Genomic DNA, 253,015 nt, shown 5'->3' on the forward strand with positions numbered 1-253,015 from the left:
TTGAGTTATACTACCAGAGAAGCACCAGCACATTATGACGCATCATTGCGCAAGGAGTTACAGATACGTCAGTATTTCTGACGTATCTGTAAGCGCAAAAGTGACGCATTGCTGGAGTGTGTCACAAAAGTGACGCAACTCCAGCAATGCGTCCTTTCACATGGGGCAAGCCCCATGTGAAAGGGCCTTTCAGTCTTATGCTGTGAGGCAGGCGCAAGATTTTGACGCAACGGCGTCCTAGAAGTGACGCAGTGAAATCTCATAGATTTCACTGCACCACTTCTACGACCCTTTCTTGCGTCAATGCGCCCCCCTTGCATACATTATACCTGGCGCAAGTATAATGTGGTGCTGGGGTTTACAAAGTGACGCATCTACCTAGATGCGTCACTTTGTAAATATGGCGCAACAAGGCGTATTTTTTACGCCACTGGTGCGTCACAAAAAGTGACGCACCGGCGGCGTAAAAATGACGCAAGAGCTCATAAATGAGGCCCCTGTATTTTACTGTATCCGCACATTATGTCTGTTTATGCTCTCAGATTTGCTAGCATAGAAATACCACCAGAGGGCAGTATAGGACAAAGGCCTAGCAGGCATGTGTATTTGGAACAGGTTCAGAAACACGTTTTAATTGCAATGCACTTCACAGGCAAATATTAATTGTAGTGGCACAAAGAGGCAACACTGAAGGATGACTAGGAAAAAGTAAAGTGAAAATAAAGAAGGGAAAGACAGTCAGTAGGAAAGTAAAGTTTTGGCCCTTCCTCACTGGTAGGGACTTACTGCAAAAAGATGCCACTCTCAGTGCAATAGGGGAAAAAAAGGCTGAAGTTGGCTCACCCATTGCTCCATGAGCCCCATTGCTCCTATGCTGGTCTGAAACAACCAGTTGAGCAGATGAATTGATTAGAAAGGTGAACCAAGAGCCACTTTGTATAATTGTATCTAAAGTTGTCTTGGATCAGCCCTAAATCTGTTTAGGAACGGGGCCCATTCTTTTTAGTCTACTAGGGTTGTGCAAGTTTGTTATTTCTTAATTATTGCAAAGTTCTGCAGAAAGCTTTGCAAGATTGTGAGCGCTGCAAAATGTTGCTATGCCACCACATTAATATGAATATTTTGTTATATAACATATTTGTGTTTCGATCTCGCAAAAAGATTCTCCAGCTCTGAGAAATGTACACTTGCATAGAAAAAAAATCTGCATACACTAAATTTGACAAAATTTGACTCGAGGGGAAATTATCTTTGCTATTTAGTAAAAATTATTTCATGACACATTGCGTGGACAAAGGAACAGTAGACCCTCCAACTCAACAATTTGTGAAATAAACGTCACTGTGAAAAAAACTGCTCAGTTTGCACATCTTCTACGGGCACGCCTCTCCTCCCAGCGTCTGAAGAATTGACATTAGCCTTGCTAATGTCTTGTTTCTCACAATGCCTGTAATTCACATGTTCCTGAAGATCGTTATGTCTATGATCGCTCAACGTTGTTCAGGTGTCTCAGAGTGATTTTTGGCAGCCCTCTGGTAGGGATTTCTTTGGTTGTGCCAAAGAAGCATCAGTGGGCCCTATTTCCATGTCCTCAGTTGATGGAGCAAGGCATGCATCACTGCTTTGTTGTGTCTCTTCTTTGATGTGGCCTGAGTCACCCTAAGGCTGTGGGTGACAGACAGCAGAGTTCTTCTCTTATGTTTCCAGTGGCACCGTGTAATGGTGGCTCAGGCGGTGCCTAGATTGGGCTGGGTCTTGCACTTACTCATATTAGCGCTCATTTTAAAGACCTGGACATATTTCTTCATATTTTAACTTAGTGCAAGAGAGGGAATAGAGAGAAAGGCTAAACAGGGTGAAAGAGACATGAAGAGAAAGACAGGACAACATGGCATAGAAAGAAAGTATGTATCTGCCACTGTAACCTCCTGGAGTGTGCCTGGGCGGACTGGGACACTGTGTCGGATGACTGAACCTGAGCTGATGTGCCACTAAACTAGCACTGTGAGCTGAGCCAGGGCCGTGCCACATTCAGAAGACTGCCTCGAGGCAGTAAGTCTTTTTAATTTTTGTCATTATTTTTAGGTCTCGCTGAACCAACGCGCATGAGTTGTTCTGCGAGAGTATAGTAGGGCTTTCAAAAATGCTCCCAAAGTCTGCAGATCGGACACAGTGCATGTGTAGCCAGTGAGGGAAAGAGACTGGAAGTTTAGTGGTGTCGAACAAAGGAGCATGAGGTGGAATCAAGAACCATCAGCCCTGGTGTTCACCAGTTTGCAGCATTTGGCAGTGCAGGGTGAGGTCTGTGTTAGCCTGCATTTATTTTATTATTATTATTAAAATTAAGCACTGGGCTCATGGTGGACATCTGGTTTAGTGCCTAAAGAGTTGCGTGGAGCATAAGCAGGGTTTTTTTTATCTAGTGGTAGCTTACCCATACAATTACGTTATCTGCTGTTAGCAGGTTATATTGTATTGCCTGTTGCCTCACACACACTGGAGACAAGCCTGGCTAATAGGAAGTATTAAATAAACAAGGACTGGACGAGAAGGGAGTGGGGAATGCCAGCAGGAATGGAGGGGGTGACAAATGGTGAGCATTTTGCGGCCGCTTTGATGTTCTCAGTGGCCGCGCGGCTCACTGAGAACATCAAAGTGGCCGCAAAATTGCTCCCAAAGCCTGCAGGCAGACAAATGGTGCGAGCGCCCGGCGCACATGCACTGTGTCCGATCTGCAGACTTTGGGAGCATTTTTGAAAGCCCTACTATACTCTCGCAGAACAACTCATGCGCGTTGGTTCAGCGAGACCTAAAAATAATGACAAAAATTAAAAAGACTTACTGCCTCGAGGCAGTCTTCTGAATGTGGCACGGCCCTGGCTCAGCTCACAGTGCTAGTTTAGTGGCACAATCAGCTCAGGTTCAGTCATCCGACACAGTGTCCCAGTCCGCCCAGGCACACTCCAGGAGGTTACAGTGGCAGAGTTTGCATAAGCACATCCTCAGACCATCTCAGTTGCATGATCCGCTTCAGGGCAACTTCAGGATTGAAGTGGCACAGTCTGCTTGGGCACAACTTCTGGACTGTGCTATGGTGCTTGGTGCAAATTGCTCAGTTGTACTACTTCAGGTTCACAGTAGCACAGTCCACTTGGACACCACTTGAGGACACTGCCACTTCGCATGCCATTTGGCAAGATAGACTGCTCTCTGAACTTGTGTTATGTTAAAGCTAATTTTTAGGTTTGATTTGAGTATTGCTTGCACTACTCATGGTTAACATATTGTATTCTTCAAGGGCTTCAGGTAAGCCTCCTTTAGCTGTTAACTTCTTTTTCTCCGGAACCTTCAGCAGTTGACTTAAGACATTGTCAATCACATAAGCCTACAAAAGTATTTTAGTCTACCCATTGTGCTGTAGGCTGTTAGGCTGTGTCCTTCCATCATCAGTGGAGAAAGGGCGAACATGAGGGATTAACATGGTAAATTCAGTCAGCAAGTAGCCGGATAGCACTGGTGTGTGAGCACTGACAAAAGCTTCAGAAAAATTAAGGCTACAGTAAAAAAGTTGCTTTATTTTCTTTCCCATGCAATTTTAGGTCTCAGCTCTAAATGGTACGCATGCACCATTTCGAACCGAAACATGCTGTATCTGCTTTGTGGGCTTACAGCCCATCCATAGGCTTCCCATTTGCTGGCACCATCATCGCTCCATTTTGAGTTCTCACCATTTGTCAAGGATATGCATATGTCATGCCTCATCCAGTGTTTAGACTCCCTGAGAGCATTAGCCAACTATTGTTTAACATAAGCTGCAGCCATATTCATGCATTGTTTCGGGATTACTTTTTTTATTTTTGGAAATGGATGACTGGGCCCGCCACACATTAGGAACGCCTGTGTTCTAATAAGCGACAAGTGCTGTTTGATTTTTTTTTAACCCTGTGCCGCTGCAGGTATGCCATCATTTTCTATGCACTTGTCTTTCTTTCTGGTAAATGAATTGGCAAAGACAAACCTCTCACCCAGAGCTTCTCTTGTCATGATTTCTTTCCCTACCTGTCAGTCTTTCTTTATGTGACTTTAGTGAGTTCTGGCGCCAGTGGTTGTGAGCCACAGCAAGTGCAACACAAGAAGCTTGTGCATGGTGGGTGGGTGGCGGGCACTGCCCATTCTTATAGAAATATCCACCCGTGCTGATTGGCCCCAGAGTCTGGAAGAGAAAAACAGAATCATGATTGGGACGTCATAAGGATGTTGCAGCTGGCCCAGGAGTGAGGGAGGGAGGTAAAAAGATTTGGTGTCATTTTGTACATTTCAGGGATCAGCGCAAGTTCAGTTAAAAAACAAAACACTTTGCTTAGTACAATACCCCAATCTCAAAAGACCATTGGCAAAGCCAATAGGTCTGGCATGCCAGAACGCTGGTCAACCTTTTTGTTTCTTACTTCAAGCATAAAATAAAAGGAAAAAAAAGAAAGTATGCCACTGCTTAAACAATATTCTTGCAATAGAATACATTTAAATAAATAAAACATAGTTTAACTAGGATAGAATGGGATTCCTAGCAGGAAGGTATACTTTAAACAGGTATGGAACCCTCTTTTACCTTTAATGCACGTCGCAGGAAATACGCTTTTATTGGCACGAGGAAAATCTGCAGTAGTACAATAAAATGTACTACTGCTGTGATTTACTGTAACCGGAAGACCCACTAGTATGATGGAAGAATGTAAAGAGAAAAGGCACTGTTGAAGTAAAGTATTGGCCTACCAGCTGTGACACTAGAGGCCATTTTCTTTTTGGGTGGATATCCACACTTTTGCGCTGCGTTCCCCACTGACCTTGAGCTCTTCATTGTGGTATTTAGTATACCTTATCTCCAAACAAAATATCACTGAGCTCCTCCCTCTCTGAGAGGTGGTTTTAGCCTGTGCCATGATTAGACATCACGGCACAACGAAAATCCCAATGATGAAGCATGCCAGCTTTGGTGGGTATGGGATTTTGTCCTTTGAAAGGGAGACCCCCTATAGCTAGGTCGTACACTGCAACTGGTTCTTGTTGTTTCATAGACCGGAAGGGTTCTTGTTTGTGACATATTTAGTCTGGGGTGGAAACCCTTGCAGGTCTTTAAACCTCATTGGACCCAAAAATACCAGTTTTTGAGCTACATATCATGGATGACAGAATTGATCCTTCCGCTGCTGAAAAAACAGAATTTAGACCCCAAGGATCCTAACAATTTCCAGCCGATTTCCCAGCTTCCACTGCCAGCAAAATTAGTAGAGAAAAACGTGAATACACATCTTAGTGCCTTCCTTCAGGAAAACCATATTTTAGATCCCACTTAATATAGCTTTAGGGAAGGACACAGCACAGAGTCTGCCCTTATTAAATCCACTGAAGAAATAAGGGAAGCCCTGGATCAGGGAGGCATTGCAGCACTAATCATGCTGGATCTCTCTGCGGCCTTCGATGCAGTCCATCTTGATCTCCTTATGGACCGTCTGTCTGCTTGCAGGATTCAGGGCAAGGCCTGTAGGCTACTGAAATCGTTCCTGATGGACAGAACACAAGTATTGGCCTTGGACAATTTTTGTTCTAAACCTTTTTCATTACCCTGCGGGGTGCCACAGCGGTCATCCATTAGTCCCACTCTTTTTGTTGTTTACGTTTCTTCCTTGGCCTTGTTGATCAGATCATTCTGCTTTCATCTAACCTCATATGCAGATGACATGCACATTGTGGTGTCTCTCCTGCCAGTCTAGGAATCAGAGAAGGGCAAGAGGTGTCATGACTGTATGAAATTAGTCAAGATGTGAATGACACAGAACTACTTGAAATTAAACTCAAGCAAAACTGACGTCATCATCTTTGGAAATAATGTCAACTTCTGGCACCCCAGATGGTGACCGGAAGAATTGGGAACCCTTCCAAAACTTACCAGGGAAGCAAAAAATCTGGGATTTATACGATAAGCTCACTTTTGGGGATCAGGCAAATACTGTTACATCAGCCACCTTCCAGTCCCTTAGAATGATGAAGAAAATAATGCCTTTTCTGCCAAGGAGACAGCCAACGCATAGTAATAACATCTCTCATTCTATCAAGGTTAGATTATTGTAACAGCCTCTACTTGAACATGCAAAAGCAACACCTAAACAAACTCCAACTATTGCAAAATGTGGCAGCAAAGCTGCTTACTGGCACGCCCAAATTTGTATTAGTCACCAAAGAAATTAAAAGGCTTCATTAGCTGGCAATCAGACAACGGGTGAGATGCAAATCCCTATGCACCGCTGTTAGACCTGACATCTTTGGCGTGAGTTCTTCCCCTATAGTTTGCCTCTGCTACCTGGATTTGTGATGCTATGCTGAATTTCGTTTTGCTGGTTTAGATGTATTGGACACTCTGCCACTGCTAATCAGTGTCAGAGTGTAAGTGCTCCTAAGGTAAAATATCATATTTGATTGGATATACCTGATTGGCATATCTGTATCACCAGGAAGTCCCTAGTAATGTGCACTGTGTGTGCCAGGGTTGGTGATGTCAGATGCTACTAGTGGTTCTGCAGCGCTGATTGCGCCACCCACATGTGTAGCTTTAAAATGGTGTCTCAGGCCTGCCTTTGCAGGCCTGCCTGCAGTCTCTAGGACTGCCATGTCACCCTGGTCAGTGTCCACACTGACTGGGCCTAACCCTTCCCTTTTTGTGCACATCAGGTATCCCTATGGAAGGCCCAAGGTACCCCCCTGGGCAGGATGCGGTGTATGTAAAAGGTAGGGCATGTACTAGTGCAGGTACCATGCCCTGGTAGTGAACAACAGCCATTTTATGTGCTCACTGCTGCAAGGTTATCTTGCTCCATAGGATAACATGGGAGAGGCTGGGGCCAATGGCTGTCAGCCTAACTCCTCATAGGAACAAGATAAGACATGAGTGTTTCATATCCCTGCGCTCAGCATTTAATAACCCATCTTTTGTGAGGGGTAGTTTTTAAATCCTGAGTGGGAGAATAGTACTTTTAGAGAAGTCGCTATTCTCCTGTCTGACCCTCCTGTGTGCCTGGGTATGGTTGGGGATTGACTGTCTGGTTTGGAAGTGACAGGAGCAGGAAGCCCCCAGGGGGTTAGATGAGTCAGCCCTTTGATGGGGTGCTGGTATTATCATCTGGAAGTGAAGGGAGGAGGTAGCACCTGGAAATAGCTAGGGATGTGCCTGCCTGCCACAACACTGGCTCCAACCTCTTGCTGGGTGGCTGACGACCCTGCCCCTCTCCTTGAAAGGAACCAGGAAGATCAGATAACGAAGTGCTCCACTCCACCTAGATCTGGGATCAGACAAGGATTCAGGGTCCAATGCACAAGGAACTTCTAAGGACTTCTAGGGACTTCAAAGGACTTCAAAGCCTTTTTGGGGTATAAGTATAGGACCCCTGTCCCCAGAAAATCAGATTCTACAACAATCAAGAAGGAACCTCTGCTGGAAGAAGGACGGAAGAACTGAAGGAAGATTGCCTTGCTGTGTGCTCTAAGGGCTGACCTGTTCTGCTAACCAACTGAGCTGAGGAGAAGAGGGACTTTACTGTGTGCTGTGACCCTGCTTGAAACCTACAAAGACTTTTGCTGTGTGCTGTGTCTTGCTGTGAATCTCCAAGGGCCTGAGAAGAGCTGGCCTCCTGTCTGCAACCCAGGACTACAAAGGTTGCCCCAGAAGAAACTGCCGTGTTCGCTAAGATCTGCTGTGCCCTCCTGCTTGCCTTGCTGTGTGTTCCTGGAAGCGTGGGTTCGATCTGAAGAATCGGAAGAGATCGAGTGTGGGGCACGCTGGCTGCTCTGAGTGTCTAAGAGCGCCGCGCTGAAGATTCCCTACAAGTTGCACCACTGTTCGACGTGCTCATCGGCACGTGTGGGGCTGAAGAAGTGTTGTCGGTGTTCCCAAGGGGTTAAATCGCACTCCGTGCGGAGTCGCGTGACCTGTGACCCCGGGAGCCGTAAATTCTTGCCATCGGACTTCACCGCCGCGGCCTAGGGCCCGCGAAACCAACTTGCAAACTAATCGGCACCTTGGCTGATGCACGAAGGGGCCGCGACCTGATTGGTTGTTGCCTGGAGGCTCGTCGGAGAAGACGCGCTGTGATTGGCCGCTGCTGTAAGCTGTTCTCGTGAGCTGCGTATCGATTGGAGGAAGTGCCGCCGCGTCATCGGAAGCTGTCCCTGGAGCCGCGCTGTGAGTGGCTGACTCCGGAGAACTCCTCGACGTCAGCGAGAAGCCTGCAAACGCCGCGACCGGATTGGAGAAGCCGCGTTCAGCACCGGAAGCCTGCAACAACGATCGTACCTGCGAGGGTGAGTCTGAAACCCTAAAGAGAGAGAGATCGCCTTCCCCCAGCACCCGGTATTGACACCGGCTGCAGAGGAAGCGCTGGGGCTGTGCAAGTGACTACGTTCGCCTCGGAAGTATTCTTGGGCGTGCGCATCGTCCCCCGAAGGTCCCGCATTGAGCGTGGGACACGGGGACCAACGACCAGTGCCCGATCTCCCCATTGAGAAGGGGGGACCCTGAGTAGAAGGAGCGGTGCTCCTGCTAGGGCCAAGTACAGTTTAGGAAGCACGTTTTTGAGTGCTGAATTCCTACACCTGAGTCATTCTATCACGATCTATTTTTGAGAGACTAGAGACTATTTTGAAACTTTCCTAAAACAAGTGCCTACCTGAAACAAGAAGAAGAGTGATAAGAGAAATACGTGCAATGCTTATGTGATTTTATTTACAGTGCCAAAACTAGATAAAAGTTATTTATGTATAACTCACCTGTGTGGTCTCAGTTTGTGGTGTACATTGGGGGGTCATTGTAACCGAATGCAAATACTTACACATTGCCTTGGGGATAAGCCTGACTGCTCTAGCCAAGCTACCTAGAGGGAGCAGGGTTTATCTACAGTGTGTGTCGCTGTGCCCTGACTAGATGCAAGGGTCCCTATTTGGTCTAAGGTGCCTACCTCAGCCAACTAGAGACCCCCAGATCTAACATTGTTGGTCAGCGGTGCGGATTAGAGCCAGTATTTGCATTTGACCTACAGTGATTCCTTGTACATCACTAGTCTAGTAGCAGCAATAGATTGCACACATTTTTTCTTCTTCTTTGAAGTCGTTTTCTGGTGAAACCTGTTTTTGGAGGACCTAGGAAGTATCATGTCTCTGATAGAAGGAAGCGAGGAGATAGCGGAGCTGCAGTTTGAGGTAGAAGAGTTACTCATTTACAAAAAGGAGCAACTTAAGCAATTCTGCAAGCAGCTCAAGTGCCCAGTGAAGGGCAGCGCTAACAAGGAAGAGCTACAGAAAGCTCTAAGGGCCTGGTGGGAGGCCAAGAATGTTGTAACAGAGGATACTACTGGAGAAGATGGAGCACAGGAGCATGGGTTTGAACCCAATGAGTTACCAGTGAGAGTGCCAGCTTTTAGGGCTGGCAGCGTCCATTCTAGTAGGGGTTTTTCTCCAGAGGAGCTGGAGGAAAATGAGAAGATTAGGGCCCATGAGATTGAACTTTTTAAACTCAGAGCTCAAGCAGAAGAAAGGAAACTACGCCTTGACAGTGAAAAGAAGGCGAAGGAAAGGAGGAATGCTCTTGCTTTGGAAGAGAAGAAACTTCATTTGGCCCATGAGTTGAGCATGAGGGAATAGGAGCTTAAAGCCAAGCAAGTGGATTCCAGTTTAAATGGTGGCAGCGCACAACCAGTACAAGCGGGTAAAGTATACATACCAAAAGATCTGGTGCAGAATTATCAGAAGGGTGAGGATATCTATGCATGGTTTAGATCCTATGAGCTTCCCTTGAAGATGAATGTCAGTGCCTGAAAAGAGTTGGGGGGCAGGTTTGTGGAAGCATTTTGAGGCCTCTGGGAGGGATGTGTTAGCACCCTTGGAAGCAGCAGGAACCTTAGCCTACCCACTATGAAGGAGGCCTTATGCCTCAGGTATGGGCTCACACCAGAACAGTACCGCCAGAAGTTTAGAAACTTTAAGAAGCTTGATTCAAGTACATGGGTGGAGTGTGTGAGTATGTACACGCGTGCACTGGAGGGTTGGATAAAAGGCAGCAAAGTAACTGATTATGTGGGGTTGTGTCACTTGATTAGTTGGGAGCACTTAAGTAGTTTGTGTGTTCCAGAGCTGCGCCAGCATCTGTTAGACAGCGAGTTAACTGAGCCCAGTGAGCTTGCTAAAGAGGCAGACCGTTGGACTAGTACCAGGGTTCACAAAGGGGTGGTAAGTACCACAGCCAAAGGTGGACAGGGTCCCCAGCAGAAAGGGGGGAGGACAAGGGTAACCGTAAGGAGGTCACTAAAGGGCCCCAAGACAGTTCCAAGGAAAAGGAGTCCCAACCCCCTCAGCCTAAGAAGCCGGGGCCCCCTAAGGGCAACAGACCTCCCCCAACTTGCTATGCTTGTAGGGAGGTGGGGCACATTGCTCCCAAATGTCCCAAGAAACCCCCAGCAGCACCTGCTGTTGCGCCAGTCCCAGGGTTGAGTAGTGCAGCTTTGGGAGGGGATTGGATTTCTAGTAGGGATGTGGGTGTAGCTATGATGACCCTAGTCTCATTAGGAGACCAAGAGATGGTCCAGGATCCTATCATGCCCGATAACACTAAAAAATACGGGCAGATGGTGATCATCAATGGAAAGGAGATTGAGGCTTTGAGAGACACAGGGGCCAGTGTGACATCTGTTAGGTATCAGTGGGTGTCTGAAGAGCAGGTAATTCCCAATCTCCTCCGTCTCTTAATGGCCTCTGACAGCTCAGTGCGCCTTTGTAAGATAGCGCGTGTTCCTTTTGAATGGGGAGGAGTCTCTGGTTCTTTGGAAGTCTGTGTTAGTAATGCCCTACCTGTAGATTGTCTGTTGGGTAATGACCTAGAGAATTCTCCATGGAAGGAAGTAGAGCACAGAACTCATTTAGGGATGTTAGGACTGCCGGATTGGATCTGTGTGACCACTCGTGCAGTGACAGCTAGTCAGGGTGAATCAGTGGAACTGGAGCCTGGGATAATGGCCCAAGTACCTGTCAAGAAAGGAAAGGGCAGAGGGCGCGGGAAACCGGCCCCCACTGTTCCCACGGTCCAGGAGGAGGCAGAACCTGAGGGGGATGCCCTGGAACCTACAGGGGAACAGGTGGCTGAACTAGGGGAATTGCCTGAGCTGTCCCATTGGCAGCAAGAGGGTGGTCCCTCCAGGGAGGACTTTTGCCAAGCACAGAAGGAGTGCCCTTCTCTCGCTGGTGTGCGGCAGCAGGCTGCAGACCAGGCAGCAGGCCTTAGCTCCAAAGAGCACTGGATTTACTGGGAGGATGACTTACTTTATAGTGAGCCTAAGTTTGCTGAGCCCGGTGCAGCCCGTGTGCTGGTAGTACCCGAGCGCTTCAGAAACTTCCTACTGGGTCTTGCTCATGACGTGCCTCTTACAGGACATCTGGGGCAAGACAAGACCTATCACAGGCTTGTCACCCATTTTTACTGGCCCCAGATGAAGAAGCATGTCAGTACCTTTTGTAAGTCATATCAAACTTGCCAAGCCAGTGGTAAAAGCGGGAAGAAGTGCGTGGCACCTCTCCAGCCTTTTCCAGTGGTGAGAACCCCTTTTGAGCGGGTGGGTATTGATATAGTGGGACCCTTGGACCCCAAGACAGCCTTAGGCAACAGGTTTATCCTGGTCTTGGTGGACCATGCCACTAGATACCCAGAAGCAGTCCCTCTCAGAACAATCACAGCCCCGTGGTGGGTCGTGCATTGATGGGGATCTTTTCCCGTGTGGGATTCCCCAGAGAGGTGGTCTCAGACCGAGGGACTAACTTCATTTCTAGATACATGAAGTCTCTGTGGGAGGAGTGCGGAGTAACTTATAAGTTTACCACTCCTTACCACCCTCAAGGAAATGGGTTGGTTGAAAGGTTCAACCGCACCCTCAAGGGCATGATTATGGGCCTTGAAGAACCCATGAGGCGGAAGTGGGACGTCTTGTTACCATTCCTGTTGTTTGCCTTCAGGGAGGTGACTCAGAAGTCCTTAGGGTTAAGTCCCTTTGAACTGCTGTATGGCCACCCTGTCAGAGGACCTGTCACACTGGTGAAAGAGGATTGGGAGAAATCCCGTGGGAAAACCACGGGATTCAGCTATGTGCTCAGCTATGTGCTGGCCATCCGCAACCAGACCCTGCGCTTCAGGAAGCTCGCTCAAGAGAACCTAGAAGCCAGCCAGGAAGAAATGAAAAGGTGGTATGATCAGAATGCCACTCTGATTGAATTTCAACCTGGGCAGAAAGTGTGGGTAATGGCGCCAGTGGAGCCTTGTGCACTCCGTGACAAGTGGACTGGATCATATGAGGTGGTAGAGCGCAAGAGTGAGGTGACTTACCTAATCAACATGAAGACTCCTAGGATGCCCCTGAGAGTCTTGCATGTTAACCGCCTCAAGCCACACTTTGAGAGGGCTGAAGTAGCTATGCTCATGGCTACAGATGATGGAGGAGAGGAGGAGAGTGACCCTCTTCCTGACCTCCTGGCAAGCAAAGAGAAAGATGGGTCAGTAGATGGCGTGATTCTCTCACCTACTCTGACCCCAGTACAACAGCAAGACTGTCGCCAAGTGTTGGGACAGTTTGCCTCCCTTTTTTCCCTGATCCCAGGTATCACCAACTTGTGCGTCCATGATGTGAACACTGGGGACAGCCCACCTGTGAAACAGAAGTTTTACAGAGTGGCTGACAAGGTCAGGGCTAGCATCAAGGAAGAGGTTTCCAAGATGTTGGCGCTAGGGGTAATTGAGCCCTCCAGCAGTCCCTGGGCTAGCCCAGTGGTCTTAGTTCCTAAGAATTCTGCTACACCCGGTGGCACACCAGAACTTCGGTTTTGCATGGACTACCGTGGGCTCAATGCGGTCACTAAGACTGACGCGCACCCCATTACCAGAGCTGATGAGCTTGTGGATCGGTTGGGAGCTGCCAGGTATCTCAGCACCTTTGATTTGACTTCGGGGTACTGGCAGATTGCTTTGACTGAGGGAGCAAAGGAGAGGTAAGCATTTTCCACTCCAGAGGGGCATTTTCAATTTCGTGTTATGCCCTTTGGATTAAAAAATGCCCCTGCCACCTTCCAGAGATTGGTCAACCAGGTACTGACCGGGCTAGAGCAATTCAGCGCCGCCTACCTGGATGACATTGCTGTGTTCAGTTCCCTTTGGGAGGAACACCTGCAACACATCTGTGAAGTGTTGAAGGCTCTGCAGAAGGCAGGCCTCACTATCAAGGCCAGTAAGTGTCAGATAGGGCAGGGATCTGTTGTGTATTTAGGACACCAGGTAGGGAGCGGCCAGGTGGCGCCCCTCCAGGCGAAGATTAATACCATTCTGGCTTGGGAATCTCCCAAGACTCAGACAGAAGTGAGAGCCTTTTTAGGTCTCACTGGGTATTACAGACGGTTTATCAAGGAATATGGCACCATTGTCGCCCCCTTGACAGAACTAACTTCTAGAAACCAGCCTAAGAGAGTAAATTGGACTGAGGCCTGTCAAACTGCTTTTGATGCCCTGAAAACTGCAATGTGCACAGCACCAGTGCTGAAGGCACCTGACTTCTCTAGTGAGTTCATTGTGCAAACAGACGCTGTAGAGCAAGGTGTGGGAGCGGTGCCCTCACAGATGGATGACGAGGGCGGAGACCAACCTGTAGCTTTTATTAGCAAGAGATTACTCCCCAGGGAACAAAAATGGAGTGCCATTGAGAGGGAAGCATTTGCTGTGGTCTGGGCTCTGAAGAAGTTGAGGCCCTATCTGTTTGGGACTCACTTCCGTGTTCAGACCGACCACAGGCCCCTCAGATGGTTGATGCAGATGAGGGGTGAGAATCCAAAACTGTTGAGGTGGTCCATTTCCCTACAGGGGATGGATTTCACGGTGGAACACCGTCCCGGTACAGAACACGCCAATGCTGACGGTCTGTCCAGGTTTTTCCGCCTTAGTGATGAGATCTCCCAAGAGGGTGGGTAGTTCTCCCCACTTTCAGCTGGAGGGGACACATGTTAGACCTGACATCTTTGGCGTGAGTTCTTCCCCTATAGTTTGCCTCTGCTACCTGGATTTGTGATGCTATGCTGAATTTCGTTTTGCTGTTTTAGATGTATTGGACACTCTGCCACTGCTAATCAGTGTCAGAGTGTAAGTGCTCCTAAGGTAAAATATCATATTTGATTGGATATACCTGATTGGCATATCTGTATCACCAGGAAGTCCCTAGTAATGTGCACTGTGTGTGCCAGGGTTGGTGATGTCAGATGCTACTAGTGGTTCTGCAGCGCTGATTGCGCCACCCACATGTGTAGCTTTAAAATGGTGTCTCAGCCCTGCCTTTGCAGGCCTGCCTGCAGTCTCTAGGACTGCCATGTCACCCTGGTCAGTGTCCACACTGACTGGGCCTAACCCTTCCCTTTTTGTGCACATCAGTTATCCCTATGGAAGGCCCAAGGTACCCCCCTGGGCAGGATGCGGTGTATGTAAAAGGTAGGGCATGTACTAGTGCAGGTACCATGCCCTGGTAGTGAACAACAGCCATTTTATGAGCTCACTGCTGCAAGGTTATCTTGCTCCATAGGTTAACATGGGAGAGGCTGGGGCCAATGGCTGTCAGCCTAACTCCTCATAGGAACAAGATAAGACATGAGTGTTTCATATCCCTGCGCTCAGCATTTAATAACCCATCTTTTGTGAGGGGTGGTTTTTAAATCCTGAGTGGGAGAATAGTACTTTTAGAGAAGTCGCTATTCTCCTGTCTGACCCTCCTGTGTGCCTGGGTATGGTTGGGGATTGACTGACTGGTTTGGAAGTGACAGGAGCAGGAAGCCCCCAGGTGGTTAGATGAGTCAGCCCTTTGATGGGGTGCTGGTATTAGCATCTGGAAGTGAAGGGGGGAGGTAGCACCTGGAAATAGCTAGGGATGTGCCTGCCTGCCACAACACTGGCTCCAACCTCCTGCTGGGTGGCTGACGACCCTGCCCCTCTCCTTGAAAGGAACCAGGAAGATCAGATAACGAAGTGCTCCACTCCACCCAGATCTGGGATCAGACAAGGATTCAGGGTCCAATGCACAAGGAACTTCTAAGGACTTCTAGGGACTTCAAAGGACTTCAAAGCCTTTTTGGGGTATAAGTATAGGACCCCTGTCCCCAGAAAATCAGATTCTACAACAATCAAGAAGGAACCTCTGCTGGAAGAAGGACGGAAGAACTGAAGGAAGATTGCCTTGCTGTGTGCTCTAAGGGCTGACCTGTTCTGCTAACCAACTGAGCTGAGGAGAAGAGGGACTTTACTGTGTGCTGTGACCCTGCATGAAACCTACACAGACTTTTGCTGTGTGCTGTGTCTTGCTGTGAATCTCCAAGGGCCTGAGAAGAGCTGGCCTCCTGTCTGCAACCCAGGACTACAAAGGTTGCCCCAGAAGAAACTGCCGTGTTCGCTAAGATCTGCTGTGCCCTCCTGCTTGCCTTGCTGTGTGTTCCTGGAAGCGTGGGTTCGATCTGAAGAATCGGAAGAGATCGAGTGTGGGGCGCGCTGGCTGCTCTGAGTGTCTAAGAGCGCCGCGCTGAAGATTCCCTACAAGTTGCACCACTGTTCGACGTGCTCATCGGCACGTGTGGGGCTGAAGAAGTGTTGTCGGTGTTCCCAAGGGGTTAAATCGCACTCCGTGCGGAGTCGCGTGACCTGTGACCCCGGGAGCCGTAAATTCTTGCCATCGGACTTCACCGCCGCCGCCTAGGGCCCGCGAAACCAACTTGCAAACTGATCGGCACCTTGGCTGATGCACGACGGGGCCGCGACCTGATTGGTTGTTGCCTGGAGGCTCGTCGGAGAAGACGCGCTGTGATTGGCCGCTGCTGTAAGCTGTTCTCATGAGCTGCGCATCGATTGGAGGAAGTGCCGCCGCGTCATTGGAAGCTGTCCCTGGAGTCGCTCTGTGAGTGGCTGACTCCGGAGAACTCCTCGACGTCAGCGAGAAGCCTGCAAACGCCGCGACCGGATTGGAGAAGCCGCGTTCAGCACCGGAAGCCTGCAACAACGATCGTACCTGCGAGGGTGAGTCTGAAACCCTAAAGAGAGAGAGATCGCCTGCCCCCAGCACCCGGTATTGACACCGGCTGCAGAGGAAGCGCTGGGGCTGTGCAAGTGACTACGTTCGCCTCGGAAGTATTCTTGGGCGTGCGCATCGTCCCCCGAAGGTCCCGCATTGAGCGTGGGACACGGGGACCAACGACCAGTGCCCGATCTCCCCATTGAGAAGGGGGGAACCTGAGTAGAAGGAGCGGTGCTCCTGTTAGGGCCAAGTACAGTTTAGGAAGCACGTTTTTGAGTGCTGAATTCCTACACCTGAGTCATTCTATCACAATCTATTTTTGAGAGACTAGAGACTATTTTGAAACTTTCCTAAAACAAGTGCCTACCTGAAACAAGAAGAAGAGTGATAAGAGAAATACGTGCAATGCTTATGTGATTTTATTTACAGTGCCAAAACTAGATAAAAGTTATTTATGTATAACTCACCTGTGTGGTCTCAGTTTGTGGTGTACATTGGGGGGTCATTGTAACCGAATGCAAATACTTACACATTGCCTTGGGGATAAGCCTGACTGCTCGAGCCAAGCTACCTAGAGGGAGCAGGGTTTATCTACAGTGTGTGTCCCTGTGCCCTGACTAGATGCAAGGGTCCCTATTTGGTCTAAGGTGCCTACCTCAGCCAACTAGAGACCCCCAGATCTAACAACCGCCTTCAAAGCACTTCAAGGAATGGGACCAGAACATCTCAAACATCGATTTCAATGGTATGTTCCTAAAAGAACTCTTCACTCCTTAGGACCAAAGATGGTGACAGTACCCCCGTTTAGGAAAGTCAACTGGGGATGGAGAAGTTTTGTTATCTGTACTCTAAGAGCCTGGAATGAACTCCCCTTCCACATTAGAGCCACCTTGATCTAATGACGTTTACGAGGGCACTATAAACGTGTCTTTTCAGCATGTAGGGTCTCCATGTCATCTTGTGTTTTGATAGCAGAAGCTAGCACCAGGACACCCTAGGGTAACCATTGCGCTATATAAATTTAAATAAAATAACATAATATAGTGAAATGGAAAGGCCTACAAATATTACTATGCAAACATGCACACATATTACACACAAGCACCTCCTCATAAGGAATAACTAAAATATTTGAAAACAAGCATATCCGCAACTTCACAAGCCTACAGCTAAAAAACATTCACATTGACAATGCCAAAATTCCGAGCTCGGACATTACCGAGACTTATTGGCTTTGCCAATGCTTGTTAGATTATGTTTTTGCACTCGCTCCTCTATGCTTCAAGACATGCACCAACTGGCAAAACCAATAGGGTTTGACATTTGTACATTATGTGCACTCCTGACCTGCACATTGCACAAACATCAAACCTGTTGCCTTTGCCGAGGCTTATTATTGATTCCCAGTGCCCTTCTACATGGGTGTGCACCAGCTTCATCTATACAGCATATGTGTGTGCTGTGGTTCTGGGGGGCGCAGCACACACATGCTGTATACGCGCACCTTGAAAATCATGCATAATGTGACTTTGCTTTAAAAGTCTCACCTTTCTTTGGCTGTCATCCTGTTACCTAGTGGTCTGTATGTAAATCTATGTACATGTTATTAATAATTATAAGTGTAAATGTATCTCTTAAAATCAATGAGTGTCATCAGATATCCATATAAAAGCACAGAGGCAAAGCAAAAACTCTCTTTATTACCAAATGCACTAGTCAACAAAATACAGCTTTCAATCACACCCACAATTTGATGAACAGCCAAGTAATGTACATGCGCAGCACATACAATAAAGCGTGTGCCAGGTAGATTTTTACAACATAACTCAGCAGTTTCCTGTGGAGTTTGAAATATAGATTTCATATTAACCTTAAAAAAATACATATATCAAAGGAGAACAATATTAATTTTCTTTCTTTTATAAGTTATGATGATTTCAGTATGTGTGTTTTGCATAAACACCGATGGGTACTGGAATAAAAAGGGCTATTCTTTTATTCCACAACAAGACACTTATCTAGGAGGAAGCAACTCACCTGGAAGAGACCGCTGCATCAAGGAGCAGGGAACATGAATGGGGATATTTGCAAGAAAATGCCAGAGCGCTGTGTTACGCCAAATTTGGCAACGCCAGGCTCCGACAATTTCAAAACACAGGGATGCGCCGTATTACAAAAATATGGCGCACTCCTGTGTTTGCGCTAAAAAAGCTGCTCAGTACCAGCGCAGGCACCCTTGCGCCATGTTGAAAGGGTGCCTGCGCTGCAGGGGTGATTGGTTGCTCTTTCTATGTGTGCTTTAAAGTGCAGCACACATAGAAAGAGCGAAAAACAAGGAGGAAGGAATAATTTCTCCTTCTATCACCATCCTATGACCAAGTATTACCCGGCCTTAGTTTTTGGCACTGCCCTAGCCTTGTAAATCTGGGTCAGCATCAAAAAGCAAAAAGTGTTGCAGTGGAACACCCACAGCAACAACCATTACCCTCCCCTTTACTGCAGCTGACAACGGTGGAAAGGGGCATATTTACATGGTGGCATTAAGCCACGTCAAGTGGCTTAGCGCCACCTTGTACATATGGGGAATGGTGCAACGCTCTGGTGGCATTTGGGCTTGTAATTATGCCCTGTAGTATGCTAGGTGGATGAATAACAAAAGGAGATGGAACCAAGGGATGTAGGCATGATTAAGGTAAGGAAGGAGCCGAAGTACCTTTTGATCGAAACTTGTTAATCTACAATTGTTGTTCGAAAAATACCCTTTATATTTGTTTTTCCGAAACATATCCTTCTAAAAATGTATGTCAGGCCTGCATGCATTGCTATTTGAATATGTGCTGCTGGATGCTCATCACAGAACCGAGATGTATTCTGCCATAAGGTATAATAAAAAAGTTTATGTTACTAATACTGTGAAAGTTTTAATATCTTTTAATAAAAAAGTGTTTCCTCTAAAAAAAATTCGACTAAATGTTTTCAGTTTGATTTTGTACTAAAAGGTCTAATATTGGAAAATAAGAAGCAACAGTAGTAATATGACAGAGATTTGCACCGTTGCGAACAGTGCGTCATACTACTTGAAATAAATGTTGTTTGAAAGTCCTACTGCCAAGGGATGCAGTAATATGGAGTGCTCTGTTTTGGACCTGAGGAGTAGAGTCCATTGTAAAAAATGTCCCCTCGACTGAACTAGATCCTCGCGTCCTGGGAACGTCCAAGTGATTCTTGACCTTGGTTACCAGTCTCCAGCCCTGGTCTTGCCTTCTAACTGAAAGTAGAGTGGGGTTGACTTGACAGAAGTGTTCGAGTGGTTCTGGCGTCAGGAAACAGATATTTCAATGCAAGATCTCGATGAGTGCTCTGCGATCCGCGTTAAGAAGGTTGGCTGTCGTTCTGGTGGAATATCATGGCTTCTAGAACCTCTCCTTTCCAAAATACTTCAGGGTAGGCGGGCAGCTTCCGAAGTGGTGAGATGGTGCCTGGCTCCGTCTCTTTACATGTCTGGTCCCCAATGAGAGTGTTTGGGGATACAGTAATGCCACTGGGTAAGAGGGGTTTGGTCTATAGAGTGCAGCTGGTAATCATGGTGGCCTCAATATCAAGAACGTCAACAGTGGCCCTGTTGACCATGCTGTGAACCAGCATGAGAGTGCAAGAGCCGCAGTATGGAATGGTGAGAAGCACAGGCGGCCATACACAAGTTCTCAGATTTCAAGCACGAGGCTTCCTGACCTCGAATCACCAAAATAAGCAAAGGAGACGGGCCTCCAGAAAGGACCAGCTGTTGTTGTAGGGCTTGGCCCTACAGGTCATACTGCATGGTAGAGTCCTCATGGGAGGCATCGGGCCTCCACGCCAGGCTCATTCCCCCGTCCTTGTCCTGACCACTCAGAAACCAGCCGGCCGAACCATCATGACTGTGCTCCTCAGGCCATGGCTAGGGCCCTTCCAGTAGTGCCACTTCATGCCATTGTACTTAACCGGGCTCTGGCTGCCGGGATAGTAAACACCATTCAGGTTGGAGGGGCCGCAGGCATCGAACCACCACCCTGCGGAGAAGGAGAAGAGTGTGGTTACTGGAGGCATCCTGAACCCCTGAGGACAGGCTCAAGACACGCAACATCATGCAGATAACAGACACTTGTTAGATTTCACCTACAACAAGATACAAAGTAACTGAGAGATAGGAGATTATCACACAACTCAGAATCACACACAGTCTAACCAATCCTCTCATTCAGTGCTTCACAAACTTTTTAGAACCACGACCCAATTTTTAAAACAACAAACTTTTGCCGCCCAGCTTGCTTTAATTGACACAAGGAGGTGATTTTTTTAATGTAACTTAAGCATCATGGGGTCGCGCACTGTGATTTACAGACAGCACATTATCAATTGAAATGGCTACTAAATCTGCACATATATACAATTTTACTGATAAAAGTATACTGCACACAAATGATAATGTGTGGAAATCAGGTTGTTTCAATGAATAGTTATCATTTGTGCATCACAAAGATAAGTGCTTTGATCATATTTAAATCTTAGTTTCTATTACACTTCCAAATAAAAAAACAAAGTGCTTCTTTTTTGCTTTCCTAACTGCTGAACTAGTACAATTCATTTTAGAGCCTTTCCTTCCACTCTCCCTGTGCCCCAGCAAGATTGTCACATAATCCACTTTTCTTTTCTCATTCTGATTGCAGAGCGAGAGGAGTTTGTAAACACCAATCCCCATGTTAAAAAAAATAAGTAACAAATTGGTCAGAAGATATTGCCTGACATTTCAGCCATGTCTTTAAAGCGCAGATAAATACAGAATTGAAAGGCATTTGTCATTATTGCTTGGACTTTCGTAACCTACCAAAAATCGGCTCGCGACCTACTAACAGTTTGGGAAACACCTCTCTAACGAGGTATAAAACTAACGTAAAAGAGACACTCACTCAGTTTTCACCTATACATTATCATGTAACTCGTAGGATGCACTCACAGGAGACCTCACAGTGAGATCACCAGTTTTCATGCCAGGCAGTAGTACTAAGCGGCCTCAAGCACCGATACTGTTCACGCTCTCAGTAAGCAGGTTACCTTTATTCTCCATCCTCCCTAAAAATACACTTATCTACTTCTGGTGGGGCTGGCCTCTCACCATGTTGGGTCTTCAGCGTCCTGATCCCCAACCCTGCACGTTCCCCTAATCTGCCTCATTTCCTGACCCGATTCAGAAAAGGGGGTGGTGATGAACCCCCTGCAGGAAGTGACTAGTGCCCAGAGGGTGATCTGGGGTGCCCTAGAACCTGCTGTTCTTTATGTGTCTCTGTTTATCACGTTGCCGACATGACACTCTCCTATAGGGAGATATCTCATCATTCAGAGTTCTTTAACTGTAGAGAGACTTCACTTCACTCACTCACTCACTCCAGTCATAATCTGTAGAGGGATACCACATCACTCGGAGGGAGCACTCAATCTAGTTGTCACCTAAAAGGACACACCGCATTACCCCATAAGTATGCAGGCGCACTCAGGGCCCGATTCACAGAACTAACTTAAGACAAAATCCTAAACGTACTACCATTTTGGTATTCACAGAAGGCACCTACTCATTTTAGTATTCACAGAAGGTACTTACTCATTTCGGTATTCACAGAAGTTAGGAGTCCTAACTTTAAGACTCCTAAATGCCTACTGTGAATACCGGAAGTCTTAAAGTTAGTCAATCGGATAAAAAGATTTTGCTCCAATTTGAGTCTCTTTTGTGACGCAAACACGATGTAAAGTCTTAGTAAATCTGCCACTTAATCTCCCAGTGCCTAGAAAAATTAATGTGAACTTGTGTAATATAACTGTGTTGATGTAAAGTGCTCCAATACCTTCAGGTCAAATTTGTGCTATAAAAAACTGCAAAAGAAAACAAATGTCACCAGAAGATCTCCATTTACCTCCAGATGCCATTAGCGCACATTTGCAGCTGCACCGGTCATGGTCCGCGTCCTGGGTGCTGAAATCCGTGCCTGTGGGACTGAAACTGCTGGCCCTCCCGGCCGTGCCACTGTAGCCCCTGATGTGCAGCCTGCCAGAGAAGAGAACCAGGACAGCATTTATTGACACACACCATCTTCAGCCCAGGACATGCCAAACACAAAGCATGTGCAACAGTTGCCCCCCTCCCACCTCAGGTCTCTGACAAAATCAGGGGAGCTGTTTAGGTTGAAACCAGAACGTATCAGCAGGCAGGCAGGCTCCCAATCCTAAGCCAATCACAACGCTGCATGCAGCGTAGTTATTGGTTGGGACACCACCCAGCCAGGGGCTAATGGCTTGGCCATGTTCTCCATGTAGGCTGCATTGCAGCCTGCATGGAGAAGGGCATAGTGCGCATGACTAGTCATGTGCACTCAGGAGTGGGTACACCACTCCCCCCCTGCCCAGCCCTATTCGCAGAGCAGCCCTGCCCACCTGTCCAACCACAACCAAACCCTACTGCTTTCTCGCAGTGCGAGAAGCAGAAACATAAAATGGTTATTTTACCATTCTATGTTTCTGCTTCTTGAACTGCGAGAAAGCAGTGGGGCGACGCTCCTCCGCCATAGTGAAGGAGCCGCCCCTGGTGCCTTTATTCTCAACCCTCCCCAGTTGACTCAGTAAATAGCACTCTATGAACTCAATGTGCAATGGCTCTTTAAAGAGGCACCCTCCGAACTTGGTGCATCATGCAAACCCCAAGACTTCACCACTTCCAGCTGATAATGGGATTTAGATTTACGGGTTAATTGTGACCATAAACTGGTACAGCTCCTGAGATAGCAAGCTAGAAAGATGATTCAAATGGCTGCAGAAGTCAGACAGCAAGTTCTAGCTACCCGTGATCCCATGCGCGGGGTGTGACGTCTCAGAGCCCCAGGCCTCTCTGGGCCAGAGGCAGGGTGTGGACAGACCCGGCGCGGGCACAGGTCAAGGGGTGTTGGTGGGAGACTTAGGGAGGTGCAGACTAGAAAGTGATGAATCTCACTGAAGGAAAGAAGGGGGCAGGCCAGAAAGAAAAACAGGGCAGGCTGGCGCAGCTTTCCAAGCCTTGAGAAGGACTTTCGCCACAAGTATCCTAAAATGTCTTCTACTAGAGATGCTGAGATTAGAGCCCCTGCCTCCTGGTTCAATGTTTGACAATCAAAAAGCCAATGTGCCTCACTGGTGGGGAAGCCATGTTTGCTCACAGGGAAATCAGAAGATATTTTAATAAACCCCCTGAATGGCTTCTGGGGTCACCGGGCCAGTAGGCCACCCACGTCTGTGCGATAAGAGGACGGTCAGAAATGACAACCACTTACTGCCAACAGCACCTGGCATAAGACTGTCCACACAGGAAACTATGGATGCTCCTGTGCCAGGGATGGCAGGGACATCAAAATATCACTTTGAAGAGACAGAAAAAATTGCACCGCCGAAGTTTATTTGCAATCTTTAATTCTTTGGGCACCAGGTCATACGTCCAATACCACCAGATTCCATCAACTACTTTTATTCGGACGTGGGTGTAGTGTCTTTTTCAAAGTTAGTGTTTGCCCTCTCTGGCTGCTCAAGGACCAGTGTTCAGTATGGGGCGCAACATCGCTTGACTATTTTTTGACTTTTTAAAATTTATTTTATGCTTTTTTATATAGCGCAGACTTTACCCGAAGGTGTCAGAGCTCTTCACAATAGAAACAGTAGCATTACATTAGGAGAAAATTACAAGTGGGCATGTTACAAAAGCAAACGTTACTTTACATGAGGCAAAAGTGACAATTGTGCAATTATCAAAAGCAAACGAAATACAAGAAGAGGTAGCAAACGCTATGTTACAAGAGGAAAAAGTGACATGTGTGCAAGTTACATAGGCGTACAAGATACAAGTAGAGGTATAATACTGCAATAAATGGCAGACACTCAAAACACAAGAACACACTGGGAAGGCACTTCTATAGGCATAGGGTACAGAATTTCCTATAGTGGAATAACTTCTTTTAGGGAATAGAGAGGGTGTGAATTAGATTTGGAAGTATCTTTGAAGGAGGAGAACTTTGAGGTCAGTTTTGAAGGACCGGGAAGAGGTGGTGGTCCAGAGCTGAGGAGGAAGTGAGTTCCAGATTCTTACTGCGTTGCCTGAAAAGGATTGGGCCATCGATCTTTCCATTTTGAAAGTGGGTGGTTCAAGCAATACATTTTCTGCATTATGTGATGGTCTAGAGCCTCCAGAGAGTTTCAGTTTATTCGCGAGGTAGCGAGGAGAGGAGGAGTGCAAGGCTTTGTGGGTGATACAGGCAGTCCTGTAGAAAGATCTTGCCTCAATAGGAAGCCAATGGACGGTGGATAAAATTGATGTGATGCGGTCGCATCTTTTGGCTCCATATATAAAATGATCTGCTGAATGGAGAACAGATTTAAGGGGGGACAGGTGGGATTTGGGGAGCAGTAAGAAGAGAATTGCAGTAGTCCAATCTAGAGAGAATCAGCAATTGGACCAGGGTTTTAAGGTCTTGCTCCGGGATGAAGCAACAAATCCCCCAAAGAAGGCGCAGTTGGTATCGAGCAGACTTTGCAATGGAATTGATGTGGGAGAGTAGATTGAATTTTTTGTCGAGTAAGACACCAAGGGTTTTTGCGCTGACGACAATGATGGGTTTATTGTTAAGTAGATTAATCTGATCCATCCATGATTGAACCGGAGGAGGAGAAAATGAGGAGGAGAGGAGGAGGAATCCAGTTTTGGAGGGAATCAGAATCAGTTGACGAGTTAACATCCAGTTTTGAATGGAGTCGATAGTAGAGTTTAGGATGGAGAGATCATGAGAGGAGGCCACCTTAAGGTAGATTTGAGTGTTGTCCGCATAGAGATGATAGCGTATCCCGGATTTACTTAGGAGATTTCCCAATGGTTTCAAATAGAGGTTAAACAGAGTGGGTGCAAGTATAGAGCCTTGAAGAACACCTTGACCTACCACCAAAGGAGAGGAAAGACTTCGCTATTTTGATCATTTGGGATCTATCAGAGAGGAAGGAAGCAAACCATTTAAGCACTGTGCCCTCCATGCCCATTCTCTGTTGAAGAGTTTTAAGGAGAGTGTTGTGATTGACAGTGTCAAAGTCTGCAGAAAGGTCAAGGAGAATTAGAAGACAAGACTCCCCGGAATCGAGTATCTGCAGCGCACCATCACTCACTTGCAGCAGGGCTGTTTCAGTGCTGCAGTTTTGAATGAAGCGAGACTGGAAATTGTCAAGAAGATCATTGTCCTTGATATGACGGGAGAGTTGTTTTGCTGCACATCTTTCTGTGATTTTCACAAGAAAAGATAGGTTAGTGATGGGGCGGAGGTTGTTGAGGTCATTCGCATCAGCGTTGGGTTTTTTAAGCAGAGGGGTAACCTGCCCAGTTTTGAAGGAAACAGGAAGGGAGCCTTGACAGAGGGCGAGGTTAACCAGAGTGGTCCAATAGGAAAGAGAATGGCTATCAAAGTCGATGGCAATTGCACTAGGGATGGGATCAAGAGAATGGTTGAAGGGCTTTGTTTAGAGGATGCATTTGAGGAGGGCATTTTCAGAGATGGGGTCTAAGTTCTGCCAGATGGCTAAGGATTTGTGCTCCTCTGGAGGGGTAGGATGAATGACCTGATCCACAAGTTATTTCACTTTTTCATCAAAGAATATGGCAAATTCTGCTGCTTTCTTTGTAGAATCCTCCAACTTGGAGGTTGGGGGAGAGCAGTTTGGATTCTTGATAAGACTAGGCATTCGAGCTTGCAGGGGTGCAAGCGGGAGCGGGGGGAGTCCACTGTGCTGCATGTTGGTACATTGTGGTGCAGGTGCTGCATCGGTGCAATGGGAAGAAAGAGACTTTGCTCTTTCAAATACTGAAACAAATGTTATTTCAGCAGATAGAGGTGGAGCAACACAGTGTGGTGGTGAGATCAAACTGGTTGATCAGCACAGACATTGTGACGACATAAAGTAAACTCTCTGAGCTCACAAAGCATGACATATGATGTGATGGTGTCCTCACCAGTCAGGTTCCACAACGATAATCAGTGAGAAACAGCACGTGCTTGGCCGAAGCACTATTTTAGGAGCTACCCCACTGAGTGAAGGTAGACATGAACCAGCGTGGAAAGAGACGCGTGTGGAAGAAGACCCCTGAGGAAAGGAGATGGATTCAAATAGTCTCCTACTGCTGTTAGCAGCAAATAAAGAAACCACGACTAATCTAAGAATTCTAACACTGATCATAGGGGCAAGTTAACTTTGCATCTTATGAACTCTACTGCCGAGCAGAGTGGCGCGCTAAGTGGCACTGATCACAGGGACACTGTAATACTCTTCAACTAATCACAGAAGCCCTTTAGGAACTTTGCCACACATCATAGTGGTGGGTCCCACCTCAGGGTAAACATGTAGCTTGCATCTTGGTGGCCAGGAAATACCACTGAACCATCAAGTCTTGGTAGGAATAGCATTCAAATGCTGGGTAATGCTCCTCACTATCACCTCAGTGTTTGGCAGCTGAGTAAGCAGCACCTGCCAATCTGAAAGAATGCACTGCTTGACTTTGGCACCAACCAACATAGCTGGCGGTCTCTGTCCAGCTGGCGTGCTTGAACCGTAGAGGATCAGAGGCTGCCTTCAGCTAAATGTCCTTTGTGTATTCTAGATGCAACCCAGATGTGAGAAAGCCACTACATAAAAGTGTTTCCTTCTGCCATTGCTGAGTCAAATGTCCATCCCTCACTTTGCTTGGGTGGCTGCCTGGAATTAAATGCTTGTGAATTGTCCCAGACAGAGGAGCAAAAAGAACGAGCTCTGGATGGACACAGTGTAGGGTTCCGAAGCAGCTACTCTCTGAGCCCATTAATCATCATGGCAATCTGGACCACAACATAATTCTAAAGACCATCCTTCCATAACACATCCATCATCTTGTCAAACAAGCAACTCTGATGCACATGGCACATCTCAATAAGTAAAGACAGTGCTCACAGACCAGGGGGGGTTGAGGAGGTGGTCTGGGATCCCATTACTGGGGCTTTGGAACGTTTACATGAGCACATGAGATAGTCGGTAGACCTAATCCCTGAAGTACAGCAAATTGGAACCCCAAAGTTCATGATTACTGCCACCAGCCAGTAACTGTCATTCAACAAGGAGATGGCACTTTAGTGCCAATAGCAAGTGAGCCATTTTGAGGTGCAAACGATGAGTTGGGATGCAACTCCGAGGGATTGCCAATGGTTACATTTATTACAACCACCGTCCCATCCTCTTTTGCGTGTTTCATGTATTGCTCTAAGTGGCAGAGTATGCCCGAATGTGGGACCCGTCCTCTCTGTGCCACTGGAATCAAGTTATACCTGGCTGATGAGCCCTTACCAGGGCAAAACGGGTCCTGGGTTGCTTGTGTTCCGGTTCAGGAAGGACCTGGCCTGGGAATTCGGGCTGGACTGTTCCCATGAGGAGCAGGGTCAAGGCTGATTTACATATGGCTGGGTCCAAACCCAGATGGCATGGTGGGCAAAAGAAGGATGGGTTGGGATGCTACCCCAGGTGATTGCCAGTGGTTGGACAAAAGGCAATCATTCCTCTCATCACCTTTTGTGTGATTATTACATCGCCCTTTTGAGGTCCCTTATTTTCTCTATAGCATACCAATGCTATGTAAAGGAACAGTGACATCAGTACCCTGGAGATGTTCCAAATAAGGGGCTCCTGTGACTCGAAGTAGGCACTGCCAGAAACCTGCTCCTGCAATATTGTCACACTCCCTCTGCCTGCCTAGTGTTTTTCTGTGCTCCTGACACACGTTAAGGTAAGAAAAAAGAAAAAAACAAGTGAAAACCATCAATAGCCCCTGGGAGAAAAAATTTGTTTCAACCAAGGTTTCTAACTCTGTGTTTGTTTGAACTTTGTAAAACTATGAAAATTTAAATGTTGATGCCAATCTTATTCACACTCGAATCTCCCTCTCCAAGAATTTCCTCTGACATTAAAGCTTAACTCTTTGTCCTCAATTATTTGGGGGGGAATTAGAGCATGTGACAGGAATCAACTTTTTTGGGGGGGGGGCGTTTCACATAGTGCTTACAAAAACAGAGTTTAGAACTCTGTTTTTGTTAGCGCCAACAATGAAATGCTGATTCTCTCTATACTCCAGATGTGGTGTTAGGGCCAGAGTTGAATACTTTGGAACTGGGGAACCAGTTTCAAGTCCCAGCATTGGCTCAACATCCTGTGATTCTGGACAAATCACTTAATCTCCCCATGCCTATAAACAACCAATGGTGACATTATGTAATATAGCTGGTGCTTATGTAAGGTGCTCCAATACCTTTGGGTCACTTCATGCTACATGAAAAATGAACAAAAAGGTAAAACCAAAGCATTAGCATAAGTAAAGACAAATAGAAACCTATTTAGTGGCTGATTTGTAAATTGTGGCTTCCCCGTTTAAATTATGTGATCTTAGGCAAATACTTTATATCACCAAAACTCATTTTTCTTCAAGATCGCATATGAAAGCACTTTCATGTGAGTTCCGAATATCAGTTATAAAAAAAACTATTGTGTTTGATTTATTAGACCGTAATGTTGTTGTATAATAATCTGGGCAGTTTACAGGTTTTACATGACACATGACTTGCCTCTTAGTTCACTAATGGTTTGTGCCTCAAAACTATCAGTTTTTCTTAGTACAGTGCTGTAATGTGACGTTTTAATGTTAAAGCTTCTACATGTTAGAGAAATTCACTTTTTTGAATTTTGAAGAGATTTTGTCATATTTTACGTGATGCTTGTTGCATGATGTACATAGAAAACATTCTCACTGCTCACTATTGTTTATAGTTTCAACAGTCATAGTGTCTATGGCCCAAATGTAAATTTTATCATTGACCGCCAGAGGCAATTGGAACAATTGACGGACAGTCGCACAAAGCAAATGTGCGCCTTCATACAAAGCAGTATTGAATTACCTTCGGGTCGCATTCCCACTCTAAACACCAAAACTCTTTAAAGTGCAGAGTGATTCTCAGTTCAAAAGAGATAGTGTTTAAACACATGACTGCTAAGGCAATTCCCCTCCTGTGCTGGAAGTTCCTATATTCCATGGATCATGACGAGCTCAGCTCGTCATGAGCACACGACCAGTGTACTGCATGACGAGCTGAGCTCGTCATGAGCAGCGAAGGGGTTATAGAGTGAGAACGCAGACTGGTGCAGAAAATGTTTCTCAGTCTGAGGCTACAGGCCCTGCCACGCGTGATGCACCTCTGAGAAGCCTACACACTGAGTGCCAGCACTGGGCCTAGCTTCAAAAACATAACGATAGAAATGTTTCAGACACTAGGTCCTGCTGGCACATAGCGTGTATATTGCTCAGAGGCACGTGGAACTGGCAGGGCCTAGCTTCAGAAACATTTCTATCTACATGTTGTTATATGACATCCCTTTATTAATGTAATAACTACAATTTCACAATTGCTTTATTAACCTTCTTGCTTCTCAAATTTGCTTGAAAATGCACCATATACCCACTCTTTTTTCAAAATTTTCTAGGGGGAGAATCTCCTCGAACCCTCCTTACGGTGTTCGGGCTCGAAAGCTGCGCTTGCTTGCCGCAGTGCACTCCCACAGATGTTTACACCCCACAGCTTTTAAATGTCACCAGCCACCACTGCCTGCAATCCATTTTGTGTGACACCTGACCCGTCTCATGTTTCGCGTTATTCAGGTCTTTCCACCCGCGCATATTTCTCCCTCTTATCGAAGTTGAAATGTTGGCATGTATGCACTCTCTACACACACCTGAGGTAAGAGGCAGGCCCCGCGGGCGTGTGACGTACCTGTAGTGCTGCTCCTCGCTGCCCAATGAGAAGTGGTCGTACTGCGAGAAGGCCTCGTTCTGGTCCCAGTCCCGCAGCTGGATCCGAAGGGTGTGGGCGCTGTGTGCGGTGAGCTGGTGCACAAACTCATTTCCCAGCCAGTACTCCCCCGGCGGCGAACCGAAGCCCTAGGAAAGAGGGGGCAAGCCTGAGACTTAGAACCGTAGACCCTGGGTAACAGGTGAAATGGCGCCTCATTTACCAGCGCCTATATCTCACTTCAAATTGTAAAAGATGAGCAGAGGTTTGAGGGTAAATCAATTTGTTCCATTTATTCTTACTCAGCAGCAACAAGCAATGCATAAACAGTTCCCCTCCGATTTTTTCTCCACATAGTTTGCTCGTTAATCTTTCTTTTACACCTTATCACGTGTGGTAAAATTATCATTTGCATTCATTTTTGCACCACTTGGTCGTGGCATATCAGCATTTTACTAGTGAAATGTATGTATCACGGCCGAAGAACTCTCAGGTGTTATTTTTTCACCAAACTTTATTAAATGTTTTAACCGTGCATAATAATGACCGTGCACAATGGTTGGGGAGTATCTGGCAAAACAGGACATAAATGTGCCACCCCATGTCCCTCGTGGGTATGAAGCGCTTTGAAAGATGTAGGTTAGCAGTATTGATACTACCAGGGCTTTAAGTGGGATGAAAAAACTGGGGGGTCTCCCACAGGGGCTTGGCCGATGTAAGTAAGGGTGTGGATTAAAATACTTAAGTTAAAAATCTGTACTTAGCATAGTGTGCTGTCCCACTTACCTTTTCCTGCTTCTGTCCATTCATCCAGATGTATTATACAACACGAACCATTATACCTATAACAAGCCAGGACTATTGGCTTTCTCAATTGTTGTAAACTGCATAAGATAAATAAGCAACAACTATGACTTCTTTGTATATAGTATTGTAAATGCTTCTGTTCTTGTGGGCGAAGTTGTGGCTAAGACTAGAGCTACCGGCTTTCGAGATGAGAAAGCAGATTCGAGCCTCACGTCGGCTCAACATCCTGTTATTCAAAACATGAATATGTCCTTTTGTAATGTAACTGGTGCTCATGTTTGCTCCAACTTTGGCTCTATAAGAGTGAGAAATCAGTCTCTTTGAAGTTGCATCAAAAGCAGACAAGGATGGTACCATTGTAGAGTTAAGCTTTTTTTTTCCCGCCCTGAAGGTAAAAATGGAGAGCCTGGTAGATAGCCGTCTCGGCACCTGCTTTTAAGAACTGCTGGTGCTGAGCACTGGCAGGACCCGGCCCACTTAAAACCCTGGATGCTAGCACTTGGTTGCTACACTGTCTGCCACCAATTCGGCTGGCCTGCTTGGCATCCAAAGTCAGGTAATAAAATCATATAGTTCACCAGGGGAAAAGCACTTTATGCAACCTCTCGCCTTCCGTACACACACCAAATCCACCCGCTACTATGGGCATAAAACCAGTAGCATAAAACCGGTTTGTTGTCCAAACTTTACCTTCTGATTAAGTGGAGAAGCGTGGCTCAATGGTTAGAGCGGCAGACCCTGATGCCGAGATCTGGCCCAGGACCAGGGTTCAATTCCCGCCTCGGCGGCTCTTGGACTCAATCTCCCCGGACCTGATAATTCTCGCCTCGGTGCCTAGTCTAATCATGGGTCCCACTCTGGGCAATAGCTTGCTTAATCTCCACAACGGCCCCAGCAGCGCTTGGATGCCTGGCTTCTAGGTCTAGTTCGCGCTACATAAAACACTCCAAAAAACATGAATATTTTTTCCAACTGTAATTTTGTCTAAATATATATACGTTTCTGACTGTTTGGCTGTAGTTGCCCTATGTGAAAGCTTATGCAGAAATCAGTATGCCTGAGTGAGTTGGGCGTGGTGACAAGCTAACGATATAGGATATGGGTCTAATTGGTTCTTTGGAACATTTATGCAAGGTGCCAAAGATCTGATATGTTTATTATGGAAAGTTACAACAAACGCAATAAGCCTGATCAGTTTTTAGTGAAAGGCCTTTGTTAACACCAACAAGACTTTAAGGGTGCATTGTTGTTACATTGTGTTAAAGGCTGGTGACAGAAGTTTTGTTACATGGAACATCACAGATTACCACATGGAGTTGAAGATTTGCAATGTGATAATCCTTGTTATGCCATTTTCGCAGGGGTTGCTTATTGTTTTGCCAACAGTAAATCTGTGTATATTTGTATTTCTACGACTGTGCATCTGATGTTAACTGGCTTATGTGCAATACAGGAGGCCTCAGTTCATTGTGGTGACAAGCAATGATTCAACTTGCTGTGGTATAACCTAATGTAAAGCGCTTTGATACCCACGGGTCTAGCCAGCGCTATATAAAACTCATTAAATGAAATGAGTGGACATCTCACAGGAAAGCCAGGAAGGGTTCCACAGCAGTATGAATACAGCGCTACGAGACCTCTAGTTAGAAGGTGCTATATAAATACAAACACATTTACAATTACATTACATCCAGGCATGGTGCCCCTAAATCCCTGGGCACCTCTTCCACACACCCCCACGAGACTATGGAATACATTCTCTGGTGACGGAAGTGCTGGTAGTCACTGCTTCACAAAACAGTCTTAGAGGTGCGGTTCCATTCAATGTGCCTTAGTGGTGCTAAGAAGTGCTTGGGCATGAGAAGTGAGAGTAGTGTTCAAATAAAAGTACAACAGCCCTGCCAAATAGTGCAGATAGTACTAGAAAAGAATAAGCAGTCCTTGTTAAGAAAAGCAGATACTGCTCAAATAAAAGTATTTAATACAATTTTTAAATCAATATCAAGTAATCTGTCTTCAGGAAATCTGGTTGACAAAACCTCTTAACACACCAAACTATAATACAGACAAAATTCAAGCGACTGCGAACCCTATAGGTCACCCATCGGGTGGTATGGCAACATTAGTATGCAATAGTACTAATTTGAATAGTTTAGCAATTAACACAAAAACGGATTATCCGTTAGTAAGGATTGCAGAGGGTCTCAGGAGAAAACGAACTATAATAGTAAATGTATATTTTTCACCTTCAAGAGTAAAGAACAAAAAAATGGCATCCAAGTAGTGCAAGATGAATTTAAATGAATCCTCGATTAGAATGCCTCAAATATGGTAACAATAACGGAATTTCAATAACAATTTATCAGTTTACCAATGGCCTACTTCCCTGGATGATGACTCCCCAGATTCAGTCTGGAATATTCCAGAACCAATTATGGAAACTGGTGGGAAAACCCTAGATCAAAAAGTCTTGCAACGTGTGGACTTTTTTTAGATCCAGGATTTCATGCTTGAAATGAAAGATTTGTGTCAGACCAACTTGCACATCTGACCGTTCTTTCCGGAAAGTCACAAATTATCATTGATTTTACTCTTCTAGACTGCATATCCTTTTCTCTGTGACAAGACTATCAGATCATCCCAAGATACGAAAGTGATCACAATCTGATCACTGATGCACTCTACACCACTTTACCCAAAACCAGTAAACTCTGCCACATTGCATTCTATGCTAATCAACTCTGGACCACTGCACTGTACGCCATTATACTCTACTCTGCAACACTCTACTCTATGCCACGGTACTCCACACCATTGCTGTCTATGTCAATCTACTCTGCACCATTCCACACCAATGCACTCTACCCCACTCTACACCCCTGCACTCTACAACACTCTACTCTGCAACACTGGACTCTCTGCCACTGAACTCTATGCCACTCTACTCTGTGCCACTGCTCTCTATGCCACTGCCCTCCACTCTGCACCACTCCACTCTACTCTCTACCACTCCACTCTGTGCCACTTCACTCTACACCACTCTACTCTTCACCACCGCCCTCTCCATCGCTGAACGCTGTGCCACTCTTCACTCTTCTCTGCACCCCTGCACTCTATGCAAATGAACTCTACTCTGCACCACTTTACGCCATTCTAGTGTACTCTGTGCCACTGCACTCTATAACACTACACTCTACTGTGCACCACTGCACTCTATGATACTGCATTTTATGCCACTTCACTTTATGCCTCTCTACTCTGCACCACTCTACTCTATGACAGTCACTCTACCCCATTCTACTGTGCACATCTGCACTCTTTGCCTCAGCACTCACACCGATCCAGTCTGGGGCACTCCACTCTATTTCATTCTACTTTGCAACACTGCACTCTCTGCCACTGCACTCTACACCACAACTCTATGCCACTGCACTCTACCCTGCACCCCTCCAGTTTACCCTGCACCACTCTACTCTATGCCACTTCACTCTACTCATAAACAATCTACTCAATGCCACTCCACTCTATTCTGCATCACTTTATGCCACTGCACTCTATGCCACTACTCAATGCAAATACATTCTACCCTCCACCACTGCACTCTACACCACTTCATTCTACTCTGAAACAATCTACTCTATGCCACTGCAATCTATGCCACTGCACTCTATACAACTCTACTCCACTCTGCACCACTCCACTCTGCACCACTCCACTCTATGCCACTTCACTCTATGCCACTGTGCTCCATGTTACTCTACTCTAAACCACGGCCCTCTACGCCAATGCACTTAACACCACTGTACTCAAAACCAATGCACTCAAAACCACTGCACTCTACACCAGCTACTCTGAACCACTACACTCTATGCCACTATACGCTGCGCCACTCAAATCTACTTTACACCACTCTACTCTGCACCACTTTACTATACGCTGCACCACTTTATGCCACTCCACCACTCTACTCTATGTCACTGTGTTCTATGCCATTCTACTCTAAACCTCTGCACTCTATGCTAATGCACTCAATACCACTTTACTCAAAACTAATGCAATCTACACTCTACGTCACTACACTCTACACGTCTGTATGTTTCACCACTCTCCACCATTGCAATCTATGCCTCTGTACTGCACATCACTCTGATTTATTCTACACCACTCTACTCTACACAGCACCACTCCATACCACTGCACTCCACGGCACTGCCCTCTACTCTGCAAATCTTCACTCTCTTCCACTGAACTAAAACATCACTGTACTTTGCACCACTGCATTCTACGCTACTGCATGATATGCCACTCTACTCCATTGCACTCTGTCACTGAACTCTATGCCACTCTATTCTACTCTGAACCACTCTAATCTGCGCCACTGCTCTCTGCAGCACTCTACTCTGCATCACTCTTCTGTATGCCAGTGCACTCTACGCACTACACTCTGCATTACTCCACACCACTCTAATCTATTCTGCACCACTGCACTTCATGCCACTGCACTCTATACCCCTCTGCTCCACTGAACTCTATGCCACTCTACACCTTTGCACTCTACCCTGCACAGTTCTACTCTATGCACTTCACTCTACTCTGAAATAATCTACTCTGTGCTACTGCACTCTACACAACTGCAGTCTACTCTGATCACTCTACTCTGCGTGACTGCACTCTACACCAATGCACTCTACCTAATTTACTCAAAACCAATGCACTCTACCCAAGCTATTCCACACCACTATTCCCTCTTTACATCTTGTACCCTCTCACTTTACTCCTTTTATACTTTTAGTACTGTCTCCTTCCCACTTTACAGTTTACTACGATCCTCCTGTTGCCTTTGCCCCTTTTACTCCCTAACCTCCCCTTCCCTTTCTTTAGTACCCATTAATCTTCTACTCTCCAGTTTTCCCCTTTTAGAAATTCTACTTCTATTACTTCCCCTTTCCCGCCCATGTTTCCTCATCCTATAGCCTATCCCTTTGGCACCATATCCCTTTTACTTCTCCTCCCTTTTCTTTAATATCCATACATCTTGTACCACTACCCTCCTGCTTTACTCCTGTTTTTTACTTTTACACCTTCCCCGTTAAAGTTATCTTTTCCTCCATCCTATATATCTTTATTTCTAGGGTGTGACTACAAGTCCGCCCATCTCTAACACCCTAGACAAGACTATCCCCCACATGCATCAAGCATTTTTGGAGTCGCAAACGGTGCGATTCCTTAAAATCGGCCGTTTGCGATTCCAAAAATGCTTTTTGGAATGCATCAAGCATTTTTTGAAATCGCAACATTTTTGCGATTTCCAAAAATGCGATTGCTTTTAGGAAATCACAAATTTGCGATTTCCTAAAAGCAATGCATCAATACTTAGCGAATTCGCAATTAGAGGGACAAATTTACCGAGTAGTTGAACTACTCTGTAAATTTGCAAAAAGTGTAATTAACACTTTGAATGCATTTTAAAAGCATTCATGTTACGGACACACATGTCCTTAGGACATGTGTGTGTGCAACATGATGCGAAAAATACATTTCAGGTGTGCAGGGGGGGTTCATTTGAACCCCCCTCACCACCCTTGAAATGCAATCAGGATTTGCGATTTTGAAATTGCGAATTCGCAATTTCCATTCATTCCTATGGGCCTTTTGGCCCATAGGAATGAATGGGAATTGCGATTTCGCAATTTCAAAATCGCATTTTTTATGCGATTCGGTAGAAATTGCGATTTCTACCGAATTGCATAAATATTTAAAAAATAATCATGCATAGGCTTTTGCGAATTCTAAATTGCGATTCGCTTTTTATCGCAATTTAGAAGTCGCAAAAGCCGAGATTGATGCATGTGGGCCAAAATGTCTGATCGATTCAACAAGCCTAGACAGCATTGTTACATCATAATGTCTCACAGTATCCCCCAGTTATTTGAAACAAGATCTGATAAAGCTATGGAATGAGTGTGTACCAGGTGATTTGACTGGGGTGTATGTATGACTAATACAATACGGATACAAAACAATGTAAAGTCACAAGACTTCACAATAGTCTCTGGATACTAAAAATACAGTCTGATAAGAAGGGAAGGGAAGGGAATTGCAAAAAAAACCAAAAGAGTAGGGCCCACATGCATCAATCTCTGCTTTTGCGATTTCTAAATTGCGATAAATAGCGATTCGCAATTTAGAAATCGCAAAAGCCTATGCATGATTATTTTTTCCATTTTTATGCAATTCGGTAGAAATCGCTATTTTTACCGAATCGCATAAAAAATGCGATTTTCAAATTGCGAATTCGCAATTCCCATTCAAAAGGCCCATAGGAATGAATGGGAATAGTGAATTCGCAATTTGAAAATTGCAATTCCTCTATCCATTTCAAGGGTGGAGAGGGGGGTCTAAATGACCCCCCATGCACCCCTGAAATGTATTTTTCGCATCATGTTGCACACACACATGTCCTAAGGACATGTGTGTCCGTAACATGAATGTTTTAAAAAAGCATTTTCTGCATTATTTACAGTTTTTGCAAATTTACCGAGTAGTTCAACTACTCGGTAAATTTGTCCCTCTAATTGCGAATTCGCAATTTCAAAAGTATTCATGCATTGCTTTTAAGAAATCGCAAATTTGCGATTTCTTAAAAGCAATCGCATTTTTAGAAATCGCAAAAATGTTGCGATTTCTAAAAATGCTTGATGCATTCCAAAAAGCATTTTTGGAATCGCAAACGGCCGATTTTAAGGAATCGCACCGTTTGCGACTCCAAAAATGCTTGATGCATGTGGGCCCATGTGTGCAGTACCCTCCGAGTGCTGTCACTACTTGGGACACACGTCGTAACAGCTTTGCTTAATGATTTTTCTTCTTTGACTTACAGATCCCTGAATGAGGATAGTTCCCAGTACATTTTATGTGAATGGCATGCTGCAATGGGTGTGGCTGAATGAGTGAATTGAAGTGGTCTCAGAGTACATTGCAGTTCTCAAATATATAGCGACCCAGATTGGGGATCAGCTTAGGGATCTTAAACTCAGTGGTGAAGAAGCTGTTTGACCAGTAAGGTAAAAATGTATGCCTGAAACAGGTAGACCAAGTGATGTTCGAATACATTGTATAATCCATAACGTCACTCCCTATTTTGTAACCTTGCCTAAGGTCCCCCGGAATAAACTTTAGAGACTTAGGGCCTGTGATATTTTGTGGCGGGCAATCTGTTTCTCCATCTCGAAGATGAAGTAAATTACTCCGTCACCCTGACGGAAGTGCCACCTGCCAAATTTAAAAATGACAGTCAAACTGGCAGCCATTTCTAAAGCATTGGTAGGAACTGCTGACACAGTTGTAACTGTCAATGCTGTTTACAGATAGGTGCAAAGCTCCGTCAACATGACGGAGTCGTGCACCAAACTGTTTTCTTTTTTTTCCTTCAAAAAAGAAAATCTCAAAGCTAGATTTTCATAGTGAAAATAAAAAAGAAAATGCTCCCCTCACCATGGGCGTCTTCTTCCAAGGCGAGGGGAACATTTAGCAATTTTCATTGCCCCTTACCGCTAGGGTTTTACTGGAGATGGCGGGCAGTGAAAACTGACCTCTAATTCCGCCTGTCTAAATTAGGTGGGCCGTTACTCCGTAGGGCTGTTGGATAGGTTTCATCACAGCAGAGATGGAGTAGTCTCTACCTTGATTTAACTGAAGGTACAGCCGCATTTAAATTGGACCACTCTGATACCACTGCGACGAAGTATCCATACCACCAAGATATAAATCAGGCCCTTTGTGATACCTTAAGGCAATTTTATACTCAGCCCCCCACAATTGCACACAAACAGCTTTCCTGACTATCAAGGTCGAGCCATTCAGATACATACTGTATCTAGGTGAGAACTCGATGTTGGAGCATTCCACTGGTAACCCTAGAGGGTAAGAGTCCTTTTTAAAAACCAATAGGAACCTTATTTGTTAGGTAGTTAGAGGAACCAAAAAACATTCTAAAGTGAGATCACTCTCCTTGATGATGTGGATTGATTAGTTATGAAACTGAATGTGCAAACTGCAAAACTCTACAGCCTCCAAAACTCTCCTACCCTCACAAGGGCACCCGGCTGGGTCACATGTGAGTTTCCTTATTTACACTACTTTCACGGTGCCACTGTGTCTCATCACCAGGCAGAATAGGCCCCCCCTTCAGGTGTCCCAACATTGCCAGGTCCTGAAGAGACCCAATATCCTAACTGGGTCGAAACGCCATCAACAGTTTAAAAGGGTGAACCAAAACGCAGCATTTTTGATTGTTTAAAGTGTTGTGGCTCACATGATTATAATTTCCATGGTCGTCGAAATGTTCTAAAATTGAAACCTTTCACATATGTCACTTTAAATGTCACTTTTTAGCTTAGGTTCAATTATACTTTCAGTGGGACACCAGACACTATTGTCTAATGTTTAGCCTTTGTACAAACATATTTGTCTACCTAAACACTCATGTATGTATTGTGTTGATTACTTGAATTCTATATAAATAATTTCACTGATTGACTAAACCTTACATGTGTGCAGTTAGCTTTCTTTGATATCCCCCAACCCTTTGCATAGCCATTGTGCGTAATTCTATTGGAAATATTCCTTACCATTCAACAGGAGCCATTGTTTTCTCAAATAGCATACCTAAAAACAAGCATTTGCAATGCAATAGGTCTCGCATTAGGAAAGTTTTAGCTATTGGTATTGTAAATGACAAATTTTGTATTTATGTTTTGTTTTTGAAAATAGCAAAATTAATAGCTTTGTCATTTACAGTGCCAATAGTTATAACTTTCGCGAATGTGACACCTATAGCATTTGTAATGCAATATGTCTTTCAATAATTAATACTTAAATAAACGTTATAGTAATTTATAATGGCAATAGCTTAAGGTTTTGTAAATAACTTTTGTGAAGATTATGTTCAGTGTATTTTATTGTGACGAAAATCCAAGAACAGAAGTGAAATATTAACATATTTTTGTTACATTTGTAATAAAGCTTGAAACATTGAGAGAACATATTTGAACCAGGTGTTGCTGAAAGGTTGCACAGATTGATGCTGTGGTGGCGCTGAGTGATGTGATGGCCAACGAGTGATGCTGTGGTGTTAAGTGTTGCTGTAGTAGCGCATAGTGATGTTGTGGTGCCCCCGAGTGATGCTGTGGTGGTACGGAGAGATGCTGTATGCTATGCTATGTTTTGTTTTGCTATCCTATGTTTTGTTTTGTTATGCTATGCTATGTTTTGCTATCCTATGCTTTGATTTGTTATGCTATGATATGCTGTGTTTTGTTATGTTATGCTATGTTTTGTTACGCTATGCTATGCTTTGCTATGCTATGCTATGCTTTGTTATGCTATGCTATATTATGTTTTGTTATGCTATGCTATGTTTTGTTGTGTTTTATTATGCTATGCTTTGTTTTGCTATGCTATGTTTTGTTAAGCTATGTTTTGTTGTGTTTTATTATGCTATGCTTTGTTTTGCTATGCTATAGTTTGTTATGCTATGCTTTGTTTTGTTTTGTTATGCTATGCTTTGTTGTGTTTTGGTATGTTTTGTTTTGTTATGCTATGTTTTGTTTTTCTATCCTATGCTTTGTTTTGTTATGCTATGCTATCTTTTGTTATGCTATGCTGGTGAGGGTGTGTGGGTGAGAGTGAGGGTGAGGAGGTGTGAAGGTGAGGAGGTGTGAGGGTGGGTGAGGGTGTGTGAGGGTGAGGAGGTGTGAGGGTGAGTGAGGGTGAGAGGGTGTGAGGGTGAGGGTGTGTGAGTGAGTGTGTGTGAGGGGGTGAAGGGGTGTGAGGGTGTGGGTGTGTGTGGGTGAGGGTGTGTGGGGGTGTGAGGGTGAGGGGGTGTGAGGGTGAGGGTGTGCGAGTGTGTGTGAGGGTGAGGGTGGGTGAGGGGCGTGAAGGGGTGTGAGGGTGTGGGTGTGTGAGGGTGTGTGAGGGTGAGGGGGTGTGGGGGTGAGGGGGTGTGAGGGGGTGTGGGGGTGAGGGGGGGTGAGGGTGAGGGGGTGTGAGGGTGAGTGAGGGTGTGTGAGGGTGAGGGGGTGTGTGAGGGGGTGTGAGGGTGGGTGAGGGGGTGTGTGGGTGAGGGGGTGTGAGGGTGAGGCGGTGTGAGGGTGAGGGGGTGTGAGGGTGAGGGGGTGTGAGGGTATGGGGTTGTGAGGGTGAGGGTGTGGGGTTGTGATGGGGTGTGAGGGTGGGGGTGAGAGGGTGTGAGGGAGGGTGAGAGGGTGAGAGGGATGGTGAGGGTGATGGGGTGAGGGTGACGGGGGTGAGGGTGTTTGAGGGTGAGGGGGTGTGAGGGTGAGTGGGTGTGTGAGGAGGGTGTGAGGGGGTGTGAGGGTGAGGGACTGTGTCTGCGAGAGTGAGTGTGCATTGTCAGAGCTGTGTGTGTGTGTTTGTGTGGGAGAGTGCGTGCACGTTGTCAGAGCTGTGTGTGTATCTGCGTGTGCAAGAGTGAGTGTGCGTTGTCAGAGCTGTGTGTGTGTCTGCGTGTGCGAGAGTGAGTGTGTGTTGTCAGAGCTGTGTGTGTGTGTCTGTCTGTCTCAGTAGAGCGGAAGCTCAGTGTCCTGGCAGAGCAGTGTCTCCTAGTCCTGGAAGGTCATGTTTGCTGAGTGTCATTGAGATACTTTGGCAGAGCAGCGTTTGTGTGCCCTGGTGCCCAAGTTACTGAGTGCTCTGGGCGACACGGAGGTGCACTGGCAGAGCTGTGTGTGCATGACCTTGTACTGTGAGAGCAGAGGTACAGAGTGCTACTGAACAGCACGGAGGTGAACTAGGGGAGCTGTGTGCGTGTACACTGTATGGTAGAGCAGGTGGTGCTGCGGTTCTGGCAGTCACATGTCTGCATCCTAGTTCCAGAAGGGCAGGGTGGATGCAAGGCGCCGGGAGGGTCACTGTTAGCAGAGCTGGGCAAACCAGCAAATGAACTGGGAGGTCGAGTCTGGGCCCAGAGTGGGTGGTAGCCAGAGCTCGAGCCGAGCCGTAATGCACGTGGCAGGTGCATTGTGCAACAAACAACATGTAAAATATGGCGAAGACTTCAAAATCCCCAAAATAGGTTTATTTTTTACATGCAAAACATTTCACTTCCGGGATTTATATCACCGGTATGAGTGGCATTTATTAGAAATGATGGTTTCTAAACATGAGCTTAGAAACATGTATGCCCATTCTCCACCGACTTGACGACAATGCCATTACTGACCCAAAAAGCAAGTCAGTTGTCGTGCATATCCGGTCTGTGGCTTAGATTGTCACTACAGATGGAACAACATTCAAATGTAGCCAACAGCATGTTTTCATACTGCACGCACCCTGAACGGGGGAGTTTAAAGGTGATAATAAAAGGAGGCACAGTGGAGAATAAGTAACTGCCTAGGATCACACCATTTGTTCAAGTGGGGGAAGCCAGTATTTATCCCGGGTTTGCTGGTTTCATGTTGTGCAGCTCAGCGGTAAAACAGGTGTCTCTTCTTTCTCCCGAATTACATCAAAGGCTAATGCCATGCTTGTGGAATCCTGTTAGGCAGCTGCTGCTGTGCTTAAAGCGAGTCAATCGCGGATGAGTAGCTTTAAAAGAGGAGCAGATCAGCACAGGAGAAGAGAACAGGGAGTTAAAGAAGGAGGTGGGGTGGAAGAGAGCAGCAGATCAACACAGGTGAAGAGAACAGGGAGTTAAAAATGAGGCGGTGGAAGAGAACAGCAGATCAGCAAAGGAGAAGATAACGGAGTTAAAAAGGAGGCGGGTGGAAGAGAACAGCAGATCAGCACAGGAGAAAAGAACAGAGTTAAAGAAGGAGGCGGGGTGAAAGAGAGCAGCAGATCGGCACTGGTGAAGAGAACATGGATTTAAAGAAGGAGGTGGGGTGGAAGAGAGCAGCAGATCAGCACAGGAGAAGAGAACAGGGAGTTAAAGAAGGAGGTGGGGTGGAAGAGAGCAGCAGATCAGCAAAGGAGAAGATAATGGAGTTAAAAAGGAGGCGGGTGGAAGAGAACAGCAGATCGGCACAGGAGAAGAGAACAGAGAGTAAGAGAAAGAGGCGGGTGGAAGAGAGGGAGGGCGATAGATAGAGGGAGGGCGATAGAGTGAGGGCGATAGATAGAGGGAGGGCGATAGATAGATAGAGGGAGGGTGATAGATAGATAGATAGAGGGAGGGCGATAGATAGAGGGAGATAGATAGATAGATAGATAGATAGATAGATAGATAGATAGATAGATAGATAGATAGATAGATAGATAGATAGATAGATAGATAGAGTGAGTGAGGGCAATAGATAGAGTGAAGGAGGGCGATAGATAGAGTGAGTGAGTGAGGGCGGTAGAGTGAGTGAGGGTGGAAGAATGAGTGAGGGTGGAAGAGTGAGTGAGGGCGGTAGAGTGAGTGAGGGTGGTAGAGTAGTAGAGTGAGAGGGGTAGAGTGGTAGAGTGAGGGCGGTAGAGTGGTTGAGTGAGGGTGGTAGAGTGAGGGTGTTAGAGTGGTAGAGTGAGGGCGTGAGGGCGGTAGAGTGAGGGCGGTAGAGTGAGGGCGGTAGAGTGGTATAGTGAGGACGGTAGAGTGAGGGCAGTAGAGTGGTAGAGTGAGGGTGGTATAGTGGGGGTGGTAGAGTTGTAGAGTGAGGGAGGTAGAGTGGTAGAGTGCGGGCGGTAGAGTGAGGGCGTGAGGGCGGTAGAGTGAGGGCGGTAGAGTGTTAGAGTGAGGGCGGCAGAGTGGTAGAGTGAGGGCGGTAGAGTGAGGGCGGTATAGTGAGAGCAGTAGAGTAGTAGAGTGAGGGCGGTAGATTGAGGGCGGTAGAGTGGTAGTGTGAGTGCGGTAGAGTGAGTGCAGTAGAGTGAGTGCAGGAGAGTGAGTGCGGTAGAGTGGTGAGGGTGTATGAGAGGGTGAGGGTGTGTGAGAGGGTGAGGGTGTGTGAGAGGGTGAGGGTGTGTGAGAGGGTGAGGGTGTATGAGGGTGAGCATGTGTGAGGGTGTGAGAGAGTGAGGGAGTGTAAGGGTGAGGGTGTGTGTGAGGGTGAGGGGGTGTGGTGGTTTGAGTGGGTGAGGGGGTGTGAGGGGGTGTGAGGGAGGGTGAGGGGGTGTGAGGGTGAGGGGGTGTGATGGTGAGGGGGGTGTGAGGGTGGGTGAGAGGGTGTGTGAGGGTGAGAGGGAGTGTGAGGTTGCGGGTGGGTGATGGTGGATGAGAGGGTGAGTGGGTGTGTGAGAGTGAAGGGGTGGGTGAGGGGGTGTGAGGGTGTGGGGGTGTGAGGGTGAAGGTGTGGGGAAGGGTGGGTGAGGGTAGGAGAGAGGGTGAGTGAGGGTGAGGATGTGTGTGAGGGTGAGGGGGTGTGTGAGGGTGAGGGTGGGTGTGAGGGTGAGGGGGTGTGAGGGTGAGGGGTGTGAGAGGGTGTGTGAGGGTGCGGGTGGTGAGGGTGGGTGAGAGGGGGTGTGAGGGTGAGGTGATGTGAGGGTGAGGGGGTGTGAGGGTGTGGAGAGGGTGAGAGGGTGGGTGAGAGGGTGGGTGAGAGGGTGAGTGAGAGTGAGGGGTGTGGGTGAGGGGGTGTGTTGGGGTGAGGGGGTGTGAGGGTGAGGGTGTGGGGGATGGTGAGGGGATGTGAGGGTGAGGGTATGTGAGGGTGAGGGGGTGTTTAGGGTGAGAGGGGGTTTGAGGGTGAGAGGGTTTGTGAGGGTGAAAGGGTGGGTGAGTGTGAGTGAGAGGGTGAGTGAGGGTGAGGGTGAAGGGGTGTGAGGGTGAGGGGGTGTGAGGGTGAGGTGGTGTGAATATGAGGGTGTGAGGGATGGTGAGGGGATGTGAGGGTGAGGGTGTGTGAGGGTGAGGGTGGGTGAGTGGGGGAGTGAGGGTGAGGGGGTGTGAGGGTTGAGGGGGTTAGGGGTGTAAGGGTGAGTGGGGGTGTGTGAGAGTGAGGGTGTGAGAGGGGGTGAGGGAGGGTGAGAGGGTTAATGAATGTTGGCGCCACTAGTTCCCACAACTAACATCTCGTCACAAACTGTACGCATTCTTTGGCTTGTATTTTGGTGTGAGACGCCGGGATATGAACTATATGTTGTGATCAGTTTTGGGGGCCAACAAAGGGCAGTGTTGTTTAATTACATTTAAACGCCAAATGTCGAAACAGGTTCGGATTAGCAAGATTGAGAACAGTGGTACAGATTGTTAGGTTTTGGGGCCACCAGTTTTGAGGGGCTAGCGCTGTACTTGCCGTTTAAGATCATTTTGTAGGCGTCACGTGCATTCCACTCAGCATTTGGCCTTATAATCTTTATGGCATTGCAGCCCGGGGTCCCGAGAAAAGGTAAACAGTCACACCTACCCCACAGCCGTGCTTTCCTCGGTGGTGTCAGTGACAAAGGCACAGCAGGGGGAGACACATATGCAGAGGAGAGGCAGGGGGTGCCAGTCCCGCGAGCCCCCACCTCTATCCCCTCTCAGAGAAAGCTTTGTAAACACAAAGTACTGTGTGATATGCAGAGCCCCCAGGGCGCAAACAAAGAGGCAGAAGGGGGCCATTTGAAGCGATAAAGGGATAAATATTCGAGGAGAGGCAGGATGAAGCGGAGGGAAAAGTTTGAACTGTTAAGAGGATTAAAAGCGGCCTCCTCTCTCTCATCCGAGCCCCACCTCCCTCCAGAGAAAATAAACCTTCAAAAGAGCTCTGAGCCTGCTCGGCGGACCTCTTAAAATGGGCAGGAGACCTGGCCAGATAAAGGGAAGCACACACAGATGAGATATTAGGAGAGACAAGAGATAGGGCTGGGGGCTGGGAGGAGACGCGCATGGGACCGGGGATAAACCCGAATTACCATCTCAACAAAGGCCAGTTTCACAGAAAAAAAGATGTCAACGTGTCAGCCCGAAATGCGATTTTCTGCAGACGGTGGAAGAAGGGAAGTCGCCGATTGCCTGACCGCCTAGTCATTGACATCTGCGGGTGGCACCTGCTTGGGCAGTTCTTTAAAAGCCATTAGTAAACTTATACTGATGTGTCTGGGCCGCACGTGCAGCAGGAGAATTATAACACTATTGGCATGCCTAAGGAAGGACACACAATAAACGGCCCATTATATCACACTTTTCTTCTCACGAGACGCACAAAAATTTCAGACAAAGAGAACCTCAAAAAGGGTCACATTTGCCATTCAAATCCGTATATAAGTAACAATATATACACATTACTGTTGAAAGCTAATACATACTCACTTAGAAAAGATGTGTATCAGCTCACGCACAGCTCGCCTGCAAGGCCGAGACTCCCTGAAAGGCTTACTGTGAGAATGCGGGTCTGTCTCCGGAAATTAAAACCATAAGACGAACAAGTAAGTGTGCCCCAGAGTACGGCACGGCTTTGGTTGTGGAATGTGGACTACAACGAGGGACCTTGAAAAGACTGCATTTGTCTCCCAAACGTAAGGTTTGTGTTCCGATGCTAGTACAGCACTTAGAAAGGTACACCCTAGGCATTATCTGACGAAACAGTAGCAGTGTAAGACCTGAATGAAATTACCGTAAGAAATGGAAACACTCCAAGAGCAAGTTGCACGAAGGGCAGTACACTTTGACTAGCGTCCCAAAAATGTGCAAACCTGCGTGAATGTCTAAAGAGGATGAACGCAAACATACTCCGACCTCTAACGGCTGGAAAGGAATACTGTTCATGGGTTGTAGCTCCCTGGAATCCTGATTTATGTAAAACACACGTCTTTGTGTACAATAACAATAAAAATGCGAGACACGGCCTGGCGGCCGTGAAAGTGAAAGCAAGCCTGCGTGAACGTCTAAAGAGGATGAACGCAAACATACTCCGATCTCTAACGGCTGGAAAGGAATACTGTTCATGGGTTGTAGCTCCCTGGAATCCTGATTTATGTAAACACACGTCTTTGTGTACACTAACAATAACAAGAGAAAGAATGAAAGAGGAGACAGGGTGAAAGAGGGAAATCACGCCTCGTGAGATCTAAAAAAAGAGAACACATCAACTGTGACAAGCTCTTGGCATTGCTGTGGGGAGGGGGAAGGAGAAATGCGAGTCGTGAAGTGTGAAGCAGTGGGCGGGGAAGCAGATCCCTTTGAAGCTGCTGGGCAGAAATGCGAGTCACGGCCTGGCGGCCGTGAAGTGTGAAGCAGTGGGCGGGGAGGCAGGAGCAAGCAAATGGTAAGGGGAGCCTTTGAAGAGCAAGGCAGGGGGATAGAAGCTCGTTCACGAGCATGTGCACTTCTACAAATCTGCATTGTGAACTCAGCTTTGTGGTTTGACTGCAATAGGTCTCTCTGCGAGACCTAAAAAGGCAGAAAAGCTTGCTGCTGCAGAGTGCTTTTCGTCTGTTGGGCACTTTTGGAGCTACTATTTTAACGCGGAAGCCCGCCGTGGAGAAGCACCACCCCGTGATCCTTGGGGGCCACGCTGTGTTTTGTGATCTACTTAACTGCACTGTGGAGCAGGAACATAGGATTAAGAGCGCACCGGTATGCTGAGTACGCTGTTTATGGAATCGGCAGGCTGTTATACGCTCATACCCAATAAAAGGCTGAAAAGCTTGTTGCTGCGGAGTGCTTTTCGTCTGGTGGGCACTTTTGGAGCTACTATATATATATATATAATTATATATATATGTATATGTACATATGTCGGCCTTGGTCAGAAATGGCAGTAACATCACATTACATGTAAGTCAGCTCTGCTGAGAAATTACATTATTGCCATTTTACATATGTCAGGCAGGCTCATATTGGTAGTTTCATCATAGTACATATATGGCAGCCTAGCTTAGAAGCAGAGTAACTCTCGCATTAACTGCACAGCAGTCCTGCAATGAAGTGCAAATACAGCCCCATTAAAAGTATAGCATCACTGTTGAGAAGGGTAAATGTCGCATTAAAAGCATTGCAGTCTGACTGAGAAGGGCAAGTGCTGTCTCATTAAAAGTATAGCATCTGTGATTTAATGCGAGTCTTCTTTCTATGGCAGAGCAGTCTGAATTCACGATTGGTTTTCCAGATAACACCATGTTCCAATGTTGGGCCTTCAATCAACATGCATTCTGGGAGTCGCAGTCTTGGTTTGATTAATTTGAACTGTAAGAAATTGGGTTATTGGTTGAGGGGGGTGAAACCCTTCTCAAGTAATAACCACAATACTTGTTATGTTATGGTATATTGATTTGTATAGCACATTAATTACCCAAGAGGGTATCCAAGTGCTTCGGTTTGAACCACAAAAGACATTAAATTAACGTGTGCTTAACCCTCTGGTAGCTTGGCACTAAAGACTCGGGCTTAACTTAGAGGTAATGTGTAAAGTATTCATTCAGCACATAAACAGTAACAAAGTGACAACACAACACAAAAAGATCATACCCAAATTTAGAAACATGAGTGCATTTTAATAAATAAAATGATACCAGAATGACAAAAATCCAATCAGTAGAACTCAAGATATGCAATTTCAAAGTTTTAGGAAAGTATAGTGCCTAAAAGCTCAAAGGGCCACTCGTGGTCATCTGGCCGTGCTAGACTGGGGAAAAGTAACAAGTTCAGCCCGACCGTGATGGAGTGGGGGCCAGATACAGGAACTAAGTTAGTCTAGCGGAAAAAGTTACCTTCTCAAAGTTCAGTGCTAGAAGTTCTGTTCCTGGTGGAAGGGTCCATGAGGTGAGCGTAGCGTATGGTCATCGCTGTTGCACGAAGAGCAGATAGGCATTGCTGCTGGTTGTTGCTGAAGAATGAAGATCCAGCTGGGCGTCGCTGACAGTTATTGCTAGAGTTTTGTGTTTGCAGTCACTGCGAACTGTCGTTGCTGTTGCTGGAGCACAAAGAGTAGAGTTAATTGGAGCTTCGCGTTGGTGGTCATTGCGAATGGCAGAGTGTCAGTGCGAATGGGCCATTGGCGATTGTGAAGAGCCCAAAACTTTAGGATGTATCCCCGGCTTTCAGATCAGTGCACTCTGATGCCAACCACGCGTCCAGGACATGGAGAGGCACCTCTTGAGGATCAGGAACTCACTCTAGCAGAGGCCAGCAGGGCTCAGGCAGGTCCAGGTTCAAGCCCAAGCAGGTTTAGTTGCAACAGGTCAGTTGGCCAGGTTTAGAAAGGCCGCTGGTGCTTGTGGTGTCCCTGTAGCTCAGAACAGGAGGCCAGCGACATAGCCCTTGGAGTCACTTTGGTGTTCCTGTGTTTAAGGAACAGGTCCTGTCTTCCTTCCTTGGGAAGCAAGGCAGTCCTTCCAGCAGCAGGGCAGTCCTTTTTTCTAAGTCTCCCACAGGTCGAGATGTAATGAGAGACTCAGATGGTTCAAAGTTTTTACAAGGAAAAGACGCCTGGAGATCAGACCTGGTCTTACATCCAGGTTGCCCTACTCAAACAAACCACCATTGAATGAAAGAGACCCAAAATGTCTTCTTAATCTAGGATGAAGACGTAAGGATCCCCAACATAGTGATCACAACCTCCTTCCTCCAAGAGGCGCCGGATGGTGCACATGGAGAAGTAAAGCCTGAAGCATCGTTCCCCAGGTCCATTATTGGAAATACCGCGAGCCTGAAATATACAGACAAATAACAAAGCCCTGATGAGGGTTCGAAAACTGGTTATTCAAACCTGAAAGGCGTCGGCTTATCCACAAGAGCCAATCATATCATTGAGTGATTCATTGCCAAAAGAATATACTCCGTTTCTGCTCTTGTTTTCACGTTGCTTTGTTTGTCTTTAAACAGGAATTGATTTGTAAACATTGATGAAATGAATTTTTTAATGTTTAATGTTCTGTGTTAACTTGATGTTTCTTTTTATTTATCTTTTGTCAATATTGTTTAGTTTTGTGATGGTGTAAATGTATATCTATTTCTGCCTTAAAGAATAATTACGAAAAAAAGTATAAAATATGAGTGATGGGTATAAATAAAAGTACCTCACCGGGTTTCATGTATTTGCACTTGGTCTTTATCAAATAATTGTTATATCAAGACTTGAGGGTCTGGGCATCCTCTTTGTTTGAACTTTCTAAAAGTGCCATTTGCAGAAGTGGGACTTAAAATTTGATTTTGCCATTGAAGGGAATTTAAACTTACAGTTCATTTGAGTGTAAGCATGATATTCCTACCTGCTCCCAATCAAAAGTCATCATGTTTTAAACGTAATAAGTTGACCCACAGTTAGCCAAATATGATAGATGGGCTTACAGCAGTGAAAAACAAATTCAGGAGTTTTTCACTACCAGGACATGAAAAACTTAAATACACATATCCTATTCTTTAAATACAATATACCCTGTCCTATAGGCTGGTTAAGGCCTATCTGAGGGGTGACTTATATGTCAAAAAGAAGATTTCCGCATGGCAAAAGATGTATTTTGCCAGGTCAAAATTGCAGGTTGAACTGCACTACAGGCTGCTATGACAGGTCTGAGACATGTTTTAAGGACTGCTTAAGTGGGTGGCACAATGAGTGCTGCAGGCAGCCGTGGCCGGTAGTGGGAGTACCGGCCGGGCGGTGGCGTGGGGAGGGGCAGGGTGGGGGCTAGTAATGTATGGATTACGGACCTAAACAGGTAAGTAAACATAAAAATAAATAAAACGAATTTCGTTGCGCGCACTGCATCACCAAATGCGATGCAGTGCACGCAACGAAATTCGTTTTATTTATTTATATGTTTACTTACCTGTTAAAGTCTGTAATCCATACATTACTACCCCCCACCCAGCCCCTCCCTCTCACCACATCACCGCCCGGCCGGTACTCCCACTCCCGGCCGCGGCTGGCTGCAGGCCCTCTAGTAGCATTTAATTACGGGCCTGGTTACATCTAGAACCTAGTACCAGTTATTAGGGACCTACAAGTAAATTAAATCAGCCATGTTTTAGGGTGAGAGTACAACCACTGTAGTACTGGTAGGCAATGGTAAAGTGCAGAGTCCCAAAGCGAACAGAAACAAAATCAGCAAAACAAGAGGGGTGGAGGCAAAATGTTCGGCCGGACTGCCACCCAAGTGTGTCAGGTCTAGATTAACTAATTGTAAAATGGAATTATACTGTGTCCCCAAACTAGAATGAGGGCATGTGACACTGTGCGGCATTAGACCGTTTAACATTTTGAAATAAACCAACGTCCGTTTAACCCGCGTTTTTAGGTCTCGCCTGTCGATGCGCATGCGCATCGAGCAAGGCGAGAGTATTGCGAGTTATCCACTCTTTATCCACACTGCAAGGAATCGTGGCGATTCCTTGCAGTGCCCGTGACTTTTAAGGTCAATGCGCATGCGCATTAAGCTTATGCGCATGCGCATTGACCTTAAAAGTCACGGGCGCGTGCATGTCCGTCTTTGTTTACCGTGTCGCATTTCTCCTCCCCCCTCCCCTCTCTTCCCTTCGGCTTGTTTGTTGATTTGACCCGCTCCGCCCCCTCCCCTTCCCACTGTGTCGCATTTCTCCTCCCCCCTCCCCTCTCTTCCGTGTCGCACCTCTCCCCTCTCCGCCCCCTCCCCGCTCCGCCCCCTCCCCTTCCCTCCGTGTCGCATTTTTCACTCTTGAATCCTTCCTCCCCTCCTATCGCTCCTTCAATCCAAACACCCCCCTTCCTCATCGGCTTTCTTTTATCCCTGAGAGAATACTTTTAAATAGGCCCCTGCTGGGCATTTTTCCCATTCCCTTCATCTCTGTCACTTTCTCTCTGTTGTATATGCGTTTCTCTTCATGGGAAGCCACTGTCCCCCTCATCGCATGTCACTCTCTCCTCTGAGATGCTTCCTCTCCCGGTCTTTTTCCCCTCTCTCGCTATTGTTTGTTTCCCTGTGTGGTGTCATCCTCCCTCTCTGCCCCCTCCCCTTCCTTTTCGTTGTGTATCTGTTTCTACTGCGGTTTCAGCCTCACATCCCGCCCTGGCTCAGATGTCTCTCTCTGCAGCTGGCTCGCAGGCCCTGCTGGTGCCTGACCTCCTTCCGTGCCTGGGAGCAGCCCAGCCCCGCTGGCTCCAGGGGGAGATTCCAGTCTGATGGCTCAGGGCGGGCCGCTCCTGCGGCTCTGGAGAGACACCAGCAGTGTGTGCTTCTGCCTGCCCTTCCCAGAAGAGGCGAGCCCTGGCTCCCACGCGGCCTGACGCTCTCCCTTCGACACCCTAAGCCATGACTGTCGGCCACATGCACACCTACATTCAGACCCTACAATCACAGCACTAACACCGACCCCTCTGCCCCCCCCCCCCCGGCACTCACGCCCAGCATTCATCTCCCTGCAACCTACCAACCACACATATCCTTGCTCATTTCTCCTCCCCCCTCCCCTCTCTTCCGTGTCGCACCTCTCCCCTCTCCGCCCCCTCCCCGCTCCGCCCCCTCCCCTTCCCTCCGTGTCGCATTTTTCACTCTTGAATCCTTCCTCCCCTCCTATCGCTCCTTCAATCCAAACACCCCCCTTCCTCATCGGCTTTCTTTTATCCCTGAGAGAATACTTTTAAATAGGCCCCTGCTGGGCATTTTTCCCATTCCCTTCATCTCTGTCACTTTCTCTCTGTTGTATATGCGTTTCTCTTCATGGGAAGCCACTGTCCCCCTCATCGCATGTCACTCTCTCCTCTGAGATGCTTCCTCTCCCGGTCTTTTTCCCCTCTCTCGCTATTGTTTGTTTCCCTGTGTGGTGTCATCCTCCCTCTCTGCCCCCTCCCCTTCCTTTTCGTTGTGTATCTGTTTCTACTGCGGTTTCAGCCTCACATCCCGCCCTGGCTCAGATGTCTCTCTCTGCAGCTGGCTCGCAGGCCCTGCTGGTGCCTGACCTCCTTCCGTGCCTGGGAGCAGCCCAGCCCCGCTGGCTCCAGGGGGAGATTCCAGTCTGATGGCTCAGGGCGGGCCGCTCCTGCGGCTCTGGAGAGACACCAGCAGTGTGTGCTTCTGCCTGCCCTTCCCAGAAGAGGCGAGCCCTGGCTCCCACGCGGCCTGACGCTCTCCCTTCGACACCCTAAGCCATGACTGTCGGCCACATGCACACCTACATTCAGACCCTACAATCACAGCACTAACACCGACCCCTCTGCCCCCCCCCCGGCACTCACGCCCAGCATTCATCTCCCTGCAACCTACCAACCACACATATCCTTGCTACTAAATCCACAAAACGTATACTCATACTGCTGGCACCTGCCCAAATAACCACTGCCGCCCACATAACACCCACACACCCCTAGCATGAACACCCATGCACTTAGGACAATCTCACCCACACACCCCACTGCATTGACATTCTAGCTCATGCCCCTTCATCCACTTCCCTGATACTCGCACCTAGCAATGACTACATTGTGGCATCCTGCCCACTCCTAGCGAGCACACTACAATATGCATCCGCCCCCTCACTCTCTCTGCCCACCCTCAACGCCTCACCCTCACTCACCCTCACCCTCACCCTCACTCTCACTCACCCTCACTCTCACTCTCACACACCCTCACTCTCACCCTCACTCTCACTCTCACTCACCCTCAACGCCTCACCCTCAACGCCTCACCCTCAACGCCTCACCCTCAACGCCTCACCCTCACTCACCCTCACCCTCACTCACCCTCACTCACCCTCACCCTCACTCACCCTCACTCTCACTCACCCTCACTCACCCTCACTCTCACTCACCCTCACCCTCAACACCTCACCCTCAACACCTCACCCTCAACACCTCACCCTCAACGCCTCACCCTCACTCACCCTAACCCTCACTCACCCTCACCCTCACTCACCCTCACCCTCACCCACCCTCACTCACCCTCACTCACCCTCACTCACCCTCACTCTCACTCTCACTCTCACTCTCACTCACCCTCACTCTCACTCACCCTCACTCTCACTCACCCTCACTCACCCTCACTCACACTCACCCTCACTCACACTCACTCACACTCACTCACACTCACACTCACTCACACTCACCCTCACTCACACTCACCCTCACTCACCCTCACCCACCCTCAACCCCTCATCCTCACCCACCCTCACTCACCCTCACTCACCCTCACTCACCCTCACTCTCACTCTCACTCTCACTCACCCTCACTCTCACTCACCCTCACTCTCACTCACCCTCACTCACCCTCACCCTCACTCACCCTCACCCTCACTCACCCTCACTCACCCTCACCCTCACTCACCCTCACTCACACTCACCCTCACTCACACTCACTCACACTCACCCTCACTCACACTCACCCTCACTCACCCTCACCCACCCTCAACCCCTCATCCTCACTCACCCTCAACCCCTCATCCTCACTCACCCTCAACCCCTCACCCTCACTCACCCTCAACCCCTCACCCTCAACCCCTCACCCTCAACCCCTCACCCTCAACCCCTCACCCTCAATCCCTCACCCTCACCCACACTCACCCACACTCACCCTCACTCACCCTCACTCACACTCACACTCACCCACCCTCACTCACCCTCACTCACACTCACCCTCACCCTCACTCACCCTCAACCCCTCACTCACCCTCAACCCCTCACCCACCCTCAACCCCTCACCCTCACTCACCCTCAACCCCTCACCCTCAACCCCTCACTCACCCTCACTCACCCTCAACCCCTCAGCCTCACCCTCACTCACCCTCAACCCCTCACCCTCACTCACCCTCACTCACCCTCAACCTCATGCTAAAGATTTACAAAAAAAAACATAAACAATTCTAAAAGCACTAACTCTAATGCTGCGAGACCTATTGCATTTCTAATGCTTGTTGTTGGGTCGTCTCCAAGAACATTGTAAGTTGCTAATGAAGAGAGCTTCATGTAATCAGGACGAAATGGGAAGTCAGTCAAAACCAGTGATATATACCCCCTTTCACCACAGACTCCTTCCCCTCCCATTGCACAGCAGACATCTCTCCAGACATGGCGCCTCTGGAATGTTCCTCGCTGCCATTCCTCAGCACCCATCAGCGGCGCACACATCCCCTTTCAGAGAGGATAATGGGGCCGGCAGTCCATTACTCAAGGGATTGTTCCGAAATCACACAAACAATTTATTTTCACTGCAGAGCAGCGACATTCCGTTCATTTTCACGAAATAACTGAAAGAGTCCCTTGACCCCGACACTTGGAAATTCCGGTCCAGTCATGTTCCATTAGAAAGACGAGGACCGTCTGTCCAGGGGCCGCTTTTCCTTGTCCCCATTAAGCGGCAGTCTATGAATGCCTGTGTCGCAGAGTTTACTGAGATGTCTCCAAAGGAATATATATATATATATATATATATATATATATATATATATATATATATATATATATATATATATATATATATATATATATATATATATATATATATATATATATATATATATATATATATATATATATATATATATATATATATATATATCAGGCGAAACGCGTCCGACATCGCCGATGAAATAATCTGAAATGAAGTATCGAGACATGGTGTCGTCATTACCTTATTTTTAAGGAGTGAGCTGTTTATGTGGCGGGCCAGGGTTGAGAGGCCTGACTCGAAAAAAAGGCATGGTCATCAGTTAAGTAAGTTAAGTGACTACCAAAATCCAGTAGCAAAAATGTCGACGATCAAAATATTGGCAGGTTAAGAAGTATGTAAGTAATTTGCAGATGTTTGCAAAAATGCTTCTCACCGAAGAGGAGAAAAAGTTCCTAAAAAGAGTGCCACACGTTGTTGTGAAGTGCCAAAGGTTAACTGGCCATATTTCAGTAACTGTTTACCCTATTTAGTTATTAAATGTATACCAATGGCGTGATACCACTGCCCAGACATTATTAGTTTTCAAAAATGTCAAAATCATGAGGCAATATTGGAACAAAACATGATGTGTAACTTGCCTCTTCTTGCCACACAATTTAATTGCCGCATAATTCCATGACCCTGGTTACATATATAATTGCTTTGTTGCTGACATTTTGGCGGTTGATATTTTTGCTACAATATTTTGGTACCAAAATATTTAGCACTCGATATGCTGGTGATGGCATAATTTATTTTACAACTAACTCCAACAGACATCATACAAAGGGATATTCTGGAACCCTTATTATCGGTGATTGTCGATGATGTTAGGATTGGGTCCAGGCACAAGCATTGATCTTTCATCGGATCGTCTCTTTAGCCTTAACTCCCACTCTGCGCCATTTGTGAAAGGTAGACCTGAGATGCAACTGAGCACGTGGCTGAGTGTGTGAGAGCTTTTACGACTTAAAATTGTCATTGCATTGTTTCGATGTGCCACTCGGTACTTCCTGGAATGGTTTGTTATGATCGTCACATTTTATGCTACGTTCGTAATATTCCTGGAACTCCAATCTATGAAACTACTTTGGGTTCCATACGGTGGTATTGCAATTTTTTGACATTTATTGATCAAATTTTTTTTTTTTGACTTTTCAAACAAAAGTTAACTCAGATATAGATAGAGCAGTCAGCTTACAGACCGAAGGCCGGCTTATAGTACTGAATGTTACCCCCAATACTGAATCTCCCACCCTGTGAATCACGCTATAATGAGTTCGCAGTGGATGCAAGAGCCTAGATCCAATGTTGCCTCTTACCACCCTGGAGCGAGACGTCCTATCCTATCCACTGCTATCAGCAGTCGGTTACAATGTCGGCTGATGCTAGAGGTTGGTCACCAAAATTCAGCTCTCTGAATGCAGTGGACAGAACGTGAGGAGGTGGGTCAGACCTTTTGAGAATGCTTTGTCATTTTGGTCAATGACATCATTTCCATGACCATTAGGTATCCGGGGTGGTGGAGCCTATGTCAATGCACCGGTATTCTAGCCGAACCCCATTGTGCTAAGATAGTTTATGTGCCATGCATAGTGCTACCGCCATCTGCTTGCCTCTCAAAGAATGAAGCAAATATGTTGGTTTGTTAGGGAGACCCAATATAGAGTGTGCTGGGAAGCATAGGATTTCTAACCCTGAAATCTCATGTTCATGCCAGTATCTTCTCAGATTGGGACAATGCCAACGCAAGTGGAGGAGCTTACCTGGGTTACCACAGTTCCTCCAACAAAGGCCTGACTTACTGGGGGAACAGCTGTGAAGTCTGGCAGGGATGTAGTACCAGTATGAGACAATCTTAGTCATTGTTTCCCTGCTAGCCACAGAAAGTGCTGTTGGGTGTAGGCTCTGTGGAATATATCCCCCCACTCTTTGTGGATAATACATGACCCAATTCTTCGTCCCACTGCTTTGAGTCGTGCAGAATAACTGCAGGAGTGAGTATAGTTCGGAAACCATGGGGCAGATGTACAAGGACTGGTGCATCCCTGCATATCAGCAGGGATGCGCCAGTAAAGATGCGACACACAATACTACCCTTGCGCCACAAAGGATGCGTCACATTTATAATGCGGCGCACCGTGGTGCAGGGATAGACAGATGCGTGTCGCATCTGAGGGTGTAAGGGCGGCGCATTGCTGGAGTCGTGTCGCAAGCCCGACGCAACTCCAGCAATGCTCAGGGGCGCCCTATGCCTAACATGCTGCGTCACTCCTTATGCCTGCTTCTTGCAGGAGCAGGGTTTTGACGCAGAAAGAACGTAAAAGTGACTCCTCGAAATCTTGTAGATTTCACTGCATCTTCCTTGCGACGGAACACCCACCCTGCATACACTAAATCTGACGCAGGTTTAATGTGGCGCAGGGCTTTACGACGTGACGCATCTCCCAAGATGCGTCACGTTGTAAATAAGTCACAAAGTGGCACATAGTTTACGCCACCGCTGCGTCACCGAAGTGATGCAACAGCAGCGTGAAAGTGTCGCATGGAGCTTGTAAATCTGCCCCTTTATGTTTGTTGTTTATTGTAGGCAATAGCCATCTCTCGTACTGGTTTAAAGATCTTCTTACTGACTCTGATAGCCAGTGTCTAATTTGGATGGAGAGCATGTGTTCCATCTCCGGAAGCACCCAGTCTGTCCTGAGCTGCTCAAATGTGCTCACCCCCACCTCGTCTACCAGGTCCTCAGTGTGTTTGCAGCCCACCTGTTCCTCCGCCTGCTGAGATATACTCGCAATGCATCTGCATACCCTAGCATGTATTTTGCTAATTTGTTTGAGAATAAAAACGCTGTGTTCGTGACACAAATTCACCACGCTTAAATAAGACAAACTGTCTAGAACCACCTGCATGTTCAGAAGAAGGGAAATCAAACAGCAGAGCTTCCGGTATCTTGTAATCAGAAGTCTTAGGCCAGCAGAGCTGCATTCTTGAAGCCCAACTGCATTCTGGGAGATTAGAAGAGCTGCCCCGGAATGGCCTGACACCGGCCCTGTGTCTAGAGAGGCAGCACACCGGCGCACAGCAAAGGCGTTTATTTCAGGGCGAGGGGTGGGAGGCCTGCTTTAGGTGTCCACCACAATGCTTTATGGTTTTACAAACCAGGTCGGTGCGAGGGAGAAAAAATGGGCTGGGGACGATAATCTGATACGGTAAATCCACAGTGTGGTAACCAAATATCTGCTGCCTAGTTCATTAACTAAACCATAAAAAAAACGGAATTAATACCAGATTTCACCAAGTGATACCAGGGGCATTCTGGGACTGGGTTCATACTTTTTTTCAGTAATCCTTTTCCCAGTAAACCAGACACCTTTTCAATCTTTCAGAGATGAGACACGTAATTTGAATTTCAATGCCACATGAGATGCATAATTTGAATTTCAATCCCACATGATGTACTGGGGAACATAAGAAATAGGGCAATTTTTATAACACAGACTTGTTTTCAGCACTATGAAGGATCATCGCTGGCACCTAACACGTATTGATTTTTACCAAACTCGTAAAAGAGATACTTCCAGCAGGTGCGTTATCGCACTGAACTGTTGCATCAGCTAAAGAGAAGAAGAGAGGTAGTCATTTTGAAAAACGCTGAGACATGGCCATGGCATAGTCGCCGTGACTTTAGGTTCTCCCACACCATCTCTGCATTCCAAAGACAATACCAGGCACATGCATCAATTTTTCATTTTGCAATTCCTTAATTGCGAAAAATAAGGAATCGCAATTAAGGAATTGCAACTGCAATGCATCAAGAAATCGCTATAAAAATAGCGATTTCTTAAAATTCCTTAATTGCGATTCTCTAATTGAGAATCGCAATTAAGGAATACTTCCCCATCCATTCCTATGGGCCTAGAGGCCCATAGGAATGAATGGAAAGAAATCCTTAATTTGCAATTCACCATTAAAAATTCGCAAATTAAGAATGCAATTTCAAGGGTGCAGGGGTGTCCAAAGGACACCCTGTTGCACCCCTGAAATATGCTTAGGAGTACATTTTACACACTCACATGCCCCAAGGTCTTGTGTGTGGGTAAAATGGAACATTGAAAAATGCACTTTAGTGCATTTTTCAAAGTTTTCGCAAATTACCATGAAGGTCAACTTCATGATAATTTGCTCCCCTTATTTGCGAATTCGCAAATTTTTTAAGTTTGATGCATTGCATTTAAGATTCCTTAAATGCAATCACAATTTAAGAAATCGCAATTTTGCGATTTCTTAAATTGCGAAAATAACAACAATGTTAATGCATCCCAAAAATGGGAATTGCATTCGCAAACGGCCGAATTTTGCGATTCGCACCGTTTGCGAATGCAATTTCCTTTGATGCATGTGGCTGTACATTCCTATGCCTCTATAGGTTAGTATGCCTCTGTTCCATATCATGTGAACAAACTATTTGTGGGTCTACACCTAAAACGTCATTTTGCCTGTTCTGCTTATGTTCATGCTTTGCAGCCCTCAGGAAGTTTGTCCTCTCTAAACCATCTAGGCGGCTGACTTACTTGTTTGTAGTCCTTCCACGAGCGGTGGAAGTCCACTGATCCATCCATACGGTGCTGAATGACGGTCCATCCACCTCCGCTTGTGTCCATATCACAAAGAGCCTGTAGCGAACAAACACAAACGGAAAACGTCACTGAAGGCTAGGTAAGACTGGTATCAGAGCTCATCAATGAAATTCAACCACGCTGGTCTTACAGGATCTTTATGATGGTTGAAGCTTTGATATATATAGGTGCCCAGCTGTCTTTTCTTTAAGGTTTTTATCTTTGTATTAATACAAATGAAGGGGTATACAACGTTAACATTCAGCACATAGGACTTTTTAATATTTACTTTGAGTTTACTATTATATTTGTGATGTTTGTTTCACCCCTTACACCAGTGTTTCGGTCTCCTCCACAGCTTCAATAGTACACTAACAAGAACTATATGGCCATAGTGGAAACTAAGAAAATATCCACTCTCCACAATCCAGTTAACTTGTCATTTATCTTTCGCGGTTTACGATTTGCATATCCTATGTTATTTGTTTATCTGGTGAGCTGATCTTCAATAACATATGCATTATCCATTTTTTGTATTCAGTTACACTCTCGGAAACAAGTTATTAGGGATATTTTCAAGCTGAAGATTCCAAATCTACATTCAATGAAAAGCTAGCAAGCTGCTGGTGATCATCGCAATGAAACGCTGGTGAATGCGGGGGGAAGTACCTCAGCAATGTACACACTTTCTAGAGGCCAGATTTATTAGCACTTTACACTGGTGTAAAGTCTTAACAATTGACACAAACACTCACAAAGTGATGATAAAGGATTCACTTTCCAGCGCAACCATTTTTTTGCACTGGGAAGTAGCCCAGACAAGTAACTCAAATGGCAAATTATGGCCTTTGCATCAAGGGCAAGTGCTATGGGTAGAATCTGGGCATTCCCATACTAACCCCAAGGTCTTTGACTCAAAGCCCTATTTACTAACAATTGTAGACACGTTTTGCCCCATAATACAAACACTCATCGATGCAGATGCCAACAATGGGAACTATTTTCATTTGTTCTAACTTTTCACAGCTTGCATGCACTGTACAGCACACACACGGTAAGAAACATTTAAGGTATATCTATGCATTTATATTTTGTACTGGAAAGCTACCCTTGCAGTACCCAATCTGTGGTACAAATCACATTCATTCTTTTGCTCTATGGTTCAAGGTGTGTTCGTGGTACTAGGCAGCCTGTTTGTGTGCCAGTGCTGGGAAAGACAGCAGAAGTGCATATCTTAGTGGATACAGCTCTGCTCTCCTCTCTCCTCTTAGTGCAGCGCAGCGACAGTGGATGCTGCACTGTATTGCGCTGCGAAAGTAAATCTCCTCCTATTTTCCAGCGTGAATGAAATTATTTTTTCCCATCATATCACTCTTGTTCTGTGAATTATTTGATGTTGTGACATTGGTCTCTCAATCCGATTGGTTTAGCCATTTTGGCAGTATTTTTAACACAGAAAATCAAAAAGGAGACATATCACAGGGAGAACAAAAGCCCCAATTATTGACCCCCCATAAGTTCGGTCAGCTTTAAGGAAGTCATTAGTGTTATTTCAAAATCAGCAAATGGGAAAGCCCCTTGCCTCACGGGGTCCCAGTAGATGTTTTTAAATACAATATAAATTTGTGGGCCCCTAAATTAACACAGGTTTTTAATGCAGCCACACAAGGGGTTATCTTGAGTGCCTGGACAGAGAGTATAATTGGGGCCTTCTTAAAACAAGCATTGAAAATGCAATAGGTCTCGCCTTTGATTAACTTAATAAAAGGCGAGACCTATTGCATTTTCAATGCTTGTTTTATGACCTGCCCAGGCACATGTACATATCGCAGAATGCTTACATCTCTTCCCAGAGGATTGTTATTCACATACATGCAAGCGTTGAGGAAAGGAGTAATTGGCAAACAGGGGGTTGTAATAAGGAGTATCGTACACAGTATTGCAATGGCATAGACCATGTTCAAAGTCTAGTTACAAGAGCCCTTTAGAACAAAGTTAACAAGAGAAAGGTAGACAGTGTGGGAATCACAACAGTAAACTGTCAAGAACTTATTCTTAGACCCTCCGCTGCACCATAAGTGTCACTCATTGAGAGTGAACGTCGCACGTTGGAAGGCAACACATATGCAGGTTGGATACAATAGCCTATTAAACTGTATTAGCTGGGTCACATTAACATATATTGCTTCTGATGATGAAGCATATTTTAGGGGTAAATGGTGATTCTCCGCACCTCAGCTTTAAGACTTTGAAATTGCACAGACTATCGCTGAGGCATAAAATCATACATACCACTTGAGTTGGTACCCATATGTTTACTGAACGAGCAGTGATTTGCTTTAACCGTAAAATCCAATCTGTTACTGTCACGTTGGAAAGTGCATTATTGACACACTGTTGTTGTTAAATGCCTCCTTCTCATGATGCTATTGTTTTTGGAGCCGTACACTCATTCTGTGGCCCAGAAGAATGGTTTCCATGTGAGCATCTTTGGAATGAGTGGAAGGTGCCAAGGGTAATGCAGTCTCCTCCACCAGTTCCCTGGGAGCGTTAAGGGTCTTGCTCTGCAAAGACAGATCCCCGCATGCTGTAGCCTTGATGCCAACAGCCACAAAGTATGTCCCTAAATGGATTGAGGTGCTTCATCCAGCATCGCTTCCAAGCACGACCAGGTACAAGCTTAGTGCAATGAAGGCCATGTTTGAGATGTAAAGAAGAAACTGAGAAGGACGACGTTTCCAGACTCTTCTGCTTACCGTAGTATAGGTGGCAACTTCAAATTATGTTATCGACACTCATTGAATTTTTCCTTTATCATTAAGGCACTAGATTGCATAGGTGTCTGCTGATTCCCCCATGTTAGGCATGCATGTTCTTATTTCATATTTTCCTAACACTAGTTTGTGATCTTTTGTCCTCTGTATAGGTTTTTCTCCTATACTTCTAGCTCCAATGGAAAGTGTTATGTTGTTCTGCTGTTCTGGTAGGTCTGATTTGGACTATATAAACTACAGATAAATGAACATTTATAGATGTTCCGCGATGGCACTGCAAGCACTGGTCCTGATGCTGCTGTAGCATGTGGTGATGGGGGATGCACTGTGGCCTCTTCTGTAATAACACTGCCATGCACCTCTGACACTGTAGGCATGAAATGAAGAGGAGTCGAGGGGCATGCCCTTCAGCTGCACTCCCATTGATTCACTGCTGGCGGTGACAATAGGGGGCCTCCCTGGAATGCCACCAATGATTTTTCCATGGGCCATATCAATATTGGGACTGAACCAAATGATGTGGCGAGGCCTGCAAGCCGCATAGATGTGTTTTTTTAACGGCTTGTGACACATGAGGCGTTGTACACAAACTCTTCGGGGTTCAGCATCACTTATAAAACTGAAGTGAATGTATCTTGAAAGAGAGGACCTACGGGCACCCGCCGTGGTACGTCATTGCCACTGGAATTATGTGGTAATGGAATGGTCAAATTATGCAGCAGTGTTGACTAAATTATGCAACAACAAAAGGTAAATTATGTGGCATACTGCACTCATTTTGCGATAGTCTTACTTCATTATTTTACAATTTTTACACAAGTTAACACTGTCTGGGCAAAAATGTCACCTCATCAGTACCAGTTTAACCCCCAAATAGATCAATAGGCAAAGGAAACGTGACTGATCAACCTTTGCAAAGGGCCTCCACTGCTTGCCAACACATGCTATTCTGTTTTATTAACTTATGATCTATTTCAGCAAGAAACAATATTTTTTTGTTAAAATCTGCAGATTATGCAGCAGATGATGGATTATGTGGGAAATACTTCAAATCGATAATTATGTTGGAACGCCTCAGACTCAGAATTGCATATCAGTGGCCCTGGTGAAAATCGATCAAAACCCCAATCTGTACTGCCTAATGCAGTACAACATCAAAAGATAGTGGCTGCCTCCAGCACTGGGCCATTTTTCCCACTATAAGATCTCATTCCCAGGCCTTAAAATTGAAAGGCGTGGTTGAGGTGCAAGACGGACTCAATATCACACTTGTAGGTTGACTCAATGTCTTTAGGAGCACCTTCATCCAGAGTTATGTTTTTAACTCCAGCACTTAACATGCTGTGAATTGTACCATTGTGCTTGTAATGAAAGAAGCGCAATTGTAGGTCCCAGCGTGCCAAATTCTATATGTGACAATAAAGAAGGGACAGGATAAAATTGCTTGAGATTAGGGCTGGTTGAAATTGCAATACGTTTTTTGCTTGTGTGCTATGCGTAATTTTTACGAAGATTATACGTCGTATGCGACACACATTTCGTTAGTCATGTGTAAAAATTCCGTACAAGGGCAACAGCCCTTCCCCCCAAGAAAATACGCTGCCGCCACGGCACGCATCAGTTTCAAAGACTTTTTTTTTTTACCCAGTCGTCCGTTCATGAAAGTTATGAGAACAAACGCGCCCCTAACACCAGCCCTTAACATGCTGTGAATTGTACCCTCGTGCTTGTAATGAAAGAAGCACAATTATAGGTCCCAGCGTGCTAAATGCTATATGTGACAATAAAGAAGGGATAGGATAAAGTTGCTCAAGATTAATGCTGCTTGAAATTGTAATACGTTTTTTGCTTGTGTGCTATGTGTAATTTTTGCGAAGATTATTGTATGCAACACACATTTCATTAGTCATGTGTAAAAATTCGGTACAAGGGCAACAGCCCTCCCCCACCAAGAAAATACGCTAGTGCCACGGCACGCATCAGTTTCAAAGACATTTTTTTCTTGACCCTTTCTTCCGTCGATGAAAGCTATGAGAGCAAGCGCGGCCCGTCATGGGACGGACTGAAGATGTGCACGCGGGAACTGCCATTACAGGCGGCGGAAAAAAAAGTCCCAAGTGTATCACGCCACCAGTAAAGCATCCAATCCCCGCGTGCACATCTTCTGTCTCTTCTGTCTCCCCACGTGCACGCTTTGGAATGGTATTGATTCCAAAAGGCCCTCGTCATGGCTTTAGCAGCGCATGCGCGCTGCTAAAGCCAGATGAGACCTAAAAAAGGGAAATAGAGGGGAGGCAAAGTTTTATGGCCAGATATGCCTTCTGGACTCATCAGTAAAAATCATAGGAAGAATAATACTGGAGAGTTTGGAGGCTTGGGTACAGGATAACCTGGTGCTAACCATATCCAGTACTGGTTTAGAAGAGACATCAGCACTATTGAGCAGTGCCTCAATCTTAATCTTACAATAGGCAAATACACAGAAGCCAGACAAGGACACATTTATCTCTGCTTCACCGACCTGAACTGTGCCTTTGACCTGGTAAACCATGCTAAGTTATGGGAATCACTGATCAAGTTGGGTGCGCTGACTGATATATTCTCACACTTATCCCAGCTTTATGATCGACTAACAGCACAGATAAGATATAGGATGGGTGGTGAATGTACCCCAGGCTTTAAGGTCACCAGAAGCATTAGACAAGGTTGTGTCTTTGCTCCACTCCTTTTTTGCCTATACATCATGGGGTGGATAAAATGCTACAGCAGGTAGAAGCTGACTTTCTCAAGGTTGGCTCCCGGCCCACTCCAGTGCTCCTATTTGCTGAAGATGTGGTACTCATTTCCAGAACCGCAAATGGGTTGCAATAACTGATTGTAAAGTTTGCAGCATATATGGAGCAAAAGGATTTGAAAATTAATCCAGCAAAAACCTTCATTATGTTCTGCGGGAAGGGAAAACCAAGGAAGAAAGTACATCGTTTGATGGGCCACAAACTGGAGGAGGTGAAAATGTCTCCTACCTGGGGGAGCTTTTATCTCACCTTAGTGCATGGGGCCCTCACCTAAGTACTGCAAAGCTAAAAACTGCTAGATCAATTGAGGCTCAGCTTAGATTTACCCTCTGCGTCTATTTCCTGTGTATCCTCTGTACAAGCTGGTGCTGGAGGTACCCACTTCTTTCAACATAAGCAAAACAAAAACAGCTGTCCACAAGCTCTCATTAGGAGTGGCTCATTACAATCCCCCCAGTTACTGGTGGTCCCGGTAATTTTTGAAGGGGGATTGACATAATGAGGATTATATTATTTGGGGGAGTAATGTGCAGGGATTGGATTTACTATGCTGATTCACACATGTTTTCCATGTTATTCCACTGGCGTCTTCACCTACTTGCAGGTTGCAGCAGGTGAAACCTCCAGGTAGAGTACCACCCACCAGCGGCATTCCCATTAATTTTGAATTCCGATTGGCCCGCTAACTGCAGGTGCTGGACCCATCAGGACTAACGGGCTAGCCATAAGGAGGGACTTCGCTGATTTGCGGATGTGAAGCTTGCACTGCCGCATCTTGTGCTGTACTGTGTGGTAGTTGTTCTCAATGCAGGACTGGCCATACCAGGCATCAGGCGTTTCCCCGTGAGGTTGGAAGGGTGGGGGATGCTTTTGTTACCAGAAGCCAGTTTTGTAGCAGGGCAGCAGTTTTAAAAACACTACAGAGTTTCTTGTATCTCCAACAGTTTTTGATGCAACATTGCGTGCCAAGATGACTCTGGTGATTAATGTTCCTGCTGGAGAAAGATGGAGTTAGTTTTGTCTAGTGTGAGATTTGATTCACCTAAGGTAGTGCAGGGGGTTATTATGCCTGCTACAAAGAGCAAGTACTATGCAGACCACGGAGCAGTAATCTATTTGCATAGCTCAGTGGGTTCCTGCTTTTGTCAAAAAGATCCTTTTGTGACTGTGCAGTTCATAAATTACAATCTTTATCTAGGTTATAAAATAACGTTTTCCCCCAGTCTTTTATTATCCTAATTTTGCTAAAGAGGGTTTGTTCGGGTAAAAATAAATTCTTATTATTAACGTCAATGCTAACCAATGTGTTATGTTCTAAATCCTCAGTTTGCACTTCCCCAGACCAAGGAGTCTTAAAAATGCCTACCAGTATGGATGGCATGTGATTCCTTCATCCTGTAGTCCCCTTTGACTTATGTAACATTATCTATACACTGATTAACACATGTATGATTAATTGTTTCTGTATGTGTGCGATGTAAAATGTTTTGATACCCTACAGTGGTGTGAGAGGCCCTATAAACAAATGAAATACAAGTGAGAGAGGGGCTATGGAAAGATGAGAGGCACTGTTGGAGGGTGATAGTGAGGGAATCATTGAAGAGCTATATCCTGGTGCACTGTAAGGTCATTATTTACTATGCTTTAAAAACGAATACAATTGAATATATAAAGAAGAATGCACCATATTTTCGCCAAATTTTCTTGGGGTGAGAACCCCCTAAGAGCCCTCCTGTAGAGGTCCGGCTCGCTCGATATGCACCGTTTGGGGGCTGGTCTGACAAAATTTGTCAGGGCTGCTTTGGGTTCCCAGTCCGGTCCTGGTTATTATCTGTGTGTGTTTTGTGTGTTTGTGTGGGAGTGTGAAAGGGAGAGGGACAAAAACTTGCACTGCCGTTATCTACATGATGCATGTTCCCATTGCCTTACTGCACTGAGAAATACTTTTAACTATACAAATAACAACACAATTGGCTTTGTCAGTGCTTGGCTCTATTGACTTGCTGTTTGCTCTAACCTGAGGCATGAATCAATGTGCAAAAATGACAAGAATACAGTATTCAATAACAAACACCATTCTGTTCTTTTGGCAGGAATTCGAGTGTTGGGCAACAAGAGAAGAGTGAGCAAAACATTGGGCTGACTGTGTCCAGCTGTGCCAGGGGTGGCTTCTCCAAGTTCAGCTTTTCTGCCTGGATTGCAGATCATAAGATAAGAGTTCGAAATGCAACAAGGGAATTGTTGTCATGGTTTGATGTGCCTAGGATAGCTCAGTGGATTTATACACCCAAAATAATATATAGTGTAATCAGACGTGGCCTGTGCAGGTAAAATCAGTGGCGTGGCTGGGGGTAGGGGAGTCGACATACGACGAGGGAGAATAAAAGTAAAGAAGAACAACACTTACCCTGCACTCGCCGCATCGGCGAGTCAGCAATGTGGTGAGTGCGAGGTAAGTGGTTTCTTATTTTTTATTTTATTTACCCTCGTCGTTTTATGTCAACTTCCCCACCCCACTGCAATTACCTGCACGGGCCGCAGCTGAGTGTCATATGTGTGTAGCAAGTTATTTTGCTATGGTAGGAGCACCAGGAGCCGTCGTCAACACCCCCATCCTAAGGAAGATAATTCTAGCAAGAGCTAGACGACCGCTGGTGTCGCTCAAGAAATATCTCCACCACTTCAATAGTGAAATGCTCACGTGTGCAGGGACTCCATGGAAAAGCAACAGGGCTTACATGGCGGTCTTCAACAGCAGGGGCGCTACTGAAAACGGTGACACCCCAGCCAGCCTGATATGGGTGGGCAGTCTGGCACCATTTGTCTTGGCATTACCACCACCTCATGGCGGTCATAAATACACAGCCGGTGGCAGCCCCAACTGGTCTTTAAACTAGAAGAAAAATAATGGATGTTTGAACTACTGCCATTTTGCAATTTTGTATTTTAATATATATAGCACAACTATGACACAAGGCCATTTGAGAGCATCATGAGAACCAGACATTTTACATAAGAGCCAAGTGTTGTACGCTTTCTTTTTTTTTACTACAACACCAAGGTGATGGATGGAATGCTTTAATCTCAGGCATCAGCAATTGCTTAGAGCTGCATTCTAGTCCACTGTTTTTCACCCACTATGCAAAGTCCTGCCTTATGTAAATCAGTACCAACTCTTCCTCATAGGAACAGTCAGATACGAATGGCTATATCGAGACCTCTCCAGAATGGACCACAACTAACCCCAAACTAGTGTCCTATTCTCAATATGCCATAGTACTCAAGCTATTACTCACTGAGGAAATGTAAGTAGGTCAAAACTGGTCTGATGCGTCTTGTATTTCCATCTGGAGGTGTCCTGGCTTGACGCTTTGGCTTGGACTGTGGACTGATCTGCTGGAGCAGGGCCAAGAATGATTTACAAGTCCGAGTGCTCGTCAGAGGCTGAGATTAATTCTATCATTCCTTCCATCACCTTGTTGTTGTTTTTTCTTTACTGGAAATGCTCTAAGTGTGATGGGTGTGCCCAGGCGCGGGTCCTGTGCTCACTGTGCCATTGGTCTCAAGCTATACCTCACTGATAAGACCGAAGTAAGTCAGAACTGGTCTGGTTGCTGATGTTCCCATATGGAGAAGACCTAACCTGGTGGTCTGGCCAGGACTGTCCCTGTTGGAGAAAGGCCAAGACTGATTTGCATACGGCGGGTCTCGGTCTAGAATGTCATAGTGGGTGAAAAAGTATAGTTTGGAACCCAGCACGTGCGGGCATGTCCAGACTTGGAACCAATGCTTACTGAAAGATAGGACTCAAGTATTACTTCGTTGTGTAGCTTTATATTTTAATAGATCTCTTTTAGGTCTCCGTCATAAATATGCAAATGTCTCTGTCCCATATATGCAAATATTTAGATTATTTAAAAGCATCTCTTTCTGCATATTTGATACATATTTCTGATATTTAAGCCATGCATGTTTATAATTCCAGCCTAGGGCCTTATGTGTAAACTGAGGCAACATTATAAGTGTTTTCGGCGATTAATGAAAGTGAACCACGGCTTCACTAGGACTCTAACAAAACATACATTTAAGACTGTACCCTCTAACACAGCTTTACTTCAGAGGGGTACAACCGTGGACCCCAGTTTAGCAGATGATTGAGACCCTTGGAATGCACCTGTTGCCATAAACATAAATGATGTGTAGATAGCGCAATGTTTCCTAACGCTTATAATACACGTGGGAATTATGAAATAAGTTCATATTTTATAATTTCTAACAAATTTTCCCTCCAATGCTCTGCAGAATGAGGCAGTGTCAGGAGACTGTCGAAGGTCTGAGGGGGATAGCTGTCTGTTTGTGGCTTGAGTTCAAGTGACGCTGTGTGAGATAAGGTATTTCAAGATGGAGGCTGGATTAGTAGGCAATGAAGGGATGTGGACGTGCATGGCCGGTATGCCTGTGACAGCCGGATCTATACCCTATATTTTCTGGATTACTAGTGACCACTTAACGTCAATTGTTTAAATTGCAGTAATCATATGTAGATGTATCTTTTGTTGATGTCTTGAAAATCTGTCCAGTATCCAGCCCTGCTGGACTTACATTGGACAATGCTGGTGAGTCAGCATCTCCCATCTCTTTGCTATAGAGAGAATTCTGGAGTTACAGGGGGTGTAATTCAAAATGTCTCCCCCTTGTAAAATGTCATGAGGTCCCAACCGAAATGTAACCTCACACACAAATATATAGGGCCTGATTATGAGTTTGGCAGTCCGATGGATCGCTGAACCCACGGTGGCGGTACAGCTACCGCCGCATCGGCGGTCCAACTGCCCTATTACGAGTTTGGCAGTTGATCTGCCATTGGGCCGCCGCAACTGCTGGGGATCTGTGATCCCTTGGCGGTGGTGCACCGGCCAGAGGACTGCCGCATGCTGGCAGTACCTAAAGAAGTCGATTCCATCTACTTAACAGTTTATTGGTTGGTTCTTTGAGCATTGGGGCCCCGAGTACAGAAATCCAGCTATAGTATGCTTTTATTCTTGGCAACAGAGGATCGAGTTCTGCCAAATGAGAGTAACTGGGACTATACCGTTCTCACAATCGCCCTATCGCCCCTGTGTGGGTCTATTCCGCATCGCCGAATATATGCATCCTGCATGGAGTTAGATGTGGAGCGTGTATGCTCACTCCAAAGACCGGATCAGAGCCCAAGCATTTTGGAATATACTACAATTATTTGGTATATTCAATAAAGTTGCATCTAGACAACTAGCACCGGCTCTGCCCCTTTAAAACCTCAACAACAAACCGGTAACTCGCGATCACATGGTAGGCTGAACCTCCAATTAAAAACCTTGTTCCATCGCAGGGTTTTTTAATGCGTTTTCCGAAAATACGACTACGGACGAGCAAAGAATGTGTTGTTGGTGATGATCTCAATAGCTTTCGCCGTCACATTTTGCTAATCGGCTCCGCTTACCAGAGTAATCAGACGACTTTTTGTTTGCCTCTCATAGAACCTGAGCAGGACGTCAGCACTAAACGGGTGCCCCACAATTTATCATTGTGGCACACACGATCTAAATACCCGGTAAGTCGATCGCCAGCCTCGACATAGCACGCTTGTCTGTTGAAATGTAAATTAATCCACGTCGTAGCACGTATTTGGCCCCCCGCATCTGATATAGATATTTTTCTCTCCTCAGAAATAATACATGAGCCTCAAAAGAGGTAAGCGGTCCATTTGAACCCATTATACATGAAATATGTTTTGTGTAATACGTGTGTGGTGTGGCTTAACTCCAAACTGTTTTGTTATATTCTCCTCACCTACAGTGGCTGATTGGCTGCACGCCATCTACTAGGAAGATGTTTTTTTGTCTTACAATAAGGTATGGACAGAGGTGTTTGATTGGAGGTGTTACTGTTAGTAAGAGCTTTTAGGATAGAAATTCCTAATGAATCTTCGTTGTTTTTTTTTAGATTGTTGGTCCTGAGGAGAACTCCGCATTGGGGAGTTCGAAACGCGTCGACCTTTTTTTAGGGTTCTTCTGTCAAATCGAAATTAGTATATAAATAGTGTTTATTAAATAGACTAATACTAATGTGATTGAGTTTAGTACATTGATTACCATCTGTATCCATTGTTTATTAATTTATATGAACTTATGTTGTTTGCCACTAGGCCCTAAGTATTTTTTGCTTTGTAGTATGAATGTAGATGGGTGAATGGTTTGGCCAAAGTGAAAGTGTGGATGTGTTGTAAATATTGTATAAATTGTTTTGTATAGTATGTTTTCATTATAATGCTTTTTCCAAATTGTTTGTATATACACATGAATATTGTTTCACTTGTTGAAAATACATTTCTGATTCACTAGTGTTAAAATAAATGATTAAACTAGTGACGCAAATAAAAAAACGGATCTTTATGTCTTGTCCATAGGGGTCATTCTAAAAAACAGTCAATCATATTCATTACTGGCAGGTGTGTTGTTGTTTAGGCAGTACCCCTGTGGCACCGCCAAGCATATTACGAGTTTTCTTACAGCCGCAGTTTTCATGGTGGTGAGGCCACCATGAAAAGTGTGGCGGTGAGGAAAAAGGCCTCAGGATGCATACAGGGGGGCACAAAGTGTTCCCCCATGTGTGCATGCACACCCTCTTCCTGCATGGCATGAACTTCATTGTCCATGCCATTCCGGAAAGGGCTTTGGTGCTCCCACGGGCTGGCTTGCTAAAGTTCCCATGTGAGTTTTAACATGGTACCACCGTGGGACTGCCCGCCTGACCAGGAGAAAACTCCTAATCTGGCGGGTGGTTGAGTTTCGCAGTGTGGGAATAGGGCAGTGGCGTGGCGGCCCACACCGCCAAACTCATAATCAGGCACATAATCTTTAAGGCCATAGAGATAATGTAAAGGATTCGGTTATGTGTCTGGCAAAGTGTTTTTTTACTGTTTGCATCCGTTAGTTATTTGATCCCAATGATATAGCTTTGCCCATATACATATGTGTTATCTTTTAGGAAAAAACAAAGGCAGGGGTAGGCTTTATTTAAATCACCTCTGGCGAATCATTACCCACCTACTAGGGGACACATCTGGGGCGGCGCAACTAACTACAATGATACACATGACTGGAAGGTAACCTCATACCTGCAGGATACCTGCCTTTCCTCAGAAGTGCAAACCACAGATGAACACACGCAAAATACGGACTGGTGGATAAAAGGCTGGAATGTGAGTCTAATAAACCTGAGTCCACAAACCCAGAGGCGCAGCCGTCTGTAAATAGTCACCCTAGGAGTAGACACCAAGAACCCTTTCACCTACACCAGCCCGCCTACAACAACAATCTGCACAGAGCCCTACCTTTAGCAAGGAAAAAGACGGTGGGGCATATTACCAAGCAATAGCGATAATTATCGCTATTGCTTGGTTAGAGACAAAAATTTACCACAGAGCTGCGGCGATTTTTATCGCAGATAAACCTTGGTATTACCAAGGTTTATCGCAAATGCGATAAAAATCGGCCGCAATGCATGAATATCGCTGAAAAGTCAGCGATATTCATGCATTACCGAGCTAATGCCCTTAGCCATGTTATCCACCTCCCATTGGATAACATGGCTAAGAACTGCCCAGGGCAGGTGTTAGCTTTTGGAGATATTCATGCTTAGCGCGAATATCTCCAAAAGTTGGTAATAGGAGATAGCGATGTTAGTGACTGTTTCCAGTTGCTAACATCTTGGCACGCCCACTTTGCATGCCATTAGTGATAAATATCACGACATGCAAAGTGGGGCCAAGATGCTCGCTATCTCCTACTAGCTGTCGCTAACTGGTGTTAGCGACAGCTAGGTAATAGGGAGATAATTTTATCTCCGCTTTCTTGGCTTTTAAAGCCAAAAAAGCGGAGATAAACCCCCTTGATAATATGCCCCTCTATTGTTTGTAAAACAGAAAAAAATGAAATATCTTGCCTGCAGAACTACGAGAAAGGGAAAAGAGTACTGCCGAAGACATTCCTCTTTTCAAGAAAAGTGATGTTAAATAAAACAAATGAGTACATAATAAAAAAAAACAGCCTGGGAACTGCAATATCCACAATTGCAATGTCGGCAGTACTTTTGTATAAGAGGCACACTCACAATGGGATCACCTGCCTGACCTGACGCGCCAGCAAAGTATGTCCCAGCAGTGTCACGCCATCTGCGTACCCCTCAGGAGACGGCGTCGACACAAACCACAGCGATGGCTCACAACAGGCTCCAGGGCGGAAAGTGCTTTTAGAAGGGTGAAAGTGAGGCGCAGTTCTGTACTTGGGGAAATTAAGGCATTTACTCAATTTACCGTAATCATCCTCATTGGGAAAATGGAGGCCCGTCTCTTTAACTAGAGGGAACGAGTCTTTGCTTTCAAAGAAGGCAGGGCATGAAAAGGACTCTTGCTAGTGGGAACTGTTTGTCCTCCTTTTGCATAAAATGACCCACTTCCCATCTACATCCAATGCAAGTCTATTCCCACGCTAAATATATATGAATTTAGAGTAAAAGCTTTGTATTCCTGCCCTCCGCAGCCCTAGGACTTTCTTTGGGTGATCAAAGCAAACAAATCATGCTGCCCTACTCTTAAAGTCATGACAACTTCACTGAGTAAGAACAAGACAGAAACAACTGATTTATTTTGGGTCTTAACAAATGCACCTGAAAGCAGATCCTAGTACCAAGCTCCCAGAATCCATGACAATTTCATATAGTAGGGATAAAATATAAACAACGGCTTTATTTGGGGTCTTAACAAAAGCCCCCAATAATAGATCAGAGTTGCAAGCCCTCAATATGGAGTGGATTTGCTTGCTGCCACTCTAGGGGTTCTACCCACGTCCTTGCCCGAACCCTGTATTTATATTTGGACTGAAATCAAAGACCGCTGTCCTGCTCCATCGGGTTATTCAGTGATGTCTTGTTAATCTCTGCCCATGTTCTTGCATCGTTCCAGAGTAGGTGTAGACCACTCTCTAAGCCCTTATCTGGATGCCTTGTAGTGATGGAAGAGCAGCTCTCAATGGCCCTGGAAGAGGTATGGAAAGAACCATGCCGGCACCTCCTTTCATTCTCATTGTCCGATGGTCTAGAGGAAGATTCTGAATCGCCCTCTGCATCTATCTGGATGTACACAAAGCTTTGTGATTGTCTTGAGGTGAGAACTGGTCTTCTACTCAACCAGGAATCCTACAAATTCTTGGATGTGTGTTTCAAAAGACCCATTTCTTCACATTGTTTCCTCGAAACACATTCAAAAATTGGCTAACTAAGGTGTCAGACTGATGCCCTCCTCCTGGTCCTAGCACTGAATGGTTTCAGCACTTTGGTGAAGCACCATGAGACAAAGTTCAGACTAGATGGGAGGTATGAGATCCGTGAAACCAGGCTCTCAAATCAAACATGGTGATTGTCTCCGATCCTGGTGGATGCAGATTGAACGGTAAACACGATTGAATCCAGAATTAGGTGCTGGTCCTATCTTCTCAAGGTTAATCTAAGAGGGTAAGTCTCCACTACTCTTCACAAGAAGGAAATCAGAATTGAGTCACGTAAGTACAAAAGTTTGCAGTTTTGCACTCCAGATGTCTGATTAAGCTTCATTTCTTTTTTTCTTAGAAAATTCCCTATTACCCAGTGCTACCCAGCATTACCTTGTTGCGGGGAGGACCCCATTGGCGAGCCCCATATCTAGCTATTCCTCTAGTCTACACTCTCTTTCCTCCATGGGTTTTGGGTATGGCTGTGTAGCAGTTTTTTGTGACCAAATGGCTATTCCACAGGGCTGAGACCCACTGCCTGTCAATTGTAAAGTCCAGTGACACCCAATGTTAGGAACTACTTACACGCTCACCCATAGGGGGTGAGAACACAAAAAGGCACATGTGTGTGAGCACATGCTTGTGTCCACCCAAGGCATGGGATGGCTGCTTTCCCTATCTCTTTCCAGGTAATAACTCTCACTAGACATTCATCTTTATTTTTATTACAATATTAGCGTCATACGATAGATCACTCAACCTTCAAACACCTCTAAAGATCCAGTCTCTGACCATTGAACCAACCTACCAGCTAAGTCAAGGTAGCTTCAGAGCAGTGCTAATCACCCATCCTGGAAAGCAACGAATATAAGTGTTTTAATTGTTGAAACAGCCCAGTGACCCTCTAGCACAAGAGAGACATAATTCAGTAATGCTGACAGTACACTAGCAAGCACCGTACCAACACACTCTGGAGCTAGGACCAGTTGTCTTGACTACAGGTACTCACCTAGCTCTTTCAAAAGACAGGTTAGACCCTGGAGCCTGGCGCAATATTAATATTTGCAATTTATCAAGTACAGACGTCTGTTTACCACCAATAACATTTCAGTGATGGATACTGCTTTGTGCCAGCTACTTACTCAGTTCCGGCTGGCAAGGCTCGCGGGTGGGCAGGCACTTGGTGGGGTGGGGGGGCATGGTGGGGATCGCAATTGCGGGAGGGAGCACAATTAAAAAAAAAAAAATCACCTTGCCGCCTCCAAGTCCCGCGTCTCTGACCTGCTCTCCTGCCTCTGATTTCAGGAACAGAAAGCAGGCAGTCAGACTCCCACCCCTAAACCAGTCGATTCGTTGCTCAGCCAGGGGCTGGAGGGGTGGGCATGTTCTCCATGCAGGCTGTAAGGCAGTCTGCATGGAGAAGTGGGGAAGTGTGCATGACTGGTTTGGGTAGGCCGAGAGGGCGACCAAACAGTCATTGTGCACTTAGGAGTGGTCAAACCACTCCTCCCCTGCTCTGTTACCAGAGAAGCAGCCCGCAAAGGGAACATAAAATGGTAATTAACTGAAAGTTATAATTTAATGTTTGTGCTTCTAGCACTGCTTGAAAGCAGTGGGGTGACACTCCTCTGCCATAGCGGGTGATCTGCCACTGTACTTACTGGAACAAAGTGGTTTCTTAAACATCTGTCTGTGACTCCCTCCATCTCTAGGACAACATGATGGTGATTTTGCAGGGCAGGGAGAGATAACACCACAATGAAGGGTTTCATCAAGGTATGAGCAGTAGCGGATGGTGTGTTGGTGGGGTAGCGAGGCGGGTGGTGGGGGGACAATGGGGAGAAAGGAGGAGAAATGGACAACAAATAAACAGTTAAAAAAAATAAAAAGAACTTACCTTCCACCTGCCGCCCGATGCTCTTTTCCGTGTCCTCACTGCAGTGCAGGCTCTGGATGCGGTCTTCTTCATCCTACTGGCACTCTACTTAGTGCTGACTCGGGCGGAAAGGGAAGGACTTCCTCCCTTGAACAACGTGAAACCAATCAATCATGGAGCTGCAATGCAGCTCGAGGATTTGTTGGAGCAGGCTAACCCAGCGCTCCTTTTGAGGCTGGGGGCCTGCAGCTGCAATCCGTCGGCTGTTGCTCAGCCTTGAGATTGCAGGCTCTGAAGTGCTCAAGTCAGGTTGGTCGGCTGTAGGCAGCCTGACAATCTGACATGTGCACTGGAAGTGGGCTGCATTAATAGCGCGATTGCACTAATCAGCCCCCCACCCCCGCCATTGCGCTGCAGCAGTGCGAGCCTGGGATACCTTAATAAAATGGTATTTATTAAAATTGTATTATTGTGTGTGCCTGCTACACTCGCAGCAGGCAGGGCGATGCTCCGCCACCATAACGGAGGAGCCGCCGCTGCGTATGATAGGGTTTCCACCCGTTTTCTCACTCCAGAGCTTCGGACGCTCTGTTGCCTCTATGGCACTCCTTTCATGGCTGCATATGAAGGGTTTAATTTTAACTGGGGTGGTATCAAATCATCTGTTCGTAGTTCTGTCAGGCTCACTTTATTACGATGGACCATTATATTTAGCACAGTTCACTGAAGGATTATGCTAGCTAAATTGGGAGGTTGTGTTGTGGGTTAACATTTAGTGTGCAGACCTGGTGACACAGAAAGTGCTCCAGTGGATGGATGGCCAGTAATTGGTGCAGAGTATATTATAGTCAATGAAGTTATTATTTGTTAAGCATGATTAGTCTATTTAATCATATATGAATTAATAAAAAAAAATTAATAATGTATTATGCTTTTATGAGTTTTATCTCCCCACCCACCTCGCCGGACACACACTCGACGCAGTCTTCTCTTCCAGCACAGACATCGACTTCAGCCACGCCACAGAGCTTCAATGGACGGACCACAGCTGCGTCCACTTCACCTTCAAGAGAACGACGACCCACCACCACCAACAACAGGCCGCCCGCAGAAGCTGGAACAAGATCACAGCAGACCAGCTCGCCACCTCCCTGAGCCAGCACCCTCCTGCCAGCTCAGCGAACCCCAGCCAGGCCGCCGACAACCTCACGAAGTGGATCAGCAACTGCGCGGACGAACTCGCCCCACTGAGGACCCCGCCTAGCAGACCCGGCAGCAAGAAGGCTCCATGGTTCACCGACGAACTCAAGAGCTCCAAGAAGAACTGCCGAGCCCTCGAGAAAGTCTGGAGAAGGGAACCGACACCGGACAACAGGACCTCCTTCAAGCTTGCCACCCGGAAACACCACCAGCTGATCCGCGCCGCCAAGAAAACAGCATTCAAGGACAGGCTGGACAACAACGCACACAACTGCAAGGAACTCTTCAACATCGTGAAAGAGCTTTCCAACCCCAGCGCAGGAAACAACGACATCACCCCATCGCAAGACCTCTGCAACTCCCTCGCTTCATACTTCCACAACAAGATCGCGGACATACACAACAGCTTCAACAACCAACCAACGCACACCATGACCGAACAACCACCTCCCACCACCACCCTCCACGCCTGGACCCCGATCAGCACCGAAGACACCATCCGTACGATGAACTCCATCCACTCCGGATCACCGACCGACCCCTGCCCTCACCACGTCTTCAACAAGGCCGACGCTGTCATCGCACCCCACCTGCGAGACATCATCAACACATCCTTCGACACCACCATCTTCCCTGAGAGCTGGAAACACGCCAAACTCAGCGCTCTACTCAAGAAACCAACAGCGGACCCCACCGACCTCAAGAACTACCGCCCCATCTCGCTCCTCCCGTTTCCAGCCAAAGTCATCGAGAAGACCGTCAACAAGCAGATGGCCGCCTTCCTCGAGACGAACGGATCCCTCGACCCCTCACAGTCCGGCTTCCGAGCCAATCACAGCACCGAGACCGCCCTCATCGCCGCCACCGATGACATCCGAGCCCTGATGGACAATGGAGAAACAGCGGCCCTCATCCTCCTAGACCTCTCCGCGGCATTCGACACGGTCTGCCACCGCACCCTAGTACGGCGCCTCAGCAACATCGGAATCCAGGACAAGGCGCTGGAATGGATCATCTCCTTCCTCGACGGAAGAACACAGAGAGTCCGCCTACCACCGTACAAGTCAGAGGCCTCCGAAGTCATCTGCGGCGTCCCTCAAGGATCATCTCTGAGCCCCACCCTCTTCAACGTCTACATGAGCCCCCTCGCGGCCATCGTACGCAAACACAACCTCAGCATAATCTCCTACGCCGACGACACCCAGCTGATCCTCTCCCTGACCAACGACCCCACCGCCGCCAGAGCCAACCTGCACGAAGGGATGAAAAAGGTAGCCGAGTGGATGACGACCAGCCGCCTGAAACTGAACTCGGACAAGACGGAGGTCCTCATCCTGGGCCCCTCACCCTCCGCCTGGGACGACTCCTGGTGGCCTCCCGCCCTGGGCACCGCACCCAAACCGACAGACCATGCACGCAACCTGGGCTTCATCCTGGACTCCTCCCTCTCCATGACCAGGCAAGTCAACAACGTCTCCTCGGCGTGCTTCAACATCCTACGCATGCTACGGAAGATCTTCTGGTGGATCCCCACCGAGACCAGGAAGACCGTCACCCAGGCCCTCGTCACCAGCCGACTGGACTACGGCAACGCCCTCTACGCCGGTACCACCGCCAAGCTCCAGAAGAGACTCCAGCGGATCCAGAACGCCTCAGCCAGACTCATCCTCGACATCCCACGAACCAGTCACATCTCCGGACATCTGAGAGACCTTCACTGGCTCCCCGTCAACAAAAGAATCACCTTCCGCCTCCTCACCCACGCACACAAAGCCCTACACGACCAAGGCCCGAGCTACCTCAACAGCCGAGTCAACTTCTACGCTCCCAAACGCCACCTCCGATCAGCCAACCATGCCCTCGCCGCCGTCCCCCGCATCCGAAGAGCGACTACAGGAGGAAGGTCCTTCTCCTACCTGGCTGCCAAGACCTGGAACTCCCTCCCGACCGACCTGCGCCTGACCCAAGACCACCTCTCCTTCAGGAAGAAGCTGAAGACCTGGCTGTTCGAGCAGTAGCGGCACCCCCCCCCCCCCCCCAGCGCCTTGAGACCCTACGGGTATGTAGCGCGCTTTACAAGTGTCATTGATTGATTGATTGATTGATTGATCTCGAATAAAGCAAATTTGTCTGACTAACTGACTGAATTAATTATACCAAAGTGGTTCAGTTGAAGCTCTCTTGTTAAAGCTGCCACTTTATTACATAGAAAGCCTATTTTACACCATTAATAATGATTACCATCCCCTTGCCCACCCTCCCCCACACACACTTCCCTTGGTCGAATTTGAATGAAACTAGTGGTAAACAGCCTTCAAAATTCAACCTTTCCTGCTGCCAGGTGCATATTGATAAAAGGAGTCAAAAGTGTACAAATCATTGACTTGCAAATAACACTGAAACCACCATACACACAAAGAAGCGAAAAAAACCGCTAGACAAAACTCTAACAAATTGGCCAGGAACATTGTGCTTGGTTTCAAGAAATTAAGCAACAAGCACTGGCAAAGCAAATAGGTCTTGCCTATGCGAGATCTATTTATTGGCTTTGTCAATGTTTTTTTACACATGTTGCATAGTAGGCCGTCCTGCAGTGCAACATGGCTTAACGTCAAGAAAAAAAGCGCTATGAAGTGGCCAGCACTGACTGCCTTATAGAGCTTTTTCTTTAAGCCATGTTGCACAGCAGACTGCACTTCTGTGCAATATGTTTTTAAAAAGAAGGGTGAGGCAACATGAGGCAGATGCAGGGGAGGAGGGTGGGAGAAGGAAAAACTGAGAGAGGGAAAAAACAGCCCTTAGGAGGTGATGGGGGATGGGGCATCAAACAGGGGAAGCAAGACGGAGAAGGGGTGAGTGTGAGGGGAAAGAAAAAATAATTCCTCAATCACAGGTTGAGCAGTACAAGGGCACTAATTAAGTTGAATCAATCTGTGCTTGGTCCATGCTTCGAAGAAAGGAATGGAAGTGCCTCTTGGCCTGTGCTGCTCATTTAGGAGGCCACAAAGTAGAGTGACACTGAAGCCAACAAATGGTAAGCACTGGGCAGGTGACAAGTCCTTTAATCTGAATAATACGTCTTGTGAGTGAGAGCGCATGCAGTGCGTGCACTGTTGCAGGCTCGACCTAGAAACCACGGTACTCATTAAGGGTGGCCTCTTAAGTGCAACAGGATTGGTAACAGCAAATGCCCTTGGCAATTCCTAGTTTCTAAGAGGAGCCTCGGAGACCCATTTGCGATGGCCCATTGGTAATAAGGGCTCAAAAATCCATTGCACACTCGCTACTTCTGAATATCTCTGGATAATTGTTTGTAAAGTAATGAATTTTAGCAAACAATGCAAGTACTTGCCACATGTACACTTCACACTCACTTGGATAGAAGCAATAAAGGTATGTAGCACAGAGGAGAGCTGATACTGCAATATGCATAAGGGTCACACACCTATTTAGTTTGTTATTTTCCTGTCATAGAGGATGAGAGAGCAAACATATCCAAAGGGCATTCATATTCACCCATATTTGCCTGGCCAGGACCAGGTGGTGTTACAAAGACTCAGCCCACAGCTTGCCCAATGGCAGTAGGATATTACTTTTACACAACAATGTCATGTGGTTGCTTAGTCTTACCTAAGGGCTGTGATGGTTGGTGTTGTAGGGAGGTATTATTTGCAATTCCCGTTGCCTCTTTCCTCCTGTGTTGCCCATGGGTTGGGGTGGTACTTAGTGACGCTTGTCTTTCCCAAGGGTGGGAGTATTTCTAGCCACTACATTTTTCCCAAGGGCGGATGGAAATTTTTTGCCACTACCGTCTCTTTCCCAAGTACGCCGGAACTCTCTGTACAAGAACAGAGGTGTATTTAGAGGTTCCCCCCAGCCTAGCCCTAGATTGGGGTGCTGCATAGTGCCCTTTCCACTTTTACCCAGAGATGGTTGGTATGTGTCCACTTTGTCTTGCTTGAGGAAGGGATGGGCGGTTTATGTCATCATGAGAAAACAAGCATTAGCAATGCCAATAGGTCTGAATTTAATGTGCCAACGCATGCAACATTATCATATTAAAGACAGAGAGGGTCATAGTTCTAAAGTAGTCCATCCCTCATGCAGTTCACTGCAAGCACTGGAGCAGAGACAGAAGGATACACCCAAACAGCCAGCAGCATTAAGAGAGAAATAAATACATGACTCTACTATTCTAAGGCAGTCTTCAGGAACTGTCTGAAAGAAAGTCGATGGGTGAAAAGGGATGCATCCAAAGGCCCTTCTATCTGTTTGTTTAAACACAGGTCAGCCATGACAGCTATGCTGCAAAATCCAGACCTAAAAAAAGACCATGGTCGTCTCTCTTGTAAAAATGAGTGTGAAGGAAGCCTGGGGCAGTTGTCAGCTATCACCGGTGCCAATGTTTTTTTCCCCTGTAGGACAGTATACCTTGCCCAAGGGGCAGGTAGTATAATTGCTCTCACTCTTGGGCAAGGTGGGGATGTAATTATCAGCCCCACCCTTTGGCAAGGAGAGGGAGGCAATAAGAACCTCCTTCCCTTTATGGAACGGTGGTGAAAATAGCCCCCAGGGCAAGGCATGAATGGAAAGAAAAAAACTCTCATTGAACAGGCTTGGACACACAGAGCGCATGGTGGGGGCAGAAAGGACCCTCATCTCCCCAAGGGTGAAGGGTAAGAGTAGAGTGAATCCACCTGCTGCAATGGTATGTGCAAGGAGAAGAGAGACTTTTCAACCCTTGGGCCAACCTGGGGGGGGGGGGAGAAGGCAAAGAAAGATCCCCACTCTTGGGCAATGCCTACCTACACTTGGGCAAGGGTACGGACATACAAGTAGCCCTTGCTAGCTTGGGGCAAACAAAGACCCACCTGCTCTTCTATAAGACTGGGGGAACACAAATATGCCCAATTTCTTGGGAGAGGTGGAAGTCAAATAAAGACCGCTTGAACTTGAGCAAAGAGGGAACAGGGCTCTAAATAACCCAACCTTCGGGCAAGTAGTGAAACCCATACCACCAACCCACCCTTTGGACTATTCAGGGTGAAGGCACAACATATTCCCCAACCTTGAGCTATATAGAGATGAACAAATACAGCCCTTTCATTTGGTCAGAGGGCAAAAAATATTCCCTCCACCCTTGTGCAATGCACATGAAAGAGCATCAAATGTTTGCTTGCTTTGGGCAAATTGGTGGAATAAATACACCTCTCAGCACTGGGAAAAGGTGTGGGGAACTGCACATACACCCTAAATATAGAGTGAAACAGGTTGTAAATATATCCCTCATACCCCTGAAGTAGGCGGGGGAAGGGTTTGAGGTGCCCCTTCTCTTGAGCAAAACAGATGGGTGGGGCTGGGATGCCACCCACCAATACAGGTATGGCTGAGGGGACAAAATGAACATTTTCTTTTGTAATCTTTCCTGATCATTTTGAACATCGGGAGAGATGAAAAAGATCAGGTCACGGGGACAACAGTTTGCTGTGTATTTGTCAACATGGCACAGGGTTGCTGTTTTTTCTGACCCGGATCTCTTTGACAGGAGACAGTTGATCCGGTGATCTGTTTGAAGAGTGTGATGGAGTCTATAGCTGGTGCTCTGGGCCTCCGTCATCATTTATAACATAATTATGATGAAAGCATGGGACAGATGACCAAGGCATTTGCACACGATTGCTTAGAATTTCCATAAAAGGTGGTCAACTTTGGTAAAGGCAGATGGAACAAGAATGCTCCCCTCACCCTTGGCCATTGTGAAGAGACCAAGACAAACTGCTCCTGGAGAAGATGTAAGGGAAGGCCACTAAATAACACCACCCATGGGCAAGGAGTTGGGCCAAAAGTACGTACTGCCTACGTTCTTGGACAAGGTGGGATGTGATGGGACACAACAAACTCCAACCTTAAAGTAAGAGAATCAAATAGAACAATCTCATCCTTGGGCAAGGTGGGGGAGAAAGGCATTACATGCACCCCATAAGCACGGCTGAGGGCTAAAAAATATACCCTCTTGCTCCTGAACTTTTTGGCTAAAACTGACATTTTTTGGGCAAGATTGATGGAACAGAAACACACCCAATGCAAGAAGTGACTCAACTCAATGATGTTACTTTAACAACTATATTACTTTAAATCTCTCCTCAACTTTTTACCAGCCATAAACAAATAGAAATCCATGAAATTCCTCCAAGAAACTAAAGTCAAATGGAAGTTAAGGTTGGCTGAATGTCAATAGTGGATACAACAAAAAATCTTAAAAGGTAATATCTTAATCTTAATCCCCACAGGAGGAAAAGGTGCTTTCACTGGATCTGTCTCAACTGGATCAAATACTTCCTATTTGGTTGAACCAAAGTGGTGGCTCTTCTATGTCTCTTTCTTTTCAATCTTTATTTGGAGCCTCTTGCCCCATTATTTCAGCAAGCACAGGTTTGCTTTTACATATATGCGGAGATGCAGAGAACACTCAGCTTTTTTTTCTTTGGTCTACCTCACTCAAGTACTCAAAACCCATCCCCTAGACAAGATGTAAGGTCCATGGTGAAGCTCTAGCTGTCATCTGGTGGTGAATGGCCATCAGCTTTTGGTGGCTGAATCCAACAAAGACTGAGACCCTGCTTACAGCGGTAGGCAAGGAGGAGTGGAAAAAATGTTGGTAGCATGAAATCATGGGCCCCTCGCCCACACCTTCCGAAGTGACACACAACTTTGGATGACACCATGTCCCTAGAGGCTCAAGGCACAAGTGTTGCCCACACATGTTTCACCCAAGTAAGGATTCTTAAGATCATTCTTCCTGTCTTCGAGCTCAGTGTGCATTTCACTGTGGCCAATTACCTCATGCAGTCAAGACTATATTACACAAATCCATCCTAGCATTCCCAGAAAAAGTTAAACATCACTTGCATACAGGGCTTTAAATGGGGAAAATCTAAGTGCAGGTACTCATCAAGTCGATTTAAAGTGTGGCTAGTGGGCAGGGCTAAGGGTGGTGCTAGGGGCAGAACTAAGGTGATGCGATGGGCGGAGTAAGATACAAAGATAATTCTGTCATCGATCAGGCACCTGCAATGCGCTTGTTAGCAGTCTAAAATTTACTATACGTGCACAGAACTCCCACATGACAATAGCATTCTGGCAGCACGTTCCATGCAGCAGGAGTGATGATCAGGGTGGTCCATGGGACAGGGCCTTCGCACACAAACCTTATGTTCCTGCTTAAAGGACAGATTGTGTTCTCTTGGAGAGGAAAGGATGACTGCGTGCTTTAGTTTTTCATTGTCTCTTTTCTTCCAAAACTCTGTGAGCACCTGGCCGTAAATATCACATATTTCTTAAAGGAGGAATGTTTACCACGTTGCATTCCTTCCTTGGTCCTCTCTTAGTTCAGGGTATCTTCCCAACAAATGTTGCTGTTCCTGTTTATTGGCAACCCAAACCGGAGAACGTGTTTCTTGAGCTGCAATTGGGCAACACACCCTCTGTGCTGCAACACTTCATAATGTACAGTGTAAACAAGGATGCCTGCTCCAAAGCCTTTCTGCATAGATCATCTTCAAACTGTGAAAGATGAGGCAGGGCATACTGCTGGGCACTCAATTATCCCTATTCAGCCCCTTCATTCAACTCCATGTTGAAGCCTCACCTGCCGCCCCCTCCCACCCTTCACAAGTCAGATGTGGCAGTGGTGCAGGGAGGAAAGAGGAACAGAGCCTCCTGCAGGCGGCACAATGACTAGACTGCAATGCACAGACACAGACAATGCAAGTCTTTCTCTCTCCTTTCCCACAGATCTAATTGTATTTTAGAAGTGTGCACGCTCTTCATAATGAAGTGCACGGAAATTAAAGTGGAGCTGCGCGGCTGCACCTTTAAGGGATAGAGGTTATGAGTATTTGTACTCTCTTTGACAGTGGAGATGTTACTAATAGAGAACAAGCATTGGGAATACCAATAGGTCTCGCATTTGCAAGTGTTAGAGCTAGTTGCATTGCAAATGACAATGTCTTTTACCCATTTGCTTTGGTTTGGAGTGGAGTGGATGTATGTGGTTTGGAGTGGAATTATGTGGGTTGAACTGGAAATGTTAGTTGTGGGATTGTGTGGGGTGGAACTGTGTGGTGTGTAGTGGATCTGGTGAGTCGAATTATGTGGCATGGTGGAGAGATAGGGGTGAAACTTATCAATGTACTTCAGAACTGTTATGTTTTTTGATTTAAAGGTTTTAACTAGAAAAGGTGTGGGTCGGGGAGGGATTGAAGGTATGTGGTTGGCATAGAGAAGCACACATAGATCAATGAATATTTGATGCACAAAGAGTTATATGGGATAGTGAGCAGCATGTGTGCTGGAGAGTTGAAGGGTTAAGGGGTAGAGTCAGCACCAGACGCGGAGACCGTTCCACATGCGGCTCGGGACCAACGAGTCCCTTCCCCTGATGAAGTTGGAATCCTTTACAAATAAGGAAACTAGAACAACTTAGAATCTGTGTGTTAAGAATAACACTATTGATTACTACTCAAGTAGTGTAAGTAAATGAAGGTTATGTGTGTTTTGTTTGTCCTGACGAATGCTCCGTAGACCCGGGCACAGAAGGAACAGAAACATGTCGACGTTGCTGATGATTCAAGTATAACGAGATCAAGTAACACGATCCCAAGTTATACCCACTATTTTTAATTACAAAATCTCACCTTTTTATAGTAAAGCTTTGTTGGTGGTTTTTTGTATTTTAATAAATCACCTTCACTCACTCCTATTTCACGGGGGTCCTCCATTTCTCTGGACACTACTACACGAACCAGAGGTTGCCTCAGTATGAGGTAGGCATACAGCACTTTTGAACACCCAATGACTATGCCATAACGCGTATGTGGGGCGGAGAACAGATATACACCGCACAAATAACATAGCGTTTATGAGGGTGATTCAATTTAACCTACGTTCACGTAGCTACAAGGGTCCATTCCCATTTTTGATTGCTTGATATACTGATTCGGGGAAAAGAATGGACTCTTATTCCTCCTCCCTACCAGTTGATTATGAGGGTTAAGGGGTAGCAAACACAGATGGTGAAAAATAAAGTGGAGCCCTTGAGTGCAGAGGAACATATAGTGCTTCATAATGACACATATAGCGTGGTGGAGAGAAGCATACAAGGGAGGCCACTGCGTAACACACAACATCCTCTGGGCAAACGATGTAGCTCCCTGTTGCTAAAAAAAATACCCAGGTCTCCAAATGCGCTGCACTCAACATGGATTACACTTCTTTACATGGCTTAGCCCTGCCCCAACATGAGAAGTAAATGTGTCATACACTGCTGTTTAAATGTATGGTCTGCGATGTTAGAATGTTTGAAATAAAGCGGCGACTGAACTGGAAACGCAAATCAGAACCGTAGTGACCATAATGGCATAGACACAATGCAAAAGAAACAAAAAATTCCAGTATATTTAATCAACAACAATCTACAGGCACTGCAACAGTCTTCACATGATCACCCCATGGACAACAAGTGCCAGCGGTCCAGCTACCAGCAAAGCATGCGATGAACATGCACAGACAAAGAAACCAAGCAGAAATGTGAATAACTGTAGAAATAGTAAAATAAGCTTAGAGGTAATAAAATAGAAACTTGTGTCAGACAGTAACAAGAACAAGTGTCTAGGATATAGGACATTAAACAGTCCTGACATGTAGTCGCTGAAAAGGGGTTGAAAAACAGCAGGATGAAGTAGGAGGAGACAGGGAGATTAAAGTGCAGGCTTAGGGAGGAATTGCAGAATATTGCATCTGATTGTTCTTGTTTACCACTTAAAGAGGAATTGGTTTCAGTTACGCCTAAAAATGGAGAGGTGATTGATTAATCTCAGGTCCTTGGGGAGATTGTTCCATAGTTTTGCTTCTGCCACTTTAAATTATTTACCACCATTTCTGGAAAAGCCTTTTAGAGATAATCAGTTTGCGATCAGTGCGGGAGCGCAGGAGTGTGGCTGGTTGGGGGGCTTAGATGAGGCCTCATTAGCATTTAGAACTATTCTATTGATTGCTTTCCAATTTAAAAATATTTAAAAAGTGGTAGATGGACTGCTTGAAGTCGTAACCACTGGTAATTTCTTTGGGCCCCAGTTATCATATTTTTCTCACCATGCCATCTCGGAATAGACCTACCCATAAGCAAATCAGTCCTGGTCCTGCTTCAACAGGAAAATTCCTGCGTGAACCTCAAAAATGTAACACAGCCAACCCAAGACCGGTTTCGGCCTACTTAGGCATCTTCAGTCGGGTGACGCTTGGTTCCAGTGGCTGAGATTAATTTAAGCATTCCATACATTACTTTTTTGTATTCCTCAGTGCAATGTGCTAAGTGCACAAGGTATGCTGAGACGTGGGCTTAGAGCTCACTGTGTCTCTGAAACCAAGCCATACTTAACCGAAGAGGCACAATTTGGCCAAAACCAGTCTTGGGGTACTAGTTTTCTGGTTCAGAGAGGGCCTGGCTTGGACGTTCGGGCTGGACTGTTGCTAGTGGAGGAGGTCCAAGGCTGTTTTGCATATGGCGTGTCTAATCTGAGGTCCCACTGTGGGCATAAGAACGATGGACGGGGATATGCCCAGTAATTACCAGCAGCGGAGGTTAATTTAATGATTCCACCCATCACTATTTTGTATGTGCAAGCTGCTGCCTGACTTCTCAATTTCGCACACTCTATGAAAGATGTGTTGGTGGACGTGAACCACCAACTGCAACCTATTCTCTCTCAAAAAACATATATAATACATGATTAGTCACAGTTTTCTTTCTGGTATGCTGCACACGGACACACTTCATGCAGGGCGGACTGGGATCCCAAAGCAGCCCTGGCAATGTAGACGGACCCGCCCCCCTGCTGCTTTTGTTTCTGGGGGGCGATGTAGAAGCACCACTGCACAACCAGCCCCCAGTAACAACAAGCATTTACAATGCAATAGGTCTCGCATTTTAGAAACTTTGATATATTGGCATTGTAAATGACAATGCCTTTTATTTATGTGTTGTTTTTTAAAGACATAAATAAAAGTCATTGTCATTTACAATGCCAATGGCTCAAAATCTCACAATTGCGAGACGTACTACATCCTTTGTATTGAAGATGCTTTGATGAATGATGCTCTTTCGTTTCATGCAGTTTCTTCGACAGGGTTTTAAGTGGGATGAAAAAACTGGGGGAGTCTCACAAAGGGGTTGGGTCCTGTATAATTAAGGGAGTGGCTTATACACATGTAAGCTAAAAATCTGTGCTTAGCACAGTGTGCTGCCCGACTGGTATTTAGCTGTTTCTGTCAGTACACCCAGTTATATAATGCAAATAATATTACACCTACAACAAGCCAGGACTATTGGCTTTGTCAAAGGTTCTTAGTTGCAGAAGCTAAATAAGCAACAACTATGGCTTGGTTGTACATAATATGGAAAATGCTTCAGGTCTGAAATTATGAGAGTGAACAAACGATGAGTCTCTTTGGCGGTACATCAAAGGCAGTGAAGGGTAGCACTGCTGCAGAGTTAAGATTTTTTTTGCACCCTTAGGGGGAGGGCAATTATGGAGAGCCCGTTAGGGACATGTCTCGGGCACCTGTTCTTTATAACATCCGGAGCTCAACAACGGCAGGATCGGGCACACTTAAAGCCCTGATTTTAGAACAGAAAAAGAGGATTTTGCGGAGTTTCCTCGCAGCCCTGAGCCTTCCAGCTAATAAATATAGAATATCCCGCCTCGCTCCTTCTCACAGCTGGTCATGCTGGTGCGCCTCTGTTTGCGGCAAGCCAGTCAGTGCAATGCAAAACAGCATCATCTGCTGGCCGAGGGGCGTGCATGTAAAACACCATGCAGTCGCAGTCTCGAAAAACACATGAAATATATATATACCCAAGCAATTCCCAAATTTGCACCATTTGTAAACATTTGAATTCTTTCATGTTTAACCTCACAATAATAACAATTCATGAATAGAAAATAAACTGAAATAGGACAAAAATGTTGTCACTGATTCAATTGGGTTTCCTGCTGGTGTAACCTGAAATGGTATGAGAAATGCCTACGAGTTGGTGCGATGATTGGACCCAACTGTGTTCAGAGGCCTTTTTGTTCTATGGGGGCCGTTTATCTCTCCACTCCAGGTGCTGGTTGGTGCGATTCTAGAGTTTTGATGTGACAGTGAAAATGTGTTTTCACCTTGTCTCCCTCAGCGGCAAAGCAGGACCTTGGTAAGTGTGACAGCAAGGAGCCCCGCGGGCTGTGATTTTTGACCATACTTCCAATGTTCAATGGAAAACTACATTTCCCAGAATGCAATATACTGTTGGGTATACGTGCAGGATGGCTGAATCAACACAACATGGAGCGTCTTGCTGTTGATATATATACTCTGCTGATTAAAGAGCAGATTTAGTCTTTGGCCCGCATTATGAGCGGCCAGATAAATGGTGAAGTAACAAGTTACCTCACACTTTGAAATTAACCAGGCCGCTGTTAATGGGGATATAAAGGCATCCAATCTATAACTAGATCTCTGTTCTCACGCTAGCTTCCGAAACTGTGTGATCGTGGGCAAATCACTTTATCCCGTTATCCTTAGCTCGCTTCTCTGGTAAAATTAGCCCACCCTGAAGCAGACCTATGTCATGCTAAGCACTGTGCAAACATTGCACATTTAGATTTGCAGTCCTAGACACTGATTGTTTCTTAGAGCACTGGCTTCGTAGATAAGTGGAAAACCAATAGCACCACTTAAAACAAGCTAAGAAACGCACTCTGTGGTGGGGAGGGGCATTGAAGCGAGGCGCGCGCGCTTGGCCGAGCGAGAGGATGGCGCCTCTGCTAGTGCCTGTGCGCGTAGCCGCACACTATATGCCACACAAAGCTGTGGTTGGACTTTTGAAACTCCACTCCTAAATGTCTCACAGCGCAGAGAATGCACTGGCTCAGGCGAGACCTAAAAACGCCCCCCACCATTCAAAATCAGCCCCCTCTATTCCAGCCTCCCAGAGAAATACCCGATTCCCACTATGGCCAATCCGGCTACACAAAACTGTTTTGAGTTTGCCACCAGAGATTTTGCCCTTTTGTAGCATGAGTAAAGCCGAGGTAATTATTTCTTACAGGAGCCACCAATCAGCAGGCTTCCCTCGAGTCTGAAGACATTTGCAGAATCCACTGTTGTTAAGGATCATTCTGTGACTGAAAGCAAGACAGAACTGCACTGTCGGTAAAACGGAGTCTCCTGGAGAAAACTGAGGGATTTAGAGGGTGGGCAGTGTGAGTTTTTGGAACCTTCAGACTGACACTTTGCTGACACACATTCACATGCACATTGCAACCTCCTGCTACTTACTTTGACGGTCACTGAGGAGTTGGTGAAACGGAGGGTGTAGACACCGCTGGTGGTCAACCCAGACCTGTAGACATCTGCGCAGTCCTTGAAGTCCTTCTGCACCTCCTTGGGAACCATAGAAATTTCTGGAATAGAGCAAAGGGGAGATGGGTTACCCTCTTGGGATGTTTAGTTGAGGTCAGAGTGGCGTAACACCATGTACCTAACGAAAGGCGGGAACAACAAGAGCTTCAAACCTCCAGGGTTTTACTTTCAATGAGTAGGAGTTTTCTGGGGAGTTATGAGGTTTCTTTCAGAATTATGAGTATGTTGTCTCTTCGGCACAAATTTAATTGTTAATTGACTGTGCTGTGCATGGAACGCACAGATGGGGTGATCCCTTTTGTTTCATTTGAGGTGGGGGGACTGTGTAAGAGTGACTCAAACAGTGCCCACATGACGTGAGTACTGAAAGGATTCCCTTCACGTATGTACATACGTATACACTCACACTTACACACCTGATCGTAATGGAGTGTGTATTTACTATTCTAACTTCACGAACGCTTTAATACTAGGGAAGGTTATAAAGCGTACTGTGGCAAATATAACTGCACTTTTACTTTTTTTATACACTAGCTCAAAAGTACCTAAATACACTATGGAGACAGATCCTCAAAGCGCACCAATCACCACAAGGATAGTATTTGTCTAGGCCTGTCAGGGTTTACCCACGATATGAGGACAGATTTGATCTCTCTCTCCTCTCTCTCTTTATCACTCTCTTCTGTTTCTACCACTCTCTCCTCTCTCTCTTTTCTCTCTCTCTTCTATCTCTCTCCTCTTCCTGTAGAGAACTGTCCCATGGGCAGGTTGGGGGCCATCTTTGTTTGGATAACAATTGCGTGACATGGCCAATCCACCAATGGGAGCGCAGAAGGACTTCTAAAGGCACAGTATTAGTCAATACTCACGGTTGCATTGTGACACCAGGTTAAAAAGTTGATTCATGGTGTCCATGAGTGCCGACTGTTGCTTCTGTAGGAGGCTGTTGTTGAGTGTGGCGGCGTGTAGCTGCTGGCCGAGCTCCCCAATCAGCTCGCTCTGCTTGAAGAGGAGTTCCTGCGTTTGGAGCTTTTCAGCTTTGACGATTTGGAGTTCAGCCTCGTGTTTGTCTTCAATCTCCAGAATTTTCTTCTCTAGGAAGCTGAAGGAACAATTCGGAGAATTCCATTGGTTAACTCCGAAACTTTCATTTTTCACAATAATTATTCCATGTTCTTAATTTTTAACCCTCCATCACAGGGAAATTGAGAAGAAGATCAGCCTGAAGTTCTCTAAACTCTATTTTGTAACACAAAACAATCCCATACTCAAAGATCAACTCATCAGTTCAACCAATCAAACAGGTCCCATGCAGGAAACACTTGTCTTGAAACTAAGGGGCATATCAACAAGGGGGCGTTAAAAAATTATCGCCGCTTTTGCAGCTGTTTTTGGCCGAAAAGCGGCGATAATTCTAACGCCCTATTAGCAAGGACGCGCTAACGCGTGAATCCCTGCTCCTTCGCCCTTTCCCTCACCGCCCAGCTTTGCATCTCTAATGAGATGCAAAGTGGGCGTTCCTCCCCAGGATAACGGGAGAAATGTCGCTAAACGACATTTCTCCTAATATCAAGCCTCATGCAAAGCAGCATAGCGACAAGAAAAGTAGCGAAAACCTCTGTTATCGCTACTTTCCTTACGCCTGCTTTGAAACTGACTTATCCATGATAGCCTATGGAAGGTGGATATCATGGCTAAGTATGTGAGGCCCTATCAGCAAGCTATCGCCATAAGTTGTGTGATTATCGCTGGATTTCTAGCGATAATCACACAGTTAGGCAGCTTGCACTCTGAATTTTATCTCTGTGGAGATAAGCGTTGCTGATAGCACACTATCTCTGCGATAAAATTCAGAGTTGGGTGGCGATAATTATCCTAGCGCTAAGTGCGCTTAGCGATAATTATTGTCCCCTCTTGATGACATGCCACTTAATTCAAAACTTCAAACCCTCGCTCTCGGACTCCGTAACATCTCCTCTCTCCTCTCTGCGTATCTCTATGGTTGTAAAATCGATGTCACAATTTTTAGTGCCAGTGGTCTGATTGCTTCACCAATAGCACAACACTCCCCCCTTATCTTTTCTTTGACACTTGATCCCCCTTGCTAACTCTGGAAAAAGTCTAGTTCTTCTTCTGGGCTCCATCCCAGTCCAGGCTAGCTCAATGACGAAAAGTGGATTCCTTCTACTTTCTCCAAGCAAATGCATGCTCCCTATTGTTACTCAAACCACACATCAATGTGTAGTTGGCTAACTGGTCAGCTGCATGCTGGATTCTCTCTAGGGGTGTGTAAAATTCACATAATTTCCTTCTGGGTAATTGCGTGACATTTCAGAAAAATTATGCGAAATTACACAAAAGGCAAATCTGGCGTTTAGCGCTAAATTTGAGTGCAAATGTGTGTTTCTTTGGAGGAGCGGGCTATCCAGCGGACTCACCTTTCTAATTCCCGCCGACTCGGACTTCATCCTAAGCCTCGCGGCTCCCGCTTTGCGGGCACCGCTCGAGTTTCCTGGCGTCTGAGGCAACAGCGAGGAGAAGAATCAAGCCACTTTCCATCTCCAGCTTGCAGCGGGACTGCGAGGACCAGTGGGCAGTGCGCTAACCTGACACAGCTGGTCCTCTTTCCGCCGCCTCCTCCCTGTGGATACAAATCAGGGGGTGGACCTAAGCCCTGTGTGTGTTTCTTTGGAGGAGCGGCTATCCAGCGGACTCACCTTTCTAATTCCCGCCGACTCGGACTTCGTCCTACGCCTCGCGGCTCCCGCTTCGCGGGTGCCGCTCGAGTTTCCTGGCGTCTGAGGCAACAGCGAGGAGAGGAATCAAGCCACTTTCCATCTCCGGCTTGCAGCGGGACTGGAGGACCAGCGGGAAGTGCGCTAACCTGCCACAGCTGGTCCTCTTACTGCCGCCTCCTACCTGTGGATACAAATCAGGGGGGTGGACCTAAGCCCTGTGTGTTTCTTTGGAGGAGTGGGCTATCCAGCGGACTCACCTTTCTTTTTTTTTTTTTAAATTTTTTAAAACCTTTATTAGAAAAGAGCACACAGCTATTCAGCCTAACATCCCGGAGGCAAGGCAGCATAGACTCAGGAGGGAAATAGTGCAAGGCGATTTGCATCAGTACATTGCAGGTTGTTTTATATTTTTTAATAAAAGAGAGAACTAAACCAAGAAAGGAAACGCCAAAGGGCGCGTAAGAGTGGCAATGGAACAACAGAGATGTATAGGAGTCGGCCAAAGGCAGAGGAGGACAGGTAGAGATTCGATAAAAAGAATGAATGGTAGGATGGGGGGGGGGGAGGAAAGAGCAGGAGAATTACAAACAGTATAAAACAGTTGGTGTCACAGGTTACGGTGATAGGCGTTCGTCCAGGGGGACAGGTTCCGGCGGCAAGCACACATCGCCCCTGTATGCATTCCATGCCCCCCACACTTTATTCCATGTCTGAGGCCTCCCCCTGGCAACATAAACCGTCTTTTCTCTGAACATGCACCAATCCATGTTGGCTTTCCATTGTACCACCAGGGGGGCCGTAGCAGCACCCCACTTTTGAGCAATATCACGCTTGGCAATCATATTGCCCAATGTCGCCCAACGAGTCTGCGCCGTGTTGTAATCAGTCGGTTCCCAGACGTTAAGGAGGCATCTCCGCGCCTCCGCTGCCAACACCACACCAGTCACCTCTCCCATAATCCGGTGCACTCTCGCCCAGTAAGGGGCAATGACGGGGCATTCCCACAGAATATGTATGAAGGTTGCGAGACCCCCACAACCACGACGACAAAGGCCATCGGGCGAGAATCCCATATGCAAGAGCCGAGGGCCGGTGACATACACCCGGTGAAGGATTTTGAATTGCACCAGTCGGAGACGTGAGGAGATAGCGACCTCCTTAGGGGAGGACACTGCACTCTGCCAGTCCTCATCGTCAAGTTCCAGGCCGTCCGCCATCCACCGATCTCGCAAGCACAGAAGGAGATCAGTTCGAACATTAATCAGTTTTTTATAGGACAGAGAAATAGCACTGTCAGGCATATAGCCATCCAGAATCCTGTCCTCCAAGGGGGAGCTTTCGGGGATCCCACCCTCCGCCGGCTTGGCAGAGATCAATGCGTGTCTCAGCTGGGCGTAGCGGAAAAACTCCGAACCGCCCAGATGATATTCGGCCTGCAGTTGAGGAAAGGTCTTAACTTCGCCCTTAATAACCATGTCGTCCACCCTGGAGATACCTATGAGATCCCATTTGTCAAAGCCCTTGGTGTGCCACAGCCTGCCCAAGATATCAGAGTTATATAGTGGGGTGAACCTAGTCAGTCTGCCCTGCCAACCCTGCGCTTTAGTAATCGTCCGCCAAATGTGAACCGCTGCCTTGGTCGGGCCTGACAGGCGCCGATCGAAGGATCTGGAATACAGGGCGCGATAGTAGTTGCCACCGCGCAAAAGCCATCTATCCATTGCGTAGCCTGGGCTATCCACGGGGCCATAAAAGCCATGGTTGATAGCAGTGAGTTGAGAGGACCAGTAGTACCGACGCACATCCGGTAGGGCGATGCCTCCGTCGTACCACGGCAATGTGAGTTTCTGGATGGCGACACGGGGTCGACCCTCCCAGAGCAGGGCGCGTTGCAAGCTCTCAATCTCCCGAAAATAGCGGGCCGGAACCGGGTCCTGGGTGTTCTGCAAAGCATACAGAAACCTGGGCAAGGACATAATTTTAAACAAGGCTGCCCGGCCCAGAAGAGAGAGCGGGAGCCTGCGCCAGCTATCCACGTCTCTCCGCAGCCGCTGGAGAGGAGGAAGGAGATTGTGATCATATCGCGCCTTAGAACTACCGGTAATATATATTCCCAGGTACTTAAAGCCCTGTCCGGCCATCTGGATATTGCAGCCTCTGGGGAGGCGCGGTGTGTCCCCCTTTAGAATGTAAAGGGAGGACTTAGCCCAGTTAATGACCAGGCCAGAGTGGCGTCCAAACAGCCTAAGCACGTCGCATGCCACAATGAGCGACTTGCAGGGGGAAGTGAGGTAGAGCAGACTGTCATCTGCGTACAGGGAAACTCTATCCTCAAAGCCCGGGGCCCAAGTTATACCATGTAAGTCCGGGTGTACACGTAGCATGGCCGCAAGCGGCTCCAAAGCCAGAGCAAACAGGAGAGGCGACAGGGGGCAACCCTGCCTGGTACCTCGATGAAGGGCAAAGGACGCCGACACGCGGCCATTAACTGTGACATTAGCCAGCGGGCAAGCGTAAAGGAGTTGCACCCAACTCAGAAAGACCGGACCAAATCCAAGCTTCGCTAGCACCGCCCAAAGATAACTCCACTCAAGGGAGTCAAAAGCCATCGTGGCGTCGAGAGAAGCAAGTACCGCCGGTTCCTCTAGGGTGTGAGCTCTGGCCATAACACCATGAAGCCGACGCAGGTTAAGGGCGGTGTTACGGTGGGGAATAAAACCCGACTGGTCCGGGTGCACCAAATCACCAATGACTCCGACCAACCGACTGGCAAGCAGCTTGGCTAGGATCTTAGGCTCCACATTGAGGAGAGAGATGGGGCGATATGATCGGCACACGTCTCTCGGTTTTCCCTCCTTGTGAATAACCACGATGGTGGCCAGTCTCTGATCCAAGGGGAGGAGGCCCTCGTCCCGTGCCTTCAAAAACATAGTCCGCAGGTGCGGGGATACCACATCTGGTCGAATTTTGTATAACTCGACCGGGATACCATTGGGGCCAGTCGCTTTACCCGACCTTAATGTAATGATCGCCAAGGCGATCTCGTCAGCGGATATGTCTCGATCTAAGTCGGCACGGTCCTCTTCAGAAAGACAAGGAAGGTCAATCGTCGAGAGGAAAGCAGCCGAGTCAGCCTCGGAGTGGTCTGAGTGGGAAGTGTAGACACCCCGGAAATAGTCAGCAAAAGACTCGGCAATGGCACTTGGGTCCGTGACGGCGACACCGTTGTCGCCCAAAATCTCAGGCACCACACGGCTAGCCATCTCGCGCCTGTCCAGCCAAGCCAGTAGCTTCCCGGCTTTATCCCCAACATCGTAGATACGACCTTGCTGTTCCTTGGCCAGGGTAAGGGCAGCATTCGTGGCGAGATCATGGTATTCCGCTTGTTTGAGGGAAAGGTCATGCAAAAGAGAGGGGTCGGGCTCGGGTCCCAATCGGGACTCGAGGCGCAAAACCTCGTCTTCAATACACGCGAGGTCGGCATCTCTGACTCGCCTAGCCGCCGCAATAAGAGCAAGAGCCTCACCCCTCAACACAGTCTTGAATGCCTCCCATAAGGTGATAGCCGAGCCAACCGAGCCCACATTCTCCGAGAAATAGAGGTCGATGGCCTTAGCAAGGAGTGCACGAGTCTTGTGATTACGGAAATACCAAGGGTTAACCGCCACCGGGCGGTCAGACAGGACGATGTTAAAATCAAACGAGACCCACAACGGGGAGTGATCGGAAATACCCCGCGCCAGAAAACGGGCCTCAGACACGGCAGACGCATGCGCAGCCAGGGTAAGAACGTAGTCTATTCGGGAGAGACTACCATGGGCACTCGAAAGAAAGGAGAATTGGCGGAGCACGGGATGTAGTAGTCGCCAGCTGTCCACCAAACCCATAGAATCAAGAAAGGAAGGCAACCACAGTTGGGAACTGCGGAGATCTCTCGGCGGTTGGCGGTCCAGGGAACCAGAGCAGACTGAATTGAAATCACCCCCCAATATCAATAGGCCAGCAGGCAGGGACAATATGGCGCCACCAAGGTCGTGGAAGGTACTGGATTGCAGGCCCGGGGGAACATAAACCGAAAGTAGCGCTAGGGAACGCCCTTCCCATCTTCCCGCCACTGCAGCGTAGCGCCCCCTCTCATCAATCACAGTGACGTCTATCTCAAAAGGAAGGGACGCACGCACCAGGATACCCGCCCCCCGGGAGCCCGAAGAGAACCCAGAGTGGGCCACCATCTTGTAGCCTTTACGGTTAAGGGCCTTGCAAGAGTTGCCTACCAAATGCGTCTCTTGCAAAAGCACAATGTCGGGCATATGTCTCTTAAGCAGTTGAATCACCACCCCTCTCTTAACACGGTCACCCAACCCATTAACATTCCAACTGATCACTTTTAATTTCCTACCCCCCATCGTCCCGCAACCCGTCCCACCCAACCCCAGCCAGCCCAGACATCAAGTAAACAGCAGTAAACACGATCCATTGCCTGAAGAAAAGATGAGAAAGAACGAACAAACAAATAAACTTGCATAGTTGCACCCCCCACCCTGCACCCCTGCATCAGACTAAAAAGCCCCCCCAACCAGCAGTGTGCCTGTCGCCCCAGAAACTACTCTACAACAAGCATTAAAAATGCAATAGGTCTTGCCTTTTATTAAGTTAAAGCCATTTGCTGTGCTATACAATACCGTTCGCAAAGCAAATGGGTTTAACTTAATTAAAGGTGAGAGCTATTGCATTTTCAATGCTTGTTTAGTTTGTCCTTCACAAGGGGGAAAAGGTAATACTGTCCCTACTATTGCAAAAGTGAACTTTTTCAATGGGTGGAAAAAGTGTGTCCAGAGAAAGAAACACATAAAAAAAATTATGTTGGTTTTCCTAGGAATGTGCAAATTCCTTGCTGCGGACTTGCGGTGTGGCTTTTTGTTTCTGTGAAACATACATTTCCATCAGCATTTAAAACCAATTTAGGCACACAGCTCAAGAAAATGTATTGCGAATTAGCAAAGATTAGTGAATTCCACAGAACCTTTGTGATCCGGGTCCTGCACCTTGAAATAACCAACATCCCTCGAGAAGCGAGGCCCCCTTCCTCCAGAGGCTTGGGTGGCCAAGCCTGTGCGGTTGGGCGTCATGTTGAGAACACCTGCTGATCTCACAGTCCGTTCCTAGAAACCCCCGGCAGTGGGAGGGCCAGAACCTTGTCTCAGACACTCTGTTCCTCAGCAGAGACCTGACCTACTCTGCTCTTGTCTTCTGGCACAGGTGAGATCAGCACACTCCGTGCTGACCCATAGGACCCTCGGCCACGATGCCCCCCGCTCGGAGGGTGTAGCCCCCTTATTAGCAAAGGTTAGAGCACGAGGAGAGCTGACCGTGCTGCTCCCGTTTGCATTGCCTTCCCTTCAAGGAAAGGGCCCTGCTGCGCCCGTGCGCCGCATGTTTGGCATCAAAAGAGGTGTTTTTCCAACTGTACATCTTCAGGCATTACCTAAAACATAACATGCATTGTAAAGCGCTCATTCACCCCCAAAGAGGCATCTTGGTGCCGAATAACAGATATGTATTGTTACCCATTTCAGTGGTACTCATTTTATCGACCTCAGAAGGATGAGCGGCTGAGTGGACCCGCACACACAGCATAATCGAGCACTCAATTTGTGAAGCACGCATTCACCACGAAAGAGATTGTTGGTGCCGTTATCTGGTGTTTATCAGTACCTTGTTAATGGTGCACTTTGCATCGATCCTTGAAGGATGAATGACTGGCCGAGCCCCCCCAAGGATTTAAACCTTTTATTACATGGTTAAACAGAGACGCCTCCGATGGGTTCAGGAGTCCACCGAACTACCAGAAATGCCCACTCGCAGACAACCCTTGCCTGTCAAGAGGCCCCTCAATTACAAACAGTGCTTGAAATAGAAAAATAGAAGTGCATGTATTCTGTACCAGAGTGCCTGCTTGTTTCCGAGAGGTGCCGGTGCTCTCCAATTAAAAGTATTACATTTCTCTTGAAGTACCGGTTTCTCCCTCACAAAATAAGAAAAAGTTCCAGTACTCCGTACCGGCCCAATTAAAGCACTGATTTACAAACATCGAGCGTGCCCACATTAAGTCACAGACACCCTGACTTGTCACTTCACGTGCCTGCTGCTAGAAATGGCGCAACAGCCAGGGGGCGTCAAACCGATTTCGTGCACTATCCTGCATGATTCCCAGTGCACAGCGATATATTTCAAACTTTGATCACAGTGTTCGAGGTTCCCGGCTCCCAGCCGATCTCAAGTCTTGCATTCAAACTTCGGATTTTTCTTTGAGCATGTTTAATTTATGCATTTATCAATTTAACCATTGCCTACTGAAGAAGGCACCCTCTCCGAAATGCACCGGGTGTGTAATTTAAATCACCTAATAGCCTTCAACAATAATGGAATTCAATAATTGGTGGAAACTGATAAATCCACGTACTTGCGTTTACCTCATTGTCTAGAAGAAGGTCCAAAGGAATGCCAGCCTAGAACACTGCCTTGGGTCAACGTTTGAAAATAGTCATTGGTGTTCCATGGGGTTCAAATTGTCAGAAAAGCCACAATCCGAAAGCAGGAGGGGCGGGAGCTGCCCGCGCATGCGCGCTCCAAGCCCCGGCACCAAAGAGGAGTGCGGCATCTGAAGTCCCGGGTCCCAGGACGGGGCCCGGGTGAAGACCAGCGCTGCGGAGGGAGATTGAGGTTCGATACTGACCCCCTGGCTGACGACAGAGACACGGAACACGCTAAAAGAGCCCGGTGAGTTTGGGGGGGGGGGTGCGTGCGTCTGTCTGTGTGTGTGTGTTGTGTGTGCCTGCGTGTGTGCCTGCCTGTGCCTGCGTGTGTGCCTGCCTGTGCCTGCGTGTGTGCCTGCCTGTGCCTGCGTGTGTGCCTGCCTGTGCCTGCGTGTGCATGTGTTGTGAACAGCCGGCCGGGATCGGAGCGCGTGACCTGATCCGATTCCGGCCGGCTGCGTGCTCGTGACAGTCTGTTGTCTCTGCCTAGTCCTTGACAGGGAAAATGACTGAAATGATTGCAATAGATCGCTTTGCGACAGCAGGGGCTTTCGCCCCTGCAATCGCAGGCGCGACCTAAAAAGAGACCCAGAGGAGTAAGGAATCTCCGCGAACTCCTCCCGCCACCCTCCATGTACCAACAGGAAAGTCAACAGGGTCAATTAAGAAACAATACCCAACAGTCTCATGAAGCGAAATCGCCCAACGCCGGTGTCCCTACTGCAGAGCCAAGTCTCATAGATCCGGGCCACCAGCCGCACCTCCATCATGGTCATCTTGAGCGTCCCGACGCGGCGACAAAGTGTCCAACCATTCACTCACATTCTCGGCAAAGTCAAAGAACAGGGTACGGCCCTCATGTTCAATCCGGAGTTTGGCAGGAAACATCATGGAATACTTATATCCCATATCTCGCAATCTCCGCTTTACCCCGGCATAGCTCTGGCGTTGCCGCTGTACCGACCTGGTAAAGTCCGGGTAGAAGTGAATATCAGCGTTCTGGTACTTAAGCGGTCCATGTCGTCTGGATGCCTGCAGGACCGCATCCCGGTCCCGAAAGTTGAGGAGTCGCGCCACGATGGGCCTATGCGCCACGCCCGACTTCGGCGGGACGCCCGGCACCCGGTGGGCACGCTCCACAGAGAAAAAGTTACTAAGGCCAGACGGTGCCAAATGGGTCTTAATCAGTTCTTCCACAAAAAGGTCCGTCGCCGCTTCCTCTGATCCCTCCGGGACACCGACAATGCGGACATTCTGCCGCCTGGCACGTCCCTCAAAGTCCTCCAGCCTCCTCGAGAATTGGTCAGCAGTCATCTGCAGGTTCCGGACCTCGGTTTGCAGGTCCGAGACGTCGGCTGTCAGGCTGGAGGTCTTAATGTCCAATGTCTTCACTCTATCATTAGTCTTGCCCAGGTCGGCCCTAATGAGAGTCAGATCAACGGCCATGGTGTCCACCTTGTGGGTCAAGATCTCATGTTGCTGTTGCATGTCAGCCCGAAAACTGGTGATGGCTCCCATAATGTCGCTCAAGGTAGGCTCGGAGCCGTCGGGCGAGCCCGTAGGTGGAAGGCTCTTGGCAGAGGGGCCCGTGGCAGGCGGCGTCTTCGGCTGAGTATATCGCTCAATTCTGCTCTGCTGCGACTGTGTTTTCCGGCGGACTCCTTTGTTCGATGTCTTGTCGGGGTCCCCTCTGCCCGCCATGTTGGTTCCGATGAGGACAAAGGGCTGTACCAGCCAAGTCCGAGCCCAGTGAGCCAAGTAGAGAATCCGGGCAAGACAGTTAGATCAGGCCGACGTAGGAACGAGCTGTAGGCCCTAGTACTCCGCCAGCAGAGACAACAGGCAAGCACTCCGCAGATCAATCGTGCGGAGTGACGGAGACCGGAGAGACAATGGCACAGTCCTGGCACGGAGTTCCACTCGACGTAGCTCAGCGCAGGAACCACCGATTCGAAAACGGAAAGCAGTGCTCGCCTCAGTAGACCATCAGCAATAAGAATCCACCCTCGTGGAACAGGATATCAGTCAGGATATATGAGGAGGATCGGAAGGTCCGCGGAGCTCCGAGCTTACGCGGCCATCTTGGTTGCCCGCGAAGTTCCTCCCGGACTCACCTTTCTAATTCCCGCCGACTCGGACTTCAACCTACGCCTCGCGGCTCCCGCTTTGCGGGCACCGCTCGAGTTTCCTGGCGTCTGAGGCAACAGCGAGGAGAAGAATCAAGCCACTTTCCATCTCCAGCTTGCAGCGGGACTGCGAGGACCAGCGGGCAGTGCGCTAACCTGACACAGCTGGTCCTCTTTCCGCCACCTCCTCCCTGTGGATACAAATCAGGGGGTGGACCTAAGCCCTGTGTGTGTTTCTTTGGAGGAGCGGGCTATCCAGCGGACTCACCTTTCTAATTCCCGCCGACTCGGACTTCGTCCTACGCCTCGCGGCTCCCGCTTCGCGGGTGCCGCTCGAGTTTCCTGGCGTCTGAGGCAACAGCGAGGAGAGGAATCAAGCCACTTTCCATCTCCGGCTTGCAGCGGGACTGGAGGACCAGCGGGAAGTGCGCTAACCTGCCACAGCTGGTCCTCTTACTGCCGCCTCCTCCCTGTGGATACAAATCAGGGGGGTGGACCTAAGCCCTGTGTGTGTTTCTTTGGAGGAGTGGGCTATCCAGCGGACTCACCTTTCTAATTCCCGCCGACTCGGACTTCATCCTACGCCTCGCGGCTCCCACTTCGCGGGTGCAGCTCGAGTTTCCTGGCGTCTGAGGCAACAGCGAGGAGAGGAATCAAGCCACTTTCCATCTCCGGCTTGCAGCGGGACTGCGAGGACCAGCGGGCAGTGCGCTAACCTGCCACAGCTGGTCCTCTTCCTGCCGCCTCCTCCCTGTGGATACTAATTAGGGGCGTGGCTTTACCTTAAGGGCTATTTTGCCGGACCATCATTCCAGGCCCGCGGGATGCGCGCGGACGCGCACGGGCGAAGACCGGGCAAAGAGCGGGCCCGTTTGTGCCCGTTCGTGACCAGTAGTGACCGGACCGGGCTACCCTCCTAGCCTGTTTAGCATCCACCGGTCAACGGGACTATGGCTGGTAGAGAAACACGGAGTAAATCCTCGATAGCCGGAGGTCTTTCAACCGCAGGAGGTATGGAAAAATTATCATCTTGGAGAAACGCCTATCCAATGAACTAATGTCACTGAAACGTTCATCTATAGGGCCTCTTGCTAATGCCAAAACACCGGTAAGAACTACCGAAAACTCTAACTCTATCTCTGTTGTGGAAGTACAGCCTCCTATTTCTGAGGTAGAACCTCCGCCAAGAGTGGACTGTGATACTGTGGCAAATACAATTGTTACTGTAGCAGAAATTAACCTTGCCCCCGTAAGTAATAATGTTTCAATTATTTCTGTCCCTGAGGAGAGCTCTACCCATATCAAGATCCAAGGGGAGAGGGAAGGTGCTATTAGGAAACGGAAAAGAGTATATAATAAAAAAGAGATCAAATCCGGAAGATCTGCTAAATCAGCTAAACTGCATGGCGACCCATCGCCACCTAATAATACCCAAGAAGTTATTCTCTCTAGTAGTAAGGCGTCCATGGAGTGGATCGCTGCCTTATTCAAATCGATTGTATCCCCCTTAGAGGCTAAACTAGATAGGTTGGACGTCAGAATATCCATCATTGAGAAAACTACTGCCTCGATCTTAACCAATTCCAGTAAGCCCAACAGTATAAGCACTCTTCCTATTGTTCCTACCCCCCTAGCTCCCCTCCCCCCAATCCGACTCAACCTCCTATTCCTTCCTTAGCAAGCTGCTTATCTGCCCCCTCCTTACCTAGCAAAGTTAATACCACAATTTCCCAGCATTTTGTGAGCCATCAAGCTGGTTTAACTAATTCCCCGGGACATATGGACGAGGTGAATCAGGGATCCCCAGTTAAAGAATATAAAACCCCTAGACCCAGATGGCCTGATCTTTCACCAGAAGCTAATCGGTTTATGGTCGTCCTAGCTGGAGCACCGCCACTAGAAAAAGGGGAAACAGAAACTTTTAGCTCCCTGAAAAGCAAAATCATTAAGTGGCTTAACTGGAATAGACCTCTACCAGCCCACTTACATAACGAAATTATTATGGTCAGGAGGGTTCCCTGGATTGGTAAGACCCCTAAAACCATTAACGGAGACTGTATTACTGTGAGTTTTAGAGACCCCCGTACGGTTTCCCATATCTGTGCAGGTTTCAACAGATCATTCGATTCCACTATTCAAACCCTCCCAGTTTCCTTCTTTTTCCCACCTACTAATAATATCCATCATACTAGAAGAGTGAAGTGAAGTAGTGTGGCTCACTGGTTAGAGGCGGCAGACCCGAGAGCAGAGGACGGCCCGGGACCAGGGTTCGATTCCCAGCACGGCAGGTTTCTGGACCAGGGTCAGCGGACTCGATAATTCTCTCGCCTCGGTGCCCACTCTGATCAGCGATCACACTCGGCAACTCTGGGCATCAGCTTGCCTCATCTTCACTAACGGCCCCACCAGACCGCCGGGGATGCCTGGTCTCACCCTGGAGATACCCATTAAGGGACCATCTCTCAGGGAAGCCAGGAAGGGTTTCGCAGCGGTCGAAGCGCCTTGGGACCCTACGGGTAAGTAGTGCGCTATATAAATGCCAATACATTTACAACCGGTGACTGGACCAGAGTGGAACGTAGGGGCAGGCAACGACCACATGATACCAGACCTCCCATGCTACCCCAATACTCGTCCCAATTCAACCCTTTTTTTGATTATAATCGGTATGGCTGTTTAGAGGGCTTGGAGGGAGTCGATTGACTACCCCCCGAGTTATCATCCCCTGAGTTGGTCATTGTTACTGAACCTAGGGAGGTCCCAGCTAAAACCATCTCTCCGGATCAATGTATGGTAGCTCCTCGTATTTCAGATATGATTCACATGGCACCCGCCCCATCTATTGATACGAAGGAGGTTTATCTTACACCCCATACCCCGGGTCCATCAGATATGGGATGTGAAAAATCAGCCCCCCCCTCCATAAATACCCTCTTACAACAGGCGCAGGTCCCCAATCGGACAGGATACTTAATGGCGAGCTGGAATATTGCAGGGTGGCGGCAAAGAGTCTCAGCCTTGGGATGGAGAGAACACATCCTGGACTTTGAGATTTTGTGCCTCCAGGAAACTTCGTCTGTTGATGACATCCATTATGATGGTTTTGTTTCCTACAATTGTCATGCCGAAGAATCTGTTATGGGGAGGGCAAAAGGTGGTTTATTGATTTTATTATCTGTGCATCTCCCTGTACTTGTAAAAAAAAGCCATATAGTGGGGTTCCATTCCCAGATATTGGAATTGGTCGTTAACAGGGGTAGGCATATTTTGTTGATTAATCATTACAATAACACTTTTGATTCTACCAGCACTTCTGTTGTTGATGAACTCGAAGCAGCCCTGGACAAAATTTGTTATAAATCAACCATATCCTATGATATTATTTGGGGAGGGGACTTCAATATGGGGACACTGGGGAGAACTTAGCCCATTTCCTACATTCCCCCTATGGTATTTCCCTTAATAACCTTCTGCTAAAGTATGACTTGATCATCCATCAACCTGCCCCTGACAAAGAGGGTAATATTGCTCCTACTTTTACCGGGAGGAATACCGCCTCTGTTATTGACTACCTGCTGATCTCGACCCCGATTGTTCCGTTTTGTACGGTCCCGCTTATCCTGGACCTTGGCATGAGTGATCATAATGTTTTAACTATGTCCATACTCACTGAGAGTTCAAGAAATGTCTTTACCGGTAGGGTTGTAGCTAACATTACCCCATGTAGGCAAAACGGGATACGGATTAAATGGTGCGGGGAAAGATCTGAGAATTTACATCGCAGAGTTGTGAGAGCCGGTTCCAAAGTGATACTTTGTTGCCTCGAAATTGATGCTCCATCCGAAAGTATTATAAACGACTTCGAGGAACTTGGCACAATAATCATGAAAACCCTTACCACTAACAAGGCACCAATTAAACGTGAAATGTTAGGCTGGTTCGATTAGGCGTGTACCCGGGCGTTAAAAGCCCTTAAGAAAGCGCTATCCAACCTACCTAGAGACAGGGAAGTGGTTAAACACCTGAGGTCCAATTATAACATCGAACTGAAGCGTAGGAAGCAAGAACTAAGAGAGCAAGCCTGGGATGACCTGAATAAAGCAGCAGCCCTCCGGGATAGTAAACTGTTCTGGAGTACTATTAATAGCCCATTCCTCCAGAAGGAAGAATTCCCAGTTCTTACCGCCCAAGTAAGCGAAGATAGTTGGGTCCTACATTTCACTGGGATTTTTGACCCAATTAGGGAGACTCATGATAACATCTGTAATAACCCCATTATATCATCTGAACCACTGGGAATTACTCTCCATGAAGTCGACATGGCAATTAATAGTAGCAAAGGAGGGAAGGCCCCAGGACCAGACGGGGTCCCAATTGACCTTTACAAATTCGATCTGGCCCTGTGGAGCCCACTATTGACCCTAGCATTTAACACCGCCGTCGACAACAAGACCCTCTCAACCTGGAGTGAATCCATAATTATTCCAATCTACAAGAAGGGAGATAGAGGAGAGGCTAAGAACTACCGCCCTATCTCCCTTCTGGATTCCTCATTAAAAATCATGAGCAGGGTCCTGTTGAGGCACTTGGAAGAATGGGCTGAAGACAATAATATTCTTGCATCATCCCAATATGGCTTCAGAAAGGGTCTTGGCACCATAGAACAGTGTATTAACCTAAATCTCCTAATAGGAAAATACACCAAGGCCAAACCGGGTTCTTTGTTCCTGTGTTTTGCGGACCTTTCTAGTGCCTTCGATCTGGTCGACCATACTTTGTTGTGGTCAACCCTATTGGGCATGGGTGCCCCCTCTGCTATTATCCACTTCTTAGCAAGACTCTATTCCAACTTATCGGCCCAAATCCGTTACGGACCAGAGGGGGAGTGCACTAGAAAGATCAAGGTTAAATCTGGCATCAGACAGGGATGTGTCCGGGCCCCGTTGCTCTTTTCCCTCTTCAGTAACTCAATTGAGCAGGAATTAAAGAAAGTCCAAGCCGATGCCCCACGAGCAGGAGGTCTACCTATACCGGTATTGCTCTATGCCGACGACACCGTTTTACTTTCTAGAACTCCAATAGGCCTCCAAAAACTGATGAATTGTTTCTACGATTTTATTCAGGGGAAGAAACTCAAAATTAATAATTCTAAAACCTTTATTATGGTGTGTGGCAAAAAGGTAAATCATCCTAAACCTTTTTACTTTAAGGAGAACCGTATTGAGGTTGTCGAAAATTTCTGTTATCTGGCCATTACCTTCAACAACGGAGGATCCTGGGTGCCAGAGCAAATAAATGTAAAAGCAAGGATGGGGAAGGCTTCTTTAGGCGTATTCCGTTTTGCTTCAAAACTGGGAAGTCGCCGTATCGTAGATATGCTGAATATTTATAAACATAGATGTACATCGATAGCATTGTATGGTTCCGGGGTTTGGGGACATTGGAACTCAAGGGACCTGCAAATAATGGAAAATATGTTCCTCAAACGATTACTCTGCCTCCCACCCTCGGCATCCACCGACCTAACACACATAGAATTAGGGTTGGACTATATAGCTGACCTAATCGGATTGAGACCACTATTGGTTTGGAAATCTATTCGGACGAAGGTTGAAACTAACTTCACTAAAGAAATTATCAAAGATTGTTTATATTTGGAAAAAGTTTCTAAAATCCCATGGTTAAAGTATGTGATTTCAACCTTCAATGAACTGTTTGGTATGGATGTAAGCAAAGATCCTGCATGTATAATCACATTGTCCAAACATGAGGTTAAAGGTGAATTTCTGAGGGTTAAAACCAATTTGCGGAAAGCAGAAACAAGAGAATATTCAACCCATGTTTTTTATTATTCTCTTAAAGATGATGTTCTAGGTATACCCATGTACCTCAATGCCATTAGTAGACGGTCCCATCAATTTGTCCTCTCAAGATTAAGATTCGGCATTGTACATAATTTGGTGGCATTTCCTACGATGAAATGCCATTCTGCTATTCCCTGGCCGTGTGACGGTTTAAATAAACAAAGCACCTTGCACTGCTTGCTAATTTGTCCATTGTACAAAGCTTTGCATATCTTTTATCTTTAACCTTTGTTTATGAAATATTCTACGTATACCACAGGAAATGCTATGAAATTATTATTCTCACTTGTTAGCCCGGATATATGTTTTTTTACTGCAACCTTTATTTTAAAATCCATTACAGTAAGAAAAAGTATGGTCTTCCTTTAAATTTTGTATATCAACTCTACAGTCAGCCTACGCTATATCTATTAAGTAAACCTTATGAAATGTACTTCCCCTGTTGTTGTAACTTTTACACGTATAATGTTTTAATCTGCACACTTTTATGATGTTTTTATAACAATCAAATAAATTTTATGAAATGAAATGAGTGCAAATGCATCCTCGTATCTGCATTGTTCTTCAGGATGCGTTTCGCACAAAAACAATAGTGCAAGAAACACAAGTGCAGTGAACAACAGCCATGTTCTGGTTGTTTGGATTGTTCCTATGCACATGCAATAGTGTTTTTACTCAAATGGATTTGAAATTATGTGATATACTATAATAGCACAATCTCAAGAATTTTGCATATCAAGTATAAGTGGAAATACTGGACACTATGCGAGACAATGCCAGAGTAACAAAAATTTCACCCAGGCCTATTTTTGTCGGCTATCTCTTTGTTAGCCTACAAGGGGCTGTATTATACATTGTGCCCTGGGGGCAGAACGGGCGTGTGCACCCGCTTTGTGTGTCCGAGCACAATGGTACTACAGAAGGGGCTGCAGGTGTGTGCGGCCCCTTTCGTAATACTGAGAGCGCTGGCACGCATGTAGCACCAGCGCTATCATGAGAGGGTGTTCCCTCGCGTGCTTGGGGCCTTGGTGCTATGCAAATGAAGGAATCACTTTGCCTGTCCACCTGTGCCATATTACGACTGCAGGTGCAGAGGCAAACATGCCCTGAAAAGGCGCACTGAAAGTGAGCCTCAAAACATTGGTGCACTTTCACTGCTCCTTCTAAAGGAAGCCCTTTGGGGGGAAGGAACCAGACATCCCTCTGCAGGTGGGTGCAGTCACTCACTGCAGGGGGACCATTCTCCCCTCCTCAAAGTGCTTGCCACATGCCTCCTGCACTCTCAAACAAAGAGAAGCTTTGAAGCAGCGGCTCCGTGTTTCACTTGAACGCAGTGTTCACAGCTGCCCTGGGGCAGGGCATTCTTAGTAATAGGGTGCACTGTCCCTGTTTGCACCCGGCGCACCTTCTGAAAGGTATGCCGCGGCACAAACAGGTAAAGTGCACGGCACGCATTATACGGCCCCAGAGAGTCAGCGCAGATGCTTTGAATATTGCTGGAGGAAACGTCTGAAAGAAGGTCCCTTCTTCCCCCCTGGAGTTTTTATTATTCCGTAGACCGCTGAGCTGTTCTGTAGTTTTATTTTTGGGACTGGCTTAACAGAGCAGCTGTGTGTATTACCTACTGTTAATAATTATTTCAAATATACTCAGAGTGTACTTTGGCTCCACCCTGAAAGGTATTATTCCTCCACCTTATGCCATTGAGTATTTGTTTTATCATTATGCCCTGAGGAAGTGCTTCCTTTGGAATGTATTGGGGACTATTTCATATCTGAAAATCACACTCAAACATTGCACTGTTTCTCACATCCTGGGGCATATTACCAAGCAATAGCGATAATTATCGCTATTGCTTGGTTAGAGACAAAAACTTACTGCTGAGCTGCGGCGATTTTTATCCCAGATAATCCTTGGTATTACCAAGGTTTATCGCAAATGCGATAAAAATCGGCCGCAATGCATGAATATCGCTGAAAAGTCAGCGATATTCATGCATTACCGAGCTAATTCTCTTAGCCATGTTATCCACCTACCTATGGATAACATGGCTAAGAACTGCTCAGGGCAGGTGTTAGCTTTTGGAGATATTCGCGCTTAGTGTGAATATTTCCAAAAGTTGGTAATAGGAGATAGCGATGTTAGCGACTGTTTCCAGTCGCTAACATCTTGGCACGCCCACTTTGCATGTCATTAGTGATAAATATCACTGACATGCAAAGTGGGGCCCCAGATGGTCGCTATCTCCTACTAGCTGTCGCTAACTGGTGTTCGCGACAGCTAGGTAATAGGGAGATAATTTTATCTCCGCTTTCTTGGCTTTTAAAGCCAAAAAAGCAGAGATAAACCCCCTTGATAATATGCCCCCCTGTTCTTTATCTTGTATACATATTCAGGTCAGACACCAATTCTTTACTGCTACTTCTTTCCCCAAGCACTGGCAAAGTCAACAAGTCTGGCTTTAATATACAAAGCAACATTTCTGCATGTACTAGCACATTAAAGCCAGACGTATAAGTGCGGAGACGCCTGTTAATTTGGTCGTTGTCACAAACGTTGTGTCCAAACACCCAGTTCAGTCCCAAAGCAAATTCTTGAAAGTCCAGAGCTGTCACATTTTGCTTGCAGGGAGCACATTTGGTGGTCCCGGGAATAGATCCAACTCTTGCACAACAGGATCTGGCAGCCTTCTCATCGCCAGCCATGCACACATGCCTCCGGAATCCCGTTCATAACACGATTAAAGAGGGTTATATGAGATCTTTCATTATTGTTGGGTAAACTCACACCCATCTGTACTCGCTATCATTGCCCGTGCTTTTGGTATGCATTTTAAAGAGCCCGACACTCTGGGGAAATACTGCTGAAAGGAATATATAGAGTCACACTCCTTGGGTTAGTCTAGGAAATTCACTAACTTTGAACCTTTGAGAAGATCTACGTTCATGTTAATCAAACCCACCTCAGGCAGAGATCCTACAGGAGATTTAGGGCCTGATTACTAGTTTGGCTGTGCGGGAGCAGGTCGGCAGGGCGCCGCCTTGCTCCGGCACCACCAAAGCTCACCGCAGGCCGCTTGCTAAATTGCAAGTATTTTTTATAGTCTGGTGGACGGTCTTTTGGCATTCTCAAGGCGGTGCCTTTTAAAACGGCATCGCAAAGGGAACGTCAAAGGGCGTTCCTGCACAACATAGGCAGTTCGGTCCATGCTGTGCTGGAACAGGGGGTGCATGCACACAGGGGAGGCGCATCATGTGCCCCTCTGCATCTATCCCCAGGACCAGAGGCACAAGGGGGCCTTTTCCTCACTGCCAAATGTTTCACTGTGGGATTACCGCAGCGAAAAGTGAGGCGGGGAAAAAACTTGTAATATGCTTGGCGGTGCAGCAGCAGCACCACCAAGCATTTTGCAGCCTCAAGACCACCCCACCACCGACGGGGATCGCGGATCCTCTCCGCAGCCAGGGATCGCAGATCCCCAGCCATTTCGGTGGTCCCCTCACGGTCTGACCACTGCACTCGTAATGAGGCAATCAGACCACTGGTGCGGCGGTCCTCGAATGTCACCGCATCTCCATTACCGGTTCGGCGGTCCCATAGACTGCCAAACTCGTAATCAGGCCCTTAGAAAGACCTCTTGGCGCTCTCTTGACAGGGCCGAGGCTGGTCATATACTGTGTCCATGCGTAGCCAGAGTTTGTGCCAGTAGTCAGAGGAGGAAAGAGTGTATAGCACAGAGAATGGCATGCGCCTCTTCTTGATATCAAGGTGTGCCTATCGATTTATCCCAGTGGCTCGCTGTGAATGATGCAAGATGACGTGGTATGTGATGTTGTTAACTCCTGCTGGCTAAGACAAGAGATCTGATTGTGACTTACCCACTGCAACACACCGAGTGATCCTCTGCAAATCAATTTACCATTCCTAGCCTTAATTCCTTTATCTGCAAACAAGCCGCGAGAACCTAGAAGCTGCTTAAACTGATGTATACAAACTGGATATACATGTGAACTTAGCTCCGAAATTAATTATTAGTGCTAAAAAGTGTTGTGAAACATTGTGAGGTTTTATTAAAAAAAAAATGCTACACGTGTGTGTTGTAACCTGGGATAAAATACATCCTGGGACCAAATGCTAATGAAGTATACCACTTGCCTCTACCAAACTTTATACCCTACCTAATTTTACTGCTAGAAATTGCAACAGGTGGTAGCATGATCTCTTCAACTTTCCTGAAGAAGAAAAATAGGTCCTTAAACATTTGTGGGAAAATTGCATAAAAATCACATTTTGCAATACTGTTAGCATACCAGTTACTTCCTCGTGGAATGGGAAGCTTTTCTTGTTAAAACTTTAAAATATTTTCTATCCTTTTCAAATTGCGAATTGGAAATTTTGAAAAAAAACGACTTAGTAACTTTCATAAGCCTGAAGAAAGTTGGATTTGATTGTTTGAAAAGTTACAGAAAAAGCATGAGGGAGTTTGCATTGCAATAAAAGGGACCTGGTGGACATGGAGGTGGTGAGAGGGAGACATGCACATATATTCGTTCTGGCATAAACAATTGAGGAGATGTGCCTTGGGGTTAAGGCAGCTTTCCATTGCGAGAATGTGCAGTTACCCCTGGAGTATATGATTGTTTAAGAACCAATCATCTTCGGCGTAACTAAGTCCTAGGACGAAAAGCAGAGTCTCACTTTTTTAAAGTGCACGAAAGATGGCTCCTACTGCTGTGTAACACAAACGTAAATGTAAAAACGTGTTTTTACATACTGTTTCATACCACACTTCTGTCATTTCTAAACGTAAATAACAGATGCTGCTGTTACCCAATTTATGACGTTCAATTTCCCAACCTTGGAAGGATGGAAGGCAGAGCCTGCATGTTGGGATTCCAACACAGGACCTGCAGGACACACTTCTCAGCACTTTAAACTATCAAGCAGCATTAATGTGAAAGAAGCATGGTTTGAATCTGTCTCGCATGGGTGAAGGGTAAGAAGACAGAGGTAGGGGTGAAGCAGAGAAGGTGGATATTGAAAGCAGGGCTTAATTTGAGCCAGTGGTTGCCGTTGGGGGCCACTGGCAAACATTATGGGAACTTATTTTCTTTCATCGTACATTAACTGAGAGAAAGAGAGGAGAAACACACAAAGGGGAGAATAGAGGGAAGTGAAAGTCTGAAAAAACATCACACAAGGAAAAAGCAGGAACCTGCCAGAGTTGGCTAAAGGGGAAGAGCATGTCTAGTAGTGGATTCAAGGCGCCTGAGCAGAATTCAAGACGAGGCAGCTTTGGTTTTCGGCACTCAGACATTTAATAGCACCGGTCAAAGGATTCCGAGCAGAGCTTTGCGCACCTGCACTCATTCTCTTACAAATTAAGCACTGATCAGAAAGTGTCATATTATGGATCTCAGGGATTTGACCCTTTGAAGTAGAGAAAGGTGCAAGTGCTGCAACGCAAAACACTTTAAATACTGTATGTACAGAAATCTAACAGCAGCACTCATGTCATCAGGGAAAATTTGTTCCATGTTCTGCAATTGCAGGAACCAATGTCAATCTCCTTCCAGTCGGTGAATACAGTTAGATCAATATATGGTATTGTCTCAATTGATTGAATCAACTAGGTAAAGCAGTGATCAATCCAGCTTAGCCAGGACCACTCCCTACAGCAACAGATTCATTGGCCAAAATTGATGTGCTTCTAAATGGATCCTAAAATCTAGCTTGGGTAGGCAAAGTATTCATTGACACAGAAACATGAGAGCTGGGTGTACCTGGCAGACTGAGCGTGCAAGTACCTGGGATGGAAGGACTGATCCAGACTCTGACCAGAATTCGCAGATGTAGAAAATGATAGTCCTTTCCTCACAGTTCTTGCACGTCGCATTTCGTTGAGTACTCACCCATTCTTTCTTTCCCATCTTATTTTAGCGTCCCATCATTGCAGGATTAAGTACATTTAACAGAGTAAAGTGGTCCTTGAGCTGAAAGTTTGGTGCTGACAAATGGCAGATGCTTGACTGTGGAGAGCTACACGCAAACCAGCTGTTCCTGGGACATTTTTAGTTGGATAATTTTATCAATTCCATGTTGATCTGTTGTGAGATTTGCAGAGCTGTCAGGTCTGAGATTGTGTAATTCTTTTAAACTTTGCAAGCTATGCCATGTTGTATTCTTCATATTTGTAGGGCATGCATATTACCCAGGAGAGTAGCCCTTTGGTTTTGTTTATGCTTGTTTGTCATGGTTTTTTCAAAACTTTATTTTTGTAGATGCTGTTGTACACTCGTCAATCTAAAAGCAACATTGACTAAAAGCACCAATAACCCTCAAGTTTCGTTACGCCACTGCGGACAGTCCTGCGTGGTAGTGGGTAAACCCCCCTTTCTGGGGTTCCGTTGCTAGAAGCGGTGTGTGAGTGTGACACCCGCATCCAAGCGCTGAGAGAACATTCCCCCTGCATGAGGGCCATTTTGTACTTCAACAATATACTTCTACTTTGGGAGTTTATGTTTTTTAAATCAAAAAGGTTGCTCTGTAGCAGAAATGAACGTGGATGTCACTTGGACAGCAAAATGACAGTGTCTTTAGCAGACCCGCTGTGGCGGCGGCTCTTCTGAAGGCACAGACACCTCCACCTTCTTGGAGGGGATCTATAAATGTGGTAGGGTGTGCTCCAGGAAAGCATCAGTGTGCATCCTCCGATGATGTGGCTGATGGCTAAAGAAGCCCCTCTGTGATTCATCTTTGCCCAGCCTATGTTTATTTTTATATTCAAATAACCAGCCCTTTTCACGACAGTGTTTCAGTTCTCCAAATGTTCGATTTCTCTAACATCTCACAGTTCTTTCTATTCATTTCATATACTCTAACTTTTCAAAATGTGTTAATCTAGCTCAATGAGTCAATGCGCTTGCTGCAGTTCTTTTTTGGCCAGCCTGCACTTCGAACACCAATCACAGGAGTGCCATAGAGGAGTGCAATAGTACTAGCTCTTTTTTACACAGAGGACTCTATGGAAATAAAATTCGTATAAGTTGTTCAGGTCTTCCAGCACGCCAAAGAGTTACGACGTGCAGATGTACAAGTGAAAAACGTTAGGCAGGTAATCCAGTCTTTTAAGGGCTCTTGGTGTGAAAGTCTCTGGTGTTCAAGCTTGTCTGTTTCTGTTCCTCTCAAGGCTCTTTCTATTACCTTTTTTGGCAGGTTGGTATCCCCACCAAGCTTTCATTTGGCAGCCTGCAGCCCCCTAGACTGCTGAAGATTAGGTGGGGTTAGCTGAAGGATTTGCTGAAAACTGGAGGCTTTCTGACTCGTGTTGGAGCGGGTTTCTGGAGGTGCTTGTGCCAAGTGCCTGCGCTAATCCGAACTGCACTCCGTGCACTTCAGCGCCAAGTATCATGAGCTGGGCTCAGGTTTGCAAGGTTATGGGTCTCTTCTAACGAGTGGTCTGGTCCTCCTGGCGCCAGTTGTTGACTCACTTACAGATGGAAATCAAGGGGCTTCCTCGACATGCAGGCTCTATTCTCTCCAAGGCTCAATAGTCAGTCAGATTCTGCAAGTAGAGATGCTCTTTACACAATATTAGATTCCAGTGACGAAACCCGTCATCACATTATGTCAGAGACGTACGGAACAATCAGGAATGACACTTTGATTAAAAAAAACGGTTGTCATGAATGAGAAAAATCTTTCCTAGGCTGGTGCAGGCCTTTGGTGTATTATTGGATATTGGAAGCACCAGCGACCAGGAAAGAGAGCCCGCAGACATCATTGAATACATCTCATCCCGTGCCTTCACATCAGCAACCCTTGTGTAGAGCGGGAAACCACAAACATCAGTCCAGACAAACTTCTCCACCATCTCGTACCACTCCTCCAAGGGACTCAGGAGCTTCATGCCTCCATCTCCACTCCACACACCATCTTCCACAATTAAAATTTCTTCTGGTCAATGCTCGATCAATGGACAAAAACATAGACACCATCTTTGAACCAGTAACAAACTCAGAACGCGGCCTTAAGTTCATCACAGAAACATAGCTGAGAAATGCCATTGCACCAGTACTTCACAAGACAATCCCACCAGGATATTGAAGCCACATATAGAACTGCCAAGGAAAACCAGAGGAGACGTATCAATAATATTCAAATAATTAATTACAGCAATCAAGATTTGAAGGCACACTTCTACCAGGATGTGCAATCTCAGCCCTACATTGGCATGCACAATTCTACTCCAGTACACACAAACCTCAAGTAATGGGGCCATTCATAGACTGACCTTGACATCATATCTGGCATATCCATCAAATATCCTGAACCTGTCCATCCTTGGCAACATAAATACTTGGGGGCCCATTATGATGTCGGGCAGATTGCCCCCGCCAGGCTGACGGTAGCCACCGCCGGCCTGGAGGGGGCAATCCGCCCGACATCATCACCAGAATTCCCCCCGCCATATTAGAATGGCGGGGGGGACCGCGGCGGACGGAAAGACCGTCCGCCGCTTTTCCGCCCCAGTCGCCTTGCGGCCAGGGCGGAAAAAATTTAATATGGTGGCGGTGTCTAAGAGACACCGCCAGCCATATTAGGATGCCCTTCCTGACATGCTTTTCCGTGGAGGCAATGCCGCCATGGTAAGGCATGTGGAGACTCCCTGCGGGGGCCCGTTGGGGGCCCCCTGGGAGTCCGGGGGGTTGGGGGTGCACATGGGGGGGTACCTATGGTACTCCCCCACATTTCAAATTGCAACATGGCAGGCACCGCGCGGTGCCTGTCATGTTGTGTTTTGAAATGCACAACGTGCATTTTTACCATTGCGGCGGGCGGCGCTTTCTGCACCGCCCGTCGCAATGGTAAAAATACAGGATGTGCCCGTCTGTGTGGCGGGCGTATCCTAATGCTTAAGGCGGGACCGCCGCTCCTATGGCGGGCGGTCCCGTTTTGCCCGCCCGCCATCCTAATGGGGCCCTTGGTTTGAAAAACCAAAAATTACACAGCTAAAAAGCATTACAACCAGTCTGGAAGCAAATCACGAAGTCCTCTTTGAATAGACCCGCTCAATAGGACGTATTATATATATTGTCTCAGCAAGCCAGGTTCAATCGGCGTAAAAGTATTGAACCCTTATCCTAGAGAGACCATCATCTCATCTCATTCACTCCGCATTGTTTCCGCAAATCCAACTAGCAGTGCTCCTTCGCACACTAGAACATACAGAAAATGGTGCGAACTGGAAACTAAGAAGTTGATACTCCCCTATCTCCAATATTAGGCATGGAACAAATTACCTCAGTAAGTGATTTGATTTGATTCGAGATTTATTAAGCGCAGACACTACACCAAAGAATATCCAGGCACATGAGAGGCACACAAACAGAAAACCTGGAAAGCACTGGTGAGAAAAGAGAAAGAACCTCAAAATGGCTCACAAAACAGTCATGTTTGCAGCAGCTTCTTAAATTTGAAGAGGTGGATTTCTTTATTGTGCTACAAATATTGATTCCAGTTTTCCACTATTAGAAATGAAAACACTTTGTTGCTTGATTGAACTTTCTGATTTTTGTAAGGGCAATTGTGGTTTAAATTTTACATTTTGTGAAGGAAAATATGTTTTAAATATTTCCCATTAATAAGATCCAGATCCAGATAATGCCAAGTGAGCAAGACAAAGATATTCTAAGATCCCCTATTTTAGGATAGGAGACCAGGGTAATTTAGAATGATGAGGCCCAACTTGTTCATTTCTGTTCGGTCCTAAATTCAGTCTGGCTGTCAAATTCTGTACCATTTGGAGAATCGCTAATAGTTTTCAAGTTAGACCCATGTAGAAGTAATTGTTATTGGCCAGCTGAAACATAATTGAGGTTTGCTCTACCATTTTTTTACAATTGTATGATAAGAGGGGAAGAATTTTTCTTAGAGACTTTTGGATCATAAAAACAAGTTGTAGTGAATTTAGCAATCTTGGGGGCTAGAATGAGTTTTGCATCAAAAACAACTCTCAGATTCCTCACTTTTTAATGGAAACAGTGCTAAACCTTAATTATCTGACCATCAACTATTAGGCCAAAGGGAATCAATGAAAAAAGAGATCATGCATATAACTTAAACAAAGTGGCGCTGAATTGCACTAGTCGATTACCAAACCATTCAGTGCAATAATCCCAATCAAGACTTGTATACAACAGTGGCGGCTCCTCCATAGGGGTAATAGGGCGGTGGCCCACCAAACACTGTGGAGAAGTGTGGCTCAATGGTTAGAGGTGGCAGACCCGGAAGCTGAGATCGGCCCGGGACCAGGGTTCGATTCCCAACGTGGCAGGGTCTTGGGTCAAAATGTCCGCGGGCTTGATAATTCTCGCCTCGGCGCCTACTCTAACCTTGGGCTCCACTCTGCAACTCTGGGCAATAGCTTGCTTGATCTTCACAACGGCCCCTTCAATGCTGGGGATGCCAGGTCTCACCTTGGGGGTGCCCAGAAGGGACCATCTCACAGGGAAAGCCAGGATACGTTCCCCAGCGGTATACAGCGCCGGGATGACCGCCGTGTGGGCAGCTTTACAAGTATACAACATTTACATTTTACATTTACTTTTGCCTCACTCACTCATAGGGGCAAAAGGGCGGAGGCCCACTGTGAGAAGTTGGCCCGATATGCAACGTTCGCTATTCTAGCGACCGCTATGTATCGTTCCAACGACCCTTATGGTGTCTGGTTGTAAGTCAACCTATAGACCAGCTATCCTAGTAGCGTGGATACGAGCAGTCTAAGGCTAAAGACTCGAGAGGGCGTGTTAAGCCAGCTGTTTACCACACATGTACCCCTTGAACACCCAGTGAAAGGACACCACACAAGTGTTATGAAAATAAACAGGATATTTATTAAGAATCACAACAGCCCTGTACTCTTTATGAGGACAGGGTACTAAGCACAAACCAAATCTCTTTAGCAAATACTTCAAGTGCACAATTAAAACAAGTGTCCGAGGACACGGAAAGGTTAAGGTCTCGGGCGGACCCGATAAGGCAAGTCGGAAGCGAGGGACTCGGGACCCTAGAGTAAGGAGGCTATGCAGGCACCGAAATGCCGAGTTACCTAGCCACGAGGGCTGCGGCTGCACAAGTCTTACAGGCGTCGGGGTCTTTGCTGACGAGCCAGGAGCCGGAAGAAAGGAGTTGCTGGCCGGCGACCAGTGCTGAATAGTTCGTAGAGATCCAAGCCTGGATCGGAGATTGATGAAACCTGAAAGCAGAGGGGACCAAGTTCGTACTACTAGCCAGTAGTCAGAGGGTACCAGGAAGGCACCGGTTGGCCGTCACCTCGACTAGGTGAGTGGGCGACGCTAGGCTCTGCAGTCTCACGGACCAGGAGGCGTTGTCGGCGACCACGGTGGAGGTGCGAGCTGTCCCACGAAGGATGATGCTGTCGGCGTCGCTGGGCCCAGGATGGGGCAACAAGCCTTGGCAGATCTCAGGGCCACGGGGTGGGCCTAAGATGGCGTCTTGAGTGGACCAGGAGGGTCCGGGGTGCTTCTCGCAAAGATGGAAGCAAGGGCCAGTCTGGAGCAACCAGACCAGCGGTGATGATTCTCGGATGTCGTCACAGAAGGGCACAAGCCAGCGGCGAGTGACCAGACAACGTGCTGAGCAGTGAGCAGAAGGGCCCCACGCAGATCGTGGAGATGCTGGGAGACTGCACTTCGGTGCTAGAGCGGCTCAGGGTCGGGGCTTCTCGGACCCCAGAGCACTCACCAGAGAGTTACCTCGATGGTCGTGCTGGTTTTTAAGAGCGTGCAGGTTCTGATGATGGCCGGTCCCTCGAGGTCTCGTCGCACCCACAGATCACAGCTGAGCTGATGACGTGGGTAGAGGTCAGAGGTGCCAGGGAAGTCGGTTCTCGTCGAGCTGGGCCGTCGGATCCTTGAGGAAGGACTTGCAGCAAACCGCAGAGTTCTTAGTTGGTGCCCGCTGATGCAGGGTGACTACTCCTTAGCCACAAGGGAGAAATCTTGAGAAGAGTCTTGAAGTCCTTTCGTAGAAAGTATTCTTGATTCAAAGATGATCTAATTTGGAAGGGTCCCCGCTCCGGTCTTTATCCTAAAGAAAGGGGTGGGTACATGACTAGGTCCTGCCCTAAGGGTGGGACCAGGAAGGGGGGTAGTTACGCCCCTCTCCCCTGCCGGGCTTTCCCCAGGCCAGGGCTGTCGCCCCTGGAACTGGTTCCAACCGGCAGATGCGTAGTGAGCACCGGGGTGCCACTCCGCAGTCACCTTCTCGCCAAAGCCCTACCTACCCAGAATACACAAACCCTGTCTGGGACGGTGCGAACAGCGCCCTCGACAGGAAACCCTTTGTCCAAATGCTCCTCGCTGGAAGGACTCCCAGCAGCAGGAGGTCAGACTTGTGTCTGTGGTGGCAGCATCCATTTTGTGGAGCTGAGGCTTCAGTTAACTTTAACCGGGGTTCACAGTTACGTACATGTCGTGTCCCTCTAGAAGGGTGGGATACTAACCTCATCGCCAGAGTTGGTGAGAGGGCAGCACCCCGATTCGTATGACACCTTACTCGACATGTCTTGATAACGCGATACCGGAGTTACCGATATGGTACGCGTTATCATGGAACAGCTATTGGGGCTTGATTCCGCAAGCTGCAGCCGGGCTCGGCTCGGGCCTGAACCTAGCTCACACGAGCCCACGCACTCTGCCTTCAGGATTGATAAGGCCTGCCATAGGAGTGACTGATAGTGACTCGGGTGTCCATTGTATGGTTAGATATAGGGCTACTATACCTAAAGCGAAGGGTGGTTACACGTCTTCGCCCCAGCTGTCGTGCAGCCAGTTGTGTCAAATTTAAGAGGCCAGCCAGGGGTGGCATAATACATGCTGCAGCCCCTGGCGGTCCTGGGTACACCTATGCCCTGCGTTACGGGGTCTGATAAGGTGGCCCAGTACCAATTGGTAAATGCACCTAGGGTACATATCGTAATTTAGAAAGAGAACAGCCAGGCTGTGGGTCTGATTGGCAGGCCCACAGCCAGAGAAAGTCGTAAACCAGTGAAACAAAAGCAAAAAATCTGGGTGATCATAGGATTGCAGACCCTACTCTCCTACATGACCCCCCCCCCAAACGTCGGAACAATAAGCTAACCTTGACCAGGTGAGTCTTCTTGTTCTAAGTGGAAATATCTGGAGAGCCCATCGGCATTGCCATGATCAGTACCAGGTCTATGTTCCACTGTAAAGTCCATCCCCTGTAGGGAAATGGACCACCTTAGCAGTTTGGGGTTTTCACCCTTCATCTGATTTAGCCACAAGAGGGGCTTATGGTCGGTCTGAATCTTGAAGTGAGTGCCAAACAAGTATGGCCTCAGCTTCTTCAGGGCCCAAACCACAGCAAAGGCCTCCCTCTCAATAGCTGACCAATTCTTCTCTCTAGGGGTCAGCCTTCTACTTATAAAAGCAATGGGCTGGTCTTGACCATCAAAATTCAGTTGAGAAAGAACAGCTCCCACACCCAACTCAGAAGCATCTGTTTGGACAATGAATGGTTTGGAGTAGTCCGGACTCTTGAGGATAGGCGCCGTGCACATGGCCTGCTTTAGGTCATCGAATGCTTTTTGACAGCTCGCTGTCCACTGAACCTTTTTTGGCATTTTCTTGCTTGTCAGTTCGTTTAATGGTGTCACGATGGAACCATAGTTCCTGACAAACTTCCGGTAGTATCCAGTCAGGCCCAAGAAAGCTCGAACCTGAGTCTGGGTGGTTGGAGGAGCCCAGTCCCTGATTGACTGTATCTTGCTCTCCAGTGGCTGAACCTGGCCTCCACCTACAAGGTGGCCCAGGTATACAACCTGTGTCTGCCCTATCTGGCACTTGGTGGCCTTGATAGTGAGACCTGCTGCTTGCAGTGCCTCTAACGTCTTCCGCAGGTGGACCAGGTGATCCTCCCAGGTGGAGCTAAAGACAGCGATATCGTCAAGATACGCCGCACAGAAGTCATCCAGCCCAGTAAGGACTTGATTCACCAACCTTTGGAAGGTGGCAGGTGCATTTTTCAGACCAAAGGGCATCACCACGAACTGATAATGCCCACCAGGGGTTGAAAATGCGGTTTTAGGCTTGGCGTCCTCAGCTAACCTGATTTGCCAATACCCAGCGGTCAGGTCAAACGTACTTAAGTAGTTGGCCGAAGCCAATCTATCGATAAGCTCGTCCGCCCTTGGTATTGGGTGGGCGTCAGTCTTAGTGACTGCATTGAGACCCCTGTAGTCTACGCAAAACCTCATCTCTCTCTTACCACCCTGGGTGTGAGGTTTCGGCACTAGAACTACGGGACTAGCCCAAGGGCTATCCGAGGGTTCAATGACTCCCAGCTCCAACATTTTCTGCACTTCACTCTTGATGCAGTCTCTAACGTGATCAGGCTGCCGGTAGATTTTACTCTTTACGGGCAAGCTGTCACCAGTGTCAACCTCATGGGTGCACCAATCGGTCTGGCTGGGTGTTAGAGAAAACATATGTCTGAACGACTGAAGAACCTGTTTACAGTCGCTCTGTTGATGTTCGGAGAGGCTGCCACAAAAGACAACACCATCTACCGATCCATCGTCAGGGTTCTGAGTGAGCAGGTCGGGGAGAGGGTCACTCTCCTCCTCCTGCCCCTCATCTAGGGCCATGAGCAAACTCATGTCCTTCCTGTCGACATATGCTTTTAGCCTGTTGACATGAAGCACCCTGTGGGGGCTTCGGGGAGTTCCCAGGTCGACCAGGTAGGTGACCTCTCCCTTTTTCTCCAGGATGGTGTAGGGCCCGGACCATTTGTCCTTGAGTGCTGCTGGGGCCACTGGCTCCAACACCCACACCTTCTGTCCGGGCTGGTAAACAGTCAAGACAGCCTTTTGGTCATGCCAAGCTTTTTGGAGTTCTTGGCTGGCCTTAAGGTTTTCAGATGCCTTTTCCATGTATTCAGCCATCCGCGAGCGGAGGCCAAGCACATAGTCCACTATGTTGGTTGCAGGCTTTTTGAGAGGTCTCTCCCATCCTTCCTTCACCAAACACAGGGGTCCCCTTACAGGATGCCCGTACAAAAGTTCAAAAGGGCTGTAGCCAACCCCCTTCTGTGGGACTTCTCTGTAGGCGAACAAGAGGCAGGGGATCAGGACGTCCCATCTACGCCGAAGCTTTTCCGGTAGTCCATGAATCATCCCTTTTAGGGTCCTGTTGAATCTCTCAACAAGCCCATTGCATTGTGGGTGATAGGGTGTAGTGAACTTGTAGTTAACACCACATTCCTTCCACATAGCAGTTAAGTAGCTCGACATAAAGTTTGCACCTCTGTAGGAGACGACCTCCTTAGGGAAGCCCACTCTGGAGAACACTCCAACTAGGGCTCTTGCCACAACAGGGGCTGTAGTGGTCCTAAGGGGAATAGCTTCAGGATACCTGGTGGCATGATCCACTACCACCAGTATAAACTTGTGCCCTGATGCTGTTGGTGGTTCCATGGGACCGACGATGTCGATCCCCACCCGTTCAAAGGGTACCCCCACCACAGGCAGTGGTATAAGGGGGGCCTTTGTCGTGCCACCTGACTTACCACTGGCTTGGCAAGTGACACAGGAGCGGCAAAACTCCTTGGTATCTTCGTTCATGTGAGGCCAGTGAAAGTGTGAGACGAGCCTGTCCCACGTTTTCGTCTGGCCCAAGTGACCTGCTAAGGGAATCTCGTGGGCCAAGGTAAGTAGGAAACCACGCTGAGACAAGGGTACAACCAGCCTCCTGGTCATGCCAGGCTTGGGGTCTCTTGACTCAGTGTACAGGAGTCCATCTTCCCAGTATACCTTGTGGGTACCTGTGGCGTTCCCAGCAGCCTCAGCAGCAGCCTGCTGTCTGAGGGGTTCAAGAGAAGGGCAGTCTAACTGGTCCTTCCCCAGGTCTTCCTTTGAGGGTCCCCCTGAACCCAAGAATTCAACTTGATCAAGTTCGAATTCCCTAGGCTCAGTTTCCCGCAATTCCTGTAGGTCAGCCTCCTCTGAGACTTGATCCTCGACCTGGGGCAAGGGGGAAGGCGCAGCCTTAACCCTACTGCTCTTTTTCTTGGGAGGTGTCTGGTCCATTGTTCCAGGATCCAGCACCTGTTCAGTGGGGCATTTCCTGACCTGTGACCTAGTCACAGCGAACACATGTGCTGGCAAACCTAACATTTCCATGTGAGTCCGGTGCTCCACTTCTGACCATTGTGACGACTCCAAATCATTGCCCAATAAACAATCCACTGGGAGGTCTGGACTAACTACAACCTTCTTTTGGCCAGTTACCCCTCCCCAGAAGAAAGCTACAATTGCCATACTGTGTTTGGTAGTGACATTGCTTGCATTGGTCACCAGGAATTCTGTACCTGGCATGATCTGTCCAGGGTCCACAAAGTTAGGCGTCACCATGGTGACGCTGGCACAAGTGTCCCTATAGGCCTGAGCCATCTTTCCATTTATGAAAGGCGTCTGTCGGTATTTGCCCAAAGAATTGGGGCTTACGTCAGGGGACATGTCCACGTCCCCTGTACTGACAAGGACAGCCTGAGTGAGTGTGCCAACTAAGTTGTCACGCCCCTCAGAACCCAGGGTTAACCCTACTAAACCCTTGGGAGGCGCACTACCACTGCTGACTGTACTAGGGGGCACAGGTGCCTTAGGGGCTGCAGTGGCAGGAGTCTGCCCTCCTCCTTTCTTGGTGCACTCACTAAACCAGTGAGATTTACTTTTACAGTACTGGCACCATCTTTTGGATTGGCCTTCTTTCTTCTTTTGGGGAGCCTGACCCCCACCCTCTTTGGGTTGTTGGGGACCTGTCGAAGACTTCTGGTCATTTTGTTCCCCCTTAGAATCTTTACCCTTCTGGTCTGCTTTCTTCTGACCACCTTGATTCTGGCCCTGGTTCTGTTTAACTCTCGTACGAACCCATCTGTCTGCCTTCTTTCCCAATTCTTGGGGAGAGGTCAGATCCGAGTCGACAAGATGCTGATGCAACAACTGGTTCTGACAATTGTTTAAAATTTGTTCTCTCATCATCAAATTATACAATCCTTCGTAATCAGTAACCTTACTGCCCAGCAACCAGCCCTCAAAAGCCTTAGTGGCACAATCGACAAAATCAGACCAATCTTGAGACTGCGTTTTCTGGGTATCCCTGAACAGCACCCTGTACTGCTCAGTGGTTAGGCCGAACCCTTCAACGAGTGTATTTTTCAAGACTTGGTAATCGTTCGCATCCTCTACCCTTGTGGTGAGGAGCTTGTCTCTTCCTTTTCCTTCAAGGGAGAGCCACAAGATAGCTGCCCACTGACTCTGGGGAACGCCCTGCACAGTGCAGGCCCTCTCCAAAGCAGTAATCCATTTGTGGATGTCGTCCCCTTGTTTAAAGGGGGGCACTATCTTCCCAAGGTGTTTCGTATCGAAACTCTTTTCCCTATTGCTAGGTACATTGCTGCCACCAGTGGGGACTACCCCACTCAACTGTTGCTCTCTTGCAAAGGCAAGCCTCTCTTTGGCCAGGGCAAGTTCTTCCCTTTCGATCCTTAGATTAGCTGCCCTTTCCTTAGCTTCGTACACTCTCCTCTGAGGGGACGTCATCCCTCTCTGAGACGAGTTGCGAGAGCCATTGGTTTGAAGGGATCTGCCAGAGCCTCTCGACAGAGATCTGGCTCGTCCATTCCCAATGTTAAGCTGACCTGATAGTGGCCCCAGGGGTCCCCCAGTACCGCTATCATGTTTGCTTAAGTTGGACCTGCTTAGTCTGACGACTTCTACCTGTCTCTTATCTGCCTCATCCCCAGAGAGATCCTCATCCTCATCTTCCTCCCCATCTTCGTTCTCAGTTGCGAGGTGGATGAGGTCAGGATCGTCTCGGGTTCCCTCGAGGGGAGGCATGTCTCCTTCTGGATTAGAATGGCTAAGAAGCTTCTCAGCCTTTCTGGCATCATAAGTCTCGAGGAGACCAATCAGAAAGGAGGTGGTGGGGTTAGCCCCTTGCTTAATCTTCCTAGAGGTACATACTTGTCGTAACTCATGGAAGTTAAGCGCAGTATATCTTGAAGAGATGACCTGTGGAGGGTCAACTGACACAAGGGGAGACTCAGAGTTTCCTCCTTTGTCCGACATACTGCTTCTAGTGTGGTGTAAGTGATGCACCTACCTACACTATGTGTTTCCCTACTGTTCCCTTGCTAAGAGTTGCAGCCAAGGTGTGCTAAGCCTTGAGGAGCTACAACAGCTGGTTCAGTAGAACTCAGAGTATTCTAAGCTTTAGTTATATGTACTAACAGTACTTATGCGATCTTTCAACAAGATATTCTTAGGATACGTGTGGTAAAACAACAGCAAGCTCAAATCCCAACCGCTGCTCACCAATGTGAGAAGTTGGCCCGATATGCAACGTTCGCTATTCTAGCGACCGCTATGTATCGTTCCAACGACCCTTATGGTGTCTGGTTGTAAGTCAACCTATAGACCAGCTATCCTAGTAGCGTGGATACGAGCAGTCTAAGGCTAAAGACTCGAGAGGGCGTGTTAAGCCAGCTGTTTACCACACATGTACCCCTTGAACACCCAGTGAAAGGACACCACACAAGTGTTATGAAAATAAACAGGATATTTATTAAGAATCACAACAGCCCTGTACTCTTTATGAGGACAGGGTACTAAGCACAAACCAAATCTCTTTAGCAAATACTTCAAGTGCACAATTAAAACAAGTGTCCGAGGACACGGAAAGGTTAAGGTCTCGGGCGGACCTGATAAGGCAAGTCGGAAGCGAGGGACTCGGGACCCTAGAGTAAGGAGGCTATGCAGGCACCGAAATGCCGAGTTACCTAGCCACGAGGGCTGCGGCTGCACAAGTCTTACAGGCGTCGGGGTCTTTGCTGACGAGCCAGGAGCCGGAAGAAAGGAGTTGCTGGCCGGCGACCAGTGCTGAATAGTTCGTAGAGATCCAAGCCTGGATCGGAGATTGATGAAACCTGAAAGCAGAGGGGACCAAGTTCGTACTACTAGCCAGTAGTCAGAGGGTACCAGGAAGGCACCGGTTGGCCGTCACCTCGACTAGGTGAGTGGGCGACGCTAGGCTCTGCAGTCTCACGGACCAGGAGGCGTTGTCGGCGACCACGGTGGAGGTGCGAGCTGTCCCACGAAGGATGATGCTGTCGGCGTCGCTGGGCCCAGGATGGGGCAACAAGCCTTGGCAGATCTCAGGGCCACGGGGTGGGCCTAAGATGGCGTCTTGAGTGGACCAGGAGGGTCCGGGGTGCTTCTCGCAAAGATGGAAGCAAGGGCCAGTCTGGAGCAACCAGACCAGCGGTGATGATTCTCGGATGTCGTCACAGAAGGGCACAAGCCAGCGGCGAGTGACCAGACAACGTGCTGAGCAGCGAGCAGAAGGGCCCCACGCAGATCGTGGAGATGCTGGGAGACTGCACTTCGGTGCTAGAGCGGCTCAGGGTCGGGGCTTCTCGGACCCCAGAGCACTCACCAGAGAGTTACCTCGATGGTCGTGCTGGTTTTTAAGAGCGTGCAGGTTCTGATGATGGCCGGTCCCTCGAGGTCTCGTCGCACCCACAGATCACAGCTGAGCTGATGACGTGGGTAGAGGTCAGAGGTGCCAGGGAAGTCGGTTCTCGTCGAGCTGGGCCGTCGGATCCTTGAGGAAGGACTTGCAGCAAACCGCAGAGTTCTTAGTTGGTGCCCGCTGATGCAGGGTGACTACTCCTTAGCCACAAGGGAGAAATCTTGAGAAGAGTCTTGAAGTCCTTTCGTAGAAAGTATTCTTGATTCAAAGATGATCTAATTTGGAAGGGTCCCCGCTCCGGTCTTTATCCTAAAGAAAGGGGTGGGTACATGACTAGGTCCTGCCCTAAGGGTGGGACCAGGAAGGGGGGTAGTTACGCCCCTCTCCCCTGCCGGGCTTTCCCCAGGCCAGGGCTGTCGCCCCTGGAACTGGTTCCAACCGGCAGATGCGTAGTGAGCACCGGGGTGCCACTCCGCAGTCACCTTCTCGCCAAAGCCCTACCTACCCAGAATACACAAACCCTGTCTGGGACGGTGCGAACAGCGCCCTCGACAGTAAACCCTTTGTCCAAATGCTCCTCGCTGGAAGGACTCCCAGCAGCAGGAGGTCAGACTTGTGTCTGTGGTGGCAGCATCCATTTTGTGGAGCTGAGGCTTCAGTTAACTTTAACCGGGGTTCACAGTTACGTACATGTTGTGTCCCTCTAGAAGGGTGGGATACTAACCTCATCGCCAGAGTTGGTGAGAGGGCAGCACCCCGATTCGTATGACACCTTACTCGACATGTCTTGATAACGCGATACCGGAGTTACCGATATGGTACGCGTTATCATGGAACAGCTATTGGGGCTTGATTCCGCAAGCTGCAGCCGGGCTCGGCTCGGGCCTGAACCTAGCTCACACGAGCCCACGCACTCTGCCTTCAGGATTGATAAGGCCTGCCATAGGAGTGACTGATAGTGACTCGGGTGTCCATTGTATGGTTAGATATAGGGCTACTATACCTAAAGCGAAGGGTGGTTACACGTCTTCGCCCCAGCTGTCGTGCAGCCAGTTGTGTCAAATTTAAGAGGCCAGCCAGGGGTGGCATAATACATGCTGCAGCCCCTGGCGGCCCTGGGTACACCTATGCCCTGCGTTACGGGGTCTGATAAGGTGGCCCAGTACCAATTGGTAAATGCACCTAGGGTACATATCGTAATTTAGAAAGAGAACAGCCAGGCTGTGGGTCTGATTGGCAGGCCCACAGCCAGAGAAAGTCGTAAACCAGTGAAACAAAAGCAAAAAATCTGGGTGATCATAGGATTGCAGACCCTACTCTCCTACACCCACCAAACACTTATGCCTCACTCTTCGTATCATTGCTTACAGATTGCAGCTTTAACCTGAAAATAGACTATTTCACTGATCGTTTGTCTGCATTTAAAGGCTGTAATATCACCTTGGCTGAAGAAGAAGAGTGCATTTCTCCATTTCCACCATATAGAGCGATTGAGGGGCTTGAAAGTGTTTGACAATGTTCAACAGACCTTAGCCTCATTCTTTTGGTGGAAGTCACATCATGCATTTGACTATCTTCAGTTTCTTTCTGTCCTTGGAAGTTCAGGAGTAGGTGCAGGGGTTCCGGCAGGGGCATGGTTTTACAGAAATATAATATTTTGAAAGTAAAGACATCTTTACAGTTCCAATACAGCCAGTCATATATTAAGCTTGGAACTCTTATTGGATCAAGGCTAGTGTTGGCGTATGGTTGGATTTGGCTGCCAATGCTAGTGTGGGTGTAATGCGTATCCCCGGATAGGTTAGATGATCGGCAACCCATAAAATGGGGAACTGGGCATTTATTTGTGTATGTGCTCACTGGAGAGCGTGACACTCATCAGCTGGGATTTCTTCAGGCAATCCTTGAATCATAGGCCTTTAATTTGTCAATAACAGAGTTGCAAATCAGGATATGAGTGAGACATCTGAATGACATCCACAAACATTGTCATCTTAGAATGCATCTTCCCGAATCTTTTCCTCTTATATGTCCATGTTTCTAATTCTTCTGTCTGCTACTGGTTCCAACAGCAGGGTGAGTAATAGTGGTGAGTGTGGATACCCCTGTCTAGTGCTGCATGGTATCGGGAAGGATGGCGAGAATAAGCCAAACCCAAGTACCTCAAGGGTCTGACCGAGGAATCGCCAGTTCACTTGAGTGATTGCCTTCTTGGCATTCAGTGCAAATAGCAGAGTTTGTTTTCTACTACCACTATTACCTTTATAAGTATTTCTCCTTAAGTGGATGTAAATTGGGTGACCCGACTGATAGGGCTTATGTCACAGAAACTCTTATGGCTCAGTTTCATCTCCTTTGCACTTTAAGTTAGGGGTATTCGGTAAATAATATAGGTAAACTTAAGCTTTAAACGGCCAGTGCACCTGTTAAGGTTGTTTGATGCTTCGCTGGGATACAGGAGAAATACTGGTGGAGCAGGATTCAGTTGGAGGTGGAATGCACTCAGGTCTGTGTTCTCATGTTGGTCAATGGAGGGATTCATGTCTGGCAGCATTTGTGATCTTTTGTTCCTTGTGTTGTCATTAGCCTGTTGAATATGTTTGGCTTGGGGTTAAGCAGAGGTCCTTTGAATGACATGCAAAGGCATAGGGCAGTGATTTTTTTTTAATTTTATAGCCTCTGGTCACAGCATTCTCACTAATGTGATCAATACAGGCCTCGACATAGCATCGCCGATAGTTACACTGTGTTTGACTACAGGTTATGTTCCTGGTGATGCGGTGGTTATTGTAGCTTCTACAGTCCTTTTCTACTTTACAATTTCAAATGCATCCAATAATGACACCGCTGTGCATCTACTGTGTCTGCTGCAAGCATACATTAATTTCGAGCTAAGTTGTCATCAATACAGTGCACGCTTGACAACATGTTTTTTTCCAATGCTTGCAGAGACTGGGTCATCTTACTGCTGTCCACTTTTCAGCTGTCTCTGGTTATGTATCAACATATGGGCCTGCCTCGTATGAAAGAGAGAGAGAACAATAGCTCTCTGTTGTCTGTGTATGGGTGTCAGTGGCTGCACCAATCCGTGCCTATGTTTAATAGTGACTATTAGAGAACCATTAAGAAGAACCAGAGTGAGAAATGGACCTTTTGGGGCTCTGTAGCCCCTACCCATATTAGGTCTGGAGCAGACTAAGGTACTGGATACCTGAAAGGGGAGGCTTTTGGGAAAACTTTATCATGCTTGTAATATTTTAGTCATTTATCAGAGAGTTGATTGAAGCCTGCACTACTTTAAAATGCAAAAAACACAATGGTTACCACTTGTGCAAGCAGTGGCTCTCATCTTTCCAAAAATCCTGAAACAGGGGTGTTTTTGCACTGCTCTATCTTGGGCTAGTCCAGGCTTTCGCACTGCATTGCACTATTTTGCAAAAAAAATGAGAGTTGAGTATCAGGAGATGAGTAAAGCTTGTGCCCATGTGAGCTTTGTATCGCACTGCAACTGGACAACTGATTCGACCTGGACTCTGGGCTAGTCCATTTTCTCTTACCTCCAATATCCAACAACCCTCTTCCTCTGTACTATTTTTATTGTATTTTCTGCCTCTGTACCATTATCTCTCATACTTAGTCATCCCTCCCATCATTCTAGTTTTACCTTCTCAACATTTGGATTCATAACCAATGCTTAATTTGAGCAGGTAGTTTCTGGTGGTGGGCACCAGCACTTAATTGTTAACTCTGGCACGTACTTATCACAGTCTGCCACATGGCGATGCTGTATGTTTAGTTCTGTATAGAGCGCACCAGTTAACCATGAAAAGCAGATTAAAAAAAATAATTCTAGAGTGTCCAGGCCATTTTGACTGTTTTGGGTGGCCTGGAATTGTTCAAACGGTTGCCTTTATAGAAAACTGATGTTTAGTAGGGAGTGTTTACAGTGGCATGTGGAAGCGATGGCAGTTCCAGTCAGCAGTGCAACTTGCAGGGATGTATGACGGAACAACGCATTCCATTGTACCGCATGCCGTTACAATGCCATTATTACACATAACCTTTACCACGCATTTGTTTACAAGGCATATGCTTGTACCATGCATGCCTTTACAACGTTTCATTGTAAGAGCATGAATGGTAAAGGCATATGCGTGGTAAAGGTTTTACACATGAATATAAATATTTTACAAGTACGTATAAACCCTGTTTCTCTATGTATATAGGTTTTTTTTCCAGTAAAATACTTACATTTTCGTGGTAAAGGCATGCATGGTAAAGGCATCTGCTTGCTAAAAAAGGTACAGGTAGGTACAAACAATTTTTGAATAAATATACACATATTTATTTTTTACAAAGTCAAAGTCAAAGTCAAAATAATTTATATAGCGCGCTACATACCCAGAGGGTCTCAAGGCGCTTGAAGAAGGGTGGGGAATTACTTGTCGAACATCCAAGTTTTAAGTTGCTTTCTGAATGCTAGGTGGTTCTGAGTGAGGCGAAGGTGAGTGGGAAGTGAGTTCCAGGTTTTAGCTGCCAGGTAGGAGAAGGATCTTCCTCCCATGGTGGTTTTGTTGATGCGAGGTACAGTAGCAAGGGCTTGGTTGGAGGATAGTAGCTGGCGGGAGGGGGTGTAGAAGGAAAGTCGTGTGTTGAGGCATTCGGGTCCAAGTTCGTAAAGTGCTTTGTGTGCGTGGGTTAGGAGGCGGAATGTAATCCTCTTATTGATGGGGAGCCAGTGGAGGTTTTTCAGGTGGCCAGAGATGTGGTCTTTACGTGGGATGTCTAGTATGAGTCTGGCTGAAGCGTGGATGTGTTGGAGTTTTTTCTGGAGTTTTGCGGTGGTACCGGCGTATAGGGTGTTTCCGTAGTCCAGGCGGCTTGTGACCAGTGCGTGGGTGACCGTTTTTCTAGTTTCGGTGGGGATCCAGCGAAATGTTTTTTTGAGCATGCGAAGAATGTTGAAGCAAGATGATGAAACGGCGTTGACTTGTCTGTTCATTGAGAGTGAGGAGTCCAGGATGACGCCCAGGTTCCGTGCGTGGTCCGTCGGGATGGGTGCTTTTCCAAGGGCCTCTGGCCACCAAGAGTCATCCCAGGCGGAGGGGGAGGAACCTAAGATAAGGACTTCTGTTTTGTCTGAGTTCAGTTTCAGACGGCTGTGCTTCATCCACTCCGCTACTTTTTTCATTCCTTCATGTAGGTTGGTTTTGGCGGTGTTCGGGTCATTGGTGAGTGAGAGGATCAGTTGAGTGTCATCAGCGTAGGAGATGATGTTGAGGTTGTGTTGGCGTGCGATGGCCGCGAGGGGGCTCATGTATACGTTGAAGATGGTGGGGCTTAGTGAAGATCCTTGTGGCACGCCGCAAATGACTCCAGAGGCCTCTGATTTGAATGGTGGGAGGCGGACTCTTTGAGTTCTTCCGGTGAGGAACGAGGTGATCCATTCCAGTGCTTTTCCTTGGATTCCGATGTTTCTGAGGCGTTGTAATAGGGTGCTATGACAGACTGTGTCGAAGGCTGCGGAGAGGTCGAGGAGGATGAGGGCGACTGTGTCTCCATTGCCCAATAGAGTTCGAATGTCGTCTGTTGCTGCGATGAGGGCGTCTCAGTGCTGTGTTTGGCTCGGAAGCCGGACTGTGAGGAGTCGAGGGATTTGTTGGTTTAGAGGAAGGCGGCGAGCTGGTTGTTGACAGCTTTCTCGATGACTTTGGCCGGGAATGGAAGGAGCGAGATGGGGAGGTAGTTTTTGAGTTCGGTGGGGTCAGCTGTGGGTTTTTTCAGAAGGGCGCTGAGTTCTGCGTGTTTCCAGCTTTCCGGGAAGGTGGCGGAGTTGAGGGAGCAGTTGATGATGTCTCGGAGGTGTGGTGCTATGATGGAGTCTGCTTTGTTGAAGATGTGGTGAGGGCATGGATCTGTGGGAGATCCTGAGTAGATGGAGTTCATCAGGCGGATGGTGTCCTCAGTGGAGATTGGGTTCCAGTCATTAAGGATGTTCAAGGGGGGTGAAGGTACTGCGGAAGGTTGGGTGGGTTGGTCTTCGGGTTGGTTGTCGAAGCTGTTGTGGATGTCTGCGATTTTGTTGTGGAAGAATGAAGCTAGGGAGTCGCAAAGGGCTTGAGAGGGGGTGATGTCGTTGGAGTTGGCTGAGGGGTTGGTAAAATCTTTGATGATGTTGAATAATTCCTTGCTGTTGTGAGCGTTGTTATCTAGTTGGTCTTTGAATGCGGCTTTCTTGGCAGACCGGATTAGTTGGTGGTGTATGCGGGTGGCGTTTTTGAAGGCGTCCCTGGTGCTGGTGTTTGGGTCTTTTTTCCAGGCCTTCTCGAGGGAGCGACAGAGTTTCTTGGATTTCTTAAGAACATCGTTGAACCAGGAGGCGTTTTTGCTGCCGAGTTTGATTTGATGTTTTTTTCAATGGTGCTAGGTTGTCGGCGCTGTTGGTTAGCCATTGGGTGAGGTTAATGGCTGCTTGGTTAGGGTTTGAGGAGTGGGCAGGGGGGTTTTGAAGAAGCGATGAGGAGATCTGGTCGATGGTGATTTTGTTCCAGTGTCTCCGCAGAGTAGGATGAGGATGGTTATGGGTTGTGGTCTTTTTGTAGATAAAGTGAACGCAGCTGTGGTCCGTCCAATGGAGAGCTGTGGTGTGACTGAAGGAGATATGTTTGCTGGAGGTGAAGATAGGGTCGAGTGTGTGACCTGCATTGTGGGTGGTGGTATTGACAAGTTGTTTGAGTCCGAGGTTGGCGAGATTGTCCAGAAGGGTGGTGGCGTTGCTGTCATTGCTCTTTTCCAGGTGAAAATTGAGGTCTCCCAATAGAATGTATTCCTCGGAGGGGAGGGCGTGTGGGGTGATAAAGTCAGTGATGTCGTCACTGAATTGTGCACGGGGTCCTGGAGGCCGGTAGAGGAGGGTGCCTCTGAGTGTGGTCTTGGGGTCGGTGTGGATCTGGAAGTGAAGGTGTTCGGCGCTGGTAAGGTTGACGTCTGAGCTAGTTGAGATGCGGATGGAATTCTTATGGACGATAGCGATGCCTCCTCCTGTTTGTTTGGTGCGGTCCTTGCGGATAATCTTGTAACCGTCTGGGATGGCAATGGTGATGTCTGGGGCTGATGAGGCGTTCATCCATGTTTCTGTTAGGAAGGCGACGTCTGGAGAGATGGTGTCTAGTAGATTCCAAAGGTCGATGGCGTGTCGTGCACGCATAAATATTTATATCAATGTCTCTCTCTATATATATAACAATGTCTCTCTATATATATATATTTATGTATTAAATACACACACATATATATATATGTAGCACAAATCCTCTGCAGTCACAAAAACCTCACAACCCCTCATCCTATACCCACACGACACCCTACAAATTCCCTTGCCACCCAAAACCCCATACCCTCCCTAAACCCTAAAAATTCCCTTGCCACCCAAAAACCCTTACCCATCCTAAACCGTCATTTTGCCCTTGCAACCCAAAAACCATACCCACCCTAAAATTACCCTTGCCACCCAAAAACCCATGCCCACCCTAAACCCTAACAAGTCCCTTGACATCCAAAAACCCATACCAACCCTAAAAAATCATTTGCCACTCAAAACTCAATACCCACCCTAATCCCTAAAAATTCCCCTGCCACCCAAAACACATACCTACCCTACCCCTAAAATTACTCTTGCCACCCAAAAACCCATATTCACCCTAAACCCTAAAAATTCCTTTGCCACCCAAAACCCCATAGCCACCCTAAACCCTAAAAATGCCCACCCAAGACCCCTTAAAAAAAACAACTGCTTGAAATATATACATCCATGCATGCTTCTCCTAAAGGAGACCCTGCACTCGAGAATGGGTCAGTTTATTCCTGTATTGCATGCCGCAAATTATAAAGAGAATTGTGCAGGGTCTCTTTTATATTGAATAGTGCCAATATCAGCAACACTCCCCATTCCTCCCACAGCAATACTTTGAGAAATAATCAGACACAACACATTCTTAGTGGAGAAAATTGCTTCAGGTTTATTTGCATAACAAATATGCCATCATCGTGGGTTATTTTACGGGCGATCCCATGGCCAGCAGCCCCTTGCCGCCTGCCCGCTTGATGAGCCAAAATACACAGTGGACCTAGCCAACCGGTGTTTGTCGATTTGGGGAAGGGGAAAGCCCCTCCCACCGGCAGACCGCCATTTCACCCCCTTATTCACACCCCTCCCAGCTAATGGGGGCGGAGCGTTGCAGGCAACCCCCGGTTGCTCAGGTCCACAACCTGTCGCTCCTCCAAGGTCCAACGCGAGGACCTCCCTGGGGATATTTGGCTTTAGCACTCTTACTGTGCTCCTGCAGAGGGTACCTTCTGTACCTTACAGCTTCTGGATCACCCTGTAACTCCGCCACAGCACTGGGTGTGGCCAACGCCACCCCAGGGCCCCCCATCACGATAGACCTAGTTACCTACACCCTGCTGATTCCAAGGCCTTCCCCAAGATCAAGCAAGAATAGGTCCATTCCCACTTTGGACAGGTGTTTCCCATCTGTAACAAAACACCCTGTGGACTTAGGGGCATATTAGCAAGAACCTCGATAAAATTATTGCCATTTTAGCGGCAGGAAACTGCAGCTAAAACGGCGATAATGGGCTTGATAATATGAGTTATAGAATTCCAATAGAAGCCCAGGTTAGATGTGCAGGACATCTAACCTGGGCTTCTAGTAGAATTCTATAACGCATATTAGCAAGCCCATTATCGCCGTTTTAGCGACAGTTTCCTGCCACGAAAACGGCGCTAATTTTAACGAAGTTCTTGCTAATATGCCCCTCAGGTGGTAGTAACCCATGCCGGATAACGCATGGAGGACTTCATTTCTTACAGCAGCGCCTTCCTACCCAGGAAAGTCAATTCAACGCATGGAGGACTTTGTTTCTTATAGCAGTGCCTTCTTACCCAGGAAAGTCAATTCATTGCCTCTCAAGTGTATGTCGCACTGTTAGCAGGGGAGACAACTCCTACCCCCCGATCTGTGCCGCAGCTATCTTCAGCAAGCTGTTCCAGTGCAAGCCTAGCCCCCCAACCGAAATAACTCAGTGGTGGACACAACCCATGCATCCGTTTCCTGCATTCAACCCCTCGTGCCACCCTCAAGACGCACGAAAGGCCATATACCCAGACCAAGGATCCTGGCAAAGTAAAGAAACGCTGGGTTGCTTACCAACCTTTAATTGAGCACTGCACACCTTTCTATACCCTACTCTAGTTTGCACCTAATCATCTTTACCTACAGCTTGCTGATTCCAGGGCCACTCCCAGGCCAGGAAAACATGTCCATGCCCACACTGGACAAGTGTAGACATTTTTTTACCTACATCCAGCTGATACCAGGGCCTCTCCCCGGTCCAGGAAACAAGTCCCTGCCCACTTTAGACAGGTGAGACCCCATCTTCTTCAAAAGGACCAAGGAGACATAAATTGACCCGGGACTTGTCCTATTCTTCACCCCCTGTGCAGTGCACTTGACTGTTATGCTAAGTGTCAGTAAGGCCTCACACTCACGTGTATCAGAACTTCTTGAGATACACATCTGCTGAGTAGCTGGTATGTTCTCTATCTGTAGTACCTTGTAGTTATTCAATGATGCCAACCACGAGGCCCTTGTAATCACCTCCATCCTCCTGTGCATTGATCATTTGGCTAAGCTATGGCACCCTGGACAGCTCTTTAAACCTCCTGTCCTCTGTCCAAATAGCAAGCCCCACCCACTGCTCCCATTAGAGAAGGTTGTGAAAATGTCTTGCTAGCTTCGCCGCCCCAGGCTGATATACATTTGTGACCATCCTCCCCAAAGAACGCGTCTGCCCATCTACTGGAGCGTCTAAACAAGAGGCCATAGGGAAATTCATGTAAAGAAACGCTCAGTTGCTAGCATCCTTTCATGGGCACTGCACACCATATTATCCAACTACGCCAGCTTGCACCTAGTTGCACAGTAACACTGCACCCCATCACCTCTGGTGCCTCCCAGGGCGCCTTTATACAACTCAAAGTTCGCCTGTACCTTATACACTTAACCTGTCAATCCGGCCACTCCCCTGGGTGGCTACAGACAGCTGTACCTATAAAACCTTGGGATTCCCATCCTCCCACCTGCATGGTGCGCTCCGCTGCCCACCCCGCATAGAACGCTGTGTTTGCTGCCCCTGCAAAAGGAATGCCTGCAAAAGCATCATTCAGGACCCGCGTTGCCTGCCATAATAATCATGTCTGTATTACCCGTTCAGCCTGAAACTGGTAAGGGGCATGCTGTCAGCATGCATCAGAGAGCACCCCTCTACCGTAGGGCCAGGTAAGTGGTGACCAGACCCCTGGGCCATACATCTATCTCCCAGCTGGGTGTAACAGAATACCCTTCAGCCAAACCAGGTCTGAATGTGCCCTACTCCCTACCCCTAAAAAGGGAGCACTTCACCGACATGTCTTCCTAACCCAAAATTGGGACATTAGTCCCCTTGTTGGCTGACCACTCCCAAGGAATGTATGCATAACTGAAGCAACCTGTATCATGCCGCTGGGGATTGGAGGACATGGAGTAAACCTATGGTCAGTGTACCTATCCCCTCTTTACTATAAAAGCAAAATGAGCTCTGATAGTAGTCAGACATTGTGATCCTAACCCTCTATCCCAACAATATTAGGGTACCAGCCTCTATTGGGAAAGGGAAACTCACGCCCCAGCTGACAGGATAGAGCCTGTTTGTACCCGGTCTAAAAGACCTAACCGACACCTCAAACCCTGACAAGAGGAAGCCTGCTCACCTGCCCCCACTCTGTGGAAACAACAAATTGTGCAATATTCGAGAAGGTTACCACCTAAAAAAACACTCCCCAGCACCCGGCGGTCATGCAGTCCCTCCTTGGCCTGAAATTAACCATGTTCACATATGGAGGAAGTAAAGGACCCATCCCTTAGCGCACGCTTGCAACCTGTCCCCCACCTCACCCCAGTCAGAGAGAATGATTGCAAGGGGCATGCCGAGCAAGTTACCCTCTATTTCATGGTGCAGGTCCCCACCCTCACGTGAGTAGCCCAAGGCCAGACTCTTGCTGCTGCATACCAGAATGCAGGCCTGCTTGTGGAAATAAAAGAAAGCATGTATTGCCCGGGTGCTTTGCCTATTCTTCACCCTCTGTGAAGTGCTACTGGTGCTTCAAAACTCGGAGACTTGCGGCATTGCCTTGTGGCAGGCAGTCACTGCCGTTGCCAGCGTTGACATATAAGTGACGGTGCTGAGCACCCGAAACCACCCAATCAGATATAGCACAGTAAGCTAGATGCTGAGATTTAGCATTAGTAGGCCAATTCCGCACTTTAATAACGTCCATGGATGACTTTCTCACTGTGTGGTAATAAACAAAAGAGGCTGTAACTTAAATCAAATGCCCGGGTCGAATATGTCAAGTGTGTATCACGGTGACTTTTGGCTGGGGAGAAATACAGCTTCAGTCTAACGGATGACCCTTGCATCAGATATCAACCATACACACCTGACCGAAAGCTTCTGATTCATCGGCGCTCCCTGACCCCCAGCCTGCTCACCCTGATGAAATCAGCTTGTGACTGGGACTTAGTGCGATGAAAGCACAAGACGCACTTGCCCGACGTTATCTCTTCAACCAGGCTCTACCACAAAAACCCTTCACAAGCCATGTGGCCTACAATATTCGCCCTGTGGGGCGGTTGCAAATGGACTGCAAACAACACCTAGGCATTCTCTACCAATGTCATAAGTGGAGTTTCTGGTTGGCTAAGGTCTGGACCTGAGCCTGGCCGATCCCCCCACTAGTCAGGAGAAGAGAGTACACACTTAAGCTAAGGCCTGCTCACCCCCTAGGTATATAGGTAGAGCCTTAGGGCTTATCCCAGAGGCAGTATAAATTTAAGTTGCCAACCGCACACCCACAGTCGCAAACTAGGTACACCACAGAGGAGACTCCATACAAGGTTATTCAAATTATCCTTCGTATCCTCCATAAAAGAAAAAACTGAGTTCCAACTGCCGATATCACACTGTGCTACCAAACCTCGTCATGACTTCACAGGGATCACATCAATCACTAGGTCGAGTGGGTCACTGTCCTACAGATCAGTTATGACAACCCAGTAGTTCCTGGTAGGGACTGTCCTTAACATAACACATTATGCATCAACTCACTCAGCAGTATACCCTACTAACAATTGTAGCCGGGCGCATATCAAAAATACCTCATGTCCCACTTAGGCATCACAGATCACCACAGCATTGCATACAATTGGATTCACATAGGGGCTAGGGTGCAGCTTCTACACCCTCCTGTTGGCCAATATCTGGTAATACCTTCACAGCGTGGAGCACAGAAGCCTCTGGGCCAGCCCCATGTAACTCTGCCTTCGAACACTTCGAGTCAAAGAAAGACCAGCAACTGACATTCCTGCACAGTCACAAGTAGAGGTAAGTCACAAGCTCAGGGCAAAAGTTACTTTGGGCCAATGCCACCCAGTAGTCCCAAGGCGGACGCATTGCCACGCAAACTGAAGGCAGTGTGAAAAACAAGATCTGACCTGTAACTGTTCACGGCGACACCTACCTAAAACACCCAATGTTGCGCAAAATTAGAATCCGCCTTCGCCAGCACTACATTACACATGAGACACGTGCTACCAGGACCGGCAATCCAAACACAAGCATGTCTCACAAGTCACTGTTGGTTCTCCTCCCTTGCTCTGTGAAACCGACAAGGGCGAGGCAATCCTGGAGCACCAATCCTGGTGCCAGACGCCACTACCACGCGAATGCCGCCCGACTACCTCATTATGGTCAGGGGTAGAAAGAAACAAGCTGCAGTGCGACCAGCTAATTGCAGTTGTGAATCGGTTTAATGCAAGCTACCACAAGACATAGCAGAAATAAAATCTTATTACCACCAATATGAATAATAAGGACCCCATGGCAACTTCGAGTAATGCCCCCAGCAGTTGTCCTATTCAATTAACGTTGTGAGTGGTCCTATGCCGAATTTCCAAATGTGTGCATATGTGAAAGAGGCTGAGATGCATGTGTCATGCCTTGGGCTACTCATACCCCTTTACGCACAGTACATTGTACTAAAATCAACACTGCAGGACCCTGTGAATTAGAAACCCTTTGGTGGATGTCATCAATATTAAACTGGTGAAGGTAAAGTGTTAGCACCGCTGTGTGATGCACGTGTGATCAATACTCACACACGTGCATACACACAACAGTCTCAGTCTCCCTATGTGAGCCCAGTGGGTTATCCTCAGTGGAAGAAAACCAGGGGGCTTGCTGGTCACCCGATGTTAGGAGGAGGGAAAAAGAACCTTTCTTGTTTGAAGGACCCTCATTCACCACTAGTTGGTGACATGCTTCATCATTGGGTCCCCGCTGGGGTGACCGAATGTCTCCCCAGCGTGCTACGACGCCTGGTTACAGCGGAGCAGGATGTGGTGAGTGCAAACAGTGCCCAAATTAGGAGGTGACTAAACGTGAATGTGCAAATGTGTTTAATTAAAAAATGCGAAGGTTGTGCCTTTACAAAAATCTTTAATAATGGCCAGCCTGCATTGGTTAAAAACAAAGTGAGCGGACTCCTCAGGTTCTTAGTTAAGGAACCGGAATCCTAATCAAAGACAGGAGTTGGTCAACATGTTTCTGCTGTTAGGATGCGTTTAGCTCAGCATTCTTCAGGACCTACAAAAAAGTCCTCCGGTGGTGTGCGCGCGCTAAGGCGTACCCTCCCGAGAGGCTCTAAATGTGAAAAATATATACAGTGAAATTTATCCGGATATTTTCCGTGATTTACCCACTACACAGTTTGGTAGGGATATATAAAAAACTGCCTAGGGGACATGGTAACGCCCCTTCGGAAATGACAGCGTGGGATTGCTTCACGTGGCGTTAATTTCCACGTCCGTGGCTCCCCTCGGTGCACGTAATCTGTCGGCGGCTGTCTTCCGGGAGTTGTTTATATATATTTGATTGGGGTACAGGAGTGTCTACTCATGCCCTTCCTCTCCTGTTGATAGTGAATAAGGATGTCATCAATAACCATGTACGGACCTCCCGATGTAAGGGCCCTCTAACAACTTTGCAACCAGATACAGGGATTTCATAGGGTTTTATGATCATATTGTGCATAAATCTGCATGGGGGTAGGCAGCTGATGCCCAATATATTATTGTGAATATGTGTAACTGAGCATGTCGCAACACAGTGTCATTTAATTTGTCCACCTGTTTAATGAAGGAGGGGGGAGGCCTTTACGCCCATGCAGCCTAGCATTCAAGATCGGCACAAATAGTTAGCACATGGATAGTGCAACAGTCACCATGGAAAACCACCCTCTCCTAATCCGGCGCTGGGCCCAACGTCACAATCAATGCCTCTAGAGACCTCGTCTCTAATGAAAAGCAGTACCACCTGTGTAGCTGACTCGTATATTCTAAAAGCGGTACAAAAGGGGGTGGTGATGGACGGAGCATCTGAATCAATCAAACACTCACACCCAGTCAAAAGATCTGGGTTTAATCCATCACCGTTCTTTAGCCCACTCTGCCACCCCAGTTCAGACATGGCTATATGCAAATCAGTCTGACCCTGTATCTCATGGGAACAGTCCAGCCCAAACTGCCAAGCCATGTCTTCCCTGGACCGGAAACAAGCTTCTGAGGACCGGTTTCTGGCATTCCAGCCGTCTTCAGCCCGGCTTGCTTGAATCCAGTGGCAAAGTGAGCAAGGGACTCACGTCTGAGCATACCCAGCCACACTTATGGCAGCCAAAAGTGGTACAAAAGGGGGTGGTGATGGACGGAGCATCTGAATCAATCAAACACTCACACCCAGTCAAAAGATCTGGGTTTAATCCATCACCGTTCTTTAGCCCACTCTGCCACCCCAGTTCAGACATGGCTATATGCAAATCAGTCTGACCCTCTGCCTCATGGGAACAGTCCAGCCCAAACTGCCAAGCCATGTCTTCCCTGGACCGGAAACAAGCTTCCGAGGACTGATTTCTGGCATTCCAGCCGTCTTCAGCCCGGCTTGCTTGAATCCAGTGGCAAAGTGAGCAAGGGACTCACGTCTGAGCATACCCTGCCACACTTATGGCGGCCAAAAGCGGGTGGTGATGGACGGAGCATCTGAATCAATCAAACACTCACACCGAGTCAAAAGATCTGGGTTTAATCCATCACCGTTCTTTAGCCCACTCTGCCACCCCAGTTCAGACATGGCTATATGCAAATCAGTCTGACCATGTGCCTCATGGGAACCGTCCAGCCCAAACTGCCAAGCCATGTCTTCCCTGGACCGGAAACAAGCTTCCAAGGACCGGTTTCTGGCATTCCAGCCGTCTTCAGCCCGGCTTGCTTGAATCCAGTGGCAAAGTGAGCAAGGGACTCACGTCCGAGCATACCCTGCCACACTTATGGCGACCAAAAGCGGTACAATAGGGGGTGGTGATGGACGGAGCATCTGAATCCATCAAACACTCACACTCAGTCAAAAGATCTGGGTTTAATCCATCACCGTTCTTTAGCCCACTCTGCCACCCCAGTTCAGACATGGCTATATGCAAATCAGTCTGACCCTGTGCCTCATGGGAACAGTCCAGCCCAAACTGCCAAGCCATGTCTTCCCTGGACCGGAAACAAGCTTCCAAGAACCGGTTTCTGGCATTCCAGCCGTCTTCAGCCCGGCTTGCTTGAATCCAGTGGCAAAGTGAGCAAGGGACTCACGTCTGAGCATACCCTGCCACACTTATGGAGGTCAAAAGCAGTACAAAAGGGGGTGGTGATGGACGCAGCATCTGAATCAATCAAACACTCACACCCAGTCAATAGATCTGGGTTTAATCCATCACCGTTCTTTAGCCCACTCTGCCACCCCAGTTCAGACATGGCTATATGCAAATCAGTCTGACCCTGTGCCTCATGGGAACAGTCCAGCCCAAACTGCCAAGCCATGTCTTCCCTGGACCGGAAACAAGCTTCCAAGAACCGGTTTCTGGCATTCCAGCCGTCTTCAGCCCGGCTTGCTTGAATCCAGTGGCAAAGTGAGCAAGGGACTCACGTCTGAGCATACCCTGCCACACTTATGGCGGCCCATGCAGCCTAGCATTCAAGATCGGCACAAATAGTTAGCACATGGATAGTGCAACAGTCACCATGGAAAACCACCCTCTCCTAATCCGGCGCTAGGCCCAACGTCACAATCAATGCCTCTAGAGACCTCGTCTCCGATAAAAAGCAGCACCACCTATGTAGCTGACTCGTATATTCTACAGCAACCTGGTTCAAGTTCAAGCCATGTTCAAGTGTCAGGGCCCTTGCTCGCCCCACGAAGGCTTGGCCATGCCAACATCGTTTACAGTGCACTTCACCCCTCCTTGACCACCTTCAAAGCAAGCCGCTCACCCCCAGCCCCGTGTGGTCTCTGCACCCGGCACTGGGCCCAGGAATTACTCCTGGGCAGCTCTGTCTGCTTCCAAGATACAGAACCCCAGTGACACAAGGAATCCCATTAAGGTTGCAAATTCCCTTTTCCCTTTTAAATTCCCTTTTAAACTATTTCCTCACAAGCGGCGACCTTCACTCTCACATTTGCTTATCAATATTCGAAGCAGCTCGCAGTGGAAGAGGAGAACGTCGCTAAAACACGAGGATGGCGTTTGGGGACTGGGGAAACTATCACTAAGTGATGGGGTCTAGCAATTCAAAACAGGCTTGACGCCGAAAGCAGTATGTTTTTGAATAATATTACTTAATTATGGGTCGTTTATGACACTGCTAGCTGCAGACACACAGCCCCCTCGGAGGCCCCGACCCTATCAGCCACCCTGTGCCGAAGCAAGGCAGGCCCAGCCCATGTCCGGAGATGGCCACCTCACTACCCCGGATATCGGTGTCTGGCCACGGCGAAAGAAGGATGCAGGAGCGGGGCTGACTGAGGTATCGTGGTTGAAATGAATGTGTGTAATGGAGCCACTCACAGAAAGCTGAGCTCTGGGCAAGCGCCAGTGCGGATGGCTGGCCTTCCAATGACCTCCAACCCCAGGGTGAGCAACCCACCGCTGTAACTCTGCCGGAAGCAACTGGCAAAACCAGTTTATGCATCATTGCCTTTAAGTTTATAATCATGTTCAGAATGTAGTAATGTAAACTGCCCTTGAATTCCATTATGTGAGCTTGCGAAAATTGATGAGAGCCTGGACTCACACTCGATTCTGTGTTGCAGGACGGAAGCACTGCCATTGCGCCACACAATCTCTGTCTGGAGTTGCGAACGGTGATGCCCAGTATAGCACGCGAGCACCATACGGCACAGGCATGCAGCGAGGCACCAGAGGCCATACTCCAGGGACGCTTTACTGGGACGAGCCATGGGGATGACAAAATGACAGCAGTGCCGCCCAGGCCCTGGCCTGTGCGAGACATAGTCACATCAGGGCCACATGAACCCCCGCCCCACATGCCCAAACCCGCAAATAACACAAAGACACAAGTGTTAGGTTTGGGAAAAATTGCTGCAGGTTTATTACATACAACATATGTAAATGACGGTGGGTTATCTTACGGGCGATCCTAGGGCAGGCCGCATTCTCGCCACCTGCCCGCCTGTTGAGCCAAACAACACAGTGGCGAACCACCCAACTGTTGTACAAATACCATAATTATACTGACACGCCCATTGCTGGGCGTGACTAGGCAAACCCCCGGTTGCACAGGCCCACAACCGCCCGAAGGACTACTGGGGCGCCGACACGAATTCCTGCACCTCCCATGAGGTTACAGGTTAGGCTCTGAGGTTATGCTCTGGCACCCCTATGTGCCCGCTGACGTCCAGCGTTTGCACCTCTCTTCTTCCGGATCGCCCAGTAACTCCGCCTGCAACGAAAAAGGAACACATTAAAAGCTCCCCCCTGAGCCCCTCAAGCAGACACTCTGGGTTAGAGGAAGGGCGGGAAAAGAGTACTGCGACGTCCGGAGCGGCAAAGAGGCCCCCCCAGCGGGGCAGAGGTCAGAAGTACTCCCGACGGCTCCTCCCAGCCGCCCCGGACGTGCATCACCTACCAGTCTCCACCAACCAGGGGAGACTGCCTCGGGTGAGAAACTACTCCGTCATGCGGGGGCGGGACAGCCCTCCGTGACTAGGAGCCCGCCCTCCTTATGGCCACTGCGTGGCCTCGGGCAGGCGCATAGTCACATCAGGGCCACATGAACCCCCGCCCCACATGCCCAAACCCGCAAATAACACAAAGACACAAGTGTTAGGTTTGGGAAAAATTGCTGCAGGTTTATTACATACAACATATGTAAATGACGGTGGGTTATCTTACGGGCGATCCTAGGGCAGGCCGCATTCTCGCCACCTGCCCGCCTGTTGAGCCAAACAACACAGTGGCGAACCACCCAACTGTTGTACAAATACCATAATTATACTGACACGCCCATTGCTGGGCGTGACTAGGCAAACCCCCGGTTGCACAGGCCCACAACCGCCCGAAGGACTACTGGGGCGCCGACACGAATTCCTGCACCTCCCATGAGGTTACAGGTTAGGCTCTGAGGTTATGCTCTGGCACCCCTATGTGCCCGCTGACGTCCAGCGTTTGCACCTCTCTTCTTCCGGATCGCCCAGTAACTCCGCCACAGCCCGGTGGTTCCCGCTGCCGCACGGGCCCCCCCACCACTGCTACTGCTCTTTTACCTGCAACCTTCACCTAATTGGCTTCCTTCAGATAGAGGAGGAACAGGGCAACGCCAATAGGCGTGGGGTGACTCCCACAGGCACCATTAACCCTGTCTTACAAAACTAGCTCGGTCGAGCTCCTAGTCAGTCCCGGGGACACCACCACGCCAGGTGCGGGCACCCTATCCACCTTGAAGAGCCTAAGGCCCCTGACATGACCCTACATGCCCGAAGGAAAGGAAGGGCCCTTCTGCCACCAATCTGCAGGTCCCCCGGGTCCTTTCACCAAATCAGAGAAACTAAAGGGATAGGAGGGGCCCCTACATCTGAAAGCCCTTTGTATCATGAAATAGGCTGTCAATCACAAGCCGCTGGGACGCCAACATACGCTGGGACGCTTGTGCTGCTAACCTCAATCGAGGACCGGGGAAATGGAGGGCACAAGAAATACTAAAGAGCTTGGACGAGTCCCGGGTAAGCAAAATACCGGGTCAACAGATAATTACAGCCGGCATCCCCTGCCCCTAGGGTTTTAAGCTGGAGGCAGCTACGGCCATGATATCGTTAAGTTAGCTAGTGTGTAAACCGACTCACGACCACCTCCCGGGGACAGCTGGGCCTGCCACGGAGAGCCCCCTAAGCACCTGACCTGCGCAGGGACATGCCTGGGGAAATAAAAGCCACTCAGACACCAGTAGGCATAACCACCCGGGTGCAATCCCTCTACCTCAATAGTGAAGACTATCCCAGGCAAGAGACCAGGAGAAGGGGAGGGCCTCCCCTGCAGAGAATCCCTGCCAATATACAAGCGCTGACACAAAATACAATCAAACTGTAAGATTACGCTTGAGCAACTAATCCCCCACAGGATACAGAAGTCTATTGCAGTACGCAAATGCATATATAGGTATAACTAGCGACGTGGTCTTACAAGTGAAAGACAGAAAACCACGGGGACAGCCGAAAACACATGCCTCCCCTAGTAAATACATGCCCCCCAGTCCAGCCTGTCGGCTGCAAGTCTATCCTACCCCGGGGGTAGTTTGTCCTTAAGGTTAACTAGGACCCCCCCCCCCAAAAGGGATAGAGAACCGACACGGGGGGGGCACCGGGTAAGGTACCAGATAGAATATTCTCTTAAGACTTCTAGGGGCCCACCTCAAAGGATTATTGTCAGTCCGGGCTCGGGCTGAGGTAGCCACGGTTGTTCACCTTATACCTGAATTGAGTGTTACACTGAAGGCTGCAGACCGCGGGTGGGCTGCCAGCGGGTACCCGGGCCTAGGATGAAAGATAGACAGCAGAACCAATAGAAGGGGGAAAATGACTATTGACATACAACCTTCCCTACTCAAGGTAGAGCAACACATGTGCCGATAACAGGAACGTACAGGTAGGATTTCTCAGTTACAAGTGTTTGCCATTATTGCAGTGCTCTCTGTGTACCTGTGTGTGGAACTCTTTGTAGCATGCCACGCCACTTCTCTTAATGCACTGTTTGCTATTTCTCACGTGTTTATCCTTGCACTTGCACCAGTGCAATCATAGCCTACGTAACGTTTGTTCTTGTGCCTGGGTATCTGGGGTGTATTGCGTGCCAGACCTGTTGAACCCCACACATGGTGGCAAGTTTGCCGACCAAGCATGGCGCAATCGCTTGTGCTGCACTCCCTGCGCCTGCCCCAATACCAAGGGGGGGGGGGGGTACTATCAACTCCCGGGGTTCTACGCACTTATGATTACCTTAGTTAGGGCACAACACTCAAAATTCGCTTTCAGGTTCCGCTCAGAAGTAGCCTATGAATAGCCCCACCACTAAAAATCGTCTGGCATAAGAAAACATGTCCTACAGGGACAATTTTGTTGGGAAAAGGTTTATTTTGAATGAGATATCTTAGGGGGTGGAGTCTTGATGTGGATCCATTCAGAATTCTCTGGTGTACCACAGCACTAAGCCAGTAGATTGTTACAGCGGATACGATGAGTGTGAAAAGGAAAATCCATACCCACCCATACAGTGCTAAGAACAGTCTGGGAAGCTGGTTCATCCCCGGAGGAGCTGTCTGCCCACAGTTTAGTAGATTAATGTTGCAAGACATTGGTTGGTTAGCATATAACAAAACATTTTGGAAGCTAGACACCTCGACTGGTGCTAACTACGACTACCGGGCATGCCAAGGCATTTCCATATGGCATTGGCTTATTTAACATGAACTCTCCCTTGTTTAGCATAAAACTTAAATCCGACGCTGGGGAGTTTACGCCAATCCGCATACTGCCAAGTGCAGGATGCTAACGAGACATTTTATAATTTGAGTGTAATTATGAGTGACAAATCAATCGCTTAAAGTAACGCTTTCTCGTGAAGACAAGGGAAAAAGCAGTTGCTCCGCAAGGGCTCGTAATTATCGGCTCATTATGACTTGTGCCCTAGCGCGTACCCTGTTTGTAGGCTTGTATCTTCACACCTCATTCACACACATACATAATATGTATTGTAACTGTAACAATTCAACCCCTAGTATTTCAAAGAATAGTAAACCTCCTGTACAACTTACTGGAGTAATTACGGGGACCTATACATAACTGACAAAGATTGAGACTAAGTATGTGTGGCATATCCAGTCTTCTTACGTGTGACATGAATGTCTTATGTCTAGCACTTCGCCGCAGGTTAGAAAAGGACTGAAAAGAGATCGGCCGTAGTGCCTATCTGGTAGGAGGATGACCTCTTGTGTGGTAAATGGGACCATGTTATAACGTAAGTGCTTCGAAAATAATAACTAACATCAAACGATACTGGATTTTCTTTGAAGATTGCCTGCGTGTCAGTAGCAAGGCAGAACTATCAAATTAAAGTAGTCGTGCGTTGCCAAGACGTCAGGTTACTTCCCGTAACATGGCCAGTGGTGCAGCATTATCTGTAGCTGCGAATGCCTTGTTTTCTTCAGCAAGAATCGCAAGGTTTGGGTGCGGGGAGCATGCCTAATAGAGTAGATGGCGTGTCATCGGCACTGTTACAGGAAAGAATATGGGCCCCAGGATAGTGATAGAATGCTAAAATTACAGCCATGATCAACTACAGCAATAGGGGATACCCGCGTCCTAGGTGCCCTGCACCCGCTGCAGCTACGCCCTTGTTAATGCCTATCTCAGTGAGGGAGTTTCTTCATATCAGAAACAGGAGTAGGGATTATTCTCAATTCTTGTCCCACATCCAGCTATATTATTATCCGACCCGTTCTATCACATGCAATGCCGGTGACATACTCCCACCCACACCATTATAGATAACTACCTGCAAAGCTGATCTATAGCTTGATAAGGGAGTAACAGGCTACATTAGAGTAGAGTTATAAGCTGATATGGAACGCTTCACGAATTTGCGTGTCATCCTTGATAGTATAAAGCTGTAAAAGAAAACCGATACATGTACGATATGACGACCAGTGTCACTACCACTTCCAGAATTTACAAGGGGGGAAATCTGTCATTATAGCTCTGTTACTAGTACGATTGAGCAGGTCATACTTGGATCTCTTCGGCAACTAAAACTAGAAACCCAAAATGAAAGATCCGATAAGAAGATGGGCAGAAAGCGGGCGGGGCATCATGCCCTTAACATGCCTGCATCATGCCTCGATGAAACAGCGCAAGTGCTGCCTAGGAGAGACCTAAGGCCTATACCCTGCATGTCTAAAAACTAAGTACAACCAACTGTTATAATCTGCAGGAAACGTAGCTTCAGATTCGCAATCACAAGAAAGAAAAGTTCTAGTAGTATGCACATTAAAAGACTATATTGGACAGTGATCTAACACAACGAGTAACAGAGTTTTTGGTAGACACACCAAATACAAGCAAAATGCAGCTTTGAGTAACTCACTGGTTGGATTCAAGTACTGAACAGTGTAGGTGTAACTACAGTAAGATCTAATATCGAACAGGCCTGTTTCAGGTGCCATCCTCTAAAATTGTTATCTTTAGAATTTTCCAGGAAACAGTCTTTGGCATTCTAAAGTAAAATTCTACCGACCAAATAATTAAAATGCAGAGAGAGGAATTTAGGTGGCAGTACTGAGCCCTGCAATCAGACTATTCCCTGGGCAGCTTTTGCTAGCGAAACCTGGCATCCTCAAGTTCTCATTATCTAAGTTACATGAGACAATCAGGAAACAAGGTGTGGTAATGAAATGCATCCATAGCAGGAGACAGTATATTTTAAAAGTGTTTATGGAGAGCACAAACTCCAGACTCTGAACATACACAGTGGTTGGGATTGGCATTATTACGGATAGTGCATTCCTAGCCAAACCAACCCTTTTTTGGAACATTATGATAATGAGACTGGTGAAGAACATAAGGCTCCAATCCTATAACTTGCAGTTCGCAGGCAACTCTGTGATGACAGTTAATAGCTCACAATACTACATTAGGATTGTAACTTATAAAACGAAGTAACCAAGTATCTGTTACAAAAGCGCAAACCCACTGAGCTTATCCAAATAGCAAGATAAATTATTTCCGGTATCTAATGGCACGAGCGAGGCGCGGCTAGACAACGCGGCGCAATACCTAGTTCCAGTTTGTATTACCTGGCGCGTACATTTGGCACGGAAGAAATGCATCGCGTACAAATCACCGGGAGTTCGGTAGCATCGCCGAGGCTCAAACCCGGGACCCATAAATCCCCTCTCGGGCACAGGATGGAAGCATCCCAGAGCTGAGCCAGGCCCACACCGAGGCACAGACTTGGGTCCCTAGAGTCCCCTCGCGGGCACAGGGTAGAAGCATCCCCGTGCTGCAACCGCGCCGGGCCGCGACCCCCCCCTCACCCCGCAAAGTTCTAAACCATAGCTCCCGCAGACTGGCAGCCGATCGGGACAAAGCTGGCGAAAGACACCATGCTGCAGAAGGCATTCCTTCTATCCATGCAATTATATTGTAGCCTTAAAACATCGCCGCAAGCACACGGTTAATGCAGAATAAATGCAACAAGCTGGGCTTATGCCAAAGTAGTTACAAGAACGTGTCAAAAGATCCCACACAATATGCGGCGGGCAGCCTCTCACGTGCAGGATAAACTGTACCGCGCAGGCTAGTATTGACTGGCGGTGGGCTAACGAGCTGAAAATAAACACAGTCACTCGCTGACGCACCCAGAGATCACTGCCTGACACGTAGATACCTGGGTATTTGACAAGGCGGACGAAATTGTGTGAGCATACACATGCAGGAGGAGCCGGATACCGCACTACCCTCGGAATCCTTAACGCAGCAGAATGCAAAATGTAGCGGAAGAGTGCACGCCTTAAGGAAACTAGAAATTGTTACGTATACCATAGAATAACCGTAAGCAGGATGCTAACCAACGCGGGAATATGTAAATTATGTATCAACAAGTAGACGACACCTAGCGATGTGGGCAAGGCGCAACATATACACCCCGAGGGCCCGAAAGAAACAGGGGCCTAGTTGTGCCCGGGCCAAGCGACTACCCGGTGAGACCGCGAGGCCTCCGGACCTACAGCATCAGCCCCCTCAGGATGCGCCATCCCCTGCCTCTGATCAGTGAACGCCCCGATTAGACCGCAACAGTATAAGGAAACAAAGACTGCGGGGGAAGGAATACCGTCGCATGCGCAGGGGGGGGGGGGGGGGGGTTTAAACGCTCCGGAAGGGCCGCCTCAATATCCCGACAAATTTGGGCCACAGCACCACATCGAGTAGGGGTGAGGGATTTTACAAATGGCCCGAGCGTGGATCGAACCCGCGACATTGGCTTGAAGGAGCCTACCTCACAAGCCCCCTTTCCGCCCGATCCTACTAATCACATCTTGACCGCAATATGGCCGGGTTCCCTGTGACGTTAAGTGCAACCTGCACGCGGCCCCTCACACAACTGACCTGTTCCACCCAGGGCCTACCGGTCAAATGCGCTTTCCATCTCAAAGGCATTAGATTGTATAACAAAAGCGCCTAGAAACTTGCCCTCATGCGCACAAACACATCTTTGCTGGGGGGGGCGGGGGGGGGGGGGGCTGTGAACGAGCGCCATCATTTACGGCCAGGACGAGCAGACGCTGGAGAACACTGCCTAGGCGTAAAGGCCCTGACCGGCTGACAAAGCATCGTCCTAAACAATCACCCCCGAATCTTTGATACGCGGCGAGTATGCGCCTGTTAAACCCCGAGCCTCCCAGGTCAAAATGCAATTATTCGCTCAGCGAAGCGCGTTTACCTGTGCGCTTAAAATTAAAACATAACTCTTCCACTAGCTCCGCGAGGCCGGGCGCCATGCTACATGACCAAATCAAGGGGGCGCTTGCGACCACGGCCTGGCAGTGAGATCCTGCCGGGCGAGCAAATCAGCAAACAAACAATCGAGCACTTCGGGACAACGGAAGGGAGCAGACGAGACGGAAGGGGTCACCCGCCAGGGCCTCCACAAGTGGCCCCACGTGCCCCCCCCCGACAAAGGAACCTGTCCACCAACGCTTCTCCGTGGGAACGCGACCGAAGCACCTCACACACCACTGGAGAAGTAGACCATGTGCATCGGACAATACTTGATCGCGACGCAAGACCGGACCTCTGGGCGGCGACCAGAGGTGAGAAAAGAGTGTCCCAACATGGGACTGCGACGTCCGGAGCGGCAAAGAGGCCTCCCCAGCGGGGCAGAGGTCAGAAGTACTCCCGACGGCTCCTCCCAGCCGCCCCGGACGTGCATCACCTACCAGTCTCCACCAACCAGGGGAGACTGCCTCGGGTGAGAAACTACTCCGTCATGCGGGGGCGGGACAGCCCTCCGTGACTAGGAGCCCGCCCTCCTTATGGCCACTGCGTGGCCTCGGGCAGGCGCAAGAAAAGCGGGGCGGAGCCCGGGTGCACCGAACCTTCCATGACCTAGGGCAGGGGCGGCTCGAGGCTCATGGTGGCCCTGGGCAGGGAGCGTAGGTAGGGGGCCCCCTAAGAGGGGGTCTGGCGGGGCAGAGCACGGAGGCCAGTGAAGAGGGAGGGGTCAGGGTGGTTGGAAGTGGAACAGAGCCAGAGGCCACCAAATCCCTGCCAGGGGCCACCAGGCAAATATGTATCCATCCTCAGAGGAAATATTATATTAAGGACATATATTGGCGTGGTGGCCCCTGGGGTTTGGTGGTCCTGTGCAGGTGCACAGCTTGCACATGCCTAAGGCCACCCCTGCCTAGGATCAGCCGGGGGCTTTGGTGCGTCCCGGTCAGCCAGCAACTGTGCCGACAAGGGCGGGGACGCAAAGACTACACCAGCCCCCAACGTCGGAGCACTTAGTCTCCAATCACGTACAAGATTAAGAAGTTGCCCAGGGTCCCGAAAAGTTGCGCAGATGCTGTGATTCAACCTGCCATCTCCGCTCCACCCCGTAAGCACCACAGAGGCGCACCTAGAGTCAAATTTCGGGGGGGGGGGGCTAATAAAAAATTTCGGGGGGGTGGGCCGAATCTATAGGCAATCGGCAGAGTCGAGCTGCAGGGGGTCTTAGAAGGGGTGAAACAACAACAAAGCCCCATTAACCTGCACAAGGTCTTTTAAAGACCTGCGAAGTGCTCAAGTGCGGCTGTGAGCGCCCCAGGAAGTGTCTCATCCCGGGCTGCCACACACGACGGGGGGGCTGACGCCCTTTGAGGCCAATGGGTGTTGCGCGCCTGAAGCCACTTATCCCCGTCACATCCCCCTCACCAGATCCACCCCGTACCCTCCCCCCAGCGGACACCAGTCCAGGCAATGGCAAAGGTCATGGACGTCTACAGGGGGGCAAGCCGGAGCGCCTCTCCTTGCCCCTCCTGCGCACGCCCATGTGCACAAATGAATCCCGGAGGGAGGCTTGACGCCGGGGATCATCCTCAGGCAGGACATCATCAAACCGTCCGCCTTAATTTTAGGCATTGCAGGGAACAGATCTGTTCCCTACAAAAGGCTTCAGCTCCCTGATGGGGCCCGCCTCGCACTCCCCTGTGCACAAGAGCAGCCGCACCCGCCCATTCTCATTCTGTGTGGGGCTCATGATTGCCACATACAGAATGACAATGGGGCAGACTCAGTGTGTTAAAGTATGTGTCGGTCTCCTCCAGCCTCGGTCCAGGGCAGGGCATTCTGTCACATGGAAGTGCAAAAACGCCCATGCTGCTGCTAGGTGAGAATCCAGTTATCTAAAGGAAGGCGGTGAAAGAAGTTGAAAGGAAAGTATTATAGTTATAGTATAGCAGCCATGGTTGCTGCTTTTTTATTTTATGCAACTAACAACCATAAGCAATGCCAATAGTTCTGGCTTTTTGTAGGTGTAACGTTACTTGTTCCAAGTGTAACGTTACTTGTTGTATTATATATCTGGATGCAATGACATCAGCAACAAAAATACCAGTCGGGCGGCACATTATATGAAGCATAGTTTTTAGCTTATGTGTTTTAAGCCACACATTTTATTATATAAAACATCTTTTTGAAGAGACCCCCCTAGTTGTTTCATCCCGCTTAAAGCTCTGGAAACAACACTATGTCAGTCGCCCCACTTCAAAGCACTGCGCATCATGCATGACTCATGCCTTCCACTTTTTCAGATTGCCTATGTGCAGGGGCATAGTGAACCATGCTCCACCCCGCCCTTGCTTTAGGAACTACAGCAAGGCTGGAGTTCTTGATAGGTCTCATAATTAATGTGAAAAGGTGAGTGAGTAAGTAAGTAAAGGGATGGGTGGATGGATGGCTGGATAAATGAGTGAAATGATGGATGGATGAGTGAAAGGGTGGATGACGGGTGACTGAATGGGTGGATGGATTAATTAAATGATTGATGGATTGATGAATTGATAAGTGAAAGGATGGATTGATGAATTGATAAGTGAAAGGGTGAATGGATGGACGGATGAGTGAAAGGGTGGATGTAAGGCTGGATGAGTGAGTGAAAGGGCGGGTAGATGGAGAAAAGGATGTGTCAATGAGTGAAGGAGTGAAGTGTGGATGAATGAGTGAAAGGATGGATGAATGATGTGTTCAATGGATGGATTCATGAGTGGATGAGTAGATGGATGGGTGGGTGGATGGAAGGATGGATGGCTAAGTGAAAGGGGAATTGGAAGGGGGATGGGTAAATGGATGACTGAACGGGTGAATGGCTGGATGGATGAGTTAATGGGTGGATGGGTGGAAGAGTGGATGGTTGAGTGTATGGATGGATAGGGTGAAAGGGTAGATGGATGGATGATGGATGAGGAAAAGGGTGGATTGAGGGATAGATAAGTGAAATGATGGATGGAAGGAAACGTGATGGATAGGTTTGTAAATAGATGAATATGGACATTGTTGGGCACACAGATGGAAGGACAGAATGAATGGTGAAAGACTGAATGATGGATGAAAGTATGATTACACAGTGTAAGCCCCATTATCTTAAGCAACATTTCCTATACATTGACTTTCCCATTTATATGAGTGATTGTCTCTTTATAATATGTGTGTGTTGTAACGCACTCCAAAACTCTGGCCCACATACTTGGGATGAGTAGCACTATAGAAGAAATTAAATACACATGAGAGAGGGTCTATGTGAAGATGAGGGGCGCCATTGGAGGGTGGTATCAAGGCCAGACTGGCCGGACCGGGCATCAGGTGTTTTGTCTGGGAGCTAAAAAGGTGGGACGGTTTTGTTACCACAAAAAGACCTGTACATTTGCTTAAAGCTGGGCGTATAATGACAAACCATGAAGTGCACAATTGTCTCAACCTAATATACACTTATTTTCACTTGTACTTTAGTGGTTGCTTATTTACTTACTTACATCAGAGAAGGTTGCGCAATAGTATATGTCTGTAAACCTTACCTTTTGTCCTGAATTTTGATCCGATGTCCTGAATTTTTGTCCCGAATTTTGACCCTTTGTCCTGAATTTTTACACTCAATGTCCTGAATTTGCACCCATGCCAGTTGGCTTGTAATTCTGCCCGTAGCGTTCAGCTTTTGGGATGCCAGTGGGATAATTTTAGGGTTCAGGGTGGGTATGGGTTTTGGGGTGGCAGTGATAATTTTAGGGATCAAGGTGGATATGAGTTTTGGGGTGCCAGAAGTAATGTTAGGGTTCAGGGTGGATATGGGTTTTGGGGTGCCAGGGGTAATTTTAGGGTTCAGGGCGGGTATGGGTTTTGGGGTGCCAGGGGGCTAATAGTTCATAAGTGTGCTCTAATTGTCCAGTTTCAAATGCAGAATTCACCACTTTTTTTTCTCAGCTTGGCCAGAGCGTTACCCGGTCCAGATTGTCTGCCATTTTAGCCCCGCCCCTATTGATTAACATTAGCCACGCCCCTTTGTTTGCCAGGTTAGCCCCCCCTGGAAAAATGTCTGCGGATGCCCATGGAAAAGGTGGCCGCGCTGCACGTCAAGGACTCACCGCATAAACTCACTGCGAGGCACAGCTCACAACCCTGATACGTGGAAATGACCCATAGTGACCTCAAGGCTTGTGGACTACCTGGGCCCGCCTCCAGCACACGTACTTCCCCATCCGAGTCCCACGCTGTGTTTGACAAGGAGTGGGAAGTGCCTCATCTGCCACTACCCTGATATGGGCGGGGGTGCCGACACCTCGGCTGGCCCCCAAACTCTCTAACCCCGGCACCAAAGTGGCCGTCGGGGCCAGGAGCTGGCTAGCACTGGCGGTGCTGGCCCGTGCAGCCGTGAGTTGTCCAACCCCCCAGGCGGCCGCCAGCCGGGCCGCCCTGCCCTGAATCCTACCCCCGAAGAGGAGACCGAGCAAGAGGGGAGAGGGTTGGGGGGTATTGACTCTCCGCATGGCTGCTGGCTCGCAGCTCCTGCAACTTGTCCGAAACAGTGTCAGGGCACCCTAACCCTAAAATTACTCTTGCCACCCAAAAACCCATACTCACCCTAAACCCCAAAAATTCCCTTGCCACCCAAAAACTCATAGCCACCCTAAACCCAAAAAAGTCCCACCCTAGACCCTTAAAAAAAAACAACTGCTTCATATATATACATCTATGCACGCTTCTCCTAAAAGAGACCTTGCACTCGAGGATGGGTCAGTTCATTCCTGTATTGCATGCCGCAAATTATGAAGAGAACCGTGCAGGGTCTCTTTTATATTGAAGGAGCAGTGCTAATGTAAATACGAAAAGCGGGCGCGTCCACCAGAGCACCACCTGCAGTTTGGTGCCATCCGACATATCGCAAACAAGTGGAGGAAAAGTAACCGCCGGCATGTCTCTAGACCTAAGAAGGATATCAATGAAGAGCAGGATGTGAAAGGAACAGTGGTCCGATGCTGAGAGGAAGACTCTTATGGCGGGGGCCATTATTCTTTTGGAAGAAGTCAGTCTCAGTTGATGGACTTTTGATGGAATCTGGAGCAGGTACCATTTAGGCATCGGCCGAGCGGTGAGGATGTATGCGATAGCAGGACTTGGTATGCTGTTTACACTAGAAACTAAGTGTAAGTTTGCCCTTTATATTTTTTAACATTTAAATACTCACCAAAGCAACTTCAATAATCCTGTGGCATTTTGTTTATCAGGCTGGTATGGTTGCTTAGATACAACAAGGAGTATTTTTTCCATGTTTATGGGCAGAGTATGAATTTAAACAGCGCAATCATAATGGGGATTTTCAAGATTGAGAAAGGCAAAGAGATTGCCGAATCTCAATCTTATTATTTGTGGCCTGCAATAAAGGAATGAACAGACACATCCTCGAGTGCAGGGTCTCTTTTGTAATGAAGGGGCAGTGTTAATGTGAAGGCGAAAAGCAGGAGCGTCCACCCGAGCACCACCTGCAGTTTGGTACAAGCCAGCATATCGCAAACTAGTGGAGGAAATATATATATATATAAAACAAATGTTACTTGGACATTATAGTTAGGCTCAGATTACCTGAGCTAACTATAACTTACACCCCCACAATAGACTTCTTATGAGCTCACATATTACATTACTCAAGACACGGTCAATGACATCACTGATGATACCTCAAATGACCTCACTGATGACATCATCTAGTGATGGTGAGTGTTTTCTAAAAGTTACCGAGTGTTAAACATATATACCAAGGTAAGTGGCTGTGTGAGTGCTTGTATGGGTGAGTAAGAGGGTGTGTATGTAGCACATAGAAGAGTTAACGGGTATGTGAGAGACTGTATGTATGAGTGAGTGAGAGAGTTTGTGTGTGAGTTTTTGTATAGGTGAGGAAGTGGGTGTGTCAGTGGATGTTTGAGCAGGTACGTGGCTGTGTGGGTATCTGTAAGAGAGAGAGAGTGGGTGTGTAAGTTGCTATAATAGTGAATGAGGGGTGAATGCGTGGATGTGTGGGTGGGTGTGCAGGTGTCAGTAGCTGTAAATGGTGAAGGCTGCATGAGTAGTGGAATGGGTGACTGAGGAGGTACATCAGTGTATGTATGGGTGAGTGACAGGGTACATGTGTGGCTGGTTAGGTGCATGAATGGTGTGTACATGGGTGTATAGGTGAGTGAGTGGGCGTGTGAGTGGCTGTATGGGTGAGTGAAGGGTGTGTGAATGCTGTATGGGTGAGTAAGTGACTGTGAGAGGTTGTATGGGAGAGTATGTGTTTGTCTCAGTGACTGTATAGGTGAGTACATGTGTTAGTATATGTATGAGTAAGTGAGTGGGTGTGTGAGTAACTGTATGGATGAGTGAGTGGCTATCTTAATGACTGTATGGGTGACTGGGTAGGTGTGTGAGGAGCTGTATGGGTGCCTGATTTACTGTGTGAGAAACTATAGGTGTATGAGTGGATATGTAAGTATTTGCCTGTATGACTGGTTGCGTTAATGGGCATATTGATCAGTGAGTAGGTGCATGAGTGCTTGTATATGTGAGTTAGTGGTTGGGTTAGTGGCTGTGAGGGTGTGTTGATGTCTGAGTGACTCCGTGGATTAGTGAGTAGATGTGTGAGTGTTCATATAGGCCTGTAAATGGGTATGTCAGTGATTTCTAAAAAGGGGGTGTATGAGATATTGTATGGGGTATAAATGGGTCAGTGGCTCTGTGGATGGTGTCACCAGTGATGTCACTTGAGATGTCATCATTGGTGTCATCAGTGATGTCACTGACCATGTCATGAGTGAAGCAATATGTGAGTTCATAAGCAGCGCATTGTTAGCTCAGGTAATTTCTCTGGTTATGTATGAGTGAGATGTCAGCCTAACTATAAATTCTATTTTTAAATTCTATTTCCTAACTATAATGTCTCTGTTAACTTTGGTTTTGTCATTGAATTTCTACATATTTTTTTTATGTATTTCCAAACTGTAATTTGTTGAGGTTTCATTTCTATGAAATGAGCATTGTGCCAGAATGAATCTTACCCTGCAAATTTATCCTAGAAGAGGCCGCTGTTTTGTGCAACACCGCTACCCAAGTGGAGTACTTTCCACTGACTCATTAGTAAGTGTTACCACGTTGGGTAAATGTATAGAGCGTCTCCTACACTACAGCTGCGTAAAGGGCGTTGAGGAAATGTTTCCAATGACCCAACTGAAGTACTTTCTACTGGCTAATTAGTAAGTGCTACCTTGTTTGGTACCTGTATAGTGCATCTCCTACACTACAACTGCATAAAGGATGCACAGATAATGTTTCCAGTGACCTTGTGTGACTGTAACTTTCCCAATGAGATTGTTCCTCAGCAGATAACTTTACAAAGTGGAACTGTAGAGAAATCACACTTGGATGATTTGTACTTTGCAAAAGTAGCTGCTTTTTGGTTTGGTGGAGATGCGATCATATTCCTAGGCATGAGGAACGCACCTCAAAAATTGGCAGAAAAGTGCTGGTGAGGCCTTTTTAGTAAGCTGTCCATCATCCTGGAAAAAGAACGGAAAGACGTTGCATACCGTTAATGTATATGAGGCAGGTCCAAAGGAATGAAGCTTCTAGGCAAGTTACATACTTCTAGTTTTTAAATGTTTAGTGCATGATCTCTGATCTCAGCAGCAGATGGCAAGAAAGATCCCCCTCCTGAGCCGATTTTGGCCCCCGGGACTCCATCCCTCAGGGCCCAACCTTATACCAATGGGGCAGCCCCCTCCAAGGCCTATTTTGGTCCCAGGGACTCCATTCCTGGGGCCTGACCTTTAATTATTTTTTTTCGATTGGGGAAGGAGGCAACGCAGCCCCCTTCCCCCAGCAGATTTCCGCCCTGGGGACCCCACCCCCCCGGCTCGACCTTTAATTGTATTTATTTTTTATAGGGGAGATGGTCCACGTGCCCACCACTCCCTGGCCAGTTTTGGCCACGGGTTCCCCATCCCCCGGGGTCTGGCTAGGTTTCTCTCTGTGCCCCCTGGGCACCCAGTCTGTATTGGGACCACAGGTGGAGCCTGAAGGCCCCCGCAGTACCTGTCGGCTCCCTGGCTCCTGCGGGAGCCAGCATTGCTTTCAGACATAGGGAGCAGCTAAACATGTAGTCCCTGTGCCTGAAAGCAATTCATCTGTTTCCCTGCTCACTTGACAGCTGGCAGAGTAACAGACGAATGCTCCGTTTCCAGCAAGCAGAGCATTTTGTCAGCGCTTGCTTGCTGGGAGTTTGCTGTGACTTGGCAGGAGTGGTAAAGCTTCTGCCAAGCCACAGCAAACAGCTATTTCCCAGGGGTGGCACCCCGGGACTTAGCAGGAGCCGGCCCTGGGAGGTGCTCAGGGCCATCTATGGCTCCAGGATGGTGTTTTGTTGTAGTAGGGTCTGACCAGCTACAAGGAGGTGGCAGTCCCTGGGAAAGAATGGCTGGGAGGGGTGGCTGCGAAGCTCCTTTCCCATTTGAAAAAATACAATTTGGCCCCGGTGAGGTTGTGGTCCCCAGGGCCCGGGGGTCTGTGACGCCCCCTTACAAACTAAACAGCCCTGGGAGACTGGTGGTCCCCAGGGCATGGGGGGGGGTCAAGAGGCCCCCCGATTTATATTACAATAGTCCCAGGGAGGTGGGGGTCCTGAGGGCATAAGGAGAACCGCAAGACAACCACATTTGTCTAAAACATTAATGACCGGATGCCCCGGATACTAGAGCCACCCCGGGGGCTTATTAATAAGAAAGTGTGGTAACCCGTGATTCTCTTTTTGTTTTTTCCAGCCCTCTGAGACCCCCCCCCCCAAAGAGGCCTGGGTTTCAGGGTATTCCTACCCTTCCCCCTTCTCTTTTTTTATGCTTTTATGTGGGACTCAACCTAAGCCAAGTCACAAGATGGCTGCCAACACTTCCTGGATTGAAGTGTTGGCCGGGAATCAAATTTGAGCACGGGGACTGTTGAATCTTAAGAGGATATGCGTCCCTATATATACACATTTGGATTTTCCTTAATATTTCCAAAACTACTGAATGGATTTACACCACATCACAAAAAGGCACTTTCCTGGACCAATATCTAAATTTCTGCCAAATTTGATATCATTCCATTCAGCAGATTGGGCTGTAGCCGTGTCTAAAGGTCCAATGGGAATTATCGTGGGAAATCCACATTTTTTGACAGCCCCCCCACCCCTTTTTTTAGCCCCTGCTTGCTGGATTGCCCTGAAACTTCTCATGCACACAAATGCAATCCATACCCAGCCTAAACCCTAAAAATGCCCACCATAAACCCTTAAAAATATATATGTGTGTATAAATATATATATATATATGTATTCACTGAAAAAAACATAGGTTTCACAATCGTTATAGCTAGGAATTAGCATTTATAAAACCTTTGAAATTCAATAAAAAAAAACATAGGTTTCACACCAGTTATAGTTAGCTAAACATTTTACTCATACAAAACCATTGAAATTCCCACGTTATAGTTAGTTGGACTCACTATAACTTGCGCGCCCGCAATCCACTGCTGATGATGTCACATATTACATCATTCATGACATGGTCAGTGACATCACTGATGACATCACTGATGACATCTCAAATGACATCACTGATACTTAAATCACCCACATAACACAGCAGCTCTTTTTAGAGCTACCCTACCTCTAAGCAATCCAAATTCTTATTTAAAACTAATTTCTTTCACTGTTTTACCCTGTGGTGCGCTCAGGGTGCGCGTACCGGAGAGCGTACATGGGAACGCACCCAGCGCTTACCCCGTGAAAATGAAAAAAAAAAAAATCATTTTTTGCCCTTCAAGGCCCCCCTCAGAAAACCTAGGGGGTCAGGGGGTGTCTACCCTGCCCCCTATTAATCATTTCCCCCTTTTTATTTTCACCTCAGGTGTCTCGATTTTACCGAGGCACAAGATGGCGGACTCTCCGGACTGTTTAGAATGTTGACAGACATCCGACAGCCAATCAGCTTTCCGCTTGCGCACTCCCGTAGCGCGCCGAGTGCGCTCCCCTGTATGCGTACCAGTGAGCGCTCGGAGCGCGCCTATAGATATATATGTGTTTTAGAAGTTAATTTTCGTAAAAACCACTGGAGCAAATTTCACCAAATATAGCAAAGGCACATCTGCGTACCAGTCCCTACAATTTTGCAAAGTTTGGTGTAATTCCGTTCAGCGGTTCGAGCTGTAGCCGTGTCAGAACGTCCTATGGAAAACTGCTTGGGGAAAACACGTTTTGGGACCCCCCTTTTTTCTCAGTCCCCACTTGACGAATCCCCCCGAAACTTCCAGGAAAGGAGCGGAGCAGAACAGGCCAAAATTTTGGAAAATTACACGCAAATTCCTCAACCGGCGCCAAAGTTAGTCCCAATAGAATGTTGCGGATTTCCTATGGTAGCTAGGTCCTAACTATAACTACCTACTGGCGACCGCCAGTAGGTAATATATACGTATTTGCAGCCTGGAGAAAGCCTGCGCCTTGCCGGATTATCCTTGGAATATATATATATATATATATATATATATATATTTTTTTTTCACGGCGAAACACGTTTGTCTTTGGAAGGGGTGACGGGGGTCTGTCAATAAATCTAAAAGTATCCAGCTTCGAGTGCCGTCTGCTTTCTTGGATGTGAGCGAGCGTGTAGCGATATATATATATATATATATATATATATATATATATATATATATTTGTATATATATATATATATATATATATATATATCCAAACCAAAGACTAGAAATCTTACAAAGGCCCATTTCAGGAAGAGTAGCTTTAATCCAAGTACCACTGCATACATACTCCTACTAGTCCAACATGTATATATATATGTATAAATGCTTAATACTTACCTAATGCTTACATTTAAAACGCATATGCCTTTGCCACTCATGCCTTTACAGTGACATTTTTTGTAAAGGGATGCGTGCTAAAGGCATATGCGTTGTAAAATCCTGTGTTGTAATGGTAGTGCGTGGTAGTGGCACTCGTACTGTAACAGCTGCATTGTAAAGGTAATGCATTATAAAGGTAATGCTTCATAACTGATGCATTGTAATGGATGTTTTGCTACTTGCAGTGGCCTCAGGAGCAATACTTTGTGCCCCGGCACTTATTTATTTACAAATTAGGCACTGTTCATAATCCCCCTTGCTTTTTGACTGTTTTGCCACAGTTTCAGTGATTGCTTGTCAATGACCACTCTGGTCGCACTGACAGGTATGGAGGATGAGATGGTACCTGTTCTTGTCCTGCAGTTTGCTGATCTCTTGCGTCTGCATCAGGAGCTGTTTCTCCAGCTTGTTGGTAGAAAGTGAGTTTTCCAGAAGCTGAATCTCCAGTCTGGAGGTCTGGTTCAACACCTGGAGAAAGAAGGAGGTGAGCCATATCAATACAGACCTATGTCAAGTTCTCCCAGAACCTAGAAAATGCTGAATCAACCTTGTAAGGTTTGTGACAATGTCTGGATTTGTAATGCAATTTGGATGAAACACTGCTAGGGAGAACAATATGGGATTGACAATCACTGTGTGACTGGTACAGATGCCTAAAACAACAAAAAACATAGTTTGGGGGATCAACTGGGTGTTCTTGCAAAGGCTTGCGTGACTTCAAGGCCAAACCCGCCAGTATGGGTGAACTATAGAATGGATACAGGTTATATGCTACCGAGTAGGAAAAACTAATTTGACATCAGTATCTTTCACTTTATCCTATTTTCAGACAAAATGCCATCCGCTTCTCTAACAGATTCTAGCTAGTTAACCTTGAGAGGAAGGTTTACACTGACACCTGTAAGATACGTGGATTTATATAGACATAAGAAATCTGTTCTCTTGTCCCTCTCCTATATACCAGAGACAATGTTCCAGGACCTCTATAAGTTCTTGAGCATACTTTTTGCCCTTCCCACCTCAATATACAATTCTTTCCTTGTCAAGAGCACACCGGAACGGCAGCTGACCTCCTCCTTGATCCATTTGGCATCTCACATGTTTCTTGACAATTACCAAACTACTGTGAAGAAAATACTCATCGATTTCAACTGTATCATGAAGTTGGTTACTGGTACCTTGTGTGTTTTCGGGTTTCTCTTGGTCCACTTTTAACTGGAAGAATGTCCTTTGTTTTTAGATCTTACCTCCCAGACCCCTACCAACTGTCTGTAGGAGAAAGCCTCATTTGAACGATATCAAAAACTCAGAATGGGCTTAAAGGTTTATTGTCATTCCCATTTGTTTACTTCTTGATCTATTCCTTACCTTCCTCTTACTGTGTTCGTCCCTCCCCTGGAGCATAGCCTCCTCACCATCCTTTTGATTGGCTGAATTGTATTCTTCCATGAAGTGCGCGTTCTAGTGTTGCACGTCACGTAGGTGACGTGACGTGCTGGCGGCCATGTTGGGCTGCGCGCGCATCGTGGCGAAGAAGCGCGAGAGCCGGCACGAGTAAGACAGGCTCGGCGCTCTTTAGGGAAAATATAAATAAATAAGCGTTAACCTACACTGTGGCTCCAGCGCATTCATTGGGGGACAGACCAACATTACAATGGCGACGAGGGTGGGATAGCAGACCCCCCACACAGCACCGAGGGAAACAGCAGTGCCAAGCAGGACCACAGAGCCAGTCACCCAGAGGAACAAGGGGCCAGGACAAGACAACGCAACCCCACACAAGCACCCTAAAGAGCGTGGCAGAACCCCTAGGAGCTCAGAAGAGCAAGACAGCCAACCTACAGTGAGTAGACCGGCCGGAACCGTGACATAAACCGCGCCAAAGCACGCCACGACCCACAGGACAAGGGGGACCGCGCTGGATACCTCACAAAAGCGGGAGGGGGCTGAGGCAGGTAGTCCCCAACCCCAAGGGAGCAAGGAAGAGCAAGACAACACGCCAGGAAGCCCGAGAGGCCAAGGAAGTGTGCAGCTGACGGCCAAGAGTGAGAAGATGAGCGCGCAAGCCGGATACGCAATGGCGCCGGTGCAGTTCCTAGCCAGACCCGGAGAACCACTCATGAAATGGGAGGACTGGAAGGAATACATTGACAATTTCATCGGAGTCCTAGAGGTCGAAAACGAAGAACAATTTAAACCCACTAGAAAAAAACGCATCTTGCTATTGAACCTAGGCCCAGAAGGCCTGAGGATCTACAAAAGTCTGGTTCCAAAACAGAGAGCGGCCACAGACGATGACGTGTATGCCCACGCGACTGAAGACTTAAATGAACATTTCAGACCGGCGGTATGTGTCTCAGTGGACAGATTCAACTTCCAACAGAGGAAGCAACAGCCAGGAGAGACGGCAGAAGAATACGTGGCGGCACTGAAGAAGCTGGCGTCCTCTTGCAGGTACGCCAACTGGGAGGAAGAGTTCATAAAAGACCAGGTGGTGATGCACACCACGTGCACGGCAGTGCAGGACAAATTATGGGCTAGCGGGGATACTACGCTCAAGGAGGTGCTAGTCATCGTCAAAAGAGCTGAACTAGCACGCCGGTGTGCAGTGGCAACAAGGAAGGAAACAGCGCCTAGTGTCATGGTGAACAAAGTGGACAATGAAGAGCCCCGCAGTGACTACCAGAACAGGAAATCGTCAGAGAAGGGTCAGGGCAAATGGCAAGGCAACACAGGCCCCCCTGGAAAACAAGCGGGAAACAACAGGAAGTCATGTTACAGATGCGGGAGCTGGTCGCACGAGGCGCACGACAGGAAGTGCCCAGCATTTCGCGCCAAATGCATGTATTGCGGAATAATCGGCCATTACGAGAAGGTATGTCGGAAAAAGGCCTCCAAAGGCACCGTGAGGTACGTAGGTCAAGAAGGCGAAAAACAAGAAGACGGAACCGAGGACGAGGTCGTAACGGTACTCTGCATCTATGACGAGATATTGAGTGTGGAGGGCCAAGTTCTGGGTGTTGATGGCAAAAGGACAATGAAACCGGTCCTGGAGATGTCGATAGGAGGAATTACGATCCAGGTGGTGGCAGACACTGGCTCACCCTACACCATCGTCCAGAGAGCGGTATGGGAGGAGAAGTTTGCACCACAGCTGGGCCCTGAACTTGAGAAACTGGACATCCGCCCCGTCACATACAACGGGGACCGCATACCAATGGCGGGATTCAGGCCATTAAACTTTGAATTCAGAGGCCGGTCCGCCTACTGCAAACTCTATGTGTCAGAAAAGGGCCCCTCAGTCCTAGGATGGCTCGACCAGGGCGACTTAGGCATCAAGCTGGATCCGGGAGGTAAAGAGCAAATTCTACTGACGGAACTGGACGCATGGCCAGACCTCAACAAATGGATGAGCGATTATCCTAAAGTTTTCGGGGGCACGGTGGGAAGATTGGAGAAATATGCACACAAAATCATTCTTAAAGAGGATGCGGTGCCGGTGGCCCACAAAGTGAGGAACGTCCCTTTGGCGGTGAGGGAAGAAGTGAAGAATGAACTGCAGGAATTAGAGAGAAAAGGGATCATCGAGCCCATCACGTGTGCTGAGTGGCTGGCGCCACTGGTGGTGGTTAAGGAACCCAGCGGCAAGGTCCGGCTGTGTGTCAACCTGCGCGAACTGAACAAGAACATAGTGGTAGAGAGATTCCCCTTACCCAGAATAGAGGAGATGTTGGCCAGCACCAGGGGGGTCAAATGGTACTCCACCATAGACTTGACCTCAGCCTACCACCAGATTGCCCTACACCCAGAGAGCCGCAAACTCACATCATTCATCACCCCATTCGGGTGTTATCAGTTCCGCCGCATGCCGTTTGGGCTTGCCTCGGCGGCAGCCGTATTCCAGAAACTGATGTATCAATTGTTCAAGGACACATCCGGCGTCCAATACTTCCAGGACGACATTCTGGTGATGGGGCGAGACAGACCCGACCATGACAAGAAACTCGGAAATGTACTAAGGATCCTAGAAAGTAAGGGCCTCACAGCAGAATGGACCAAGTGCCGGATTGGAATGGAGTCGGTGACCTACCTAGGACATGAAATAGGAGTGCGAGGAGTAACTCCGAAGGCAGAGAATGTGAAGGCGATCTGTGAGGCACCCCCACCGTCCAACAAGGAAGAAGTAAGATCATTTATTGGAATGGCGGAGTACTACGGCAAATTTGTACAGCACTTCGCCTCCAAGACCCACCACATGAGGTTACTCACAAGAGAAAAGACTGAATTTCACTGGTCAAAGGAAGCACAAGAGGAGTTTGATATCATCAAGAAGGAAGTGGCAGGAGCAATACCCCTTCAAGGGTACGACCCCCAAGGGAGAACTGTGCTGACCACCGACGCCAGTGATAAGGGACTTGGAGCGGTCCTCATGCAAGACCGAGGGCAAGGAAGATTGGAAACACTAAGCTTTGCATCCCGCACGTTGAGTGACACAGAAAAAAAGTACAGCGTGATCGAAAAGGAAATGCTGGCAGTGGTGTGGGCCACGACTAGGTTCAGACAGTTCCTATGGGGCACAAGGTTCCAATTGAGGACGGACCACAAGCCCCTACTGAAAGTGCTAACATCGAGCGGACATGCCGACGCAACGCCTAGGATCTCCAAAATGACGCTGAAACTGCTTGAATTTAGGTACGACATGGAGTATATTCCAGGGAGCAAGAACAGAGTGGCACACTATTTAAGCAGAGCAGCAGCCATGGAGCCGAGCGAGGAAGATAAAGCGGGAACAGAAGAATGGGTAGCACTCACAGAAGACCAAGAAACAACCATCAGTCATCAGGATTGGAAACAGGCGTACGAGGAAGAACAGGTGCTAGAAGAAGTGAAATCACACGTCACCAAGGGATGGCCTGACAAGAAGCAGACCCGTGGGGAACTCAACCCATATTTTGAAGTCAGGGAAGAACTGTCCATAGACGACCAAGGTGTATTTGTGTATAGGGGAGAGAAAGTCATACCCCCAACCAACATCATCCCCAAACTACTGGACATACTCCATGAAGGACACCTGGGGATCGGTAAGCTTAAATTGAGGGCCAAGCAAAACTACTGGTGGCCAGGAATGGATGTAAGGGCCGAGAGACATGTCAGGGAGTGTCCACGGTGTCAAGGCGCAGATAAGACACTCAAACCACTGCGTCCGGCACTGGGCAAGTTCGACCCCCCGAGAAATTCATGGGAGGAACTGTCCGTAGAAATTCTAGGCCCGATCTTAGACGTGCATGGAGTCCAGAAATACGTCTGTGTCCTAGTGGATCGATATTCAAAGTGGCCGGAATTGAGGATGGACGAAGCGATGGACACAGAGACTATTGTAAAGTTCCTGGCCGACACGTTTGTAAGGGAAGGCATCCCAAAATCCATCCTCAGCGACAATGGCCCCCAATTCAGATCAGAAAAGTGGTCCCAATTCACGCAAAGGAATGGCATCATAGCGAAGCACACTTCCATCTACCTCCCGGCCGGGAACGGTTTGGTGGAGCGCTTCAACAGAGTGGTGATGGGGTCGGTTCAAGCTGCCATCTCAGACAACAAGGACTGGGAAAAGGAGATATGGCACATGGTGTGGGCATATAGGATCACCCCCACAGGGACCGGTTACAGCCCATTCCAGATACTGAGAGGCCGCGAACCATTCACCCAAGACAATCGGGTATGGAAAGAGAAAACAATCATGAGCGAGTGGTCCCCAGCAGTGGTGCGAGCCAACTTGGAGAAAGCCCAAACCGTTTACACCAAACATTATGACAAACGAAGAAACGTGAAGCATACTGGATTGGAGAAAGGGGAATGGGTGCGAGTTAAGCTGGCCACGCTACAAAGGAAAGGAGAGAGCAAATACAGCAAGCCCATGCAGGTGAAGGAAGTAATGGGCAGAGCGGCCTTGCTGAGCGACGGAAATATGTGGTCGCAGGACCGCATGGCGAGATGCAATAAGATTCTATGCTGGAACAATGGTGGAACAGAAGGAGGAGACGAGGAAAGAGGAACCGTCCAACAAGAACATCGGGAGGAAGAACATGATGTAAGAAGAGAACAACAAAAGGCAAAGACTGGCGAAGCCGACCAGGAGCAGGTGGTCGGAGAGGACCTGAGTGGAGGAGATGCAAGCGCGGCTGCGCTAGGAAGTGGAGACAGAAGCGAAGGAGTGGCCGCCACTACCCCGGTAAGACTGACCAGAAGGGGTAGAGCGGTGGTCAAGCCAGCAAGATTCAGAGACTATGACATGAGTGGCGAACTGTAAGTTAAATTGGTTGAGATTGGAAAAAGGGGAGATATGTAGTGCGCGTTCTAGTGTTGCACGTCACGTAGGTGACGTGACGTGCTGGCGGCCATGTTGGGCTGCGCGCGCATCGCGGCGATGAAGCCCGAGAGCCGGCACGAGTAAGACAGGCTCGGCGCTCTTTAGGGAAAATATAAATAAATAAGCGTTAACCTACACTGTGGCTCCAGCGCATTCATTGGGGGACAGACCAACATTACATTCCACTGCTCACATTTATGGAACAATTTTTTTTCTTTTTCTTTTAGCATTCCGTGAGAGTACATGTGTTTTCTAGCTCTCTCTCGTGTTTACTACTTGCCCCCCCAAATACCGTCACCACCATCCACTCAGTGTTACTCCTTCATCCCCCTGCCCAAGCTTGTCCATTGCTTACCCCACCGACCCCTGACTTTATTATTTCTTTCGGGCTGTCTTCTGGTCAGTCTCAAGCACTTCTTTTGCTTCCTTACCTTTACCTAACCCACTCATCATTGCGTCCCTCCATCTTCTTCCCCCAGCTGTTCTTCAAGCTTCATATTGTCTGTAACATTTTTTTATATTAACTTATATTTTGGAGGGCCCGTGAGCTGCCATTTGCTGCTGGGCTCCTCTGCAGTACAAAAAGCACTTTTACACTTGAACAATTTCATTTTTTTAATTTACCAATCCAAATGGCATCCACCATCTTGGATAGATAAGTAATCAATGTGCTCAAATCATTTGTAAGGGACATCTGTGTACAGTGGCGCATGTGTGCGCATAAGTCATCTTGCATGTGCAAGCAAATATCATCTTGCATGAACAATCATATGTCATCTAGCATGACCGTGCATATGTCGAGTTTTTTGTGCTAATGCTATTCAGCATGAACTAAAAGCATTGGCAAAGCCAATAGGTCACAAAGGCGAGACCTATAGTCTTAAATTCTTGCTTTTATTCTGCTGTACACATATTGTATAGCTTAGTGTATAAAAACAAGTGTCCCAGCTGGATTCACTTGTAAAAGGCCAATTATCATATTCAGCGCAGTCACTAAATAAAAAGGTGACACAAATCCAGCGGCAGTAAAGGCAGCTTTAATGGCCCTAAGGAAAGATGGAAGGGTGTTTCCAGAAGATATGCGTAATGATACGCGCCTCCCATTAAATATCGGCCAACATCAGTTGTATTTTATAGGGACATGTAGTGGATAATCAATGCTATAAGACTGGCTGCCCTGACCAATAGAATTAGGTGAGTGAATACTTGGTGGGGCTGACACAGTGGCAAGACGAGTAAGGTAGGCATGGTGGCTAACCTGGGTTTCCACATCCGTGAGCTTGCGTGTCTGCTCTGCAGTCTGGCTCAAAAGGTTACTGCCGATTTCCAACATGGCTGCTGTCTGGTTCTGCACAGCTGTGAACTGGATTTCCGCCATCTCAGTCTTCACGCTGTCCTGGATATAGTTTTCCAGCTAAAAAGACATGGGGAAACATCAAAGATGGAACATAACGTAAATATCAAAATGTTATATAGTAGTTTCTCAAGCAATTATGTACAATTGATACAGAGACAGGTGTGGCTATTTTGCAACCTGTACAATTTGTAAATATTTATGTGACTTTAGGAGTGAATCCATTTCCATTGTGTGACTGAATATAGCATTACCCCTTGATTCTGCTCTCCTTCAGGATGACTGGCTTTTGAGTAGGCCTCTGAAATTTTGTTAGGCTCAAGAAGTTAGCAAATTTTTGTCAGTCAGTCAGTCAAGAACTTTATTTTGGCTGTACAGCCATAAAAGCACATACAATGGTACAATTACATATAGTACAAAAGACAAATAAACAGGATAAAATAAATATCCATAAAACCGAGGGTGAAAATACAAAATCAAGTTTTTACAGTGTTTACCGACCCAGCACCGACAGGTTTCCCTCTTATTAACAACCTACATGTCTATCTTTGACTGGTAATCCATGAGCATAATTTATAAAAAAACATTAAAAACAATTAAGATATATACATTAAAAAGGAGTGAGAAGATAGAGCAGCCTCATAAGCGGAGAATTTCAGAGCAGTATTTCTGGCTGAAAAATTGTGCAACCATGGCTTAGCAGCATAGTTATTGGGTATTCACAATTAAGTTTTATCCAAGTTTTTTTTCTTTAAAATGCCCCTGCGTATGCACCACGTCGCAAATAAAAACCTAGAAGTAGCAAACACAAATAATGGGTATGTTTCATATTTAAGCAACCTAAGAGCCTCGGTGTAGTGCCTAATCCTCACATTTCTACAAAGGTGGAGTACCTATTTAGACCTTGGCGTTTTGTAGGCGGGACAGAAAAGAAGGGCATGGAGTTCTGTTTCTTTGACCATGTCACACCCTGGACAATCAAGTTTTGTTACGCAATCCATTTGCTTGTAAATGCTCGTAACGGGAGCACTCCACGTCTAAATTGGAGGAACAATTTCTTTGCCAGTAATGGTTGTATGCTATCCAGGTTGTATTGCTGTTTGACATCCAGGAACCTGTAAAACAGCCTGCTTGAATTGATGCTCTGGCATAGTTGGGCACATTTATGTTTCCTATAGGCATAAAAAAGGGACTTTTTGGGAATGGAGGGACAGATCTCTTCGGGTGTTGTCCACATATTTGCCCTCCACAATGCTTGGCATGTATTTCTAATGTGGGACAGCCATGGTATATTCCCTGCACCCTGAATAGTCATGACATCCTTCAGTTTCTCCCTATAATTGGCTAGCTCAGGTGTACTCTAGAGGCGGCGCCAGAATAGGAGTGGTCGAGAGGCAATTAGGTCACCAATGGAGCCAATCACCAAGTCTATCCCTAGTGGTGTTAAGGGAGTGCTCATGGGGAGGGCCAACAGCTACTCCATAAAGTGGGGCGGCATCTCGCCCCAACCAGTTACACAGCTGTATTGTGCCTTATGGCAAATATTACTTCACATTAAACGTCATCAGCTGTGCAACTGGTTGAGGCGAGATGCCGCCCCACTTTATAGAGTAGCTGTTGGGCCTCCCCATGAGCACTGTCATTTGGGCATGGCGCCGTAACAGTTTGCATGCGATCTTGTTATAGCTTGGATAAAACAGTTTAACTGCTGAAGTCAATGGTGTGCATCCCTCTTCTATAAATGATGTTAGAGGCCCAACAGTTGCCTGAGGAAGGTGTTGTCTGTCATGGATAATGCATTAGATGTGCAATGACCCCAGAGTTCTGCTCCGTATAGTGACGCTCCCCTTGCCTATGTTTTGTATATTTCTGCGGGGGGCCTGTCACTTTCTGTGTGCAGTTTTTGTATACTTTTATAATGCCCCCTGTAGACTGTGTCAATTTTAGTTTAGCTTTCTTTACTTGGGTCCCCCAATCCATCTTATCATTAAAGTGTAAGGCCCAAGTAATCGAAAATGGAGAACCTCTCTAAGGCCCTGCTTTCCATTTGGGGGTGTAAACAATTGATGGTTATTTTTCATGGAAGACAATGTATTTTGTTTATTGGAGATGTATCTCCAAATCCCTCTTGCTGCAGAACGCACAAAACTCCTCTAATACCCGCTGCATGCCTATGGGAGACTTAGAGAGTAGCAGCGTATCATCCACAAACATTAAGGCTGGGGTTTTAGCGGTTCGCTAGCCTTGGTGAATCTACATCTTTCCCTGCCAGTAGAGTTTCGATTAAGCCATTTAAAAAGAGGGAGACAGGGTCGGTGCTAAAACGCATCCCTATCTGACCCCTTTCTCTACAGGAAAGGGGGCAGTCAATTTACCTCTTTTGCCATATCTTATCCGTGCTTAGGTGTCCTTGTGCAAGCGTTTCAGCTGGTGGCATAAATAGGCTGGTACTCCCATGTCTCGGAGTAGGCCCCAAAGCTGATCACGCTGAACCATGTCAAATGCGGATTTAAGATCCATAAAGGTGAGGTAGAGGCTGCCGACCTCTAAGACCACAGTTTTCCAATGGATCAGTTGCAAGGGGGGCATTCGAGCTAAGACCTGCTATATTCCAGGATAAAATCCGAGTGTTCTGTATTTCGTCTGGGATTACTGTCTGGGTATATGGAATATGCTTGTCCTGTGTTGTAACTTGGTGCATGGTCTTGGCTTGACCGTGATTCCCCACCTCGTTCTGTAGGCTACATTCAGCAACCCTATCTAACTTGCTAGGAGGGGTAGGGGTACTAGTTGTGGCAGTGACTTTACTGATTTTCTCAGAAGCTTGGTTACCCTTCTTTATTCCTCCACGCTTTTGGGACTCAACTCGCTGTATGTTAGTGTGGGTGGGGCTTTTACTGTTAGAATTTAGTCAATCTACCAGGTCCAAGGAGCTATATCTATTACTGACGGGGAAATTTTGCATAATTTGAAATTCTACAAGTTTCACTGGAGCAAAATTTCCCCCAATTTTGTTTTGCATGAGAGCCATTCGAGCAGAAATGAAAAAAGTTTATTTCAAAAGGTTTGTAGATCATTTGTCTTTAAAAGATACCTAACTTGCCCCAGCCTCATTGTGTGGGTTTAAGCAAGGAAAAACACCTGACCTGACGGCCTTTAACATCAGAAAATACATCCCAGGTCTAATTCCCGTGCCAAAACCTATGTCATTGCACAACGTTTAAGACCTGGTAAACAATTACTTCTTGGATGCAAACAGGTAAATATGGATGGGAGCCATTCACACACACAATATGGGGCCTATTCATAAAGTGCATGTTGTAGTACTGCTATTGTACTACAATAGTACTACCCACGTACTACAAAACACTGTTAACTAACCTACGTGCATGGGTCTATACTTCCGCCTATCCTATCTTTTAAGAGTGAAAATCTCTGTCCAACTGTGGAGATCTCTGAAAACATATGGTGATGTTTAAGTAGTAAATGTAGGAGGAACAGGAGAGAGAGGCCGGAAAAAGGGGAATACTTACTACATATGGAAGGGGTTTAGGTAGGTGCAAGAAGGTGTTAAGGGTGGGAGAGGTATAGGTAGGGGCACATATTCCCCTTGCAAAAGACAGTCCCCCAGATGCATCAGGCATCCATTTTGCGATTCCTTATTAGCGAAAAATAAGGAATCGCTAATAAGGAATAGCAAAAGGCAAAAATAGCGAATCCTTAAAATTCCTTTATTGCGAGTCGCAAATTGCGAGTCGCAATTAAGGAATACCTCCCCACTCATTCCTATGGGCCTAGAGGCCCATAGGAATGAATCGGGAGGCATTCTCAATTTTCGAATCGCAATTAGCGAATTGCAAATTGAGAATGCGATTTCAAGGGTGCAGGGGTGTCCAAAGGACACCCTGTTGCTCCCCTGAAATTGATCTGTGCACTTGTGTTGCGCACACACATGCCCTTAGGGCATGTGTGTGCGCAACATGTAACTTTGAAAAATGCACAAAAGTGCATTTTTCAAAGTTTTTTCAAATTACCATGAAGTTGAACTACATGGTAATTTGCCACACCTATTAGCGAAATCGCTAATTTTTTAACTTTGATGCATTGCATTTAAGGAATCTCAATTTGATATTCCTTAAATGCAAGTAATCGCAATTTAGCGAATTCTTAATTTGCGATTTTTGCATTTGGGATGATGCATCCCAAATTCAAAAATACCGGTCGCAAAGGGGCAGATTCTGAGAATCTGCCCCTTTGCGAGCAGATTTTACCTTGATGTATCTGGGCGTAAGCCTGTTCCTATACACAAAGTGCACTTCTAAAATGTTTCATGCATAATAAATAAATATAAACATTTTAGGTAAGTTCGATTATTTTAATATATCTTTTACAAAATAATTTTTATTTATTTTAATATATTTAAATGAATTAAATATTTATGTCTAAATTGTGTTAATAGTGCTATAGCAAATGTTATATTCCTCTTCATTTATTACAAATATATAATTAATTTAAATGAATATTTAACAAAAAATATTTGTACAAGTGTTTTCTGTAATCTAATAAATTTGTTTTACTTTACCAAACACTTTAGCATAGGAAGATCTTCGCCCTGTTAGCGAAGATTACCACCTACATGTGGAAAGTTACTCCACCTATATGTAGTGTGAGGATACATAACTTTAAGGTGCCTAGAAGTAGAGTTAAGAACATCAAATCTATAGTTAACACTGTGTGCTTACTTCCATGATATTCTGGTAGACATTATTTTTGCTGCAATATTCTTGTAGCACAATATAGTGACATACAACTGTTTTTCCATTCATAAACATTCCATGCTCACACTCACCAACTAGCTTCTGTAGTGACAATCACATTTTACCAGGTGATTTCACAAGTCTACAGGACTGTAGAAACTTCTCAATGACTTTATAATTTTGAGAATAATGACCTTACCTTTACCCCTGCTCAAACACTAGCCCGTACCGTGGCCCAGACCTTAACTCATATCCTAATCCTTAACCCAATCCTAACCATAACCCTAACTCCAGCTCTGACGCTAACCCGTACTCTTACCTTTGCCTTCTCTCTAACCATTACCCTTCTGATTCTGCTGACACTGCTCCTAAAGCTGACCTTAACGCTTAGATGGGATCATTGAAATCAATGTCATCACAGTCAAGATGGAGGTGGGCGCAGAGTTCCAACAAATGAGATGATGGTATGAGGTGAAATCAAAGAGAGCATGGCAGAGCAGCTCCTGCCCATTGCCTCTACCCACTGCTCCACAGGCATGTGGTGTCGAGTGCAGGCCTCTGTGGGGCCCAGTCAAGCTACAGCGCCTGCTAAAACGTCTCCATGCTTTTCTTCATTTCAAAGCCCTCAAACCCCTCCCTTCCCTAAGGAACAGAGCATGTCCCTTGCTCCAGATGCTGCAAGGTGCTGGATTTCATGTTACTTTTTTTGAAATGTTTTGTATGGGCTTTATGCTGCAGCATATACCACCTATGGCAGGTGTTGCCTTCCTTAGTATAATGTCGGGTACTGTTAATCACAGACAATACATTGTTAACACACATTCACAAAGCTACAGGTGTGACTTTTTGTTAGGGAAAGCATTTGGTAATAGTTGGATGATTTTTATTGAGTTGATCTTGGCTGTCCATGAAAGTACATTTAATAATGCAGCAACATCTTGGGCCACAAAAATGTGAAATCTGTGTCTAGGCAAGTTCCTTAACAGACTGCATTAGCAGAGTTAAGCTGTACCCTCAAATGAGGGTGTAATGAAAAGGAGTCAGAAGATGAAGTTGATGTTAAAAGTGCTCACTTTAAAAAGCACACACAGCAAAATATTGGATAGTGGGCAGAATTTTGCCACACCTTTAAAAAAGCCCATGTGAGTACAGCTGTATTATGGAACAGAAAAAACTGTAAAGCCTACATGTTATCACGACAGTAAAGTATTATTATTATTATTTATGGATCTTGTAGAGCGCACAGCTACCTCCATCGGAGGTGTCCCGGCGCTAAAAGACTGTCAACGGAGATAAAGAGGAGCCTATCTAAGATGAAGAAAATAGCCAAGTTTTCAGGCGGCTGCGAAACAGTGCTTCAGATGAGGCAAATCTGAGGTCCAGAGGGAGGCCGTTCCAGTGTTTCGCAGCAAGGACAGCAAAAGCTCTGCCACCCATTCGCACGCGGCGGAAGCGTGGCACAACCATAAGGCGTAAACTGTTGGAACGTAAGTCTCTCACTGAATGGGATAATGTGAGTCTCTTTTTCAGGTAATCTGGACCGGTACCGTTGAGAGCACGGAAGGCAAGAGTGAGTATTTTAAACTTAATCCGAGAGGCTATAGGAAGCCAATGGAGCTTTTTGCGAAACATGGAGATCGAATGTCGGAAAGGGATGTTGCCAATCAGTCTTGCTGCCGCGTTTTGAACTGCTTGCAGGCGTTCAATTTGATACAGAGGGGCCCCGGCATAAAGACTGTTGACATAGTCCAAATGGGACGTTATTAGCGCCTGGGTAACTGTTCTGCGCGCATCCATTGGCAGGAATGGGAAGATTTTTTTCATCATTTTTAGCTTTCCAAAGCAGGCAGCCGTGACTTTATTAATTTGCGGGGTAAAACAAATGAATGCACAAGGGTAATTAGTGATCAGCCCCGTGTCTTTATGAGAGGCTATTTTATCCAAACAGCAGGCAGCACATAAAGAATTAAAATGCTGTTGTGTCAACACGTTAAATACATCAAGGATCACACAGTAAAGCACACAGTCAATTAGCTCGAGCCCCCATCACCAACACCTATTGAGACCACAAATGGGACAATTTAGGCTTCCACAAAATGTCACAGCCTGGCGGGACAGCCCATCCAAGTAGGGTAAACCATGAAAATCAATGTGTACAGGACGTTGACCCAAAGCTCACTTGCTCTTTGTACTTAGTGGGCATTTTTGAAGAACTGATGCCATGAGGTCATTCAGATGCTAGTGCTGTCTAAAGATAATCCTAAAAGCCATACAGTCAAAGAAGAATACGGATTGTGGCAGTCTAGGAGGCAGTTGCGAGCGGTGGAGGACAGTACGGAGGAGGCACGGTGAATTGTGTCTTTAGTAAGTTTTGTATACCATAGTTGGGCTTTGTTTGAGAGGTCCATACATTCTATTCAATTGTGCACTTACAGTGCACACAGACACAGGGGAAGGCTTCATGGAAAGGAAAAAGTAAAGAAGTACTAGTTAAAATCACCTGTCACCAGTACCACAAGAGAGGACAGACTAAGGCAAGAAGATAATAAAACTCAAGAAAGAAGAAAACTCGACTTCTTCAACCGAAGTTAACAAAATAGATGTAGGAGAAGTCCATGCAGAGGAACAAACATTTCTCACACTACAAGCAAGATCTGGCAAGCCAAGGAAGGTTACAGGATGCCGCAATGAGGAATATTTAATGTGTGAGCTTGTTGTTGCCAATAGCAAAGAATCTATATCTGCTTCATAATGTAATGTTTAGATAGGATGCCATTCCTCCACTGGTAGGAAAACGAATGATACAAGAAACTGGCAAGCAAGAATTTTGCCATTAGAGTGATCCACTTCACCTAACGAAAAGGCAGTATTCAGATCTTGCGATCTGACGTCACATAGTGGTGGTACATGAAGCAGCGGTGTTATATTCTTCTTTACCTTCCTTCTCTCATCTTTCTTTCTCTCCTTTATCATTCATTCTTGCTGTCCATCTTTCAGCCCTCCTTCCTTTTCTCCATAGTCCTTTATCTTTTTCCTTTCTTCCCTTCTTAATCCACCCATTCATACACACATCCTTCTGTCCTTTCTCTGTCATCCATTATTTCATCAAACCATGCAAACATCCACCTTTCCTTCCTTCTCTCTTTAATTCCATCTATCCATCCTTCACTTCGTCCAATCATCCTTCTCTGCATCCATCCAGTCTTCTCTCCAGCCATCCTCTCCACCCTCCATCCATCTATCTCCCCCTCATACATTTCTGCATCCAACCACCTCTTCATCCACCTTAACATCCATCCATATCCCAATTCATCCATTCTTCTATCCACCTTTCTCTCATTCCCCCATTCCCTCCTTTCTTTTATCCAATTGTGTTATACTTTTTGCCCGACCCCAAAGCTACATCAAACTCTCACATACAGTGGCATTTATGAGCTTCTGTTTGGAGACCAGCACGCTCTGATCAAAGAAAAAAGAGCTATAAACAAAAACTTAAATATGTTAACCAGAACAGCCCAGTGCAGCCTCCCCTGCTCAAGTTGCCAAAGTGGGGGTTCATGACGCCCCTGTTTCCCAGCATGGTGACTCCCACAGAAGTAAGGAGCCTTTCTGATTAAGTCCTTGTTTCAGTGGAGTTTCTTTATACCTTACTAACCTGAGCAAACCAACTTCATTTGTTCAGTAAAGCCCTGTACCAAAAATCTGAATGTAGTCAACTGTGCGATCCTGTCTCAGTGGCGTTGTTCTCTGCGATAAACTATGTAGTCAGTCTTTACGCAGCACATTTGTACAAGTTGTGTGAAGCCCGCGTACGGTGCAATTATATGTCAGTGCTCCGAATACCAAGCCTGCGCAGCCTTGAATCCACCTCATGCTTCCATAAAACACTACCAGACAGTCTCTACCAACTTATGTCACTCAGAGGTTCCTGCTTTCTCCCTTTATGATGGTTTTTCCATCTTCCTCTGTGTTTCTACTCTGTTTATTTTTCTCTCTCTTCCCCATGGGAAATGTCTGATGCAGAAAAAAAAGTGTCGGTCCCAAAAATGAGTGCTGGTGGACCCTACCGGCAACAACTGGTTCAAATTAAGCGCTGGTTGTATGGCAGCATCACTCTTTGTCTCAGTTGCACTCTCACCTCAGAACACTGGCTGTGCCTGCAGAGCATATAAGCCAAAAAGACATGGTGGGTTTCAGGAGTAGGTTTCAGCATTTCTGAGCACAGCAGGTCCAGATGCCAAATAATGGCAAGACAGGATGGGCTTCACTGAGAAGACAGATTACCTGTCATTTCTCTTCGCCAAACAAAACACTGTAGATCTTATTTTTAAGTTTTTAATAAGAAGTTTGCATAAGAAAAACTGAGCCCTGGATTTGGCAAGTATCGCATGATTGATTTCTTCATTTTTTAGTAAATTTTGTATGTGTTGTCTTTTGATGACTGTAACATTACACGAGTCGTTTAACCATCCTTCCCCTGATCCTCTGAACATCTGATTCTCGTCTGTAAACAGGAATCCCCTTTTTATTCCAATTCTCAGGAAGATAGAGTTTTTCCATTATGGTTGAGGAATACTGGGCCATCTGAGTTGTCAAATATGAGTCCATTTAACGTCAGCAACGTAGGTCATTTTAGCAACGTAAGCTATTTTGTATTATGGAGTATTGACCTATTGGAGAGAAGGACTCTTAAAATATGGAACTCCTGCAACACTGGTCCATTGAAACCTTGAAATGTTGTCACAGTGGAGCTCTTGAAGGTTGCCCCGTTAAAGGCATGCACTGTTGCCCTATTGTAATTGTAGATTGGGTACGCCATTACAGTTCTGGAAAGATGGCCCATTGGAGACAAAGAATATTGACTCACTGCAGGTCAGGAGTGTTGGCCAGTTGGGGCTCTGGTACAGTGACCTGTTGAAGTTCTCTATTGGTGGCCCATTGGAGCTTTCAAATTGTGCCCTTTTTGAAGCATAGGGTGTTGATCTGTTGTTGCGATCAGGAATTCTAGCTCGTTTGAACTCACAAATGTTGGCACATTGGAGTTCTAGGTGGTTTTGAATACTGGGCTTGTGGCCCGCTTTAAGTTGTGAAATGCCAATCGAGGCCTATCTCCAACCCATTTGTAACCATTAGACCCTTGACGTCAAGACTTAGTAAACAAAGGAAGCACTGACTCAGCGTGGATGTACAATGGCCAGCAGTGTGAGGGGGAGAAGGCTATATCAGATGGCAATGAGCGAAAATATACACTGTTGTGCTTTCAGGGTATATCACCTTTCTAAAGCACCAGGTCTGTACATTGAAGCACACATTTGCAGTGTGTGGTATAGAAAACATTAATTGCCATGCCTAAATGTCCTTTACCCTATATATCACTTTGTGTGTCCATTTTTCTATTGTCTGAAAACAGAAAATGGAAAGAGGTGTCTTGGGTTGATTTCCTTCTTCAATTGACACAAGTCCCTCTACCTGCATCTAACATCCATGGTTCAGTCCTAACTAGCACTGAAGAAGCCTGGCTGCTCAATGACTGGGATTTGGGGAATCTTATTCAATTAACAGCACTGTGTGTACCACATGTCAGTAGAACCTACCTCCTTTAGTCGACTGCCATAGGATGAAAGAGCATAGTGGGAACACATCTGTGACTTGCAGATTACAACCAGATTTCTGAGTAGCCCACTGACTTATCCTACTCATGTCACGAATGAACCAGATAAACCATGACAAAGATATTGCACCTCCGTTTGAAGCCAGTGTGAGGTCAGACCGACAACAAATGTAATTCTGCTTCTTGATGTCCAACAGGAGAGTCAGGTGAACACATTTTAGGTGGTGCATGACTGCCATTAGAGGACTACTCGAAAAGCCCCCTTTTGCAACATAATAATTAGCTGTTAAATAAAAATTGGAAAGTCAAGTTTTGGCAGCTTACCTGCAAAAGAGGTATCCTTTCATAAGCAAAAACAAACCAAATTGTGAATTCAATAAAAGTATCACTGGTCAAAATGACTCCCCCACCCTCCTCCAGCCACCCATTGAGTCTCTTACCTTGGCAGTTTTAATGTTAATGCTTATACCATCTTTAACAATCAATTCATGACATCAATGATGTAAATTGTATTGTCATTAGCGAGTCATGGGTTAGCTCATAATTAAGGATGTCACTAAAGCCGTAATTCATGATGCCACCTTAGCTGTACTGCAAGACATCATCAATGATGCATTGGATAAGGTCACGGTTGTGATAGCACTTAAACGTAAGGTTTCATGATTTATGTGAATGCATTAAAGCTGTACTTTACAAAGGCAGAATTGCATGTAGCTCTTTCTCCAAGCCTGAAAGTTTGTTTAGCAGATGCTTCAGAAAAGTGTGAGCTGGATCAAAACTGTATTTCAAAACATGATGAAATAGTGATTGCAGCCATCTATACCGTAAATTTGTAAAAATTCGCTCTCCCCAGTCATTGCTTTAAAATAATCAGCAATGTAACACTATTTCAATAAAAAGGAACATGATAAATGATAATATTCCTGCCTCGAAAATTGGTGTGCCTCGGAGCGGTTGTTAGTTCTATATTTGGACAGACTTTGGGAAATACAATTTTAACAGGCCAATCAATTTTCACAGCCTTGAAGATATTCCCATCAACTTTGGTATGCAGTAATGATTTTTGGCAATTGTCCTAGGCTTGCATTTCTCAATGGTTGCTTTATATTTGGTAAGGTTATATATAACTCAAAAAGAAGATTAAACACAGAAAGTATTTTTGCCCTAGCTGAGTATGGGTTATCACTGCAGAACAAAGTAATTTAAACAGCATGTCAATTGCCAAACCTCTTATTGTGGATGAAAGGGGACACGTCATCAGCTCTGCAAACAGGAAATCTAGGTTGTGCATTTCCTATTTGCTTATGATCGTCTAAACGCACTAGGGGGGCTTCACCTTGGCCCCTCCCGGTGGGTACCACATGGCCGCTCACTAACAGGAATCGACTTCCCCTGGGGCTGATTTCTGCTGGGGAATCCGTTTGATGGACCAATGCTAAGGTTGCATCGTGGCTGTACAACGCACAAGGCACATTGCAACAATCTGCTTTTGCGAACAAACAAGGCTTTTGATTAATGCCTCTTGGAAGCTGTTCTAAAGCTTGATCGCAGGCACCAGAAAACAACGCGAGGGTCCCCCAGAGAGCGGACGGCGCGCGGTGAGGTCTGCGCCAATTGATGAATATATTCCGCGCGCTGCAGATGAGGTGATATTGGCGCAGCTTTCAGTGGATGAAGGCTGTGATGATGACTTGTGAGTGGAGGTCAGCCTGCAGCGGAGTTTAAGACAGACCCACAGCCTGTTATTATAACCTAATCACGTTCTGACGGATGGTGTGGCTCAGTGGCTGGAACACGTCCATTATAGTGTTTTAGTTATATTCCGAGTTTACGAGGTTCTATTAACGGCACTCAGATACTGCAACTATTTCATATGTAAACCGCATGGCAGAGTACACTGTACTCTGGCCAAATGAACCTGTAAATTACTCTCAGAGCCTGTGACTCAGTGGATGAGCCTTCAGTCCTGTGATCCGTAATCTAGGTTCAGTCCTTGGTAACCCTGTGATTTACTCTTTAACAAGGCCAGTTGTGATTGTCCTCAGGGCACGTGACTCTGTAAATTAGACAGGAGCATACACGACGTAAACTAATCAGAACATGTGACCTAGTAAATTACCCCCTGTAAATTACTTTCAGACCATGTGACTTCGTAAATTGCACCCTGTAAATTTCTTTCAGGTCACGTGACGTTGTAAATTAATCTCAGACCAGGTGCTCTTTTAAATTGTTCTCGCAACATGTAACCCTGTAAAATCCCTCTCAAGCCACGTGACTCAATAAATTAAACTTCACTCATTTGAACCTGCCTTTGATTTGCATCTTTGTTAACACTGTCTGTTAGTCTCAAACTAGCTGACACTTTAGACAGGGCTTTAAGTGGGAGGAAAAGACTGAGGGATCTCTCAAGGGGACGTGGCCAGTGTTATTAGGGGCGTGGCTTTAACAAACGTACGCTAAAAATCTGTGTTAGCATAGTGTGCCACCTGACTTGTATTTTGCTGTTCCTCATTGCATCCATATATGTGAGACAACAAGTAACATCATACCTACAACAAGTAAGGACTATTGGCTTTGTCAATGGTTATTAGTTGCATAAGATAATAAGCTGCAACTATGGCTTGTTACATATAATATTGAAAAAGCTTCCAATTAAAGCCCTGGTGACCCTACCACAATGTTGCTGCTCTTGCGTTTCAGAAAGAGAAGGGAAATCCAGAAAGAAAATGACTCTGTAAAGGATTTCCCTTCCCCCACAACGCGCCACTGGCATGACGTCATGCCGTAACTTCTCCACTAGCAAAAAGTGAGCAGTGTGGGCAGCGCACATCGACTTGCCTACTGTCTCGAAATGGGTCTCTATCGAACTGTTTTACGCCCTGGCAATTTTTTCTGGACTGCAGTGACAGCAAACTGCTGTCCGGAAAAAAACACGGACCGCCTGTGCCAGGGCTCAAAACAGAGCCCGATAGAGACCCGTTTCGAGGCCCCCCTTTAAAAAACTGCCGGTGCTCAGACCCGGTCCACTTAAAGCTCTGAATTTAGATTATATTCAGAGCAAGTGACCCTGTAGATTAAGGTCCGAGCATGTGACGTTGTAGATTACTCTCAGATGTCATAACAGTGTCTGACAACATGTAATCAACTCCCACGCCATATGTTTCTGTAAATTACACCCGCGCCATGTAACCGTGGATAAGGCAGAACTCACTGGACCATAGACTGGGTGGGAGTTAGGGCCTGATTACAAGTGACCTGCTAAACTGCGATCACTGAGCAAACACCTGGGCGCGCAGGGACACCACCCAGTAATTACCAGGTACAATAACGCCCTAACCCTGTATTACATTTCAGATTTCAAAGTATTTTATTGAATTTTTACAGGTACAATCGCTATTCTGCTACAGGATACAAGCCATTCTTGGTTACAGAGTTTTGGTTAGATTTTAGGTTATGTACTTGTTCTCCTGAGCGCCAATATGATGTCTTTCTAGGAGGTGAAGAACATCTGAGCGAGATGGAAAGGAAAGAGAGATGGAAAGAGAGAAGAGAGGAGGTGTACACAGGAGAGGCTACTTTCGTGGCGGTTTCAGGCCCATTCTGGGCTTGTGTTGTCTTGTCTTGTGGGTGGTAGTATCCCTCTTTGGGGGGGGGGGGTCTCATGGGGGCTCATAGGGATCCAGACACTCGTCCAGGAGCTTCCACATCCCCCTAGTAGCTGGACGCCATGGTGAGTTCTGTAGTGCAATGCTGTCCGCCCCTCTAAGATATATCACCCAATTGAGCCAGCCTTGAAGGATGTCTTTGCAGTGTCCTTCCAGTTGGACAGGACCAGTTTCACTGCCGAGGTTAATAGATTCCAGAAGCTCAAAACTGCTACAACTTAACACGGGGAGAAGGCTCATTTTCTCAGACCTGGTGACAGAGTAGAATTTACCAAGTCAAATCATAATGAGTAAATTAAACTTAAAGTATGGGATGTTGTAAATGACACTGATCCTGTGCGACCCTGTTCATTACTCCCATACTTTGTAACCCGCTAAAGCAGGCTCAGACTATGTGAGCTGTGCATTACTCTTGGAGTCCCTTACCCTGAGAGTGTGACTTGCAGGCCGCTTTCCTTCGATGAGTACTGAACTCTTATGCTACTCCTGGTCTAGGCCTCACCCCTCGGGCACGCTTGGTATGTTCCTCTTTCAGTTACTTTTCTGCCATTCCTCTGTTTTTTGTCAAGTGCTTTGTTAACGCCGATGGATGGCGCTATACATCAGCATGTACTCTTGCTACCTACGTTGATGCTGCCTTAGTGGTGTGAGCACATAATCCTAGTACGTCATCGAAGAAATGGGTAAAAGTGTGGGATCTGCAGAACCTCATCAATATGTCAATCAAACTGGAGAACACTCATGGCTCCATTTGGAAGAAGAGTCACTTTGACATTCTAGCTCACTGAGACATCCATGGCTCCAGTCTTGAGCTTCCAACGGACAATCTAATGCATCCTGGGATTTGTAGTCTTGACTTCCTTTCATTGCACTAAACTGCCAGATGACAGTGCTCACATAAGGAAGACCTTTGCATCCCTGGAGCCATATTGTTACCCTTTCGCAGCCCTTTAATAATTCAGCCATTTTTAGGTCTGGCTTGAAAGTACAGGCGCTGCTTTACCTTTTGCTATTAGTTCTTTGAAATATACAGAGTAAATTGAATGCACGTGGCTATGAAAAGATATGGTAATCCCAGCGACAATCGTCTGCTAACCTCATGTCTGGGGCAGCCAGGAGTCCATTTATTACAGTACAGAAGCAGATTTACGGTTCTCGCTCTCTTTTGTGTCCCGCGCTCCCTGCTGCCTGCAGCCTCTGACAGATGCTCCACGAGCGGGTGCAACGTGCCCAATGGCCGCCGCCTTGTTGACTCCGGAGCTCACGAGGCCAAAGCAAACATGCCGGGAGTCTATGCGAGGTCGCCGGCCGAAGGTCACCGGGCGAGAGAGCAGTGGACGCCATTAAGAGAGGCTGTGGAGCCCACTGGGGTGGACCACATGGGCGGCTAGACTCCCTCCTGCCCTGTCCTGACCCCGTGAGCGAAAACGAAACGCAAGCTGAAGAAAAATAATTAAAAAAAATATGCAAAAACGGCACACGGTTTGACACTCGGGTAGCCACAGTGGGGCCTTGGCCCTGGTCAAAAACGCCTAACTACGAACGTAGGATGCTCGGGTTTAGGAAACTACAGGGAAGATTTACTCAGATTTTGCTCTTTGCGTCACTAAAGTGTCGCAAAACAGCGCAAAATCTTTTTTTCCTAATTTACTTTCCAGCGCTAAACTTATTTAGCGTGGAAATAACATAAAAGTAATGCGAAGCAGCACACAGTGCTGTTTCGCATTACTTCGCGCCATGGGGGTGTACCAAGGGTAGTGCATGGGTGTTCCCATCCAGCCACCCAAGGTTTCTCACCTAAACCCAATTTACTAAATACAGTAGATTGGGTTTAGCATGAGAAAAGTGTGCCCTTTTAAACTAGGCACAAGGAAAGAGAAAAGATTTCATTCCTCCTTCCTTTTTCCAACTTTGTATGCGTGCTGCACAGTGCAGCACACACACAATGTGGGAAAAGCTTTCCTTTGTGTCTAGGCATAATAATAATAATAATAATAATTCTGAAGCTTATAAAGCGCATGGTTACACTTACCAGTGTGTCCCCGCGCTGAACAAACCACTGAGGATCCCACCCTGGCCTGTTCCTGTGAGGCGCCCAACTCCTGGGCACCCCCTGGTGAAGCCAGGCATCCTTAGCGATTAGGGCCAGTGTAGAGACTAAGCAAGCTATTGCCCAGAGTTGCAGCGTGGGACCCCATGATTAGAGTAGGCACCGTGCCGAGAATTATCGGGTCCGCGGACATTTGAGCTCAAGACCCTGCCGCGACGGGAACTGAACCCTTTTCCCGGGCCAGACCTCTGGATCAGGGTCTGCCGCTCTAATCAGTGAGCCACACTCCTCCACATAGTATTTTGTTCAGGAAGGGTGCCCTTCCTGTACAAAACCTATGCTAGACTCACACACACTCCCCCTTGCGCCATGGCGCTAAGGTGGTGCGTGCCGCACCGCAGTTGTAATCAGTGTCGGCACAAGGGAAAGGGGAGGAGAGAGCCGTATCTTTAAAAATATGGGGCTCTCCTGCTCCCTCCTGTCGGGCAATGCAGCGCAGCCTCGCGTGTGGAGATTTGGTAAATCCTCCCCTTTATTTTAGCTAACATGACCACAAGGTTGTTTAGGACCGTAAGCTGGTGGAGGGGTTGATGCTGAGGTTTTTATTTCATTCTCCTCCCATCTCCCAGCAGATGAGCCATTACACATCTGTCGCAATGGATAGGAGAGGGGGTAGCGGAGGCTCCCTGGGGACATTGACTCTTTGACTAAATGTTTAATTGATTTTATGCTTCACAGCAGGGGTGTCCGACGTCCGTCCGAGAGGGCCAGATCCAGGGCAGGTTCTCCGAATACCCATGAAAGATACATATGAAATGACTTCTCATGGAACTCGTTTACATTGTCAGAGGTTGTTGTGAAAATGTGGTTTAGATTCGGCATTCCCAGGCCTACGTTGGATGTCCCTTAACTATCTTTGAAGGGGTGGGTCTGAGTTTCACAGTTCTTGGGTAGGGTGCCCCCTCAAGAATCTCGTCACCTCGATCTTTCTATTAATTTGCAACTCCACGGTCCTTAGTGTTCCAATGTACTTAAAGTTTTTGTTCTGAAAAAGTGCCCACTTCCAGCAAACTGTGGTAAAATTGCAGTCTCTGGATGTTGTCCTGTGGCCACCTGATGACTTTGAAAGTGGAAGGGTGCAGGAATGCTGAGAATTTCAAAATTGTGGCATTAGGTATTACCCCGATGGCCCATTCTGCACTCACTGAGGCAACCCACATATTTTCAAAGTCTGATAGTCTTCCCACTCCGCACTTAAAGGGCGCAAGATTCTGGAACAGCGAGGAATGTGGTGGAGACTTGGGGGGAGGTGCAGAGTGACATCCACCAGCAAGCAGTCATGTTGTATGAATAACATTTAAAATGGTTGCCAGACCGACCTTGATGTGAAGAAGTGGCACCCCTCCTGAAGAAAGAAAAGCCCCTCGACCAATCAATCAGCATTTGTAGAGTGCAACACTGATACCCCTAGGGGAATATGCGTGTTGAGTGTGCCACGTCTCTGTCAAAAAGCCAGGTCTTGAGTCTCCTTCGGAAGTCCGACAGGGAGGGCCCTATTCAGAGGTGGAGGAGAAGGCTGTTCCTGGTTCTGGCAGCGAAGTAGGAGAATGAGCGGCACCCACTGCAGGGAAGCAGGGGGTGATTGCGAAGGCAAGTGTGGTGGAGCGCTGGTGTCTTGTGGGCAGGTAGAAGTTCAGTTGATGGTTGATGTAGAATCATCCTTGATCGTGTAGAGCTTTGTATGCGAGCATGTGGATCTTGAACTGGCCTCTCTTCTGGATGGGGAGCCTGTGGCAGTTTCTGAGATGGTGGTGATGTGGGTGCATTTAGGGCGTCCAAAATGAGTCTGGCTGCTGTATTGTGTATGTTCGCGAGCATTCTGAGGAGCTGGGTGGAGATTCAGGCATAGAAAGTGTTGCCATAGTCAAGATGGCTGGTGACCAGGAACTGTGTGGCGGTCTTTTTGGTGTTGTTTGGGATCCATCTGAAGATTCTGCGGAGCATGCGCAGGGTGTGGAAGCAGGAGGAGGCGATGAAGCAGAGGCTAATTTGGAAGACTTTTCTTTGCCCAGGAAGGGAAGCAAGTGCTTGTAGGCCTTAGATAATACATCTCTGCTGCATGTCATCCTGCATCCGTCCAGAAAGCTTGGAACAATTGAAGCAAAAGCTCGTTATGGCAGCCTTCTGGACCCCTCTGCCTTCCAGTCACAGGCGCAAACCTGGTCACGAGCCACAACTGGAGCAGCTGCTCCCAAGGCTGGTAAACAAGGTCATTGTACTATATAAGGACTGGAACATTGGACATGACATGTACTTGGAACTCCATTTTATACATGAGTTCAGCGCAGTCTGAACTGTCTTGGACCAAGGATGAGAGGCGGTGGAAATCCTTGCCCAAAGAGAAAAGTGTAGTTGGTGTAAATTCTGGCTCATAAAGAGAGTTTGAGGCCGGTGTAGGCCTGGCGAAGGGTAGCATCCACGTAATGATTTACTGGATCTTCAATGAAGGATATTTAGGAGACAATCGCAGGTAAAGGCGCCTACAAGGGATTTATTTAAAACAAATTCTGTGTCGCTTGTTATCCTTAGTCTAGACAGCTATCTTGATTTGCCTGTCACTGAATGATTATATCACATAAACATTTAACAGTTATTTCAACATGTATCAATCTACACAAAATATACTTGAAACACGGGTGTATATCCTCAAAAGAGTTACTAGGAAGAACATTGATTTGTATATAGGTAGAACTTCCGGTTTCAATGTGTAATGTAATTTTTTGAACCCTCTAGATATACAAAAAACTTTTTTCACAACAATATAAAACCCTTTTGAATATATGCAATATATATAGTGTTTTCCTGCACTGGGAAATGACAGGAATGTGCCGCATAATGTTAAATACAGCACATTCCTTCCTTTTCTATATCACGCAGGGCAGCAAGCTGGCCTGCTGTGCTGCATTATAATGTGATAAATATGCCCCCTGGTGTTGAAGACAGACGGAACAGCATGGTTGTGAACTGATAGTGCTGGTTCATTATACAAATATGCAGAACCATCTGTGACTCATGATGCATCGAATCATGTGAATATCCCTCCTTGAGATTCAAGGATGCAAGACATTCCCCAGGATTGACCAACAGAAGAATGGATTGTCGGACAACATGAGGAATGCAAACATTGGCGTCCTTCAGGTCTAATATAGGACAACACTCTCATATCTCCATCCAAATTAGGAAAAGGATAAGATACCAAATTTTTCCCTATTCTGATGTTAGGACTGGAAAATAGCCCTTTTTAAGAACAGACCCTGAACTCCTTCAAGTACAGCTTGTTGGAAGAGAGTACATTTAGGAGCAGGAGTTGATCGAAAAAGCTTGAAGGAGTCTCTGGAGATGGCTCAAAGAACCCAAGTGTCTGAGACTATACCATCCTAAATTGAAAATGTTTTCTAGACGGCCTACTGACCACTCTTCTGAAAGCTCCAACAACAGATAGTCAGGATTTTGAAAACAGAGAGGGAACAGAAGAGGACTGAAACCAAGAATTTTCTGGAAGTAGGAACCCCTCAATCAAATAAGCTGCTTATGGGATCTGGAAGCTGAAGGAGGTCCAAAAGCTCTTCTAGACCCCACACCTTGCCCGAAGAAAGGCCTGCAAGGAGTCAATAGCTTGCAATCTTCTGCTGATCTTTTCACCATCTCGTCCAATGTTGGAGCACAGAATTTAGTAAATGCATAAGCAGAGGTTTTAGGAGCTCTTTGTCCTCCAGGAATGCATGTGAGCTGCCACTGATAATGGAGATGTCGCTGCTGCGGCACAAAGGGAATTGAAACATAGAATCTTCAACTGTTGCTCCATAATGGAGAAAATTGTCATGCGCACTTCTGAGACTATGTCAATAAACTAAAAAATGGCAATGTAACCAGGGAGAACAGAGTCTCTGAAGGGCCATGGATTATCCACGTATCTGAGGAATACGTGGATCGGACATCAACTTTTCCAGCGACCAGCCAGGCCATGGCAAAATATTGAAAGCTAAACCCCATCGCAGTTCTAACATCTGTGGTGTCAGAGATGTGGCCATTAAATTGTGTCAAAAAAGCGGATGAGCAGGACCCAAATCCGGCAGAGAATCAGATCGGAACAGGAGAACTAACAAGCTCCAGGAAAGTTGCAAGCATAATCAAACGCTTGAAAACTTACAGGGCATCGGGCCAGAATGGCTTGCCAGCAAGCCTATTTAAATGTGCCCATATTAGCTGGGCTGGGCTGTTAATTCCACTTTTCAATTTCGCCTTTCAAACTGCTACTGTCCCTGATGCCTGGAGAGGGTCCATCCTCTGACAGATATTTAAAAAAAGGGGATCGGAATCTAGCCGCAAATTATCGTCTGTCCGCACTTTTGGACGTAAAAGCAAAAACCTACGTTAGAGTCCTGTTGGAGAAGTTAGGGGCCTGGGTAACAAATGAGGACATCATGCCTTTTTTCAATCTGGCTTCCGTGCTGGGGCATCAACTGTAGATAACAGTCTAGCATTAGCCTTCCTCAAACCGCATGCCATTCAAAAGAATGGGTTACCTCTCTTCTGCTGTTTCATATATTACAGTGCAGCATTTGACAGGGTGGACCAGGCAACACTGTGGAGGAAGCTAGATGCTTGGGGTATACCCCAAATGCTCTTAAGAGCAGTCATCTCCATATATATGGAGATGTGGATGGTTAGATGTAAAATTGGCACTAATCGTGGCTTAAACAGGGCTGTGTTTTGGCCCCTTTGCTGTTCAATCTTGACACGACTGATTTCGGGAAATCATTGGACTCCAGATAGCTGGCTTAACCCATGTTAGGAAACTTCAAGTTTTATAATATGAGGATGATATTGTGAACATGGACCACACAAAATCCAAAATACAATGGGCATTGGATGCTCTGAATAGATTTAATGAGGCCAATCATCTCCAGGTTAACCAGGACAAACAAAAGTGGAAGGTACCGGAGCAAAAAGATGGCAACTCAGCGCTTGGGGAGCAAGATAATTAGTACATTGAGGGATTACAATTACCTGGGGATGTGGTTTAGTGAAAACGGTGCATAGGTAAGAGAACTGAAAAGAAAGCTGCCTCTGTTACATATGGGATTGGCCTAAAAAGATTACTAAGAAGCGCTTCTGCGGCACTTATTTTAACAGTAATGAAGGCGCCTCTAAATCCAGCATTACCGTATGGTCGCCACGCCTACCCAGGAGCACTGGAATCAACTTTAGAGCAAATGAATTGTGGAGCATACAGAAAAAAGGTTTCAACAGCTGAGATATGCACGTCGCTCAATATGGAGGCTAGAATTGACTGGTAAATCAATCATAGACTGTGAAGCCTCCTTGCTGGAAGTTTACATTAGGACCAGGCTGGCCCCCATTAACTCCTTAAAAGGAAATTTATTTTAAAAATTCCTGGTAATCCTTGGTCCAACCAAATAAGATCTGCCATTCCCACCATGCGGATTGAGGAAGTAGTCCTCCATGATACCCTGTCTGGAAAAAGGCAATCAATCAGCAACTGAAGGTGACCACGTGGGAACAAGACCTCATAACGGCAGAATACTCAGTGTTCTTTCAGCCTTTGAATGACACCAACCTCACTGGGAAGCGTCAACTTTATTTCATTGACTGGAGCTCCTGAGGACATGGAATCAGGATATGGACATTAACATAGTAATCTTGAATTATACATGTGTAAGAGAGGCACTGTAGCTGGCTGGCCGAGTATGGCAAGCGCTTGTATTGTATGATGCCCTATTTTACAAATGACTAATAATGTTTGTTAACATAAAAAAAATGTATTTCATGGAATATATAAACGCTGAAACACAAAGACAGATTCTTTATGTGAGATTACTAGTACTCCCAATAAAAGACTTTAATCCAGGTTGGGTGACCATGAGGCTGTGCAACTATAAATATGAATTATAGTTACACTTGTTATGCTACTGTCCTGCCCTAGACTACCAAAGGAAACTCCTACTGAAACAATCCTTCCTGGCCATTAGGGCGTGTACATGCCAGGAAGCATCTTCTATCTTTTTCAAGACCACGGCTCCCTGGAAGCTGGCGGGATGAAGCAAATTTGTCAGAACACTCAGACATTAGCTTTTACAAATGATGGTACCAGCACCTACAAGGGTAATCCTACTGATGGTGACTAGGAGGGGTGTTACCAACCAGGGTGTGGGAACACTCAATGTTTTTTAAAATACCCCTCAAACACCAAAAGGCCCGTTGGTGTCATGCTTCATCATAGGGGTCTTCGCACCCCTCTAACGGGATGCGGCGTGCTGCGACCTATGACTACGCGGGCGCACTGATAGTAATGACTATGTGTGGTGCGTGTGGTGTAGGTGGAAGAGATATTTTAAGTGAGTGGTGGGATGTAGTGAAGGGTTAAAAAGTACCTAGCTCGTGGGTGTATTGGAAAACATTTTTATTCACAACCCCGGGCTGGTACTACTAAAAGAAGTGAAGTGCGAGGTTGTCTGTCGTGTTTGTGGACAGTACCTCAGGTGTGCGTCGACATGTTTCGGAGCATGTGCTCCTTCTGCAGGATGGGGGCACAACTTCCCCACCTTACTCATGTATCTATAATTTATTTTATTAGTTAATAACAAAAAGTGAAAAATATTTTTAAGTGTTTTTCAAAATTTATAGGCTATAGTGTGCCTACAGCGGTTTTTTGGCTCAGGAAACTTGCAGTTGCATGACCTGAAAAAAGGAAAAAGAAAATGGAGATGGTTACCCTTATTTTAGGGTGGCTCAGACAGGTGCAGTCACCTGGAACAAACCATTTGCCAAATTTGGCCCTGTGGAAGAAGATAACAGACAAGACATACAACATAGAAAACACACATATTGTTTGTAAAAGAAGAAGTATTGGTCATACTCATTGAAAATAGCTTGCTTGCTTCATGAGCACTCTAGAACGTCTGGGGGTTGATTGCTATTTTGTGCAATCTAGATGGATAAGCAGATTGGGTTTTAAAACACTGTTTTTACTTACTTTCTCAGAAGTAATGTATCTCTTTGGTCACTCAATACTCACAAACTCGGGATGAGTTGTCCTCCGTACTGCCCCACACGCTGCTCCGCTGGAATGATTGTGGGAGTCTATCGTGTGGTATTTATACCCAGTCATTCTAATTAGTGTGATCGTTAAGGATGTCTAGCGGATATGCTGTAATGCCCAAATAAGGGTAATCCGCCGTATTTGCAGTAGATGTTCAATTGATTGTAACCCCATATAAGGTAGATCCGGTAAAACCGGCATTCTATTTTGATCCCGTGGTGTAGTGTGCTCTGCCGTTGTTGCCGAAATTTGTCAATCGTAGTGCAGGACAGGAGCACTTATCAGGAGATTGGGAAGACAACGAAATAGTATCATTGCTACTCCCTGAGGAAGGGCTTCCTTTTGCCAGAAATGCATAGGAGTAACCATGTGCAATGATGTTATGTCCGAAGAGATGAAAAAAATGTGATATTTACTACGAATTTCATGAAAATAATGGAATAAAGAAGTAAAATTCAAAGAAACATTGAGTGGAATCCTCCTTGAAAAGTTTTTGGGAGGAGTTTTATGGTGTGCCCATAGGGATGCTACTAGTGCTCCACTGGTAGCACGTACACTGATAAGTGTAGTAGGTGACAGCTCCTCTTCCTCAGAGTGACCCATCCTGCCAACACCTATCTTTCCTTTGTCCCACATTCTGGGAGAATACACAAAGATCAACTGGCAGCTACAACTAGTCTTGTGACCCAGAATCAGGCTCAAGGCACCACATGGTTAGAACATGAAAAATGCCAACTTTCTAAAAGACAAATTTTCAGAATTGTATTTAAAAATCTGACTTTGCCATTAAAGAGGAATTCTAATTACAGTTTTGTAGACACCAAATTCGACCTAGCTACCTGCTCCCTATTGAAAGTTACAGCTTATTAAACATAATAAGGTAAAAACAGTGTTATCCTATGGGAGAGGTAGACCTTGGAGTAGTGAAATACAAATGTAACACATTTTTCACTGCCAGGACATGTACAACTTAAAAGTACGTTTTAAATGCACTGCACCCTGCCCTTTCAGCTGTGAGGGCCTATATTAGGGTTGACATATGTATTTAAAAGGATGTTTTGTACCTGGAAGGACGTTTTTTTCCCCAGGTGGAGGTGACAGTTTAATAACTGCACACACACAGGATTAAATGACAGGCCTGAGACAGGTTTAACAGGCTATTTAAGATGGTGGCACAATCAGTGCTGCTGGCCCACTAATAGCTATTAATTTACAGGCCCTGGGCACATGTAGTACCACTTTACTTGGGACTTACAAGCAAATTAAATAGGTAGGCCAATTGATGTAAACCAATTCTACCATGTTTAAAGGAAAGAGCACAGACATATTAGAACTAGCAATGGTAAAGTGTGCAGAGTCCTAAAACCCAGAACAAAACTGCTTTAGAAAACACAAGGTTGAGGGCAAAAAGTTTGGGGATGACCCTACAGAGAGGGCCAAGTCCAACAAACATGCTTTCAAAGCGTCCACCATTACTGCAGGGGGACATTCCTCATTGAACCCTGTAAAGGATATCACTTTGCAAGAAATATTGAATACCCCCTCTTTTGAACCTTCTTCTACTCTCTGGCTAATACCTTGTGAACAGCTATGAATGGGAAGCTGATTAGGCTCTTTGGAACATCTTCAGGAAGTGCATAACTAAAAAAAATATTCCTTATGCGGGCCAATTTCACCCAAGGCCAGTTCCCTGGATAAAGCCGCCCCTCACACCCTTCTCTTTTTCACTATGAACATCGTCAGAATCAGACTGCTTTTGGGATGTTTGGACACAAAAGTACCATCTCTTGACTTCAGTGCTGCAGTAACTGGATGATGTATCATCTCTTGCAATTTAGCTTTAGTAGGAATGTCGGATGTACTAATGACTGAACTTCTTTCTTCCTCCTGTATTGGAGCATTTTCATAAGGAGGATAAGTGTGCTTTCAATTGGTGATACATTTTCTGGCTTCCATTATCTCAACAAACACAGCTCTCAGAATAGGTCAAGTGCTTCCTGTTTGAGGTTGCTTCTATAGCAACCAAGTCGCACAACCCCAGTGATCCTGTGACTCCCAACTTAGAAACTTCAGGCAGAGTGCTGGCAGTGATCTTTAGATGCCAGACTCTGAATTGAAACCATTTACAAACCTCCTCTGTGAAGTAAACGGCGTAGAGCGGGCAGTCTGTAAAAAGCAAGCCTTGTCAAAGCCAATAGGTCCCACGTATGCAAGAGCCATTCGTTTTGCCAATATGTTTTAGCCATGATGTACACCAGCATGACTGCTGTTCAGCATGGCCAAAAGTTAGTGAGGTAGAGGAGAGTTGCGTGGAGTGTCATACAATGGAATAGAGTGGAGTGAAATGGAGTTGTATGGAGTGGCATAGAGTGGTGTAGAGTATTTTGAGTGGCTTGGAGTGGAGTGAAGTGGAGTGTTATTGCTTGGTGTGGACTAGTATGGAGTGTTGTGGAGTGTCGTGAAAGGATTAGTGTGGTAGAGTGGAAGGATATAGAGTGGAGTAGAGTGTCAGAGTGGAGTAGAGCCTCATAGAGTGGAGTGACATAAAGTTGAGTGGAGTGGTGTACAGTAGAGTGGCTCAGAGGGTGGTGTATAGAGTGGAGAAGTGTAGGAGAGATGAATGGCATTGAGTGGAGTGGAGTGGAATAGAGTGGACTATAGAGCGTAGAGTGGAAAAGAGTAAGACTAAGCAGCGCACATCACTGCGTTGAGGTATTCCATGGGGGTTCCAATGTAGCACTCATGGATTTTGATGCTGCCCTAGATTTATCAAATCACATAAACCTGCAGCAGCAGCAAAACCTTACACCTCCCCAGCGGAGAAGTAATGAGAAGAATTGTTTTTATTTCTCCTCTCTTTTCCTCTTTCCATGTGTGCTACATTCTGCAGCACACATAGATCGAGGAAAGCTCATCTCTGGATTGTTTTTGTGAAGGAAGTTGCCCCTTCCTGCACAAAAACAATCCTGCCTATGTTGGTGCTAGGCAGAAACGTGTGCACCAATGCAATGGGAAAGGACATGAATGCACTGTATTTCATAATACGGTGCATTCCTGCCCTCTTACATTGGCATAGGGCAGCCCATCAAGAAGATTTGCGGCGCTGTCCTACCCCAATTTCTCATAAATTCGGCCCTTTGTTTTTAGCGACACCTTTTACCACGCCCCCACGCTCACTGACCTTTGGTTTTCCAAACACTGTTCATTATTATTTCTCCACCGTAAAAATGATTTGCTGTGGGAATTGGGGGCGTTTATAGTTGTCAATAGTTGTCGATGATAAGGCGTACCAGGTCCTAGACATTCACGCCTAAAATGTTTTGACAAGGGGGTCTTGGTATCAAAATGTTTGAAGACCTCTAGAGTAGAGTGTTTCAGAATAGAGTGCAATGAAGTTGAGTAGAGTGTAGCAGTGGTGCAGAGTGCATTAGAGTTGCTGAGAGAAAATTGCCGTAGAGTACAGTGGCATAGAGTGAAGTGATGTAGAGGGTAGTGGCGTACAGTGCATTGGCATAGAGAGCAGTAGAATGGCGAAGGGTATAATGGTGTAGAGTGGAATGGCATAGAGTGCAGTGGTGCAGAGAAGAGTGGCGTGTAGTTCAGTGGCATTGAGGCAGTGTTGCAGAGTACATTGCAGCACAGTGTACAGTAAAGTAGAGTGGAGTGGTGCAGGATAGAATGTAGTGGTGTAAAGTGTAGTAATGCAGAGTGCAGTGGCATAGAGTGCATTGGCGTAGCGTGGTGTACAGTGAAGTAGAGTAGAGTGGAGTGCTGCAGGTTAGGGTTTAGTGGTGTAGATTGCAGTGGTGTAGTAGTGGCATAGAGTATATTGGTGTACAGTTCAGTGGCAGAGAATGCAGTGTTGCAGAGCAGAAGGTCATAGAGTGCAGTAGTGTATAGTAAAGTGGCGTAGAATGAATTCGCGAGTGCAGTGGCATAGAGTGGAGTCTCTGCACCACTCAATGCCGCTGCAATCGCAAGAAAAGAGTAGAGTGGCGTACAGAGCAGTGATACAGAGTACAGTGGTGCAGAGTAGAATAGCGTGGAATAGAATGCAGTGACATAGAGTAGAATGGCATAGAGTGCAGTGGCATAAAATGTTGAAGAGTAGAGTATAGTGGCCTACAGTGATGTGGCGCAGAGTAGTTTGGCACACTGCAGTGGTGTAGAGTGCTTTGGTTTTGAGTAAAGTGGTGTAAAGTGCATCGGTATAGAGTAGAGTTGCGCAGAGTAAAAGTGGAATGGCATGGAGTAGCACTGAGTAGATTGTTTCAGAGTAGAGGGGAGTGATACATGGTACAGTACAGTGGCGTAGAGTGGTGTAAAGTGCAGAGTAGATTAGAGTGGCGTAGAATGTTTTGGTATAGAGTGCAGTGGCACAGAGTGCAGTGTTGCAGAGTGGAGTGTACGACACTCCAAGGAGTCTAAGGAGTTCAGTTGAGTGGTGTGGATAGGTGGGTGTAGAGTGCAGTGGCAAAGAGTACAGTGGTACACAGTAGAGGAGTGTGGGGTAGAGTGCATTAGCATAGAGTAGAGTAAAGAGGTGTAGAGTGAAGTGTCGTGGAGTGGTGAAGACTGGAGTGCAATGATGCAGTGTGGAGTAGCGTGGAGTGGGGTAGTGTGTAGCGGTGCATAGTAGACTGCAGTGGTGTGGAGTGGTGCAGAGTACAGTGGAGTGGGGTAAAGTGAAGTATGCATATGGTGTGGTAGCGTACTGCCATTACAGACAACACATCTTCAATTGAAATTACTAATACATTTGCACTGATAAAAGTATACTGCACACAAATGATAATGTGTGGAAATGTCATCACCCATACCATACCAAAAAATGTGCTTCATTTGTGCTTTTCTAATTTGGATATATTCTGAAATATCTGCACAGTTCATTTACATGTTGTTGTCTTCTAGAAAAACAAATAAATCAGACAGCCTTGCTCAAGCACATCCCCAGTAGACAGCATGAATTTCACATAAACCCACTTACATTAAAGCCAGAGAAATAGAAGTTAACACTAAGCTCCCTGGAAAACAGAGTCTGACATTTGACCTCTGTCTTTAAATGCATGGCAAAGGTGACCAGATAGGAACAAAATATAAGGTCCTGTTTACAGAAATTGAACACTGGTGGTAGAATGTAGGAAATAGGGTTTGGGCAACGGAACGGACAAACTCATACCGGACAGCCTAAAACAAATGGAACTAGCAAATATAAAGCAAGCAAATGTAAGTTATAAACCACAAAGCCAATGGTAAACAATGGACAGAATGCATTCCCAAGGAGCTTTCCAAATGTCCTCAAGATGTTGTTAGCAAACCACAAATTTTTCTACTTTAAAAAGGGAATTGATAAGACTCAGGACCACTAAAGAAGGACCTGGCGACAGCGTGAAGATCCGTATGGAGACCTGGCTCAGTCGGGCCACTTCAGTGTAACTAGGAGGGTTAAAGATAAAAACAATGACGCGGGTCTAAAGGGTAAACACGGGCACTATAAATTTGTACTTAAAAGTAAATAAACTCATGAGTATGTAGGTAAACTTATCAATGATAGACAATACAGGACAAGATTTGTGGTGACACCACTTTTTCCCCCGGCATAAGGCGTGGAGCTAATGTTAAGTATCCTGGGAACATTATGATTCTGGCTTGAATTAAAGGGTAGATAAAGCACTGTTTACAACAAGAGGCAGGGCATCTATATGTCAGGACTAAAACAAGGAGGAATGACAAGGAAACACTGGCACAGAGGAAAAGGCGCGGTTTCCCCAACCATTCAAGCTCATAATGATACGTTTTTTTGGACTAGTTACTTTTAACTGAGCAGCTCATACTTTTCAGAAAAGTACTAAAACACCCCTGTTCATATTGACCAGAGCTGTTCCTATCCTAGCCCTCACCTTTAAGTGCTTAGGCGTTTCTGGGACTTAAGCGCTACATAGATTTCATGATGATAACAATGCAGCCACGCTGCCGCTTTCCCAATAACCTAGTCTGCCCTTTGTGCATGTTTGTTGCTCTTAAACATGGCTTGCCCACAGTTGGCAACTAAACCCCCAGCAATGTGCTCTTGGGATACATTTATGGATGACGTGATGGCTACAGCTGGCAGAATCGTGAGAAATTCTCCTTCCACTCATGCTCTCACTTTTTTAATTTCTCCAGTTCCTATATGAAGTTGACATAGTTCCTCAGATGCTGCCTGGGCCAGCCCTTTCTACTTAGCAATACATAAAGAGATGCCAGTGTGGTCACAGCCAGAGGGTCACTGGCACGGGATATCCAATAGCTGGCCAAGATGAACTCCAAACAAATCTTTGCTCGCCATGATGAAATGTTGTGCAAAGGCAAGACCGGTTTATCTGTGTTTTAAGATGTGTTAACTCCAACGTGATAAATTCAACACAGAATTAAACTGTCTATAAACAAGCAACCCAATATTTTTTACCATATAATGGATCCAGATATAGTGTCCTGTCTTCCACCTGACCCTGACGTCACTAATGGTCACTCCTGCACTGGGGAAGTGAGTATGGGCCGGAGAAAGTCATGACAGACAGAAAGCGCACTAAAGTGAAAACAGAAGGTATCATTACACCACAGGTGTTGAAATAGACCCGAATTTCGGGGGGCTAGAACTAAAGAGAGTTGGTGGGGCTACCATTTTGCACACTGGGAACCGAAACAGCTTTAAAATACACGTGTGAAAGTCCGATATGTTCGGGTTTAATGCGCTAATGCATTGAAAAGACATATGTCCATCTTTGTTCTTTCCTGCAGTGGCATATTAAAGCCAGATCTTTTGTCCTTGCCAATGTATTCCTCTGAGACACCAAGCACTGTTGGAGCTACAAGTGTCCACCAGATCTGCGAGCATCCGATATCTGCAAGATGGTTGGTACCAAGCAAGTTCTGTGCATGTCAGAAATTAAAGCACCGAAGGCTTACTGGAAAAGTCTATTTTCTGATTAAAAGTAGCATGAACTGCATAATGATAACATGGTTCCAGGGAACAAGAATACGTGTGTGGTGGAATCTCTCAATGTGCCTGATAAAGTGCTCCCACAGACTTTGAGACATAGAGTTCAGAATAGACCGTGATATAGAAAATTGTGGAGCTTCTTTCCAGCTGACAGATAATGAGGTGGGCTCACCAACAGCTCAAAAGGAAGGGGTATCCACAGAGAATAATAAGCTGGGTACCTGTTCACGATGTAAAAACATGCATGTGTTAGTATTTTTAATCTGAGAGCAACAGAGCATTGCCTGTTATGGGAGGTGATGGAAAATGGTGCAAGATTGCATTCATCAAGTGGTGGCTTATCTATGGGGGGCTGAAGTTCTTTCAGCCCAATGGCCGTTGCGCGCCTGCTACACCAACCTTGTTACGGATTGATTCCTTTTACTACCTCCAGTGTAGAGGTCAGTGAGCCAGAAAGTATGTAGGGAGAGCCGATACAGAGCCAAGCCAGGGATTTGGTTTGGCTCTAAAAGCTTAAGCACGAGCCAAGCCTTAAAAAAAAATTCCACCAGTGCTTTAAATGGGCCAGTACTCGCAGGTACTGAGTACTGGCACTTCCAAATTTGTTTGCCGTCAGTACCGGCACTTCTCTAGAGTCAGGGAGAGTACTGGTACCCTGATCGATAGCATGGCAGGCTCAGGTCAGGTTTCTCCTCCAGGGCAGAGGCCACTCTGCTTCAGAGGAGCTGGTAATTAAGGCTGAAGCAGCCTTTTGCAGATTTGCTGGGAAAGATTCCAGCAGCGCCCATTTGAATGTCCCACACTGCAGGGGGTTGAGAGGTCTTGTGCCACGCTGTGTTAACAGGACAGGTCTCAAGACAGACCCTGCACTGTGAATCAGGTGCGAGCGACCATTCGGGTGAAAGTGCCATCATGACTTTTATCTTTTGTAAGGAGTTATCTGTTTATTTTTTTATTTTTTACAGTAACACACTTCTCATGTGTTTTAATATGTGCTGCCACTGGTACAGAAGTAATTATGTATGATCATATTTTGCCCTTAGCCCCGCCCACTTGCCACACCTCTATTGTAATGAGTACCTGCACTTATTTTTACCCATTTAAAGCACTGGTTTCCACGTGTGCCATTTATCACTAGTGATGTTCTGAAATTGCCACCTTTCTGCCTGTTGCTCACACTCTCACACATTACTTCTATTTTCTTTCTTAAACACACTTTGTTGTTCTCTGCCTCTTTTTCTCTCATTTTCTCTTCTCTAGCCCCGGACTTTCCCTCTAACTCAAGTTCGCCAAAGTTTTTTGTTTCCCTTTCTCTCTCTCTCCTCTTATCTCTGCTCTCATTCTACTCTTTTACTTTCCAGAGTCATGCAGTATTAAAAATAAAGAAAAAACATGTCTGTAGTGTAGGTTGCTGGAGTGGGAACCAATCGAAATGACTCTGTTTAGCATCTCTATTTTACTCAAACAGTGATGGTCCCCGCTTGGTGTGTTTTGGGCCCTCTTCTCTCGTCTGTGACTGACCTTTGCCGTATATTACCAATCAGGAGCTGGGCATCACAAAAATCATAATCACATATCGACTTTTTGTTTAGGTCATTAATGAGAGTTTGAATTAGTTTTAAGGGTTTTATTTCCTGTAAGAGTTTAGTAAAATCTCTTTTGATTTGGTTCGTTTTACATCACAGTCAAATTTCAGCATTAACCCCTGGGGCGTGGCCGCGATTCTGCGCCTGTGCAGCGCTTTTAATGAGTGGGCGGGTTCATGACGGCACCCAGCCGTCATCAGTACACGCCCACCGCGGTGCATGACGGATTGGGGGCCGTCATCAGCATAGAAGGGGTTAATAATAAAACTGTTTTGGCTAGATCATCCTAATAACAATGCAGCAAGCGCTGTCTGTGAAAAAAAAACTTATTATTAGAATGGGGCCAAACAGGTGTTAGTTGGAACCCATAAAGAGTTCAAGATCGAGAGGCAACAGATGGAGTATGAAGATCAATCAATAACAGCCGAACTTCCCAGAAAGAGGTTCACAAAACTAAGTAGAGCCTCAACAATGAAGCAAAGTTATCATGCAGTAGCGGTAGCAAACTGCAATCAGCAATCAGGTCATAAAGGATGGCAAATCAGCATTCAGTCTTCAGCATTAAGCCGTTAGCCTTCAGCTTCATAAGAAAAAACATGAGAAGTGTAGTAAATGTCCTCTCTAATGCTCTTCACTTGATAGACTGTCCTATGTCATCTGTGACATTATAAAATGCCTGGGTGACTCTCTCTGGCTCACAGTGTCTCTATCTTCCTGACTGTGGCAGTTGGTCATCTCAGGCTGAGCTGCTAACAGCTAGCTCCTGGTGGGGTTTTACTTGTCTACGTCTGTACTTATTATCTTGGAAGGAACTTACAATAAAGGAACCTATCTATACAGTGGACTCTGTTACTTCCTTTACTACATTTTGGCAACGTTTTGAACTGGTTTAACCTATGCGTGCAGTTATCAATAAGGAATTAAGCAACTACAAAGAGAAGAACCCAAGACATCAAGTATTGTGGAAAATTTCGAACTTGAACTAAACTGAAAGGTAATGCCCAGCTGACCCCACCAGTGTCGTGTTCCATCTGGACAGCCTGCACCCAGGGCGTTTTCCATCCATTACTGAGGAGTCTATTGTCACCTGGAAGAAATGAACTGTCTCTCCAGCAACAAGCCTCTCATGGGCCCAACAGGTCTGTACACTTTGCGGTGTTCTCCTGTTTTTCTTTTCAAGCCCTTTTTAGGTTTTGCCTCGCCAAAGATGCGCTCTGCGCATCTTTTCGGCGCAGGCGAAAACCTGATGAGAAGAATAGTGCGGCTTGGTTCGGCCCTCGTCGTTGATTGGCTGGCTCCGTAAACGGAGCCTTGCCATTGGACGAGGGGCCTGTCCGTCAATGCCGGACCAGACACGGGGGCGTTCCCGACATTCTTTGGCTTTTGCCGACGTCACGGGACGCCGGGAACGCCCCCGTGTCTGGTCCGGCATTGCCGGCACTTCTGCGTCTCTCCTAACCCCGTGACTGGCCGGCCGGCCAATCCTAGCGCGGCCGGCCGGAAGTGCCCGCCCCCCGCAGCCCGGGGGAAGAAGGAGAAGAAGACAGCAGCAGTATGGCGGCGCCCGCGGGGCTCCCGTGGCCTGGAGGGAACCCCAGGAGATGCGGAGGACGTTGCCTCAAAGGATCCCTGGAGGTAGTGTGTGGCTGCCTTCAATTGAAATCCCTGTTTCCTAAACCGGTTTTACCAGGAAAGCTGCCTGGTTAGCGGCAAACCAAAACAAATGAGGGATCCAGCAGGGCTGCGCAGTGTCACCATGCGAGTGTCCGGGCAGGGCGCTTTGCTGTCCACCGCCTCGCAGCATAGATGCGCCGGAGATTTCATGGAGAGTGGCAGAGCGCTGACTATGGCCTTCATCACCGCAGAAATGTGCTCACGGGCGCAAAACTCAAACAGTACCCAGCCTAAAGGAAAACAACTTGAGAGGTAAGGGGTTTGCAGAGGAATGGCCAAGGTGGACAAACTGTCCCTTTGGGAGAGAGGGGGCAGGTGCTTTCCTGTCCCAGAGCGTTTGTCCGCGGTTCGACTATTTGCAAGAATTCCTCCCATTACACTGGGTTTAAGCTGCCAATTTAACCACTGGAGCACGTCAAGATAAAATGCTGTTGAGTCTATTTCTTGACATTACAGATAAATGAACTGTGTTTCGGTGAGAATCGCCCCTCCTGCTACATCCTGCTGTTTCTCAGCTCTCACTGAAAAACTCGTGCTGTGCACTGCTTTGCACGTAAATTTCGTGCAGCGCTGCTCGCCGATTTATCTGAGGCGCCTCGCCTTATATAAATCGGTGTGCACAAGATCACACGCTTTCTCTTTGCCTTCTGGGGAAGCCGGGATAATTAACCGCAAGCCCACTTCTAAAATTAGGCTGGGCTTTTCGGGGTTGGTATGTGCGTGTGGGCCACCGATACTCAGCCCACTCGGCTTCGGGTGCTTTCACTTTCGCCGGTGCTAGCTGCGGCGCCTCCGAGGGGGCGGCATTTCCCGTCTGAGGCCGTGGGAAGAGGAGTCGGATCCCCGGGCGCGGGGACGGTGCCAGGACCCGGGATGGACGCGCGCGCGCTGACCGACGACCTGCTGGCGGTGGGCAGTCTGTCCAGCCGGGCAGCTCAGCTCAGGTGGTACTCGGAGTAGGAGGGCGCAGCGCAGAGACTGCCACCGGGTAAGCAGGGCGGGAAGGAGGGAGGTACCATGCCCCCTGCACTCACACTGAAGCCCCCACCCGGGCCTGGGGAGTTCTCCAAGCAATGGAACCACCTTTGCATTCTGGTGCTTGTGGGTTTAGTTTTCTTGAGGGGCGTCACAAGAAAAATGGATGCTCCCCACTTGGAACGGATCCGAAGAAACACTGAACCAGCGGGTGGGGTCGACACTAGCCCGGGGAGCAGGGTGTGGGACCGTCTTTCTTTAGTCCTTCCAGTTCTCGATTATTGTCTTTTTCCATCCATCCTTCCATTTTTCTTTCTCTCATCTTTTTCTCAGTCCTCTTCCACCAATTCATCCTTCTTTCCTTCTATTATTTTGTGCCTGTCTTTTCCCCTCCTTCCTTCCATCCATAATTCATCCATCCTTCTTTTCTCCATCCGCCCGTCTCTCCACCCTTCTTTCCTTCCCTCCATCATCTGACCTGCTCCCCTTCCTTCTCCATATCCACCCTTCTCTCAGGCATCCCTCACTTCTCCATTGATACATCTGTCCCTCTCTCCTCCCACCCAGCCATCCCTAGCTCCATCCACCCACTCATCTGTGTCTGTCCCTCTGTCCACCCTTCTCTCATCCACCCCTTCAATCTAAACTCTTTCCATTTGTCCCCTGTCCGTCGATCCATCCTTCTCTCCATCCACCTACCCCCCTCACCTCTTATCACCCTCTCCGTCCATGCTTCCCTCCATCCACCTACCTACCTCTCCTCTCTATCCATGCTTCCCTGCAGCCACCTACCCCTCTACACTCTGGCCTGAGAGCAAGGCGTAACTGTGGTGTAGCTGTAAATCTGACTTCTGATCCACCATCTTTCAGCTGTTCAAATGACTTGCAGGGACGCTGCTCAGTAACTGGGCTGAGCATTATATTAGACAAGGGCCCAATTTACTCAGTACATTAATATCCCCTCCGTTTTGAAGTTCATGATCCCCTTGATGGTTTCAGTGTTTGACACTGAGGTCCCCACTGGAGTCTCTAGGAGGAGACTACTCCTGAAAACCAGTGTGGTGGCACCCCAGCTTCCCATGCTGTCTCACCCATTGTAGTGATGAGTGACTGCACCTGGGAGGCCTTGTATTCTGCACATTTTGGCATCTCCATGCTGAAATGCATACTGTAACCAACTGTGCTGTTCTCTTGGCCCGTATATACCTCTTAGAATTTGCCACTTTGAAAGGCTTCCTTGGTTTTATCTCAAATAGGGTGCCTCAATCCACTGATGCCGTTTGTGTACAATGCAAGCACAAATGCGTTTTAGCACACTAAAAGACTGCCCTATTGGCTTTGCCAATGATTGCGTAAAAGTGAAAAAAAGTGCTTTCTGTTTAGAGCTCATAAAAAATATGAAGAATTAGAAGTGACAAACTGCCTGATGATATGGCGTACTTTCCAATGGAAGCACTTCCTGGACGATGAAATGGTACCTTGCGCCATTGGCTATTTGGTATGAGTCATCTACCTGTGTGTGGATCAGAATACTTCTCTATGCAAGTTAATTTTTATAAATTGCTGCGCTGTCAAGCCAGGCCTAAAAAGCCAAGAGATGATTCCAGCGTGATAACTCTCATGAAGAACAGGGCAGACTTTTTTTTATTTTATGAGTTTATATGAGCTTGGCAAATCTGTAGTGGATGCCAATTTTTTTTGTGTGTGTTTTCCAACTTTTTGTGTTTGGTGTATCAAGCTCGTGTACTATCATTACAGTGTGGATTTTTTTTACTCTATTCAGTCATTTTAATGTTGGTTGTGCTCCTGAAACTATGCCCAATCCTGTAGTGGCTAACGCTGGTTTTATTGTGGTTGGTCACGGTCTCACATGACCATGGGCTAAAACAGTGGAGAATGCCCTGAGATAATTACCAGAGGTTCAGATTGATTCCGTCATTCCATCCATAATGCTCCTGCGGCCTTAGTCGCCCCAAATGATTTGGGTGTAACCCCATTTGTACCCGAGATGGCTGTGGCATTGTAACCCCAACTGTACCTCGCTGATGAAGCTGAAACGCATCTGGGGTAACTTTCTACCATTCAGGGCGCTTGTATCCTAGCAGTTCAGGCTGTACTGGCCCTTTTAGGAAGTGGTCAAGACTGACTCGAATGCAGCTGGGTGCTGGCTAGAACAGAATAAATAAGATGACAATGATGGAATGGAATGTGCCCTGAATAGTTATCAGTGAATTAGGTTAATTTATGAATTTCATTTAATTGTTTGTATGCTAAGTGCGCCAGACCGTTCATCATTTCCATGTCTTAATACACTAGGCTCAATCCCCGCCTTGATTTCCTCCGGCACAATTTAATTAGAAGGCACACCTAAGCTGACGCAGGTACAATTTTATAAAATTCTTCTAACGTTTTTTAAATCATGGCTGCTCCTGTTTTTTAACATCAGTGAACCAAGATGATGATGTTAGGTAGTGGAAACTGTCCAAACTGGGGTGCAGACAGCCCCTCTCACCTTTCAGCCTGGTACCACTGCACCAGCCGCACTACTTCCCTACTGACCGTTCTCCACTTCAGCCCCGTCTAAATTACAATTCCTGCTTGTGACCCTTTTGCCTGCTTGTGCATGTTTTCGTGACCCTGTTGCCTGCTTGTGCCTCCGTGTGCCCCTATTGCCTGCTTGTGCCTCCGTTTTCGTGCCCCTGTTGCCTGCTTGTGCTGTGTGGGTGTGTGTGGAAGGCTCTGTGTGGGTGTGTGGAGGGCTCTGTGTGGGGAGCTTTGTGTGGCTGTGTGTGTGGGGGGCTCTGTGTGGCTGTGTGTGTGGGGGGCTCTGTGTGGGTGTGTGTGGGGGGGCTCTGTGTGTGTTTGTGTGTGTCATTTGCGAGAGATAAAGCTAGTGGCATTGTAAATGACAATGCCATTTATTTATGTTAAAAAAAAACATAAATAAAAATAATGTCAAGAGCAATGTCAATAGCTCTAACTTTAACAAAGGCAAAACCATTGCATTGTAAATGCTTGTTGCTAGTAGTGTTGTGACCATACTTCACGCTTTGATTCTGGCAGCGTGCAACAGTGTTTTAATACAGCCTCTGATCGTCCACTTCAACAGTGGTGTCTGTGTAAGGATTGGCATTTTCACGTGAAGTGTCTGTGAGGTTCTGGACGTTTTCCCCAGTTGTTCAACGAGTCTATTAATGTGACCTTAATGTGACTGCGAGTGAAGTCGGTGCCATGGCAGACCGTTGCACTATGTTATATTTTAAAATTCATCCACGCGCACCTTACCGGTCTTTTGGTGCCGCGCGGAGGCAGGAGGAATCCACGATGACGTTCTGCTTCTCCCGTTCACCGCTGTCTTGTGACGCATCTTGCAACAGCGCACCGTGAGCCACACGGCGCTGCGTCAGGAAGCGTGCCTCCATTTTGTGCCTGGATCCTGTTCATGTTCTCTCTTTTGGCAATCATGGTGATGAACTTTTCTCTAGTGTGACGCAGCATGTCACCGGGCCCGCGTCCATTGTTTGTGTCACGGGCGAAAGAGTAATGGGATTCTCGACTCTCCTTATGGTCTGTGTCACGGGGAAAGGAGCAATGAAATTCTGGACTGTCCTTTTGCTCGGTGTCTTGGAGAGAAGTGCAATGGAGTTCTGGACTCTCCTCATAGGCTGGATGACATTTTACTTTTGTGGCGGAATTCAACGGCGACTGCATCGTGCTGTGTACAGTGACCCCGGGTGAGAGACCGCTCACCGGAGCTAATGTCTTTTGTTTGTTTATTTATTCTTAGAAATGCTTAGCTTCTCAGTGCATGTAGTGGGCGAGCTTGCACACCGGAAGGACTCCAGTGTTTTTATTGTGTGCTGGCAGCTGCGTGAAGTTTTGTCTGGATATTGAGAGTAAAGACTGATCACCAGTCATTGTAATGCCTATTTTCATTTTGTTTTTGTGTAAGGGATTCGGCAACTGTTGTGTGGCTTAACACATGGTATTCACTTTGGTGAAGTTGTGGGTGTGTACTCTCTTTTAATCCATGTGGGTTGTGTGACAGTAAGTGTTCTGCACAGCTCGTGACTGCAGTGTACTGTCATTTGGTTTGTGTCCTTATTTATTCTTCACATAGAGTGTGTACCCGTTAATTTGGGGAGGTTGTGGGGGGTAGTCAATGCCCATTTCTTTTAGTTTTCTTAGGTAGTGGTGTGTGCGGGTAGTCCATGCCCCATTTTGGTTCCCAGGTATTGTCCTGCGGTGTACCCTACATAGTGGAGGTTGTGTGTTTGAGTGGGTAGTCAATGCCCATTTCTATTAGTTTTCTGTGGTAGTGGTCTGTGTGGGTAGTCCATGCCCCATTTTGGTTCCCAGGTATTGTCCTGTGGTGTACCCGACATAGGGGAGGTTGTGTGTGTGGGTAGTCCATGCCCCATTTTGGTTCCCAGGCATTGTCCTGTGGTGTACCCTACATAGGGAAGGTTGTGTCTGTGGGTAGTCAATGCCTAATTCTATTAGCTTTTTGAGGTAGTGGTCTGTGTGGGTAGTCCATGCCCCATTTTGGTTCCAAGGTATTGTCCTGTGGTGTACCCGACATAGGGGAGGTTGTGTGTGTGTGTAGCCCATGCCCCATTTTGGTTCCCAGGTATTGTCCTGTGGTGTACCCTACACAGGGGAGTTTGTGTGTTTGTGGGTAGTCCATGCCCCATGTAGTGGTGTTTGCGGGTAGTCCATGCCCCATGTAGCCCTATTTTTGTTCCCAGGTTTATTTTCCTGTGGTGTACCCTATTTAGGGGAGGTCTTTTAATCTCTGAGTTTTTACTCTGCGCTGTCCCCTGTTTTTGGTGGAGACTGTTTGTGCACTATGTTCTGGTCTAAGTCTACCTCCTTGTAACTTGTGGCCAGGGTTTCATGTTGGTAAGACTTTGTGCTGTGAGTTTATCATATCCTTAGTGTCAGCACGTCTTTATCAGGGGAGGCTCTAGTTCTTTGCAAAGTTTGTTTTTCTTTGCTGAATTAAGGGGTTTGCTCTCTTTTGTCTTGAGTGAATTTTCCCATGTGTGGGGAGGTTATGAGTGTGACCACTTAGCTTACCTGCTTTGGTTCGTTAAGGGAGGGGGATGTGGCATGTAGATTTAGTTTTAGTTTTCTTTGCTCACATTTCTGCTAATGATACCTCATGCTATGAACATCTCGTTTGGTTCATTCTTGTTCTTTTCTGCTGATGTTGCATTTGAGGTATCTTGCCTATTGTGTTCTCTGTTCTGTTCCTATTCCATAAGGGAAGAGGATGTGTAGTAAATGTCCTCTCTAATGCTCTTCACTTGATAGACTGTCCTATGTCATCTGTGACATTATAGAATGCCTGGGTGACTCTCTCTGGCTCACAGTGTCTCTATCTTCCTGACTGTGGCAGTTGGTCGTCTCAGGCTGAGCTGCTAACAGCTGGCTCCTGGTGGGGTTTTACTTGTCTACTTCTGTACTTATTATCTTGGAAGGAACTTACAATAAAGGAACCTATCTATACAGTGGACTCTGTTACCTCCTTTACTACAAGAAGCATCCAGGGAAAGATTGTGAAAAAGGCATTTCTAACCTTCTAATAGAATAAATTGTATGTTAGCTAAACAATGAGTTATATAAAAAATCAGCTGCAACAAATATTATTCAGCAACTTATTTTTAATTAAGAAAGGAGAAAAATATGTTAAAAGGGAGCAACATTTCTATTCCTGTATAGTATTCTAAAGAGGGAAAAAGTTGTATTACTTTTTTTTAAATATAGTGTTTTTAGCAAACATACTCAAAATGTTCTCTTAATCAAGAGCTTTCTGTAGTGTCATGTGAACTTTCATTAAAGACATGTCAGGGTAAGGTCAACTTTTAAACATTTATGGATTTCTTGGCACATTTGGCTCAGCCACTTGTAGCACAAAACTGCTTTAGGCATTATATTTATGTTCATTGGTACTAGGTTTGGCTGTGTCATTCCTGAAAGGGAAACCAAAGAGAGAAAAATGTTTATCGATTTGGCCATGTTATCTGCTTCCCTTTATCTGAATTCTCTCACTTCAGTGTTCCTTTCATCTTCTGTGCCTCTTTAATTTGTTCGGCTGCTTTTATGTGGTTCTTTGCTGTATCTTGTGCTACTTTCATCCTCCATATTCCTCTTTCTTTCACTGTTCTTCTTCTATCCCTGGAAAACAGGGCCCCCCTAGTTTTACACAGGGTACACAATGCCACATGGACCCTTCTGAGTGTGCATCAGAAGAGATGACCAGCGCCTCTGGCCTTTGGTATGTTGATTAATCCCTCTATCAACATGTAATAAAAAGCTCACTGGTGCAACCTCCCCTCTTGGTGCAGCAGAAAAGGGGTTGATCAGTGCTGAAGGGCTTTTTACATTTTTAGGTCTCACTTGTGACAGAGCATGCGCTGCTTGCGCTCTCACTTGAGTGGGATATTGTATACAGGGGCTTGCAGCTTGCCAATTCCCTAACAATCAATGGCTTCATTGTCGCTCTTATTTGCTGCCTTCTAAATGGCTAGCGCATGCTTGCTTCACTTCCTCTTCTTTCAGAAGGAGCAAGGAATAAGTACTGATTATTTCTGCTTGATTGCTGTTTCTCTGCTGATGGCGCTGGGATTGAGGTACTACTTTCATTTTTTCCTCTTTCCTGTTGTTGTTGGAACTCTTGCCATTTTGTAACTAAGTTTCACTGTGCCACGTGCATCTCAAAGAAACCTTTTTCTTCTTTGAAATGGATGTTTATTGTGACAACAGATGTTATCTACTTCCAAATGCATTTGCACTAAGACGTGGACATGGGCACAATTGCTTTCATTCTGTGATATCATTTTTTTTTCAAATGTCATTTTTTTTCTTTTTAACGCATGGGGGCATTAACTGATTTGCTCAGAAACTCTTGGTGTTTTGCTGAGATCTAACAGGCATTTGCACAGCCAACAGCTCTCGGCTTTGGAGCATGGGTAATAGTACCCCATCCGAGATGTCTGAGTTATCTGGGCCAACCCCGTCTGACCTATTTATGAGACTGAAAACATGGCGTCTTATTGTCGTCAAATCATCCGCTCACACTAAGTGCTGTCCGACTCACCATTCCAAAGTGTTATATCACAGATTTTGTGAGAGTTTCACAGATGGTGGTATAAAACGCCCTGAGCTGTTGTGATAACTAAACGAGATGCTTGATCACCATTTTGGGATGGGGGCTAGGGGGAAGGGGTAATCGGATGTTAAGGGCACAGGCAGGGGCCTACCAAAGGGCCCTTTAACCCCTGCGGTGCAATGGAACCTCTTCAGGTGCCCCTCTACCCTCTAGGCCCCATTCAGCCCAGGGCCAATAAATATCTGTGAGATATGCGAGACTAAGGAGGGTTGTGATATTTTAATCAGTAACTGTTACTTTTATTCCAAGTTTTTATTTTTCAGATTATCTACCTCACTACACTCAGGATGACTATGGAGTCAAAGGACTTAACAGGTTCATAGGGAAATCTGAGATTTGAAAATGGGTTAGTGTTGAGTCATTGAAAGGTTAGCACAGAGTCATTGACAGGTTAGGCCTGAGTCATTGACAGGTTAGCAAGAGTCATTGACAGGTTAGCGCTGAGTCATTGACAGGTTAGCGCTGAGTCATTGAAAGGTTAGCCCTCGAGTCATTGAAAGGTTAGCACGGAGTCATTGACAGGTTAGCGCTGAGTCATTGAAAGGTTAGCTCTCGAGTCATTGAAAGGTTAGCACGGAGTCATTGACAGGTTAGCGCTGAGTCATTGACAGGTTAGCGCTGAGTCATTAACAGGTTATGATGACTCACCTTCGAAAGGCCATTCTAGCCAGACGGGGTCACTCGAATGTTAGGCTTAGCTATCAATTGCTGGCGGCGTGATAAAAATCAGTCAGATGTCAGGCTTGCATCTGAATGGCTGGGAGGGCAGGATCAAGTCAGTCACGTGTCATTCTTCTCTCTGCCATCCATCTAATTCAGGAGTGGCCCGGTGTGTGGGGGGTGGTATTCTGTGAAGGGGGCTAGGAGTTGGGTAAGGAAGACTTTCCACATAAATTGCTTTGTTTTGTTTGGATTTTATTTGTTTACTTTGTAAATGACCCCAATTACAATTATTGAAAAGCAAAGGGGCGGAAGTGTTAGGCTCAGTCAGCCCCTCATCAAGCTTGCTTTTGATTAGCAAGTAGAGCGTGACAGGGCCAGGCCCACATCTTGCTTAGTCAATCAAGCAGGTTTTGTGTAAAGCGCGACTACCTACCCGTTAGGGTCTCAAGGCGTTGAGTGGGCAGGAGGTGGATTTGCGGTTCAGTCGAAGAGCCAGGTCTTGAGGTCCTTCCTGAATTGAGGCTGCGACAGTGCCTGTTCGGCTTGGGGGACCGGAGCCATCCGTGATTCTTAATCTGACGGAACAAACCGTCTGTCTTCTATGCCTGGCTCACGGCCTAGTTCTTTCAAAGCGCTGAGGAGCTGCCAGTTCTGAAATAGAAAGTGAGGGGTCTGTGGAGGTTCAGCGGCCTCTCTATCTGTGACAGCACTGTTGGGAGCTGCCACCGGCACTCTAGGCTTGTTCAGTTGTGACACTGGTTCCTAACCCGTCCACTGTCACCTGAACATTTCAACACTGGAATAGAATCAAATCACCAGAGCCAGAGGCCTCCTGCAGCATGCCCAATAGAAAGCCAAGACACAGCCTGGCCTGGGGCCGGATGTAACCTGGCGGATACTGGTTCTATCCTACAGGCAGAGGAGGTACTGCCAGAGGGATGTTAGAGAAACTGTACAAACACAAAGGCTGCTTATTGAAGCAACTACATCTGTGCCGTGTAAAGTTGCCAACATGCTCTGCCATTAGACTGCATACACCATTCTATGAGGCGATGCTGTCTTAAGCAGGCCACTGGAATCATGAGGCACGGGCCGACTAAATTCTGTAGCAGGCTTGACCTAATTATCAGGCAAGAAAAGGCAAATTAGACTGCAGTGTGTGACAAATTATGTGATTGTATTTCTTCCTTATTTTTCCATTATGCACAGGTCAACAGTGTATGAGCTTCATGTCATCAGTATAACTTTAACGCCCACCTACAGCAATACGCAACAGAAGCATGTTAAAATCTGCAGATTATGCAGCAGATGATTAATTAGGTGGCAAATACATAATTATGATGAAAATGCCATGGCCACAAAATGATATTTTCCAGTGGGCCTGGTTTTAAGTAACCAGGGCCCACATTGTCCTAGCAAGAAAACCTACCCAGTGCATCTGTACTTAGTATGAGCAGATGTCTTCACATCACTTAGATGCAAATTGTTTTGTCTCTCAAATAGATCAGACAGGGTTGGCCCAGATAATTCATATGGATGGTGTATCTTTTAGATACCACATATTTTTATTTGTTTGGTAAAGCGCCGGCTTGAGAAGTTTTGCCACTCAATAGTAGGAGCACTTTCTTCAGTGCTGGGATTGGTGCACCATGCCCTTCCCGGGCAGATGCATACCCAGAGTTCACGCTGGCAAAAATCTGGCATCTCAGCAGAAAACTTTGCATCTAGCTGCGATGACGACCAGGCATTCAGTCAGCACTCAGAGCTGGGTCACTTCCAGGCATTAGATATTCATTCTCTCCAGCCAGGGCTTGGTGTTTACATACACATTGTTTATGAAATTGTACAATACAGAAAGGTCTCTTGGTAAAAAAAAAACATATATATATGTATATATATATATACATATATGTATATATGTATATGTATATATGTGCTAGCAGCCCGCCCCGGCGTTGCCCGGGGCAGAAGGGGGCTGGGGGCAGCATTTTAGGCTTCTGTGCACTCCCGCCCGGGCCCCCGCCCGCCCCGACATTGCCCAGACAGCCTCCCGCCTCCCGCCCGCCTCGCCTTTGCCTTACCTGAGCCTCCGGACTTCACTGCCACTCCTCCTTTAGGCTTCTGTGCACTCCCGCCCGGGCCCCCGCCCGCCCCGCCATTGCCCAGACCGCCTCCAGCCTCCCGCCCGGCCTTTGCCTTACCTGAGCCGCCACTCCTCCCCGCTCGTCACCGCTCCCTCACCGCCACTCCTCGCCGCTCGTCACCACTCCTCCCTGCCACTCGTCATCACGCATGTCTAGGTCGCGGTCAGCGCTAGTTTTTAGGGGACTACTTTGTTTTTAAATTTAAATTTTTTTATTTACGTTTTCTTTTTATTTTATGTCGCCTATGTCTGTATATATATATATATATATGTATATATATATATCAGGCTCCAGGATTCTTCGTATTAAACAAAGAAAAACCGCACTCATGGGGGGCGTTTAAGCGAACTTTAATTATCACTGCCAAACAAACAGACGCGTTTCGGCGTGTAGCCTTCTTCGGAGGCTACACACCGAAACGCGTCTGTTTGTTTGGCAGTGATAATTAAAGTTCGCTTAAACGCCCCCCATGAGTGCAGTTTTTCTTTTTCTTTGTTTAATACGAAGAATCCCGGAACCTGATGTATTGCGGTCTTCCACGCCCGCGACCGGCACCCTCCTGTGAGTGCTTTGTACTGAAGTGGAGAAGGAGCGCTAATATATATATAAATAAATAAATATATATATAAATAAATAAATATATATATATATATATATATATATATATATATATATATATATGTATTTATGTGACCAAGATCTCTATTGAGATCGAAACGTGTAGTTCTTCGAAGTGACGTGCAATTGGTAAATTCTGGTCTTTGTTGTCAATGGATCTCATGTGTTCCAGGACACGTTTTTTCGCAGGGAACATGGTGCTCCCTACATACTTCCTAGCACATGGGCACGTCAAGACATACACGCAATACTCGGAAAGGCATGTTAGATGTTTATTGCCTTTCCGAGTATTGCGTGTATGTCTTGACGTGCCCATGTCACTTCGAAGAACTACACAAAAGCAAAAGAAATTTGTTGAAGTTCTTCGTAATTGACAAGCTTCCTGCCATGAAAAGAGGTGGTGACAAAATCCGCAAGTTAAGACAAATGGAGAACAGGTATATTCTTGAGCTAGACACCCTGATGCCCAGAGGCTTGAACTCTGAGGAAGAAATGAAATGGCACCTAGGGGATTAAGATACAGACTGTATTTCTCGTTTAGTTCAAGGATTCTGTTCAAGAATTGATTAGGTCTATGTAGTATTGTAATATGTTTTGGGCTCAAGGTCTATACTGTGCCTACTGCTGATTTTAATGTAAAGTTATATGAATTGATAATTTTGTTTCACTGCTTAATTCACTTAGTTGTTGACTCATAGCCAATTTGGCAGCCTCTTGGTATGCTTTAATTTACTAATATTCTGATGGGCCTATTCTTCTTTTTTGTGTTTCAACTGTAGGTATTGATATTGTAAAGGTGCACAGGAAGAAAAATCCTCCTGAGGCAGTGATACTTGGATTCGATTGTATGCACTGTTTCATAATCTCACTTGGGACTATATACCTTATGAAGAATACTTTACTGATTCGAATATATTAATTTGTTATAGTTTATGCAACACAACTCACTTGAGATGGGAACAAGAAACAAATGACTTGAGATAATAATATTGAAAAGATGCACTGTATATAATCTCACTAGGGTTTAGATAGAAAAATGTTAATTTCTAGAATTCATGAATGAAAACTCACATGAGATGATATCATGTTGAAATTTGTTCCGATTATGCAACATAGTTATAATGCTATTCGAATGAGAAACGCATGATTAGCGCTAGCTGGTCACTGTCTCTTTGATAAAATGAGTGAATATAACAAAGTATACAAAAGTATGTTGAAATGCATTTGTTAAATGTACATTTTTGGCCATCCGTTCTATGTCAGCACACTCCACTCTAAGATGGCCGCGACATTTAAGCTATGAGTCTGTTGTTTATTTCGTCACTCAATCACGTGAAACTTTATTTATTGTTTGCTCATTGTTTTTGGAACCACCCGTGACCAAGGCGAGTTTCCTCGCCGAAACGCGTTGGGTTGTTTTCCGTGTTTCATCACGATGCTGCATTTGAATGAATAAATGGATTTGGAAAAGCGCACTTTGTATTGAATTGTGATCCCTGGTTTCTCGAGGAGAGTGCAGGAGCGTAGCGTTGCTACGCATTGTGGACCTGAATATTTACACAGGGTTACCTTTGCCCCTGAACTGCACCGCTGTCTTGGTGTCCTGGCGTTGCGAAGGATGTGGACCGGAATGTATATATATATATATATATATAATATATGTATATATGTGTGTTTGTGTGTGTGTGTGTGTGTATATATATATATATATCACCAAATCCAAGTTACCTTGCATAGAGATGCCTGCACAGCTGGAAACAAAGCCATAGTTTATGGCAGGTAATATGCACAGCGCGTTTCAAGCCGCACAACCAAAGCGCCAAACATGTTTCGGGCTACACGCCCTTGTTCACTGGCTGCATGCACAAAGTCCCAGCAGCTGCGTAGACTCATAACTTTAACCCCGCCCATAGTGGGACGTTCTCAAGCATAGTGGCATTCTGGGGTAAGTAGTCCGTAGCTTCACCATAGTGGTTGCTGCCAAGTCTCAGTCCATAACTACTTACCCCAGAATATATATATAAATATATCTCAAGCTGAAAAAGCTATTGGTGTAACTTTCAGTTCCCATTTGGGCTCCCTTCTGTAGATGCTGTTAAGCAGCGGTATCTGTGCAACAAATATCTCAATATCTCATACAAATTGCCCTTTCTACTATGGCTGGTTAAAACTTGGGGAGAACCGGAACTGCAGCATACAGTTGGGTAATTGCATTCCTCTATACACATCACCCCTGCACCCACTTGTTGTAGGGTTAGTCCTGAGACTCAAGATGGAAGCTGTGGGTATGGAAATTCTCACTTAGGAACACTCATTCAACTCAATCGAGTCAAAGCAGTCACCGAGAATGAAGTAATCTAAGCAAGGTTTCATCTTAGGCCAGACATCTCAAGAAGGTAGTCAACAGTGGGAAGGCCTCTACTTGGGAGGTTTCTGTCAGGATGAGGGGCTGGACGTGTTGCTTACCGTCACTTTGGGTGAAGTAGAACCTCGAGAACAGATATGCTAAGGGACTTGCGGCAAAGGAAGGGCTTGCATTTAGGAGGGAGCGTAGGCACTGACTGGATTCCAGCTGTGCACGCATTGGGAATGCGCCGCGTGGTAGAGCACTGGCAATGAACCAGTGGCCATGGGCTCTTTGTGTGTCTAGAGATATGGCGGCCATCATGTACCTTCAAGAATACTTCCCTTGTGGTGCTCGGACGGCGTCCTTGCTAGGCAATGTGTGCTACATTGTTGCTGCAACACGACCTCTCTACATGGATGTTGATTTTCAAGCCTCAAGTTCCCCAAAGGGCCATGTTAGCTCTGAGAGAAGTATGCTGATGCTGTGGGTGATCTTAATCTAATATCAAATATGTATACAAATATCAATGCACATGTATAAAGTATCAGAATTTCAGTAAGCATATATACTGTTAGATAAAGAGAGTCACAGGATGTTAATAATGTTCTATGAAACTATATTCATGGTCCACAAAACAGGGTATAGTGACACGGCTTAAAGTAGTTATTCTAATATTAATATCTTATAAACCTATATTTATAAAATCAAGTTATCTAGGTCTGTGTATGTTTAGCTTTCATGAATTCCCAGTCCCCTATCAAGGCATAGAGAGTTGGTTATACTGAGATAATTCAAATGCATATTATTTCACAATCACAGTTGCTTTCAGTGTTGCTGTGACAAGCACCTGGAGGTGTCTCCTTGTCTTGTAGGAATCCACTACGGCCTGCAGCTTTCCTTGACCCCTAAAGTGACGAGGCATGAGTCTCTGCAGTTTCTCTTATTCCAATTCTCTTTCCACGCTTCTACCACTCTCTTGCGTGTTTTGGCACATGTAGTCACTAGTGGGACAGTGAGAAACGGAAAAGAGCATTGCTTCCATTGGATCGGGCGCACAGTTAGCGCAAAACCTGAACGTGTTGATGCTTATTTTTGCACAGGCTGCCTGTGTGGTCCCGATTGCGTCATCCCAGCCATCATATGTAAACCCATGTATGTTTTTGGTTGGTCTTGTAAAGTCTCATAGATTATGGGGTTGAAGTTGGCAAAACGCCTGGATGAACACAGCTTGGCTCTCATCAAAATCTTCTAAAGGAACCATATGTCAATAATGGTCAAATTTATGATGTGAGTTTAGATCTGCTGAGAACCCGCCACAGTTGTTTCCACTAAATCAGTGGAGGTCCTACTAACATTGCTATCGCTAAGACCCAGGGGAATCTTTAACCATATGCGAGTTCAAACATTAAGGTCTAATGCTGAGGGCCTACTTTTGAAGGCTGTGCTTCTTTGAAGACCCATGCAGGTGTTGGAGTTTTGGCTAGTTTTCTAAATCCGGAAGTAGCAGTGGATTTTGTTGTACATATTTCGGTTGAGAGGTCTGGTTGGGTCTCACTTTCACAGTCTGTTTTCCTCTTGTTTTCTAATGAGGCGTCCTTTTAAACTGACTTATCCGTACCAATAGTGATTGGTCCCTGTTACACGACTTTTTTTTAAATGACTCATCCTGTAATTCACCACAGTATTCTTGGAGTAAATTTCCTCCATGTGCAAGGCATAGATAATTGTTTCTGTACAAGGCATGCATAGGGCCAATGGTCCCTTCTCTATAGCAATTCACACTGCAGTTCGTGCTGTTGTAAGATGTCATAAAACTGTACTTTGAAAAAATCTGTAAAATGGCGGCCGTTCTCAAGGTTTACACAAGATCCAAAAAAGCATTCCAATGCGTAATGAATATTCCCCTGGAGACAGAACTGCAGCAAGGCCTGGACCACATCAACAGACAAATAATGACAACGACCCCCCTCTGCTTAAGACGCACACTTGAAGAATTCCCTTGGCTCAGTGCGGCAGTAAACGCAAAAGGCCTGAACAGACACTTTAAGCACTGTGGGACTTATTTACAACAAAGTGACTCTGAGTCACTTACAAAGCACAGGGATGCATCATATGTACAACGGTATGATGGATCCCTGTGCTCCCCCTGTACTGGCGTAGAATTCGCTGCTATGCCCCGAAGCAGGCACCCGTACACCATGGTGCAAGGGTGCCTGCATAGCGGGGAGATTGTTTTTGTGCAGGAAGGGACACCTTCCTGCACGAAAACAATCATGAGAGGTGTTTTTTGCTGCAGCACACACAGAAAGAGGGAAAAACAAGGAAAATTGAAAACATTTCTCCTCCTTGCGCCTCCCTACGCCTCCCTTGGGTGACGTAGCATACTGACGTATTCCCAGGTTTACCATTTCTTGTAAATCTGGGAATGTGTCAGATTCCATGGGTGTTACATGGGAACATCCACAACAACACCTATGGAACGCCCCATTCTTGCAAAGTGCTCCTTGTAAGGGGGACGTATTTACAAGGTGAGAAAAAGCCACGCAGGGTGGCTTTTCCTAGCCTTGTAAATATGGGGCAGCAAAATGCGACGCCAGTGAGTCACAAAAAATGACGCACAGGCGGCGCAAGGGGCATGTAAATATGCCCCTGTAACTGTAAGCAGATTTTAAGTGGGAATGCTTATGGAGATGTGTAAAGAGATTTGCATGCAGGTGTTTGTATACAGGTTTGTGTCAGGACGTTTGATAGCAGATATGTGTAAGCAGATGTGGACACAGGTTTGTAAGCAGGTGTTTATATGCACGCTTGGAAGCAGGTTTGTGAGCAAGTATCTGTAAGAAGGTCTGTAAGCTGGTTGGTATGCTGGTCTGTAAGCAGGAACGTGTAAGCAGGTGTGTATAGGCAGGTCTGATAGCATGTACATGGAAATAGGTATGTATACACAGGTTTCATATCAGGTATGTGTAAGTATTTGTCTAAGCAGGTGTGCCAGTAGGTATGAGTAAGCTGGTATGTGAGCAGACATGTGTATGCAGATTTATATGAGTTTTGTGTAGGCAAGACTGTAAACAGGTTCATAAGGAGGTGTTTGTAAACAGGCATATAACTGCAGGTTTGAAAGCAGACATGTGCAAGTAGTTGTGTAAAGAGGTTTGTGAGCAGGTATAAGTAAGCTGGGGTTCGCTGACAAAATATCGAAACGACAAATATCGTGGGAAATAAATATCATGTCAAAAATATCAAGCACAAAAATATTGTTATCCTATACTTACAATGCAGATAAAAAACTATCGAAAAAAATAACATTATAAACTAATATTGAAGACAAAAATATTGTTTTTTAATATAAAAATAGTCATAGTAAATATTACATATATTAATATTAAACACTAATAAAAATGTAAATTAAATATATAAATAATATAAAATTATATAAATTGTATACTTATTTTTAATGAAACTCTTATATATGTGTGTATGTTTATTTAAACAGATATAATTAAAACTATTATTAAAATAATGATGATTTATGTTAAAATGTAATTATTTTTTGTAAACTTAAAAAGCACAAATATATATATATAAATATACATATATATACACACACACACACACACACACACACACACACATATGCACAATACATTAAACTGTAACAAACTGGAAAAAAATTCTAAAGAACATACCAATTTAATTGCACATAAAAACCAAACAAAATAAAAACGATTTTTTTTAACTAAAAATATATTACATATAAACATTAATAAATAAAAAATATAAAGTAAAATACACAGAAACATCATAATATTAGAAATGTAAACAATATAAACAAAACTATAAAATTGTAGGAATAATACATATACTATTCCCACTCCAATCTCTGCGACAGGAGGGAAATCATTGGAATTAAAATGTACTATTCCCACTCCAGTCTGTGCAACGATAGGGAAAGTGTTGGATTGCGGAGTGGTAAAATTTACTAGTCTCACTCAAGTGAGTGCAACAGTAAGGAAAGCATTGGACTCAGTAAGGGTACAAATTACTATTCCTACTCCAGTCACTGCAACAGTAGGGAAAGCGTTGGAGTGCGGACGGGTAAAATTTACTATTCCTACTCCAGTCAGTGCAATAGTAGGGAAAGCGTTGGACTCAGGAGGGGTAACATTTACTATTCCCACTCCAGTCTGTGCAATAGTAGGGAAAGTGTTGGATTGTGGAGGGATAAAATATACTACTCCGACTCCAGTCTGTGGAACTGTAGGGAAAGAGTTGGACTCAGGAGGGGTAACATTTACTATTCCCCCTCCAATGAGGTCAACAGTAGAGAAAGCATCGGATAACAGAGGGGCAAGCTTTTCTATTCCCACTCCTGTCTGTGCAACAGCAGAGAGAGACTAATTCACTTCAGGCAAACAAAACAGTTTAACAACTACATTAAATAACAACAAATATAAATATTTAAATCTTAAATATATTTATTTTAAATAAAAAATACATATGTATTACAATGTTTAATACATATTTTAAATTAAAACAAAATAATATCATTAAAATACCACACTATATTTTACCAATTTTAACAATCAACAAATATGTTATTTACAATTAAAAAGCATAACACAATTAACACATAACATTATAAATAAGATACAAATATATATATATATATATATATTTACATTTATTATTACTTAAATAACTTCCTACCATACGCCTTTACAAAGTAAACAACACACACCTAAAAATAATCTTAAAATTATAGTAGTTACATATTTTACATAATTATCAATTAAATAATTAATAATGAACTAATGATACTTTCATTATATTTCATTAACTTTCCACCCTTTACCCCTATAAACACATTGACCCACACCTCATATATAACTTAAAACATTTCTTAATTACACAATGTACATATTATCAATTAAATAATTATTATATAATAATAATTAATTAATTATTATAATTAATTAATATCACACCCTTTGCCCCTACAAAAACCACAACCCACATAAAAAATATTAATACAAATTAAAATAATTACACAATTTGCATAATCAATTATCAATTCATTAATAATATTTAAAAAATAATTATTACATTATTATTGTTAAATTACTTCCCAGCCTATACCCCTGCAAACTCCACAACCCGCATCTAAACCATAACACAAATTACATAATTATCAATTAAATCATAATAATTAATAATTCATTATAATTCATTTACCTTCCACTCTGTACTCTATAAACCCCACAACCTGCTACGGCACTAAAAATCCAAATAAACTGTTCAATTTAAAAACTACAAAAAAGTTTAAACTATACTAAAAAACATTAACACCTTAACCGTGGCTGCAATTCCGCTGCGGTGCGGTGGGCTGCGTCGGCCAACGGACGTGCCCAGCACTACCGAGGTAGTGCTCATGACGGCCGTTGGCCTAAGGGCGCACCTAAAGTGTTATCAGTAATTATACAAACAATTTATAACATATACAACTAAAATATATGCTAAAATACATACAAAATAATTTAAAAATGATATTTTTGTAAACAATATTTTTGTAAACAATATTAACAACAAAGGGCATGATTACGATGGCGGAAGACCCGCCAACTATAGCCTGTTGTTGGCGGGCCCTCCGCCATCGTGCTGCTGTTTTCCCCCGTCAAATTATGATGGCAGGGGAATCATTGGTCCAGCGCGGTGGTCGTAAAGACCGCCCGCCACGGTTCCGACAGGTGGGCCTTTTCCGACTGCCTATCGGAACCAAAATATTGCCCAACATTGCAGCGGTGCCTGCAAGGCACCACAGTAGGGATTATGATATCCTTTTCCGCCATTTGTTTTGCGGCGGACAATCCTCAGTTAAATGAATGGCAGAAACAGATTTGGGGGCCCGTAGCGGGCCCCCCTTCATCTCTCGACCTGGGGCAAGGACACTGGGGGGCACCTATGGTGGCCCCCTACATATCACTGCACCATGTGGCAGGCACATCATGGTGCCTGCCACATAGAAAAGGGATATGCAAGTGCCTTTTTCTGGGCATTGCGGCAGAAGCTGCTGACTGCATCCCCGCCGCAATGTTAGGGATAGGGCCTGGGACTGCCGCGGTGACAGTCACGTCGTAATGCAGTAGGTGGATAGGCTGCCTCATAGGCGGCCGGTCCCACTACCGCAACAATGGCAGTCGGACGAAAGTCCGACCACCATCATAATGACCCCCATAGATATTTTTAACATAGATATTTTAAACATCGATGTTACTTATCTCACAATTGATATTCTTCTCACTGATATTTTGGCGCGCAATATATTTTGTGGGTAAGCAGGTGTGTCTAAGTAGGCATGTGTGAGCAGGTTTATTACCAGGTATGTGTGGGCAGTTTTTTGTGTTCAAAGAGAACAAAACACTAAGCCTGCGCGGAGACTGTGTAGTCACGCTACGCGGAACTCCGTGAAGTGAAAAGCCCACTCTGCAGTGCTACGCTGAGTTCTGCTTGCAGGCGAGGTTACTGAGCATGCGTGCACAGCACTCGGCAGTGCTCCTCTGCTGATTGCCTCGGCAGCTCTGAGCTCACAGTGACCCCTACTGGCACCCTCTTCAATTGCTTAACTTCAGCATCTCCTGCCCAGCTCAATACTGGTGCAGGCACTCACCTTTGCATCTTCAAGATGTCAGGGGCCATGCTCTATCGAAATCACCCCGAACCCACAAAATACACAATCTTTTTGCCACTCACCACTGCTCCTCACGGAGTGGATTGACCTTGGTTGCGGCGGGTGTCCTCAGTTGAAGCCTCCACTGCTGTTCCTCTCCTGCCCAGGCCCTCTCAGGGCTTCATGCAGCCGCAAGGCCCTGGGCCCAATCTCGGCACAGGTCCGCTGCGACCCTTCAGGCTCTTCTTGACTAGCGGCTCCGATCCTTCCTGAGTCCTTCATGGAAGGTGACTAGAGTCACGTGACCTGGTGGGACTGGAAGTGGTTGTACTCTGCCAGTGCCCGGTTTGTTACCTTAGCAACGGCGGTCAATGGTGGACGGTGGTTAAAAAACCTCCACTACTTGGGGGAGTCGGAGTTTTGCCAAATCTCTGCGCCATAAACAGAGGCGCGTATTGGTAAAACTCTGCTAACTCGGTCCGCGGAGCAGAGTTTGCCGCTCAAACTTACAAAACACTGAAAGTGGAATAAATACCGAAAGTGGAGAAGTATGAGACACATTCTGATAAGTGAATAATGAGTTTTATTGTTTGGAAACAAAATAAACTGCAATCGCTACATAAGTATGTGGTACATTCCATGCCATTGCAGCTTGAGTGAGACAATATTTACCCTTCAAGAATGGCAGATCAACTAAAACTATATGTGGGCCCTGTGTTGCATTGTTCAGAGTACTACAGCTCTGGACTGAGGTGCATTGGAATTGGGGTGTGATTATTCGGGTACTGGGTAGTTAGGGCGAAGGGTGGGACAAAGTTCGGGTCATGAAGTGATATTGTCATTTATGCAACTCTTTGCTAACGCTAGTGTGCTCTCTAAGCACTGTTAACATGTCCTCTGAAATCATGCTGAGCACTTTTAAACTCTAGGCAAGTGGGCCTCACTCTTTCATGCCTCCCCCAGCCTATCATGTCTTGGTACCAAGCCAGTAAGGAAATCTCAAATGCTGAGTGAACTGATCACCAAGTGCAATGTTAACAAACATATGTCAGGGATGGCTAATGTTATTGTCAGAACCCCGTTGGAGGGCCACAGGGCAAGCAGGCGCTATTGGCCCCAACCCTGGGAGTTGAGGTCTTTACCTCCTGATGTGCCGGGGCCCGATCTACTATGGATCCTGAGCAACTGGTCCAAGTACCCCTTCAGCATTTGACTCTCAGTGGTAGCGTGGGTCAAGCAGACCAAGGCTCTCTGGGGGAGTGAAGAGAGGAGGTAAACTCAGACTCACAACTCAAAATACAAACATTAGTAGCAATACATGATTGCCCAGTCAAATACTTGTTTTTCATTAAAGAAGAACTATCTACATATGAACACAGAGTAAAATACGATATTTACAAACCAATGAGGTTAGGGCTCTAGTGTTTTAAAGGTGCGTCCCTGAGTCCCACTCCCCTCTCTCTAGTGTTAGTGGTTCTTCCCCAATCACTATAGGTGACATTAAGGTTAAACCCACTAGTAGTCCCAATCTGAGGAGTCCTACTCTAATTATTTATTAAAGTTAAAATTGTTCCAGCACCGAAGGAGTACTTGGCAGGCAAGCTTCCCTGGGGCCGACTGGCCTATAAATCTGTCTTACCAGAACCCCCTGGACCACAGCAACCAGAGCATCCATGCGTGATCCCTTCATGGGTCCTAAAGCTGCAGCTGCTGTCTCCAGTTAGTTACTGACACCACCCAGAAAGGGCAGCCGTAAGGTGTCCTTGAGTTCCTCACACGTGATCCTGCAGAGGCAGCGGGTCCTTGATGCTCCTCCAATGCTTGTTGAGTCTGTTGGGCTCTTACCCACAGGTGGGGGGGAGTAACACTCAGGGTGCTGGGCCTCAGACAGGGCTTGGACCTGATTGGGTCACAACAATAGCCTCCTCCTCACAACAGTCTTGACCAGACCACGCGCTGTACCTTGTTGCGGTGGCCCACTCAGGCATTCAGGGTCACCGATTTCACTCTGTAAAGGGGCTAATGCCGGATCAGAACAGAAACAATCTTCACAAGGGTCCCTTTTAGCTTATGAGGTCATTGACTTGTCTCCGCACATGAGCTACAGCCCGATCGGCACAGTAGTACTCTTCATAGTGGCCCCACCTGCCGTAAAGAGTTGCAGACTGAGCTCTGCCATGGGCTACAGCCCGATCAGTACAACAGCACACTTCACAGAGGCTAAACCTGGCATATGGGGTCACTGAATTGCAACCTGTAGAGGGGCGACAACCTGATCGGTGCAGCAACAGTCACAGCTCTCGTCATGGCAGCCCTCCTCTGGCATACGGATGTCACAGAATTTTCCCTGCACATGGGCAACAACCTGATCGGTGCAGCAGCCATCATGACTATCTTCATAGTGGCCCTTCTCTAGTAAACAGGGGTCGCTGACTTTTCTCTGCACATGGGCAAAGACCTGATAGGTACAGCAGCCGTCTCCTCACATCTGACTACAGGGACTCAATCGCCAGGATGCCCCACTGGACCTCGCTCCCTCCAGCACTCTCCTCTGCCTGACAGGGCACACTAGTCTCAGCAAGCAAGCAGGCACTGATGCTCCATGCTCCAGGGGCAGATGGTCTTTGAGTCCCTGGGTGATGCCCCACAGCACAGGCCACTGGAGTGACTAGAGGTTCAAACCTTGATGTCAGCCACAGTGATATGTGTATCAAAGGGTTGCCCCAGGGCCTTGGCCCTAGACTTTATGATTCTCTTATCAACCACATCTTCTTCCTGAGATGTGTCCAGACCCCTTCCTTGTGACCTCTCTCTAAATCAAAGAGCACCCTTTGAAGTGTATTAAAGAGCCTGGCTCTCGCTTCCTCCAGAGTTCCTCACAGTCTATCTGGGGGATTCCTCTATCTACTCATACTCCTCCAGTTAGCCTTGGGTCTCCCAAAATAGAATCCAGCACCTTCCGGGGATTGTAACTTTCTCAGTCACACATTCACCCAGAACTTACATATAAAAACATGCACTGCACAGCACTATTCTTGTACTATACCATTCACAGGCACACATACTCCCAGCACATGTATGACACACATGCTCTGTGCAGCACTGCACGCAAACCTTAAATGAGTGAGCCTGTAGACCTCACTGTGGTGAGAATAAAGGCCTGTTCACTTCTACTGACCACTACACAGTGTGCTGCCACCACTCAGGGCATGGTTGAATGTCCAGCTCTATGCGAGGGCGTATCTGTCCCAACAGTAATAAAACATATACTCTCATTGAGAACCATAAATAAGGTCATAGTAGCAACTGTTTTTTGCAGCTCTTCGAAATCACAAAAACTGCAATTTCTAGTGCTACATAAAAATGTTACTGTGACTTGTATTTAGTGGAAGGCATTGATGGCACAGATTATTCTGGGTCACAAGAAGGGGAAGCACCATCTGTAGCACTGAACAGTGAAACCCCGTCTTACTACCCTGATCACTTGTGCACGGATACTGATTATTAGATATCAACATATAAAGCATGATCTAAACAGAGGTGCAGATTACTAGGCAGTGTTTGTTAAATATTGCTTTTGTTTTAGTGTATTCTCATTGTGAAAGTCTCACGAGCTCTTGGTCAAGAACCAATGTTCCTTCATTCAATCATCTTCTTGCAAGGAGACACAGAAGCATCTCCACCATCTGTTGAGGAGGCTGGATGAGAATGCATTCCACCTCTGTGCTCTTCTGTTTCCTTAAGCACTGTTCTTTTGAATGGAAGCGTTCACATTTGCCGCTGGTGCTGCATTGCAGTCTTCTGCTTCCACTTGCATATTGTGTGATGTGAGGTTTGAGAGCTGTTCTCTCAGTGAGCAAGATAGCCTACTACTTTCTCGTAAGATTTGCATGCCCCCCACAACCTTCTTCCCCACACCCCTGTCTGCCCACGGAGATGTTGTAGAGAAAGAAGGTTAACTGGTGCATTTCTAAGCTCGATTTGCAAGATTCCTCGAAAAGCAATGGATTATCCAGGAAATTCTGTGCAGGTACTCATAAAATAACAAAATATTTCAGGCTCTCAAATAAACTCACCTCCCTGAGAGTTTTGCAGAGTCACTCCTTCTCATAAAATGTTTGCTAAAATGGGACCACATGGCATATTTTACATGACAATTTTCTAATTACATTTCTAAAAAGTCACAGGTTTTACAGTTAATGCTAAGGGGAAACATGAAATGTTCAAATAGGAGTGCCAGACAAGTTTTACCATCCCAAGAGGTCGCTACCGTAATCTACCCCAATACAAATATGGTAACAAATTATAGCAAAATGGAGATTGTTTCACTCTAGGATCCATAAAAATTGTCTAAAAAGTATTTGGTTTTATAAGAGGTTCAATTAATCTGAAATGCGATTTGACATGCCATGTGGCCTTTTTCAGAATGGGACTGTCACCATGTACATATACGTTATTGGATGTATATAATATTCCTATAGCGCAAACCTAGTCAAAGGGCAGTGGAGCACCATGCATGGACAAATGCAAGCTTAAAATCAATGAGTAATAGGAGAGGAAACTGAGTTATGGATGGTTGATGCATTGTGATGGGATGTATGACGTTACAACGCATACCTTTACAACGCATACCTTTACAACGCATTTTTTACAATGAAACATCCATTACAACGCATGCCATTACAACACATTTTTTAAAACTACCTTTACAACGCATTCCATTACAACGCATACTACCTTTACAACGCATACCATTACAACGCATACCATTCCATTGCATGTATGGTAAGTATTGGATAGTGTAGGGGTAAAAATTACTATTCTAACTCCAGGGGGGTGCAACAGTAGGGTAAGTGTTGGATAGTGTAGGGGTAAAAATTACTATTCTAACTCCAGGGGGGTGCAACAGTAGGATAAGTGTTGGATAGTGTAGGGGTAAAAATTACTATTCTAACTCCAGTGGGTGCAACAGTAGGGTAAGTGTTGGATAGTGTAGGGGTAAAAATTACTATTCTAACTCCAGGGGGTGCAACAGTAGGGTAAGTGTTGGATAGTGTAAGGGTACTATGCGTTGTAATGGTATGCGTTGTAATGGTATGCGTTGTAATGTAAATGTAAATGTATTTGAGCTTATATAGCGCACAGATACCCACAGTGGGTTTCCCGGCACTTGCTTAGGGAACCCGTCCTGGTATTCCCCTGTGAGATAACCCCAGCAGGGTATCCACAAGGTGAAAGCCAGGCATCCCGCTGCGAGGGGCCGTTGTGGAGATTAAGCAAGCTATTGCCCAGAGTCGCAGAGTGTGAACCCGAGAGTCGAGATGGCACCGGAGCGAGAATTATCGAGTCCGTGGAATTTTTAGCCCAAGACCTGCCGAGGCGGGGAATTGAACCCTGGTCCAGGACCGATCTCAGCTTCCAGGTCTGCCGCCTCTATTCCCTGAGCCACACTTCTCCATAATGACATGGGTTGTAGTGGTATGCGTTGTAGTGTCATGCATTGTAATGGTTGCGTTGTAATGGCATGCGTTGTAATGGATGTTGCGTTGTAAAAGTTTTGTTGTAATGGTAGTGCGTTGTAAAAGTTGTGTTGTAAAGGCTGTTTCCCATTGTGATGTGGTGTTATTTAAAGAGGTGAGTCTTCAACTCTTTCTTGAAGTGGAGCAGCGCTGGGGAGGTCTTAATATATATGGGGATGTTGTTCTATATCCTGGGTGCATAGGTGGAAAGGGCCTGTTGTCTTTTTTTTTCTTTCTTACACTTCATAGTCTGCAGTCTGATGGCATCTTGGATGCAGGTGTGCTGACAACCCCCAATAATGATTAGCTTGTCTGTAAGATATGCAGGGGTATTGGTCGGGATGGGTTTGTAAATGATACAGCAGGTCTGAAGTCTCTTTGTGAAAGAAAAAGTTTGACTTCCTTTAGAAGAGTGAGCTGGTACCAGGCCATCCTTCTTTCGCAATGTGCTTTTTGAGGGAGGGTTTGATGTTCAGGGTATTCAAGTAATTTCGCATTCGGTGAGAGTTGAGGTTCAAAGCCATCATGGTTCAGAGCTAGGTTTTTACTGGAGCTTGTTTGTTGCTCTTGGCTAATAATTGGAATTCTGTCTTGGTTGAGTTGAGCTTCATCTAGGCCTGGATGATGAACAAGCGGTGTTTGAGATATTCGATGTCTGAAGCAGAGGAGACTTTTCACTAGAGTTGTGTATCATCAACATATTGGGGAATCTTAATATTATTATCAGCAGTGCTTGATTTGAGCCCGTGGTTTTGGTGCTTAATTGTCAACTTAAATCAGAGAAAAATTATTTTCCTTTCTATGTATGCCATGTTTTTTAACTCATGTATAATGATGGTGCAGAGATCCAGTTGAAAAAGAGATGTGTGGAAGCCCAATGGTCCAAGAAGAGTACAATTTAAATTATAAAACATAAATTCTTAATTGACAATTACGGTGCATTTGATAGGCATATCACGTTAAGAATTACATAGAGATCTATGGTATATGGGGTACTTTATTTATTTATTTATTTATAGTGTTTTGTATAGCGCGAACCAGACCCGTGGGTATCAGAGCGCTTAACATAAAAAGATTACAGACTTGACACTTATCACATCAATTATAACAACAAACAGTTATGAGGTAGAAGCGGTGAGGTAAAAGGGTGACTAGATAAAAGGCATTGAGAGGTGCATTGGTCTCAGATTGTGTCATAGTCATATCTTCAAGCTCGTTGAGTTAGGGTTATATACATTATCAATATCATTGGCTATCTAGTTAGCCATTAGGAATTGCATAGGTTTAGCTTGTCATAGTAGTCATAAACATAATAAAGTGAGGTAGAGGTTATATAGTTTGAGCTGTGAGATACAGTATATAGGCTCCCAAATATATGAGGTAGCAGTTCAGTGTGTAGCCGAGGCTCGGACGGGAGTCTTTCATTTGTTTGATATTGAACTTCCAATTATTCATGATGAGTACCTCCTCTTTGGCGTAGATGTTCATATCAATAGTCTGTAGTTTCTCTACGTAGGGTATTTACTCATCAAGTGGCTTTTTAGTTCCCGTTTGAATGTTTCCGTATTTTGAATTTTCCTGATGTTTGGAGGGAGTGAATTCCAAATTCTGGGTGCAGCTCCGGAGAAGGCCCGATCGTAGGTCCTTTTCTTGCGGAAGAAGGCCGGTCGCAATAGCAGCTCTTCGGCACTTCTGCTTGGTCTGTTGACTCCCGAAAGTTTAATTTTCTTGGCTAGGTATCTAGGCATGTTGTAGTGAACCGCCTTGTGGGTTATACAGGCCATTCTCATTTGAATTCTGGCCTCGTACGGTAGCCAGTTTAGGGCTTTCAGGTGGGGCGATATATGATCGAATTTCTTCGTTCCCGTGATGAGTCTTGCCGCTGCGTTGAGGCAGGCTTTTAGTGGTGCTATGGATGTCTTGGGTAGGCCAGCTAATGTGGTACAACCATATTCAATCCTCGAGATAACTAGCGATTGGGTGGCCAGTTTTAGATCCGCCTCAGAGATAAAGGGTTTTAGTTTACGTAAATAGTTCAAATGGAAGCGGGCGCTCTTAGCCATTGAGTTAATGTGGGCTTTCATGTCGAGGTTCTCATCTAACGTAATTCCCAGTGATTTAGCTGAGTCAACTAGGGTCGGAGTGCAATTTAACGCAGTCACCAATTTCACCCATTCCTTTACTTCAGGTTGGCTCCTTGTTGGTGAGATTAGCAGGAATTCAGTTTTGTGGGCATTTAGTTTCAGATGATTAGTTGTTAACCATTGCAACGCTTTCTTTAGTGTGTCATTCATTCGGTCGACGTCATCACGGGAGGCGATCTTTATATATATTTGCGTGTCGTCTGCATACATGTGATAGGATATCCGTGATTTTTGAAGAATCTCCGTAAGGGGTTCTACATATAAGTTGAATAGATCTGGGGATAGAGTTGAGCCTTGTGGGACCCCGATTGTGTTAGGGCATGGGGAGGAGGTTGCTTGGTTGATCAGGAATAGTTGAGTCCTGTTCTGTAGGAATGATTTGAACCATTTCAGTACGTTTCCGGACAAACCCATCCTATCTTGAAGCCTGGTTATTAGTATTTCGTGATTTACAGTGTCAAAAGCTGATGACAGGTCTAGTAGGATCAGTAGGCATGCCTGATTTTGGTCAAGGGCTTGTAAGGCGTCATCAACAATATGCAGGATCGCAGTTTCAGTACTATGTCCTGTTCTAAATCCTGATTGGCAGTCGTCTAGTAATGCGAACTTAGCGATGTGTTGACTCAGTTGGCCTTGTACGCATTTCTCAATAAGTTTGGCCAGTAAAGGTATGTTGGTCACTGGTCGATAGTTATTCGGGTCTGTCGCATCCGCTGTTGGTTTTTTAATGATGGGCACTACCTGCCCCGTTTTTAGGCAGCCAGGGAGGGTCCCTTGTGTAAGTGAGGCATTTATTATCTGGGTCCAGATCGGGACTAGAGTGTGGCTGATTTCTCTTACACACTTTGACGGTAGAGGGTCTTGATAGTGGTTGTTCGGTCTAAGTTCGGCTAGCTTTTTGGCAATCTTACCCTGGTCATATAGTTCAAATGTGTCCCAATTTGCTTTATTTTTTGTTTGAGGACCTTCTGTTGTCTCATTAGCCTCATTTTTAGGTGAAGGAAGGGTCACAAGGTTGGCTGCTGCACTGGTGAGCTCAACTTCTAGTAGTTTGGTTTTTTCCGAGAAAAATGAGGCGAATTCCTCGCAGCTTATGGGAGTTTTTGCGTTCTCTTGGGTCGTTTTGGTTAGTTTGTTTGACTGTTGTTTTAGGATCTCGAAAAGTTTTCGTCGTCTGTTTCTGGCATTATCCAGTTCAGCCCTTATAAATTCTTTTTTGGAGTAATTTTTTTGGAGTAAATTATTTTCCTTTCTATGTATGCCATGTTTTTTAACTCATGTATAATGATGGTGCAGAGATCCAGTTGAAAAAGAGATGTGTGGAAGCCCAATGGTCCAAGAAGAGTACAATTTAAATTATAAAACATAAATTCTTAATTGACAATTACGGTGCATTTGATAGGCATATCACGTTAAGAATTACATAGAGATCTATGGTATATGGGGTACATTTTCCTTCAGTACAATGTGATTGTCTTGAACAGCATTCTGCTTATGTTAGTGGCGTCATTTATGCTGATTATTCAGTTTCCTTAATTTCTGTCTTCCATCTCATTTAATTTCCCACTCAGCTCTTTCCAATAAGATTTGGAGGCATATATTATCATATGCAGCCGGAAGGGTGCAAATTGGAAGGTTATGCCAAAGAAGTAGACAGCAGGACTACTCCTTTGGTCAAACAGATATCACTGGCAAATGCAAGATCTACCACATGCGCTACAGAAACATTAAACTTTCAGATACCTGATACAGGGCAGGCGCTAGCCATGGGCAGTATGGGCAGCTGCCCAGGGCCTCGCACTCAGCCCACCAGCATGGGGCCCCGCACCAGTGCAATACACCACCAAACATCTTGTGCCCCTGCCGATCCCATTGAAGAAAGGTGTTTGTTTACAATTGGGCTTACAGGAGGGGGGCCCCCTCCCTGGGCCTCTCAGGGATGGTGTGAGGAGGCCTAGGGGAGGGGCACACTTTATCTTGTGCCAGTTGCAAGGAGGCCTAATTGCAGGTATGTCTTACAATTAGGCCTCTTGCCCGGCTGCCTTTTCAGAGACACTGCGGGAGACCCATTGTCAGCACTTTACTGTCTACAGAGTTTTAGCTCTCAGCCCCCAAGCTATTCTCACACTTTCAGCCCGATATGAGCTGTGAAAGAGGTACTTGTAGGTGGCAGAGAGGGGGAGCTGCTACCCAGGAGGATTCTGCACAAAGCAGATTCCGGAGCCCCGAAGTTGTCACTTATGTAAATTAGAGGGGTCTCGCACATTCCCCTTCGCCTGGGGCCCCAGAAATGTTAGAACCGGCCCTGACCTGACATATCCGTAAGGTTACAGTAATCTTGAAGGCTCTGGTCTCACATAGTAGTTCCTATAATGAGTGTCTCTATGTGAATCCTGAACCAAAAGCCATAGCAGCATTTGCCATCTGGCAAGAAGAAAACAGCAGCCGAAATATATGTCCCCAACTCAGTATCAATGGCCACATGAAAATTTGTTTTAAATATAGAATGGAAATACAATCAGTTTGCCCTCAAACACTAGCTTTGTACTTTTTGAAATGCAAACTTTTTATTTTGGCAATGTAAATTCAATTCTTCTGAAGAAAAGCTTGCAAGTATTAAAAAATAATAATGTTCTCTAAATCTACAAATTTGGTCCACAAATACCAGCTTCTCATTTTCACCAAGTACTCACATGGTTCACAGAGAAAGAAACTGCCTCGGATATAATTGTATCACAATCACATGTCAGAGATGTTTATCTTATATTAGTGGTGGATACCAAGTGACACAGATGCCCACATTTTTCCAGAAGTCACGGATGTCCATATTTGCCTGGGATGCCTATCACTGTGCCTTCAATGTTCACAATGATGCAAAGGGTACTGATGGTATGCTATGGATAGCATATTTAAGCCAGTGCCACCATTATGAAAGGCGACGTATGTATGATGCCTAAGATGCTTCCAATAGGTCAAGGAGGGCCGTCTTATGCTATGGCCACAATAATGCCTAAAAAGCACACAACATGCCACAGTGGTCTCATGTAAGTCAGTGCCCTAAATGCCCAAAATATGGCATAAAGTTGACCTTGTGCCAGTGCCTCCATAATGACTACATAATAACCACTATATGGCATTGAGGTTCACCTAATGCTAATTAGTAAAGCCAAGAATGTCGACAGAATGCCAATGAGACCAGAATAATACCTAGAATCCCGAACTTAGAGGCCCATTATGATGTCGGGCGGATTGCCCCCGCCAGGCTAGCGGTAGCTACCGCCGGCCTGGCGGGGTCAATCCGCCCAACATCATATCTAGAATTCCCCCCCCCCGCCAAATTAGAATGGCGGGGGGGACCGCGGCGGACGGAAAGACCGTCCGCCGCTTTTCCACCCCGGTCGCCTTGCGGCCGGGGCGGAAAAGGATTAATATGGTGGCGGTGTCTATGAGACACTGCCAGCCATATTAGGATGCCCTTCCTGATAAGCTTTTCCGTGGCGGCAATGCCGCCACGGAAAGGCATGCGGAGACTCTCTGCGGGCCCTTTGGGAGTCCGGGGGGTGGGGTGGTGCACATGGGGGGTACCTATGATACCCCCTCACATTTCAAAGTGCAATATGCCTGTCATGTTGTGCTTTAAAATGCACAACTTGCATTTTTACCATTGTGGCCTGCGGCGCTTTCTGCACCGCCAGCCGCTATGGTAAAAATACAGGATGCGCCCGCCTGTGTGGCGGGCGCATCCTAATGCTCAAGGCGGGACCGCCGCTACTATGGCGGGCAGTCCCGTTTTGCACGAGGATGGCGGGCGGGCCCGCCATCCTAATGGGGGCCTATATTTCTGCAAGTATTCATGACTCCTCAACATCCACCTCTCTCTTTTGGACAGCTCAATTTCTCAGTTTGATTCACCTCCTTTTTCCAAACTAGTCTCTGGTCCGAATCTTGAAATCTCTTCCTCTTAATTCCATCTCAGTTTCCTTCTCATGAAACCCAAACTTCTGTTCCTGTCCCAATATACAGACTCTTCTTGTTTCCCATTGCCCTCCTGTCTCAGTCCTCCAATATCCATTTCCATTTTATGTTTATCATCCTTCCCTCCTGTCTGTTTTTCACCTGTTTCCTCACTCACCATACCCCACATGCCCTCTGTGTTGTGTCAATCCAATCTCATAAATCCCATATCTTCTTTTATAGCTACCTTAATTTATTTTAATGATCAGCTTGCTTTCTTTTATTATGTCACAGTTCTCCAGCTTTCCATCTTTCTTACTCTACCTGCATCACATGCTTTTTCCTTTATTCTCCTTCTTCCCATCATTCTTTCTCTTACTTAAGGCCTGGACGGAGTTTGCGGAGTTGCGCTATACGGAACTCTGCAAAGTGACCAAAAATCTCTGCCGCGCTACGGGGAGTTCCGCAAGCAGTGGGATGCATTAGGTTGCGCCGGGTGTTTGTCCTGCACTGGAAAATCAGTACGAACTGCACCATGAGCAGCACTAGAGAGCGCTGCTTCTGTCAGCTGCTCGAGTAGATTTTCCATTCGAGACAGCTTCCTCAATGCAAACGGATGGTTTCTCAACACGAGCGGTCACGACCATCCAGGTCCGCACGCGTTAAGAAATCTCACAGGAAGGTGGTCTAGCATTGTCGCGCATTGGTGAGTGAGGAAAAACCTTAAGCAAAGTTTTTGGGAATTCCGCGTGCTCCACGGAGTGCGTACAACTCTGCAAACTCTGAGAATGGAGCGGAGCTCACCACCCAGGCAGCACTTTCATTCCTTATTCCGCTTGTTCATTCGTTCTTTTCCCTTTTTCTGCTCATTTTCTTTTTTCCACTGGTATCTGGGATGTCTGGGATCAAAATGAGGCACTGCCTGATGAGTTTAAGGAAGCCTTGAAGGCTGCAAAGATCCAGCTTAATGGTTATCTTGTTTCTAGGTGGCTTTTGTTGCAAATGAGGTTTCTGTGTCATTACTGGAGAGATTTCAGTCTCAAAAGTGGGGTTTATGCTGTTTTTTCGTTTAAGCTACTATTTTATTTTGTATGAGTGTATTCTTGGACATGGTGTGGAGAGTTTTGATTACTTAGAGTACATCTTAAAGGGGTGTGAGTTTTAATATTGGCTTTCAGGAATGAGGTTGACTAAGTGCAGAAGGGATTGGCATCAGCTTTGGAGTCGGTTCTGATGGCCAGGGTGATGAGTTCTTGTTTGAGAGTTTTTATGTGCTCATCGATGAAGGTGAAATATTTTTGTTTGGTTGGTTTTCAGTGATGTGTGGTTGGTGTTGGCAGTTGTGAGCAAGTTCTGATCCAACAACTGTAATTTTGAAGACAGGAAGGCAGCGGATTCTGATCACTCATTGCTATTTGGAAGATTGAATGGTTGTGAAGGCAAGGTTGACAATGTTGACTTTGGACTAGGTTGATTCAATGGGTTCTTTGATTTTAACAGTATAGAGACTGTTCAAGGAACTGAGTTCGGTTTTAAAGTCCAAGCGATGGAAACTGGTGGATGGAAAGGCAGATGAGTTCTCTGACTTCTTTGATAAAGATTTTGCTTAGGATCACTTGTTAAGATTGGGTACAAGGTGGTGGTCAAAGAAACTGAGAGGGGGTGGTCAATGGTTCCATTCAATTAGTGATAGTGGTGACCCAGAAAGTATATGGCCATGGAGATGGCTCCGAAATATGCCTCGGCCCACGGCCCATAAAACTCCTGACAAGGACTCTGCATAAACTCTGAGACCCTGAATTAGCTTTCCCCTAAATTTACAATCTCTGAAGTCTTTTGATCCTTATAGGGCCCGAAGAGTGCATTGGCACTCATTCAGAGGTACCACCTCCAGGGTCAGTAACACCGTTCCCCTAAAGATCAGGATAAACCTTTCTCACGGAAAGTCGAAGAATATCTGGAGCAACTCCTGTTCCATCGGCATTCCAGAAGCAACTTGATTCCCACTCCCCTCACATATGAGACTGTCGTCATTTCTATGATTCATTGATTTCTATGATGAAACTGACATCGTTGTATACATGTTCTTTTCTCTTAGCTGGATGTGCTTTGGGCAGCCTGCTCTTCCTTTACGCTAATGTTTAAGATATAGGCACCTATGTACCTATGCATAGTTTTTGGTACTTCTGTAAAATTCTCTGAGCTTGGGCTCCACTGTAGAAAACCGCAGATAAATAAATAAATACATAAATCAATAAATAAAACAAAACTAGGTCGACATGACCTCTGAGGCAGGCGCTAAAGAAGCTGCTCTTGATCTCAAGTCTATACAGGAGGCGCTATGGTGGTTTTCTGCGGTGAAAGCAGAACAGCTGCAGGCTACACCTCTCTGCAGTCTCAGCAGAGAGGCCATGCAAGGAATGACCATAGATTGACAACCCAGCCCCATCTCCCCATTGAAGTTTGATGCACAGTGCCGGACAGTGGGATAAGGCTTGAGCAGTCCAGGAGGGCTTCGTTTTTTGGCACCTTCAGTTTAACCCCCATTTCAGGGCCGGTTTCCATATGACACTAAAGCAAGGACGTGGTTGCAGGTCAGTGAGCAGTGAGCACTGCATTTTCTCACTCGTGGGAATATGCTTAGCAACACATGAATCTTTTACATTTCTCTTTTTGCGAGATTTGCAATATTGAAGTCTCAATCAATGTATAGAATTCCGCGGTTGGTTGCTGCAACGTCGTTTAAGCGCTGAGGAAATACACTTAACATAACACAAGAAAAAGCAACATTGCATACCTTAATACACCATATAGCAATCAAAAAGACCACTGGCCTGGCGAATTATAACATAACATGGCACTGCCTTAGCTGACATACCAATCCTAGCATCAGGGCTGTAAGTGGGTTGGGTCCCTCTGGGACTCAGACCAGGTAGTAGTTAAATACAGACCTTGAGACAGGTACCTATCGGGTGCTATGTTCATGTCCTTGACCCGACTGGTAGAAACAGTGATCGATTTCTGAACAGTGAATGTAAAACATGTTAAGGTATTCCATGCCAGCGATTTAGTTCCTGTTTATATTTCCCCTTTTACTTAATTGTGTACTAAGAGTGTTAGCTGTTTCCAGGATGCTGTATTTTGTATTTTTTTTTCTTGTAGCATATTATTTTTTTGTTTAATGCATACTTTGATCTGAGTCGCTCCCAGGTGTTTAACTCCTTCTGTGCTCATGACCGCTCCCCACCATCAAGAGTCACGGTAGCCATGTGCTCATGACGGTCGGGAGCCATCTGAACGTTGCTGCCCCTCCCACGTGGCACTAATTCCCTGCCTGTGTGGGCAAATTAATCAGTGGGCGGAGTTCGGACGGCTCCCGGCCCTCATGAGCACACACCCACCGTGATTTATGACGGCCGGGAGCCGTCATGAGCACCCGAGCACCACACCCAACCCCGCCCTCCTCACACCCCGGTGGAATTTGCCCCGCCCCCATGGCAAAAGAGTTAAAACGGGCCACAATTGAGAGCTCTGGAGTTGAGGCTGAAGACAGCGCACCTTTCTCACAGTGCCTGTCAGTGGGTCAGAAAGGTGTTCAGAATAAATGGTCCTCCAATCTTTGGCCTCTCTGTAGAGCGCACAGAGCGTGGTCATGTGTTCCAGTTGCAGCTCTGATTCTGTGCAAATGTGTGGAAAAGGAGGGACAATTTATCAAAATACTGACAAGACGAAAGTAAAAGAAAATGCAGTACTTACATGTGAGCATGTGTGTTGTGTATTTGGGGTTAGTATAGTGAAGGAGTTGTGAGGAAGTGCATTTAAGAGAGAGTGAAGTGAGGGTGCTGAAGAGGAAAGAAACGAGGTTTAAGATATGCCTATGTGCGGGATGTGGAGTGAAAAAGAACATACATGTCCAACATGGAGTGAACATAAGAGGAGCGATTGAGACACTGAAGATTACCATCCCTTCCACAAGCCCCACTAATGTTTAATTCAGTCTCACAATTTCAGAACTGAAACATGTTCAATATTAATTATTTAACAAAATCATTGCTGTTACTCATTTATCTTAAACAACTAGCAATCTTTGATAAAGCCAATAGTCCCGGCTGGTTTTAGGTGTATATCAGTTGTGTTGTGTATCTGGATGTAAGAACAGAAAGCTCAGGCAGGCACCAAAGTATCTGCCAGGTGGCAAGGTTTAGTTATCGCAGAAATGTAATTTGCGCGTTAAAGCCACACCCTTAATTACAAGGGCCACTTTTAGAGATCCCAATTCCACCACTTTCAATCCATGTAAGGCCCTTGCTAACATACCAAAGTATTGCGTATTCTAGCACAAACTGTCATCTTGTCCTAACATACAGCCATATATCTGAGCATAAATCAGCCTAACATAATTCAAACTAACAGAACCTGGCCTTGCACTCTCTCATTGCATATGGAGCAAAGTAGTTTCACCTGAAGCAGTGATCCTAAAACTATGACGTTAGCTCCTCTAGTAAGGTGGATGCCTGGGTGGTGATGCAAAGGATAAGATGGAGGATATTTAACATTTTCTATACTACCTGGAAAGACCTGGGGAAAAAAAACTACATTTAGTCCTCAGTGGAACCAAACATTTTTGTTATTTTTTTCGTGTAGCTCAGCAAGAAACAAGTTGAAAGAAGGTTCTGCTGCAGTACAGAGAACTGGTAGTGATGCAACCCGCTCAAAGCAATTTGACATGTAGTAGAAGAACAGATTAATTCAAAGCACAAACTAGGCTTTCGGGGTGTCTTGGCGCTAATGGCAGATGAAGGGTGTATATCAGCTGCCCTTCCCTTTTGCCGGCCCTGCATCCATTATTAATATCATAAAGGGCTGTGCTAGTGTTACCTCAATGTGGTATTACGACAGACCAATGTCCACTCATTCTGAAGACTTATTGGGCAAGCACGAATCGTTGCAGGGTGTGCAATGGCCCGCTGAGCCCCCGGACCCAACCACGGCGCCGCAGCAAATATACACAGTGCAGCGCACAGAAGCCGCCTCTTACCTTCTGCAGCCACTGCGTGTTGTTCTCCATGACGTCTTCCAGCTGCTGCAGCCGCTGGTTGGGCCAGGTGGGCCCTGCGCCCCCTGCTGGCGGCGGAGGGGCGTCGCGCTGCAGCGAGTTGGAAACCTGGAAGTCTGCGGGAGAGGCGCCCCCCGCGGGGGCCCGGCAGTCCTCCAGCTCGGGCAGGAGGAAGGTGTAGCTGCAGGGTCCGTGCTGCACCTGGTGCCGGTGCCGCTCGGGGGCGCTCGCGGCTTGGAGGTACGCGCCGGAGCCCACCGGAACCAGGCAGGAGCCCAGCCACCCAACCAGCATCACTTCGAAGAGCGGGGCCATCCTTCCAAGAGAGTCTCCAGAAATTAGTGTTTTGGGCACTTCAAAATATCCCTATCTTATCACCCACTAGTAACCAAAATACGGTTCACTGAGTATATAGCGTCGTTCAGCCAATTGGGTATGCTCCAGGCGCTTTGTAGCCTGAAAGGCAACAATAAGTGTGTCAAAAAATGTGGTACCCCACGACATGCGCCACTGAAAGAGTCCTTTACGACTGCCCAGCCTAGGACCTGTTAATCTATAGCGCCGACATAGCATGCGCCTTGCTGTTGTCGATGCAGGCACTGCCACCTAAGCCCCGGGTTTTGAACCCTCGCCTCACTTATGAGAGATTCACGACTTCGGACTTCTCCGGCCACATGGGTCTGTCAGCGGAGGGTGTTGTAGTTGTTCTTTTTAAAGAGGCGCACCCCTCCCTCCTCCGCCTTGGACCTGCTCCAATCCCTATTTGCGGATGCTTTGTTTCGCGGAACTCTTGCCCCGATCCGGTCCGCGATGAGTTCAGAGACCGCAGACATGCGGGGAGGGCTGCGAGGGGTCCTCCAGGTTTATCGAAGGTGCTCGCTGTTTCCTGCTCCCGCACCACAAATAGTTGAGAATATTAATGCACGCTCACGTTTTATTTCAGCAGCTGGTAAAGTAGCCACTAGACTAAATTTCACAACCATCTCCTCTTCTGTCTCTCATCATTTCTCTATCTCTCGTTCTCTCCCAGTGTCTCTCTCTCTCTTCCTCTCTCTCTCTTCCTCTCTCTCTCCTACTTGTCCTCTTTCTCACGTACCTATTCATTCTCTCGTCTTCATATTCTCTCTTTCTCCTCTACCAACGACCTCTCCCTTTTTTATCGTTTAGTTTCTCTCCTTCTTCTCTCAATTCTTCTCTCCTTCTGTTTCTCTTCTCCCTTTACCCTTCTCTTTTGATATTTTATTTTCTCTCTCGTCCACCATTCCTCTTTCTCGCGGTCTCCTCTCGCTTTATCTTTTCCACTCATTTATTTCCTTCCAACTATTGAAATGAAATTAAATGAAATGAATTCATTTCACTTCCAACTATTCCACCCATTGCCTCTCTATCACCTCTGCCTCTCTTCTGCTTCAACTTTCGCTCTTTCCTTTCTCTTCTTCCTCCTCTCTCGCTATTTCCATCCGCTCCTTTCTTGTCTTTTTACAATCTCCTACCTTCTGTTGCTTATCTTCATTTTTTATCACCATCTCTTTGTTGCACTTTCTTTTCTTCCTTCCACCCCCATTTTCTCTCTCTTCCACCTCCTCTACTCTTTTGCCCCCTTTTCCCTCCTTTGTCCTGCTCCCCTCTCACTTCTTTTATTCTTGGAAAGACTTATGCTCCTTGTACTATTTCAACAAAGAATGCTTCCCTGGTAGATCTACATACTAGACGGTTTTGGAGACGAGGATCTTGATTGCCTGCTGTCACACTTGGCACAGAGCCTGACCTCTCTATGTTTGGGGTCCCTTAGTATTTACCTGTTTCGGTCTCACGATTGTGGTCTCTAAGCCTTCACCTGGTCAGTGTGAGTGTGTGTTCCAGACAGATGTGCGTTGTTCCTCTGGTCTGTTGTTTCTGTGCGGGCACCTATTGTTGAGAATTCAGCTCTTGCTGCCCCCCTAGTGGGCGTTGCATTGGATTTCTAGAGAGAACTCTGGCTGCTAAGATTGACCTCATAGACACCTTGGTGCTCCAGCAATAGATCTGCCTGCGGATGTCAGGTTATGTAGGACTGTAGACTGGATTTGTCCTTTAGGTGATGGAATTAAAATGGAACTGTGTGCTTCTGGATACGTAGCCATTGATACTGGCCTAGTTAACTCTGCAATTTTTGATTGAGGTTTTGGAAAATACATAATATTACAACATTTATAGAGCTCCTTCTACCCCTTTGTGGGCCGCTCAAGCACTTGCCTCCATGGGTAGTATGCTGCACCATGTAGGCTGTATGCGATGACCACCTAGAGATGTGCTTATTCTGTTGTGGGACTCAGTGCTTAGCAGTGTGAGAGGGGCACACAGTTTACGGTTAGCAACAAGCTGGCAGGTCCCTTTGTGGCATTTCTTATGTATTGTATTGTATTGTAATTGCATTTATATAGCGCTTACTACCCCTGACGAGGCGTCAAAGCGCTTTTTCGGCGAGTAGCACGCTACTCCGGGATCCCATAGAGGATTAGTGTTGAATTAGTATAGTGAAACATGGGAGTACATTTTAAGGGGTGGATAGGTAAGTCAGTTATTTGGATTTGGAATGATAGCAGAAGGATTGAGGAGGAAAAAGGTTTGTATTTATATAGCGCTTGTTACCCCTGATGGGGTGTTGACGCATGCTATTCAGGAAGCCCATAAAGGATTAGTGGTGAATTAATATGGTGAAATATGAAGTAATTTCAGTGGTGGATATTAGTCAGTAATTTGGAGTGAGAAGGATAGTAGAGGGATAAAAGGGGAAGAAAGGTTTGCATTCATATAGCACTTGTTACCCCTGATGGGTGTTGAAGCGCTTTTCTGGCGAGTAACACCCCATTCCGGAATCCATAAAGGATTAGTATTGAAAATTACTATAGCAAAAGAATAAGTAATTAGAGTAGTTGATATGTTATTCAGTTATTTGGGTAGAGAAGGGTAAGTGGCGGATTAGAAGAGGGAAAGAGGTTTGTATTTATATAGCACTTGCTGCCCCTGATGGGGTTTTGAAGCGCAAGTAGCAAGCTACTATGGAACCCATCAGGATTAGTGTTGAATTATTACGGTGAAACATGAAAGTAATTTTAGTGGTCAGTTATTTGGATTGAGATGGGTTGGGGAGGGGTAGAAAGAGGGAAGAGTTTAGAAAGGTTTGTTTTAGGGGATCGGTATAGTAAAAGAGGTATCAGATGATGCAAGGAGGGGTAGAGTAGAAGAGAGTCTAGAAATGGTTATTTTGGGGATCATAGTAGTGGTATGTGGTTTGGGATAAATGAGAGAGTAGATGTAGAGGATATATTGATAGATGTATAGGATGACAGATAGGGTAGTGCATTGAAAGAGTAGTAGAAGTAAGTTTGAGATGAGTCAGAAGTTTGGGCTAGAAGATATATTGAGCGAAGTATAAGCTGAGAAATAGGGTAGTGCATTGGAAATGCTAAATCAGAAGAAAGAGATAAATATATAGATCCATAAGTACATTGAAAGTATATAGATACATAAAGGAGGTAAGTATATTGGGCAGCATTGCTGGCCCTGGTCAGTCTTGAACAGGCTCAAACAGGCAACTGCCCTTGTCCTCTCTGCCCTTAGCCTTGATGCCTGGGCTGAGACGCCCTAACCCTGGCCTTTTATAGCCTTAGTAATCAGGTGACCCCTTCAGCCAATGGCAACCCTAGCCCTGACACTATCCAATCACAACACTAGCCCTAAAATCTAGAACCAATAGGAGACCAGGACCTTACAGCCAATCTTAACCCTAGTCCAAGCACCCAATCAGTTCAAAAACCATGGTCTCTACGTCTAATAGAGGCCCTAGCCCTACCAGTAGTCCCACCCCAAGTCCAATCAATCAAAGGCACAGGAAGCCCTAGTCCCTACTTCCAATAGGAAGCCTAACCCTACTCTTAGTCCCACAACTAGTCCAGCAACCAATCACACCAGAAGCCGTAATCCCTATTCCAATAGAAATCCTAACCCTAGCAGTAGTTCCAACCCTACATTGATTGAATCACAGACCCAGAAACCAATCAAAACCCTCAAATACCCAACCAATGAGGACACCAACCCTAATCCAATAGAAACACCAGATACAACCACCAATCAGTGTAAACTTGTACCAACCACTAGCAGACCATATAAGGTCCCAGCGACCTCAGACAAGGTTTGCTGGCCACGGATTTGGAAGCTGCTTCTCCTGGTCAGAATCTCCTAGGAGACAGACAGGCTCAATCCACACTTTGGACTTCCGCAGGTAAAGGTCTCACTAACTTGAAATCTAACAATACTGTTTGAATACAACTTTACTCCCTCTCCTGGCCAAAAAACGAAGTGCACAGTCCCTAGTAAACACAGTTTAAACTGCTCACAGAAGCACCCTCTGATGTAGAATATCCCTGTTGCTGGGGGGCGGAGGGGGGGGGGGCAGGGAGCTGTTTTCACTGGCTTTTGAACACAAAATGGTGGCTGGGGGTGCACTGTTTTAACATACAGGTCTTAGCACAGAACAAAGGAAAAATTTGGAGGGAAAACTGAATTGTCACCAGGAATGAGAGGGATAAACTACAGAGTTTGGACAGCAAATCCCACACTTCAACAGGTTAAATGGAAGCAATCATGGGCAGGAAAAACCACAACTTTAAAACACAAAACAGGTGATAAAATATGCAATCACAGGCAGGTTAAAACTACAATTTTAAACTGTAACAACCACAGGCAAAGACAGTAATCACAGAAAGGGAAAATCGTTTTTTTAACAACTTTTGTTTTGGGGAATCACGAAAGAGTGTCACTTCTAAGAATTTTGTTTATTTCATTTATGGACCTGAGCAGGCATAGGTTGGAGGAAGAGGTGGGCAGGAGATCCGCTAGAATGGACTTCATTACAATCATCCCTTATAGTAATGTCACTTTGAGGTGTCGAGAAGCAGCCAGTCGTGTGTAGTTAGATGGGGTATGCAGTTGTGGACTACATTAGAGACCCCCAGTTGCCAGCAGTATGCGGCAGATCTCTTCAGTTATTCCATGCCTGTTCTGTTGTTGATGGATGGTTTGTTGCAGTGGACTTGTACAGTACAGGATGATAGACAATGACTGTAGTGGTGCTGTCTTATGTGAGTGTAAGAGGGCCAACCAGTATAATGCAATTATTATGCAGCTTGTTTGAACTCCAGTTGCCTGCCCAACTCTAAGAACGAGGGTATTAGCAGCCGCAGCTCGTGCAGGTAAGAGCGGTGGGGCCACTGGGGAGGGATTTCGATGGACGATGACGAGGGAAAATTAAAATAAATATAACATTGAAAGTTATCAAATTGCTTGCCAACATGGGGAGAGTGTGCCGGTGGGGCTGATCCTTCTATATGGACTGTAAATTGCATGTGAAGGCAGGATCGTTGTTCTGGGTTCTATCTCAGGGTTACATGATGATGTGGTTATCTTGAAAACATCCTCTTCTGAGTCGTGCTCCTGGTTGCTTCAAGTCTTGGTTGGCAGTAAATTCCATAGTTTGGCAGCTTGTGCTGAGAAAATGGTGCTTCATTTATATTTCTTATAGTAAGGAGGCATGATGATACTTGGTGCAAACCTAGAGTTTGTCCTGTTTTGCTTAAGCTGCTTGAATTTAATTTGAAGGTAGAGTGGTATTTTTCTTGGGAGGTTCTTTGGAGAATGCAAAGTGCCTTGAACATTGCTCATGTAGCTACAGGTAGGCAGTGGAGTGCTTGCAAGACCGCTGTTATGTATCCTCTGGGTAAAGGTGGAGTCTTGCAGAGGCTTTTTAGATTAGTTGTATCTTTTGAGTGATAAAACTGGAGTACAGGTTGGTGGCAATGTTAAGCATTGTGGTGAAGGTGCTCTTTGTGACCTTCTTGACATATTTATTATTATTATACTTTTTAATTTCTATGCAGCGCAAACTTGATCCGCAGGTATCAGAGCACTTTACAGTAGCAACAGTTATGTTACAGATGGACACATTCATTTTTGGTAGGAACAGACAGATTTAGAGATTTGCCCAGGATCACAGGATGTTGAGCGTCCCTGTCGAGAATTGAACACGGTTTACCAGCTTTGAGGTCGACCGCTCTAGCCATTAAGGACACATCCTCCGGCATCAAGATTTGGTCTGCATCCTTGGTTACCCCTAAGTTTCCCTCTCTTTTTGTCATGGCGATTCCTCAGCTTATATTGGCCATTTGGCAGTAGGCTGGTGTTTGTGTCATTGTCCACAGGTTGTGATCTCTGTTTTTGTGGTGTTGAGCTTTAGGTGGTTAATCATCATCTTTACATTTAAGGTACAGAGGCCTTCATCAAGTCTTGACTTGTAGAGTTCTTCTCAGCCATCCATTTTGTTGAGAATGATCACAAACTTGCATTGTTTCAAAAATTAATGTTCTTGCCCTGTTTCATCTGTCTGTTTCGAATTAACTGTCTTTTTCTTTTGTAAATCACTCTGACACTAATCAGTGGTGATACACAATTCCCAAACAAATTATTTGTGTGGGTTAACTTTTATTTATAGTTAGAACACTGTTAAGGAAAGCTCAAACAGTGCTTGTGATTAGGAATGAGATAACCCTCACTGCGAGTTTGCTAAGCTGGGGTTTGTGCGCACTTGGTTACACTCCACACACCATTCAGGCATGTCTGTTACAGAACTGATGGATTTCTACAAGTGTTTTTTCACAACTTGATTGATTTTGGGTATTGGTTGTTCCTAGAAAATTGAACGAATTGGCAATATTATGTGATAAAATAGTATTTGTAGTAGTCCAATTTGGAGATTAATTCGTACAGTGGTTGGTCTCCCGGTCTATTTTAGGTCTGACGTTAGCCAAGACCATTTGATTTTACTAAAATTCCATATATAATATTTACTAAGAGGAACTTTCAGCCAGCCTTCTTAATTCATTGGTCCATTGTTGTGTCATTCCCATTTTCATTCCGCTTTACACAGCATGGGACAGAGGGTGACCCCACTTCCACCATTGGCTAACTTCACTTTGAGCTACAGTATTCTGCTCTTACACAAGGGGCACATCCGGGCACACTGTAGCTCCCTTCAGTGCCAGGAACTACTTTGGCAGTGTCTGCTTTTCAGACCAAAATATTTTCGCCTTTTTTCCATTTTTTCTACTGGTGAGGGCCCAGCAGCTCATATAACAATCAAGTTTTACTGAAACTATGGCAAAACAGTCAAGAATTAACAAAGCAAAAAAAGCTGGCAGCCAATGATAGACCTGTTGGTTTCACAATGCTTGCTGTATATGGAGTTGATACATTTATTGCCCTATTTACGTGCCATTATCCTAAAAATTTGAATGTTTTCATGGTTAGCGTGTTTGCAGGGGGGCTCAGCTGGCCTAGTTTCACCACCATCTTTGGGATGTAAATAGCAGAAACTTTGGGCCAATTGACATAGCCATGAATGGCTTTTGAACCTATCTTCATAGAAGAAAATGGCTCAATTTACTCCTGTCAGATATCCACAACAGGATAGCTGGCAGCTGTAAATGGTTTTACTACTGCGTGATTATGCACTACAACATCAAACAATTCTGCTGTTGTATCTCCTGTGCAAGGTGCGCATCAAGAAGTGATTAAGCTTGAGACTTTGTGGCCTCTTGAGTTTGTGGCCATTGCTATGCTATGTGAATTTGTAAAGCGCACTATCACCCTCAAGGCTATCCTGACGCTGAGGTGTTTGTGACTAGCCCTGTTTATAGTAGACTGAAAACTAAAAAGCCAGGTCTTCAGCTTCTTGCGGATTTCAAAAAGAGAGGCAGAGACTTTGAAGTATAGTGGGTGGACGTTAGACGCTTTAGGTGTGATGCAAGAGAAGGCTTATCCTCCTGTAGGGGTCCTGTACAACGGAGGTGTCTGGGCGGTTGGTTGAAGGAGCTGAGACTGTTCAAGTAGTTAGGGCCTCTGAGTTGTTTATTCCCTTGAATGTGAGAGGAGTTTTTATTGAGCGTGTTTTTATAGCGTGAGCCAGTGCAGTTCCCTGAGATGTGGTGCGATGCGAGTTCTGTGTCGGGGTTTGATGATGAGCCAGGCTGCCGAGTTCTGGATGGTTTTTAGTCTTCTAGTGAGTTGCTTGGTGATCCTGGAGTGGAGGTTGTTCCCGCAGTCCAGCTTGCTGGTGACTTGGGAATGAGTGACAGTTTTTCTAGTGTTGCTTCGAAGCCATTTGAAGAATTTCCTCAGCATCTCCAGGGTGTGGAAGCAGGATACTGTGATGGTGCTGACTTGTGCGGTCATGTCCAGTTTGCAGTCGATGATTTCAAGGTCCCTGGTGTGGGTACTGCGTATGGGTCCAAGCTCCTCCGGCCACCAGTTGGAGTTCCATGACGAGGTATTCTTGCTGAAGATCACTACTTCTGTCTTGTCAGTTTTGAGTTGAGACAGTTGGCTTTCATCCAGTTAGCATCTTTGGTCACGCAGGGAGGGAACTTGTTTCTTGTGTTGGTTTTTTTTCCATTCACCATCTCCTCGTCAGTCCTTTCTTTTCCTGGAAAAGGTTGGAGATTTACTGCAACAAAAGCATGGAGTAACTCCTATTGAATTGTGGTAAGGCAAACAGAACACCTTGAAACACTGTGGGGTGTTTGAAAAGGGGCATCTCCATGGTAAAAGATGGTTCTATGTGAAGAAAAAAAGGGTGGAAATTGAGATTGCACAGCATGCTGTCATTCCCTGTTAGAGAGATAAAACTGGAAACCAGCGCCTGGTGCCGTTTTCTAGGCATAGTACTGGGCATGTCTGAATTCCCAAAAGTCGTACATTTATAACCATGCATATGAGTATATCTCCCAATGCAAATGTACAACTTATTTTTTTTGCGAAGTGGGCTGCTTGTCTGAGTCAATCTGCGGTAGCTCTAGAGCGGGGTAACTGAGCAGGGTTGGAATATAAGTAAATATTTGGTTAAATAGTGTTTAACTGAAAACTACCTGGAAAATTCTATGTTCTGGAGAGTTTTTAACTCGCAAATCACCTTTTTTTCTAGGATCTTCAACCTACTTTTTTATGAATTTCTCCAATCTTGTAATGCTGAGCCGATGTGGTGTCAAGTTGTCTAAACCCAGCTTCACCTGCTTTATGCACCCGGCTTACTCTTTGTTTCTGCTCAGAGGCACCTGTTTGTGTGTTTTGCAGCTGATGGACAAATACATTGATTTCATGATGTCATATGTTTTCGCCCTAGGCTAGTCAGCAGCAGTCTATAGTTCAAACCTGGGTGTCAACAAACACTTTTTTAAATATCAAAGCAGGCAAAAGGATGCTGTCCTTTAGGTGATGGTGCAACAGAACAGTCTCTTTCTCTCTTCCTCTCTGTATCTCTCCCTCTCCCTCTCCCTCTCTGCATCTCTCTCTCTCTCTCTCTCTCTCTCTATCTCCATGGGTGTTAATTCACCAAAATGCTAGGTGTAGCGGAAGTGACATAACACACCACTTGCCCTTTACTTTGAGTCGCACACACACATACTTAAACATACACACACATTTACAGACTCTCAAATAAACACACTCACCTACATGCATACATACAACATGTCCTTGTGTAACGGAACTAGTGCTCATGTAAAGCGCTCCAATACCTTCGGGCCAAGTTCGCGCTATATAAATCTGCAAAAAAAACCACCAAAAAACCATACATTTCAAAGCATTTTTTACTTTCCAGATAGGGTCAAAGTCCAGCTAATTATACTGCATTTTTTGATTACACTAATAGTGAATAATGTTATTCACTATTTGTTTAATATCAATTGACAGAAAACCATGAAAATGGAGCTCCAGACAACTTCCATTAGGGTGAGCTGCTCCTGTTTCATGCACCGAATGCTCTTAGACCCGAAAGTGGCCCTTTTATTTGAGCACTGAGGACGTGCGATTGCCAAAGTTAGGGGATTGGCATTATACAATGACTTAACTGGATGGCTGCATGCCCAGAGTGCACAACATATCCAACCCTGTGCTTTCCTTTTACGAATCTGGATCATTTGATTTCACCCAAGACTACAAGACCCAGAATTCATTTGGTTATTCAATGAAATCCTAAGTATGCTGACATGAAATCTAAAATAGGCCTGAAAGGTAAAATTTAAATAAAGGCAGCGTAATATGCATAATTTAGGGGTTTCGCTTTAGGCTTCTTGTGCAAAATTCCCGAACTGACGCTGTCACACCACTTTAAAAATTTACAGAGAACACAAGGAAACAACAAAACAGAGCAGCTGTTGTTTGTGGTACTTTTCTTTAAATGCGTCTCCCAAAATTGACTTGAGAATGTATTTCGTGTTAAAATACTGCACGAAATGACATATTTGCAGTGAACGTAAATTACACATAATTTTACATTATTTTGCTGTAATTTTGCATAATTACACCAAAGCAAATTACTCAAATTTCGAACACCCCCTAGTCTGAATTGCTTTCTATTCATTGCATTTATGTGCCACAATGCAGTAGGAACCCAGGTGCACATCATTTGAGAGTCCCATCCATCCACCCATTCATCTATCCATCCATCCATCCGTCCATCCATCCTTCCCCACTATCCAACTCTACCTTCTTCTATCCACCCCATGCCCTCCAACCTCTCTCATCACTCACTGCAACCACCCACCCCTCCATGCAC

General features: G+C 46.4%; 1 protein-coding gene across 1 annotated transcript; it reads right to left on the bottom strand.

The window, feature by feature from the left end:
• Positions 1-17,794: 17,794 nt before the first annotated feature.
• LOC147731447 (angiopoietin-2-like) lies at positions 17,795-243,052 on the bottom strand. The gene is made up of 9 exons (XM_086956490.1): positions 242,350-243,052; positions 171,563-171,718; positions 164,284-164,405; positions 91,972-92,204; positions 91,019-91,143; positions 59,641-59,742; positions 29,987-30,153; positions 22,064-22,194; positions 17,795-20,167 (listed from the first exon to the last, which is right to left on the bottom strand). The coding sequence occupies exons 1-9, from the start codon at positions 242,680-242,682 to the stop codon at positions 20,007-20,009; spliced, it is 1,530 nt and encodes a 509-aa protein (XP_086812616.1). The 5' UTR covers positions 242,683-243,052; the 3' UTR covers positions 17,795-20,006.
• Between the last annotated feature and the right edge of the window lie 9,963 nt (positions 243,053-253,015).

The sequence above is a fragment of the Lissotriton vulgaris genome, chromosome 2_1 (assembly GCF_964263255.1).
Source record: "Lissotriton vulgaris chromosome 2_1, aLisVul1.2, whole genome shotgun sequence".
NCBI classification, from domain to species: Eukaryota; Metazoa; Chordata; class Amphibia; order Caudata; family Salamandridae; genus Lissotriton; species Lissotriton vulgaris.

Excerpts from the sequence above, each read along its gene's own strand:
- LOC147731447 (XM_086956490.1), bottom strand. The coding sequence starts at position 242,682 with ATGGCCCCGCTCTTCGAAGTGATGCTGGTTGGGTGGCTGGGCTCCTGC. Across the intron at positions 171,719-242,349 it reads ACACGCAGTGGCTGCAGAAG|CTGGAAAACTATATCCAGGA; the intron begins GTAAGAGGCGGC and ends ATGTCTTTTTAG. Across the intron at positions 164,406-171,562 it reads TCACGGATGTGGAAACCCAG|GTGTTGAACCAGACCTCCAG; the intron begins GTTAGCCACCAT and ends TTCTTTCTCCAG.